General features: G+C 36.5%; 34 protein-coding genes, 3 long non-coding RNA genes and 2 other non-coding genes across 46 annotated transcripts; 20 read left to right on the top strand and 19 right to left on the bottom strand.

Moving 5' to 3' along the window:
• Positions 1-3673: 3673 nt before the first annotated feature.
• Positions 3674-3979, bottom strand: LOC140007103 (protein FAR1-RELATED SEQUENCE 12-like). The gene has a single exon (XM_072049817.1). The coding sequence runs from the start codon at positions 3977-3979 to the stop codon at positions 3674-3676; it is 306 nt and encodes a 101-aa protein (XP_071905918.1).
• Positions 3980-13933: 9954 nt separating this feature from the next.
• Positions 13934-14888, bottom strand: LOC113705928 (uncharacterized). The gene is made up of 4 exons (XM_072049816.1): positions 14718-14888; positions 14519-14625; positions 14344-14416; positions 13934-14237 (listed from the first exon to the last, which is right to left on the bottom strand). Exons 1-4 carry the CDS (start codon positions 14886-14888, stop codon positions 14106-14108), a joined length of 483 nt encoding a protein of 160 aa, XP_071905917.1. The 3' UTR covers positions 13934-14105.
• Positions 14889-15731: 843 nt separating this feature from the next.
• Positions 15732-20027, bottom strand: LOC140007102 (uncharacterized). Its single transcript, XM_072049815.1, has 9 exons — positions 19921-20027; positions 19712-19840; positions 19587-19635; positions 19305-19457; positions 18621-19226; positions 18244-18387; positions 18037-18141; positions 16965-17598; positions 15732-15892 (listed from the first exon to the last, which is right to left on the bottom strand). The coding sequence occupies exons 1-9, from the start codon at positions 20025-20027 to the stop codon at positions 15732-15734; spliced, it is 2088 nt and encodes a 695-aa protein (XP_071905916.1).
• Positions 20028-22121: 2094 nt separating this feature from the next.
• On the top strand, positions 22122-24915 carry LOC113743461 (peptide methionine sulfoxide reductase B1, chloroplastic). The gene is made up of 5 exons (XM_027271479.2): positions 22122-22478; positions 22886-22997; positions 24061-24126; positions 24220-24417; positions 24513-24915. The coding sequence occupies exons 1-5, from the start codon at positions 22271-22273 to the stop codon at positions 24550-24552; spliced, it is 624 nt and encodes a 207-aa protein (XP_027127280.1). The 5' UTR covers positions 22122-22270; the 3' UTR covers positions 24553-24915.
• A 778-nt stretch (positions 24916-25693) lies between these two features.
• On the top strand, positions 25694-32475 carry LOC113743238 (SH2 domain-containing protein A). The gene is made up of 12 exons (XM_027271203.2): positions 25694-26206; positions 26845-27036; positions 27121-27330; positions 27458-27547; positions 27928-28005; positions 28089-28253; positions 28507-28872; positions 29438-29721; positions 30447-30609; positions 30715-31064; positions 31848-31919; positions 32015-32475. The coding sequence occupies exons 1-12, from the start codon at positions 26030-26032 to the stop codon at positions 32031-32033; spliced, it is 2166 nt and encodes a 721-aa protein (XP_027127004.1). The 5' UTR covers positions 25694-26029; the 3' UTR covers positions 32034-32475.
• A 554-nt stretch (positions 32476-33029) lies between these two features.
• On the bottom strand, positions 33030-34177 carry LOC113743282 (uncharacterized). Its single transcript, XR_003461070.2, has 2 exons — positions 33386-34177; positions 33030-33265 (listed from the first exon to the last, which is right to left on the bottom strand). It is a non-coding gene; the product is annotated as an uncharacterized lncRNA (long non-coding RNA).
• Positions 34178-35050: 873 nt separating this feature from the next.
• LOC113688548 (receptor-like serine/threonine-protein kinase At1g78530) lies at positions 35051-39816 on the top strand. Its single transcript, XM_027206391.2, has 5 exons — positions 35051-37857; positions 37946-38284; positions 38429-38683; positions 38793-38926; positions 39408-39816. Exons 1-5 carry the CDS (start codon positions 37722-37724, stop codon positions 39624-39626), a joined length of 1083 nt encoding a protein of 360 aa, XP_027062192.1. The 5' UTR covers positions 35051-37721; the 3' UTR covers positions 39627-39816.
• LOC113688549 (fatty-acid-binding protein 3, chloroplastic) lies at positions 39619-42156 on the bottom strand. Its single transcript, XM_072049067.1, has 5 exons — positions 41848-42156; positions 40747-40852; positions 40453-40607; positions 40134-40348; positions 39619-39972 (listed from the first exon to the last, which is right to left on the bottom strand). Exons 1-5 carry the CDS (start codon positions 42059-42061, stop codon positions 39853-39855), a joined length of 810 nt encoding a protein of 269 aa, XP_071905168.1. The 5' UTR covers positions 42062-42156; the 3' UTR covers positions 39619-39852.
• A 1442-nt stretch (positions 42157-43598) lies between these two features.
• Positions 43599-45121, top strand: LOC113687741 (major pollen allergen Ole e 10). The gene is made up of 4 exons (XM_027205280.2): positions 43599-43731; positions 44203-44231; positions 44326-44560; positions 44890-45121. The coding sequence occupies exons 1-4, from the start codon at positions 43680-43682 to the stop codon at positions 44913-44915; spliced, it is 342 nt and encodes a 113-aa protein (XP_027061081.1). The 5' UTR covers positions 43599-43679; the 3' UTR covers positions 44916-45121.
• Positions 45122-46424: 1303 nt separating this feature from the next.
• Positions 46425-50454, top strand: LOC113688246 (solanesyl diphosphate synthase 1, chloroplastic-like). The gene is made up of 6 exons (XM_072049066.1): positions 46425-46940; positions 47127-47251; positions 48334-48461; positions 48545-48648; positions 49120-49247; positions 49418-50454. The coding sequence occupies exons 1-6, from the start codon at positions 46709-46711 to the stop codon at positions 49964-49966; spliced, it is 1266 nt and encodes a 421-aa protein (XP_071905167.1). The 5' UTR covers positions 46425-46708; the 3' UTR covers positions 49967-50454.
• A 675-nt stretch (positions 50455-51129) lies between these two features.
• On the top strand, positions 51130-53409 carry LOC113689746 (mitochondrial ATP-independent inner membrane protease subunit 1a). The gene is made up of 4 exons (XM_027207507.2): positions 51130-51371; positions 51477-51701; positions 52296-52406; positions 52985-53409. The coding sequence occupies exons 1-4, from the start codon at positions 51240-51242 to the stop codon at positions 53024-53026; spliced, it is 510 nt and encodes a 169-aa protein (XP_027063308.2). The 5' UTR covers positions 51130-51239; the 3' UTR covers positions 53027-53409.
• A 1930-nt stretch (positions 53410-55339) lies between these two features.
• LOC140007101 (cytochrome P450 CYP72A616-like) lies at positions 55340-56164 on the bottom strand. The gene is made up of 3 exons (XM_072049814.1): positions 55881-56164; positions 55550-55608; positions 55340-55458 (listed from the first exon to the last, which is right to left on the bottom strand). Exons 1-3 carry the CDS (start codon positions 56162-56164, stop codon positions 55340-55342), a joined length of 462 nt encoding a protein of 153 aa, XP_071905915.1.
• Positions 56165-56601: 437 nt separating this feature from the next.
• Positions 56602-60021, bottom strand: LOC113687622 (cytochrome P450 CYP72A219). Its single transcript, XM_027205191.2, has 5 exons — positions 59768-60021; positions 59425-59642; positions 58551-58795; positions 58004-58391; positions 56602-57062 (listed from the first exon to the last, which is right to left on the bottom strand). The coding sequence occupies exons 1-5, from the start codon at positions 59868-59870 to the stop codon at positions 56637-56639; spliced, it is 1380 nt and encodes a 459-aa protein (XP_027060992.2). The 5' UTR covers positions 59871-60021; the 3' UTR covers positions 56602-56636.
• A 4012-nt stretch (positions 60022-64033) lies between these two features.
• LOC140007100 (uncharacterized) lies at positions 64034-68051 on the top strand. The gene is made up of 5 exons (XM_072049813.1): positions 64034-64112; positions 64174-64502; positions 64800-64859; positions 64945-65013; positions 68043-68051. The coding sequence occupies exons 1-5, from the start codon at positions 64034-64036 to the stop codon at positions 68049-68051; spliced, it is 546 nt and encodes a 181-aa protein (XP_071905914.1).
• Positions 68052-75394: 7343 nt separating this feature from the next.
• Positions 75395-82491, bottom strand: LOC140006326 (cytochrome P450 CYP72A219-like). Of its 2 annotated transcripts, none has more exons than XM_072048150.1 (5): positions 82119-82491; positions 79965-80182; positions 77783-78027; positions 77277-77658; positions 75395-75999 (listed from the first exon to the last, which is right to left on the bottom strand). In XM_072048150.1, the coding sequence occupies exons 1-5, from the start codon at positions 82393-82395 to the stop codon at positions 75574-75576; spliced, it is 1548 nt and encodes a 515-aa protein (XP_071904251.1). In that variant the 5' UTR covers positions 82396-82491; the 3' UTR covers positions 75395-75573. The 2 variants fall into 2 exon arrangements, with proteins under 2 accessions (XP_071904251.1, XP_071904252.1); XM_072048151.1 differs by having other exon boundaries at positions 75714-76015.
• A 10191-nt stretch (positions 82492-92682) lies between these two features.
• LOC113687620 (F-box/LRR-repeat protein 25-like) lies at positions 92683-93731 on the bottom strand. Its single transcript, XM_027205190.2, has one exon. The coding sequence runs from the start codon at positions 93609-93611 to the stop codon at positions 92691-92693; it is 921 nt and encodes a 306-aa protein (XP_027060991.2). The 5' UTR covers positions 93612-93731; the 3' UTR covers positions 92683-92690.
• A 565-nt stretch (positions 93732-94296) lies between these two features.
• Positions 94297-97638, bottom strand: LOC140006700 (large ribosomal subunit protein eL20z-like). The gene is made up of 4 exons (XM_072049065.1): positions 97133-97638; positions 96182-96263; positions 95138-95252; positions 94297-94536 (listed from the first exon to the last, which is right to left on the bottom strand). Exons 1-4 carry the CDS (start codon positions 97386-97388, stop codon positions 94483-94485), a joined length of 507 nt encoding a protein of 168 aa, XP_071905166.1. The 5' UTR covers positions 97389-97638; the 3' UTR covers positions 94297-94482.
• Positions 97639-98964: 1326 nt separating this feature from the next.
• On the bottom strand, positions 98965-103530 carry LOC113688040 (persulfide dioxygenase ETHE1 homolog, mitochondrial). Of its 2 annotated transcripts, XM_027205637.2 has the most exons (9): positions 102994-103530; positions 102066-102194; positions 101773-101880; positions 100540-100674; positions 100203-100244; positions 100000-100059; positions 99868-99921; positions 99460-99484; positions 98965-99375 (listed from the first exon to the last, which is right to left on the bottom strand). In XM_027205637.2, exons 1-9 carry the CDS (start codon positions 103246-103248, stop codon positions 99284-99286), a joined length of 900 nt encoding a protein of 299 aa, XP_027061438.1. In that variant the 5' UTR covers positions 103249-103530; the 3' UTR covers positions 98965-99283. The 2 variants fall into 2 exon arrangements, with proteins under 2 accessions (XP_027061438.1, XP_071905165.1); XM_072049064.1 differs by lacking the exon at positions 100000-100059 and having other exon boundaries at positions 102994-103489.
• Positions 103531-114210: 10680 nt separating this feature from the next.
• LOC113688006 (C2 domain-containing protein At1g53590-like) lies at positions 114211-119560 on the top strand. The gene is made up of 13 exons (XM_072049063.1): positions 114211-114341; positions 114488-114645; positions 114743-114817; positions 115090-115233; positions 115412-115507; positions 115611-115742; positions 116036-116188; positions 116321-116362; positions 116528-116576; positions 116941-117033; positions 117120-117303; positions 117786-117909; positions 118220-119560. Exons 2-13 carry the CDS (start codon positions 114517-114519, stop codon positions 119267-119269), a joined length of 2271 nt encoding a protein of 756 aa, XP_071905164.1. The 5' UTR covers positions 114211-114341; positions 114488-114516; the 3' UTR covers positions 119270-119560.
• Positions 119561-120102: 542 nt separating this feature from the next.
• LOC113688007 (uncharacterized) lies at positions 120103-122076 on the bottom strand. The gene has a single exon (XM_027205581.2). The coding sequence runs from the start codon at positions 121944-121946 to the stop codon at positions 120735-120737; it is 1212 nt and encodes a 403-aa protein (XP_027061382.1). The 5' UTR covers positions 121947-122076; the 3' UTR covers positions 120103-120734.
• A 593-nt stretch (positions 122077-122669) lies between these two features.
• Positions 122670-138554, bottom strand: LOC113688005 (putative callose synthase 8). 3 transcript variants are annotated; one of them, XM_072049061.1, is made up of 41 exons: positions 137948-138554; positions 137284-137384; positions 136568-136689; positions 136378-136459; positions 136150-136260; positions 135811-135930; positions 135582-135674; positions 135405-135496; positions 135028-135154; positions 133986-134123; positions 133820-133896; positions 133567-133720; positions 133146-133280; positions 132946-133063; positions 132287-132615; positions 131845-131897; positions 131695-131755; positions 131147-131228; positions 131013-131062; positions 130696-130782; positions 130499-130630; positions 130325-130413; positions 130164-130248; positions 129928-130088; positions 129658-129781; positions 129468-129562; positions 129256-129388; positions 128978-129129; positions 128663-128769; positions 128411-128533; positions 128235-128303; positions 127904-128072; positions 127607-127739; positions 127026-127145; positions 126839-126954; positions 126643-126726; positions 126194-126306; positions 125625-125854; positions 124385-125233; positions 123316-123501; positions 122670-123229 (listed from the first exon to the last, which is right to left on the bottom strand). In XM_072049061.1, the coding sequence occupies exons 1-41, from the start codon at positions 138183-138185 to the stop codon at positions 122996-122998; spliced, it is 5874 nt and encodes a 1957-aa protein (XP_071905162.1). In that variant the 5' UTR covers positions 138186-138554; the 3' UTR covers positions 122670-122995. The 3 variants fall into 3 exon arrangements, with proteins under 3 accessions (XP_071905162.1, XP_071905161.1, XP_071905163.1); XM_072049060.1 differs by having other exon boundaries at positions 131147-131267; positions 137948-138299; XM_072049062.1 differs by lacking the exons at positions 135811-135930; positions 136150-136260; positions 136378-136459; ... (1 more) ...; positions 137284-137384; positions 137948-138554 and having other exon boundaries at positions 131147-131267; positions 135405-135492; positions 135582-135680.
• Positions 128228-128306, bottom strand: LOC113688667 (small nucleolar RNA J33). Its single transcript, XR_003448032.1, has one exon. It is a non-coding gene; the product is annotated as a small nucleolar RNA J33 (small nucleolar RNA).
• Positions 138555-147155: 8601 nt separating the features above from the next.
• LOC113690095 (pentatricopeptide repeat-containing protein At1g53600, mitochondrial-like) lies at positions 147156-149519 on the top strand. Its single transcript, XM_027207912.2, has one exon. The coding sequence runs from the start codon at positions 147288-147290 to the stop codon at positions 149451-149453; it is 2166 nt and encodes a 721-aa protein (XP_027063713.1). The 5' UTR covers positions 147156-147287; the 3' UTR covers positions 149454-149519.
• A 690-nt stretch (positions 149520-150209) lies between these two features.
• LOC113689571 (uncharacterized) lies at positions 150210-150634 on the bottom strand. Its single transcript, XM_027207331.2, has one exon. It carries the CDS (start codon positions 150628-150630, stop codon positions 150238-150240), a length of 393 nt encoding a protein of 130 aa, XP_027063132.1. The 5' UTR covers positions 150631-150634; the 3' UTR covers positions 150210-150237.
• A 14679-nt stretch (positions 150635-165313) lies between these two features.
• LOC113690747 (uncharacterized) lies at positions 165314-167631 on the top strand. The gene is made up of 2 exons (XM_027208775.2): positions 165314-165750; positions 166991-167631. Exons 1-2 carry the CDS (start codon positions 165485-165487, stop codon positions 167418-167420), a joined length of 696 nt encoding a protein of 231 aa, XP_027064576.1. The 5' UTR covers positions 165314-165484; the 3' UTR covers positions 167421-167631.
• A 3745-nt stretch (positions 167632-171376) lies between these two features.
• Positions 171377-172132, top strand: LOC113689567 (uncharacterized). Its single transcript, XM_027207328.1, has one exon. It carries the CDS (start codon positions 171377-171379, stop codon positions 172130-172132), a length of 756 nt encoding a protein of 251 aa, XP_027063129.1.
• Positions 172133-182287: 10155 nt separating this feature from the next.
• LOC113691041 (2-oxoglutarate-dependent dioxygenase DAO) lies at positions 182288-183866 on the top strand. Its single transcript, XM_027209217.2, has 3 exons — positions 182288-182725; positions 182820-183141; positions 183423-183866. Exons 1-3 carry the CDS (start codon positions 182394-182396, stop codon positions 183681-183683), a joined length of 915 nt encoding a protein of 304 aa, XP_027065018.1. The 5' UTR covers positions 182288-182393; the 3' UTR covers positions 183684-183866.
• A 2358-nt stretch (positions 183867-186224) lies between these two features.
• Positions 186225-194683, bottom strand: LOC113690565 (ubiquitin carboxyl-terminal hydrolase 15). Of its 3 annotated transcripts, XM_072049058.1 has the most exons (15): positions 194041-194681; positions 192959-193069; positions 192175-192528; positions 191410-191857; positions 190896-191322; positions 190665-190816; positions 190372-190460; positions 190107-190192; positions 189750-189912; positions 189497-189620; positions 189217-189374; positions 189008-189092; positions 188317-188529; positions 187647-187708; positions 186225-187163 (listed from the first exon to the last, which is right to left on the bottom strand). In XM_072049058.1, the coding sequence occupies exons 3-15, from the start codon at positions 192459-192461 to the stop codon at positions 186479-186481; spliced, it is 2979 nt and encodes a 992-aa protein (XP_071905159.1). In that variant the 5' UTR covers positions 192462-192528; positions 192959-193069; positions 194041-194681; the 3' UTR covers positions 186225-186478. The 3 variants fall into 3 exon arrangements, with proteins under 3 accessions (XP_071905159.1, XP_071905160.1, XP_027064333.1); XM_072049059.1 differs by lacking the exon at positions 192959-193069 and having other exon boundaries at positions 189217-189290; positions 194041-194683; XM_027208532.2 differs by lacking the exon at positions 192959-193069 and having other exon boundaries at positions 194041-194680.
• A 5721-nt stretch (positions 194684-200404) lies between these two features.
• Positions 200405-202852, top strand: LOC113688876 (cationic amino acid transporter 8, vacuolar). Its single transcript, XM_027206686.2, has one exon. It carries the CDS (start codon positions 200646-200648, stop codon positions 202497-202499), a length of 1854 nt encoding a protein of 617 aa, XP_027062487.1. The 5' UTR covers positions 200405-200645; the 3' UTR covers positions 202500-202852.
• Positions 202853-215125: 12273 nt separating this feature from the next.
• LOC113689983 (gibberellin 2-beta-dioxygenase 1-like) lies at positions 215126-217330 on the top strand. The gene is made up of 3 exons (XM_027207808.2): positions 215126-215783; positions 215885-216233; positions 216841-217330. The coding sequence occupies exons 1-3, from the start codon at positions 215380-215382 to the stop codon at positions 217087-217089; spliced, it is 1002 nt and encodes a 333-aa protein (XP_027063609.1). The 5' UTR covers positions 215126-215379; the 3' UTR covers positions 217090-217330.
• A 5342-nt stretch (positions 217331-222672) lies between these two features.
• LOC140004042 (tyrosine--tRNA ligase 1, cytoplasmic-like) lies at positions 222673-227276 on the top strand. Of its 2 annotated transcripts, XM_072049057.1 has the most exons (11): positions 222770-222896; positions 223306-223371; positions 223483-223630; positions 224327-224616; positions 224725-224821; positions 225708-225813; positions 225912-225994; positions 226126-226271; positions 226398-226503; positions 226885-226944; positions 227034-227276. In XM_072049057.1, the coding sequence occupies exons 3-11, from the start codon at positions 223484-223486 to the stop codon at positions 227052-227054; spliced, it is 1056 nt and encodes a 351-aa protein (XP_071905158.1). In that variant the 5' UTR covers positions 222770-222896; positions 223306-223371; position 223483; the 3' UTR covers positions 227055-227276. The 2 variants fall into 2 exon arrangements, with proteins under 2 accessions (XP_071905157.1, XP_071905158.1); XM_072049056.1 differs by lacking the exon at positions 223306-223371 and having other exon boundaries at positions 222673-222896.
• Positions 227277-227720: 444 nt separating this feature from the next.
• TRNAE-CUC (transfer RNA glutamic acid (anticodon CUC)) lies at positions 227721-227793 on the top strand. Its single transcript has one exon. It is a non-coding gene; the product is annotated as a tRNA-Glu (tRNA).
• A 123-nt stretch (positions 227794-227916) lies between these two features.
• LOC113690965 (uncharacterized) lies at positions 227917-232088 on the top strand. Its single transcript, XM_027209122.2, has 7 exons — positions 227917-228547; positions 228929-229213; positions 229384-229449; positions 230342-230392; positions 230470-230580; positions 231149-231221; positions 231768-232088. The coding sequence occupies exons 1-7, from the start codon at positions 228350-228352 to the stop codon at positions 231983-231985; spliced, it is 1002 nt and encodes a 333-aa protein (XP_027064923.1). The 5' UTR covers positions 227917-228349; the 3' UTR covers positions 231986-232088.
• A 363-nt stretch (positions 232089-232451) lies between these two features.
• LOC140006699 (interactor of constitutive active ROPs 4-like) lies at positions 232452-235678 on the bottom strand. Its single transcript, XM_072049055.1, has 3 exons — positions 235539-235678; positions 233892-233973; positions 232452-233804 (listed from the first exon to the last, which is right to left on the bottom strand). Exons 2-3 carry the CDS (start codon positions 233903-233905, stop codon positions 232664-232666), a joined length of 1155 nt encoding a protein of 384 aa, XP_071905156.1. The 5' UTR covers positions 233906-233973; positions 235539-235678; the 3' UTR covers positions 232452-232663.
• A 3899-nt stretch (positions 235679-239577) lies between these two features.
• Positions 239578-241189, top strand: LOC140006325 (uncharacterized). Its single transcript, XR_011813956.1, has 2 exons — positions 239578-239799; positions 240818-241189. It is a non-coding gene; the product is annotated as an uncharacterized lncRNA (long non-coding RNA).
• Positions 241190-242210: 1021 nt separating this feature from the next.
• LOC113690568 (polyphenol oxidase I, chloroplastic-like) lies at positions 242211-244178 on the bottom strand. The gene has a single exon (XM_027208536.2). It carries the CDS (start codon positions 244131-244133, stop codon positions 242397-242399), a length of 1737 nt encoding a protein of 578 aa, XP_027064337.2. The 5' UTR covers positions 244134-244178; the 3' UTR covers positions 242211-242396.
• A 1450-nt stretch (positions 244179-245628) lies between these two features.
• Positions 245629-248078, top strand: LOC113690572 (uncharacterized). The gene is made up of 2 exons (XR_003448462.2): positions 245629-246546; positions 246627-248078. It is a non-coding gene; the product is annotated as an uncharacterized lncRNA (long non-coding RNA).
• Positions 248079-252437: 4359 nt separating this feature from the next.
• LOC113690038 (polyphenol oxidase I, chloroplastic-like) lies at positions 252438-254372 on the bottom strand. The gene has a single exon (XM_027207860.2). The coding sequence runs from the start codon at positions 254355-254357 to the stop codon at positions 252621-252623; it is 1737 nt and encodes a 578-aa protein (XP_027063661.2). The 5' UTR covers positions 254358-254372; the 3' UTR covers positions 252438-252620.
• Positions 254373-259778: 5406 nt separating this feature from the next.
• On the top strand, positions 259779-260519 carry LOC140007099 (uncharacterized). The gene has a single exon (XM_072049812.1). It carries the CDS (start codon positions 259779-259781, stop codon positions 260517-260519), a length of 741 nt encoding a protein of 246 aa, XP_071905913.1.
• The last annotated feature ends 61 nt before the right edge of the window (positions 260520-260580 follow it).

The following is a 260580-nucleotide window of genomic DNA, read 5'->3' as shown; positions in this document are numbered from 1 at the left end:
CTCCTCTAACTTCAATTGCAGTGTCATCAATAGAGGGTTCACACAGAAATCAAATTCTTGGGTGCCAAAGAACAGCCAGTAGATTGCATGATGTTCAGGAAGATCTCGCTAATTTAATGAAATGTTCGAGAAGATCTCGCTACATCAATTGTTTTGGGGTTCAAATCGGCCATCTCTATGTTCTTATTAGATACTTACTAAAGTGTCTAAGAAATTTTATGTGTTGGGGGGAGGACTTATTGTTTGTACCGAGGGCAATAGCACATACAAGAAAAGAGGAAATGTTCATCGGATATTAACTAGTTGTAGTATCACTAGTTGTAATATCAGGGAATTTCTAATTATAATATCACTAGTTTTAACTAGATATCCGAAAAACTGTCAATTGCAAATTCATTAGTTGTAATGATTTGTAAAATATACATAACTGGTTGTAACTCAAAATGTACATCGCGTAATCAAAATTTGTTGTATTTTAAATATTAGTTACCCTATTTTCAAATTAGTTCCAACGAAATATCATGTTCTTCTACGAAACTGTTACTTATTATGTGGTCAATGGGAACCAAGCCGAGCCATCAATTGTAACTTCATTTCTATACTGAAGGAGTAATACCTACTGATATAAGCTTGTGATACTATCCGTAATACTCATCCTTGTAATACAAAGATCCTCGTACATCAATGGTGCCTGTACAACCTCGTCAATAAGTTGTAACAGATTATTAATTGCTTGTAACATACATATGCAGAATTTTCAGGTTGGAACAGCCACTTAATGTCTCGTTCAAAAAGTATAGTTACACATCATTCATCAATCTCATTCTCGGGAGAGGCCACATCAACGCGTAGTTGCAATCCCTGAGTGTTATTTCCTCCCTGAAATGCGAAACGATGGCAAATCAGCAAATATTATTAATGAAACATACAATTAATGATATACGATATCCAAGTCTCCAATTAACAATATTACATAAACATGTGCTTTAATGATAAAAGTTTGTCACCTGCGGTGATGGTGCAAATACATGATATGCATCAACATCACAGTGTGTTGAAATTGCCGCACGCTCCTCTTACATTACGTAGTATAAGTAATTGGCTGTCCACAAATCATTACCAGTGCCTATATTGCTCACTTATAACGTTAAATTAGACTAGACATTATAACAAAAATGATATATCAGACCATTAAAATATCTCTGACGGCGTTATGGTTGAAAAAAATAGATAATTTGGGATGCATCCATTCTGTAGGGACACTTGCAGGAGGCCCCTGATTAGTCAAACGGTGGAGGTTCGCATAATAAAAAATAATATGTTATTAAAGCGAACAGACGTTAACTACATAATTTGCATGATTTGACAACGTTCGGGTGCCCACAATTACAATTAAAGAAAAAAAGATAGTTCTACTACACGAATAAGAAGGTCTTTATTTTAACTACTAAATATATGCATACCGTTTCACTTTCATCGATATCAGGAGCAACAGCGTTTGGAGGGCCATTCACTGTCTGACTCATTGAATGGGTCTACGAGTTTCGTATGGGCCAATTCATTGTATAAGACAAATAAAATAGGTATATCAGAAGGGATGACGGCCATAACAACATTGTCACACAATGTAACATCAATGTAACTATTTATGCTGTTAGAAACATCTAAATAAAAGCAACAGTCATGTCCATTTTATACTAATCGAAACAGAATCAGTAGATGAACAGCATCCCATAAACATGTATTCCTCAAATGAAACAGATGTCGGCTCCGATTCTGAGACCTACAGTATTGACACGGCAATAATATTATTTCATAATTAATGGTACCTAAACTTTAGTTAATAGTATAACGATAACTTAGTTTTAGCATAAATGTTCCCCTAGTACCAAAATTTGATCCATACCGTAGTCTGTGTAGTCCTTGACAGTCTAGATTTTCTTTTTACTCTGTCAAATTTATCAACCCAACTTCGCATCATTCTAATTTTCTTCCCACCACCTCATTTTTTAATGCCTCTTGCGACTACTGCCTCCCTCATTTCATTTACAATTTCAATTTTATCCTATTTCTCGACATTCAGATTTTTTTGATTTTGCAAAGGTTGCTCTTCGCTTTCTGAGAGGAAGAGTTCAACTCTCTTTGCCAAATCGGATGTGACAGTGATTGCTATTTTACTGGTGTCCTCCGACATTGCTGTTCGAGTTGCGACCTTAATCATGGCTGGAGCGAGCTCCCGATAACTAGTTGAAATGATTGCTTTTGGATCAGCTATAATTTCCCGTCCTTACCGATCAAAACAGTCTCCAGCTCGAGCTCTTCTTGTCCATCGTCTCTTAACGTATTCAAAAGGAATTGTCTTTATGCCTACGGTATCAAACACCTTCAATGAGTGTCCACACAAAATTCCTTCATTCTCGTATTTTTTGCAACTACAATGTACACTTAGATCATTCCGATTGAATACCACTATTCTTTCAGATCCTCCATCATATCTCATGACCGCAAACTCTACAAACATCCCTGCATCTTGTTGTCTCAATATAACCATAGCTGTTGACTCGCCATATTCATTTTGGAATGCAACAAATACGGTGGGTGAATACGTCTCTGCTGCATGTACAAGCACAGGTGTTTGCCTCAACCCAACCATAGGGAGCTTTTGCCTCATTTCATAATCTGCGATGAGTTCATTATGTCTCTTATCATCAATCACTCGATTGAAATGTCTAAAGAACTGCACAAGATCATGATCCAGTTTCAAATGATTTTTAATTGCTACATTTAGGCTTTCGCTAAATTGGGTGCTTTGCATTCCCGCGGTCTATCTTTCTTTCATCATACACCTTGCCCACTCATCACGAATTCGATACAACTCGAAAAGCCATTTATTATTTTCAAGATTGTATTTTTTCACCATCGCCTCCCACACCCTATTGAACTGTTCCACTTCTTCAAACTCATACATGCAGGCACCAAACATGTATGGAATATCACTATTTTTCTTGTAATGATTGCCAAGATGTTTCATAAAATTACGCCTTATGTGAAACGTACATAGACCGTGAAATGTTTCTGGCATGACAACTGAAAGAGCGGCTGCCATGGCGTGATCTTGATCGGTTAATATGGTATTTGGACGCTTTCCGCACATTACTTCTAGAAATGTACCAAATACCTATTTGAAAGAATCTATAGTCTCATCACACATAAGGGCAGCACCGAATATCACAATTCGCCTATGTTGGTTAAAACCCACAAACACTCCAAGTGGGAGGTATTCTTTATTTATTTTGTAGGTTGTGTCGAATGTGACTACGTCTCCAAAAAAGTTGTAATCAATTAACATTCCTACATCAGGCCAAAAGATATTAAATATCTGCCCTTCACAATTCAGCTGTACGGCATGAAAAAAGGATGGATTCTAGAGTGTTTGCTCTTGAAAATAATTCAGCATGTTACCTGCTTCTCCATATTTCAAACTCCTTTCCCATCGAGTAAGAAGATATCGTTTCAGGTCTTCCCGAGTATATCCCACATTTTTCATCCCACCTGCCTCCTTTCCCATAAGCTCATGGCTCTGTTTCAATGAAATCCCAGCATCCTCGCTTGTTTCAACTTGGAATCCTTGAGCCTCACTCACTTTTCTTTGTAATGGCATCATGTGCGAACATTAAGCAATGTGCAACTCATGGTTATGTTCTAAGATAAGGTCATGTACACGGTACTTCATTATATCTCTAAGCAACACAATAACCATTTTAGTTCCACACCCTGTTTTCGTCGGCGCTCGTGTCCTTTTTGGCATCACATCACCTTCGTACTTGCGTTTTACACCTTCCTTGCAGTAACTATATCTCCTAGACGTCGTCACACCGTCTTTGTCTTTATTTAGATAGTCTTTGCATACATTAAAATCCGTTTTAAAGGCATAGTTGTTGTAAAACTTGTGCGCATCCTCTTCACTATTGAACTCCATTTCTAATTCAGGGGTCCTATCTTCTACCAATTTGTTACAATCCGTTACTTCTGCTCCTACTAATTATGCATCAAACACCTTAATTTGCAGCAGTTCATGAATGGTATGTACATAAACGACAACATAAATGTATATTACCATTCATAATGTGTTATGTTACACACATTATTCGTATACCAAATCCTATTATTACGTTCATCGATATGATTAATATTGTACAAATACTCGTACACCAAATCCTATTATACTCTAAGACAACGATATTATGTATGTACAAATACAACTCCGTGTACAATAAGTTATACATATTGTAATGTGTTGGTCACATGTTGTAAGTATATTTTAACTGTATGTACATCCACTCGGATGATTATATTTAGGTTCTAGGTACTTTGTTCACTGGACCTTATGTCATTCGTCAATGACAACCGCCTAAGCCAACTCCGTATTTTTTACTATTTCTATATTTTGAGGGCCAAATAAGCATTTTCTACTCATTGTAATATATTTATTACATCATGTAATTTACTTACAACACCAGGTACACCCATTTATTATTCACATAGGTCGGTCTTTTCCTCTGTTTTACCTCATTTAATTCTGCACCTCCATTATATACACACTGCATGGTCAGGAGAGAAGGGCAAACTAAGATTGTGTCATGAGTATGGACCAACTATTAGATGCACAATGATTCATATCAATTGTAATACAGTACCTATAACCTGTAACTAATTTACAACAGGATGTACATTCGTTCACTTGTTAAATGTGACTTTATTTCTCTCATCTTTCACTAATTCCGCTTGATTTCAATACATACCCCTGGGTCTTCCGATGACTACTATCCCATTATAGTTCATCACTGAAAAGCTAAATGCTCACACACACACACACAGATACGGTACAATTTTACTATTCTTCTATCATCTTCATATGATGTCTTCAGTGAATCTAATTTCATCTTTCATTTAACAGATGTGCATTTGGATGACAAATAATTGGCCACAGTTAGTTATATGGTTCAGTCACGTTACCTTCGTCTGCTAATACACTCTACATTTCACCAAATTCAGAGAGTGCAGCTGCTTCTGCTATTAAGTTGAAGGACAGAATCTGGTGTTTTATGACATGTTGAATTTCCTCTGTTTGCTTCTACCTTCCTGCAAGCCTTGTAAGCATTTAAAATGGATACAACATTTGCTGACCCAGTCACCAAAGTCTCTTCTCAGTTTCTCGGTAACACTCTCGGACGGAAATTGTGTCGAGTTTTCTGAGAAAAGAAAACTAAGATAAGAGTTTTCTGTCAACTCCCTATCTTCAGACGGAGCACGCCAAGCCTCTTCCTTCAGCTCTGTGAATTTTGTGCTACAGTTTTCTAAGAAAGAAAACTGAGATACGAGGTTTCTGAAAAAAGAAAACTGAGCTCCCTATCTTCAGACGGAGTACGCCAAGCCTCTTCCCTCAATTTCGTTTTGTGCGGCTAATTCAAAATTTCAATTTGCTTTTCAAAATTTCAACTCTACCGTTTGCTCCGTCTGATTCCGTTTGGAAGCCCAAATTTTTTAATTTGGAACGGCGTCGTTTTTGCCCCTTCTTAAGCCTTCTTGACGTGGATCATTTTTCTCCTCATGTTTTTGCTTGTGAGAGGACCGTTCAGGAGCGGTCGGCCTGACGACCGCTCCTGCCCCGTATCCCTCCTGACGACCGCTCGGGCTGGAGACTGTTTTGATCGGCGAGGACAGGAAGTTGTGGCTGATCCTAAAGTAATGATTTCAACTCGTTATCGGGAGCTCGCTCCAGCCATGATTAAGGTCGCAACTCGAGCAGCAATGTCGGAGGACACCAGCAAAGTAGCAATCACTGTCATATCCGATTTGTCAAAGAGAGTTGAGCTCCTCCTCTCAGAAAGCGAAGAGCAACCTTTTCAAAATCAAAAAAATCTGAATATGGAGGAACGAGATAAAATTGAAATTGTAAATGAAATGGGGGAGGCAGTAGTCGCAAGAGGCATTAAAAAACGAGGCGGTGGGAAGAAAAGTAGAGTGATGCGAAATTGGGTCGATAAATTTGACAGAGTAAAAAGAAAATCTAGATTATCAAGAACTACACAGACTACGGTATGGATCAAATTTTGGTACTTGGGGAACATTTATGCTAAAACTAAGTTATTGTTATACTATTAACTAAAGTTTAGGTAACATTCATTATGAAATAATATTATTGCCGTGTCAATACTGTAGGTCTCAGAATCGGAGCCGACATCGGTTTCATTTGAGGAATACATGTTTATGGGATGCCGTTCATCTACTGACTCTGTTTCGGTTAGTATAAAATGGACATGACTCTTACTTTTATTTGGATGTTTCTAACAGCATAAATAGTTACATTGATGTTACATTGTGTGATAATGTTGTTACGGCCGTCATCCCTCCTGATATACGTATTTTGTTTGTCTTATACAATGATTTGGCCCATACGAAACTTGTAGACGCATTCAATGAGTCAGACAGTGAACGGTCCTCCAAATGTTGTTGCTCCCGATATCGATGAAAGTCAAACGGTATGCATACATTTAGTAGTTAAAATAAAATCTTCTTGTTCATGTAGTAGAGCTACCTTATTTTCTTTAATTGTAACGGTGGGCTCCCGAAGGCTGTCAAATCATGCAAATTATGTAGTTAACGTATGCTCGCTTTAATAACGTATTATTTTTTATTATTTCAAGATCCACCGTTTGGCTAATCAGGGGCCTCCTGCAAGTGTCCCTACAGAATGGATGCATCCCAGATTTCCTATTTTTTCCAAGCATAACTCCATCAGAGATGTCTTAATGGTCTGATATATCATTTTTGTTATAATGTCTAGTCCAATTTAACTTTATAAGTGAGCAATATAGGCACTGGTAATGATTTGTTGACAGTCGATTACTTATACTATATAATGTAGGAGGAGCGTGGGGCAATTTCAACACACTGTGATGTTGATGCATATCATGTATTTGCACCATCACCTCAGGTGATAAACTTTTATCGTTACAGCACATATTTATGTAATGTTATTAATTGGAGACTTGGACATCGTATATCATTAATCGTATGTTTTATTAATAATATTTGCTGATTTGCCATCGTTACCCATTTCAGGGAAGAAATAACACACAGGAATTGCAACTACGCGTTGACGTCGCCTCCCCCCAGAATGAGGTTGATGAATGATGTGTAACTATATATTTTCAACGAGACATTAAGTGGTTGTCCCAACCTGAGAATGTTGCATATGTACGTTACAAGCAGTTAATAAGTTGTTACAACTTATTGACGAGGTTATACAGGCACCATTGATGTTTCACTCTTTTCAAATTTAGACAAGTGGATTACAATTGTAATCGCATCTAGTGTTAGTAGTCATCAATTAGAAAATTATAAAGTTGGTAGAAAATTGAAGTAACAATTTTACAATAGAATTGAACGTGTTTTTTGTGATCGGATTTTTTTCACTAAATCGACCATAACAGTTGAATGGTTGTCGTGATATGTATATCATTCTACTACGTTCAATTGCATAGCTTAATAACATATTTATTGGCATAGATCGCACTGTCAAAGGTACGATGTATAAGATAACACAATCTAAAGTCTAAATTGTCTTGATTTTGTTATGATGATAAATTCGAATTATTATTGGGCTATTTTTATAAAACATTATCATTTAGGCCATTTGTTTTGCATCGCTTGACGAATTTAGTGCACCATTGACATGATATATCACAGGCACATCAATTGGTATTACAAGTTTTTAGGTTAATTAAATTATGATCAAACCAGGTGACGACCACGTCTAGGTAATAGGTGCTCATAACAAAATGATTCCTTGGACAACTAATTTGTAACGTTAAAATGAAGTTTTACAATGCAACAAAAAGGAATAACGAACAGTACACAATGGGTTACAACCAGTTAGGGATCTGTTACTGTTACGTTACAACTAGTTACGACTGAGTAACAGGCATTATTAATATCCAAATATGGTAAGCAATTTATTTGAGTAGAGATTATAATGAGTATAGTTTTACCGCTACCCTAACAAACATTGAACTACATCCCTTGTTATCAGTTGTATCCCATACAACACCTGGGAACGCCGTCATGCATTAGACAATGGGGTATGTACGTTTGAAAGTCATCGTCGCTTGATTCAGTAAAGTCAGATAGGTCCGGGTCCGATATAAGCATGGGATCTGCTAAAATGTGTTGAACATCAAAATGTTTTCCAATACCATGTATTTTTGCGGCCTGGATCTCGTGGAACCTGTGAAGCCTACGCTCCATCTGCATAACTTCTCGCTGTAGTCTATGTAATACGCTGGCATCATTGGCTTGTGGTCCTATAACAAGATCCGCTGACCTTGTTCTCGGGACGCGGATGCCATGCCAGCGACAAAATACCTCTAATTCCATTCTTCGCTCACGAACAGGCTCCCATATGGGTTCATGGTCCATAACGAAATAGCCAGACGGTAGATGATCGTTGACGATATTTTTAAAAATGTGACCAGCTAGTCCCAGAGAGTTGATGGTGTTAAGTGGAGCGTTCCTGAACTCGCGTTTGGTACCCATATAAAACCCTCCCATCTGGTGTTTCGTACTTGCTTATGGCATTTGTTGGATCCAACGATACTTTCCGTCTTTTTTGCCGAACATTTGATGGTAAACTTGTATGAGATCCTTCGTTTGTGGATTGCATGACTATACTAATACCTACTGCTTTTTGGTTGGATGTTAGAAGTATCTACTGATAAATAATTAGGTGGGAGAAAAAAAGAGGTAGAAATTTTTAACAGAGCACCTATTTGAGACCATACATAGTAAATGGTTTCTTCTGGCAACTTGACCAACTGCTTGCTATGTCATTTCATGTTGTTCTCCACGGGATAGTACTCCTGGGTGATTAGATGAAGGCATGACAACCACCTATTAACGAGAGAATAGATTCAACGTTTAGTCAAATGTATAGTGTGTGGATGAAATAATGATTTAATTTGATTGGGTCATAACCTGTACTCCAACAACAATTGGTTCAGGTGAATTTCCAATTATTCGTCAGTCACCTTACTTTTCAAGTGTAACAAGAAGTTGCCACTAGCATATGTACGTTACAGGACGTTAATAAGCTGTTACCGCTTATTGATGTGCTTGTACAGGCCCCTTGTCATTTGCCTATATGTTAAAATTTAGACACTTTGTTTACAATTATATTAACGATAAGTATTACAGATAGTATTACAGGCACTTCAATAGGTATTACTCTTTCAGTACAGAAATGAACTTACAATTTGCGGCATGGTTTGGTTCCACATGACCACATAATAAGTAACAGTTTCGCAGAAGAACATGATACTTCATTGGGACAAGTAATTTGAAAGTAGGGTAACTAATATTTAAAATGCAACAAATTTTGATTACTCTATGTACATGTTGAGTTACAACCAGTTATGTATTTGTTACAATTCATTACAACTAATGAATTTGCAATCGGCAGTTTTTCGTCTTATCTAGTTAAAACTACTGATATTACAACTAGAAACTGATATTACAACTAGTGATACTACAACTAGTTAATATCTGATGAACTTTTCCTCTTCTCTCGTTTGTGCAATTGCACTTGGCACAAACAAAAAGTCCTCCCCTCTAACACATAAAATTTCTTAGACACTTTAGTAAGTGTCTATTGAGAATATAGAGATGGTCGATTCGAACCCCAAAACAATTGATGTAGCGAGGCCTTCTCGAACATCTCATTAAATTAGCGAGATCTTCTCGAACATCATGCAACCTACTGGCTGCTATTTGGCACCCAAGAACTTGATTTCTGTGTGAACCCTCTATTGATGACACTGCAATTGAGGTTAGAGGAGGGTTGGAAAATACTAATGATAAATTTCATGCACGGGTTCATTGTCACCCTTCAGTAGAAAGAAATGGGAAGTGTGAAGTTATTGAAAATGGAAAATGTTTGTGTAGTAATGAAAGGTGGACAGAAAAATTTTTGTTGTTGAGGGATATACTTCTGCAACCGCCCCCTTTTATACTCCGCAGGACCCTCACAATGTGGTAAAATATCACTGGACAACGCATTCCAGGCCAAACAATTTTGTCGTTGCAGTTGAAGCTGTAGAGTTCGATGCATGCCATTGAATTGTAGTGGTTCTCTGTTCACACAATAAAACAAATTTTGCAGCTTTTGTCATGAAATAACCTGTACACCAATATTAAGGGTCATGTGGATAAACAGTTACACATCAGTGACCTGTACGTTTCACTATGTACGGATTGCGTTACAACCAGTTAGTTGTATGTTACAATTTATTATAACTAATGAATTTGCAATCAGCAGCTTTTCGTTTGCTCTATTTAAAACTGAATAATATTCCAACTAAATATTCCCCGATATTACAACTAGTGATAATACAACTAGTTAATATTCGATGAACCTTTTCTCTTCTCTTGTTTGTGCTATTGCCCTTGGTAGAAACGATAATTCCTCCCACTGACACATTAAATTTCTTACACACTTTATTAAGTATCTATTGAGAATAGTTACGATGATCGTTTCGAACCCCAAAACATTGCGTAGCGAGACTTTCTCGAACATCTCATTAAAATAGTGAGATCTTCACGAACGCATATGAGGGCAATTAGTACATCACGGGAGAAGAGACTGTAGACCCACATGCAGTGCCTGAACCATGTCGGATAAGTTTTGTTACGTTTCCAGGCCAGATTTGTTGTACCGACAGTGAATATACGTGTTACGTGCTGTTGCCAATCGTTTACAGACTTCAACACATGTTTGCAGCTTTTATCATGTTTAGGTCCTGTCCATCAACTTTTAAGAGTCACGTGGATACAGAGTTACACCTTAGATTCATGTACATTTCACTGTGTGCATGCACAGTTACACTGTCACAGGGAGGTATGACAGCCCAAATTATGCAACAGTTTCTTGGCCAAGAGTCAGATGTGTAACACTCTATGAACCTGGTCGGTGTATGACCCAAATTTACTACCTCTATGAGCGGTTCGTACCTCCTTATGCTCCAATGCTCTATAGGAGATTTCAAATTCGACCAGAAATTTTATGTATGTTGTAACTCAGAACGAACAAAGAGGTAAATAATAACTTACGAATTGTAACAATATATGAACAGTTTGTCAATCGTATGGACAAAATTTGTTGAACTATATTTTTAGTATCGATACATAAAATAATAAGTGTTACGTCGTGTCACTAATCAGCATCAGAAAATAAAATACCAATTGGGCAATTTTTATCATGGTAAGACCTGTATTGCAACGTTAAGGGTACCGATGTGAATATTGAGTTACACATTAGTGACCTTAATTTCGACATTGTGCATACACAGTAATACGCAAAATATTGTGCACAAAATCTCACAATGAATGTCAGTTTTTTGGCCCAGAGTCATATGTGTAAAACTGAATGGCGTTGGTCATTCAATGACCCACAATGTGATAGTACCTGAATAAGCACCTCCTTCTGCTCCTGATGCTTTATTAAATTTCAATTTTACAACTAATTCACTGAATGTTGTAACTTAGGACGAACAAAGCTGTAAGTAAGAACGTACGAATTGTAACAATTTACAATTAAGGTAACCATTTGTGCATCATTATACAATTAATAGTTTCAATTAGTTGGAGTCATTAACACAAAACAATTGAACAACACAGGTGATTTCAGATAAAAGAGCAATCATACAACTCCACAAAAAACTAATAGTGTGACTTCACCAGTTTCATACAACTATACGACTGGATCTACTGTTTACTCTATCTTCTAGATCACCTGCCAAAATGGAAAGTCAACAGTACAAGGATGTCAGTGTAACTTTGCCTATGAAGGATACATCTCCGACAAACTACAGGCGAAGTTTATACCCTCCCATGGGGCGAAAAATTGAAAGTGCTGTCAGCGAAAAATTGCTATTAGGATCAACAGAAAGGCGACCGCTACCGATATCATCATGAAGGTTTTCATTTGTCGAATATCTTGTTCGATTCGATGCACATGATATGGGAAAGAGTTTGGTTCATTTTGCACTGTTCCGGGACTGTCGAAGGAGCTTTCTCTACTTATTGCTTGTCGATTCGGTGAGGGAGGGCAGTAGTTAGCCTGAACTTGCTCATGATTCCTCCCTATTGGATGACACCAAGCGAAAAAAGCACAAGTTTTTCCTTCACAGTAGAAGTACAGCAACCCCTTCGTTGGTTTCTGTGACTCCACGATCTTCAGCCCAGCCCTTTTTCCGCAGTGGCAGTACCGATATTGGTACCTTAACTCAGTAGATCCGCTACCAAAATTGCTCGATGAAGACATTTGAACGATCTAAAACTCCTTTTGGGTCACATAAGCTTTAGTGTTTTAACCTTCTGTTGAATTAATGGTTGTGTGTCGATCATGAGCTAACACGGACGTACCTACAGGCGAAGTTTAATATGTGGCAAGAAACGATATAAGCTAGTAACTAAATTCTGGAGAATTAGTAAGTATAGAATAAGTAACATGTTTTTTTAAGACATACACAAAACCCAAAACATGTAATTGACTGTTACAATTGGGTTTACGTATCACTAATCCAATAAATAAATTGATAATCAAACTTTTTGAATAAATGTAATAAACTACTGACCCGATTCGACACATGCATGCCATTTTCGAGTGTGTTCAAATAAACTATTTTATTTGAATGCCATTCGTCATTTGTCACAATAACTATTTTGTAACAACCTATAAGCACACTGTAGCATGCAATCATCAAACATGGAGTTTTGTATTAATTTTCACACTCTAACTTCCCATTGAAGCATTTTGTAATAGTCTTTAATAACATTCAACTTCCCAATAACTATTTTGTAACAACCTACAAATACTTCGTAACTAACAATTTTGAAATATGGAGTTTTGTAAAAATTTTCAAACTATCCCCTTGCGAGTAACTGTTTTGTAACGGTTTTCGAACATACTGTAACTTCCCAATAACTATTTTGTAACAATTTACAAACACTTCGTAACCAACAGACTTCAAATATGGACTTTTGTATTAATTTTCAAACTGCAACTTTCCAACTAACTATTTTGTAATACTTAGCGAGCACACTGTAACTTTTAAAAAAATATTTTGTAACAACCTACAAACACTTTGTAATTAACAGTTTTCAAATATGGAGTTTTATATTAATTTTCAAACTGCAACTTTCCAACTAACTATTTTGTAATACTTAGCGAGCACACTGTAACTTTTAAAAAACTATTTTGTAACAACCTACAAACACTTTGTAATTAACAGTTTTCAAATATGGAGTTTTATATTAATTTTCAAACTGCAACTTCCCAACTAACTATTCTATAACATTCTACGAACACACTATAACTTTCCCAAAACTATTTTGTAACAACGTACAAACACATCGTAACTAACAGTTTTCAAATATGAAGTTTTGTATTAATTTTCAAACTGTAACTTCCCAAATAACTATTTTATTACAGTCATACAAAACACTGTAACTTCCCAATAATTCTTGACTAACAACCTACAAACACTTTGTAACTACCAGCAGTTATATATGAAGTTTTGTATTAATTTTCAAACTGTAACTTTTCAATAACTAATTTTGCAACAAACTAATTGGGCGCTTGTTCTATAGTTACACATTGTTCAATGTAGGTTCTAGTATAGTTGGCACAGAGTCACGACGAGCATCTTTGAACCATAGATTCACGACACAATTGAACCAATTAATGCTCCGTTAATGTTATTACTGACATTATTCTAGTGTCAATAGAAAATCTGAATTAAATTCAGAATTTATGGCCACAAATGATAAATAAACAGCACCACGATAAAAATTGCTAATCAGTATTGATGCTAATGTCTCCAGAAAAACAAAACTACTGTCTCAAAAGAAAGGTCCTTCTGAGTAGACTCCATAATAAAATTAGTTACAGTAATCCAAAAGCTGTAATACACATGTAATAATATACAAAAGCACGTCAAATGCAATTTTGTGAATTTCTTTCTCTCCCAGTCATGAATACTTATAAATCAGGCATTACCAACATTCAACTGCGCCCGTTTAGGTACTTGCAGGTTTGCGAAGCTGTCCGGAAACTTTGAGTTCTCCGCTGAGTTACACAATCGAGCTGTGTACAGCACTCGATACTTGCCAACATTTTCCTATCAGCACAAGAGGTAGGAATTAGCATAGTTGAGTGCCGAGGTAACAAGCATTAAATCAATTTCAGATGGATTGTAGGGAGAAAAGGGATATCAATTGTAATACCTCTGTAAGCCGAACAGCCAACCTTCCGCTCCAATGCTCTAGGAATGTCATAACGAAAACACCACTGTCACACCTGGTCACGTTGTCTTCTCATTAGTCAGTTATGGTATATATGTTGGACAAAAAACTTAGTACACGCTCTAACAATAATGACGGGAGAAGTCAAACTATTTACACTTTGTTGGGTGAGTGATGAGGGACATCGGCAACAGAAAATCCGAAACTGGAGAAGTCAATTTCCTTGCCAAACTTTGCCGCCACAACCAAACCCAGTGAACGTTTCTATATCACCAAAGATTATGTAAAACTGATTACAATCCACTAATGTGGCACTGTCATGTCGTGTAATGCATTTAGCAATTTGTCCAACATACCAGTCGATTCAGTACACTAATGTCTTTGCTCTTTGCTTGACTGCTATCAGGGTCTAGCACGTGCACTTCTTTCTCTGAGACACCGAAGCTGTAGACAAACCAAGACCCCTCTATGCATACTGGCACAAGTATCTGCGCCAAATGAGGTATGAAAAAGGTCAGACAGGTCATTCTACATAACCGAGTATGACTATGTTTTGAATGTTTAACAGTCACATAAGAAGTTTTGGATTAAAACTGATAATTGCATACCCAATCACAATTTGCAGGATCAACCCCCGTATTGTTATTGCGAACCTTGAAGAGCTTTAGAAGCTTAGCAGATAAGCTGGCATCAGAGAGCTTGTCGAATTTTCCCATTTTTAAAATTCCTTCCTGCAACCAATAACATAGCCGAGTGAAAGGTGCATAGAAGACATTAATAATGGTGTGTTGGATCGTAATACCAATTCAGATATGATGATGAGCATCTTTAACACAACTGTAGGATGCAGTCCAAATTTCAAACTCACAACTGCAACAGGTTCTACGATGTAGCGTTCAAGCTTCCTAATTTTGGCAGTTCTTCCACCCCAATTCATGAGACGGGCAAACATATCAATCACCTAATCAATGGCAAATGGTGATCAAAACATATAATTGAGTGTTGCTTGGGTGAGTTTACGTATGACTATTCCAATCAATAGATACATAATCAAACTTTTTGACTAAAAGTAATGAACTACTGACCCGATTAGACACATGCATGCCATTTTCCATTGTCTTCAAGTCAAGCCGAGTCAGCGAAAATTGATACATTTGAACAAGTATGTCCCTATCACATCCAGGACACAATTAAACGATTTACTAATAATTATTACTCCTACTCCAAAACACGAAAATCTGACTAATGTATATGAACTCCAATCTCATCCATATTCAATCTATTTTTCTATGCCATCTTCTTATGAACCACACGCGTACTTATTGTAGTGAATGGATCACAAGATCGAATTAATAGTTTTGTCAAGAATCTTACTTGGGATTTTGGTCCAGATCCCATGCATATGCAGCAACATTTTTTTCGTATAGGCTAACTGTCACAGGTGCTGGTAGAATGAACTCTGCTGACCGCAGAACAGTGCTCTTCTTTGTTGCACGTGTAGACTTGTGCTTCACCTCAACGTCAAGGCCTCCTACAAAAGACAAATAACATGCATTTCATATGACATTCATTTGTTGTCGTCTAACAAATTATAAGGTATTTTGCTTCATTCTTCAGACACAATGCAATTAGCAGTCATCAAACACCAATCGATAATTCACTAAATGCAATGTAACTGTCCTAAGAACTATTTGTACAACTCTTCAAACACACTGTAACTAACACTTTTCAAACAGTTGTGATAAATTTTCAAACACACTAACTTCTCAATAACTAATTTGTAACAGACTTCAATCACACCATAACAGTATGCTAAACTAACCGTTTCTAAGAGTTTTCAAATGCACTTTGACCAATAAATAAGTGAGTATCAACCTACAAACACACATTTAAACAGCAATCATTTAATATGGAGTTATGTTTGAATTTTGGAAACTGTAACTTATCTATTAATTATAATGACTAACAGTCTCCAATAACATTCAACTTTCGTCTAAATAATCACTCATGTAACAAGTTACAAACACTTCGTAACTAAAATTCTTCAATTACATCACCTGCATTAATTATGAAATAGCTTTCCGGTAACTATTGTACAATAATGTAAAATAAATTCCGTGACTAACGATCCGCGAATATGGAGTTGTGTATTCAATAGAGCAAACTGTAACTTTCAGGTTACTATTTCGTGACAAACTTCAAGCACACTGTAAACATTCTTCAAACATACTAACTTTTAATCTATAAGTTTCCACATTTTTTGGTAACAATTTTTAAACACACTGTAACTTTTCAATAACTATTTTGTAACATTTTTCCACTGCAATGTAACTAACATTTTTCGAAACACACTAACTTCTTAACATCAATAAAGTCATACTTTCATAATATGCCTAATTACGTTTGTTACATCAACTTCATATGTGTTTCATATCGGACAGGGTATGACAGTATGCTTAACAAGTTTTCGATGATGACAAGCCAGAGTTCAGACCCGTGTACGTAGCATCATGATGGTATAAACAAAGTTACCGTATATGATAATAGATGTTACAGTCATAGTACATGAATTACAACCTTATGAATAATAACAGTATACCAACCTTTCCGCTTTCGACCATATGATCGCAACTTTCGTGGCATTTCTTGCTCAAGCAGATGTGACGTCGATGCACTGGCGTGCAAAGGTGGTTGCACCGTACATTGACCCTCTTCGGCAGGTTCTATGACGTTTGACCTGTATTGCTCCTGCTCTTGCTCTTGAAGCTGTATAATGCTTCCTTGCGCAGTTGTTGTCATGGTGGTCCCTTGTTCCAATCCGCGACTGCTGTTATCGGGTACGACTGAAGAGGTAGGAATTGGATTCTCCATGTCCATTACATCTTCATTCAGCTCTGGATCTTGGATACCTTCAATATTTGTCCTCGTATTGGCATCGTCTTTCTCGGCCTGCGCTGCATTATGCTCGTCTTCATCAGACCCTTCCGCATCAATTTCTTCAGCATCATCATCCTCGTCGTCTGCCCCTTCTTCGGCAGATTGAAATTCCGGCTCTTCTTCGGTATCAGGACTCTTGTGCATTGTATAGTCCTCCTGTACAGGTTTTTTTCCTTTGTCCAATGCTTCAGTCCCAGAAGTGGAAGCTTTTGCTCTCGGCTGAGAGGAGAGGATTTCTGCAATCTTCAATATCCTTCGTTGGCTACTAACAGCAATGTTATACAGCTCATTTAGCTCAGCCTGCAGTTAGATGATGAAATTATCAATCCATAAATGAGCCACATGCTCTCAACAATTTCATACAATACAGGCATATACAATAGTACATTTACGCAAAGGTTCTTAATTTAACATTTGAATTGCGGCCATAGGTTCTATAACTGTAACTTATATACTAAAAAATAAAATGGTCACCCGGGATCATTGAAACTTCATACATTTATAACATGATTGGCCAAGAGATCACTATATTTCTGTATTTCCATTCATGTGACTTAATTTTTAATAACTCTCTAGACAGGGATGTAATATTGGGATTGGTATCACATATTAACATGATACTACAACATGAATGAAGTTGATAGGCCTATCAATAACCAATAACGTTGCTTACAATATGCAGTAATTACGTCTAATCAAACAACAAATTTCATTAAATCATGGAACAGACCCACTTACACCGATATCGGCGTGCCCGCTGTTCATCAGCATTCCTACCAAATCAGGGGGTAGTTCAGTACTCTGCCCATCATATTCATTATCTTCCGGATCATATTGTCCAATCTTTAACAACAAATTAAACCAACCATTTCAATAGAAAAGCCACGCAATACATAGACCACTACCTTTTATATGAAATGAGATCAATAATATATAACATTTTACCAGTTTTCCTTTTCCATAAGCTCCAAGATTTTTAATCTCAAGTGCATCCCTTTCAGAGATCAGAGCATCTGTCCATGCCTTAGCTCGCGGAGTAGTCCTCGACACTTTATGCTTCAGTATTTGTACCCGATCAAGATAATGAATCTGCAATACAATACAGTAATTAATTCAACTGTAGATAAACTTGACCACACTGTTAAAACATCATCGTAGACGCATTCATTTGAGCATAATCTAATCAATCCATCGCACTGAATTTGATAAAATGTGGAAATACAGACAGTAGTTATGAAGGCTCGCAAAACTAATTGACTCTCTGGTGCACTGTGTAACAATTAGAGCATATTTTCGTCATGACTACAACTATCTAATCTTACCAGCAGAACGAAGATACAACCGCCAACGTATTGGTGCTGCTTTTCACTTTTCTTTTGCACCTCTAGCACCTTATTGCATAGTACGATCCTCACATACTCAGCCCAGTTCAATCTGGCTACCCTATCAACCAATTGCGTACAGTTCCAAACCTTTATTTTGTGCTCGGCTCTAGTGGTTGGAGCCAGTAGACATCCACAACAAAATGCCACGAATAGTCTTAAGAATTCTTCCCCTGCATTCATGGCTACCAACTCATTTGGGAGCTCATTCCATTTGTATGTCCTACGACTTGGTCCACTTCCCCCAACCTCGGTTGTATCGGTGTCTTCAACTGGAACGGGACCTTCGTTCGGGATCCCCAGGATTAAACTGATATCCTTTGACGTTAAAGGTAGCACACCATCTCCACCAACATTTAAACTGCTCAATGTCGGATTAAAGTTGTCAACAAGCCAGGTAGCTATGCCACTAGGAATCCAGTGACACTGTATGTCTAGCAGCCCTCCAAATCCTATGTCTCTAATCTGCTGCTTCTTAGTTTCATCGATTCGTGAAACTAAACTTGACATCTGCTTTGGCGAGCATCGGATAGTGTACTTCTGATTCTACACCATTTTTTAGATATATGCATTAGACTAATATAAGTTTCATTAAATGTTTGATGAATCATGCCGTGTATTTACCTTGATTTGAACCCGTGTTTTTCGCAATATCGGCTTTCCTAGACGTTCCATTTCTTTCTCATACTCTTCTTTCTCTTTCAAATATTCCTCCTTTCGCTTCCTCATTTCTTCCTCACTCAACTTATTATATGCTGCCCGGACAATGTCATTGTACTGCATTGAATAAATAAAATCAAAAAACACGTTAGACTAAACACAAAATAATTGCTCGTTTCACTATTTTTCCCTTAGGCACCCCATCGGTTCAATGATTCTTCAGTTTATTTTGCTAGGACAGCATACCTCGGTCAGCTTAACACCCTTCGCCGAAACCGTGTGTTGATACTCTTTCCTGTCCACATTCAAAACTCCAAAGTTATATGTGCTATTTAGTACCATTATTTTTCCCTCATATTCAATAATCTTACCTGAACTTCATCCATGGATTCAATGGTGGGACTGGTTCTGCGACCTCGCTTGTTCCCGCTGTAATCAGTTCTTCCTCCCCACCTAAACGATCATTCCTTTTACTGCTTCTTTTCCTTCCCATCCTGCCCCTGAACAGTCAACATTGTAATGCTGAATAATGATGCCAAGTCTAACCTGCCAAGACCTTACGCAAGCACTGGCCACTTACCTATTCGATGAAGTGGGTGCTGCACCGTGTTCTGTACCACCACTTGTTTCGGCGAGTTCTTCTCTGTCTGCTTCCTGAAGTGTGCTTCCTGCTCGCGTTCTTGCCATTGTAAACTAATGTTTTTAACAAACATATTGCACTTCAGTTCCAAAATTTTTTTTCCAACCACAGTCATAACATATCATGAAGTACTGCTAAACATAATATATGAGCATCAAATATTAGTCACGCTAGTTATAGTACAACCTGTAACATTTTTTCTCACACTCAGTAACTCATTCTTCACAGTTTGTTATTTATTCCAACTGCCACTAATCTACATAATCTGTTGTTCTACCTATCAGATTGTACTTCATCCATCAATTTCTTCTTCTATTTATTATGCTACTGTACAATACCAATGCAGTAGAATAAGGGGCCATCCAAATTTATAGTATCTTCATGAAATTCTATAGACCAGTTCTATTATTGTAACTTCTGATCTATTACGTGTAACAACTATCAAAGATGATGTCCAACCACAACAATTATTGTACAAGTAATCTTCCTTTTCACAATTTGTTTGTCTCAATACCAAATTTTCTGGTTAATTATCCCTCATTTAGTCATTTCATAATCTATTCCCCTGCCTATCAAGTTCAATTCAATCACATTCTCCTTTATTTATCACCCTCTTCAACAATATGAATGAAGCAACAAACCCGTTAAACAATTTTACGTCATTGTTCATCCAATTTTACAGTGCACTTCTCCTAGTGTCACTATTAAATGACTGCGTGTAATGACTATCCAACATGATGTGCACCTACAATAACTAGTAAGATTCTTAACCGTTATTCCACACTAACTATGCTAAACCTCATGATTTGTTATTCCGTCTGTCTCATATTGCCAACTTATAACCTACTCTCGTACTCATTCACTTCCAACCTAGAAACTTGTCTCTCTTTATGCAAGTAAACCAATAACCTGTAACATCAATGTAAAAGAAAATATGAGAAGCACAACTGAGTACAAAACATTAAAACTCTGTTATTTCTCTGTACCTGTTAAACCACAACATGTAACAATTATCCAACACTGTGTTAATGCACACGCCCTAATACAATAAACTTACACCAATCAAGACACAAATACGACATCTCAATTTCAAAATAACATTTTCATTAGCAAGTATGAGACGCACAACTCAGTACAAAACATTTGAACTCTATTATTTCTATGTACCTGTTCAACCACAACATGTAACAATTATCCAACACTGTGTTCGTGCACACGAACTAATACAATAAACTTACACTATTCAAGACCCAAAAACGCCATCCCAATTTCAAAATAACATTTTCATTAGCAAGTATGAGACGCACAACTCAGTACAAAACATTTGAACTCTATTATTTCTATGTACCTGTTCAACCACAACATGTAACAATTATCCAACACTGTGTTCGTGCACACGAACTAATACAATAAACTTACACCATTCAAGACCCAAAAACGCCATCCCAATTTCATGATAACATTTTTTCAATTATAATCTGCATCCATTTTTTCAATACTAACTATCGAACCCATGCACACATTTTCTCAAGCAGTTGTGCCGCACGATTTCCCCCTTCTTTCCCACTCTCACTCTGTCATGCTCAAAAACTAACTCATAATACTCCTATCATGCTGCACTTACTCATTACTATACACAAAATTGTGCTCACGTGATATCCCTCTAAGCGATCATCCTACTGTACGCCAACAACATCCACAAGTAAGGTCCTTCAACAAGCATGTCAAATCACACATGTTACTGCATCATCGTAGGCCTCAAAAAAATTTGAATACCTGACTGATTTTCGGTCATTCACTACTCCCGCGCCTACGATCTTCCGCTCTTCAACCTTGGGGCTGGGACCGCGACTGTGATTTTGAACCATGCTTAAGATGGACTATACTCGAACAAATCTTGCTCCAATGAGCTCGAACAGCATTCCTAGTAGGCAAATAGTTGGTTTCAAGATTCAGGGAGCTGGCTCATGCCTCCATCTCGTAGCCCAAACACCCGAGCTACAATCGGGGGAACAAAAAAAAAAAAAGAAAACCTCAATTTTGTTGTTAGTGGATGGTGGTATGCCACGTAAAAGATGAAAATTCAGGTACTCATTAGACCATGATTATAAGCTGAACGTCATATCCTAGTCGTCAAAGTTATATAATAATCTAGAAGATGTAAGAAGAATTTTGTGTAAAGTTGCAATATTTTGTGGTGCATATTGAGGGAATGCAGCTGTAAACATACACCCAGTAACGCTAAAGCTCCTCTTGTTTAACATTAGTAGTATTTTCCTTTCAAAAAAATATGACCTTGTCAGCAATGGCTTCTCATAGCATAACAAGCAGCTTGACCTGGTTAATTAACTTTTCAACAAAATCCCATTTCACTATTGATCATAGAACCCAGTTTTGCACAGCTGTTGGGACTCTAAAGAGACCAAGAAACAGGAATTCCTTCAAAATTCGAGCTATGGGCTCCTCACCTTCTTCCCCTAAACCAGACAGCGCTCAAGGTATCTATTTTCTTTCTCTATCTCTCTCACTTCCAGGTGGGCAAGTATAGCGTTTAAATTTCAGTCTTTAAATTTGTATCTTTTGATTTTGTGGAACCCTTTACGCAAATATGGCAGCTAACATTGAGTTGGACTGCAATATGTGTGCAGCTTAAATTAATTGACAAACGGGCTCAGGCCAATTCGTGGTTTGATCATTAAGCTAGAAATTTGACGGTGGTTGTGAATGTTTTCAATGTGTGTGCAAAAGACTCAATTTTAGCATTTAATGTATTGTAATTTGTTTCGTGTTTGTATTGTATCTGGGTTGCAGGTATCTCGTCAGGAGTTAAATTTTATCTATCAGTTATGTGTTCTTCAAAGATTTTTCATCTTAAATCAATTTTTGAATCCACTATGCTATGCAGCAACTAGTAATGTAGATTACAGTTCTTTAAGTGAAGAAGAATGGAAGAAGCAGCTGACAGAGGAGCAATTCCATATAACCAGGCAAAAGGGTACTGAAAGGGCTTTCACTGGGTATGATTTCATCGATCTGGCATGCTATAACTTGCACTCGTAGTCCTTGGATTGTCTATTCCATATTTGCATGATTTTATAATGTTTGTTGTTAGAAAGGAAATCTGAGAGAGGTTTTCAGTAGTTGTAAACTGGAAATAATGGTATTGTTAAGCACGTAATATCTGCTACACATCCAGATGATTCGGTTTAGTTTAAGGAGGATTTGGGTTATATCCGCAAATAGTATTGAAGAAGAGGATGCAACATTGCTGTTACCTATATCTTGGTTTATTCCAGTCCTGTATCATGAATCAATTAGCTTCTTCATTAATCAAAAACCTGAGTGACTAAGGCTATGTGCTTTCCTGTTGTTTGACACCCTAAATTCCTAGTCTCTTAGCTAAGAGCTTTTCAAGACACTCAGTGGTACGGTGGAATTCATTTGATCTAAAGATATTAAAGCAAAAGTCCTCTAGGTGAGAAGTATGACCAGAGGATTAAGGGCAAGGTAATTGTTATTGCACTGGTGATTATGAAACTCGGTTATGGCACCAAGTCATTAAGACTAATCAGAATTTCAAACTATATATCATCTAAAATATTGTTTGATATACATTTTCTTCAGGAAAATCTAGAACTTGATCTAGCTCCCTGGATTCAAGTTCATGTCAGAAAGCAGCTTTTATTGATTTTCACAGCCGCAAGTTTTGCAAGCACCTTTTATGTGCAGAATGACTGACTGACTTTTCTCTAGACTACGGGTATATGGAGATAAAATTGATCTATAGACACGCCAGACTTATTTTGCTCCTCCTGGCTAAGCAAATTCTATAGCTTAGTCGGGTCACCAGACCTGTCATTTACAAGCTCAGTTCCTGCTTCTTCCAGTTTAAAGCACTTCTCAGACCATTTCACCCAAAAAAGTTCAGCAAATGTTAATAGTGACAATGAGAAAGCATAATACATGTCATCGAGTGACCATGTCTATTCTTGGTGGTCAGCTGATTATCTAATGGTATTTTTCTAGATGTGATAGGTCTTAGTGCTAATAATTTCTCTTTGTTGCATGTATTTTGACCAGGGAATACTGGAATACCAAAACCCCTGGAACTTACAACTGCATCTGTTGTGAGACTCCTCTTTTTGAGTACGTATTCTACTTCAAACCATTTTTTTCCTTCCAGTGATTTTGGAACTCCGAGTATGTGCATAAACCGATATGCTAGCATCGCCTTTCCAGATCATCTACCAAATTTGACAGTGGAACTGGATGGCCATCTTATTATAAGCCGATTGGAAACAATGTAAAGTCGAAGTTGGACTTGTCCATCATTTTCATGCCCCGACAGGAAGTTCTGTGTGCAGTTTGTGATGCTCATCTTGGTCATGTGTTTGATGATGGCCCTCCACCTACAGGAAATCGGTATTGCATCAACAGGTACTAGTTTACTTAGGCTCATATTTTCTTACTGTAACTTTGAGTTATGTTCGTGTACTTGTCCCTCCAATCCAAAACATATGTTTGACATGCAGTGCTTCTCTGAAGCTGAAACCAAGTAAAGGTCCACGTTAGATGAGAGCAGATTAGAGGCACTGAAGTTTGGACTATGACAGATTACTACATATTCTGGAGCATCCATTTCTAGAATCCTGCTTAGATAGTAGTAACAGCCTAGAAAACAATGTCATGGGTGTACATCTAATATAGTTCAATTAAATCTCTGGAACTTCATCTATCCTGCCGGGTACAAGTTCTTCTTCATTGTTGTAATCTGGGGAGATGGAGTTGATACTTCATGGGATGAAGGGATGGATGCTTTCTCTATTCTTGAAAAGAATAGATTTCAAACATCAGATGATGTTGCCCTTTTCCGCCTGTTTTTATTATCTAAAATGCATTAATCGGACTTGAATAAATGTGAATGTCAATGCTCAACTCTTTGAACTGCCTAATTAGTCATTTTTTCTTCCTCCATCAGCAAATGTAGTTTTAAACTCAGGAACAAAATTAACTTATAATTCTGGATTTACTTTCAATCTGGACAGATAATTCTTACTTTTGAAATTCTCAAACTACTACTATCGTGCCTTATTCGCAAGTGACCCGGGATAATTTTTTTTTTTTGCTGATTTAATTTAGATCATGCTGAGTACAGATAATTACATTGCCCTGATGAAATCATTGCATTTGCTTCTTGAATGTAAAGATCAATATTGTACTGAAAAAGACTGAAAAATCTTAAAGTTAAGCATAAATTACACTAACTAGACTAACGCTCAAGTTTTGGGAATCTTATTTTTTATTTTTCCTTTTAAAGGGAGCCTCATTGTTTTTTTTTTTTTTTTTTGTCGATACAATAGATTATCCTACACTAAGGAGGAGGGGGAGGACTTGAAGAGATTTCAGGATAATCCGGAAGGGATTAAACTACCACCGGACCAAACAGGTGCATTAAGCACTTGTCTTGAGTTTTTGAGGCAATTTGATTGCCTCCAACCCCACCAAGTTTTAATGCATTAGTGATGGCCACCGGTCTTTAAAAAAGCCTTATTGTTAATGAAATAAAACAATTTCCACATCCAATGATGTGTTGTGTTTCATAGATGTAATTCAATTTTTCCCCATTTATCTTTTAATTTTATTAAACCTGATAGCCTCTAATTAAATGACAAATCTAACCTTATCAATTACTTTGTCGACTTATTTCTCCCTAGACATTCCTATAGGCTGAAACAGCAAGTCGCAACCACCTTGCACAACACCTGATCACGCCCCAATTTTTGGAATGGGGGGAAACTGGGGAGACTGGGAACTGAACTGCCGAAGACTCCAACCAACCGTCAATTAACAGCCGTCACAGCTCATCACTCGCACAACCGAAAAGAAGAAAGTAGAAATCTTGTTGAAAAAAGAGAAGCAAAAATTTGATCTTGGTCTTACTTTTTTGTCTTTTACCAGACCCGACTAGCAGCAAGACAGATTATTAGTCTTGAAAACTACCCAAAAAGATAGAATAATCTTTCTGGGTTGTAGTTTTTTTGATCAAGAAATGGTGAAAATCCTGGATGGTGCTAATGTGCTGGAAGAAATGAATTATGGGTTGCTGAAAGATCTTAGAGTAGAATTGAAAGATTCTGATACAGAAGAAAATGGGGCTTTCTGTTTTTCTTTCTGGCTTTACCTCGCTAACTATGGTTCTCCCCTGCCCTGCGGAATTCTTCACCAGGTACTGTAACTTCCCATTTTTACATATTCACAGCTGTATTAAGTATTAGTTTTTGCCTTTTTTTCTTTTTTGGTCTGGTTATGCATACCGATGATGTTACATGGTCTCCATTGATGGCTTTTTGTTGTTGAATTGCTGTTATGTGGTAAATTTTGAATCTTTGAGGTGTTTTGCTCTGTGCTTTATTTCGAATAGTGATTCGTGAAGTGTGTATTCGGTGTTTTTGCGAGCTTTGTCTAATTTCGAATATATTCCGAATATCCTACTTCTATCGGCTTAAATTGGCTTAAATTGGTGGATTATTGGTTGGTAGTTGGGTGAGGGCATCAGTTTGGAGGGATTGTATGTGCTCCTTCTAGTTCATGTCTTAGGTTATATCCATGTGCTGCAGCAAGTTTATTTATTTAACATGTTATAGTGTTTCAGATCACATTTTAGTCACATTGTGGATTTTGATTCGGCAATGATGAAAATCCATGGGCTAGCACTTTCATCTCTTTGTAGTTTACACGATTCTTCCATGTACATAATCAGGAAACATAGAATTTGAAGGTTTTTTGGTATCATTTCATCTTAGCTGTATGACCAATGTTTGTGTCTCTAACTCTTCAATTCACATTGTTTTCCGTTAAATGCAGGAGCACATAGATATAAATTCTAGTGTACCTTTTCTTCTGTTGAATGAGAAGAAGAAAATGATGCTACTTCCTGTCATTTTTCTACATAAAGAGGCTTCCATGCTTGTTGGTTTGAATCCTTTGACAGAAGTCCCTTCCGTTGTTACCCAATTTGATATTCCTTTGAAGAAATGGGTTCATGTTGGATGTGAGGTATGTAATATGTCAGTATTCGTTGCGTTTACATTGTATTCAACTGTTGATCTAATTCTTTGTTACCTCTTATATGATATTCAGGCCTCACAAAATAGTTTACGACTTCGTGTTAATGGGGAGATTGTAGGAGAGAAACATTTGTCGCCTGTTCTAAACGATGAATTGCATGCAGACGGCATGAAAAGAAGAGCTTTGCCTTGCATCATTGGAGAGTACCAAGGATTTCAGGGTTATGTTCATTTTGCAAAATTATCACCTTCAGGACTACCTTTAAAAACTCACTGCATTGAGGTCCAAATAACTTATTCAATGAAATCAAAGTTTTGTCCATGATCTCCAGATTATTGTGCTTGTATAGACATTTTCATTCCAACCATTTATGTGTTTTTTTTTTTGGGAACCTTTTTCCAAATGGCAGGATCCTCCTCTACAATTATCAATTGATAGTTCAAGTGCTTCTGACATTGAAGAAGACAGTGATGGCATCTGGAGCATTGTTGGTGGCAAGGTTGGATGAATCTACTTTTTCTACTTTGTCCTTACTGTTCCCTTATACTTGTTGTGGATATGGTTTAGTTCATTGTTATCTTGCACGATTTCATCTGTGCCTTCCCGTACTGGCAATAGCATGACCTAGACACAGCATTTCCATTTCTTTTGTTTCTTGTCTTAATTGTCTGAAGACCTAAATGCCACAATTGTCTTGATAATACTGGTAGCTCATTGATTTTTCATATCTGTTTACATTTTCTACTTTACTTAGATCCACCTCTTGTTTTATGAACATTTTATTACTATGAGAGCGAGCTAGTGTGAAATCTTTCAACAGTATTCTACTTGTGTCCTGATGAGTTTGCTATTCTACTTTTGTATCATGTGCAAATGCAGGCATCCTGTCGAAGGAATTTCTCCTTGGATGTAACTTTGTTAGATGCCTTTGACCAGCCTTTGATCAAAGAAATGGAGGTTTTCATCTCTATGGCCTTTTGTTCTTGATATGTTTAAAGCTGTGTGTTCTTTCTGATGCTCTTGCTTTTGTTGTCTTCAAGGTTGTTGCTTCACTTTTGTATGCCGACAACAATGAACCTGTTCCAGAGACCAATGATGGAGAAGCTCCCCTTCTTACGAGCTATGATGGAATTGAATATGCTTCTTCTGATAGACCTAGCAAACTAATCAGTGGGCGTGCTTCTTTTAAACTTAAGATGTCTCAGGTTTGTGTGATATATTGTTTCTGAGGTTAGATATCTTTTTGCAGATATTTTTAACGGTGTCAAACACTGGATGCACCTTTTTTCCCTTCTGGGACTCTAATCAAGTACAAAGTCTCTTTCAAGCTTTTCCTGCTCCAAAATATTCACTCTACATAATTGCAGACATATTTTAACATTTCTGAATCAATGGTTTCTAGGTTCTGTACAATTTTCTTGAAATAATCAATGACTTGGTGACATGTTTCCTTCTCAGCTATCATCCAAGTGTGATAATAGGCTTTTCCGCATCAGGTTTGAAATTCCGAAAATTCGATATCCTTTCCTTGAGGCATTCTCTCCTCCAATTCGGTGTATTTCACGGAGTCGAAATGCCCGAGCATCTTCTATTACCCTAAAGAAGTTACCTTCTGGAGTACATCTTCTCAATGGATCTCAATCTCCTGGGCTGGATGATAGATCCTCAGAGCTTTTGAACAGTGTTGTACGTGAAGCAAAACCAAGTCCATCGTCAAAGCGGGTGAAATTGGGACAGGAGAAACCATTTGAAATCTTTGCTGATTCTTTCACATCCAAGAGAGCTGACAAAGAATGTAAATCTTATGCCTTTACCACCACTGAGGTAGCTTCGAAGCCTTAAAATTTCCTGGTTTATTTTTGTTTAGTAAGCACCAGTTAACCATAATGGAACTAAGACCTTTAGTTGCAGGTAGGCAATGTGTGAATATAGGTAAGCTGAAAATGTAGATGATGCGTGGATATAACAAGTTTTGAAATAAGAGAGGTGAAAGTAATAAGACACTGCTGGAATTTGAGTCTTTATGTAATTTTGTGAGCTAATCAGTGTATTTTGAGTTTCAGTAGCAACTTCTTTTATCTTGATATAAAGGCAAAATAACTTCTTAGGAGTCTACTAGCAAATAAGTTATTGGGGCTTCTTAATTTAATTTGCCGGCTAGTATTTATTTGTTTTTGTTAAGGTTGATGTGATAGACTGCAAATTTGGAACAATAAGTGTAAGACAACTTTCAGATTAGTATAGTTTTGAAAGCCTGCATCCTATTTGAGCTTTGCCTTCCTATTGTTGACACATTGCAGATGGTAGTTTTAATTTCAGATGGATATTACTTTTATGGTTATGGTCATTGTGTTATGACATTCTAGTTTTGATATTTGGTATGAACTAGGGCAATCATACATATGGCTCTAATTTGGTGAGGAAACCAGAGAACCATGATGGATCGGACAACTTCTCATCTGATTCAGAGACTAGTGAAACAACAAAATCAGATTTGATGAGCATACCAAGTAGTACAAATCAACTTTCGGACATGGTGGTTTTCAAATACTGTCTCGGAGGCCTATCTGAGAGGGCTGTTCTGCTGAAGGAAATTGCTTTATCTGCAAGAGAAGAAGAGCTAGTGAAGTTTGCAGATCAGGTTTCTCTATTTTCAGGTTGTTCCCACCACAGGTAATAGATCTTGTTACTTTGACTAATGCTAATCTATAGCATCAATACTCATGCACACTAGAATGTGTCTATATGTTAATGCTAGGAAAATGGCAATGCCAGAACTTAGGATTTCGAGGCTCCACTTTTTCTCCTTTTTTTCTGGGTGTTATATTTAACCATGATCTAGTGTTTTCCTCCTTCACTCTCCAGTGTACGCGGATTGACTGTACTGGAAATCCTTTTCTAACCTTGATGGGGAAGCACACAACTCACTAAATGAATGAAAAGTGCCAAATCGTCATTTGAAAGAAACCACAATCACAAACCATATGCACTAGAACCACTATCATGAAGAGATTGCCTTATCAAGTTATATGAGGAAAATGGATTTGCTTATGTCTATTTGCTTGTGGTTATAGAAGAAGTTGGAGTTTGTGGGTTATGAAATGTTTTTCTTGATTGATTTACTTAACTTCTGATTACATTGATTGCTCCTACTTTAACTTCTGGGGTGCCACAAACGAACCAGAAATGTGAGTTGTCATGCCATGAAAGTAGCTACTGTACTTCTTCTACTAACAAGGTCAAATTTAATTTGAGTCACTAGGAATCTGTTGGGAACTTTTTGAATTGATTGTTCTGCTTTTAGTTTTGGGTTTCAGCAACTTTGTCTAGGACTAAGCATCATAGATATTAATTTTTTTTGCCTCTAGTTTACATTGAACACTTTATGTTTTTCCCAGACATCAGATAATGATTGCAAAAAGATTGATAGAGGAAGGAATTGAAGCATGGAATTTAATATCTCAGAAAAACGACCATGTTCTTTGGGAGAATTTGCTTTCTGGGGTTAAAGAGCATTTTATGAAGATAGTGCCCTGTGGTACCAGATCTTTAACACACCAGGTTTCTCTCTCTCTCTCTCTCTCTCTCTCTCTCTCACACACACACACACACATTGGAGAATTTCTAAATATTACTCCTGAAAATTTTGACCTTTTTGTGTCCCAGGATTTGGAACTTCTTAGGAGAATTTCTGGTTGTCAGGAGTTAGTGTCACAGGATCATTTTGAGAAAATGTGGTTTTGGCTGTACCCAGTAGCTTTATCATTGTCTCAAGTCTGGATAAATGCACTATGGAGTTCTGCGTCACCCAAATGGATAGAAGGGTTCATTACAAAGGAAGAAGCAGAGTCCTCTCTTCAAGGTCCAGGAGGCTTTCAAGAGCCAGGGACTTTTGTACTGCGTTTTCCTACATCAAGGAGTTGGCCTCACCCAGATGCTGGTAATCTGGTTATAACTTACATTGGTAGTGACTATGCTATTCATCACAGGCTGCTGTCTCTTGATCTCATGTATAGGTATGCTCTGTATTGGCCATCATTTTGTTCCTTGTAAACAGATAGTTTATCATTTAGTCCACCAGTACATAAGTTTATGTAGAATGGAATTTTTCCTGGATATTAGTCCAACTCATCTTCAAAGTATAAAAGAAAGGACGTGTTTGGCTGGGGGAAGGTGGGTGGGTGTGCAGAGCTCTACGTTGCATGGTTTCATCTTCAATTTGGACCTTTATAAACAAGGTTGAATTGAGAAAGTGAGTCATTGTGTTTTTGTAACTCAGACAATGATAATTTCATGTTAATTTCCTTTTTCTTGAAAATATTTGTATATCTACGAGTCTGGAGAAAAGTTTTCATGTGGACACAAAAGCTTGTGATGATGGTTAGACTCTTCTTGGGGTTGACCTTTAAAGTTGCTGGACGAGTTCCTTTACCAAATGAACACTGTGTAGCTATGTTGAAATTGCTGGTTGTCATGGGTGTAGCATGAGCTTTAACAAATAGATATAAGGGAACATCATTTGCTGTTTAGACTAGAAGTTGATGCATATTTTCATGATATTGGATGAGGAACAATTCAGTTAAATACTGAAGTGTCAGGTTTTGGTCATTGGTTATATACTTGTTACTCTTTGATCTGTTTATTTAACTTGTGGATGCAATACAATGATGCACATAAAAGTGAAATGGTTGTAAAGCCTGATTCTTCTGTATTATTTGCTTTTGTAATCCTTGGCGGAAAAAAGCTTTAATTTCTGCTACGAGATTGTCTGAATGAATCATTTCCTTTCTGTGTTTTAGTTCAAGGGACAGGACAGTAAGACCTCTACAGGATATGCTGCTTGAAGAACCGGAGCTCTCTCGATTGGGAAGGCGAGACATCTTTTACTAAACGTGAATCACAATTGATTTGAAATTGCTACTTTTGCTGTTGACTCTTTATGATGGTAGAAATCTTTAAACTGCAGGATTCAAAGAATTCATTAGGCCAGTCATCCGTTGAAATGTAACCTTATGTTTATCAAACTTTCGACCAAACTTTTTAAGAGCAAAACTAGTCAAAAAAGTTGCAGCCATCTACTGTGGAATATGACTAGCATTGAGCATTTTCTTCCTTCCAGCTGATTATAGAAGGTGATGCTGAAAATGCGCTGCAGAAGTTTGGAAGGATTGTGGTCTTGTATATATATGTGTTTGTGCGAGTATGCAGTGATTGTAAATCCTGAGGGCCTTTTTTCCAAAATTGTTTACAACAGTTTTTAGAATGCCGATGAAAAGTATCAGTCTTGGTTTCCTTTTAGCTGATTAAAATGAGTGTAGTATTGTCATTAAGGAGCGGATGAAATTAAATTTTGTAACAGGCTGAGATATGGCTTTGAACGGAGCATTGGTACATTGCCAAATGATGCAATATAAATTTTTTTGTTCACTTGGGATTGACTATAATGTTGCTTATGAAAAAGAAAAGCTTCGCGGGGGAAAGAATATGAAAATCCTTTTATTCTGAGAGCAATGTGTTCTTTTCCTGACCAACTTAATGATGTCAATTATTATCTGGAAAATGAGGAGATTCTTTTCTTTTTTATTTAGTCAGTGATGATTATGGGCTTGAACTGTTGATGACTAGTATTATTTATAGCCCACTTAAAGGGTATGAATTTGTGGTTGAAGGAAATGTTTTAGACGTAAGGTTTCTAGTTGATGCAAATTAAGTCAAAAAAGCAATGAATGTGATTACTAATAAATAGTTACTAAATCGTTAAATGTTCCTAAAAATAAGGAACAAAAATGGGCATACGAGTTAGGGGTTTTGGGAGTATTATTTTAAAAAATTTTTTAAAAAGGGTGTTTTTTTGATGGTTTTTGTGGGAGTATTGGTTTTAAAATTTATTTTAAAGGATAAAAAACTCAGCAGCCATTAAACTATTGGTAAGATCATATTTTGGTCATCGAACTATTTTTTATCAATAATTGGCCACTAAACAATTTAATCCGTTACCCGTGACCATTTCGTCGTTAATTGCTCTTAAGTTTTGAAATTAGCATTACACGTGGCAATGTTGGGGGCAATTTTGTCCGGTGAGCTTTGAGGTTACATCACTATGCGTAAATGTATAGGCTCTAGGTAGCTGTCCTGGGTGCTTCTCCTCGTCAACTCCTAAGAAAACAACCTGCAACTTCTATGCTTCAAAAATAGCAGGTCCAAATAACCTGGCAACCTGATCCAAAACTCACCATAATTAAAATACATAAAAAAAAAACAGAAAGAGAGCCCCTTTTTGATCTTTGTTTATAAAGTTAAGAATTTTAATTCAGAACGTGATAGTGGTAAGACTTACAGGGTTCAAGGATTGGCTTTTCTTGGATTTTCTTCTTCTTGTTGTGTACACAAGAACAGAGCTTCGGTGTTCTCTGTAGAGTGAAGAAGGCCTTGGGTCTTTTAGAAGCAGAGGACTGGTACTCAAAGTGCCCATATCTTCTAGTTCCAGGCAACAGCTAGTGCCGTATGGGAGAGAAATAGAGAAAGTCGGAGTCTTGAACTCTTGAGCTTGGGCTCCCTTCTCAAAATTAAATCTCCAATATTTCAGGACACCCTCCCAAACAATATATCAAATATCTCATGTACATCAGATTAGTTATAAGTGGCAAGAATCTTTTTTAGGGAATTTTGGGGCAGTTTGGTTTGCTTTGCTTCGATGCTTCACCTTTTGCAGCTTGAAAGCATTAGATATCAACTTTTCTTCGAAGCAAGCAGGCAAGCGTATCTTTCATTTGCTTAGGCGGGAGCGGAGTTTGGGGACGTCTCCTCCGGCTGCAGCAACCGGCAGTCCTCTGGTTGAACGGCGAGTCCTGGTGGAAGGGTGTGAAGTAGTTTCGGATTCATCTTCTTGGACCGTCACGGTGGCCTTCCGGCGGGTGGTGGCGGTTCCTCTGGCAGCGGTGCGAGGAACGCTGAGGGATGCGACTTGGGGTTTGGCTGGCGACTCGGTGGAAGATGCTGAAGGTCCATCAACTCCTCTACATTTCTGAAATTAGCCGTATTGGACTTTTAGGGTCAGTAAATTGCTGGACAAAATTGCCCGGACATTGTCACGTGTAATGCTAATTTCAGAACTTAAGAGCAATTAACGACGAAATGGTCACGACGTGTAATGCTAATTTCAGAACTTAAGAGCAATTAACGACGAAATGGTCACGAATTAACGGATTAAATTGTTTAGTGGTCAATTATTGACAAAAAATAGTTCGATGGCCAAAACATGATCTCGCCAATAGTTTAATGGCCGCAGAGGTTTTTTGTCCTATTTTAAAAGATATCTTGAATGGCTATTTATGAAAAAAATTGTAAAGATGGTAGAATTTTGTGCAATGTACACCTTAAATTTGATTTTTCCATTAATCATGATTTTACCCTTGAATTTGGTTAAAAAGGTCTAGAAAATGATACAATGGTTCGGGAAAATAGGACTGCAAACGAATCGACTCGCTCGTGAGTGACTCAAATCAAAGCTCAATTCAAGTTCGATCAATATCGACATCGAGTTCGAGTTTAAGTTGGTTAAATCGAACTCGAGTTCAAAAATATTAAGTTAGCGAGTTCGAGTATATATATTTTTTATTTTAATAGTAAAATTACATATATATTTCCGATATTTTATTATTTATTAAGCAAAAAATATTATTTTATTTATTTTTTAAAAATAAATTTTTTTAAAATTTTTTCGAGCTCGAACACGAGCTCAAGTTTGAACTCAACTCGAATTCGAGTCGAGCTCGAGCTTTAAATTGGCAACTCATCGAGTTTGAGCTTGATAAAACTAAATCAAGACTCTATTTGATTAGATCAAAGTTCGACTTGACTCGACTCGTTTACAGCCTTACGGAAAAGGATGTAGAGTGAGTAAAAATATGAGTTGAGAGGGCGATTTATAATTGAGAGGGTTAGGGTTTTTTAAACATAACCCTCTCAATTAAATGTTAAAAAGTTTTTTAACATTTTTTTCGAGTCGAGTTCAATTCTCTATTTCCCAACTTGATCGAGCTCAAACTCTAGTCAAGTAGGATGCCAGCACTGTTCGAGCTGAGCTCAAATATAGTATTACTCGAGCTCGACCCCAAGTCTCTACCTCCGCCTCACCCCAAGTCTCTCTGCCTCCGTTACCTAGGGGTGTTAGACCCTAAGGCCTAAGGCATCGACCACACTACTAGAGGTAGAACATTTTCTTTTTGGAGTGGTAAATGGAAGGCGGCTTCTCTTACTATTGAACCTCTATCTGCTTTGGAAATTGATTGCGCAACAACTATTGTGCTTGGAAATGTCGTATTTTGGAAAGATCGACTATCTCACAAGCAAGTGGCTTATGACCCTGCGCATGGATCCCTTGAATTGTTGCCTCTGCTTGGCGGGGGTTCAAGGGCTTTGGCTCTTTGGTTATCGGACCATTACACTAACTGTGAACGGGATATTCCATTCTAGGTATGTGGCCCTTTGGTCTCCCAGATTGGGTCGATGCCAGGGAAAATGTCTCGTCTATACTATACACGACGGACAATATTTGGAGATATGTATGGGTTTTTAATGACCATAAAAGAGGTGATTGGATGTTGAAGAGTTGCGATAGTTTTAGAAAAGTTTGGCAAGAGAATCGCCATGCGGAGACACACCTGATTGAGGTTGAAGGTTCCACCCATGGTATACACATTTGGTTCTGCTAACCTGTCACGATCATCTTTACTTGTATGACTTTAAAAGTACGATCATCTTCACTTCCCCTTGTAATGTGCATTTGCAAAATCCGTTCACGCGTTCATCAGTAATTAGTGTACAATTTTAACAATTAATGACTGAAACAATGAAAGAGGCAAATTAGTCATACTGCAGGAAGGTAAGATCCACTGGAAGTAAACGTCTGTCTTCCAGTTGTATGTTTTTATCTACTGAATACGTTAAGAAAATTAAAGGGCCAAATTCAAGTGAGGGCATCAATTGCATGTAGTTTTCTTGAACGATGGAAAACCTTCTTGTCAGCAGTAATATATATTCTCATGAAAGCCTCACTTCCATATCATTAATTATGAGAATATCTTCTTTAAGCTAGAAATTCTGAGTAACTGGAATCCTCTTCATTTAAAAGCTGATTGAAAACTTGAAGTTTTCTTAGAAGTGCTACAATCAGATTTCTTTAATAATTATCTCTACTTTGGATAGACATCCGTGGCCTTCCGGTTGCGGTAGATGTGTTTCTTCTTCTCGTAATTGGTGTCCCCTTTGGAATTAACATCATCAGTATTTAGGTTAAAACTCTAGGAATTAAGATATTGAAATCAATACCCCTTACGTTTCTGTTCCACGCTTCTTAAATTTTACCCCTTTCCTACTTTATAAAAAGCAAACAAAAAACTCTTCTATCTATTCCATTGAAGAAGAAAATTTGACACAGGAAAAAAGGAATTGTTGTGAGTTGTCACGGTGCACGACTGACTATAAACTCTTGGAGTCTATAACACTACAGATGAATATCTATTTCTCTTATATATATATATTTGACATGATTATTGCTTTGGTTGGTTAGCTTGATGGACTTTTTTGGAGGAAAGCCCAGAAATTGAATAACTGCAGTGCATGACCATATTCTTGGAGTATGTCTATGTCACATTACAGATGAGTATGGATCTTCTTTTTTTTTTTTCTTTTAATTCACATGATTCTTGCTTTGGTTGGTAGAGCTTAAGAGACTTTTGTGGAGGAAAGCCAAGAAAATTGGCTGGTTGCTTTCACATCAGGAGCTGCATGTTTCCAGAAAAGGTAAAAGTACAAAAGATTGATAAATTCTCAACTTCCACGGAAATGGGATGGCCGGCTGGGCAGCAGGCAGCTGGTGCACAATCCATGGATGCAGTAAAGACAGTTAGTGTTCACATGATTCATTTATTTGATCGTTTCTTCAACTTTCTGTAGTTAGTATATTATCACTCTTGTACCAGGTTTAATTGGTTTTGGTTGCATTTATCAGACAATTCCCGTCAGGGTTGAGTTTTTAATAGTAATATTCCTCGAAAAGCAAACCGACCACTTTCAAGCCCACAATTTTGGATGTCGGTTGGCATTTAGTTACTTAGATCCAGCATCATGGGAAATGTTACCAAGTCGTACGTGAAAATCCATGAATTATTGAGTCCAAATGAGCTGTCGTGGTTCATGGCTCTTCCAATAAGTCCTCAGCAAATCACTACCCAAATTTTCATTTCTGAATCCCAATCACCAGATTGATTAATCAGGCATCTCGTGTGCGCATAAATTCCAAGAAAAAGCGATTCAAATGTCAAAAAAAGTGTACCAGTGTTGGTCCCCTTCACTCTGCTAAACTGTTCTGATCTAGAATTGTCAAACTACTAATCTCAACAGTATCACTTCACTTGAAACATCTATAATTCTTTCGTCAAAGTTCAACTAATCAAGCAAGCTCCAGTGTTCCCTGTTTCAGTGCAATAGTGACAATTCAGATGTGAATATGACCAGGTCGAAACCAGTCTTTGGATGATACGGTATTCTTCCAGATTATTTCTTATAGCCCTTACTAAGAGATTTTTACCCAGCGTCAGCAAGATTCTTTAGAACTCTTTTCTCTTGATTATTTATCATTGATCAAGAACAAGCCCAAAAGGACTAGCTAAATGGCAAATGCCAACTTCTTAGCATTGTATATCACAATATGTGTACTCGCTTTTGTTGCTTCAAAGCTAATTATAGCAACTCTTTGCTACCGTCGCTGGAAGAGAAAACAAATGCTTGTTCAAGACAGTTTTTCAGGTAAGATATTAATTCCAGTGCACTATTTTTTGCTGGTTAGTTCTCCTGAATTTGTACTAAGGTCATCTTTTAATGTCTGAGCACGCAGGTGGGAAACTTGTCTTGTTCAGTTCACCGAAGATGAAAGCTCTAAAGACTAATATGTTCTTGAACAAGACCATGAAATTGAGCAACAAGGACATTATTGGATCAGGAGGTTATGGGACAGTTTACAAACTGTCCATAAATGATTCTGTATCTTTTGCAGTAAAAAGACTCAACAGGATAAGTGCAGAACAAGATCGAGGCTTCGAGAGAGAATTAGAGGCAATGGCGGACATTAAGCATCGGAATATAGTTACTCTTCACGGATATTATACTGCTCCCAACTATAATCTTCTCATCTACGAGCTCATGCCTAATGGAAGTCTGGATGGACTGCTATATGGTATAAATTTGCATCCATTTTCAGCTTAATCAACTGCTGCAAAACAAAACAACTTGAGAATAATCAACTGTGCATGAATTTGTCCTTGAATGTTAGTTCTGAATGTCCTTGATTTAGCCTTATAGATCATGACTCAATGAGCAGGAAAATCTTCGAACGAGAGGGTTCTGGACTGGACTTCAAGGTACAAAATAGCAGTAGGAGCTGCAAGAGGGCTGGCATACCTTCATCATGATTGTATACCGCACATTATACATAGAGATATCAAAACGAGCAATATATTGCTGGATCAGAATTTGGAGGCTCGAGTATCTGATTTTGGATTAGCCAAATTGATGGAACCTGATAAGACTCATGTTTCAACACTAGTTGCTGGAACATTTGGATATCTGGCTCCTGGTATGCTAGATTTGGCTTTAATTTTTCCTTGCTCGTACGTTAGAGCAGAAATTTTTCTGCATTTTGTGCTACTTAAAAAATTATACTACTAGTTTATGCTCTTTTGCAGAATATTTTGACACAGGAAGAGCAACCATAAAGGGAGATGTCTATAGCTTCGGTGTAGTTCTACTGGAACTTCTTACAGGGAAAAAGCCAAATGATGAAACATTCATCGAGGAGGGAACGAAGCTCGTAACCTGGGTAAAGTTTGAATCAAATGTTAAACACCAATCCTTTAGCATATTATTTTTACAGGATAATCTGAAGGACCCTTATCGACTACATACAAGGGAACCTTCAGTTGACAGGCTGCAGTGCATGAACATATCCTTGAATTGAACCATATCACAAGTAATCACAAAACATCTGGTACTTTTAAAGGATGGTCCAACACCCACTTTGTGATTCGGATACTAACATGCTCATATGCGACCAAGAGTGGAATCTTCTATGAAAACTAAGATTGCATATACCTGTTATGTTTGGTATACTGATCTCAGTAGTATGACTTTTAACTGTTCTGTGTTTTATGATTTGTTAAGTGAATTCAAGCGGGTAAACAAACATGATAAACCTGTCTCTGTCTCTCATCATAGACTCTCTTCTGAAGTTTGAGATACCAGTAATTGTGAGTTTGGAGAAAATTTACCTTATAACTGATATCAATATCACACTTTTACAGGTAAAGGCAGTTGTTGAAGAGAAGAGGGAGGGATATGTAATTGACAGAAGGTTAGAAGATTATCATGTTGAAGAGGTCAACCAGGTATTCAGTATTGCAATGATGTGCCTCGAACCAGAGCCATCCAAGAGACCTACCATGTCAGAAATTGTCAAGATGCTAGAGCAAGTAAAGTCATACCAATTCGTACCAGATTTGCAAGAAATGCCAATTGCCTAACTTTCCAAAGGATGGAGGGTTCTTATTTCTGGTTATTAGATTAGTGGAGCAATGCTCTTTCCAAAGTGTTCATAGTGTACAAAACAAGATTTAGAGCAGTTCATTCATGTAGAAAGCTATGATGAGCATTGAGTGTCAGGAATGAAAACAACTGAGCAGAAAATCTCTCTTGTTTTCTTTACTTCAGCCATTCAGCAATGCCGTCAATCCACTGGTCACTGAAGCCTTAAAGAGTAGGAGAAACTGAATCACTTCCCAGAAATACATCAAAAAGAGCTGATATCACATTTGTTGACTCAATAGTTGCGTCAACACCAGATGGCAACCCATCACTTGATACAGAAACCTACAGATTTTTTAAGAGAGTCAAGCTGATGTGTTTACAAGAAAGAAAATAGCACAGCAGAAGCTTAAGACTAAGGAGAAAAGAGGAAACACATCTTTAGCAAAAAGCCATCAGCATATAAAGAAATGCAGGAAAATTGAATTTTACTACATACAACTTACAAGCATTTTGGTAGAGTCCAGCCAAGTCAACAAGATAATGGTACCCTTATTAAGAGGCCTCCCTTGAAACAGAGTACTAAATGTAGAAAGAGCAGAGGTATCAACTGGAGTAGGCGATTTAATTCTTGGAGAGATGGCTTCATCTAAGGCATCCCAAAATGTTTTACCATCCACATCTCTCACCAGAACAATTTGCAGAGATTTTTCCAAAGGAGCTGCAGTTTCCAATCAATATAAGCTTCTTAATTTACTTCTCCCTCTCCCCTCTTTCCTTGTTCAATCAGATTTGATAAATGCAAACAGTTTTAGTCAATATTACCCTGAAAAATTGTGTCAAAGAATTCTGAATCCTGTTGCAGATCTGCAGCAGACTGCCCTTTCCAGGCCTCTAGCCTAGTGAAAATTGACTGATTCACATATAGGCCAGCAGCATACACCTTGACACCAATGACTGCAAAAACTTTCTCCCTGTATCTTGACATTATTGCAATAAATTTAATATTTGCAGAAGATAATTTGTTCAATCAGCAGCTACAATCCCAAATTGAATGGAATCATTTCAAAGTTCATGCAGCAAGCTCCTTAATTTGCACTAAAAGGATGTTTGAGAAACTGACCAGTTCCAGTTAATGGCATTGAGGTGGAGCAGCCTGGAATGCTTAATGACGTTTGGAACTTTACTTTTGTTGCAGGCTCCTCTGTATACTCTGTACTCTCAACTAAAGCATAACTCAATGGTAAAAGTGTCAGATTTCAGGCAGGATGATACATTATGATGCTATGACCTATTTTCATCGTTTGTATTTGATTTATAGCCCATCTTCTGCAGTAAGCAAACTTGCTGCTGCATTCTCTCCTAAAGGATGTCTAATGTAAGTAAACTAAGATCTTCTATGAATGTTATATCATCAACATGGTATTTTCAACCAGCTATAAATCATCAGGAATCATATAAAACATTCAGGGTTTGCAAAGTGTGAAAAAACAGGAAAATAAGATATCTTTTCCTGTGATTTCACAAAACAGTGATGAATTTAGACTAAAAAGTCACTGACAGAAATTGGAAAGAAGTATGCGAGGTGTTCCCCCACCGCCCCACCCCTTTCCCTTCTACTAAAAAAAGGTCCAAAAGAAACAAAAATTCTGGCAGTCTCTCGGTAAATTATGCATTGTTAGTAGAGACACATTTTAAGACTTCAAAATGCCAGGTCACTTCTCCTTTCTTTCCTCAAAACACCAAAATGTATTCTTTCCTCCAATTTTTGGTGATTGCCTATGACATTCTTCTTTTAGTCTGTTGTGCACTGGCTGTTTGAAAGCACATGCTGTGCTTCAACCAAGCTACCATCGTCCCGCACGCTTTGGCAGCACAGACAATAATCCATTCTTATCTTCTCGAGTCTCAGTTTTGCTAGTCACCTACCCATTCTACTGGCGGTTTTACATACCTCACAATCTATAGCTAATCCAAGACTTGACTCCCAGATAGACCACTTTACTTTTCTACTTACCTACTTCCTGTTTTCAGTTCTTTTTAGCAGCTTTTGATTTCGTCAATCAAGAATAAATTCGAGTTGCATTTCTCAATTCTTATCCAGACAGAATTCTTGGAAAGAAGCGGAAAGATCAAGAAAGGAGATGAAGTATTACGGTAAGAAAACAAAAGCTGTATTCAAGAAAGAATCTAAGTAGTGCCCACGAATAATTAGTTTACCTGAAGAAGATGAAGCAGCTTTGAGTGAGAAGTGAGAGTGAAAACTGCCATGTTTCTGAATAGAAAGATGGGTACAAAATCTGGATAAGAGATGATGGTTTTCCCGTTTCAGTGCTGATTCTGTTCTTGGACTGACGCAAGGGGTGCTATCGCACTTGATTTTGGCTGGTGATAAACGCCAAAGGTTAGGGGCAATTGCTGCTACAGCAGCCATTTTCTAAAATACAACTGGAATGTAATTCTTCTGCGGGTATAATACATAGTCTAGCTACTCTTGTAACAGCCATAATGATAATACTATTGCAAAGCCAATGATGGGAAAAAAAAAAATGCAGGTCAGATGCATCGAATATTTGGGTCCCATAGATTTTGCTGGCTTATTGATAAGGCCATCGTCATAAAACAACAGAGCCATAAATCCTAAAAGTGGGGCTTTTACATCAGACAGAAGGGACAGTTGTCGCCTGAGACATGAGAATGCCAAGCTATGAAATTTGCAGTAATTTTACAAATTGAACTAGATTTTGGCAATATATGCAATTATTGGTGAAAGAAGATTACTGATATTGGAGGGCATTTTGATAGTACTTAAGATGGTCATCAGTTGCTGGTGAGTTGCCGACAAGCTACAAGCACTGTCCGCAAATCACTACGCAATTATCCATTCGATGAATAGCTTAGTAAAAGTGTTGTAACAGTAGAAAAGTCAAAGTAAGTAATTGTTATTGTACAATTAACAAATGCTCAGCTGGAGGGACAAGTAGTTGAACTACTCAAATTTCATTCGTTTGTTGCGGATCCCAGTTTCTCTTGAGAATTGCAGTCTTGGACTTGGAGGAGTTCAGGCCTCCAGCATTGTCTGCGAAGTGCCTAGACAAAATATTCCAAGAAGTTGCAAACAATTAAAAAGTTCAAGAATCAAGAGAAACAAAATCCTTTACTGGGCTACTTAGACAAAGGACGGGGAATCTAGATGCAGTTTGGTTCCTGAATCTAGCTTTAAGATGCATTTGGTACCCAAGATCTGTCTTGATTTCCTCGAAATAAATCGACTTTTTAGAAATAAGGGAAGCAGTAGTGCTTTCTTGGTGGTGTCCACTAACATGATCTGTGACATCTGTCTTGGATTAAAAGAGCCAGTGAAGTATATAGTATAGACAAGATCCGTCCTTTTTCCCTTCCCCCTTTCAACTTTTCTTTCTTTATATGGGGAAAAAATCAATCATCTTTTCCTTTTTGAAGGAAAATATTCGGTTACACCAGCTACACCATATCAACTACTTGAGGAAAAGAATCAAGAAAGGTTATACAGGATCATCATGTTCAACAAAGACATCTGTAAGATTTTGTCTTTTGTTTCTCTGATTCTTAAAATGTGCCCAACAAATAAAAAGCCCAAATTCGTAATCGGAATTTTTTTTTTTTTTTTTGCAGATTTTAAATTATCTTATAACCATTTAGTTGTTACAATGTGATCAATAACACAAGAAGAATTTTTACCAAAAATTCAGCTCCTCCTCATCAATATAATTTGATGACTTGTAATGAGCAAATGCTGCAAAGATGGAAAGTCACAGTAACTGAAAAGTGGCAACATTAAAGAGTCAGCAGTCACATTGCATATTGGTCCTCTCAGATGGTACTTTTCTGGTCCCATTTCCACCACAATCCATTATTCCGTAGGTAACGGCTCCTAAAGTGAATATAGCCGTTAATTAGCTCTCAGCTGCCTTTTCTTCTCCTTAAAAAGATCTTGCTGTCACTCTATTTTTTCAGTGAAACCTACAGGCCTTGACAGTCACTTTTCTTTCTGTTGCTGTTTCAATACCAGTATGGCTAAAGCAGCTATCGCACTTTTCTTCCTGCTCTTGTCATTGATTTCAGGTATGTATCTCCTAGATTTCAGCAGCAGTTCTCAAGTGATCTTTGATATACACATTCACAAGTGAAAAAGCTCATTTATATCTTACCGTATGATGTACTACATTGTAGCTGCTTTCCCAGCACACATCATTTCGGCTGATGACAAAGGGCTCGAGTCCTGTTTGTGCTGAAGTATCTTGCAATACTTGATTCAAAAGCACCCCTTTTTGCATTTTTACCACAAAGTCAATCCAACATTTTCCTCTTTTGTCTCTTATTGGAAAGATGATGTATTGCATCTTTTTCTACTTTTATGATGCCTTAACATATTTCGGATTTGGCTTGGGATTGTTTTATCAGCATCTTTATTACCTGATTATGTAACCGGCCTTGTGTGGAGTTGGTTTGGGTTAGGAAGTTAACACTGAATTCTAAAGTTAAATGGCTAAGGATGAGATTTGCATTTGCTAATTGTATTTTTTGCTCTTGCAGTTTGCAATTCATCAATTGTGAATGGACAGGTAACACTAAGATCAATCAAACAATTAACTGAAGGAGGCCTAGCATCTTCTGTATTGTTTATGCTGATATCTTGCATTCATTCCTTCATTGCAGAAAACTTGGTGCGTGGCTAAACCTTCATCAGATCAGGCAGCTCTATTAAACAATATAAATTACGCTTGCTCTCAGGTAGATTGCAGGATTCTGCAGAAGGGTTGCCCATGTTCCTCTCCAGATAGTCTCATAAATCATGCTTCCATAGCCATGAATCTCTATTACCAATCCAGGGGCAGGAACCATTGGAATTGCTATTTTGGTAACTCTGGTCTCATTGTCATTTCTGATCCAAGTAAGTTCTGCAGCATACCTCAAACATTCAACAACTTTTCATTGCACTAAATATATACTCTTAGTCTTACACAGCTACAATAAAGTTTAGTACATCTGAAAAACATCCCTCCTGATCTCTAGCATTGACTAGTATATCAACTAGCATAAACTACAATGCTTGATTGTTGAAAATGGTTTTGACCACATGGGCAGTAAAAAAAAAAAACTGAACTTTGCTTGTATCTTAAATCTGATAATACTGCAGTCATTAAAACCTGGGCTCATTGTAGTGTTTTTTAAATATATATATATATATATACATTTATTTGTTTTCGTTTGGATTTGCAGGTTATGGCAACTGCATCTATGAGTGAAAGTTGGGATATGACTGAGGAGGAAGAACACTATAGTCGATTCTTGTAATGCTTTTGCTGCTAATCATGAAAAATGTTTCAAGAACTTGATTCATTATGTGAAAAGCACAGAGCCCAATCATTTCTGTGATGATTTATTTAACTAAGCGAGAAAAAAAAAAGAGAGAGGAAAAGGTCGACGATTATTGATTTATTATTGCCTTGCAGTTATGAGAACCAAAATTTTAGTAGGCATCTTTCAAGTTGATAGTTCAACTTCACGGAGACGATATAAAATGGGTTTGTCTATTTCCAAGAATTAAAAAACCAAACAAAAAAATTATTTTACATCATCCAGTACAATTATAGAAATGAGTTAATCAATTGTCTCATCGCAATAATGTTTTCTGCAACTCGAGACTGTGACACCTTCAGTACGATACCTAATTCTGTTTCACTTGTTTTTTTTTTTTTTTTTTTTTTTTTGTTTCACTTGTTTTTCACTTCTACTGATTTACCCTATTCTAAACACGATTACTGCTGTTGAAATATTCACAAGCTTTCTACAAAATTCCAAAGGGTTTTGCATCTAAACACAAAGGCACGTCCCTCATACAAAAATTATGTGACGAGCTCACCAGCAAAAAGCAAATTTAAAAACAAATATACCTAAATGATAGATACGAATATAAAAATCTTAAAATTCACCAATTTTCTCTTTTTTTTTTAATTAATGTTATTACTAGTGAAATGTCACGAATCTAGCTAGAGGAGAAGTCTACTTTTTTATTTTAGCACATAAGAAAGCTACACTCTATTTATTTACATTTTTTTTAAAGTTCACTGCAAAAGTAAAGGAAGGTAAATCATCGCATTACTATGCTTACACAACAAGAGAGTCCAATAAATTAGTTGGACATGGGACTAAATCAGGCAAAAAGCTTATCAGCAAATCTGGGATGTTATCATATGTTCTTTTAATTAGATGAGTTCCAATATCAATTTCGGTGGAGGAGTCTACCTCTAAAAGGAGCTATTCTAGACGTTCATCATTAAGATACTTATGTTTTTCTTTCTAAAATGATAATCTTTTCTTGTAATTACTGTGTAATGATACTTGAACTACGTAACTTTTACTTAATCACATCATGCCAAGCCAGTTAAAAAATGGGTCAATGGAAATCACACACATGGCAGAATCTTGGTATCAGATGAGCAAATGATACTGTGCTAGTACTTGGCTCTGGTGAGACCAACAGGTCAGCAATTGCCATGGGACACAAAACTAAAACTTGCTTAGATAAGGTCCACAATCTTTCCCCCTTTCATTGCCTCTCAATTTCCCTCCTGTCTTGTATCCTCAAACTGTCAAACATCAGCCTCCACCTTTTAACATCCGTGTAATCTCAATTTTATGTCCAAAAGGGCAAAAGGAAAAGACGAAACGCTAAAAAGAATTAAAGGGTGCAAGAAATTCAAATGCAACAATTTTTTTGTGGTATTATTATTTCATCCACTCAATTCATTGGTGTTTTTGCAAAACACGAATCCCATCTCTAATTTTGGATTGTACTTCGTACTTCCACTTCAACTTCAACTCCTCTTCTTTCTCAAAACAAAAAAGATACCAACTTTAATGCCAAATTGACAACAAAATCAGTTCTTTTCTGCCTCGGGTCAATTCAAAGTATTCAACTTGCTTAAGTTGAGGATGATTTTTGTCTGGGGAAGATGATGATTTGAGCAATTCCCTGGAGTGGGTTCTTGATTTCTGGGGGACATTTTGTGGTTTTAGCAAGTAAATTGAGCTGAGGATGATGTCAATGACATGCCATAATCTTGAATTTGTGAGGACAAGGTTGGATTTTGTGGCTTGTGGTTGCTTTTCCAGTTCATCATTTGACAGGCTCCATGTAAAGGATTCTAAAAAGGGATTGCTTAGAAGTGTCCATAGAGGCTATAAAGCTCGGAAATTGCAGTGTTGCCGCCGGGATGTTGGCCGGTGCCGTGTCTTCTCAACTAAGACCCCGGAGGCTTTACTCGGTGGTACGTGTTTCTCTTTCTTGACTAGGCTAATGAAGTGGTAGTCCATTAACAAATTGTTTGTGTATTGAAATACTGTGCCCACCCACCCACCGACACACCCCCCCCCCCCCCACCCCCCAACAACACACACACACACACAAAAACTTCTAGGGACTATGGCTTAATTTAATTACGATCTTACTGCAGGCGTAGTTCCAGGTCCTCCTCCAGCATTGGATTTGATGAGAGAGTCGACAAGCCCTATTTCACTTCCACACTTGTTTGAAGCTGTTGCTGATGATCTTCAAACATTGAACAAAAATTTACTTTCAGTGAGTGCCCTATGTAGACTCTTGTTTACTTAAATTTCAAATTTCATATTTTGACGACGTTATTCTGCACGCATTTCCTAGCAAGTTATCGTTATGACAGTATTCGTGAGAATCAATTTTCAAGTTGTAGTTTTGTAGAATTTATAGCTGCTATAGTTGTAGTACGTCTGTATGGTGGCAACGAAAAGAAAGATATATGATGGATAGGATGATAAGATTCTTGCGAAAGTGAAGGTTACAAGTTGTTATAGTGATCATGAAGAAATTGTGATGTCAGATAAGCACTGGTAGAAATTGTGTTTGATAGTTGAAAAGAAGCCAATTGCTTATGAGAATCGCGTGTTCAAATTGTTGGGAAAGCAGTGCTATTGGTGGAAAGCATGTCCATCATGACCTTAGCTTTGGAGATTGCAGGATTACTTAGCACCGTGATGAGCTCCAAGCAGTTATTCTTAGTTGAGGTGAATCTGATGTGATTCCCATTTATGGCACTGTTACTATCCACCAGAGCTACTAGCCACTAGGACATTGACTAATATATAGATGTTGAGCCGAGTATGATGTAACGATCTGTGGCATTTGTGGCATGAATTTGGACAGTTAGATTACTGGCATTATTGCTGCTGTTATTACAGAAGTGGGCGAACTGATTACAGTGGCTATTGGATTGTGTATTTGTAGTTTTCAGAACTGCAGATCAAATGAGCTTTTCTAGCTTCAAGTCAGACAGAGTTAAAGTTCATTGTCGCTGTTAAATTATAATTCCAGACGTTGGTAGTACATGTCAACTAGCAAATATTCAGTAGTTGTGCTTTATTTTCTGCTGTAAAACCATTCTTCCATCATGACATCTTGTCTGAGAAATTAAAGCTAGTCTTTTTTTCCTTCTTTAATTTGTGGTCTTCAGATCAAATTTATTTCTAGTATGGCTTGTCCCATATTATGAATGATGTAATTTAAGCAATCTCTTTTTGTCTGTTGTGCTTCAAGTTCTAATTTGTTTTGCACTAGCAGATGAAGTTTTCCTTGACATCTTACATTGTCTTCATTATTACTGTTTTCTGATGTGAGTCGTTTTTTAGATTGTTGGTGCAGAAAACCCCGTCTTGATGGCAGCTGCAAAGCAGATTTTTGGTGCTGGTGGCAAGAGGATGAGACCTGCACTAGTTTTCTTAGTGTCACGAGCCACTGCTGAAATTGCTGGTTTGAAGTGAGCTTCATGTGGTTGTTTCTGTTAAAGCATTCATCCTGTTAAATTGTTTTATGAAACTCATTCACACTTTTCTTGTTTAGAGATCTTACCAAAGAACACAAACGATTGGCTGAGATCATTGAAATGATCCACACGGCAAGTTTGATTCATGATGATGTGTTAGATGAAAGTGACATGAGAAGAGGTAGGTTAAATTATTGCCTGTATGGAATGATAGTTTTTCTGGTTTGGTGCAAATATCTTCACTTAAAGTACACAATTCTGGTTCTATTTTATCTTCCTTTTGTTCCCGCGCAACCTTCTAAAGAGTATAAACCACTTTTTGCTGTACACAAAGAGAAAGCTGCAGTAGGTTATGTATAGTGAGCTTTGCTCACTAGTCCTATGAGCTTCTGCTGCTGAAGTTGAATGCTTAGGACCTCGTACAGTAGCACATCCATTGTTAATACAAGAATAAAGGGAGCTGTCTATGTCGTCTCTGCAACTCCTACTTAGAACTACATTGTCAATCTGGATTACTTGTTCTACTTAAACTCTCTGGTGGTATTTCATTAATATCGATGATTAAATAAACATCCGATATAGGGGTTATTTCTTGTCAAAATTTCATACATCCCTTTTTCCACAACCTCTCAGATGTACAAATATTTTGCAGGGAAGGAAACTGTTCATCAATTATATGGTACTAGAGTGGCTGTGCTGGCTGGAGATTTCATGTTTGCACAATCATCATGGTACCTGGCTAACCTTGAGAACATTGAGGTCATCAAGCTCATCAGTCAGGTAAATAAAATCCGGTTGACCATTTAAAAGTTGGTAACCATACAATAGGAGTCAATCAAGCACCAGCTTCTGGAACATAGTCTGTGACTTGCATGGTCATGTGAAGATCTTTATCTAAATACCATATGCTTCAAGCTCTTCTCATCTCTTAAGTGAGGCTTTTATGGCAGGTTATTAAAGACTTTGCAAGCGGTGAAATAAAGCAGGCATCCAGCTTATTTGACTGTGATGTTGAACTTGACGAGTACTTAATCAAGAGTTACTACAAAACAGCCTCCTTGATTTCTGCAAGCACCAAAGGTGCAGCCATTTTTAGTGGGGTTGACAGTGATGCTTGTGAGAGTATGTACCAATATGGCAAGAACCTCGGTCTATCCTTTCAAGTTGTTGATGATGTATTGGACTTTACTCAATCTGCTGAGCAGCTGGGGAAACCAGCAGGAAGTGACTTGGCAAAAGGAAATCTGACTGCTCCAGTAATTTTTGCACTGGAGAAAGAGTCAAAACTAAGGGATATGATTGAATCTGAATTTTGTGAAGCTGGATCTCTCGAGGAAGCCATTAATGTGGTAAAGAGCTCTGGAGGCATTGAGAGAGCACAAGAGTTGGCAAAAGAGAAAGGCGATCTCGCAATCCAAAATCTGCAATGCCTACCGTCTAGTCCCTACCGACTTGCTCTGGAGGAATTTGTAAAATACAATCTTAAACGTATTGCATAAATGGATATATCTTTGACACTAAAGGCTAAATCTAGACGTCTTGTCTTCTACATTCTTTACGGGAATTTGTTCGAGCCAAGTGAAGGGGTGGTCAAGGAGGATCCTGTTTTGACTGCTGGTTGCTTCTCCGTTGAATAGATTTTATCAAGGAGAAGCTGTTGTATGCTGTAAAAGATTCCCAGCCATCACTTGAGCTCTTATTCCAGCGAGTTCCACTTTCTTGGGGGCATATTGGCGGGCAGACTGATCTGAAATTGCCTTGTGATTGTACGCTAAAGGGTAGCCTCATACTTAATACTCAGCAACACTCTTTCTGAGTCCATTGTTCACTGTTTATTTCTTCACCTTTTCCCCTCGTCCCTCTTGTTAGGAGAAAGGTATAGGCTATGTATCTCAATTAGACAGCAGTGAATTTAAACTTGGAACTTTCATCTCGCTAAAGTACAAGTACATTATCCTGCCTCAGCCAATGGAATTCTTGTTAACTATGTTGATCTTCTTTGAAATTTGTTACCATATGATCTTGCAAATTTTAAACCAAGTTTGTATGTTGAAATTTTATGACTTTCCAGTTACTCAAGTTTTGATACCGAAGAAGACTATTTGCATCTTTTATCATTTTTTGTTTTCTATTGATTTTTTCATCATTTTCTATTACAAATTCTAAACATCCATATCTCCTGTTAATGCTCATTGATTAACAACAGAAAAGAACCAAAACTCATCGATTAACAACAATAAAGAACCGTCACGTGAATAGGCTGGTGGTTGGCGCCTCTTCCTCGGCACCGTCAGGTCCTGGGATCGAACCTCCGCAGCAACACCAGTTCCGCCGTGCATTTAACGTGCTAGGTCTGATTGGGGCGTCGGGCCGAGCTGGAGTGGGATTAGTCGGGCCGCCTTTACGGAATTGACCCGGACACCCACTTCGTCGACAAAAAAAAAAAAAAAAAAAAAAAAACAACAATAAAGAACCATTGGATGCATATCCAAGATACAAAAACGACGAGTGAAGCCTGTAAATGAACAATAAAGAGATTGCTGCTAAAAAGATAAGAACACTATCTAAGAATATAAATCTTTGCAGTCCAAAATAACAATTACTAAGAACTTCAAGGACCGTCGTTACAAATTTATGCTTGCCCAAAAGTAAAAAAAAAACACTACTAGTACACTGCAGCCAGCCAGCCAAGCACATCGGAAGAAGCACTACACCAATCTCTGCTCCACTTTTCCGGCGGAGGGCAGCGAGGGCGGTGGCGGAAAAGATGAGATGAGTAGATTATTCCAATTCGTGAGGCAATGGAAACCCATAATAAAAGAAGGCTTTTCTCAATCCTTCCTCATCGCCAAATTCCTCTGCCTTTTGCACGTCACCAACACCCATGTCTGCACCCCAGTTCTCGTACGCCTCGCCAACCCCCCCAAGGGCCCCAACTTCTTTTTCTTATCATTTTTGTTTTCTTTTTATTATGAAAAACTTCTCATTGTTACTACTATTGCTTTCCAGGTTTATGGTCCAAGCATGCTGCCGACTTTGAATCTAACCGGCGACGTAGTACTAGTAGAACACCTGTCGCAGAAGTTTGGGAAGGTTGGACCCGGGGATGTGGTGGTGGTCCGGTCCCCTGAAAACCCTAGGAAGACTGTTACCAAGCGGATTGTTGCTGTGGAGGGTGAAAGTGTCACTTTCTTAGTGGAACCCGCTCTCAGTGACCGAAGCCACACCGTTGTGGTATATTTTTGCTGCTTTTAGAGCTATGTATCTTTTATTTCGAACTTTTTAAGATGAATTTGGATTAAATTGAGCTTCAATTGCAATTCTGGTGTGTTTTTAAGTTTGATTGCTCGTATGTGTGATGCTGAGGCATGGTTCTTTGGTCTTCTTCAGTTTCTTTAGTCATAAAAAATCCGTTCTTGATGATTGAATCACTTTATGAAGCCTCCTATACATTTTGTTCATTAGCAAACTGTTGTATTTTTATCTGCTTTCTTTTTGTCGAAAAGTTGTATAAAGCCTACTGTACACTTTTATGCTGAACTACTGAGAAAAGATGGAAGGCTTAAAGCAAATGCAAATTGATTGAGATTGATGCTTTTCAGTATTTAGGATTTATGTGCCATTCATGTGCTATTACAGATTGATTCTTTTGTAGAGTTGCATTAGTCTATGTTCCGCTTTTGTTTATATATTGATTCTTGAGTTTTTGATCAACTAAGAATCTGGTTTTGTAATATGTGGGCAGTGTCTTGAAACTATTATCTGAGGTGTCTATCTTTTTTCCTGTAAAGACATTCCCGATTATGCTGTTATTGTTTGGTTGTACAGGTTCCAAGGGGGCATGTGTGGATTCAGGGGGATAATATTTATTCATCAAGGGATTCAAGGCAGTTTGGCCCAGTCCCTTATGGTCTTATTCTAGGCAAAGCATTCTGGAGAGTAAGTACTGCACTTTTTAGTCTTGCTGTTAACTGTCCACTTTTGGCCAGCGATGTTTGCACTTGATTATTGCAGGTTTTTTATGGTATTTAATTTTTGTCGAGGTAATTGTAATTTACCAGATCTATCCATATTCTTTCTATTTCCTGTTTTCTGGTGAACATAAGAGGCTTTATACCCTTGGAATGTTAATTACTTTTGTTTCCTAAGAATTCAGAAAGATATGCCATCTCAACTAAAAAGCAGAAAGAAGAATGTTAAGGAGATAGAAATTTCTCTAGTTATTAGAACTGCAGGAGTATTCCAGTAGACAAAACACTAAACTAACTCACATATCTAGATCCTTGTCTCATGCTCTACATAACTCTTCTATGTAGAACCTTGTTTCTGTCAATCGAATTACATACTTAGTATGAGCATCCCAATCACTCCCTTTCCTTGGAGTGAATGATGGCCTTGAAGTGATACTTCAATCATTACTTTTGGTTGTCTTTTCTTTTTTTTGTTCCCCCACTATGGGCTTGTTTGTTCACTTCAGTTTTCAAATGTTGGCTAATCCTGATAAATTTCACCTCTAGGTATGGCCACCTGATGCCTTTGGGAGCTTGTCACAAGAATAAGAGCAATCACGATGTTTGTTGGTTTTGGCCATTTTCCTCCCTCAAGGAAGAAGAACACAGATATTGCTGTTGATGCTCCCAGAAAAGCATTTTATTTTTGGACAAGGGCTTCCATCATCAACTGATGAGAAAGTATTTGAGCATTTTAGTGTAGGCCATTGTTGGCATTTTTGTGCTACTACTACAAAGGAATGATTCATTCTCTGTAAACTGATGAGCAATTTGATTATACAGCCAAAGACGAAAAGGCCCTACACGAATTAGTTTCTTCCCTTCATTTTTTTTTCCTATTTAATTGGCTTTCAAATTGTAATGACGAACAAGGTTCTTTTGTTGTTCATTTTAGAGTTAATTTCATTGAAGATCGGTGGTTAGGCTCGAAATCATTGAATGAGTAGATTGCTGATTGGTGGCTCAAAGCTGACTATAGCATGAAACAGGTGGGATGGAGTTGCATGGCCTTTCATACCTTACTTTCTGATGATAATTGTTCTTATTCTACTGCTGGAATAAAGGATGACAAAAGCCGTGTACAGGAGACATATTAAAGGTTTTCTTTTTCAAAAAAATAAATAGAATTTAAACTCATTAATAGTATGAAAACTTGGTAAAGGGAAAATGGCAAGCAACAAAGAGTACCAAGTTTTGTCTTTTGATTGCGAGGGATAGTTCTAAAATGTAGAGATCAATCTATGGTAACTAGTGTCAAGTAAAAAGGTCTAGAATTTATAAATCTTAATGGTCTTTGTTTTAAGCCCTTCCCTTCTTCTTTTCCTCTCTTTTTTGCTAAAAATTGTTGAGGGGAAAAAAATTTAAGTCAAAGGGTTATACAAATGAATTGTTGCTATAAATAACATGCAATGTTATGATGAACTAACTTATTTGTTTGATTTGGGAGGAGGAATGGATTGAGTGGTTTGAGGGTGGAAGCCTAGAAATTCTGGTCAAAGTTAATTGTGGGCTTCAATCAAAATTTGGCTCTAATAGTTTTATTACAAAACAGAGGGAAAAAAAAAAGTCATCATAATTTTATTATTAAAGGTCTCTTGGATTGAAAATTGAAAATGATCCCAATAACATTGGGTTCCAAAAAGTAAAAAAAAATAAAAATAAAACAAAAGAGAGAGAGAGAGAGAAGAAAAAGGAAATGAGCTGGGCCGCCCAAATAAGTTGGGCCACCAGAGCCTTAGATGAAAACGGCGTAATTGAGAATTCCAACGATCCGCCCCGCTCCGCTCCTGTATATAATCACAGCCCTGACAGCAAATTAGGGCTTTCATTATCTAAAGATTGCCTTTTGAGAGAACCGAGCGTGCTTTTGTGTAGCCGGTGCCGCTTTGAGTTCCGTTGCGGGCATACACCAAATATTCTCAGAGCCCTTTCTTCATCTCTTTAGCAATTCCCATGAATTTCTACTGCAGGAAAGGTCTCACAATTATTTATTTATTTATTCAAACAGTTTGTTCTTTTTCTCCTTCATACTAAGAAATTTTGGTGGGAAATTTTTTTTTGGGGTGGGGGTGGTGGTGGTTGGCGGCCGTTCCAATGGGATCTCGCGGAGGAAAGTAACGAAATTCCAATGTGCGGGAGCTCAATTTCACCCGGCCTAGATTAATTGATATATATGTGTATAAGTGGCGGGCAGCCTCAAGGATTATGCACGGTTTTCTCTCGTGTATTTATTCAGGGAAACTGCCCTACATTTTTTTCTTCATATTTTCCTTCCCTCGTCTGATTAATTTTTTCCCTTTTTTTTTGGTTTATTTTGTAGATAGTGTATATTTTCCATTTTGGGTTTTTTTTTATTTGAGTAGAAATCATTTGGCCCTTCACCCTCAATACCCTTTTCCATTCTACTCATAGTAGCTTCGGTGTGGCAAGTACCCCCGTGGGGACTTGGATTTGATTGGGTAGCGACTGAGGGTATAAGACATTGAGGATCTTGGAGCAAAAATTTGTCCAAAGAGTATTCGGAGATAATCCCAGTTGCTTTCGAGTTTTATGCTAACTGCCAGACATAAATACCCAATTAAGAACATTAATGCTAATGTTACTACTATTCAAGAGCTCCAGTTGTAAATTCAGCAAGTTTTCATGCTAATCTTCTCAAGAATCTTGAAGGGCTAACACATGATGTCCTAAATCTTGACTTGAACAGTTAATGCAAATACTAATTCTGTATCTATCTTACTTTGAATTATTGGAGCTCCACACCGAGTTTGAAGAGTTAGCTGAGGAAAAGGGGCATGTGCATGAGATGGGAGATATCTCAAATGAGAAATTTTGAAGAATCAGTGCAATTGCCTCCTTTGCTTACATCATTGCAAAGTTCTGGCCAATGCGAATGCGAGGGCCCAAGCCAAATGGGAGGAACGAGTTTGGCGGCTTCTTGGCAGCATTGGCCACTCTCTCCGGGTTGAAATCTTTTGCATCTTATCCCCAGAGTTCAGGATCATTATGAACCTGCATTGCATTTCTGATCAGCTCCACACCTGGTCCTGGGGGCAGAGTTACTTCGCCTACCTTTGTCTCCTCCTAGATTGAGCGGAGTATCCACAGTGCTGGTGGATACAGCCTCAGAACTTCATTCAAGATCATGGTTACCTAAAACAAATGATGGAAGTTTTTCACACAAAATAAGTAATAATATGCATAGAAGAGAGGAGATAAAAATTGAGTTTCAAAAAAGAAAGCTTGATCAAAGGAATTAAGCCCTCAAAATCTGATTTGTTGGTATTCCCAAAGACACGAAAAACTTCCTGTCGAGCTCGTTCTTGCCAATTTTGGTGGATGGCCAACATAATCATTCATAGTCCACACAAGCACATTCGAGGTTGTCTCCTGTCCAGCAAACTAGAATAATTTGCAGTCCTCAATCACTTGGTCATCAGTCAGTCCAGCATTCTCTTTGTTCCCTTTTTCTTGAATTGCTTTGGTTTTGGATTCCATCATTATGCCTAACAAGTCCTCAGCCTTTTCCCCAACTCTCATTCTCTTCGCGCTTGAACTCATCACATCCCTCAATATAGCTCGGGTTTCAAGATCTATTTCCTTCAGTCTCCATACCATTTCGCCATGTTGTTCAATTGCCTCTCTAGCTTCTTTGGTTGAAACCATATGTTGTTCAACATCTTCCATGCCCAAATCAGACGTATCACCAAGGAAATGGTGACCAAAGAAATTGAGTTAACTTCTAACATTAACTTCATTGTTTATAAATGGGGCTACAGGGCAAGCAGCCTATTTAAAGACAGAGAAAAAAAAATGTAATATTTCAGATTGAACATTTTTAATTCAGTGCAAGAAGTTTCTTTAATGGGAATAATTTTCTTTTTCTTTTTCTTTTCCATGAGAGAGATGGAGTTTTAACCACAAATGGATCCAAATGAGGTTTTTCATGTCATGCTTAGGAAAAGAACAATAAAAGTTCTTGTCTTTTATGAAGTCTCCCAAACCAATAGAAGTAATTACATGTATACTAATTATAGTTTTCATGTGTTTTGATTTTTCACACGTAAAATAAAAGTAACATACAACAAATGTCTTGATTGCAGCATGAAGAAAGCGCCCCAACTAAGACTTAAAACACAGAACAGAGAAATTGATATCCCTATATTTTGTGTAATATCATGTGAGCTCCAAACCGGGGTTGAAGAGTTAAACGAATCTGAGGTCCATGCAGATAAGATGGGGAAAGCTCAAATGAGAAACGTTGAAGAATCATTGCCACTGCCATTTTTGCTTCAATCATTGCGAGATTCTGGCCAATGCATATGCGAGGACCCAAACCAAATGGGACATAGGAATTGGGTTTCTTTACAGCCTTTGCAACTCCCTGAGAGAACCTTTCAGGATTGAATTCTTTAGCATCATCTCCCCAGAGCTCAGTATCATGATGAACGAACATTATATGCAAAAGAAGTTCCACACCCGGTGGCAGAGTTACATCTCCCAGCTTTGTAGTCTCGTAAGTTTTCCGGGATACCATTGACACCGGTGGATATAGTCTCAGAACCTCGTTCAGTATCATTGTTACCTGCAACCGCAGTGACATAACATTGCTAATTAATGCCCATATATTAGTTTATATTCTTTCACAGGCCAAACATTGGCTGAGCTCCGATTTTATTCCACTCAACTTTGAGCTTTATAATCACAATAAGGATAAGTATGTCATAACTAGGGTGTCAATTGAACTCCATAAGTCGGATTTTGACAAACCCAAACTCAGCTCAAAAAATAAATGAAATTTTCGGCCTCTCAAGCTTTTAGACTTGAGTCTAGGTTTGAAGGCCTAATCTCAACTTACCATTTAATATGAGTTTTGGACTCATATCGGGTCGGCTCAAGTTCATAATTAACTACATAAATATATATAATATATTAATATTTTTAAATTATTATAAATTATATCTATTACTTAATATGCAATTATATAAACCATATATATAATTTTACTTATAGATGGGTTGAGCCTTAATTGGACTTAAATCTAGTGAGACCTAACCTCAGTTCACATATAATGCGGGCCTATTATTTAGCCCCAAATTTTAACTTAAGGCTCAACAGACTTATTTACGGGCTAAACAGGTTGAGTTTGAACTAATCCTATCTATTGACAACTCTAGTCGTAACAAATTAAGGCGCTTGATATAAATACTTCATCTGGGATATTAAAATGATAAAACAAGAGTTATACATTCTTCTCATCAAAATTCTCTTTTGCCATCTACTTTTATGTCTACAAAATGATTATTTATTGACTTGAATATCGGAGTGACTCCAGAGTTTGACCTCACTCCATCCTTTGTTTTTCTTTTCTGTGTAAAGTTTTAGATGATAGTTCGACCTTTAAGTACTGGCCCTTACGATGTTCGCTAGTCAAAACAGCACTTCAGTGTCAGTCTAATTTTTAAGTTCAATGACAATTCTTAAGAACTGGAAACAATTCAAACGTATAGAAAATATGGGACTTACAACTTTCAGGTGATTCAATCCCTCAAAATCTGGTTTATTATTCCCAAAGACTTGAAAAACCTCTTCTCGCGCGCGTTCTTGCCAATTTCGGTGGGTGGCCAACATAACCATAGTCCATGCGAGCAAATTGGATGTTGTCTCTTGGCCAGCAAAGTAGAATAACTTGCACTCCTCGATCACTTGATCAATAGTGATTCCAGCATCTTTTTTGTTACCACTTTCTTGAATTTCCTTGATATTGGATTCCAGGAGCATACCTAGTAAGTCTTCAGTCTTCATTTCCCCTTCTTTCAGTTTCTTCTCCCTTTTGCTTATCAGGTCCTTCACTATAGCTCGGATTTCACGGTTTATTTCTTTCATTTTCCTGTTGGATTTTGTTGGCAGAAATCTACCAAGCACAAATCATTGATGTAGATGGTGACATTCAGATAAAAATGTACTTCTAGAACAAGAAAACAATGCTCTTTCTCTTGGCTATTGAACTATGGCTGCTTTCGTGAAAAATTGCCACTATATCTAGCATCTTAGGAAGAAATCAAAATGTTACCTCCATCCAGGAATGTAACTTGACTGCGAATTTTCCAAAATGAGTTGAATTTGTTCCTTTTGGAGTTGGAAGATGCGTCTTCCTTCTTCATAGCTACTTCCAAATGCTGTTCGAGAAATTACATCAGCTGATAAATATGCTAGATAAGGCAGCACATTTATTTCACTTGATCCTGTTGGCGAGATTAACGTCTCCCATTTACTCACAATCTCCGAACAACTCAGATAGATTGCTGGCAACATGTTCTGCAAGCATATTACACAGACACACACACACAAAGAGGAAAATTGAGCATGGAAGTTTTGGAGTATAAGCATATCAAAAACAAAATTGTGGGCATGGCCACAATTCCGAAGTAGCTAATTTAATGATTGTGCAAATGTCTTTGATTCGCTCTACGTCAATACTGTGTACCTAACTTTAAATGATGAAAATTAGACCAGGGACTACAGTCCGTTTTAAAGCCTAAATCGATATTTCAAGTTCAAATTGCAATCTAAATTCTGTGTTGTACTGTATACGAAGTTCGCTTGCAAAAGTTTGAAAATAACACATGGCATGAGATATATATCATCTTCCTATCAGGTACTTGAGTATGCAGTCGTTGCTCATGAATTCATTAGATGCATTTAACCAACTTAAAGAGAAAAAAACAGAAAGGGCAAACTACGATGGCATGATAGAGAAGGCTTTACAGACGCTCCAACAGATCACGAACGAAACAAAGCTAAGGGGAAGTATAAGTATCAGAAATCTACTTACAGGTTCAATTGTTGCATTTTAAACTGGAGGGTTCTAATAAAAGATTATTCAAAATTCATAGGGTCCAATCACTTATTCTTTTTCCTTGAATCAAAATTTCATTATTTCTTACCTTAAGCTTGTGAAGATTGAAAGCGGGATTCAGTATCTTTCTAAGTTTTGCCCATCGTTCGCCCTCTTCAAATGCAAGCCCATCAACAAGCAACTTCAACAAGAAATTTCCTTTGGGCTTGTGAAAAGTGTTGTAATTGATGAGAATGTCTCTTATCATATCAGGATCCATTATATTCAGCCTTGGAATTGGTCCAATCCATACAAAAGATTTCTTTCCTGCAAATTGTAATTACATATTTGCCTTACTTAATGCATAGGATTTGAGAATACTTAATTTTCTTTTTTACTTCTCTTTTACCAAAGGAAAAAAAAAATGTCTACATGTATTTCGACTAACTTACCATACTTTTGGATGATATGATGATCGAAAGGCACAGCATAGGAGGAGATATCATCGTGGAGGTTGATTTCTTTGGACTGTGTTTCCAATGTTGAGCTTTTCATATCTTTGAGATCCCCATGCCACAGCCGATAAGGATTACCCTTCAGACCTTGCCGTCTCAAGTGCCACTCTAGCTTTTTTGGTTGGAAAAATAACCAGCTTGCAATCTTCCATGCCCATGTTACTATTATCAGCAAAGCAAGAGTCACCAGAATATTGGAGTTGAATTCCACCATTTCCAAGAAATGCAGAAATAGAGAAATGATAGATAGAGAACTTGAAAGCAAGAAGACTACTTATAAAAGAGCAATTCAAGAACCCTTTTTTTTTTGGTCATTTACAACTTGGCGAGAAAAAGGAATTGTAATTTTTTCACATTGCAGTTACTCCAGAAAGTACACATATGGGAAATAATCTTATACATCTAGAAGCAATATCATTGTTTGTGTTTGGTAATTTAATGCGGGTAAGTATGGGTAATTAATCTGTGCATAATCATAACCAAATTCTCGTAATGAAAGGGGAAGGGAAGGAGAGATAAGATTGGGTCATTAGTAATCAGAATATTGTGAAATCTATAATATGGTTTTGGTGATTATGGGTCCAAATTACAATATCGTGACATTTAAAACTGAGTGAGAAAAAGGAAATAGAAGGTTCTTGTCAGTTTCTAATTTTTTCACATTTTTTTGAATGAACTTTTCACATCTGGGTCAATTGTGTTCAGCACTTCGGATGGTCATCCCAACTGAAAAGATTTGTTTCCTGCAATCAAGGCAAATGTCAATTTGACTGAAATAGATAAGAAAGGATGGCATTTGTTCTAGTATATGCTTTGAGAGTATACTTTCCAACTTTCTCACCCTTAGTTTGTAATTTTTGGAAACAGGAGATATTCATTATAGAACTTGTAAAATAGAAAATTTTGCAATATTTGGTAAATACGCCTTCTGATCACAATTTTTTATTAAAAAAATTATTTTAACTCACATTTTCATCTCACGTGTATTTTCATTTAAAAAAGTGATATAATATTATTTTAAAAAAGCACTTTAAAAAAGCTTTTCCAAGCAAAACCATTTTCACTTTAGATAAGTCATGACTTTGTTTTTCTGTTTCTCCGAACTATGCAACAATTACATTCCGTTATTGCGTCTTCACTCAATCTGAATTCATTCTCACTCTCTTCCAGTTGTTCCAAATTAATGTTTTTATGGCCCTTCCCTATCAGAATAAGATAAGATGTATAAAAGTAGAAAGCTTACCTGGATAAACATAAGGGATAATTTCAGAAACCTCCTCTAAAATTTTTGACAATTACACATAAGTATCCTCCAATATTAAAAATTACACTGCCCTCCTCTTTCATTCTGATGTGACCAAATGTCAACTTCAACAGCAATAAAGTGACAGAAATACCCTCACAATATCAGTCTCTAAAATATTAGATATGTGGAAAAAATATAAGTCTTCCAAGTAATATTCTTGATATGCAATTTGGCGCCATTTCACTTCCAATATATAATGCTTCTGGCGCCATCCAAACTGCCTTATTGCTTCTAAAGTGCAAAAGAAATAGCTATAGAGAAAGGAGAGGATATAGTAGCAAAGCTGGTAAAAATCCTTCATTTCATGAAGAATAAGTCAGAATAGTGGCATATCTGCAACATATGAGCTTGATAGAAAGCTGTTGAGGTAAAAGATCACAATTTTGTTGGATTTATTGTACCTATTTTCAAGTAATAGACACTAATAATGGATGTTAATGATCTATATGCTTGTTATAGTGGCATATAATCTGTTATTAATATTACAAGATGAAGATATGGCTGTGAGACTGCTTCAAAAGTTAGGCAGTAGAAAGGGATTGTGGTTTTAAGGTCAGATCATGTCTACATTGATGTTTTTGATGCTAAATCTGTGACTAATAATGCATGCATGTGGTGTATTTGATGAATTTTTGAGCAACGGATGTTCATATAGCTTAATGATTTATAGAGGGAGAATTGTATTGTAATGAGTTTTACTTGATAATCAATATGATGTTTCTTGTTTTTGCCTAAAATATAGAAGTTTGGTTACTTAATAGAGTTTTAGTTAAAAGTATTTGTTCATCTCATTTAGTAGATAAATAGCTTGTACTAGTTATGTAGAGTTTGTTAAGTAATAAAGGATGGTAATAGAAGAATGAAAGACAAGTTGAGGTTGTTCTGGAATAATAAAGCTATCTGATGTGAGCAAATGAAAAGAAAAAATCTATGATGGATTATGGAGTTTTTTGTATTTTGAAAGCTGCTCTTAGGTGTTATTATATGACAAAGAAGATTTTACTACATTATTTAGATTTTGATGTTAGTAAGTAACAACTATGATACTAATGATTAATTTGGGTAAAATAGGATGTCACCTGTGGTTGCACATGACATTGTAGTTCACTACAATAGAAAAAGAATCAGGATTTCCAATGTAGATCCTGATAGGTATTCTTAAATAGAACTGCTGAATGATGTTTGTGAGAAAACACTTCATGAATTACCTGAAAATATTAATTATTTGCTACATATGAGATGTGGAATTCCAAGAAGTGCTGCAACAATGGACGTTAACACTAACAAGGCGGTCATGGAAATGTTTAAGGCGCATGAAAATAATCAATTTGTTTGTGGACCACATGGATGTAATTCCATTTAATATGCCTGAGGTGAACAATAATAACAACTTTGGTGGTGGGCAACAGAATCTAGGAATTGAGGATACTGCTAGAAATGCTGAACCTAATTTACAAAATATTGAAAAGGATGATGAAGTGTTCATTTCAAGTGATGATGATTCTTGGTTGTTTGAAGCAAACAATGACAAAGAGGACAGCTTAAGCAATGGTAGTGAGGCACATGAATCATCTGATACAAGTGATATTGCCTTCTCAAATTATAAGGACAATCATGAAGGTGATGTCATTTTGAATTCCGAATCTAAGGATGAAATTGATCCAAATAGGGCAGCTTTAAGAGCAAAAATATTCACCTATAATCTGAGAGAGGATATTGAATTTGAGAAGGATATGTTATTCACCAATGTTGATGCTTTTAGGGCTGCTTTGAAGGATTATGTAATCCAAAAATGTTTTCCCATAGTAAGACTAAAAAATGAAAAGAACAAGCGTACTGCTAAGTGTGCTATTGAAGGCTGTCCATGGAAAATCCATGCTTCTCCTGTTGGTGAAACAATTTCTTTTCAAATTAAGTCTTACATACCTCAGCACACTTGTGTTATGAACAATAGGAATGCGGCGGTTACATCTAATTGGATTGCTAAGAAACTGATTCCACTTCTAGGTATCCATCCTCAAATGAATACAGAAAGTGTCTATGCTGATATTGTATCAAAATATGGTGTGTATCCTAACAAGATGCAGATTTGGAGGGCTTAGACAAGGGCACTGGAAGAGATACAGGGTACACACTATGAGTCATATGCAAAATTGCCCAAGTATGCTGAGATTTTAAGGAAAAGTAACCTTCAATGCATCTGCAAAATTCATTTTGATAGGCCAAGCGAAGTCTCTTGGTGGAACCAAGATTTCTGAGAATTTTTATTAGTTTCAAAGCACAAAAAGATCGATTTCTCATATACTGCAGGCCATTTGTTGGTTTTGATGGTTGCCACCTCAAACGACCATATGGAGGAATGTTGCTTACTGCTGTGGCTTTGGATGGGAATAACAACATATTCCCTTTGCAATTGTTGTGGCTGAATGTGAAAACAAAAAGACTTGGTCATGATTTTTTCATTTCTTTAAAGAATACTTTGGTCTATTTGATAACCAATTGCCTATAACATTTATGAGTGATAGACAAAATGTACATTTTGTTCTACTTACAAATATTCTATTTCTACTGTCATATAACTTAACTACCAATCTTATGTTTGTTCTAATTAAATTATGTTAACTGTAGGGTCTGAACTTAGCATATGAAGAATTGATGCCATACGCTAATGCAAGATACTGCTGTAGGCATATTCAGAGCAATTTTAAACTGTCTTTTCCAGGGTTACTGCTTAGTAATTACTTCTGGCAGGCAGCTAAGAGCTTTGATGCAGCTATTCATAAAAAGACAATGGAGAGAATTAAAGAGATAAATATTGAAGCTTGGAAATACTTGACAAAGATACTGCTAACAACTTGGGCCAGACACTCATTTTCTCCTGCTAAAAATATGATAATATGACGAATAACTTCACTGAATCTTTTAATGCATGGGTTAGTGATCTGAGGAGGTTGCCTATTCTTACATTGTATGAAGGTTTAAGGAGAAAATTCATAAAGAAACTACACAAGATTTCATAAGAGTTGTACATACACAGGTGTTGTGCCACCTAAGATTGTGGAGAAATTGAGAGAAATTGCCACTCAATCTAGAAAGTGTGAGCTTTCTATGACTAGTGAGACACTGTTTGAAGTAAAGGAATTTGGCAAGTCCTACATAGCCAATCTTCAGAAGAGAACTTGTGAATATGGAGCATTTCACATTTTAGGAATTCCATGCAAGCATGGTGCTTTAGGAATTATATATAGAAGAGAGAATCTTAAGAAATATTGTGATCCAATGTTTACAATTGAGGTGTACCAGAAGACATATTTTGGAATGATAAATCCAGTTTCTGATGAGAGAAACTGGTCTAATATGCTTGAGGTGACCCCTTCTACACTATTACCACCCCCATTAAGAAGAGCACCAGGTAGACCAAAGAAGACTAGAAGGAGAAGCTGATGAGGATGCTTCTTCAGCTCAAATAGGAAGGTCCAAAGCTTTTAAGTGCTCATTGTGCCAATCTTATGGGCATAATAAGAGAACTTGTGAAAGAGCTCCAATGAAAGTAAAGAAGGGAAGCAATGCCTCTAGTAGTTAGGTTATGCACATTGCCTATATGACCTTTGTTCATTATTTGCTTTGGTTAATGTGACATTCTAACTGATTTCATGATATCAGGTTCGTCAAAGAAGAGAGAAACCAGGTAGAGGATTGGCTAATACAGGGTTAACTGAGGCTGTACTTTAGCTATTATAATAGTTGTTGGATTCAAAATTTATTATGGCATTCACTATCAACTGTTACACTTTATTTCTGAATACAGGATCATGTTTCTGGAAATGTACCTGTTGTTTTCTCAAGTCAAGGTAGCAATCCTAATTGTCCAAATCAGGTATGTCTTATATTCATGTCCTTGTAAGTTGTATACTACTGTTAATTTATGGAGATACCTAAATGTTGGATACAAGCAAGGGAAACACAAATTCTGTACCGGATTCTATCCGCTACTGCTAATGTACAAAATCAATTTCAAGCTGGACCAAGTGGAACAAAGAAGGAATAACTTTGTTCATTTCAATTTCATTTGACAACCACATACATCTTTATATGCATATACACGTCTCTGATATGATAAGAGTGTTAAACTAACTATGTACATGTGAATGTACTACGCAACGAAAATTTAAATATAGTACATGTGAATGTACTACACAGCGAAAATTTAAATATATTTACCTCTAACCATTGTTGTCAAGTATAAGTTGATCTCTTCTTGTATCTTTGATTCCTTCTTATCTATTCTAACAAAACAAAATATATAGAAAAAGAAAAAATAGAAGGAGAATTTAGAGTAAGGATCTTCTAACCTATGCCTAACCCCAAAAGTGTACAATTGATGGAATACCACAGGTTATTTATAGGTTAGGCTAGAGACCCTTACTGGCAAATACAAAAATCCCTAAGCTTTCCTTCCATCAAGGAAATCTTGCCAAAATTCATAACTGAAATAATATTTTCTGACTAATTGATTGATTTGATTGATTAACTGATTGAATAAGACATCAATTAATAGTAGATATCAATCAATCATTGACAAATGGAAGATACTAATTAATTATTGACAAAATGTCAATCAATTAATCAGAATGTCAATCACCAATCATTATATAATGGGAGATGCTAATTAATTATTGACAAAAAGTCAATCAAGTAATTACGATATCAATCATTTTAAAATCAATCATGTGGGTCATAACTGTCTCAAAAGAGGCAAGTCTTACATTCTCCGACTTGACCCACATGAAATAGTCAGATAACTTATGAGTGACTAACTAGTTAAAATTGGCCATAAATCTTGTTTGTCATTCACCAAATTCAACAGTTATGTAATAGTTGCTTAATTAGAAAATAATAATACCCGAATCATGGCAGTTATACTCTCATGGCAAACACTTTCTTCCATGTATTACAATGTATTATACTTCCTAATCAAGTGCTTTAAAAGAACTTTATGAATAAGTTCATATAAGTTATTCAAGGTCTAACTTTATGGATCACATGATCCTTACTTTATACATGAACATCAATGTGCACAAAATCATGTAAATATAAATATCTCGAGTGTCTAGACAATAACAATAGTTTGAGAATAATAGCAAAATACTAAATAAACTACTGAGTTCCATGTGAGTTATTTGATCATTAATAACTCAGCCGACAACCTTTAGTTGTTTGATCAACAATAATAACTCCTTATTGTATACTCAATAGCAATATTTTGCTTTTCAAATAACTATTGAATACCTTATGTCGACTTGTCTATTTTGACACTCGCTCTTTCATGTATACATAATGAAAGGGTATAATCAAATGAAATATCTATAATAGCTACAATACAATATCGATAAACTTTATGCCAAATAGTAGATGCTTGTGGTATAACTTTAGAGCATCCTTGGTGAATTTATATTCATTCCAATGTTTGATGTGAACATTATGCAATTGTTCACTATTATTACTTAAAAATAATCAAAAAACTCTTGCATGAAGGTTTTAAGATAGATTAACTATCTTTTACATTCTATTTTGTGAATATCAATGATAGAAGGGTTTCACAAATATTAGGATTGAGAAAAACTCTCATAATATTACTCCCACTAACCTTAATGTATATTAATTTATTAGAAAAATTCTTCTAAGATCAAATGAAGAATAAATTAATATACTATTGGGAAGAAACAATTAAAATTGCATTCTCTACAAATATATTATGGTGACACATTTGTACACCTAATTATCAAAAGTCACGTTAAGGACATTTATTTTCATATTTATCTAATGTAACTCTAATAGTGAGTTACTAGTATCATAATTACCCTAAATAAAATCTCTCAAAATTTGATTAAGATTTTGTGATAATTTGTGACATTATTCCTGAATATGGAGATTTCTCCATTTTTACCTTATGAAAATATTACCCAATTCATCCTTAAACTCTTGTACGTATACAACATAGTAACCAGAGAACTTCAATTCTCTATAGAGAACATTTTGCCTCTCACTACGTCAAAGATAACTCAACCGGTAGGTTAAAAGTGGATTTATCTTTATGTGTTTGTTTGAGAAGGAGTTTTTCAATTGATTGCTTATCTAAAATAATTAAATAATTATTTTGAGAAAAGCTATCAATTTTTCATATGTAAAGGAGTCAATATGAATCCTTACCATTTCAAAACTCCATTCGAGAGTCAAAACACTCCCACTTACTTCATGTTCTTAAGAATTTAAATCTCCAGTTCTAATGATTCTTGAAGTGTAAAACGAATCTAAATTTCTTGAAATAAGATAGCTTGTTTCCTTTGTGCGGCTTCTTTATGTGTAGGTTAATTACCCTTACAAAACTGAACATAATATTTTAAACTTGATTTCCATCCATACCATAATCAAAGTGGTGTTTAAACAACATTGGAGGAACTTGTTTAAGTATATACTTCAATTTCAAGGCATTACTCACAAGATATAAAGATTTGTCAAAATGCTATATCCACAACTATCTCATTATTTTCTTAAGATACATCATTTGGATGTAACTAATCAAGCATTGCTTTTACTCATTAGCAATGCTTCATAATTAAGGAATTTATAAAATGAGCACATATAGGATTGTCCTCTAATTTTGTGTGCCTTCATTTTATTTTCTATCCCTCAAATTTCAAATATCTTTTATCGTTTGAACACTTACAAAGGTATCAAATATTGATCCTTTATCAAATAAGAAAGGAATTTTACATTTGATGAATGGTTACCTAATAATGAGATAAATATCTCTCACTTAATCAAAAAAGATAACAAATAATTCAGTGTTATAATGAAAATCTTATGGCATCTATAATGGTTGAATAGTTTGTTTTACTTATGCAGTCTACCTGAAATATTATAGTCAATAAATCTAAAATTTTTAAAGATTTATGATTTATCAACTCTTTATTTCCTTATAGAGATATATTTCAATCTCTTATGCCAAAATTTAAGGAGTTTCCCCAATGATAAACATACTTGCTGTCAATATAATTATTGTGGACAAGTGCAGTATATTGCTCAATTCAAAGAATGGTACTAAAAATTTTAGAATTAATAATTTCACTATTTTCAAAACTACTACTGAATAATGAAGTTCATAATCATACCCAATAGTAATTAATTTGAAAATAGAAATTCTAAAGTAACAAGAAAATAATGTTTTAGAAAAAAAAATAACAAATTTTCTTAAAATGAGCAATAATACATCACTTATCTTTATGTGAACAATTTTTCTTTTGTTTCTATAAAGAAACTTTTGTTCACTTTTCATATAATCAGAAATTTGTTATACTGGCAGCATAAATTGACAGTTTTAGCCAATTCACCAAATATATCACAATTTATAACATCAACAATTGATATTTTCTTTTGAGTTACTTTCTCTCAAAGTAGAGTATCAAATATCATTCTCTTACAAACAACGTTGATCTTTATCACTGTTTGATTTAATGAGAACAAAATTACCTTTCTTTCTATTTCTTCTTTCATGAAGGTTAAGTTTCTCTTATTTCTTAAGCGCTTTATCCTTTCTTAATACACATGGTTAAAACAAGTAATTAACCATTTATTTTATATGTATTATAAAGGTCTGAATGGTTAAGAAATTCTGCATGAAAGAATCAAGAATGAAATATTAGAGAAATAACTCAATCTCAATTTGATGGGACTTTAATTGATGATATAGCAAAATTCTCAAATCTAAGAAATAAGCTAAAATACACTTCAATATTTAAGTGTCACAAAAGAAAACCTTCTAATGGTGCTAGTTAAAACTTGCAACAATTTCTTTATGACTTTCATGCAAGATGTAACTATAAATACTTAGGGTTTGAACCCTAATTTATATGAATATGAGACAGAATGAGCAAACTATTAAATTGCTCCCAATTCTCATACTCAACCTCTATATTAGCAAATATATCCACATTATGAGAATGGTTTGTTCATTCTCGTAAAAGTGCTAATTTAAAACTAGCACAAAAAATAAAAGAGAATGAATTTAAAAATCAAGCTAATAAGAACCATAAAATCATTGGAATGAAACATTAAATTAACAATCAAGAACTATATCATAAAAAAAGTTATGAAATTTGTAACCTTGATTTTTGTACCTTGATTTTGAATCAACCTTATGTCAATTCAAATAGTAAATTCAAACCTTTTTGTGGACAAAGGCTGTAAACATGCATAGAATTTACTTTACTTAATCATATGACTAGTAATCTAGAACAATGAATTAAAGAAATAATTCGTACTTGTGGGCATAGAAATATCTCTTAATTGACTGTCTAATTTACCATTTTATGTCAATTAATCTCATCAAAATAACTACCTCCCTGTGGGGTCGGAAAACTATCTCAATGAATTAATTGCAACTTGATCTAGATGCCATTTTTTTAAATTTCTTTAATCACTCAACAATATGTGAAAAAGAAATACAAAATTTCTCCAAAAACCAATATACTTAAAATACTGTGGCTACTCCTAAGTATACGGCGCTATAAGAAAAATTATCAACTAGTCAATATGTTGACTAAAAATTCATAACTTCAATCACCAAACTGTATGTGATGAAAAACTTTTCTCATCAAATATTTGGGATGCTGTGGCTACTCCCAAATATATAATGCAAAAGTGAAATTATTAGCATGACATCTTATTTTTTGTCAACAGTCTAAAAACTTTATGTTGACTGAATTTCATTGAATTTTCCTTTTCTTTTATAATCACCTAATCTTATGTGATTAAAGTTATTTACACCGTATATTTGAGATGCTGCGACTACTCCTAAATATACAATGTAAGAAAATTTCTAATGAAAATTCATAGAAAATAAGTAGTCAATTTGTTGACTAGAAATCCTTGGGTCCGTTTGGATCCCTTGTTTTTGAGCTGTTTTTGAAAAACTATTTTTTACATTCCAAATGCTACAGTACATGTGTATTTCTAAAACAACTCCAAAAACACCATATCCAAACATTATATCAAAAACAACTACATATGTATATTTCAATTATGTATATTATATATATATTATATTAATATAAATTGAAATACACAAATTGAAAATTATATATATATTATATTATATAAATATTTATATACATTAATATTATACATTAATATTGTATATTATACATAATAAATATAATATACATAATATGTAATGTTGTATACATAAATGTGTAAATATTTATACATAATATATTATGTATATTATATTATAATATATACATTATTAATGTATAATATTATTATGTACATTATTGTGTATAATAATGTTATGTATAATATCTAATATACATAATATGCAATAATGTAATAATGTATATTATGTATAATATAATATATTATGTATATTATAATATATATATACAATATTATGTACATTATACAAATTGAAAATTATATTTTATATATTTATATATTATATGTTATATAAATATTTATATAATGAAATATACAATACATATTGCAAATTGAAATATTATATAAACACCATATTTATGATATTATAATATTTATAATTAATATTATGTATATTAAATATTTATATATTTATTTATACATATTATAAGTATTTTATTTTATTTAAAAAATATTTTTATATATTTATAATATATTTATATGAATATTATATATTATATAAATTATATATAATATAATATATATTATATATTATATATATTATAAATTTATATAATTGTACATTTATACGTAATATATATATTAATGTATATTTGTAATATATATTTATATTATGTATTATATATAATATAATACATTTATAATACATTTATACATTTATATTAATATACATAATATTAATTTTACATTTATACATAATATTAATACATTTGTACATTTATATTAATTATATTAATACATTTATACATAATATTAATATATATTAATAAAATTATGATTTATACATTTATATAATATTCATTTGTAATTTATAAATTTATAATAATATACACTTATACACTTACAAATATATTTATATTATGTATTATATATAATATAATACATTTATAGTGCATTTATATATTTTTATATAAATACATAAATATATTTATGTATAAATATTTATAAATGTATTATAAATGCATAAATGTATATTTATGTAAAAATATAAAAATTATAATTTATACATTTATACATTTATATAATATTCATTTATAATTTATACATTTACAATAACATACACTTATACACTTATACATTTATAAATATATTTATATTATGTATTATATATAATATAATAAATTTATAATACATTTATATATTTTTATATAAATATATAAATATATTTATTTATAAATATTTATAAATGTATTATAAATGCATAAATGTATATTTATATAAAAATATAAAAATTATAAATTATAAATTATAAATTATACATTTATATAACATTCATTTATAATTTATACATTTGTAATAATATACACTTATACATTTATAAATATATTTATATTATGTATTATATATAATATAATACATTTATATATTTTTTAGCGAATATATAAATATATTTATTTATAAATATTTATAAATGTATTATAAATGCATAAATGTATATAAAAATAAAATTATAATAATTATAAATTATAATAATGCCCAAAAATATGTTTTAAAAATACCTCTGAAAATAATACAACAAACATCTACAGTAAAAGTTTTTCATATAGTTTTTGAAAAACATCCCCAAAAACAACTAATCCAAACGGACTTGTATTTCAAAAACGATTTCAAAAACGAAATGCTACAGTGCTGTTTTTGAAAAATAACCGCAAAAATAGCTAATCCAAACGGAGCCCTTGATTTTAATCACTAAACTATATGTGATCAAAATTGTAGTACACCAATGTTTAAAATGCTATGGCTACTCTCAAACAAAAAGTGTGCAAGACTTTATAAGGATATCAAAATAGCCAAAATCTGTATTTTGGCAAAAGAATTTCATAATTTTCTTTTTTTTTATATATTCATTTTTTTTAACCACCAGCCTTTATGTGATTAAAATACTTCATGCATCAAATAATTCAGATGTAAGACACACTTTACAAAGGAAATTCTCTGAAATTTAAATATAGTCAACTATACTAGTGTTGACATTATAATATGAGATACATGAACATGAATGTAGTGCACAAAATACTACATAATTCCAAATAACAATAGGAACATGGAGGCAAATTCATATTGAAATCATGCCTTTAGACATTTAATTCATAATAAGGTAGTAGAGATTCAATAAACCTCTAGATCCATTCATATAAAGTCAATCAATTATCTTGCATGGATTAATATAATATTAATCTTTTGATGGTTGAATATAACAACTCTTTATATGTTTCTTGAATTGTTATATTATAGTGATAATAACAATCAATACATATAACCCTTACAATCACAAATATGTAAGTCTAAAAAACATTCAAATTACTTGCAATCATACCAGATTATTGGAGAAAATCTGGATGAATTGCATAACCAAATAAGATATCATATGAATGATACATATATCTATGATTAGTCATTAAATCTCAATTATTGAGAAAATAAACCATAGATCCCATGACAAATTAAATTCGATTCGTTCAAACTTGATATGAATCTCTAAAACTTTTATCAGATTGCCAATAAATCATGAAATTATAAGCTGAACAACATGATTAGAGGTTGGCTCTGATACCACATGTTAAACTAACTATGTACATGCGAATGTACTATGCAGAGGAAATTTAAATATAGTACATATGAATGTATTACGTAGCGAAAATTTAAATATACTTACCTCTAACCATTGTTGTCAAGTATAAGTTGATCTCTTCTTGTATCTTTGACTTCTTCTTATCTATTCTAACAAAACAAAATATGTAGAAGAAGAAAAAGTAGAAGGAGAATTTAGAGTAAGGATCTTCTAGCCTATGCCTAACCCCAAAAGTGTACAATTGATGGAATACCACAGGCTATTTATAAGCTAGGCTAGGGACCCTTACTGAAAAATACAAAAATCCCTAGAATTTCCTTCCATCAAGGAAATCTTACCAAAATTCATAACTGAAATAATATTTTCTGACTAATTGATTGATTTGATTACTTAACTGATTGAATAAGACATCAATTAATAGTAGATATCAATCAATCATTGGCAAATGGAATATACTAATTAATTATTTACAAAATGTCAATCAATTAATCAGGATGTCAATCACTAATCATTATGTAATGGGAGATGCTAATTAATTATTGACAAAATGTCAATCAATTAATTATGATATCAATCATTTTAGAATCAATCATGTGGGTCATAATTGCCTCAAAAGAGGCAAGTCATACAAAGAGCACTTTATGATTCATTTTTGTTAGAATGGAAGGCTTGCAAAGGCTAGACCCACAAGAACAAGAAATACTATTGAGAAAAGGACTGGTGGTATCCTCATTCATTCACGTATACCTTCTAGAGAAAATGCCCTGTGGAAAGCAATAATGGAGCTTCTCAAATATCTAGAACTGTTACCATAGAAACTAATGCAACTACTAACTCTGCCAATGTTAGTAGCTCCTTCAGCTTGTGGTTTTAATGGCTGATCACTACATATCTAATTAGTAATTTATATAGTATTTTACAAAGCTGCAGTCAGTGGTAGTGGTATGAATCTTTTGTACATCAAATCTCATGATGGAACTGATACCATATAGTCACCTAGTCACCTAAGCTTAGCAATCCTCACCATCTGGACAACTAGTCTGAGATGGTGTTTTGTGTTCAATGGATTGCTTGGCAAACTTAAATCTGTAACTGAAAGTAAGGTGCTACAGTTGCAACATTTACAATCCTAATCATCTGCAAAGCCTATTAAGATGTTTCTTTTTTGCCCTGGATTGCTCATTATGGGTATTCAATCAACTTGAGTGTATGGCCTTGTTATTTATCATATTTAAGACTTGTTTTAGTTTATTTTGTTTATAGTGCTTTGTACCACTTGCATATGCAATTGTACAAGTGGTTCTATAATTTTTTTGTTTTGAAGCATGGTAGATAAACTCCTATTAAATATTGTAGATGAATTTAAATCCACCATATCTTGACCTTGTGGTTCTATCACTATATAATTACCAAGGCTCAAGTTTTGGTGGTACATTCTTACAATTTTATCCAATTTTTCTTCTTTTTTTTATTGCCATTTTTCTTGCTCAAAAATTTTAACTCATTTTCTTGTAGGATCAATGGGGATAAACTTGGAATATAATTGTTTGACAAGACTGATTCATCATTTTTAAATTTACTTTTTATGACATGGACTTGATTTGTTACCAAATATGTCAATCAAGGGGTGGGTAGTGTAATTTTTGATATTAGAAAGTATTTATGTGTAATTGTCAGAAATTTTGAAGGAGGTTTCTGAAATTATCCCTAAACATAACTATAGAAGCATTATTATGGGAAATAAAAGCTTTTGCCATTGTACATAGGAAAAAGAGAAATATTACCTGGATAAAACAACTATAGAAGATATGTATATATAAAAAGAAACCTACAAAACACTTTATCGCCATATAAAGCTTATGTTTACTAGAGCTATAAATGCGCATAAGAATTGTTCTGCGTACGTAGTAGGTTACTAAAAAGCAGATAATGTTTTCGGTAATGATGCTCAACTTTTTAATTTCATACACTTTCCCTTTTATTCTTTATTATGTGCAAAAGATAAAAATGTTCATGACAGTTAACACTTGAGTTTTCGTACTAAGATGGCGCAGAAGAGAAAATATGAAGTTAGAATAGGAGTGGAAAAATTATGTCACTTGTTCATTTGTCTACTTATTTGATACAAGGGAGACTTTAAGCAAAGAAAAAGGAAAAATGCAGAGATTTCAGTACCGAATTAGGCATCTTATGAGCAGCTGATTAATAATGTTCCTATCAGTTTGAATTGCGCAAAGTCTTGGGACCATCACAGTTCTTATTTGCATTGATACATGGTTTGTGAAAAATTTGCTTGCAATGTTTATGTGCTTTCGAACCTAGCTTGAGCTTATGAAATGATTAGTAATGCCCAATCGTAAATGAATTTTCGTACTTTAGAATGCCATCTCAGTCAAACCGTGGAGCAACACAGCAAAAGTTGCCCTATCAGCGATCCCATTGCAGCCAGACCAGCTACATTCCCCTTAGCCACTTCATGACAAAAGCTGCAATATTATTCACACATCAAATTTACAGATGAACTCTTCCATTTTTCACAGTTCTTTTTTTCCCACTCATTTTGTCACTTTACAACTCTCTTAAACAAAAGGCCCAAAAAAGCCAAAAAAAAAAGGAACTTTTACAGAACAGAACCACTAGGGGCTACTGTTTCTATATTTTGCGCAAAATTATATTTGCGCCATGTTGAGGTTTATGGGTTACAACGAAACAAGGAGCATGAATATAAGATGGAGAAAGCTCAAATTCGAAATGTTGAAGTATCATTGTCAAAGCAAGTTTAGCTTCCATCAAAGCAAAATTGTTACCGATGCAAATTCGAGGACCCCAGCTGAAAGGAAAGAATGAAAGTTGATTTTTCGTGGCTTTAGCGATGCCTTGGGAAAATCTTTCAGGTTTGAATTCTTTGCAGTCTTCACCCCAGAGTTGAGGATCATGATGCAGTAGGATTATAGGTAACATGAGGAATACACCTGGAGGAAAACTCATTTCTCCTAGTTTTGTTTCTTCGTAGATGGTCCTTGAGAATATTATAGATGGTGGATACAACCTCAGAACTTCGTACAAAATCATCGTTACCTGCGTTTAATAGAAACTTAAGGAAGATATCAACATGGAAAGAATTTCACATTTAAATATAAAGCTTAGGGTCTATTTGACAACATTAAAAAGTGCTAAAACTGAATTTTTTCGGACATTCAAATGTTTTGAGTGTTTGATAAATGAAAATCCATCTGCTGAATTTGTTAAACAGTGCTGAAGTTGTCTGTATTTTTTTCAGCATAAGAATCCTAACTGAATACTTAATTCTGATAAGAATTAATAGAATTACTTCAACTATCTTATTTTATTTATCAAATCTACCATTGTTTGTTAATTATGTTCAAAATTCTTGTCTAATTAAACAATCTGATATTCTCTATCTAAGGGTTTTCTATTTCTTTTTTCTCCCTTTGTAATGACTTTTACATCTTCTCCATACTCCTCATATAATATATTTCATCTTTTATAATAATTTGATTTAAAAATAAATATTTTCATTTTCATGCCTAATAATTTTAAGCTAATTAAATCATAGGTTCTATTTCTTTTTTGGATGTAAAGATATAAGGGCAAAATTGTTAAATTTAACTTATTAACCATTCAATAATAAATGTTTATCAAATAGTATAAATAGGTTTAGCATTAAAATTCAGACATTTATATATTTCTTTTCAGTGTTTAAAATTCAGCAAATTAATTGTTTCAGTATTCAGATTTTAGAATTCAGATTCAATTTTATCAAACGGAACCTTAATCCATGAAAAAGAATATTGTCAAAAAATAATTTCACATAAAAATTGCTAGGATGTTAAGAGGCTTGGACTGATATAGGGATAGAGTTATAACATATACAAAAGATTTTAGTCTAGTGATTAAATTTGAAACTCCAAAAATTAGAGGTGAGGGTTGTGATCTTCTTGTTTCCTCCCCTCTTTTTAAAACCCACCCCTCTTCTTCTAGAAAAAAAAAATTTAAGAAAAAGGGTAAGCACGTTAATTTGCACTACTTAAGTAAATATAAAATCATATAGTGTTGAAAACATTTTTTTCCTTTTTGGGGTCAAGGGAGGAGCAAGTAATTAGTGCTTACTTTTGGTAACAAAGGAGAGGAAACCCGGGCAAGTGGGGGACAAGATTTTTTGAGCCCTACATAATTTTACAAGATCAAGGAGAAAAAGATGTGGTGATGTGTAAAAATCTGTGTAATTTGATAATGGAATTCTATTCATGAAATTTGTCACTGTAATTCTACATCAGAGAATTGAGAAAATCTAGTTACCGTTTGAGGAAAGTTGAAGGTACAAGAATACTTACAATTTTGAGGCGGTTTAAGCCATCATAATCTGGTTTGTTATTCCCGAAAACTCGCAAAATCTCTTCTCTAGCATGAACTTGCCAATGTGGGTGCATGCTTAACAAAACCATGGTCCATACCAGCAGATTTGAGGTACTTTCTTGGCCAGCAAAGTAAAATGTTTTGCATTCCTCAATCACCTCGCCAGTACTCAAACCATGCTTTTTTCCTTGCTCTTGAATTTCTCTTGCATTGGATTTCAATAACATAGACAACAGGTTGTCATCATCATCTTTTCCTAGCTTCATGACCCTTTCTCTTTCCATTATAATATCTAGAAAAAGAGCTTGGAGTTCATTGTTGATCTTTTTCATTCTCTTGTTTCTCTTTGTTGGTAGAAAACTGCAAATAGCAAATTAACACTTTTATCCTTTAGAGGCCTTGAGAAAAACAGTAATAAGTTTTTTCTAAAAGAATAAAATTGCTGTTTTTAATTAACAGATAAATGCATGATAATCAATATCACCTCCATCCTGGAATGTAAACTGATTTCAAAACTTGGCCAGTTAATTCTGCTTGTTCTTTCTGAAGCTTGAATATCTTTCTTCCTTGTGCGTGGCAGTTTCCGAATGTAGTTCTTGAAATCACATCGCTGGTTAAATCATCAAAATGAGGCTGCACATCCAACTCCAAACAACTCTTTTCTGCTAATAGAGTTTCCCACTTCCTTATCATTTCATTGCAGCAAAAGTACATTTTAGGCAGCATGTTCTGCACAAAATTGACACGAAGAAAATCGTTATCAATTTCTTGATAAAGTGAAAGATGTAATCACGTTTAGAAATCTTTGCTTTGTAGATAATTGAAATTTGATCCTTTTGAAAGGTCTACTACTAATTACTTAGGTAAAAAAAATTACTAGACAAGTGGCTTTGCTTCTCTTGTATGTATGTGGTATTCACATTTATATATCAAACTCTCATAAAAAAAAAAACCTCTGTCCAACCTTTTCTCTTATTAGGAGCAATGACTTAATTTGTATCATGATTCTGTTACTTAATTGGAAGGGCTGAATAGGCTATTTTCCCCCTAAGCTAGTTGTATACGTTTTCTAAGCCTAGAAGTATTTCTAAGGTACTCTAATTAGTTTTCAAGTTCTGTTTTTAACTAATTAATTTAAGCAAAATTCCTATTGGTTTTGGATGGTATCTTTTCATGTTTCACTTTTCCAAATAGGTTTGTCCTTCTCAAAACTATCAAAGAAGTGCATTATCATAGGGTTTTTTAATAGCTTTTCCAATGCATTTACTTGTAAGCAACTTCAGAACGGGTAGAGCAAAGAAAAAAACATGCCTTGCATAACATTGTAAAATCTACTTAGGTTATTAATATTTATTTTTCTCTAACAAAATTTGATTTATTGGAACATTTTATTTGGATTATAATATACAAATTCAGAAATTTCTTCTTAGTTAAGTATCATATATAGAATCTACTAAGCTCTTAATAATTCTAAACTCCTATAAGAGAAAATTTCTTTCTGTCCCTTGTTTTTGTCAAATATTGAAAAAAAATTTCTTATTATCCACAAAACGCGTTTGTCAACAACTTTTTTTCTTATCTCACATACATCACATTAAAATAGTACTATAATAAATAATCCTAAAAATTTTTTCCAACAAACCTTCAATCCATACAAACCTTTTATGTTGTCTTTTGTCTAAATTTGGTCTTTTTTGGTTGTAGTAACCTATATATTGCTCAACTGATATAGTATACTTTAGCTTTGCTGGAGATGCGTTGTTATCTTCTTTAAGCATCACCACTAAAGGTCTATTTGATAACATTAAAAAGTGCTGAAACTGAACTTTTTCAGACATTCAGATGTTTTGAGTGTTTTATAAATGAAAATCTATCTGTTGAATTTGTTAAGTAGTGCTGAAGTTGTGTGTATTTTTTTCAACACAAGAATCCTAATTGAATGCTTAATTCTAATAAGAATTAATAGAATTACTTCAACTACCTTATCTTATCTACCAAATCTACCCTTATTTGTTAATTATGTTTAAAATTCTTGTCTAATTAAACAATCTGGTATTCTCTATCTCAGATTCTCAGGGTTTTCTATTTCTCTTTTCTCCCTTTTTAATGACTTTCACATCTTCTCCATACTCCTCATATAATATATTTCAGCTTTTATATTATTTTGATTTAAAAATAAATATTGTCATTTTCATGCCTAATAATTTTAATCTAATTAAATCATAGGTTCTATTTCTTTTTTGGATATAAAGATATAAGGGCAAAATTATCAAATTTAACTTATTAAACATACAGTTATAAATGTTTAAATGTTTATCAAACTGTATAAATAAACTTAGCATTAAAATTCAGACATTTATAAATTTCTTTTCAGTGCTTAAAATTGAGCAAATTAATTGTTTTAGTATTCAGATTTCAGAATTCAGACTTCAGAATTCAGATTCATTTTATTAAACGGAACCTAAGTCTAAGCATAGCAAAATGTTGAGCTTATGGAGTAAATAACCGCAAAGGCCAGATACTTGAGAAAAGATTGCTCATTTGTTTTCTTATTCAAGCAGAATATAACAATAAAAAATCCAGATGACCACTCTTGTATTTTTTTTCTGCCCTATTAGTGATGCCATGGAATCAATTTACGACCAAATGAAAAGGAAAATATTTACCTTGAGCTTCTCCACATAGAAAGCTGGGGTGACAATCTTTCTGTGCTTAGCCCACTTCTCATCTTCATAGCCTGCCAAACCAGCTACTAGAAACTTGGCCAGTGGGTTGGGAATTGGCTTCTTGAAGATGACATTTTTAGTCAATATTTCTCTTATTAGTTCAGGGTCCATTATAAGCACCTTTGCCACTGGACCAACCCAATAGAATGATTTTTCACCTGCATGTTCCTGCTCACGTCAGTGTCTCTTTACTATTGTGACAATAATTGAAAAGAAATCTTCACCATTTTGATATTTTATGCATGAACGTTGTATTTCTTGCAAACAGAGAAACTTTGAGAGCTATAAAAAGAAGGTGCACTGAAGAAAATCACCGAAACAAGGATTTTTGTCTTTAGTTTAAAGCTACTTGCAAGTATGACTGCAACTGGCTTCTGTTGAGATCAATTAGTCATTCATAAGAATAGCAACTTGGTCACGTTTCATGAGCTAATCTTGCAATGATATTTGAGTAGTTAATACTATACTCACTGGACGCAAGAATATTACAGAAACAAAGGGTTGATGTCAGTTTTGGCTAACATTTTGGTGGCAGCTGCAGAACTTAAATACAAAATGCGCCCTCAAGAAAATGTTTATATACAAGTTGTGGCTTTTATTAACTTACAATCCGATTGCAATCAAGAAACAGCTGAAAATGAAAGCGAAAACCATTTCTTCCCGGGATATCTCCCTTTCTTTGTATTTTTGACACTAAATACTGGCAGCATTAGAATTTTAGTTAGATTAAGATGTACTGCCGGAAAAAATTCAACTTGAAGCATTGCTCAAGTGCTATCTTCACATATTACAGTTTGTCCTAATTATGTCTACAACATATTGCTATGGTGCTAGGACTGAATATATATATGTCTAACCTTGTCTCTAATCAAGATTAGGTTGTATTATAAACACATTAAATTCCAGCATATATACTACACAGCCTCACAATCCAATCTTAAGAGAAGTTAAAAATCAGAAACTATATATGGGAATTAAATAGGTGGACCACTCTAGATTATTAATTACTTATTCCCATCAAGATGCAAAATTTCAACCACCATATGTGACAACACAAGGATGCAGATCAAACGCAGGTAGGGATTTTCAATATATCTTAAGCTGTATTTTTAATGTTAAATTTGCCGCAGTTGTTATCAGGGCACAACAGAAGATACTAACGGAGCCATGTCACTAGGACAGTTTATCACTCAACATTGGCGTAACTACTTGATTTGATAGTCGTAAGTTCTAAGATGAAGAGGGCACCTTTAAACGCATTCCAAAAAAAAAAAAAAAAAAAAACAAAGGAGAATCCAGGGCAAGAAGGATCTTGATGTCTTGCAATCAGGTCATGACAACCACCAAACTATTGTTTATAGAAGCATCACTATTGCTCCTTGGAAGGTAAAAAAGGAGGTATGTCAGTAGTTCAAATAATACTCCCACTAAATGAATTTCTGTAGCCAGTTCAATCATTCATAGCACATTTTTCCATTTCAAACATATTTTTTTAGCAAAATTTTTCACATATATTATGTCCCTGCATTTAGACTTTTTCAAAACATATTCTCCATTTGTTTTCAAATAACTCATACTTGAAGGCCCATTTAACCATTGCCCCAGCCCCTGAGGGCAGTCTTTGATGAATAAACACTGCAGTTTTAGTCACCCAACGACCTGGAAAATAAAATTCTAATAAGCCCTTAAAATTGCGGCTGCATGGCCAGCTTAGAATGTGAAATAAAGATTCTCTACATAGATTGATACAATATATACATGTAAATTTGTAATTTCTGTTGCTAAAAGTTATGTGAGATAGTTTTCCATGAAGACTTGGAGGTAATGTGCAAAAAAAAAAAAAAGGAGAAAGAAAAACCAATTGTTGAGGGCGCCTAGACACGAAACTATGGTAGCTAGTCTGAAATGGATTTACATAATATGGAGTGAACAGAAAAAAGGGAAAACAAAATATGGTCGGAATGTATGAATTTTTTAATTAATAAACAATAACTCCATCTACTGTAGAGAACTGCAATGAAAATTAAGTACCGACACAAGTAAGAATTGCACTCTTTATTCATTAACCAAGTTCAAATTCTTGAGATTTCTTACCATATGTTTTGATGAGATGAAGTTGAAACGGCAAGACGCGAGGAAGAATATCATCAGATAATTTGATGGGTTTAGAGTTGGCTGCTTTAATCATGCTACCAATCTCCTTGGTGTCTCCATATAATAGCCTGTAGGGATTTCCATTGAAACCTTGCTTTCTAAGGCATCTTTCTATCCTTTTCGGGTTCAACCATACCCAATTTACAGTTCTTGCTGCCCAAAAAATTAGCAGCATAATCAAGACAAAAATGACTAAAACTGATAAAGGGGTTTTCATTTTCTCTATTGTGCTCCTGAAATTTGAATTTAATACTATAAATTCGAAAACACTCGGATGTATAAGACCTGAACACAAACTGACTAATACACACACGCTTAGAGAAAGAGAGAGAGATTTGCCGAGAAAAAGGAAGCTATAGGTCAATTTATAGCCCTCTTCTCCCTGCCATTACCATCTAGTGGTGCATTAATCAATCACATTGCAGTACTGCCTCTTGAGCAGTTGTTGCTCTCTTCCTGTGGGAATCTTTGCTGCACTATGGACCACTTTATTTCATTGGATGGAAAAAATTAACTTTGGTTTAAAGAATATTAGCAGTAGCCTGTGACCACATTTTAGTTGGCCTGATGAGAAATTGAAAGGACACAATTGAAAATATGCAAGATTTTACCTCTGCCTTAACCCAACAATTCCAAGGTTTTTCAAAGTTAAATTATTTAACAATACATGTGAGAAATCTATGATAATTATCTGACGTGTTAAATATAAGTATATAGACCAAAAACTGCAATACCAATACTACAAGTAACAAAATTTATCTCATATGAAATTTGTTTGAGGAGATTGATGATAATGATGCAACCTTAATCTTTGAAAATGTTTGTTCGGGAGATTTAGGACAGGGAGTCCTAATGCATGGGGTATAGGGTGTATGACGGGGTTGAAGTTAAACCTCGCAACTATTAAGCTGTCGAAATGGTAACTACAGGGGTTAGTTAGGTGCCCACGGGAAGGGGCAGGCCTTACTGTTGTCGCCTGTGTAAGGACATAGGACAAAGTAATTGTGACTCTATTATTTATGGAGTCTACAAAGGTTAAAAAAATACATAGGTTCACTAATCAAGACTATTTCTTTTCATTTTCCTTTTTTCTGACTTCTCGTGTCACTCGTTGCATAGGTCATATTTCAAGAAATCCCAAGTTTCAACAATTGTATAAATTTCAGTTTTTCATGGAGTCTCAAGTGTAATTTGAAATAAAAGTAGTGAAAGTAAAAGATCTCAAGCATATGTTTTGCAATTATCATCATAATCTTCAAAAAAAAAAAAAAAAGAGAATCTTTATCTCTATGGTTTTCTTCCTTGTTCCACTGAGGTCGACCAGCCAAGGTATGCTATGAAGAATCAGGTCCCGTTTGGCAAGTGAATATTTTGGGTATTTATCTAAAACTTTACTGTAAATTACTGTAGAAATTATAGAAAAAATTTTTAAAGTGTATAAATTTTTGGATATTTTGAAATGTATAGTTTAAAAATTTTGAGAAATTTTTTTAAATTACTGTAATTAAAGTTGTTAAAAAAACTTGTAACAGACAAATTTGGCCAAAAACTTGCTTGCCAATATATACGCATCTTTAATCCTCAAGGTGTAAAATAGTTGCTTTCTTCGTTGGAATGTAGGGCTGCAGGAACTATGTGTAAGGATTGTTGGTAGAGTGGTACCTCTCATTGTGCTAGACACCCCACCAAAAAAGAAGAAAACAAAATACTAAACGAGGGAAAACAAAAATCGGCATTCTGAAGAAAATATTGAATGATGATAAACAGTTAATGTATAAGATGTGGGAGAAAATAGCAATAGTCTACTCTACAAAATTGCCACTCGTTCCCTCTTAGTCCCAAAGTCTGAGTTCTCTAGTTCCTTGCTTCCTCCAAAGATTTGAGAAATAGCAATTCTCCGGTTTACAAATTTAAAGAGTTGACCCATAAAAAAGTCCAAAACGAAGCTAGGATATATAAGTCACATGCACACTCATTGACTTCACAGTTCAGCACCTCATGGGCACATCTTGGTTGATTGATATTGGACGTGCCGGTTGTTAAGAGGCACCATCTATGATTAATTTGAGGCTATATTTTAAACTAGTTGACCTTTTACACAAATATGAATGTAAAATTTATGTGTGCATGCAAGCATGGTTGCCACCATGTAGCTGCGAAAATTACCTAGAACTCTCTCTGCTTGAGTATGTGAAGATAAAAGAAAATTCAAACAGATAGAGATTAACAGAAGCATCGGGGCAGGATTAGAGATGGCAGATTCAATTACATTAGTATCGATTTCTGTCTTAAGTATACAAGTATTTGTAGAGCTTGAGATCGCCCTCAAAGCTGGTCAAACTCAATTAAATCCCAGCAAGCTAAAAAAAAATAAAGAATATAAGAAAGGAACTCCATTAAAATCCCACTGGTTATGATGTATACAATTACTTGAGAAAGGAGGATACACTAATAATGTTCTTTACCTATCCCTTTTCTTAATCTTAGCGTCCCATTGCACTAAGGTATTGATGCTTACATGGTTTAAACTAAAGGCACATTAGTGTTGAGAATCTGCTTTAATCAATGCAATCACTTGGGTGATCATGCTATGTCTGAACTCATAGATAGGGGACCATTCTATTTAGGCTGTTTGATTTGTTTGGGTCCTTGGGACGAAGGAAGATGATGCTCATAAATTCATCTCTTACTTTCTTGTCTGTTAGATGTTTACTAGAGACCTTGTATTGACAAGAAGATCATCTCCATTTTCAAGAAAAAAGGAATCCCAGGAAGCCTTAGCTGCCCCCAAAATTTAGATGCGATTCAATTTGGTGACTGGTCATATGAAGTAGAAAAAACAAGAAGGTAGCGCTTATAATTCTCCTGTTTAATTTCTTTATCGTCCAAGTTGGTTGGTGGTCATCGTTCAAGACAAAATTGAAGTGACATATGTAAGTGAAATCAACCTTAGAATGAGACCACTTTGCTCACTGCCCATTGTATGCACATTATCTATCTTTTAAACTTCACAAGTTGTCCAGAGTCTATTTTGTGAGATGTAAATTAACTTCAGATCAATGATTGAGATGGAGATGCTTCCTATTGGAAATGGTGGAGCCAGGATCAGAAAGTGGCAAGGGCAACTGTATGGTGGGCGTGGTTGATTGGAAAGTTGTCTATGGCAAATGCAACAGTTCATTTTATTCCCCTTACTGTTTTATAGATGAACATAGACAATCGTTATCGCGGTTATTGCAATTTTTTGAGCCATGAAACTGTAATATCATGGGGAATATGCAATTGTACAGTGGGCACTTTTCAAAACCAGACAATACATAGTACTTGAAAAGGTGAAGTCAATTGAAAATTACATATTTATCTTTACGAACCAAAAGTCCTTCAATTGTGGTGAGTTTCTCTATGTGTTGTTGTGCAATATTAATTGTTATACTGTCTTATAGCCGGGTTAAATTGTGGTTTCTTTGATATTGCGATTTCATGGAATCACTTTATTCTTGAAAAGCGAAATTCCTAACCATGTTACCAACCATAAAACTCAATGTCTAATGTTTCGGCCTATGCATTGCACCTGATAAATTTGCATTTTATAAAAGAATATTCAGTGTTTTAAGCAGAAAAAACATAAAGAAATCTTGGAAACCAGAAGGGATTTTTTTTTTTTGGGCGTTTAACATGGAAAAGAATTAATATCGAGGGAAGATCGACTTGGGAAAAATTCTTAGGAGATCAATGTAGGCTGGAATTGGGCTAGCAGAACAATTAAGCATACAATGAAGGGCCTATTCAACTGCCTCACCGGCTACTATAGTTCTGCCACCATTCAAGCGGGAAGAAACAAACGGTGCAAATGGGCTGATTAAAAATTGAAAGTACTGAACTCATTAGCTGTATTCAGAGCTCAATTTTCATGTATGAGATTGAGAAATATCAGCACCAACAGGAAGGAAGTAACATGCAATAAGATGGAAAAGATCGAAGGCCAAAGGGTCTCAACATTATATCCAGATTCTCATGCAGTAGCAATGTATAGCAGAAACCATACAGTGCACTATAATCTATGAAAATTGCGACCTCGGATTGATTTAACAGAACCAGGATAACATTCTTAAAAAAGTACTATAATTTGATCATAAGAACGACAACCTAAAATGCTTGTAGTTTTCAACTGATGCATACCTTCGTTTTGGTTAGATCATTCAGCATTTCACTTCTGAATTGTCAATTCCGTCTAAACAGGTTTAGTGTAAATTCAACTTTGGAACTTTAAATTATTGATGCCTTCCCACTTTTAACTTTTTAAATTTCAATTTTAGACACTTTTTATCTCGTAAATGCTGTCCCTCTTTACTACAATCTTCATTAACGTAATCATTAAAGCTAAAGGAATATACGATCCCTTTTGAACATCACTGTCTACGATTTTGTCAGTTTTGACGATTCTAAATTATTGTAATGAAGTGAGATGAATATTATATTTTAAAGGGTAAACTGTCTAAAATTAAATTTTAAGAAGCAAAATGAAAATATGTCTATAATTTAATGGTCCAAAAATAAAATTTATCCAAATTTATGTATGCAAACTGGTCAAACCACTAACTAATTTCGATGATCAAGAAGCAACGAAACAAAAGACACTTTACTAACAGAACCCATTTCTCACCAACAATTAAAATAAGGCTTCCTTTGCTTTCTTTTCCATTGTGACTAAAACAGATCATAGTGCTAGCTGAATATAATTAGCATATGTAAGAGAGTGGAAGTTAATTAAGTGATCATCAATTCATGTGCACTATCTTCCACCGTCCAAAAAGGATTGAACAGCCTAATTAGAATGGTCCATTGCCTATATGTTTGAGGTCTAGCGTGATAACCAAGTGGTTGGCATTGACTAAAGCAGATTCCGAGTAGCAAGACGCCCATAATAATTAGTACTAATATATGAATACTTTCATTACCTTTAATGGGATGCTAGCTAGAAGTTATATAAACATAGAGACAGCACATATAGTTTTAACTTTTCCCCGTTTCAGGTAATTAACTATTAAAACCAGTTTGAGAATCGGAAATATTGGACAGTAAAGCAATTCCTTTTTATTCCATGTTTATATTTTTATGCTCGAAAGAAGAGCTAAAAAAAAAAAAGTCTGACCAAAGTTGAAAAAATATCCTCATTTTCCCCGACAAACTAATAACTAGTGATTACGTGCATGGTTCGGTCTATGTTAAAAGTGTGTTGATATCCCCATAAATTGCAAACCTTTACAAATTTTATTTTTTTGGGTTTTAGAAGAGATTCTAAACTTTACAAAAGAGGAAAAGAGACATTGCAAACTGATTTGCATTTTGTTTTCCGTACGAGTATTCACCGAGAAAAATATAATATTTTTGACAGCCATAAGCCCACAACAATGCATGGGCATCTCACTGCTAATTTCCATCATGTGCTTCCACAAAAATAACTTGTAAAATGTATATAATCATGAACTGTCATGGATGATGCATCTTATGTAAGTCTTGGGTAACGAGAAGCAGACCCAAGCTCTACCAACCAAGCTCTGCATGTGGGCTATTATGGCTAAGCTAGGTTTTCGACATTTTTTCAGGGGTGACTCTCAAAGTATGTAATTGACAGAACAGAAGTATCGAACTGAGATGGTCGTTGGAGTAAGAGTTGAATCGGCAAGGGTAATTCTCTTAATTTGCACTTTTTTTTTTTTAATTTTTGGTCCAGTGCCATGTAGAAGCTCGGGTATCAGTCCGTACTTACCAGTAACTCCAGATGCTTATGAATGCAGATTATCTTTCAACACTCAATCTTCTGTCAGCCACTTAGATGGAGTAATGTCAGCAAGAAATACAGTACCATGAGAAAAAAAAAATACAGTATCAAAATTAAAGAGTTGAAAGTTAGATTTTCTTTTATTTGATAAATTATTTCAAAAGTAAGAGCAATGAGGGTTTTCCGAAAGATTATATCAGATTTAAGAGCTTTAGTTACTTATTTTCCTTCCCTTTTTTCTTTTTTTTTGGGGAGGGGGGGGTGGTTGGGTGGTGGGTAGGCAACTTTGCATGGGGGAAGAAGGGATACTTGAGACACAATTTGTTTTTGGATTTGCTACCAGCTGTATATAAAGATTATAAAAGTTAGTACGGATAAATTGTGAAAACATATAACAAAATAGTCCTACGACCAAACTTAGGACATCTGTGTCATAGAAAAATGTCTAAATTAGTGAGCATTAACCTTTCCAGTCTGTATAAGTATTAGCACCACAAGTACTTTTGTTTTGTCTTTTACATGGGGAACAACATTAGGGTTTGCACCATCCGATGGGCACCTAAACGGCTAGACCTAGAGTTCCTATATGAGTATTTTAATGATCACGAGATTTAAGATGCTATGCATTAGGGTATCCTGTCCTAAAACTACATATATAGCAAAGTTTTGTAATGATTATGGTTGCATCATTCTCATCAGTCTCTCTAAATTTAAACCCGTGTCTGGAACATTTTATCATCTATATAATTGGGTGGCATGCATACTTTTTATTTAATATGTAGTTTTAATTTTTTTTAATTAATTAGCTTTGATAAACTTCATTTCTTGACTGTTAGGTTAGCTCAGGCATAAAAACTTGCATCCTTCATTTGATATTTTCGTTTTGTTTTGCCAAGTGATGGCAAGGGCTACTACTGATATCAAATTAACACCATTCAACCGAAACTAGTTTTTCAGTCAATGAATAATGCTGTACGTTCGAGTCCCAGTAACGAAAATGGGGTAACCCAACAACCCGAATAAGGGTTGGGGCCTGAAGTGGGGCCAGGTCCTTTTTTTTGACCAAAAAAAAAAAAATAATGCTGTACGTTCATCAGGCAATAAAAGATTCTCAGAGTGAGGGGCAGAACTGCTGAACAAGACTAAGTACAGCAACACGATAGACTAAGTGCAGAATCTGTGCTGCAATTTTTAGCCAGTTGTACGGAAAGGGCATGTATGTGGGAAGGTTTATTATATATTCCCTAACTTTAAGGAGCAGATTGTGAGAAATTTTGCTTAAGTTAAAGAAATGAGAGTAACCCTTTTTGCTATCAGTTTGAGTCTTTTTTGCTTGTTTCCATTGCAAATTTTCTTGGCAGGAAGAATACTTGGTCAGTGTAGTGGGTCAAATTGAACGTAGAAAGATACAAACAAGCAGTGACGGAGCCAGGATTTTTTTTGTGGGGGCCAAAATTTTTTCCTAATAAAATTATTTTAATATATTATGTTCAAAATAATTTTCTTCTAGTTAAGCATCTAAAAATATCAAATACTAAATTTAATTATAAAGGTATGTCTATTCATAAATATGCGGTACAGTCATAACAAAAATTAACAAAAAAGATAACATTTGATTAAATATCTTATAACATCACAAACCATCCAATTTGCACACTATGAGAAGATGCTCTCCAATATGTCACCTATGCAATATATATATATATATATATATATAACCATGTAATATAAATGTAACTATTTTCAATTGAAAAAAGATAAAAGTTATGTTAACATACTTTGAAATTTCAACATCTTTTCTTAGAAGTAAATTGAGCTCTACGCTCTTTCATAGAACTAAATTCATCTATAATTGAATCACTGCTAAATTTTTTAGCAACTTCCTTTTCTATATACACAGTTGGACAATCATTCAAGAAATTATCTTCCATCTTGTTTCAGAACTTTGTCTTGATTATTTTCATAACTGAAAATGCCCGCTCTATAGTTGCAGTTGATACAGGAAGAGTAAGAACAAGTCTAATCAATCTGTCAATAAGAGGATATATCACTGATTTTCTTGTCTTCACCAAGCCTTGACATAACTCATGAATACCAGATAATTCTTGCAATTCAGGATGATTTGGAATGTCGAGCTCAAAATGTTGAAGTTCTATTCTTAGACGTATTAGTTCTTGCTCCATAAAATCATTCGGATAGAACTTCTCTGCAAGTTTACAAATATCATCAATCTTGATCAGCATAAATCCATTTCTAGGATCTAAAGCAGTGCTCAAAACAAGCAATTCCATGGTATGATCATTAAACCTGCTATGTAACTCTTGCAATTGATAATCAATTGTTGCAAGAAATATATCCACTCGATAACTAATTCATATATATATATATATATATATATATATATATATATATATATATATATCAACTTTCATAATATAAACTAAAATTATAAAAATTTAGGGGGGGGCAATTTTATTTTACACACATATTTACATATTATGAATTAAAATTTTCAAAACTTATGGGGGCCATGCCCCCCTTGGCTCCATCATTGCAAACAAGTGCCTGAGAAAGCTCTTACAGGACATGGAGATACGAAGGAGATGAACACCATGACTAAAGCAGCCAGCTCCAAACACATATACCGAATTATCTGATGGTTTTCTTTTGTCTATTCTTGCCATCCTCAAGTTTCATTACTCGATCAAAAAAGTACGATAAAAGTTACATTGACATTCTGCACATTCCAATCTTTTGTTATTGTTGGTGTACAGGGGGAAATGAAGCAAGAACTAATCTGTCTATTCTTGCACCTTCTGAGTTAATTTTCTCTTTGTATACATCTATAACTTCTTGATGTCCAAACTGTATATGTCATGTCGTTTTACATAATTGAAATAATAAACCATTCCTCCTTGTGTCAATGAAAAAGATGTAATGCAAGAACTAATCCAACTACTTTTTATTGTTGAAGTTTTATTTACTCCAATTCCGTTTTGCTTCCTTTTCTTACCCTCTGACATCAAAATGAAATTTTCCTTCTTTGGCAAGCAGCTCAATAAGTATTTTACTAGTTTTGTACTGATGATTTGTCTTCTTCTTCTCGTTGGTGGTGAAGTAGTTTCCGAAATTGTCTGCTTCGATTAAATTAAGAAGCAAAAGCATTGATTTCTGTAATAATAGTACCAATCTCTGCAAAAAAAAAAAAAAAAAGGGTTCGTTGCATTTACTCAAGGAGAGCATAGAATAGCCTAAACTTTCCCGTGGATTGAGTCAAGAGACCACTTGACTTTATATTGAACTACATTTTTAATTCGACATGTCAATATAAATTAACAAAAATTGTGGTACAGATGAACCGATCATGAAAACGACTGCCTATCTCACTACTTCGAGATAGTATTAGATAAATGATTTCAAGATATATAAATGCCAGAACTAGCAAATCAAGACTCCCTCTCTCTTCTTTTTTTTTTTTTTCAAATAACAAAGGATAGTAATTTTATTGACTAAGTTGCTGGAAATCAAGATTCCAAACATCTAGTTTGGTTGGAAGTCGGTGGAGGTGGGTAGGGAGATATGAGACACCGACTATATATAACTAAGCCAAAACGGTGTTGTGGTATTTTGGCATTAGCAGTATAAAGTTGTCGTTTAGTCACATAGTTCCTGAAGTTTTAAACATAATTTCCAATATAATTTCTCTTAAAAAACAAGAGGTGGATTTGACTTTGCATTCATGTTAGATTATCCAAGAATAACGTGTAAAGGGAAACAGTAACAGTTACCAACTGAATCAGAAAACTATGGTGCCGGAACAAATTCACAAGGACCCAACGATTCCATAACTTGATCACACATCAAAGCAATCCTAAGCACAGGACTTCTTCAGCTGGAAATTATTAGAGGGAGAGTGAAAGTATCGATCTTTCTCATGATTCAAGACAATAGCAGCGTTGATGGAAGCCTTTGGCACCGATAATAGCTTTCTTTTGGCATCTTCTTTTGTTACTTTTGGACAGACTTTGTCAAATTGGATCACAAGTCTGTCCAATTTTGTAGCAGTCTCTATCAGATGAGTGGCAAGCCTCATTTCTCTTTCCTTTCCATTGAAACCCTTTATCTCAACAACCTTGAGGTGATGGGTGATACTATCTGGTAAGTGTCCTTCCCAAAAAGAGAACTCCGGATATGGAAGAAAGATGCTTTGATGCTCTGGGGTTATCTCTGTCAACCTGACATTATATACATAAAATACACATTACAATGGCAAAATTAATTCTATATAACTGCGAAATCAAATCAAACTAAACTGTCCATATATGCAGATATGTGAGGGAAAATTGAGTAAATTTCAAGGGCATCTTTATGTACAACTCAGTTAGCCAAAAAATCTTAATATAAAATAAAATAACTCAACTAGCTAAAAATCTTTATGTACAGCAACCCCAAGAATATTGAGTTGAAAATTGACTAACCTCATTGGTAATATGCAGTCGTTCTAGCTTAGTCCAAACGTAAAAGCAGTGGCGAAGTATGATATTGTCATCCAGATTGTTTAGATCCAAACTGGTGTGCAATGCCCTCACGTTGCAAAAGTATGAGTCTGAACTTGTTAGATCTTTCTGAGCATTGCTAATAGTTCCCCGAAATCAGGAAGCAAACAAAATCACGAATTGTAGTTTTTAACAGTCTTTTAGAATACTCAAACAATACTTAGTATTTGCACGTTAATTTGGCCATGCATGCAATATGCTATTCATAGTCAATGAGACAAAGAGATGGGTTCTCACCCGTATGCCGCTTAACCTCTCTAGAAAATGTGAAGCCTTGGAAACACATGAAACCCTCGAAATTTGATTTCCTGTTGTGGAATAAAGTTGAAATTCATCAAGGTTTGAGCATTCAAAGATGAAGGCGGAACAAGCGACATTATTGAGAGACAAATATCTCAAACTTTCAGCGCGGAGCTCAAATTTGGTTAGACACAAATTTCCAACTCCCAAGTACTTGAGTCTTGTATCACGAATGTCGAGTTTTTTCAAGTACCTAGCACCTATAAGGGTCAAATTCTCCAAGAATATGCAATTGGAAATTATCTTAGCAAGAACTCCATCCGCTACGCTCACAGAAACGAGATTTATACAATCCTCAAAAGCAGATGCATCACCAATCGCCAAATATTTCAGTTCTACCAAACGAAGAGTTCTGCCGCGAAAGAAGTTAGCAGGCCATGTCGTTGTTGGGGTGAATTCTAGTCCAAGTGTACGAACGAGTCTTTTACCAATAAGTGAAATTTGTTCCACGTTTTTTTCTTCCTTCAGATATTCAATCCATCTTCCCAACTCCTCCAGAGTCAGGTTTCCTCGGCTAAGAACTAGCTGGAAAACCGAGATGAAACTGTTCTCTTGCGAAAATAGCACTTTTTCAATCTCTTCCGAGTATGATTCTCCCGGCAATGACCGGGGACAGAAACCAATATCAATGCGAGTGAGACACTTCCACAAGGATCTCCATCTGCGGGATAGTATGCTCGTTGCAATGGCTTCTTTTGTGGGAAGATACGAGATTATTGAGCATAACAATGGATCTGGCAGCTCGCTTAATAGGTCCCATGCCTGTCTTTTCGGGCTACAACGTTGGCTTGCCATTCTCAAGAGTTTTCAAGAATCAATGGGGCAAAAGAATCAATGGCCTTCGGTCTTTTGTTTGTTTTCATATAAGAAAACAATCATCCCTTTCCCTCCAGGAAGAGGGGTGGTAAAAAAAAGTAATCCCTTAATCCAGTTAAAACAAATCCGAAACCGCCACGGGCCTTGGGAGTCGCCCACCATATATCATCTACCAGTTTAGATTACGCTCACAAAAGTACTAGCCCATAATCCAGCAATTAGTTAGTTAGAGAGTTGTCTGTAGGGACTCGAGTTAGAAGAAATAGCCCAGACACATATAAGTTCTGGTGAAGGCCCAATCTGTATTTGCAAAGATTACCAATAATATCCATGAATTAATTTTTTATGCAGTGTCAGGGTAACAAATTTTTTATACTGACAGGCTTAAATGGATACGAAATGAACCTAAATTTTGTGTTTGAATCACATTTTTCGTCATTTTTCATGGAAAAATTACTGTAGCGATTTGATATATGTGAGGAAAAAAGGTGATAGCGAAATGTGATCACGGAAAACGACAATATTTTCCGATGGAAACAAGCAATCCAAGCATGGCCTAAATGTTAACACCGCCGATGCAAAAAAAGAAAAGAAAAAAAAAAAAAAAAAACTCACTATTGATTGCAAGCCTCAAGATGTGATTTTTACGCAAACATGGTCGAAAAGAAGCAAACGATGTCGTAGATGGATTTCTCTCACAACATAGTACATAACTACGTTAGGTTTCTGATTTAAGAGGAGGATTCAAAGGATAAAAAAGAAATTATTTTCTTTGCAAACTCATAACAAGTAGATTTAGGCATATACATCCACCCATAATGAACCTGTACAACCCTCTGGAAAGAGATTTTCACCAGTCCCTCTTCGTCGCGCCCACAATAATAGCAATAGTAGCAAGAATGGCCTGTGAATGGGAAAAAAATTACAGGTTATGAAGATATGGAACATATTGGGACTCTATCGGCTTTTGTAGAAGATTAAAAACACATCAATGCTGCTAATCCTTCGAGTTTATACTGGCTCGAAAATATTCACTGCAATGTCGTAATGACTTAAGTGAGCTAGGCTCAACACGAGATTGAAGAATTTACAACTCAGGTTGCAGTCTCAAGTCAATTATGGCTACGAAACCTTTTCTTGAAAAACGGGAAAAATGTGAATTTGAGTCCTTCCTACTTCAGTGGCTCATCCAATTCGCTAAAGTACAGCACAAATATCGAATCTCACCATCTGAAAGGAAGGACTTTCGAGGCAAACAAGGACTATTTGGATCACATACTACAGTGGACTCTTTTTTGCTTCGAATAAGTTCATAATCAAACAGGCATATCCAATGCAAAAGGACTCCAGAATATTTTGCAAACATATTGAAGAGGAATTTTTCATAGTTCATTGACAAGAAAAAAAAATGACATCCTGATAAGGCAGCAACGATCAGAAAATTAAGGCAGTTGGAAAATCAGCTGCACCCTTTAGTACTATAAAGAGAGTTGAAGATTACTTACAGCAACAGTGCATGTAATATATCCAGGCTTTTCTCGAGGATCAACTTTTGCACAGAGTATGATGAATGCAGCAAAATACCAGGGGATTGCAGCAAGAAAGAAGCCAATGATAAACCTAGGGAAAACAATGCATCTCAGAATTATGTAAAGAAACTGTAAAATCTAAGTGTTACACAAACTTTTATTACATGTAAAAGAGATGTTTAACAAAATAACATATTAATATTCAGTCATTTTCTTCATCTAACATCACATTTGCAACATGTTTAACTTGACAATAGCCAATATAGAATATTGATATCCAAATAGAACAATTCTTGATAACCATAGCAGTTCTTTTGAGGATATAGTAGTCTGCAACTAAAAGGTTTCCGATAAAAAATTCAATAGCAAATCTAGCATCACTTTCTGTATCATGTAGATTTGTTATCGTACTATTCTAGAACATTACTAGAAAACAAGCTTGTGAAAATGGATAAGTTTTCGGCAAGCCAAACTTATCCGTAGCTATCTCAGTAAGTGGACATGTTTATATGCTGTACATAGCTTTGTATAATATCGAAAATGATGTAACTACATGATAGCGTATTCAGCATCCTTCCTCTCCATTATCAGAATAAAACAGATTATGCTTCAGAACTATAGTTCTAATTGTCAGAGGAAAGCCTATGCACTACAGTCTATTCCTAATTAAGGCTCCAACAGCTACTCATAAAAGTCAATTTCTCTCAAGGTTTCCCTGTTAGAAACCTGAGGTAGAATAAGCAATATTAAGGATAAAGATGAAAAGCATAACTATAATTTCAACTTCTTCCTGTCTTCAAAATCCAATAAAACTTGAAAAGCCTTGGCTAATGCAAGCAGAATGATCAACAATTCATTGGGAAGGAAAAAGACAAACCAGACGCACCTTTTCTTAGAATAGAAATTCAGATTTCATAAAGACCAAAAGAAACCAGAGAGAGAGAGAGAGAACACCCCATAGAACAGCAGATAAAATTACAAGATGGCTCATTGAAATTCATTAACAAAGTAACCACTTACAGGAACCAGCCAAGGCCAATGCCACAGCAAGGGAGACGACGCTGTCTTCCTGTTACAGGTGTTCCCTCAGCAACAGTATGTCCTGGTATGGCAATGATTATCCAAATTACAATGGTCAAGCTAGACAAAATTTGTAATCACAGCATAAAGTTAAATCAACAGGGTTTACAGCCTGATATCATTATACCCTTCCCATCACAGTAAAAATGACTCGGGCTCAGTTAAATAAAAGATATCAATACAGACACAAATCAGAAAGGCAGTGTTTGGTCGCCCATATGTGAATTGGAAGTGGAATCATGCTTTGTAGAAATTCCATTTAAGGCTCCAAAGATCTCACAAGGAACCAAACAAAGCCTTTAACGCGTTGCACTGTCCTTTACTCTGTCCTAAATACAGCATAATGAAAGCAGGGTGGTAATGTAAATCACTAACATATGATCTGATACACCATCTCTCAACTTATATTTACGACAACTAGTTAAAAAGCATGCTTTGGAGTTTGGACAAACAAGAACAACATATATTCAGCATCCTTTAATAAGAGAAATTGCATTGTTATTGGAATCATGCTGTGAACAAATGCAACTCAAATCCTGTAGCATACACTGCAATATGCAGTTCTCATAAGGAAACAATATAAAGCCTAAATTTGCCACTTGACTCAAATTAACCAAAAAAAAAAAAAGAAAACAAAAAGATAATTAATCCCACTTCGAATCATCATTTCATTTTTGTTTTCCTTTGTAAATCACTTAATTTTCTTTAAAGACAAAAATAAAAATTTGATCTTTTCTCAGTTTTCCTATCCTTCTAGCTTTTCTTGATTAACTAACTTGGGAAAACTCATATCTACTGCTCTAGAAATGAAAGTATTTTCAAAATATATAGTAAAAGAAAAATTTTTAAAAAGAAGAAAGAGGGTTCAAGGGTTTGAAGAGATTAGTTTACCCGGGACAGCCTGATAACCATGAGCATAGTATGGTCGATCTGAGGCACCTGGAGGTGGGACCGGCTGAGGGAAGCCGATCACTGGCTGAGGAGGGTAGTTGGCTACTCCTTGGAAAGTTCCATATTCGGGTGGTGGTGGCGGTGGTGGTAGTGATTCTTGTTTTTCTTCATCATCATGGTGGTGATGGTGGTGGGATATGTGGTGGTGGTGGTGGTGGTGGTGGGAGCGGTAGCTCTCTTTCCCATCGTCACTCATTTTTCTTAGGCTAGAAGGATATTTCCTTGACTAGGTAAATGAATGAAGAAATTTGATTGATTGGAAGTATAAGTCGAAAATTAAAACAAAATTAAGTGCAATAATTGAACTTGGCTTTTGTTAGTTGGGGTAGCTCTGGCTTTGTCCATGCCCCTGATCCTGAAGAGTAGAGGAACAGTAATGGGAATAGGTCCTTGATCAGCTTTAGCCTTTAGCTCTTTCAATTCTCATCTGTAACAAGAATACACATGGTACTGTGGGACCTCCCCATAGTACATCTATTTAAGCATTTTTTTTTAATAAAAAGCAAATTTTATTATGCTAGTACATCTATTTAAGCATTTTTTTAATAAAAAGCAAATTTTATTTTGCTGAAAATCGTGCGATTTGATTAACATTATAGAAATCTACACCAATGGACATACACTAGATATAACATATCTACAATTTAATAGATACAAATATTTGAAAAAATATGAATAAGTCTGTGCACTGCCATCGTGAAATTTTAGTCAATAAAATTCAAATCAAACAACAAATAAGAAGAAAAATACACCAAAATCTAACTAGTAGCTCCTACAAAAATAACCAAAAAAAAAAAATTCAGTAGTAACCTTTAGGAGAGATAGAGAACTCTCATTAAGAAATTGTAGAAGAGAATTTATTAGAAAAAATAAATTAAAAATAGGGTCTCTCTCCCAAAGAGATAGGCCTTTTGAGAAGAAGAGAAAAAGTAGAGAAAAATTGGAGAAGAAGTAAAAGAATTCTGAGACTTGTATTTAAGCATTTTCTCTGCATGTAAATAAACTATAATGAAAATATGAGTCCTGCACTTTTAATCAAATATCAGATCAGATACATATGAAAATTGTTAATATAAATGAAGAAGAATCATAACATCCTCCTATGAGGTCATGATGGCACAGTTTAAATCGTTGATTAATTTGTTAACCAATGCGGGTTAAGAGCATGGCAATTGGGGATTAAGAGTATTTGGTTGCAAGACAAGTGCATTCATGAAACTAATCCTAAAGAATGAGGCTTCAGTAATACAAGTTGACTTGCTGCTACTGAGAACATGTTTCCAAATAGCTTGGCAGTTGTCATGCTAAATATGTATGATTATATTTGATCAGTCTGGATTAGCCAGCTGGGCAAGACCTGATCATAGTTCAAGTATTCACGATCTAGATTTATTTTTTTTATATTTTTTTCTTTTTTGGGCCAAGAACGTTTAACATATATATATATGCTTCCTGCAAACTCAGGCTCGGGTGCGGTTGCTCTTGACGTCTGACGAGGACCTTGGCATCCCACATGATTCTCGCTGCATTTGTCTTCTTGATCCTGATATGATTATCTTTGGCATTATCAGATGAAGAGTTAAAAGAGCTTTGTGGTACACTAATGGACTAAAAATCCTATGGTGTACTAGAAGTAATTTCCTGGAAGCTTCTTTGAACTTTGTCCCTTGTCCAACTTATCCTCAACAGGCGGCTACCATTTCCGAACTGTTGTTTCATTCCTTAAGGAGGCAGGACGTTTTACCTCTAAAGTGGTGCAGGAAGAAAATCAGTAGTTTCCAATCAGTTGTTTTCCAGTAGTATTATTCAGGAATTCAGCATATTTACAGACCCCTTTGCCAAAAGTTTAAGCACAAGCATGTTAGATGTGTTTTTTGCGTATTCCACCATTTTCCAGTAAAATCATGGACCTATTATTGCGTAATATTATTACAGTTTGAGTACACCACTTTCAAGAATGCTTCAGGCGACACATTGGTTGGCATGCAGCCGAGTAGCAGAGATGTTTTCACTCTTCCTTATTCACATGTGAAATCCTGCACTTGGATGAGAAAGTCCTCCGAGGGAATGGTAATATGCTCACCAAAAACTTTAATTGGCTTTGGATTCCACATCTTGCAATCCACAAAGCATGTTTGCAGGGACTGCTACGTCCATCATCTTTGGGTATGCCAAGTTCAGATCTGTCATTAGATGAAAAATAATGATATTTTCAGTCAAATGTGTAGAATATGCATTCATTCCTAGTACTGAGAAGTATTACTTACTCTCCATGATGCCTTTGAATCCGGCCTGCATAAGCAAACGCACAGTTAGAACCATAGCCAGACAGACATTCACGGCACAGTGGAACAAATGATATAGTTTTCAGACAGAAAAGAAAAAAAGAAATGATCTGTGATTAATTCATGACATTGATCAAGCTTAAGCAAGACGCTGTAGGATTATTTCTCCAGACTTTTTAGTCGCGGAAGAGTGCTCTGGATGACTCCTAATGCATAGTGGACGACATGTATACATTTCAGGTCAACTATATCACCTGAAATCCCCAGGTTTTTTATTCAATACCACATTTCTTTGGCAAGATACTGTCTCTGAGAACAAGCAACTCAGAGTTTTGCGCATACGTGGACATTCAAGACAATGAACCGTAATCAACAGAAACTGGAAACTACCTCATCCTTGGTCAAGCGAGGATTATACTTCATCTCCTCTCCCACAGTACTAACCTGGAAAAGAAAAACGACTATACATAAGTGATTTGTTTGTATAGTGAGAACAAAGAATATTAATGATTCTTTTCTTACTGTGAATCCCTTATAGTCGTGAGCAGGATACACCAATGTATCTTTTGGCAGCGTAAAGATCTATGCCAACAAGATGACAGAGGTAAGAAGAAAAACATAGCTTAGAGCAAGGAGAAGACAAAAGACACCAATATTTTTCACTTCCTAGTGCTACCATAAGCTCTTAAGCACTCCCATATGCAAGAAATAATTACAGTCCTTGCCTGTGTATGTACTGATTTGTATAAAGTCTCGGAACTTCCACCCTGAAAGGAAATATAGATGCCAATGTCAGAATTGATTCTCTGAAGTAGAAAACTGAATTCTCTGATCTTAGTGTGCAACTTAAATTCAACAACAAAATGGATTTCTGAGCTTGAAACCACAACATCCACATATAGTTTACTGCACTGCCCTAGTTCTGGTGTTTAGTGCTCTATAAAAAATATCATAAATAAAATATTCTTCAAAAGGGAAATTTTTTCTGAGTTACGGAAGAAAGAGTGTATTTGACACAGTCAAGGAAATATGAATCTACACGTCCTTGCTAAGAAGCTGTACCTGAAAATCTGTCCTACCACATCCACGAATCAATAGAGCATCACCGGTGAAAACCATTCTTGGTTGAGGTTGATTAGGCCCATCCCCAGTAACATATGTCACACAACCTAATGTATGACCTGGTGTAGCACGAACCTGCCATCCAGACACCAGCTGTTGAGGCAGCTCTGATAGGCATAATTACAAAGTCTAGCCACCAAACTGAAGAAAGTAATTAAATCCTAGTTTCATACGCTTGTAAGTTTACCTATCATAGACTAAATCAGATAATATCTCCCTCATTAAACCCTTGCAAAAGTGCAACACATGACGATTACTAACAAAATAAATGCAAATCAAGAACATCACTTTGACACCATAGGTACCTCATATGTTCTTAACATTCAACACAAGTTCATAATAGCAACTATTTACTATTTTGGCAGGCAACAGTAGGTTGTTCGTTCACATGATTGCACAGCTCACTCTTGCAAAACGTCACATCACAAAACCAAGGATTCATCTTGCTTAAATGATTATCTGTCATGGTTAACAGTTTTAAATGGATAATCCTTTTTTCATTTACATTTCATAAAGAGACCAGTAAAAACAAAATGTCTACAATGAATATGATAACTACAGTTTTTCCTTATAACATCTCAGTTTTGTTTCTTACCATAAATTTTACTTTAAACATCCTCACTCCTGAAACAAGGAACTCCATTTTCTGATCATTTTGTTATAAGGATTATCCATTTTAAATGGATAATCCTTTTTTCATTTACATTTCATAAAGAGGCTATAGAATAATTTAGCATAATGAGATCAGAAGGCTCAAGTGTATATAAGGCTATAGAATAATTTTTCATTTACTGGTTAATTTAGAATAATAATAGGCTATAGAATATATTCTTACTCTTAAAAAGAAATGCTCCAAAAAGTTCTTTTTCTTTTTCTTTTTTTTTCCTAAGACCTAGTATAAGCTATAATGAGATCAGAAGGCTCAAGTGTATTGAAATTACTAAAATGTTGACCATCGCACAGTGAATGAAATTAAGAATAGTTGCATTTTCATGAAAAGTAGTACATGCTCAAACCATAATTCAGGAATCAAGGCTATATGCAGTGGTTAAATCCTTCATGAGGTATTATGAGTCAACTAACTTTAACAAGAAACCAGTTAAGCAGCAGTACTTGCATTATGTCTAACAATGTAAGACATGAGACAGAACTGAATAAATGTGTTCTACATACCTCAAGAAACAGATCACCAAAATAGACTTTGTCACCAGGTTCAATTAGAAGATCAGCTTGTGCATTGCTTGCTTTAGATATGATAGATTTTACCCCTGGAACCTTACTCTACAGTATAGAAAACAAGTAAACCATAGTCAATTGAAATGCTGATAAAATCTACTTTATGATGGCAGATAGCCATCTAGTGAACACAGTATCTTTGTCCTCCTAGTGTTATTTTGATGAGTGCCAGTTAAGCATTACAAAATGAACCATGAAAAGGGTCAGTCCAAAAGGTATACAAGGCCTACCTTGATCAAGCCAGTGCCGGTAACATGATCAGCATGTACATGAGTGTTGATAGCATAGATAAGCTTCAAACCAAGTTCTTTAACAAGAGATAGATCCCTATCTGCTGTTTTATCTACTGGGTCAACCAACTGCACTTGGAGTATTCAAATCAACATACCCTTCAAATCTTAAAACAACAAAGAAAATCAACTAATAGACGTATTATTCTCCATGGGAGAGACGTCTGAAGCATCATAACCACAATTTAAACTCGTACATGAATCGCATTACACAAATCGGTTTAAAAGCCAATCTTGCTACAATAACTGCAGGATGGTACATCTCTCCTGTCTAAGGTATCAGGGCAAAACTTGAATATAATTGGAACTAGAAAGTACAATATGAAAACCATCAGTTACAATCAGGAAAACCTGAGCTCGGAGCATTGTTTGGCCTCCATGGCCAGGCAAGTCCGGACCTTTCATGACAGGGAACCGAACTTGTTTCAGTTCTCATTTCACGAGATCAGTCTTATGATCTTCATCTATAATAGTATTAAAATAACTCAGTCTCTTTCCACTTTTATTGCAAAACCAGTTAATGATTCTAAACTTTTTTTCTCATGACCTTACACTCTTTCAAACACTTAGTGGTCCACCATATGAATGTGTCACACCAAAAATTCCAAAAAGTCCAACCTAACACTCGCATTTCCCAAATTTATACTACTAATTTGAAAACTATTCAAACTATAAAGCACAAGATTTCAAACACAAAAACAGAGCTTATTGACAAAATCTTTTCCCAAAAAAATCCATCTTGCAAAGTAACTTAATTCATCACCACCCTTAATTTGAAACAATCCGAAAGCCACACGAACAATTTCAGAAATCAAACAATAAGTATTAAAAAATAGTTCTAAAGTGAAAAGAGAAGCACTATTTATACCAGGGCAGGTTTATCAGGGTGAGAAGCATCAGCAAGGAGATAGGTGTAAGTAGAAGAATCCTTCTCAAAAAGCTGCCGGAAAAGAAGCTTCTTTGAGCCTGATAATTGAGAGTCAGACGCCGTTGTGTAAGAACCCATTTGCGAACTTAGCTTCTTCAAGAAAAGAAAACGGTTCCGCGTATGAGGCTTAAAAACTGGAGATGATGATGATGAGATTGGAGATAGAGAGAAACTTAATAATCGAAAGCGTAGCATTTGTGCTGTGAAGAATATAGTAGCATTATAACAAGAAATGCTAATCTAATATCGATTCAATCAAGAGGGGGTTTGTTTGTCAGCTGTTCATGGTCCATAACAGCTTGGCTGGGGTGATGAATTATGACGGAGTTTTCGGATATGTTGGATTTGTTTAGTGCGTAAACAGTCGTGATCATGTTCGGTATTGTCCAATAATAAAGCAAGATGGGAACTGGGAATGGGCAAATGGCGGTGTCGTGCTTTCCCAGGTGCGATTTTCGGATTGGGACTTAATGATGTGATCGGTGGCACCGCTTGTTGCGGTTACAACGGACGATGCTGTCTGCTTCTTGTCTTTGTGGCGTGGTAGTTAACTCCCAGCCTTGTCTACCTCCTCGGTCACGCTTTCAAGAGGCACAGCACTCTAATGCGCCCGAATGTGCACTTTAGGCAATGACCAGTGGTCTGATACCATGATGCTCTAGTTTATTTTCATGGGGAATGAATTCTTAATTAATTAAATTGAGTGTAAATACTATTTGGCAGTCCTCAACTCTAAGACTGCATTTGATAAAATTAAAATCCGAAATCTGAAGTTTGAATCTATTAAATTATTGAATTATTAAGTATTAAATCTAATACATTTAAGTATATATCACATTCAGTGATAAGTGAATAGTTTATCACTTAATTTTTGGAGCAAATTTTGCCTAAAAAATTCAGTGCCACTTGATTAATTCAGATGTTCAATTTTTGGTTATCAAACGGTTTGAATGTATTAAGATCTGAATCCATTAAATTTAAGTACTAAACTGGGTTATCAAACAAAGCCTAATGCTACATTTGACAAAATTGGAATCTGAAAATTGAAATCTGATGTTTGAATCCATTAAGTTATTGAATTGTTAAATTATTAAATTTGAATTTTGAGTGTATGTCAATTTAAGTGATAAATGAATAATTTATCACTTATTTTTATGAGCAAGTTTTGATTAAAAAATTCAGTGCCACTTAATTCATTCAGATGCTCAAATTTTTGTTATCAAATACGTTTGAATATGTTAAAAAGATCTGAATCCATTAATTTTAAATATTGAATTAAAATATCAAACATGGCTAAGAGTCCTGCCTAATGATTGGGCCAACCCAATGGTATAACCTATTGCTAAACTCTACAAGAAAGAGTGCAAGAAGCCGACCCAGATGCTAAGAAGAACATCCCACAATCTGGGAGAAGTATACACATACCGTTGCCAAGTTCGGATTTGAATCCCTCACCCGGGCAGCAGGAGCACATCAAGAGTGACCCTTAACAAGTTCGTTTTCGTAGCTTCTCTCATATTACGGAAGGTTTACCTCGTTTTTGGTAGATATAAATTATTAGATGATTTTTGCATCAATTATGATAATGCTTTTAAAATATATTATGAAATGTTTTTTGACACACATATGTATATATCCAAATTTTGCTTATAAATTAAGTGCTTATACTAAAATAAAACAAATGAGACAAAATATGATGATAATACCCTCCATATAACATTCTAAATCTTTTTTTTTTTTAATTTTAGAAGAACATAGGGACACTTAAATGGTAATAGTAGAAAAACATAATATTTAAGCTTAAATGGTTTTTTTTTTTTTTTTGTGATTTTAGAGTGGGAAATTGCATAGTGTTGTAGAAAAACACACTAGTAGAGCAATCTATGCTAGAGAAAAACATAGGGATACATGGGTTTTTCCTTCTATGTCATGTTTGCTTCATTCAGGAAAAATATGAGCAAAAGCATACAATCTCAAAATTCCTAAACTCATATTGTTTGTGGAAATTGATGCTCAATTGGTTGTAGAAAGCTAGTCCTGGACTGAAATCACTTGATCAATGGAATATTGGAATGGAGGATACCTCCTCGTTTCTCAAGTTCGAGATGTTTTTATCATTTATGGGGAAGATCAAGCACATATCTAGGAGCTGTAACCAAAGGCTATATATACATCACTTGATTCAGATTCCGAGGGGTAAGCCTTAAGACTTGGAAAATATTCCCCAGTCTCTCTTTCTAAAACCCTTATTTACCACAAGAGAAAAATAAAGAAAGAAAAGGGATGGAGCACTGGAGGCAGCTCTCACTATTATTTTACTACAAGGCTCAATTTGCAATTTCCTGTAAAAGGGGTGTACGAGATCGGGAATGGGAATCGGGCCCCTAAAGCGAGAAGTAACAGTGAGCTGGCCCAAGGTTCTTTTATTGCGTTATAGAAATCAACACTCGACTCAACGCCTTGAATTTACGTTGGTAAATTTTACCTTGAAAAGTTCTCCTCCTATTAGTTTTTGGAATTAATGTGTGACCAATTCAGCTAAGCTCGTAAAGACATTACTTTTAATACTAAAATCTTTGACTTCCTCTCTCCCCTTTATAAGGATTAAATTCTCCCTAGAACCCAAAAAAAAGAAGGAAAAAAAATCCTCACAATAGGAAGTAAAGCCTCAGGATTTAGTCCTACTTTTATTTTTCAGAAAACAACCTTCAAGAAAGAGAGGACTTTCGTCATTCTTTTTACTTTGCTTTGGATTAATGTCATATACGTGTTAGCGTAACAAAAAATTTTTTACACTAAGGGTCCGTTTGTTTCGGATGAAAATGTTTTCCAGGAAAATATTTTCCTAATTTCCCGTGTTTGGTTGCACAAAAGTTACTGAAAACATTTTCCTATGTAAAATATTTTCACTCATCTTATGGAAAACAACTTCCCTTCCAAACTTACTGAAGTTGTTTTCAGAAATGCATGCATCCCGCCTGTAGTATGTTCCAAACTTACTGAAAACATCTTGTAGTATGTTCTTTTTTTTTTTTTAGTGTAAACAGGAGAACTCGAACCCAAGACCTCTTCCTTACACTCCCTCCCCCGTACCACCCAACCCAACCCAACCCTCCCCCTAGTATATTCAAAATAAAAAAAAAAAACATCATCCTGCTCATCATATGTTAGTAATTAATTATGTATAATAGGGACATTCTTTTCTAGATAAACTTTCAGCAGTGAGAGTGCAAGATATATGTCACAATAAGCATTGCATGTGATTGATATTTGACACTAAATGGCCAGCAATTTGTTTATTGCTTAAGGAGATATTTTTTATTCATATATACATTTCTCCAAGATTTTTTAAAGTTAAACAATGAGATAAATTTTCTTATTTTGCATGGGAAGAAGTATATAGTTATAATGTGTAGAAAGTAAAGATAGAGATAAAAGTGAAAATATTTCAAAAGTTAAACAAACACCAGAAAAGTGAAGTAAGAAAATATTTTCAATAAACTAACCAAACACCTGAAAATGATGAAAGGGAAATGATTTTCATGGAAAATTACTTCCACGGAAAATATTTCCCAAGGAAAACATTTTACTTCCAACCAAACAGACCCTAAGAGTGTGTGTGTATATATACACACATTTCCTTTTCTGTTGAACTATGAATTTTCATATCCTTTTTATTTTTCCCTTTTTTCTCAAACTATGAAATTTCATAACGTGGTAACTTTGATAGAGCAAATGACATAAAGAATTTTCTCCTTGAGACCCATTTCATACTCCATTCAGAAATTAACGCAAAAGATGAGAATCTTAGACCCTGTTTGATAACCAATTCAATACTTAAACTTAATAGATTCAGATATGAACATATTCAGGTCGTTTAATAACCAAAATTTGAACATCTAAATTAATTAAGTGGCAGTGAATTTTCCAAGCAAAACTTGCTCCCATAATTAAGTGATAAATTATTCACTTATCACTAAATATGATATGTACTCAAATATATTATATTTAATAATTCAATAACTTAATGGATTTAGATTTCAAATTTCAGATTTCAGTTTTATCAAATGCACCCTTACTATCTTAATGAACATGTTCAAGGTTAGAAGACTATCTTAGTGAACATTTTCAAGGTTAGAAGATTAAATCAATATTATCATATTAATCAACCTTTCCAACTATGATCCTAGCCAAGAACCAATGGACCTGGTGAAATGCGTATTCTAGATACGCAGGTCAGCACTCAACAGGGATGTGTTTTCGTGGGGTTTGGGTTTGGAGACTATGATATAATCTGTTAGAAAAGGGACACAAGATTAGAAAGATTAATACATAATTGTGACCTTCCACTTAACTAGTGATGCCATGGATATTTAGCTAAATTCCTCGATGTGCCACTTGTACCAATACTACTCTTTTTTTTTTTTGGGAGTAACTTGTACCAATACTCAAGGATGCAAATCATCTAATTTTATTTTTTTTTAGAAATGTCCAAATCATCTAATTTGGTTACGTATCTTGGGTTTAATTACGAAGATAAGTTAGGCTGACTTCGTCTTGCGCTTTGTCACACGTTTGCATTGATGTTAACGGCGTAAGGCATTGTTTCAACTTTGAATTTGTGAAGAAAAACAAACTTCATTGGCAAAGAATATTCTGTTATCAAAGCAAATGATTAAAAGAAGGAAAAGTTGAAGTAAAAACCTACTTAAATGAACGATGCCAAGGAGGTTTTAGTTTAATGGCTAAAAGTTGGGAGTTCCAAAATTTAGAAATTTTAAATTTAAATATTCCTTTCTCCTTTCGTACTTTCTAAATCTCACTCCTCTTTATTAAAAAAAAAAAAAAAAACATCAAATACAGAATGAAGTACACTGTTACACTCTCCAAAATTTTTGATGAAATGAAACAGTATGCTTTCTCTTAATACATCAGGTGAGATTTGAATGTCCGATGGTGCACGTGCATGGAAGCACTCTGTGAAGCTATTCTTGACCGTTGGATCAAAGTCAAATGGTTACGTAATGAAGCTCTAAAGGGGGTAAGGAGTGAAGCCAATCTCAAGTGAGTACCCAAATGTCAATGCCGACAGCTACCGTTATCTGCTTTGCGAAACACGAGGATTGGACAAAAAGATATGGGCACACAAATTGATGGGGAGGAAGGAGGAAAAGCAGTACAAGATCACTAAAAAGAAAGAAAATTTTTTCTGTTCTATCGATCAAGAAAGTTGTGGGGCGGCGGAAAAGGTAAAAGAAAAGAATTCGAAAATTTCAACAACAATAGACGCGGGTAAAACATGCTCAAATCAGCAAGTTAAAAAAGGAAAAAAGAATGAATAGTTAATGGGCGAAGGGAGGAGATTGCGGCAAAGAATCTGAATAGAGGATTGAGGAGTAATTTTTTAGTATAGTTTAATCCTCTTGCAAGAATTGGGCCCAGAAGAGAAGCAGACTGGTAAATTAGTGAAGTGGGCCATGGTCTTTCCGAGGAAATTCAGGATATACGCGCTGCGGCCACGTGGCCGCGCCATTTTTATTTTTATTTTTTTTTAATTTTTTCGATTGTCATCTCTACTTCTACTCCTACTCCTACTCCTACTCTATCTACGGGAAAGGCTCAACTGAACCTATGAGGACCGATGGGGACAGAACCATCACCGGACCAGACGGGTGCTCTCGCACCCGTCTGGATTTGAAGCAGAGCCACAAGAGTGGCCGCGCCATTTTTATGGTAGACTTATTATGCGTGCTGGTGCTGATGCAGGAGAGCGAGTCAGATGTACATTTGTAGTGCTTATAAGCTATACTAGATGTACATTACTGAGACATGAAATTTTGTTTTTCAGAAAAGAAAAAGAGACTAATTTTTATGGATATTTTCATTAACAAATTGACTCTAGTTAGGCGTTTTAATTCTTTGCCTATTAGAAAGAAGAGAAACTGAATATTTAGATTATAGAGTAAATGTTCTTCTAAAATAAACGTTCCCTTGAAACATATACAGATGGTACAGTATAAAAACAAAATATCATCCTATATTCTAGTGCAAAATTCTTATAAGAATAGATTAAGAAGAATTGAATCCTTGCTTAAAAAAAAAAAAAAAAAGAATTGAATCCTCGTCCCAGACACAAAGTAAAGCTAAAAGGGCGTGTAAGAAGCACCTGGGAGATACTGATATACCCCGCTTCCATAACGGATCATGCAAGAGAATCAAAAAAGTAAAGCTAAAAGGAAGAGGGCCCTCATAAAAATTTGGAGTCCTCTCCGTCTTAGGTCCAATAAACATTTTTATTTGATAGTTACTCCCTCCCTTTTTTTATAATTGACGTTTAAGAAATTTGCTTTAGTGTACTTTTATCTGTCGTTTTATTATCCCCATACAGTATTAATTATTTTTTCACAATTTTATCCTTTTATCTCTCTTTTCCAATACAGGGTTCTTAATTACTACTCCTAGTAATTATTGCTTCTCTCTTTGTAACAACCCTAGTAATTGCATTGCTTTTAGCTTAGTAAAACAGCACCATTTAGTACTCTAGTCAGAGAAAACATGGGTGAATTTGACAATTAATGAGGGTACAAAAGGAAAGTAGTGTACAGATTTAAGCAATGAAAAACTTTTCTTAATTGGTGTGCAAAACCTTAAACGTCAGTTATAAAAAAAGGGAGGGAGTACAAACCAAGCTTGCGTTTAGCCTATTCCCAAAAAATTTTCACCCTCGTTACGGACATTTAATAGTAACCACTGAGCATTGCCCAGTTGATACTCAAAAGTGACTAAGTTACTCTTCGAACGATAGGTTGGGGGCTTGAACCCCACTTGCAGTGAAAATAAATTTAAAGGAGGTGTCAAAATACCCTTTTAGTCTAGTCAGGTTTATATACCTGTTAATCTTTTACAGAGCCTCTCCCTGTAGAATAAAATAGATTAATTTATACAAATATTATTGTTATCGGAAAAAAAAAAAGTTACGAACATTTAATAGTGAGAATTGGTTCTCCAATGAATTTGTGGGTGCAAGTAAGGGTGTAATCGAATCGAGTAGAGATCGAGTAGTGCACACTACTCGAACTCGATTCAAGTTAAAAAATTTGGATTCAAACTCGAATTCGAACACATCGAACTCTTGAAAATTAAGCTCGAATTCGATTTTATTTTGCATTACTCGAGATCGAATTCAAACTCATGCTTATCGAATCCAATCGAGTTTAAGAAATATAAATTTATATTTTATATCAATTTCAGAAAAGGGACAAATTAGACATTTCATACTAATAAATAAAAAATAAAAAAAACATATGTGTGTATGTGTGAAGCTTGAATGAATTCGACTAAGTTTGACGAGCTTTTGAGTTTCACATATATTAAGAACGAACTCGACTCGTCAAATGGTTTGAGCTGCTCGAACTTAAGCTCAAACTCGATCAATGAGAGTTCGTACTCGAGTTTTGACTGAACAAGCTTGCGAATTACTCAATCAAGCTCGATTTGTTTGCACCCCTAGGTGCAAGACAGAGACGATTATAATTTAGTACAGTTGTTGTCTAGTTTGTTATACTTCTTATAATATATCGTGTTCATCTTTCATAGACTGTCGTATTTCTTATAAGATTTATTGTGCACAAATAAAATCCATACTTCTAATAAATAAAAATACAATAAGATGCTCACAACAGAATAATATAAGGTTTGCATAGATTGGATTTTTATTTATTTATTTTAAAACGTTACCATATATAAATGTAGAAAAGTTTTGTTCGTATGATATGTTTTGGGGTGTTTTTAAAATTTTGAATATTTTTTAAGGCTTTTTAAAATTTTAGAATTTTGGGATATTTTAGGAGAAGTTGGGGATTGGTGGGTGGGGGTGGTGATAGAGAAAGAAAGGGGTAGTTTTTTTTTTTTTTTATAGCTATTTTATACCAATACATTTACAGTGTGTTAGTGTAAATTTATATTTGAAAAAACTGTTTTTGACGAAAAACACTAATTCATACATAGCCATATAAATATATTCCAAAACATGAAACAAATAAATCAATCACAACCCCACCTGTTTGGACTTTGGATTCCGAATTCGTGCAATTCAAACCTTATACTGTATATTTTGGCACTGCCTTATATGCATATTCACCAGAATATCTACCTTGTATATAAAAAGAAATAAAGGTTACTGTAGCAACCTCTTTTTTTTGCCAAGTGTATAGTCTCTTATTTTGACAAGTGTCAGTTTCTCCACTATTTTCTTTTATTAGTCAAAAGTCATAAATATCTCTCCTGTCAACTCTTTTTTTTTTTCTTTCTGCCTCTACTTTTAACTTTCATCTCCCTCTTTTTTCTTCATCTTTCCTTTTCCCCCCTTCAAATTTTTTCTTTATAATTAATTATACTAAGATTATTTTCTTACTATTTTTTTAGATGATTATTGTTGACCATGGAGAGATGTGGCAACAATCAATTGATTTATATTGTCACTTCCTATTCCATCAATTTTAACTCTTTAATCCAGTATTTTACTTTTTCTTTTCTTTTTTTTTCCTTCATCCTAATTTTTCTCTACCTTTCCTCATTCCGTTTAATCAATGCATTTTTCCTTTTTCCTCTATAATTAATTGAATATATGTTTTTCTTGCACGGGAATGGATATTTCTTTTATTCCATTGTTCAAAAATCAAATCATGATCATCTTTTTTTAAAGAGAAACATAGACAATAGACCTTTGACCTCCACTACTCCTACTGTCTAGTATATTCCATTTTCTTTTTATTCCTATTCTTCCCTCATTTCACGCTATCAAATATGGACTTAACTTTTTTTATTAACTGTATTTATTAACTTTCTTTTTATTAAATGTATTTTATTTAGCCTTTATCATTTTTCTTTTTTGCCTCTTTATTCTGTTACTTTGGTGTATTTATTTATTTTGGCTTGATCTCCTTGATATTCATTAAGCCTTCCATTATTTTGGTTCTGCAAATCAATTTTCCTTTTGTGCAGTTTGTCTTAAATCTAAATGCAAAATTTATTTTTTGCAATTCTGATGTTTTAGTTCCTTTTTAATGCATAATTGAATCTTGCACTTCATTTACTAATTCTTTGGTATTGAATTTTTGTACCCTTTTTATGCATTGAAAAGCCTTCCATTCAACTTTCTTGCAAGTTTTATTGTGAATTTGTAGGATAGAAGTTTTTACATGATGGTATATTGTTTGAAAAAGAAATAGTGATAAAATTTTATGTATTTGTAATTATAATAGCATGATACTTGAGTTTTATGAAACATATATCATTTATGTTAATATTGAACCAGTTTTGCATTTCTCCTGTGCTTGGTTTTTGAATTCTTTGCTGTTGTTTGTCCATACAATACAATATATATCTCTATTGCATCACAATAAGCAAGTTGGAGCAAACATTTGAAACATTCCACTAAAGATAAACTTTTTTAGACTCATTTTTTGACAATTATAATTTCTTTTTATTTGAAAACAAATTATGCTGTAATGAATTCTAGCCATAAATAGATGGGCCGAGACTGTGCTTGCACAGTCTGGTTCCTTCTAGTTTTCTGTACACTAATCATGCGGGAATATACACCATCAAACTAAGGAGGCCTTTATCAGGGATTCAGGATTGTCCCGAACAGCTGCAACGTGCAAAAAAAAAAAAGCTGCAACGTGCAACCTGCTGTGGAGGGCCCGGAGGTGGAGGTCCCCCGGACCACGGCCGTGGAGTAGTTAGCATTCATGAATCATCAGACAACATGGCAACGTCGGCAAGCAGTCGCTTTTCCCGGCCGGCCCTACCTCACGACACCTTATCCGCCATTGTATCCAAACCTTGACCTTATTCGGGTGTTAAAAAGCTAGTACGCGGTTAAGCAAGCACGAACCTTTTTTCTGAAACAAGAAATAGCAGTTATTGTAGTTATCAAATATTACCAGAGATTCCATCGTCAGACTATCTGCCAAGTCATAGTGCTAATTTATGATGCATCTTGGAATTATTAGGAATATCCCAATTGCTTTATCCCGTGAATAGCTAAATTTTTAGTCATCTTTACGATAATAAATAATAAAGCCTGTGTAGTTAATTTGATGTTAATTTTCAAATTTATATTTATCTCTATTATCAACTTGCACACAAATTCTACGCAATCAAAAAACTATTTCTCTCCAATTTTTCGTTAGGATGATGTTTGAATTGTAGTTTTTCACAGCAAAATTTTTAAGTTTTTCATAAACATATTTTTCAATTATCTTTTTATCTCACGTACTTCAAATTACTATAATAAATATTTCTACATAAATTTCAAAAAATAGCAATTCAAATGGACCTAAGTTTTCATTATTCCAGTGGAAGAAATCTTATTAATAAGTAAATTTTCCACCAAAGAAAGTGCTGGTGGGATCGAATTTTAACAGATCCACATCTTGCAAAAGATGAAAATTATTAGTTCATGCGTGTGGTCTAAACCACGCGCTGCTGCTTCCGACCCTTGCACTACACCTACTCCAAAAGTTGCTTTGCATGTGCCTCCGATTTGGTCAGACCACACGCCTCTGCCAACATATTACCACATTTTTTGCATCTTGATTCTACATTTTGTAGTTGTAATCCAATAGTTTGTTCAAATACGTGCAGTCATAGTAAGAAAGCTAGTTTAACGTGATTTAATTTACATCAAATATGAGTCATTAGTTTGTTCAAATGCATGTAAACTGGAAAGGAATGGATTAAGTGGTAGGGGAAATTCTAAATTCGAAACCTTTTATTTGCGATAAAAAAAATAAAAATGTGTATTAATTTTGTTTATTTTCAAAATTTATTCTTATCTCTATTATCTATTAACTATTATCTCTATTATTAACTCACGCACAAATTCTATGCAACCAAAAGTATCTCTCTCCAATTCTCACGTTCTCCATTACTAGCCGTTTGTTTACTTCCAATTATACATATTTCTGTATAACACACTTTTAATTACATGGTATATAAAATAGTTATATACACTTGCACTATTTTTGTAATTCTTTTAATTAAAAATATTTTTTTACGCGCATTGAATGCGACTCGATAGCTAGTTAAAATTCATTTTATAGACATCGTCTCCTTCCTTCTCTAATCCTATTTCCCATTTAATCTAAACACTTCCTTGCATTCATTCAACCGTCCACATGTGTCGTTGTGTAACCGCCACCACGCACTATACTTCAACTCCACGACACCGTTTTACTGCGTCAGAAGCACAGATCTTCAAAACCCAGTGTTGACTCACGCCGGTTGCATATAGCCCCTGTTCCATAGGAATGCCTATATAGTTTGGATTTTTTAATGCTATTTTGGCTTTCTTGTGGAGTTTGTTAGTATAAATTTGGATCAGGGTTGTGTATAAATTTGTTTCTTTTCTTTTCCTTTCTTCTTGAAGGAAAAAAAAAGTTTAGAGGTGGCAGCAAAATGGGAAGTGTATTGGAGGCAACACTACTACATCATGTAGGCATTGTGTTGATAGTGCTATGGATGCTCAATTCATTCAATTACTGCAGCCCAGTTGCCTACTTTATCTCTTTTGTCTATCTTTTTCTGGTAAGTCAGCTTGTATGCTTTTTGTTTTTGTTTTTTTTTTTTTGATGGTTGGATTGGATGCTTGAGATGTTAAAAGTTTTGATTTTGACTGATGAAGGTTCATGAGATGTATGTGGTAAGATTGAGGAAGACACTGGAATTTGAGGAGAAAAGAAACTCAAATCAAAGAAAGGTAAGACTTATAAGCAAATTCTTCCAGCTGTATTCCTCTGGTTACTGTGGGTGATGAAATAGACTATGCGTTGGAAAGATGATAGCAGAAAGGTGGCATGAAAAGTTTGTTTGAAACTGAATTGAATTGTACAATTTTCTTTGATTTCTGGCTTTTGCTGTTACTGATGGGTAATAAATCTACTTTTCAAGTGAAGGGACTTTTAGGATTTAGATTCTTTCACAGATACCGTAGAAGTGGTTCTCAGGCCCCTCTTCTTTTGCTTTTTGCAGATTCTTTCTGACTCTGAAACTGTACGGTGGTTGAACCATGCCGTTGAGAAGATGTGGCCTGTTTGTATGGAGCGGATTGTTTCGCAGAAAATATTATTGCCTATTGTGCCATGGTTCTTGCAAAAGTATAAACCATGGACTGTGGTATGTAATTAAATTCCTCTGTTGCGTTATCAAAAGGTTATATAAGGATGCTATTGTTTTCTGCATTCCAGTTGTCTGTCTTATTGATGCTATTTGGAAGGTTAGTTTGTGGTTGTTACGCAACACTAATATGGTCTTGATGTGCGCATCACTCTTGATTGCTTCGTGATATCTGCAGAAGGAAGGAGTTGTTCAAGAATTATGCTTGGGGAGATCCCCACCAATGTTTACAGAAATGAGGGTTCTTGATCAATCTAAAGGCGATGATCACTTGGTATGTGGTTTGTGTTAAGAGCACTAATCTTCAGCAGTTTGCTAGCACATTTTTCGTTAGATTCATTTGACGCTTATTTCCTCATACTGCTTATCAATTGCAGGTACTAGAGTTGGGACTGAACTTCCGAACTGCTGATGATATGAATGCATTGCTTGCAGTTAAGCTGCGGAAAAGATTGGGTTTTGGGATGTGGGCGAGGTTGCACTTGTTAGGCATGCATGTCGAAGGAAAGGTAGGTTACCCGATTCTCAAGTCCTAGCCTCAGTATGGCATCTTGGAAGAATCGTGCCAGTTTCTAGAGAATTCTGCATGTACTATATTCGTAAATGCATATACTTGCTTTCTATTTAGCTTCATTTTTGCCAACTGAGGATTTCTCATTTGTAATCTTCTAATAGAATGAATTGCTGTAGTTAATAGTTATGCTCCACTAGCCTATTTGTTGCCAAGGAAAATGATTACTTCTCGTAATAGTTCATGCCCTGAGACAAATTTTTATGAAAATTTTCACTATTTTGTTTTCAGGTCTTGGTTGGGGTGAAGTTTATACGAAAATGGCCCTTCCTTGGTCGTGTGCGTCTATGCTTTGTTGAGCCACCATACTTTCAGATGATTGTGAAACCAATATTCACCCATGGCCTTGATGTTACTGTACTTCCAGGGATTGCAGGATGGCTGGTAAGTCAATGTGGAAAGATCTGTTTAAATGTCTCTTTTTGTATGTCTGAGAGCATGTGAGTGCCTCAAGCGTGCGAGTCTGTGTACCAGTTTATCTAACTCATACTAATTGTCTACTTTCCTGTTTATTAGGATAAACTTCTGGCTGTTGCCTTTGAGCAGACACTTGTTGAGGTAATATTCTTGGACCTATAATACTTCATTTGCAATCTTCTCAATGATTAGGAAATTACTGCATCTCGTTCTTTTTTAACATTTCATTCTTCATGTTCATTTATGAGGATAAAATTTGTTGGAAGTGTTCTTAATGCAACTAAACATGCTTGTGGAACTTTGCAGCCAAATATGTTGGTGGTTGATATGGAGAAATTTGCTTCACCGCAAGCAGGTAATTTCATGACCCAAGTTTACCAATTAAGGTTCCAGACATTCTTGGGTTCTTCCCATGTAATGGTCCAACTAAGCATGTAAGCCAACATCTTGTTGACTTGATGGGATTCGTCTGATGCTGATGCTTATATTGGTGTTTTTGGAGGATTATGGAACTAATGTACTAATACTACATGTTGTAATAATCGGTAGATGTATTTGGTCCATTAGGGTCAGAGGAGCTTGGTTTTTGTTTGTATTATAATTATTGGGAAATATATGGTTGATGGTTTCAGTACAATGAGTGTATTATATTTTATAGTCCTCAAATAATACTTATTCCTCTTTATATGTTTGTTATTAATTTTCTGTTGATACATCAGAAAGCTGGTTCTCTATTGATGAGAAGCAGCCTGTAGCTTATGCTGTTGTTGAAGTAATTGAAGCAGCTGAAATGAAGCCCTCGGATCTAAATGGTGAGCTCAAACACGTTGATGACATCTTGTACAAATGACAATATACAATGACATGTACATGTGTATTCATTTAATTTGTTTTTCAGGATTGGCTGATCCTTATGTCAAGGGCCAGCTTGGTCCTTACAGATTTAGGACGAAGACGCAGAAGAGGACACTAACTCCAAAATGGCACGAGGAGTTTAAGGTCCCCATCCGTACCTGGGAGTCACCAAATGTTCTTGGAATCGAAGTTCGGGACAAAGATCGTTTTGTCGATGATAAGATGGGGTCCGTGCTTATTTTCAGTTTGGTTTTACTGCAGCTACAAAGAATTATATTTAAGCTTATCTTTTGAGTTTCTCAGTTTATAATTTGTAGAGTGGTTCTACTATCTCTCTTTCTCTCTTGAAATTTGCTTCCATGCCCAGATAATTTTTTATTAAATTGTCTCTATTTTCTGCATGTGGTAATTGGTTTCATTTTTGTTTCTTTTTGTGTCGTAGTGTTAGTCTCTTCTGATTTTAAACACCACAAGGGTCGTAAGGAAATTTTCTTCTGAACGTTAAGAAGCTAGAGGCTGTTTTCTATTTCATATTTTATGTTCAAATTTTTTTGGTGAAAAGAGTAGTATGACTGACATCAAGGTGATTCCTTGTCCTCCATCGTGTGATGGTAATTTGATCTTGTGATCTAAAGCCTGTGAAACATATGAAATTTCTTACTACTTTTTGTAACGAAATAATGATAGTAGGGCCTCATGATATTTTCAGGGAATGTTCCATAAACCTAAATGAGTTCAGAGATGGCCAGCGGCATGACATGTGGTTGTCTCTACAGAATGTTAAAGTAGGACGGCTACATCTTGCAATTACTGTGACTGAGGGCAATGGAAAGGTGATCTTGGTGCTTGATTTAAGTAGTTACTTGCCTGTCTTTTTTAGGGTTCCCGTTGTGTTCTTGATGATAGTGATATATAATTACTAGTTTGCTGAAACCAGAAGAAGAAACTTGCAAGGATTAATTGATTGTTTCAGTTTACATTATTCCCAAGAGTTTAATTAATGGCTTTGCAAGACATATTACTCAATTATTGTAAAACCTGTGACTATTGTCGACACAAAGGTGCTTGAGGGCTTTGTGAGACATGGTGCTCGTTCTTTCGGATTTTGTGTTTACTGTTCCCTGAGTAATAATTCATGTGCAGGGGTCTAATGAACCATTTGGAAAAGAGAATTTAGATGAATATAAAAGAGAGTCATTTGCAACCGATTCAACTAATCAAGGTTCCTTCTCATCGGTTACATCTGAGAAATCTCTGAAAGTAGCAGATGCTTATGAGCCTATAGATGTTGAAGGGCAACAGGAAACTGGGATATGGGTTCATCGTCCAGGGAGTGAAGTTGCTCAAATATGGGAGGCAAGGAAGGGGAAGAGTAGGATCCTTGACACCAACATTCATGGTGAGGGTGTTGACTCTGCAGGCACCTTCAAGTCAACAGCATCTGGATCACGTAACAATGACAGTAGGAATGCAGAAGAAACTGCAGGTGCTGAAAAAGAGCATTCTGCAAATGCTGTAAAAAGGGGCTTACATAAGATGAGTTCATTGTTTCATCGAGGACAGAGAAGTGAGAAGTCTGTTTGTGTTGAAGAGCCACTTCCATCGCGACACATTAATCTTCGATCCATGAATTCTGACGAAATTGGTGTGAAGTTCATAGTGGATGACCCTGTTACTGCTCCATCTGCTCAAAACATTCCGCAACCAGATGGAAAAGAAAGTTCTGAAGATAGTGGGCCCGAAAGTCCACACAGGGGCAAGGTAAAAGACAGGGCAAAAAGCATTTTAAAGCAATCTGCTTATGGCATAAGGCACGCTCTTTCCAGGAAAGGATCAAAGAAATTTTATTTTGAATCAAAATCACAACCTACAGAAAGGGATGTTTCAGTGGAATCTACTACTTCTGAAGAGGATTTACTTCCATCAGTGGTTTATACCCCTCGTGTTGAACCAATCTCGGTTGTCTCCTACCCCATCTCTGATCATGACAAAGACTCCTCTAGTCCTAGTAAAAACAGAATCCAGTCTCCTTCGAGTGATGTTGTAAAGGATATTGTAATACAAGAAGAAAAGGTTATTCCCGAATCTAAAATAGGTGATGACGAATCCGGCTGCATTCAGAGAAATGAAGTAATTGAAGAATCTAAGAGTAGTCCCAAGCTGCCTGGTGGAGATATGAAGGTAGACAAATAGTTTTTATTTTTTTCTTAGGCTCAAGAGGTAGTTGGTCATGTGTTAAAAGTGCATACTGGTTGGGAGATAGACTTGGCTTTGTAGATTGAGGTCTTTGGTGATCTGTATGTACAGCTGTTTTTGCTGGATATCATAGACAGAGTCATGCTTGTTTGATAGTACATAGTTTTTGGTTCCTGTAATTTGTTCAATCTGTTGGCTGATGTTTAAAACTGAAGAGATTTTCTGTAAAGATGTTCGAATTCTTTTTAGTGACGGCAATTATGAAAACTACCTTAGCACTTTTGCTGATATTCACTTTCCGCATCTTCTGCGACTGGGTAACTTTCTGTCTAATGTGCTCATGCATCGTGACACTACAGGTCCCAAAACGCTATATTGTCGTGACACTAGGAAATTGCCGCAGACTTAAACTCGAGCAAAAACTGCAGTTGTAAATCAGCTACTTTAAAGTCCAAACTTAGAAGTACTGCATTTATAAATCAGATCCTTTCGAAATTTGAGTTCAGTATGAACAGCTATTGAAAGTTGTGTGTAGTGATCAATTGAATATCCTACTGTCTCGATATTTTTAAGGCTATCTGGGAAAAAATTTCATTAACCACACAAAGAAGTCCATTCATAAGCTGAGTGCTAGAAGAATAGTATAGAGATTCAAGTATTATTTTTTGAGGGAGAGGGGGACCTTTGTGGCCCTTGACCCTTCTGCAGTCATTAGGTGTGAACCATTTCTTTTGTTTACTGATTTCGTTGTTTAAGACCACCATGGGTCTGTCGATGATACTGAAACCACCAGAAACCACAGAAACAGCCAGAATGAAAACTCTAGGATATCTATGAGCTAACCAGAAATCTGGGCTGGTGCGTAAAATGTATTATCTTTCAGGAATGTTGGATATTGAAATGACAGTTTATCCCCATTTTACATGCTTGGTGATGCCAATAGATAACAGAACAGCTGCTGTTGCATTTCTATGACTTTAAGCTGTCCCGAGGAAACAAAATTTTGTGAGCTCCAGCTCTTTCCCCTGCTCAGCTACTCGGAGAACTAAAATCTGCTATCAGAGTTCTTTTCACAAATTCAGAAAAGAAATCTGGGCAACCATACCAAGTGACGGATAAATCTCGTAGACATCTCACTGTTAGTACTGTTAAAGTATTCAGTTTGATCCCAGTTCAGCAGCAGAGAACTGCCAGAAGTTGCACATCTGACTATTCAGGCAAGTAAAACCAGTACATAGACCATCATATTGACAGCCTATACAACACTTTCTCAATGCCAATGCAGGTGTTATTTAGCTGTGCCACCAGTGAAGGAAAGCAGGAACTTGGCTCAATCTATGACTAAAACCAATCAATGGGTCCCCTGACTTTTGCCCTCGAAGCATTAAATCTTTTGATTACTGACTAACATCACAGCTACTTCGACTTCCATCAGCAGATCGTACACATATATCATGCTGGATTAGCTTCCAACAATTTCTTCGTAAGGGAAAATGGTAGACTCAATCCTACCAGAAACCAGGCACTGAACAATGCGCTTCCACATCCCCATTTTGGGAACAAAACCCTGTCTTGTCATTTGTTTCAACGCCCATTCGACATCTCCCACAAGATTTTCATTGCAAAACCCTTGTATCACCAACTTGTAAGACTCGAAACTTGGATTTACACCCTTCTGAATCATTCTACACATCAAATCTTTCGCCTCAACAAACCTCTTGGCATCAAGTAAACAATACAAAACCTCCTGATAAGTTCCAGGATTTGGATCGCACCCTTTAATCATCATCCTATCATAAAGCTTAATACCCTCTTCGACTCTTCCACTCTTTTTAAGCCCTGAGATCAGTATATTAAAAGTGATCGCATCAGGCTCAATACCATCCCTTTCCATCCTATCTAGCAACCCAAATGCATCATCAGGACGCCCACGATCACATAAACCATGCATTATAGTGGAAAACGTTCTCACATTAGGCCTAAAGTTCTGCTTCGGGAATTCATCAAGCACAGCAAAGGCAGCATCGATCTTCCCACATTGGCACAACCCTTTGATCATAATATTCAAACTACAAGCATCAATTTCAACTCCCAACCTAGAAGCACCCATATAAACCTCGTGAATAACTTCAAATTGCTTAGCTGAAACAAGCAAATTCAGCACAAAATTGAAGGATTTAACAGTAGGCCAGCTCTTATAACTATGCATATCAAAAAGGGTCTTAATAGCACTATTTATTCTCCCACCTAAATTACCATAAATCTTCATAACATTAACAAAAAACTCCTCAGAAAGTCTGCATTTTCTTTCAAGCTTGATTTTTTCCATAAGGGCTTCAATTGCATCAAAATCTTTGGCTAGTGCAAGCTTATTTATGACTGTAGAGTAAAGGGCTTCATTGGGATTGTAGTCTTTCCTTTGCGAGATTTGATTGAACAATGGAAGAGTAAAGTTGGGATCTTTAAAGGATTGGAATATTTTGATGGTCTCATTTGGGCTTAACCAGTCTTTGTGGTTGGCTAGGTTGGGGATATGGGATTCTTGGGATGGAGAAAATGGATGAGAGGACGTTAAAAAATTTGATCTTTGCAGAAGAGATTGATAGAACAGTGAAGATTTCAAGATGGCTAGCCGGAATTTGGCGTTCTTGACAAGCAACGAACGTGAAATCATGGTCTTCCCTCTGAGATTGTGTCCGACGAGCTACAGGATGGCTTCAAAGCTGCCTAAAGTCTGCACCTTTTATGTCATCCGTCTTCTTCATTTTTCTCATAATTTGATCTATCTTTTTCATTTTTTGTCTAAATCGTTTTTTGTCATTAATGTTTGATATTTTGGTTCTTTTTTATTTGTTGTAATATCACGTAAATGTTTAAAATTTACAGATGCATATAAGGCAACATATCCACACTAGCAAATTCTTGGCTCTTAACAATAATGTATACATTCAAACTTGTTATTTTCTTGTTTTTTACAAATTATGTCAGCACAGAATTCGACTTAGGGTTGAAAGAACAAGTCTAGAATAGATGCAATACTAAAAAAATACCTTCAGCTGGCAGAATTACAGCAAAACAGTATACACCAGAAGTGTTTAAAATGTAATAATATCTTTTAGACAAGAGGTCTTGATTTTTAGATCTAATTGCGGGAACATTTGTTTACAAGATCATCATATGCTTTGCACAGAGAATGTGAAATGCATTGATTGGTCTACAATGCATATGAGAATCAGTTCAAGAAAGGAAGTCACGATTTAATTTGTGCAACAAAATTATCTTGAATAGTCACCTCTTTCATTTATAGGGTGGAAGCCATTTTTTATTTTCCCACAATTTTCATAATGAATTATTCAGCCCAAATAAAAAAAAAATTAACTTAGGCGACATGTAAAAATTAACAAAATTATGCTAGTAAAATACACTAGCATCACAGCAAGAAAACATCATTTAAGTTTCAAGAATACTTGATGCAACAATTAAGTCCAACTTTAAGCCTGTAAAAGGTGTATGATTGTCACTAGGACAATTCATTGTTATAGGCGGATGAATGCAATTGAAAGCCAATAGGAGCTTAAACATCTAAGCCTGTCTCCTTATTCCCTGAATAAATAATGAGCTTAGCATAGGATAATTGGTTATCCTAACTATACACGAAAATGATTTTCGTATTACTTCTGCATGTACAGATCTTATGTACATTAAACTCGATTACAGTTAAGATCATCTATGCTTCTTCTTCTTTGCTGCAAGAATTGGTTGAATGTGCAGTCTCCTACTGAAAGCCTCGTTGAAAAGGAAACGAGTCTGGAAAGCTGAAATGATGGGAAGCCATGCCAGACAAGCAATTGGTGCAAAAAGAACTATACCCATGCCATAATCATATGCTTGAACAAAAACCCTGGTGAAATGCCACAATGCAGTGCCTTCAATCTTGGGTCTAACAGCTTGTGCAACCTGGATATATTGTCACTTTAGTAAAAGAAGTGTACAGGTCATACATGACTGCTTTCATAATCAAACGAGGTTCATTCTGAACTTACCAATATCAACCCCCAACCAGTTGGCAGAAAGGCCAGACAGCAAACAACCAAATCCTTGAAAGATAGATCACAAATGATTGACAGAGTAATAATGGTAGCCAGAACTCCAAGGAAAATTAGTGCTTTAAATAGCCGGAATACTAGGTGATAGTTCGCACTGAAATATTTCCTCCCCAAGTTCACCACCTGTATAGCATGTTTCATAGGTAGCACAGTTGAGGATCCATTACAAACTTACATGAACGCGAGTTATAAACACATTGTCTGTGAAGCTTAAGAAGACATGTAAAACTATAGCTATAGTTCTTTCAATCATATCGGCATCTCTTCCCTAAAGATGAAAACATAACAAAAAGGATGCACACATTGTCAAAAATTAGAAGATTGGGAGGTGGGATTTGGAATCACTACACAACAAGAAACACACTCCATTAAGCGCTGCTAGAATATCGTTTATAAGATACCATCCTTATTAGTGTCCAATTTGACTTCTGGTGGAGCTCAAACTAACATGTTCTCACATCCTGCCAGATATATCTAAAAAGAAAATTTAAAAAAAAACCAAGATTCATTCAGTCTCTGAAGCTCTGAATTTGATTTTCAACTTAAGTCCATCTTAAAGCCCAACAACATGGTGGAATTACTACAAGAAATTGTAGGTGACAATAAGGTAGCTTAAGAACAAGAGAACACCAATCCTGAAGCCATTAGTCAGGCACCTGAAAGCCTTAAATGATGTCTCTATAGAGTTTTTCCACGTCTATATCATGTAAAGAACCTTAAAAGTAAAATATTATTGATTGTGACTGATAAGGTTCCAGTCAGGTGAGTAAAAATGAAGGGGATGGAAACACACCATTATTGCATCTGATATGCATCAATTTAGTGCGATGTAATTGTCGCTACTGAATTATCAAATGAAAAAGCATCTAAACTACACATGTGGCACAAAGGGTTTATGGTCAAAGTAAACTTGTTGAAACATATTAAAGGCAACAACACTGATCTACATGAGGAAACAGCAGAAGGGAATTTTAATCTCATGCCTATAGGATGGGTTTTGAGTTACCTTGATCAGCAGAAAAATCATGACAATGACAACCCATGAGAGGACATAAACGATGAAATTTTTGTTTTGCCTGGATATGTCAAGGTGATAGACCAATCCATACTGATAAATGAAAAATCTAAGTGAAAGCAGGATTTCTATCAACCGAGAACCCAGCCCTGAATGACGAAGATGGTCTTGCTCATCATACCACCAGGACTGCCAACTCTTGTCTTGGTGGATTCCAATTCCACCTTGCTGCACAATCCACTTGTTCCAACCCTTCCAGTCATCAACTATCTTACCCCAGTTGAAACCCGAAGGATTAAACAGAAATGGCGCGAACAACCAAGTCATTGACATGAACCATATTGCATACGTAATTAACACATAAGCCATGTTGCTTTGGAAGGACCGCCTAAACAAATCATACACAATCAACAGAAGCAGCAACTCAAATCCTTTTACAAAGTGGCTGCGAGAGTACAGCCTATAGTTCTCAGTGAAGCTGGCATGGAAAACCACCACCTTACGGCCAGTTGGTCTATACTTGGCTCCTCCATGAAGAATAGTTCGACCATAATAGTGAGATTTTGTTCCAAAAGAAAAAGTAAAGAAAACGGCTGCTAGCTGCAGTTGCATGAGAACAAAATCTTTAAGAGCATTAAGGAATCCTCTTTCAAGTCCAATCTCTATCACCATAGGTAAGCCTGTCAAGAGCCCAAGCTGGATAAATGACTGGGAGGCCAGAGCAGTTTCTAATGATTTTATGTTTTGTATTCTAGCCTCAAGAAGCAGTGCTCTTTGTAAACCACTAAGGACCAGGTATAGCTGCCCATATAGGAATACGTATATTCCAATTACTGATATCTGCATAATGTCAACAAGCATGAATATTTATTCCAGAGTCTGCATAAGCAAAACGCAGACTGTAGAAGGCAAAAGGAATATAGACTTAATTTTGCATGTGAAAATTACTATTTCAACAGTAAGCAATCTTTCTAACGAAGAACTATTGCTCTCGGTAGAGAAACTGACAGAGATGCAGCATGAAGTGCAACAAATCATATTTACTTGATTCTATCGCATTTTTTTGGAGCAGAATTGGTGATATTTAAGAGGTTAAAGCACACTAATGTTTCAAGATTTTTTTGTTTTGTTCTAAGAATGTCTGCTGGAAAACTCTCGAGATTAAACAGAAAAGTGCTAGATAAAATCATAAAATTTGTAATTCACTTCAAAAAGAAGGATATTTGATTACCAGGCTGTTAAAGTAAAAGCCAATGGTGGTGAAATAACAAGAGAGCATTCGGAAGAAGTCAAATCGACGCCCAAGGCGGTATATATCACGGCTTAGAGTTTGTTCACTGTTGCCATTTGCTACTTTGGCTTCAAACTTTGAAATTTGGTTGAGACCAACATCACGCCCTTTGCCAACTTGCATATACTCGTGATAAGTGATATTTCCCCGTCGCAGTGTAGTATTAAAACCTACAGCACATAAAATTAGTTCACCAGAACAAACTAAAAATCCTACCATCCACAATTTTATGTCTTCAAAAGTTTGACTTGGCATGATACTTCTAACAAGAAAGTGCAGTATCTTTATCTGTAGGAACCACCATATGCAAAGACTGAAGTCTAAGGAGAAAGTTTGAAGCATGTGAGAATATTTAATTCCATACAAGTTAATTAGAGGAAACACATTAGCTTATAGTCTTAAGTTTTGTTTTCAATAAAAAATGGAGAATATTATCCAACGGATAGTAAAGTAAGAGATTTAATAAAAAAAGTAATGCATCTACTGAAACAAGGAATCACTTTTACTACCTGCAAACACATCCTCGCTCAAGTTTACTGTCTTTGATGCTTTGCTAACTCCACCTCTTGTTAGGTGAAAAATTCTCTCAAACAAATCAGGATGTCCATAATGGAATCTAACCCTGTATTACAAGTTTAAGAGGAAAACGTCACACAAGCATAAGCACTTTTCTTAATATCAGATTAATAGAATAAAGAAATTGATAAAAAAAAACCCTGCATGCAGCTTGTCTGTGATAACTAAATGTCAATCGTACTTCAAAGTACTAAATAATTATTCATAGAATTTCAGGTTCTTGTGCATTACTATGATAGCTTGGCACCAATATGACAAAACAAGAAAAATTTTACATCTCAGTTGTAAAAAACAAACATCAGCCAATATCTCTTTTATTCTCTAGTCAGAAGACACCAATATAAGTTATCATACATAAGTAATAGAACAAGGCATTAATAACCTGAGTGGATTAGCTAGAAGTCTTTGGCCGATGGTAACAAAGCTGGTCTCTTGATATGACATGAACCATGCTAAAGAAGATACACTGCAAGTGGAGAGGTAGATAAGATCATTCAGCAGGTTTCAAAAAGGTGGTAGAGGTTATAATTGGACTTAGCCATATCCAGAATTAGTATTCATGAGTCCTAAAAGCTGACCTTCCTGTAAATATGTGTTCTCTCATCCCAAGAATTGTGGGAGGCCTCTGTCCTCGCTCGCGGAGGAATTCTTGTAAGATATTTCTCATCTTGAAAGCTTCTTCCATATAATTATCCTACAAGAAACAAGCTCAGGATGACAATATCCTCAACCATCTTATCTTCATCTAGTCAAGGCTGAACTTACTTGGTTCATATCTATTGCTTGGAGAGCTTCACCACGGGTGAAGATTATTGAGTGGTTCTGATTCTCGGGTTTTCCTTCCCCAATATTTGGTGGACCTGGGAGTTTTATGCGATATATCTCCTACAAAAGCGAAGGGATCTAAAAGTGAAGCACAATACTGATATAGGAAAACAAAGAAGACATTGTTCAAATGCAGAGACTCAAACCTATCTTTTGATGGTATTAAGACTGTAGGAATGCATGTTTTTAGTTAATTTTGAACAGTGAATGCTTTCTGCTACCAAGAAACACACTTCTATGGAAGTTCAAGTCAATTATGAATAGGCATTATTAATTATTTTAATGTTCTATAGAGGGGAAACATATTTTGATGAATCCTGCAATTCTTTCATTCACTTTTCGTTTAAACATATGTTGCAGTTCCTCTTCCACATATAATTTGTATGCTGTGCTTTTACCATGCAAGAATATGGCCTGAATCACTTCATGGTCTTTGTTGTATGAATGCACTTCTATCAAATTAAGCACTTCTATCTTGTTCACAGTTTTTTTTCAAATGCTGCACAAATCAAAGGTGGTACCTGGTCAAAACCATTGACAGCTTTGACTAATACAGATGAATATACTGTAGGAGGCCTATCTGATACAATCTTCTCTTTCTCTGATACAATCTTCTCTTTCTCTTCAACATAAGCAACACGGAGTGAAGGATACCTACAAGAAACAGTTATGTAGGTAAAACAAAAATGCACTAAAGAATTCTCAGTTTAAACAAGAACTACCACAATAGTCAATTGAAAAGTTCCTTAAATAGTCAACTCTCTTGCACACTTAGTTCGTTCATCTGCAATATCTATGCGTTTCATTAAAAAATTTACCTTATCATCAAGTCAAGTATGTCTTGAGCCTGAGGGTTTCCAGAAGATTTATGTGAACCAAACATTTGACAAGAAATAACATGCGTAAATTTCATGTCCGCAAGTGCATCAAGTTGAGCTGATAATGTATCGTTCCCCTTCCCTATGGCATCATAACCTTGAAGAATATCTGTTTAAGAGAATTCAAAATTTGCAACTAGTTTAAATGCTTATTAAGCAGGCAACAGGTTGAAAAAAAAAGGTATCAAGCTCTGCTTTTTTCTGTAATAAGTAACGTTTCATGCAATCATTAAAGAATAGTAGTAGGAAGCAGGCCAGTAATGACAGATACCATCATCTGCAGCCATGTCAAGAAATGCCTGCAACTTTAGGGCTTTCTGATAGTACATCATCCCCCGAACTGCAACGTGTATATGAGAAAACTTAGAAGTAAACTGTAATAGTTTTTAATTTTTATTATTCAGAAAACAGACACCAGTTTCCTAAGAATAAAATGGCACCACAAACCTGTTCGGCATAGAGTTTGCCCTCGAAAAGAAGCCCAATTTCTAAGATCCTCCTCATTTATTTCATCATTTGATGCATTAAGGTTTTCAGTTCCAACACGTTCCAAAAAGTTTTCCCACTCATCTGAGAGACAATGATAAAAGGAGAGTTGAGTAATCTGGACATGCTTTAAAATATTAACTTTCCAATACTGCTGAAAAGGAAAAGAAGAATATATAAATCACAGCCTTAAGAGGTCCTGCATGCAGTAACCTGGGAATATCTTCTGCATATAAAAGAGGATTGAAACGCCTTCTTTGTTAGAATGAAGCTCTTCTGATGAATATTTCACATCCTCCATGTAGTGAGGAGTCAGAACACTGTTTAAACAAAAGCCTCCAGGTCAGGACAAACTATAGGTATCACAATATCTTCAGATAATAATTAGCAATAATAGTATGTCATGGAATTCAATGACTATAATGCTGTCTCTTTTGTTGTCAAGTGGTTTAGTAATTAGAAACTCTACTATTAAATCAGAAGAGTGCCTGGCAATAATACTTCCAGAAAACCACCCTTATGTTTGACCTGAAAGATAACATGTTGCGCACTTTTGGTGCTCTCGGCATATCCATAAACAAAGAAGTTGCAAAAAATGAAATCCGTCTTTGAGCTTCCAAGTTTGATGGTATGTCCATGGCTTTATCTCTTGTGGTAAGCAGCAAAAGAAAACGCTTGATCTGACCCCAAAAACAAAAAAAAAAAAAAAAAAAATCAGCTCTGCAATATTTATAAGTTTAATAATGTAAAGGAACCATGTATTTGCTGTTCATGAAACATGTATCATCGAAAGTTAAGATATGCACCTTGTCCACTATAAGGCCACTATCTGGCAGTGGAAAATGGATAGAACGAGCCGAAGCAAATAATTGTGGTTCTATGTGCGTGAAAAGTTCAGAATCATCTCCATCACGATGAGCATAAAGAGAATCCAATGTTCTGGAACATTTAGGCTGATATCAACATAATTGATTTCAATGCATGTTAGGTAACCAAAGAAATCCTTCTTCCAGCTTACCTACATCCCTTCAGCATCAGATCACTGGTAACAATTTCAAATATATCTTGCAGTGCTTTCACAACATTACAGTACTGTTCTTCATTTCCCTCAACCTTAATGAAGAAAAGGTATCAACTAGAAGGAGTTGGATAGGTGTCATGCTGAAAAATGAAGAGAAACCATTCGAGATTTGTGTGCAACATTTTACCAGTAGTTCGAGTAATTCAACACATTTAGTATGTAGAGCTGGTAATTCACTCATGTTCAAGTCCTCAAGAAGTGTTGAGCACCCTATACTTCCCTCGATTTCATCCAATATTCCAGATATAATCCTGAATGACCAACCGTACAAGATAAATGAGTATTCAAATTTTGTTATTAAAACATGCAGGGAAACTATAGGGCATATAATGAAAAATAGATACTGCGATGGATCATTAGATTTGTTTATGGCATCAATTCATTCTACTTACTCTACCTTTGTTCAAAATCCCCAACTACAAGGATTTCAAGAACGTACTTCAGCGAGTCGTAACATTCAGTTACTACCAAGTACATGTAGTCATCTCTTTTAATCTTTCTCAAAAGATCAGCATCCTTTCCTGAAAAATCTCTTGCAATACTCAATGCAGTTGAGAACTGCATAGAAAGACCACAACTGAGAGATTTTTGAAAACAGCACTCGGGATCATCAAGAAATGCAGGAAACAATACCTTATTTGCCAGAAGGAAAACAGGCCAACGAATCTGGCCTGAGAACAGTTCTGATGACAAAGGCATTTTCATCAAATGCATTTCCCTGAGTTTTGAATATACCAGCATTAGTTTTCTACTATACCTTCATGGTCAAAGAAGAATCTGATATGCTTACACACCTGTTACTTATGAGGTCCTCTTCACGAAAGCTACTAATAATTTGGTTCCATACGACAACGAATTTCACAATACTGTTCTTTTCGAAAGCCTGAAAGTTCATAAATTATCTAGAATGGAAGCAAGGAAGTCTTAGAATTAATAATAACTATATCATGAAATAGATTAGTCCATACCTTTTCTCTCAGGCAGAGGAACCACTTACTGATTCCTTCCTTGTTATCTTTCTCCTTGTGTGGTATAAGATATGCACTGAATGCATCTGGCAAAGAGTGAAATCTAATTCTCAGCATTCCCAGTGTCCTAATCTGCAGAACATGATGAGTGAGAACATCTTCATACTAACTCTCAGCGAGCAAGAGACATATCCTACCTCACCAAGATGGTGAAGAATTCCATAAACTCCACCAAATATGGAACAATAGACAGAGTACCATATTTGTGCATCCATGAAATAGACCTGAAAACATTAGATAACTAATTATTCATATAATGACAAACAAAATTCTACATTAGCAAACAATACTTATTGCGGAAAATCATTTATTAACCCACATCAGGGACTAAGAGATTCATAAATACTAAATAGGGAAGCATTAAAACATTTTTCCTATGCTAGACATGTTGTCATACAGAGGATACTCAATGCTTTAAGTGTAAGGGATCATGTACAATAGAATTTAATCTTACAAGTATAATAGGAGCCCAAATAGCAGCAATTGCACCAGCATTACTCTTGACTGAATCAATAAACACAATGTCAGATTTTTCCAGTTCCTTATATAACCACCTAATATTGAAGGGATATATCAATAGACAATTACCTTTGGGAAAGAGCTCATGCCAATCATAGTTCTTTATGCCAATCCTCATGATCTGTCTAGTGGGTGATATAAGAGGTTTAATCTGGACAGTCGGGAAGAAATTAATACTCCCACCATTGCACTGGCAAGGATATATAGTTTGACTCTTTTGGTTAAACTGACTCTTTCACCAATTAACAATTTGTAATCATTCACTTACAGAAATTTTTAATTGTTTCAGCACAAGAAAATTTCAATTGCGAAAATGGAGGAAAAACATTCAAATGCTTACAAGAATTCTAGCTGGAAGACTTTAAAAAGAATCATACCAATTTTATGAGTGCAAAAAAATGAAAGTAGGTGGTAACACTAAGCGGCCAAAAATTTCCAAAAGATATGGAAAGACATTAAGACAACATAATCCCTTGCAATCATTAACATATTGCAATAATTAAACTTAGTGTTACTACATCCTGATTGTTCCACTTGAAAAACGAGATGGCTGAAGAAAGAACTCTTGAATTATAATGAAACAAGTATTGAGAAAATGCAGAAAGTAAAAGACTGACCTCAAATTGGTAACTGAATATGACCTTGCTTAGCATTAGAAGCACCCAAAACATAGTATACCTAAATGCAACACAAGGGATGCACACCTCAGAAATCCATCATAGGGAACGTCAATAGATAATGGAAAAGTTCTAAGGGAAAATAGATACTTGAACTGGGAAAGTTGGGTCTCTTGCATTCCACGTCCAACGTACAACCTAGGCTGAGTGATGCAAAAATTCAGAGGACAAAAAACCAGCCTAACAATCTAACATTCCAAAGGATGAAGACAAGTTGTACAGGATGATCAAGCAAACATGGGATATAGGAATTTATTTCAATGAAACTGAATGGATAAAAGCTTAACTTCGTGGGAACCAATAACAATGTCAATCTTAATAACCCTACAACTCAAGAAATATCAGATGATTTATGCCCATCCTGCGCCCAGTCAAGTATTGATTTCCTGGCTGTCTCCTGTTACAATACAAAATCTTATGCTCCCCTCTGTCCCACTAAGGTTGTTATTCTAGTGAATGGCATGGTACATGAGAAACTGATTTTTTCTTTTCCATCATTTCCACATATTACAACTGATATATGAAGTCATACCTGTCTCCACCATGACAACATTGTGCATATTCGAGAGTTTGAGGTCTCAATATACTTCCCAACCACAGGCACAAGGAATAGGACCATATCAAATGCATTAGTCATCAAATAGAATGCAACTGCGACCATATAGGAGGAATAGCACCACTCTCCAAGCCAGCTCTGGCTCTGTGTAGAATAACAAGTATATTTCCCTCTATGATTGATATAATATATAGGTAGTGTGATAGTCCATATCATTGGGACCAACACCTTCAGCACATTTCTTCTGATTTTATAGGAATCGATTGTGTTCCTTGCTTTCCATGTGAAGACAATGTCAAGAATAGCTGCAAGACAAATTATTTCAGTTTATGACAACTCAAAATTTGTATCCTGGAATTTTGAGAATTCACTCTGAATATCTTCATCAGGTTCAATTGAAACAATGAACATAAGATACATGCTGATGAAACAGAAAAGAAAAAAAGGACACACAACAATCGCGAAATATCATGTTGTTCATGTGTCAAGCAAGAAGCTGTGGTACTTTAGTGGTAAGAATTTTTTCCTGCCCTGATTTTTCTATAGCTTTCTGAGTTTCTGTCCGTTGTAAATGCATTTTGAGTCTTGCGACATTAACTAACAAAATTTCACCATATCTTCCAAAAGTAATGAACCTCGTATAAGTTTGAGAGCTGCTGATGTGATGAAGATGCTCATTACGTCCTCAAGAACTGTTGCGTCAAACACTTCAAGTGGAGATTCTAAATCATGCGATGCCATGATTATCATTGCCTATACCAAAGGAAAAATGACTCAATGATCCTGATAGGCAAAACACAGATAATTACTACTCATCTCTCTCCTCAACGCACACCTGAAGGCATAAAATTAAGAAACTCCACATTCTATCAAAACTTCTGAAGATTTGCCAAAATGAGCGAATCTCCACAAAATTTGTCTTTCCTAGCCATTTTCCTTCCCGCACTTTGTGTCCTTCATCGGGGATGTCCTGAAAACCACCATAAGCATGTTTAATGATCCTAGGAAGCAATTGATGACTTGGATCTTGATAACAAAAAACATGGATGACTTGATATCAAATGTTAATGGCCTATATGAAGCTGGTGTCTAGGCAGAAGTCTGAGCAATATCAGTGGAGGTGGTCTGCACGGGAACTAATGCCTATTTTCATAGAAATTTTGTCATGCAATACTAAACTTTTATACATGCACCATTTTCCATAATTGATAATTATGGTTTGATGTTAGACATTTAAAGTGAAAGGCAAAGTTTACCTCCATTTCTTCATCTTCATTAGGACTCTTCTTGTCTTCATCAGTCCTGACTGATTGCCGAGGCTTTTTTGTTTTGCTATCACTGGAAGGGTCTATACAGAAAAAATCATGTTCCAGACGCATAGGCCAACCTATTTGAAAACAATCCTCAGACCTGTGCATTTTAAGGAACAAGCAACTCAGGGGTAATTTCAACAACCAATGGTTCAACAGATGTAAAAGATTTCAATTAAGCAAGGAATTAGAGTCTGACCAGAAAAACTCATTCAAGTCATCATAGTTCCTCCATGAAGAATGGTCAGTTGTTCCATTTCTGTTTTTCATAGCTTCCTTCATTGATTTGAATGAAATTAGTGTTACAATATTGAAGTACTTAGAGATTCAGCAAATGTCTCCTTAAGTGCTCTAACATTTAGTACCTCATGTATGACTTTATATAGATGAAAGACTACATTATTAAGAAAAGACTCAGATCCTCCTCCATACACTGGCATAATCCGTTCTCCAGTTTCCATGCTTACAGCACCAACTAGCAAGCTATGTAGTTCATATGCCATCTGAAAGAACACGTGAAAAAAAAAATTCTTTCAAATTAGAGAAAGTTTTACTGGTCAACCAAAAAAAGTTCAAAAATATCTGTCAGGGAAAAAAAAATTGAAATCCATGCAGAGCTCTAATCAGCAAAAATCAGTTGAATATAATTGAGAACACCTTTAACATAGGTTTCAGGAATCTAAATGGATAATTGTGCAATCCAACGGGTGTATAACTACTCATTGCACAAATTATAAGATCAAGATTGTTACTTCCAAACCATAACTCAATCATATATGCAGTTTCAGAACTGAACATTTACATGTATGTTTATGCATATCTGAGAAAAACAAACTAAGGTAAAAGATAAAGTTTCCTAGAAACAAAGGGAGTCCAAGTAAAGAATATTGCTTATCAGTAAGAAGCCAGAGAAGAAAACAAACAGAGGAAGTGAGCCGAGAAGTCAAGTGAGGCTAAGATTGGAGACACAACAAAGAAAAACAACTTAAAGAAAAATCCAGTCTGAAGCTTGGATAGGAAAGCTCAATATCAAAGTTGCCATTTTACCATAAAATGGTTCTTCCACAGAAAGTAAAACAAGAGTTGCCATATTGTTAATCACAAAGAGAAACCATAAGTAGTGCTGACTTATAGAAAAGAGTTTTCTTTTCTCTCCAATTATGGACATGATAGTATTACCTTTACTTAGGTTTTGTGGTTTATGATGTAAGAAAAATCTTACTAAATCATGATTTGTCTTATGGTCAGAATAATGTAGACTGAATCAAGCAAGAAACATGAGGATGAAATACTGAACAATCTTGCTAAAACGATGGCTAAGATGCTTTGCACATTTTGTATGAGGACGAAATATTGAAAGACAATGAACGAACAGGTAAAGCAGCCAAAAGAAATGGCACAACATACATGGTGAAATATATAGCAGAGGCATTCTGGCATAAATCTTATGTTTGCAGCCTCTCCCCATATTAGAAGATAAAGTCCAATATAAAGAAGTTTATATTGTTGGGCTTCCTCCTTCAGATATGGCAACCTGCATTTAAAGCAGAATATCAGAAAAAAAATCCCTGGACTTTACTGATAATTATCTACGATAATTTGAATGAGAATGTCAAACAATTACATTGCAAGCTGAAGAAGAGATACAAACTATTGCCCTAGGGAAGTTCACTGAAGCCATTTACACCACTAAATACACTAGAGAAACTTCAAGGGCATAGGTGACAGAAAATCCTATCCTGGGACAAGAATGTAAGTAAGCACTATGAGAGTACGAATCTTACTGTATATTGCTTTTTCTCCCCAGAAATTTGCACCAATCTGTATAATTTTTGAAAAACTTCTTCATCAGTTCGTCCAAAGCTCCATCACCTAACTAGTATCATGAAATGAGTAAAAACCCAAACTAAGTAAACAATCAGTTATAGTAGAGAGAGTTCATGCTATAAGTGTTATAGCACCTTGGAGACTGATGTCTCCTTATGACTTTTCCGTATGTGAGTGTTAGCAAGGAGCAGGATCAAATGCTCCCTTTGGTTTGCAACATTTCCTTCCTGAAAGAAGACGAACAATGTTCGTATTAAAACATTCTCTTCCATCAGAAACTGTGGAGCTCAATGTAGAGAGGATGATATCAATGAAGAATATAATTTGTCTTGTATTGCAAATTGAAAGAAGAAAGGAGATCACCTGAAATCCAAAGCAAAACTGGAGCCAATCGAACAAATCCAGGCAAACTACCCTTCTACTAAAATCTTCAACAAATGGCAAACCGCGAACCTTACGAAAAGCAGCAACTGCAGCCTTGATCTGATTATTTAATGTAAAATTTTTGGTCAAAAATCAAGCTGTTATGATACAATTTACATATAACGCATGCAAGATGATAAGATTACTTGGCATAAAGGGCACAGTAAGTTGTGCGCATTCAAAGCATGCAGCAATCAGGAGCTTGATAACATGCAGAAAAAATAAATTTACTGGAACAAGTATCCATGAATGGAACTTAATTAATGCACATATTAAGACCTCGGGCAGCTGCATGATTGCTTGACTGGCACCTCCTTGATCCAGAGGGAGAATATTATAAGGGACATACAGTTCAGATTTTGCATTAATGCCCTCGCTCTCGGCAAGGACCTGCAATGTACAGCAAACTTAAAACCTACATATTCTATGGAAGTAGCATAACCTGGGAGGAAAACAAGTGAAAATATTTAAGCAAACAAAAAAAAATAAAACAGAAACTAAGGTAACCTGTGGACCGGCTGCAGTAGTAACTGTATTTAACACTTCGAATAAAGCTGAAGCAATAGCTCGGGCTTTTATCATTTTTTCGCTGTAAGAGAGAGATAAATAATGCGCTTACTCAACAACACAACTAAGCACATTGTTAGCATTTCAATAAAGCAAATAGAGTAACATGATTTGAAAAGAGAATGATCACCTGTTTTGCAAATTACTGTCTCCACTGTGCTTGATGATGAAGTCCTTGTACTCACGGTAAACACGTCTAAGTTCACGTATGTCACTCTTTTCCTTCCTCTTCCTGATTGTAATTTCTTCATCCTGTCGGTTACATAAATAGTCAGGGCACAGAATTTTATTACTAAAGGATAAGAAAGTTCCGAGAAAGTAGAGGAAAATTAGTTAATGAATGACAGATGGTGCCAGTTTAGGTGGCAGCCATTTTCAGCTTGATAGTATTTTACTTGTAAGAATTTACAAATTTGCCAATAACCAGAAGATACAGACCCATAGTAAGATCTGGAAAGTTCCTTCACAGATATCTTTTGTAACAAGACTATTGAGGGTTACTTACACTATGCTGAATCATTTTCTGCAGCCCAATCAAAGAGAAAAGGCACCAGAATAACAGCTTTGATGTATTTGTCATGGATGTAAAAGAATCATATCAGAGACATAGTGATTTTATTTTTTTAGGCCAGAGACATAATGATTAATAACTGCAGAGTTTGGGATTAAAAATGTTGAGCCCATCTCTTACTTGTAGAGCAGTCTGGTTGAAATTGTAGTCTTACAAAACAATAATCATTAAATTTCTTAGGATGAACAAACTTTGTCCGCTGAAAAAAGAAAGAGAAGATTGCTTGGTATTTGAAGAACATTTCCATTGATGGGGGCTTTCATTCAATTTTTTACCTGCTCAAGACGCTGAAGCAGAGAAGTCTTGAATTGCCGTACTCCTCGACCACTGGAATTTCTGTCCAAGTTATGTGCCACTTCAAATGCGTGAAAACGGCCTTCACAAAAGAATCAATCCATAAGTGCTTTATCGTTAGCATAAAAGATACAGACCAAACTCTCTTGAGTGCTATAATAATTTATGCGATCCCATTACAACCAAACCTTCTTTTCTTGAATGTGCTTATAAAAGCAAGGAAAAGAGCAACAAAATCACTCCTTGAAGTGCATTTTCTTTATTTTCAGATACACTTCTCTGATGTCTTCTGCAACATTTTTTCGACTGAATAAAATAGCACTTTTTTCGTTCGCTTATCATTAACAAATAAGAACAGATATGCCAGTGAATCAGTGTAGGAACTTTAGATTAATAGCCAAAAGGGTGAACAAAATCAAGACAAGAAACTCGGTTTTCTTACTGTCTAAACTAATTTAGCCTACAATTATCACAATACAAACCAACCAACCCATAGAGGATTTTCAATTCAATTACAAGAAATTCCATGTTGCAACACATTATAATTAACTAACACAATATCAAGAATCCAACACCTAAAACACCGAAATTTTTAATGACTAGCACAAGTTTCAATCTTTGTTTCTAAACCATTTAGGTGCTTACAAAGATAAGCCACGCGAGGCTCTTCAAGTTCTATCTGATTAGCAACACGAAGAAATTTTTGGATCTCTGAAACCAGAGTGACCGGCAATTTCTCACTGTCAAAGGGCTCAACCACATGGTCACGCCCAGAAGTGATTAATCTTGTAAAGGGTCTTGTATTAGTTGTCGTATATACTCTTCTGCTGCTAGTACTTGCAGAATTACTAGTGCTCGGATCTGCAGGAACAATCTCTGCCATTGTTCTTGGGAAAGCCAAGCAGAGCAAGAACTGAGATGCATGGAAGTATAAAAATGGGATCTTTGGTGTATATACATGCTGCTATTAAATTGTTATTGACAATCTGATTTTGCTTTTTGGGATGCTTTTTTTCAGCTTGGTGGGGTGGACTGATCTTTTTCACTTTAGCTTTTGATGAAATTTTGGGAATGTGTCTTATGGAGTCTGGAATGAAAGGGGAAGTTGGTGTTGAGTTTCTCTTTTTGAAGCTGTGTGCGATAGGCGGGTTTTTTAAAAGTTGGAAAAAGAAAGTGGAGGCCTAACGTGAGGGGAAAAGGTTTGGTAGTAAAAGGAGACGAGACAGAGCCATTGTTCACCTCGCTAAGGAATGACATTTGACGAATTATGAAATGGGGTTATGACAACCTCATAGAGAGTTCAAGAATTTGCAAATACACAGTACTCAGTTTCTATCCTTTCAGAAAGGAAAAGAGATGATCATGAAAGTCAAAAGCTAGACAGCATTAAAGAAATTCGTTCGATGCAACTTCATTGGTCTTCCTCCAGAGAAGTGATTGCAGACTTGATTGCACCTGTATGTTTTGTTAAAATCCCCCTATTATTAGTACTCACAATAGTTGATTGCATTGATCTGCTACAAATAAAGAACATAAAGCTAGCTTTTGTGCTGGCTGTAAAGAGAAGAGCCCACTTTCTTCTGTTTTGTTCTCTAACTTCAACATAGGGTGCTAACGTAAATGTGGCATGCAAGCTACATTGTAAAAGATCAAAAGGGTCAAGAAAAGATAGAAAAGCAACCTAATGGATCAATTTCAGAAGTGGAGGGCTTACCAAATCACCTTTTGCTTTTCTGTAACAAAGAAAAATTTATTGCTGTTGAACTCGTATTCATGTGGTCATCAAAGTTTCTTTGATTGAAAAGTTGGTCAATTTATCATGTTAGATGATGAAGTGTTACTATCTGAAGATAAAACTGGAGGAGTAAGACGACGCTGAGAAGAGTAAACAAATTTGCCCTTTCCAGCAGTTTTCTTCCGAATTAAGTATGCCAAAGATGCATCCCGTATGAGCAGGAGAAACAATAGTGCTGGTTGCTTTATTTTGACCTTGATGCCTCGTCCTTCCTAGGCTGGAAGATCTGTAAAAGAGAATGAATGTTACTCTAGCGTTTGAACAATTAAGAGTTGTTTTTTTTTTTTTGCTATTATTTTAAAGATGAACAAAAAATTTCATAAAGTAAAATTTGCCAGTGGTTAAAACCCCAAAGTAGTCTTCCCCCTTCCCAAAAAAGAAAAAAAAAAACCCCAAAACTGCATGCACTTTTAGCAACGTCCCTGTGCACCTCAAATGTCATAAATTTACATACCGCCCTTTTAGTGAAGTTCGTGTATTCTTACAGGTCGTCCTTTTAGCAGTGCACCTCAAATGTTGTATTAAATGGCAGATCACCGTTTTTATGCACCTCCAATGTCGTATATTTATATTTTTATAGATCGCTCACCAACATAATTCTCATATCGCATTGACATTAATAGCGAGATTAAAATACATAATCTTTTATGAAAAAGTGTTCCATCCTTAGACGTGGAGTTAAGATTATATTTTCCTATTGAAAGAAAGATATGATATTGTGTAGCTAGTTTTATCACTGTGCAATCTGGCAAGTTTTACAACAGGAAAGGACTTCATGGGTTGGGCATTTCTGAGACCAGAGATATGTAATATGAGAAACCCAACGTGAGGCCCAAATGCTATGCAGGGCTTAATGGATTGTACATTGGCTTCAATTCCAATGGGCTGCTGGAGTTTGCCGTAGTAATTTTGCCTTCTTCCAAAAGTTACATCTGAAAATGTTACTGCTTACTAAACCCGATTAATTCATTTGCTATAACTCAAGATTCTATGAACATTTTCCACATGATTTTGGTGGAAGTCGCTACTATAAGTAGCAAAATCTCTATTTTTAGGAGCATTTAAAAAGTTGGACTATCTTTGTAATTTGGAATAAAAATAGGATTATATATGTAAAAACCCCATCTTATATGAACCAAAGTGTTTGTACTGTGATCAATTTGTTAGAAATTATTTTCACATTTCTTTACTCTACCACTGGAGAATTGAAGCGACCTGTTCCTGCGAGCTAATCGAATGGGCTTGCCATTTCTTGGAAAACAACCTTCCGTCGTCCATTAGCAAGAAAACCCAAAGGATTTTCTTCCAAAAGTTTTTTTTTTCCTTCCCCCCACGCGATCAACACTTAAGGTTACGAGGGCAGCTAAGGAGAAGGAAGGGGTCCTTCACTCCTTCTTGATGAGAGATGTCCAGAGAGAAATGCTCTTTGACTTTCACAAAAAGCTGAAAGAATTTAAGTAAAATTCCAAAACTTTTAATCCTACAATTATAGCTTGCAAAAGAAGAGAGAAATGCTCATGGCTTCTCAATCACATGAAGATCATTAATTAGTAGAGTTCGTGCATGGCTGTAGCAGAAGATGAGCATATAATATTTGACAGGAAAAATTCCAATATTTGTAAAAGGGATTCAAACTTTCATTGTATTGAGCATTTCACTAATGCGTTTTTGTTTTTTGTAATGCAAGGCTTTCTTTTCTATTGTTTGGTATATAGTATCTAATTAGTTGATTTGTTATACGACAAGATTACTAAAATCGTTTTTAAATTTTATCTAGCAAGTCAATTATTAGTGTGTTCATGGATGGATAGAGTGAACTGGACCACAAATGAAGTATATTCAAATGGATCATTATCTTGCTTAATTCCAAAACAAATAGCTTTCTGATCATAACATGTTGTTTGTCAGGATTTACATTTTCATAATCAAAGAAAACGCAATAATTGCATAAAACAAAGTTTTATAAACGATAAGTTTCTTGCCAGATAGAACTACAGGTAGGTTCCTCCAAAAGAATCTCTGAATAATCTATGACTCCTCCGTATTGAGCCGCGTTATGCTCTACATCTTCTTCTCCAACTTGTTCATACCAGCAAGAGAGACCGTGATCACCAGGTGAAGAAGATGAAGAAGATGATGATGATATCTCCAGATCCATCCAACTGAAATCAAGATCTTGTGATGCTGAATTATCCTGATCACCATACGTATATTCCTCATCAATTGACATTAGTTGATCAAAAAGGCAATCCTGCAGCTGGTAACCATCGTCAACGTTTGAGCCATGATCATTCATCAAACCGGGGTTGATAGCTGCCTCTAGAGATTGGATCACACTGTTTAATCTGTCATCATCACAACATTCAAGTTGCACTGAATCCTCAAGAAAGGACATAAGAATTGTGTCATCCCTTTGTGGGATTTCAGGGATTAGGCGCTCTTCATTGTTGGTGCAGGACATGTTTTCTGGTACAATTGATGCCATATGGAACTAGAAATGATCTGATATGAAAGAATTGGAAATGAACACTGGAAAAAAGAAGTAAACAGTTTAAAATTAACTTCAGTTGTCAAAGTTTTTGAGAACATTTAGGCCCTATAAATAGGTGGATGGATCCCTTAAAGGCATATATCATGCGCATGTGCTACTAAAATCCTTGAGGGGCCAATAGGGATGCATTATTATGACATTAAGTAGCATCCTGCACCAGAAACAATGTGCCTTAATTTAATCTTTCTAGCTAGCCTAGTTGAGTATTATTGGAACATTGTTGCAGTTGCAGGTGGCCTAATAGACAAAGAAAATTAAAATATGAACCTGGTCCTTTTTGACACCGACAAGAAATATTTCTGCATTTCTTTATCGAAAGATGAAAAAAAAAATCCTAGTCCGTGTTTATTTAAAAAAAAAGAAGAAGAAGAAGACTTTGGACATTAAGTTCAGCACTAATTTGAGGTGATAGCACAAGTATCCGAAAGAAATCATATGATTTGATAGCTAAAACAAAACCGACCTCTTGTAACATAAGTAAGTGATGTGTGAGCACTACAGATTACTGAAGAAGCAGTTGATTATTAATGGGTTTCCAAGTAAGCAAGATTGGTAACAAGGCATGCAATAAGATAGACAGAATCTGCAAAGGTGGAATCATATGTTTAAACCAGCATTGAAGTTTCACCAATTCGACCACTTGGGGAAGGTGTTATGCAACTATACCACTTTTACGTTAATTATATTGGATCTAAAATTTAAGATTTTCTAAAGGAAGTACGGTTCAATAAAGTTCAAACTAAGTTATTAGCCCACTAGTATGTGTTGTTAATACCATAATTTAACATCAAGTGTGTAAAAGCCGATTAACAGGATTGAGTGCTGTGCCAAAGAAAAACAAAAAAAAAAAAAAAAAAAGATCTCATAATGGAGTAGGTTCTTGGAAAGTGCAAGACTTTGGTCCACATTGAACGATGGAGGATCGCCACTCATTTTTGCAGACACTTGACCCATACCATGCATTTTGGTGGGCAAACATGGTGATAGTGCCCACACGGGACAGAAAACACATTACCAGAAAAAGGACCTCTAAGATAATCCTGCGTATATCACGTTTTGGTTGGGCTTCATGAGATCTCATTATCTTGCTTTCTGGTTTCTGCTACAAGTGTCTTAATATTTAAACAACAAGGGAAGTGAATCATGAATTTGAATTTGTTGAAAGGCAAACAAAGTTTCATATTATTGCAGTTTTCTTTCCAATGTACCGAGAATATTCATGCAGGCAACAGGCTGTACCCATGAAGCAAGGCTGGACGTTTCTTGTTGTGACAATTGGTGTCTTTTTCAATATTCAATGGTACTCATCCTACCTTGCGACCAATACCAACCATTCTCGATGTTAATTATTGGAGATCGAGTGTGGATCAAGGTGGAGAGTTGGAATTCAGCCTAGATGCTTGAGTAGTTAAATCCAGTAAGCTAGAGTTTTTTTTTTTACCTAGGTATGCGAGTGCTAACATCCTCCCCTTTATTGTTTCAAAGATGAAAGAAAAACTGTTTTTTTCCAAAGTTTGAAGTTCGTTTTGCTAGCTAGAGAAAATCAGAAATGCTGAATTAGTTTTTAAATTGACCAAAAGCCCATTTTGTAGTTATTTTACTATTTAATTTTAATTCAAAAGTTTAAGTTGTTATCCTTCTTAGACATATTTGCTTTTTTTTTTTTCTTTTCTTTTGGTGGGGGGCCCAAACCAAAGGCATGCAGGTTTTCCATTTTGGATAAAAAAAAATAATTTCATTGAAATATATATATATATATCTAACTTGACATAGATGTATACAGATAATCAATCGAAACAAAGATCTAAAAATCAATGAATATAAAAGTTATATTGACTCAAAAAATATCTTACATCAAGATGAATCATTGCAACCTATAAATCGGTGCATGTTTTCTAACAGTCATTGCTACTAATCTTTTTTATGAATTAGTGTATTTAGTTCACTTGTTTAGGCTTTTTTTTTTAAAAAAAAAAAATTTGCTTTGTACACTTGTTTAGGTTTACTTAAACTTCCCCTTTTTAACTAGTTGAATAGGTATAACCAATTGAACGACAAGTAAAACGAAACAATTAGCCTTGGAAATTCCTCAACTAAATCATTTTTGAATCAGTACGTAACTAAAATTTCCACAGAAATATGAGCCTCACTTATGCATGTTAGAATGCTAAGTATTAATGTTGTGGCAAAAAATCCAAATTAGGTGTTCAAAAATGGCGGCTTATCAGAAAATAGATATGGCATTATTTAGTTAGTTGCTCGTGTCTTCTTTTCTTATTCTCTAGTTTAGTCAAACAATAATCTGCTTGTCAAACTAGCTAGTTCATTTGTAATTAATTTCTGGAGGCAGCTTTGGAAAAAACCTAATTTGCTCTGCCTTCAATTGCAGCATATGTGAAATACTTTGATAAAACTAGGGAGAAATATGTATAGTACCATTGGTCGATGCTGATGATAGGAAATTCTTTACTTTTTTTTTTTGGTACGATGACATTAATTACATATTAGTTAACTCAGCAAGTACATTGCAAATCAGTACAAATGCACCAAAGAGGCATTTGTTTCTTGCCACAAATTACCAGAAGAGTAACATTCATGGTCCTCAAAGGAAATTCCATTGAGATGCTGGAAATAATAAAGATCTTTCCCACTTCCAAATTGGGTTACAGCATCCATCTCATCTCCACAGGGATCCATGTACCAGCTGCTGGCCATAACATCACTTGGTGAGGAAGGCACCATATCCATCCAATCGAAATCTAAACCATGATCAGGTCTCAGCTTATCATGGCCTTCAAAATGTGCGTGATCATGATCATGATCAGATAAAACACTTGTCCAATTATTATTATCTTCAGATGATGACTTTTGATCATCATCGATCGTTTGCTGATCAATTTCAGCTTCCAGAGATCTCATCACGCTATATAACTTTTCACAGTCGCAATCATCAACTTGTGTATCGTCTAGCAACGACATGAGAAGGGCTTCATCATCTTGCGGGAGCTCGAAGTTGTCGAACTCATCATGGCCGTTGTTGCATGCCATTGTGAGATTTGATCAAGAAAAATATATATGACCCTCTTCCTAGAACTGAAACAATATATATATCAACTTGTCAAAGAAAAAGGTGCAAAATCAGAGGAAGATATCGCTTGGAAAATTGCAATGACTTCTCAACAAAAGCATGGCTTTATATAGGTGAACCCTCAAGCCCCAGCTAGCCAAATAACTAAAGGTAAAAAAAAAAAAAAAAAAACCTGGAAAACTAGTGTCATATTCCACAGCCCAGAAAAATTAGATTAAGAACGTGGGAGGCAGGTCGTGTGGCACATCCCCACGTGGTCACCTCTGATCATCAACTCGCCAATAAAGTAAGAAAATTTCCAGAAGCAATAATGAATTCTACAAAGCCCCAATCAAAAGGTAGGCTAAGTGGTTGAAATTTGACAATTATGTATGCAAACACAACGCTGAATGAAAGTCTCTTGATTATGATTTATCAGGATAAAAAGGAAATGTGGCCGGAGTAAAATGAACTAAACCAACTTTATAGTATATCTTTCACGATAATTGGTGGACCGACTAAACAATTTAAGATGGTCCCCCATTGTCACGAAAGCATACTAATCAGAAAATGCAATGAACCAACCAATCATGTGACCTTGGACACATAATCAAAGGGATGGACTACCACCACGGATGGCTTAGAAATGTAGGTAAATGTCTTTGTCTACCAACAAAAGGCTTTTCAGGTGCCAAAGATGCCGCTGTATTTGTCTATGGTCATTACAGAATAATGTGTTTATCAGAGAGTACAGCAAAGCAGACAATATCTAGGAGATTATGGTGGATCAGATACCAGGAAAGTTACGTGGGAGAAGAACTTATCCCCATATATCTTCAACTCCTAAATTATTAGTGCCGGCAAATAAATAAGAATTGAACCCTATATATGTTATTGATTCTGATAGCTTATTGGGGTTTCCTAATATCTGTAGGCACTTGTGAACTGTGATGTTTTACAATTAGCATGTTGTAGCCTTGGAGGATCGATCGAGTACTACACAATCATCAAAGCACAAACAAAAATAATATTCAGAATTAATTAGAAATTATTATGAGTGAAACAAAATTAAGAAAGTAATAATAGGTGCGCAGCTTAGTTAGTAAGAACATTAACTAACTAGGTGATTATAATTAAGGTTCTTGATTTAAGTCTTAACCTCTTTCTTTCTCATCTTTCAATTGTAAGGTTAGAGATTGATTTTGATGTCATGAAATTAATTTATTACACGTAAGTGATAAGTTCAGGTGGGGCTTGCTACAACTGAGTGCTACACGAGAATCTTGATTCGGGCAATTCACTGTCTGGAATGCAACTTCGAGCGTGAAATTTTTTTTGCCAAGTGCCAAAAAAGATGCTTAAAATTTGGTTTAAGAAAAACGAAAGTTGGTCCCTCGTGAGATAATGCATGGAGAACTTGATCAGAGGTCTTGTCATCTCCATTGTTGACCGCCCAACACAAGAATTGGTGCACATGTTGCCACCAAAATGTGTTGGGTGGAGTCTGATCACAATCACATCCTCCTAGTCCTGGCTATATATTAATTAGGTAGCTTCGCAATCGCAACACATTGGATGGTGAATGCACCTAATTAGATCCATGTGAGCTGATCCGTCATTGCATAAATCCTCGTGGCACCACCCACCTAAAACTAAAAGTTGCTGATTTATATCGGGTTATTGTAAGCCTGCTATTCCAAGAAGGAAAGATCAAGTTATTTGTGGCGATCTCGATTGGAAATATCATATAGAACTTAATACTTGTTTAGTGAAATTCATAATTGACTCGCACAATTTACTACAACATGCATTAGTTCAACACTAAAAACTTAAAGAGTACTTTTTTTTTTTTTCTTTTTGCTATGAAACTTACCGCTAGATTGGTGTCACATTCTACGACTTACAATATTGGCAAAAAAGAGAAAAAAATGTTATCACAAATTTTTTTTTCTAAAGCTTGATATTTGGTGTGAAATCTTGCCATTTATCAGAATTATGATCAAGTGACGAGGACAAGTTTTAGGTAGGGACAAAAAAGTTTGTGAAGCACATGCACCGTCTCCTGTTTAATTAGATGAACAAACATAGTTAAGAATCATGAATGTTACTAATAGAAAATAAAGGTTTTTTATTCCCCAAAAAAAAAAAAAAATTGGATTTAGCTCTACATATCACAAATCAAATAAAACTAAATAAAGAAAACTCCTCAAGTTTTTGCCTTTAGATTTATATCCACTTGGTGTAAGCCTGACATCTTTGTGCAAGAAAGATAATAAAATAGGGGAATTGGTAAAGAAAAACATGAAGGGAATTTGACTGAAATATTATGCTTAAACATGTGGGAAACCAAATTAAAAGATGAGGGAATACAAACGGTTTTTCAAAAATATGAGGGACTATTTCAGCAATTAGCTCCCATAATTTTATCAGACAACTTTGAGAAAATTTCAGCAAAAGAGGCTCAAATGTTTACTTTGACATTCTTCGGCTTTCAGGGCTGCCGCGAAAAAAGCTTCGAGTTTTGAACTCCAACGGTCCCCAAGGCTATGGAGTTTCCTCAATTCTTTGAGTCATGCTAGCAAACCGCACCTCCCCCCAGTTGTACAAAGCCCTCAAGAAACCTTCACTACAAATCTTTAGCACTTTGGTTTTTGCTACTCAAACCAACTTGTCAAAAACCAAAACTGAAACCAATAAGTTCCTCGTTTACTGCAACTCCCAGATAACGAAACATGGCCGAGACGGCAATATCAAAGAGGCCGAATCAGTTTTCAACCGAATGCCCACAAGAAATGTTGTTTCGTACACTGCAATGCTCACAGCTTATGCTCAAAATGGTCAGCTCAAGAGAGCTCGCGAACTATTCGATGAAATGCCTGAACGAACTATCGCATCGTGGAATGCGATGATCACAGCTTATACGAGAAGCAAAGGTGGTATCTTTGAAGGGTTTCGATTGTTTGTGAAAATGCCCGAGCGGAATGAGGTATCTTGTGCTGCTATGATCACGGGGTTTGTGAATTCAGGGAGGTTTGATGAGGCTGAAAAATTGTATAATGAGACACCATTAGAACTGCGAGACCCGTCTTGTTCGAATGTGTTGATAAATGGGTACTTGAAAATGGGGAGATTGGATGAGGCAACTCAGATTTTTGATAGTATGATGAAGAAGGATGTTGTATCCTGGAGCTCAATGGTGGATGGGTATTGTAAGAATGACAGAGTTGATGAGGCTAGAGAGTTTTTTGATGCAATATGGGAGAGGAACGAGGTTACCTGGAGTTCCATGATTAATGGCTATATGAAACTGGGACGTTTCAGAGACGGACTTGGATTGTTTTCTGAAATGCGAAGGGAAGATGCTGTGAGAATCGAACCTATATTAGTCACCACAATTTTTGAAGCTTGTGGGAGATTTGACAGATATACCGAAGGGTGTCAAGTTCACGGTCTAGTTTCACAGTTAGGATTTGAGTTTGATGTTTTTCTGGGAAACTCATTAATTACCATGTATTCTAGATTTCGTTGTATGGATGTGGCTCGAAGTGTGTTTGACATGATGTTAGAAAAAGATATAGTCTCTTGGAATTCTCTCATTTCTGGTTATATTCAAAATAAAGACCTTGAGGAGGCATATGGACTATTTGAGAAGGCACCTGAGAAAGACGTAGTTTCCTGGACAACCATGATTACTGGCTATTCTGAGGAAGGATTGACTGAAAAATGCATTGGGTTGTTCACAATGATGCCAGAGAAAGACGCTATTGCCTGGACTGCTCTTATTTCAGGGTTTGTTATTAATGGACAATATGAGGAAGCTATCTGTTCGTTCTTTCAGATGCTTCAGACTGCAGTGAGACCAAATCCTCTGACCTTAAGTAGTGCTCTTAGTGCTTCAGCTGGTTTGGCAACATTAAATCAGGGTACACAAATACATGCTCAGGTTATTAAGAGGAACATGGAGTCTGATTTATCCATTCAAAATACCCTTGTCTCATTTTATTCAAAATGTGGAAATGTAGATGATGCCTACCGGATCTTCAATTCCATTATGGCACCTAACATTGTTTCTTTCAATTCTATGATTTCTGGATTTGCCCAAAATGGTTTTGGAAAGGAAGCACTTAAGTTGTTTGAGAAGTCACAGAGCAGGGGCTACGAACCTACTGAAATTACCTTTCTCGGTGTTCTTTCAGCCTGTACGCATGTAGGACTCGTAGAAGAAGGAAGGAACTACTTTAGGTTGATGAAATCTCTATATAAGATTGAACCTGGACCTGATCATTATGCCTGCATGGTTGATCTCCTTGGAAGGTCAGGTTTGCTTGATGATGCTGTAACCTTCATCAATTCAATGCCATTTGTGCCCGACTCTGGGGTATGGGGTGCTCTTCTTGCTGCAAGCAGGACTCGCTTCCGCGTTGATCTCGCGATGCTTGCGGCCGAAAATATTTCTAAGCTGGAACCAAACAATGCAGCGCCGTATGTGGTCTTATCAGACATGTATTCTTTTGCAGGGAAGAAAAAAGATGAAGAAAGAGTTAGAACGGCCAAGAAATTGCAAGGAATAAAAAAAAGTCCTGGGTGTAGCTGGATTACTGTTAAGAACAAGGTTAATACATTCCTTTCGGGGGATCAGTCCCATGCCAGTTTTAAAGGAATCAAATGTATATTATGTTTGATCCTGGATGAGATGAAAGAATTACACTGGCTTGATCATGATTGGTTACCACCTTAGCAAAGTATTACAATTAACAAAATTGACAATCTTGTACGTTTTATGGAAGTCCTTTGGTTGGTTTTCCATGCTTCTATATTTAGACAACCAGGTTTTGAGTTTCATTCAAACGACGACTGAACTTCAAATTTTACGCTCTGAATGGTTGAGGAAAACCAAAGAAGTACGTCTACTTCAATGAAAAAAGAAATGAATATTGTGTGAAAGAAATAAGAAACAAAAAAGTAATATGATGGGACTCTTGTATTTCGATGAAGGGAAAAGAGCACTTGTGTTAGAGGCAAAGCTTCTATGATTATTCTACTAAAATTAGAGCAAAAGCACCAGAAAGAGGTTACTTGTTATAGAATTCTTGGTTCTGTACGATAACACCTTGAAGAAGATAAGAAAAAAATATTTAAGCTAAAAATATTTATGTCTGTATCTTAGTATTTCGAGCATAAAATTGTACGTTGATCACATGGCGAAGGGCATGTCATGGCGTGGAACTCTGTTAGTTACGCTAGACAGGAAGAGATGGAGATGCTATATATCGCTCGAGCTACTGCATTCATATTTTTGGTACATACATGGTAACTTATGAGCCTGGTGAATGTTTTGTTTTCGATATTGCTCGGGTTCATCTGCAATCAACGTAAATCACAAATAACCACACACCAATGAAACTTACCAACTGGACAAATTTGAGGAAATCAGAAACAAACAGCACTGCAGCCTCTTCTATGATCCTCTCATGTGTATGTAGAGCTAGAAAGATAACAGCGCCAGGCTTTGATTTTATTGATTAATCACCACCACCCCCACATCCACCACAACCGCCACAACCACCTCCGCATCCACTACAACCACCACCACCACAACCGCCACCATCACTACCACCGCCATCTCCGCCTCCTGTCTCGCTATCACCACCATCTCCGACCACGGCTTCTGCTGCACTAGTGGCAGCTGCAACTGCTGCTGTTGCTCCCAGAACAACCATTCCCCCATCTCTTATTGCACTACATTGACCCTTCTCAACATCGTCATACGAAGGCCGCCGAGGAGCACTCGTCCCAGCATGTGATGTAGCCGGAAGCCGCTTCCTTTTCCGTCCAATTTCCCATGAACAAAGCAATATCAGAATTCCAGCGAACCAAGAGCCCCAGACAATGAGAATTATGGCATTAGAATTCATTTTCCTTCATGATATGACTTCGGCTACGAGTCTGACGATCTTTTCATCCACTTTTTATAGCATTTTCGTGAGCTGAGTTTTCAATATAATACTCACCCTGTATAATGCAAGGAGGTTTACATTAACTTTCGTCTAGGTAATGGCCCTGACACTGACAGATGCTCGAAGTTGTTTAATATTAGACTTTTGTTGTACGTCGTTGACTTTCATTAGTTTCTCTTCATTCTTGTCCCATTTACTCAATTTAATATAGTACAAAACTTTTTATTCGTTGAGGACTAGTTCAAAGATTAGCGCAAAAGAAGAAAAGATTGGCAGTTTTCATATTAATCTAGAAGGACTCCTTGCCTGTTGGGTTTAATAATTTCTATTTGGAAGATATCATTCGGCATTGTAATATATTTTTTTCTGCCAACAAAAATGCCTCAATCATGTTTATCCCACATCAATCTGATAATTATCGTTAATTTGTGAGTTTGTGAGAAGATTATTTTGGCTGGCCTAGCCATTGGTATGAGGTAGACTTGATTATAACTATATATAAGTAATCAAATTGTCATTTCACATGCAGTCATATGAAAAGTGGAATTTTGCGGTTCTATATCATAATTCATATGCATTGCTGATTTTCTGTTTTCTGTTTGACATTAGATGACAATTTCAACTCATGGAAAAAGGTTCATTGGACAAATTTTGTTACAACTTGAAAATGATTTAGACATATGGTAGAAAAATTATCAACTATCTTCCACTAGCATAAATACAGCAGCAAATTACTGGATCGCAAATGTTCACAAAGATGATGAACACAATTCATAGAAGAGTACGTACGGTTCAAGACAAGGGTCTTTTACAAGTGAAGCTACAGATAGACTTTGCAATTTGCATGCGTGGGTTGTGTACATTTCAACCTCAGCCACCACAGCCCCCTCCTCCGCAGCCTCCCCCACAACCACCACCACCACCACAACCACCCCCACCGCCATCTCCGCCTCCTGTGCCACTATCACCTCCACCTCCGCAACCACCTCCGTCCGTGGCTTCTGCTGCAATAGTGGCAGCTGCAACTGCTGCTGTTGCTCCCAAAATAGCCATTCCCCCATCTCTCATGGCACCAGTTTTAGCAGTTTGACCCTTCTCAACATCATAATCCGAAGGTGGCCGTGGAGCACTCGGCCTAGCCTGTGATGTCGCAGGCAGCTGCTTCTTTTTACGTCCAATACTGCATAAACAACATAAGGTTAGAATTCCAGCAGCTACAGAGCCCAAAACAATAAGAACTATGGCATAAGTTTTCATCTTGCTTCAAAATATGACTTCAGGCACGAGCCTTGCAATCTTTTGATCCACTTTTTATAGCAATTTGGTGAGGTGAACTAATGGTTGAATTTTCAATATAATACTCATAATGTATAATGCAAGGAAGTTTACAATTTTTGTTTAGGAATGACCTTGAAATATGCTGGAAGTTCTGTTAGTATCAGACTTTTGTTATACGTCGTGGACTTCATTAATTTCTCCTTCATTCTTGAGCTATTAAAACACTAGACAATATTTTTGTTGGTTGAGGACTTTTTGAAAAGCTAGCGTAGAAGAAGAAAATATTGGGCGATTTTCATATTGAGTCCGAATGGAAATTAATAACGATTTAAAATGTATGTGGCTAGGATACCTTGCTTGTCGGGTTAAACAATTAATTACCATTTAGAAGATATCATTTGCCAATGTAATATATTTTTCCGCCAACTTAAATTCCTAAATCATGTTTATTCGGCGTCAAACCTGCTAATTAATCCAACACTAAAATTAATGTCAGGCCTTGTCAACGTTGAGTATCTTTTAGGCTTCCAACCAATTTGTTAAAATTAGTGGCATTAACAAATTTACCACCACCATCTTTAACTAACTTCAACTTCTCTTCAATTGGGGTCAACATGGGTTTGGCATATTTCTTCTGTGTAATAAATATGCCGTCATTTGTTTGAGAAACCTCAATGCCAAGAAATTATGACATTAATCCCAAGTCATCATTTTAAAATGACTAATCATGAAATCTCCCTGAATTCAGAAATCACTCTAGAATTATTGGCGGTAAAAATCAGATCATCCACATATGAGCATACAATAAGAATATCACCACTAGGATCGAATTTGATATACAAAGTATGCTCATATGGACATCTATCAAAACTGTTTCCAATAAAGTAAGAGTCGATACGAGTATATCAAGTTCGAGAAGTTGGCTTCAAATCATATAAAACCTTCTTTAACCTGTAGACTTTATTTTCTTGACCTTTCTTCATATAACCTGTAGGTTGCTCAACATATACTTTCTCTTCAAGAATTTCATTCAAGAAAATAGATTTCACATCCATTTGATAAATCTTTCAAGAATTATTGGCAGCAATAGATATAATCATATGAACAGCATCAAGTCTGACAATTGAAGCAAAAATTTCAAAATAATCAATACCTGTCTTTTGCTTGTATCCTTTAACCACCGATCTTACTTTGTAACGATGTACCTCTCTAGTTTGCTTGTACTTGATCTTGTAGACCCACTTGACACCAATTAATTTCTTTCCATATGGAAGTGTAGTCAGCTCCCGTGCCTTATTTTTTTTTTCAATTGTATGCATTTCCTCATCCATTGTTTGATTCTAATGATCATTTTTTATGACCTCCTCAAAGGTAATAGGATCACAATTTACAAATAAAATAAAGTTTACAATATTTTCATCAGATAATTCATTATCATTAACAAAAGATCTAAAAGACTCATTCAAATCAACAAACATATTTTTGTTACCACACATATGGTTACCGCAGTCAAAATCAAATTTTTTTTTATTTTCTTCCACTCTTGAGTTAGCGAATAAAATAGTTTCATTCTTTTCATCATTATTCTCTGCCATATTAGCATGCCTGTCTTTATTATCAGAAGGGAAAATCGTTCAAAACGTCCCTCACATTTTACAATATGACTTTTTTTGTCCCTCATTTTTAAAAGTGTAATTTTATGTCCCTTACAAATTCACATTGACCAAATTTGGTCCCTACCTAGGTTTCCGACTAGTTTTTGGCCTGAATCCACCACGTGACTTGCATGTGATCATTTTTTAAGGGTAAAATTGTCAAATCAAATTTTTACATAATCTGATTCATAGTCCCTTACATTTCACAAAATGAATTTTTTCGTCCCTAACATTTTATAAAATGAGTTGTTTCGTTCCTCACATTTGAAAAAATGAATTTTTCCATCTCTCATATTTTTCAAAATGAATTTTTTCATCCCTCATTGATCATGTATACGAATAGCATTTTTTCTATAAACTCACGTATATATCTATTTGATTTTACCTGAACAGTATGAATAGCATGTAATTTATCTCTATTGGATTTCATCTAGACATGCTAATCATAGTTATACACATGCTATTCAATAGATATATATAGGGGTTTAAAACTAATAATTTTGTTTGAAACCCATGTATATATTTATATGATTCACCATTTGAACCTATTCAATATTTGTGACATTTCTCTTTTGATAATAATTTATTTATTAAGTTGTATAATAAGGTCATCTAATTAATGGGTCCTAACTCGAATTCTATAATTGTGCTAACAAATTTCAGTTTAAATCTGAAATTTCTACTCGACACTTTTAAGACCAACAGTTGAATTACTTGCCTTGTGATTTTGTTAAAATTTGAAAGTGCCAATCACTTATTTCTTTTTGTCATACTTTTCTTTTGTTTACTTTTTCTATCCAAATTTAATTCGATATAAACACTCGATAATATTTAGGATTAAATGTCTTGTTTGTTTTCAAATTTTGAGTAAAAGAAAATGAATATAAGTGAAAAATTAACAATTTTTTTAAACCCATGTATATATCTATTTGATTTCACTTGAGCAATACGAATAGTGTGTAATATATCTCTATTTGATTTCACATGCTATTCGTACTGTTCAGGTGAAATCAAATAAATATATACATGGATTTAAAAAAAATTATTCACACACATGATCAATAAAAGATGAAAAAATTCATTTTGAAAAATGTGAAGGATGAAAAAATTCATTTTGTAAAATGTAAGGGACTAAAAAATTTATTTTATGAAATGTGAGAGATTATGAATCGAATTATATAAAATTTGATTTGACAAATTTGCCCTTAAAATATGATCACGTGCAAGGCACGTGGTGAATTCCGATAAAAAACTAGTCGAAAACCTAAGTAGGGACTAAATTTGACTAATGTGAATTTGTAAGGGACGTAAAATTACATTTTTAAAAGTGAGGGACGAAAAAAGTTATTTTGCAAAATATGAGGGACGTTTTGAACAATTTTCCCTTGTCAAAATTTTATCAATACTCACTTTTATAATGACCAATTTTTTTACAATTATAGCACTGAATATTACATTTGCAAGAATTATTATTTTCTAACTCATCATTGGGATAATTATTGTTACCTCTCTGTTGATAAAAATTACCTCTGCCACGACTTCTAAAATTGTTTCTATTGCGGCCTCGTCATCTTTCTCTGAAATTTTGGTTTCTTTGACTGGAGCCATCACCCTTCTTCTTGGGTCTATTTGTCTGCACCTGCAATGTCTTCTCCATCGTTTCTTTTTCTACACCATTTTCCTATTTTCCGTTAATTCTCTGTTCATAAAAAGTTAACGAACTCTACAATTCTTCAATGATCATAGTTGAGAGATCTTTTGCCTCTTGAATCACAGCAACTGCATGATCAAATTTCATAGGTAAAGTATTGAGAGCTTTTTCTACTAGTACCTCATCTATGAGATCATGACCATTATGCTCCATCTCATTTTTTATGTCAATCAGTTTGAAAAAATATGATTCTATGGTCTCTGATTTTTTCATGGTGATCAACTCAAATTTCCTTTTTAACATCAGCAGATTATTTTTCTGAACTCTATCAACTCCTTTGTATGTTTTCGCCAAAATGTTCTATGCCTGTTTTGCAGTCTTGGCATTAGCAATTTTTTCAAAAATCAAAGCATCAATTGCCTGGCGAATTTAAGATACTTGCCTCTTGACACTTGCTTTTTCATCTACAGCAAATTTTTGCCGAACAAATCGAAGCAAATTATATGCATCAAGATGAGTTTTCATCTATGTTCTCCAAGAACTGTAATCTTTTCTCCCTATAAATTTTGGTACTGCACAGGTGATATTACTTGGCACAGTTGATGTAGTTGATGCAAACATGTCTTACACTAAACCTAACTCCAGTAGACCCACAAAAATAATTAATATAAGCCACACGATTTTCATGATTGAATAAAACCACAAGAAGACAAAATAAATCTTGAAGCCAGAAAACCAAATAGAAGAAAGAGAACTTGAGACTTTTATTATCTTTTTGAATATTTTCTCTCTCTCTTTTCTTTCCTACACCGATAGACCAAGAACTATGGTCTTTATATAGACTACCAACTACCAAAATTTTATTGGGATTTAAACTACCAAATCATACTAGTAATAGAAGATTACAACTAAACAACAAACTAAATCCTAAAAAAACTTGGTTTAAAAATCCTACAAAGACGAGTACAGTTTAAGACAAGGGTCTCTGACAAGTAAAGCTAGAGATAGACTTTGATGCGTGCGTTGTGTACAATTCAACCTCAGCAACCCCCACAGCCCCCTCCTCCGCAGCCTCCTCCTCCTCCACAACCACCCCCACAACCACCACCACCACCACAACCACCCCCACTGCCATGTCCGCCTCCTGTACCACTATCATCGCAACCTCCGCCACCACCTCCGAACACTGCTTCTGCTGCAATAGTGGCAGCTGCAACTGCTGCTGTTGCTCCCAAAATAGCCATTCCCCCATCTCTAATGGCACTAGTTTTAGCAGTTTGACCCTTCTCAACATCATAATACGATGGTGGCCGTGGAGCACTCTGCCTAGCCTGTGATGCTCCAGGCAGCTGCTTCTTTTTGCGTCCAACATTGCATAAGCAACACAAGATTAGAATTCCAGCAGCTACAGAGACCGCAACAATAAGAGCTGTGGCATTAGTATTCATCTTGCTTCAAAATATGAATTCAGTTACGAGTCCTGAAATCTTTTGATCCACTTTTTATAGCAATTTGGTGAGGTGAACTAACAGTTGATTTTTCAATATAACACATCATGTATAATGCAAGAAAGTTTACAATTTTTGTTTAGGAAATGGCCGTGAAATTTGCTGGAAGTTCTGTCAGTATCGGACTTTTGTCACGCGCCGTGGACTTCATTAATGATTTAACATGTACTTGGCTAGGATACCTTGCTCGTTAATTGGGTTAAATAATTACCATTTAGAAGATATCATTTGGCAACGTAATATATTTTCCGTCAACTTAAATTTCCTAAATCATGTTTATTGCACGTCATTAAGTCCTCATTTTATAAAAAAAAAAAAAAAAATTATATCTTCAGTTCAGAAATTAGAAGTCTTGTATATGCAATTATCATAAATTCGATCAGAATTACCAAATTGAAATTCGGACTTTTGTGATGTTATGAACTGTGCTTGAGAAGTCAGTATTTTGTGGATGGTTTTATACAAGCGAAATAGTTATGAATAGATTCTGTATTAAGTAACTTACCGAAAATATGCTGGCAATTTATTGGTAGAAGTGTCTGTCAATTTCATTTTTTCTTTCCCTTTATATGACTTGGGGTCAAAGTCAAGAGTCGCTAAGTCTATATTGTTTGTCGATAAGAACTTCTTCGAAGCGCAAGGCAAAAAAGGACAAGCAATTCTCACATTCAGGAAAAGGACGAAGCAGTAGATTTTCGTTTACCCAACGCAGAAGGCCATTGCAATACATTCTCTTTTCTTCAGCAAAGAAAAGGGTGGAAAAAAATTTGAAAAATAACCTTTTTCTCTTTATATTGCCTCCTTATATTAAAAGGAAACCTCATTCCCCTCACATGATTTCCCTAATCAATCAATTTCTTCTAGACGGCAGTCTCTTTTACAGTACAAATTAAAAACTATTAAAACACAACATGATACTATTTGAATAAGAAATAATTTCAATACTTTCAAAACACAAAAAAAAAAAAAAAAACTCATAATAAAACATAATTTTAAATCAAAATTTTCTTGGCACAATAACAACATCATTTTAGATGTATAATACTGCTTCCACTAGCTATATATAGGTCCTAGCTCCGCCATTAGATGGAAGTCCTTTGGGTGGTTTTTCCTTGGATGAAATATTTGACATCCAGTTTTTGAGCTTCATTCGAACAACAATGCTGGTCCTTGGACTTCAAATTCTACAGTCATGATGGTTGAGAAAGCAAGAGAAGTACGTCTACTTCAATTAAGAGGGAAAAAAGGAAATGAATAATTGTGTGAGAAAAAGTAAGAAACAAAACCAAAAAAAAAAAAAGAAGCAGGATTGTGTTGCAAATGTACAGAAAGGTGGAAAAGGGATTATCGTATTAGGGAGAAAAGGAACGGCAGGCCTCTTGTATTTCAACGAAGAAGGGAATTGAAAGTGTTAAAGAGGCAGGCAAAGCTTCTACAATTATTCCGTGGGAACTGGGAAGTGGGAAGCACTAAATCTCCCCTACGATGGAATTACTTGATAAGATTGACCTTGAGATTCTATTAAAAATTTACGCTACCGCACCACCAAAACAATAAATAAATAAAACCAAGAAACTTGCAGGAGACATGCAACTCCTGTATCTTGTCCTTGGAAGAATCAAAATTGCACAAAATTGAATCGTAGAGATCTTAGAGAAGCTCATCACAGAAAACTAGTGTCATATTCCACAGCCCAGAAAAATTAGATTAAGAACATGGGAGGCAGGTCGTGTGGCACATCCCCACGTGGTCACCCTCTGATCATCAACTCGCCAATAAAGTAAGAAAATTTCCAGAAGCAATAATGAATTCTACAAAGCCCCAATCAAAAGGTAGGCTAAGTGGTTGAAATTTGACAATTATGTATGCAATAAATAAATAAAAGGGAATCAGTTGAGGACTTCTTCAAAAGCTAGCATTAAAGTAGAAAAGATTGGGAAGTTTTCATATTAAGTCCAAATGGGAATTATGATTCAAGATATATGTAGCCAGGATACCTTGCTTGTTGGGTTAAATAATTACCATTTAGAAGATATCGTCTGGCAATGTAACATGTTTTTTCTAACAACTTAAATGGCTAAATCATGTTTATCAATTTTGTGATTTAAAACCGACTTATTGCTACATCCACCAATTTCATGTCATAAAGAGTAAGGTTTTCGTGACTTGCATTAATCTGACACATCACGAAATTGCAAATTTCTAAAGAAAAATTGCTACTTTTTCGTGAACACATTTTTCAATCACTTTTTTAACTCACATGTATCAAATCGTTACAGTGTAATTTTTCTACAAAAAGTCCAAAAAAATGCAATCCAAACACAATCGTGTAGTGTACTATTTCAGGGAAAAATTATTGGAAATTAAAGTATAACATGGCACTACATAGAGCTAGAGACTGTTCATGAATCTTGATACATACAGATATCGAGTCCTCAGATCATCCAAAAATATGTAATCTGCCCGACACAAGTAAATTAGTTGATTGTCATCTTTGTATACTGACAGTGTTTTTTTGGTTTGGTAATATTTCTTTAAATTCATTTCTTTCGGGATGCTTTAAAAAGAATTTGCAAGCTTGAGGGTCCTTTTTAACCACCATCATTCTTTGAAATCGACCTTCTGTGCAGTAGTTATTTCCATCACGATGACAGGTACTTCTCCTCACCACAGGAATTGGGAAAACTTCATATGCATTACCCATTAAAGATTTGGGAATGTGCAATTTGCTCTTGTCAGAGTATACATTTCAAATTCAACCGAGGTACTAATTAAAATGTGAAACAAATTATTGACAAGCCTCCAAATGTTACACAGGAGAATGTAATTGATCGATTTAATTATGTGCTTTAATATTAAGTCTTAATTTCTCATTAGAAGCATATGTACAAATCCTATCCAAAACCCTTCACTACGGAAGAAAACATATCCAAAATACTTTTTGGAAAAAAAAAGAAACACGAAGAAAGAAATATATCCGTATAAATAATTAACACTATGACGAAAACGGAAAAGCTAAAGCAAAACATTTCTACAATGAGGATAATAATTATTTGGACCTTAGCCACATCCGCCCCCGCCACATCCTCCGCCGCCGCATCCGCCGCCGCCACCGCCACAGCCGCCTCCACCACCACAGCCACTGCCGCCGCCAGCACCACAGCAGCAACCTTGGCTAGCACCACCACCATCAGTTGCTACACCGCCACAGGCGCCACCGCCACTCGTTTTATTATCACGGGCACGTTGTTCTTCTTCAACGTTGCTTACTGCGGCAGCTGTAGCAATCGTAGCAGCAGCTACGGCAGCACCAGCACCGGCACCGGCCAAGATGGCCATATTTCCATCCCTCTTGCCGCTGCGAGCAGCCCTTTGATCAACAGCATAGGCCGGCCGTGGAAGGGAAATATCAGGTTTGGTTGGTTTTTCAGTTGGCTTACTTCTTCGCCGGCTTCCTATAAACGGACACAGACAGCAGCCCGTCATGTTCTTAATTTTCTCGACCTCAGCTAACTATATAATAATGGCTAACATTAGCATGTTGATAGATCATATTGCAGAGGAATCCTTAATACTAGTACATGATGGCTTCGGACATTTTCTAGGGGTTAAATGGTCCCAAAAAAAAAATGAAGACGATGAAGAATTCCCGAAGCAAAGCTCTACTCTCCAAGACTTCAAGAGATATTTGTATATTGTCTAAATTCAGCAACTAATACCTACCAATTTCGCACATAGGATTGGTGCAAGTAGCTTAATTTTATTTTATTTTAATAAGACGCCTTCGTCAAAGGTCAACCAATTTTAGTTTCCTATGAATTGAAGGCAATGAAGGGGCCACCACTTGGGATATTTCCAATTTTCCATTCAGCAATAATTGCTCATTGCTATCCTATCCTATTCATCGTCTTCTTCTTGGTTGAAAATTTATGGTTGAAAATCAAAAATAAAATTCACGATTTTGAAAAACACACTAACAAACTATTTCACAACTCATTGTTGGTACAAACCGTGTAACAATTGTCAATTACAGATAATCAAGCATCCAGAGTTATTTTTTGCTTGGAGCACTTCAAACTTCTTAGTCCCAAAGGAACGAAAGAAAGTCCATAATCTTATAACATTCGTTTTCGTTTGGATTGGCCTAATTTTCAAAAATAAATTTTTTAAATATAATATTATAATAATACATAAATAAAAAATAATTTAAAAAATATTTCATCCATACAATATATCAAATATTTAAAAAAAAATGTATAGTAAAATTTATATATATATTATTACAGTAAAATATTTCAAAAATATCTCAAAAAATAGCTAATTCAAACAGGCGATTTTTGACCTTTTTTTTTTTTTTTCTTTTTCTAGATAGTACCAAAGAACATTAAAAGGGTTTCTGATGCAATACATATATTACTAAGTATAACAATTATATTTTAGCAAAGTTGAGCTATCATCCTTTCTGCTTACGAAAATCCATCCTATTCTTTTTTTCTTTTGAACCTATGATCCAGTTGAGCTTTAACACGGTCCGCGGGTCAAAGACTCGGCGTCGATCCCCTAGCCTGCGGCGGGGCATCAGATTGCTTCGCATTGACGTCAATTCAATCGTATTTGGGGTGCAATTCTAAGGCCTTGTTTGGATTGCGATTTTTCGTCGGAAAATTACGTCGTTTCGTGATTACATTTCCCTATTACCTTTTTCCCTCACATACATCAAATCGCTACAGTAATTTTCCCATGAAAAATCATGAAAAATGCAATCCAAACACAACCTAAGTATATATATATATATAAATAAGATTTTTACATCAAGGCTGAATAAGTAGTTTTTTTTTTCTTTTTTTCCTCCTGTCTCCTTATAAAAGGCAATACATTAACTTTTGTTGGAAAGAAAAAATTAAAAAAAAAAAGAAGAAGAAAAGAACAGGATGCATGCAACACCAAGCTGGAGGTAATGGAAATTAATTTACTTCACTTCAATTTGTATCCTTTTCTTTCTAAAGAGAAAAGCTGTCCATCCCCAGTAGTTTTAAAGGAAAATGTCACAGATCTAGAAAGGTTATGAAACTAAAAAGAAAAGCTACACCATAATTAAATCTCAGAAATCAGAATTCATAAGAACAAATAATTCGATACAATACGAATGTGAAGTTTTTCTGCTAACAAATAATTAATCATCGACAAATTAATTCAATCAGTAGTTAACAAATACATTACGTATCATAAACTGGATCCAGAAAGGGGAAAAGAAAAGGGAAGAAAAAAGACCCGAGGATAAGACAAATTCCAGAGTCCAAACTCTAAACTCAACCTCCACCACCATCATTTCCTCCTCCGCCGCCGCCGCCGCCATCTGCACTTATGCCATCCAAAGCAGCCACCGCGGCAAGCGCAGCAGCACCAGCCATAATGACGGTTCCACCATCTCCCGCGCCATTACCACCACCACCAGTGGTCGCAGTTGCACCATTTCCGCCATCTTGATAAGTTTGAAAAGAGGAATTGGAAGCTCTTTTTCTGGGATCAATGGTGGGAATCATGTTTCCTCTCTTCTTATTATTGCTCTCTTTGCAATACCGGTTGACAAGTATCACCAAACCGATGAAAATAATGCAAATTGGTATTACAGTAACATATGCTGGCATTTTTTGAGAGCTAGCCACTAAAGTTTATGAAGTAAAAATTGCAGCATTTCCTCAATATATCGACAAGCCACTGAATTTATATAATTAATTTAGGTACATGGATAAAGTTTTCCATGGCCATTAGACTTGAGATCATTGACTTTTTTTGTGGTTTAGAAGGTGCATTTTTAATATTTTTCTTAAAATATCAAAGCAACTTGGCAAAAAGTAGTGGTACGTAACAAGTATCTGATGATTGATTAATAATGGCCATGTGCCACTTTAGTTATTCCAACCAAAAGGGGTCGTGGCAGTGTAACATTTAATACGATATTGTATTTGTTAATCAGGAGGATTTGATTATGGAATACAAATCCTCTGAAATGCGCAAGTCGGCGTTTAGATATATTAATGTAATCCGAGACAGAATATTCCCTGTGAAGAAATTGCAAAGACGTTCTCGAAATAAGAAGCACGGTTTAACGAGTGTCCAAAATGGATTTCAGGTGTTCATATTTTGAAAAAAGTAATATTAATTAAGAAAAGTATGTACATGCAAAATGTGCTAATAATGGTTAATGTGTGAAGTTATGTGTGATTTAAGTGTACTAATGAATGCCCATTAGGTACACGTTAAAAAAAATCTAAATAAGAAAGGAAAATAATTAAAAAATAAAAATTTTTGTAATGAGTGTCCAATAAGCGAGCGTGAGTGAGAGCTTTACTAAAGAAATTCAAGCTGGTCCAAGGAATTCCAAACTCTCATTCATACTGATTTCTGCAGGAATTTGACCTGAAAAATTGTTGTTACCTGCCCTTAAGATCTTAACCCTTCTCAATCTGCCAATGGATGATGGAATTATTCCAGTAAGATTGTTACTGTAAACCACAAGCCCCTCAATTGAAGTAATATTTCCAATTTCCTCTTGGACTTCTCCAAAATTATAATTCTGAAATGGATAAATTAAGCTTACTGAAGAGGGTTATTTTGTAAAGTTGGGCTGGGATTTTACTCCAGAACGAAAGATCTAAAATCTCAGAATGCAGAATCAGAAGGAATGAGACCAGACATGAAGTTTGTCTGCACATTGAACTCAGTTAAGGGAGCTTAGAAATGCTTGAAGACAAAGTGCCGGACAAGTTTAAGCTACTGAGATTTATCGAAGTCACCTTATATTCATTATTACAGCCCAGTTGCAAGGATCAAAATCCAAATAATTCCAGCTTTGCAGATTGGAGTCTCGGAGGGAACTTTTGAACTCCATGAGAATTAGACCCTCTTCATTCAGTAAATGAACAGAGATGACCATGCAGCAATAGAGCAACAATAGTTGCAAGAATAGTCCTATAGCTCCCCATTTTTACTTTTTAAGGACAAGAAGCAGATAGCAAAGTTAGACAACGTAACTGTGGATAAAAAAAAGGACTAATATAAAGTTGCCAATAGAAATTCTGGGACATTGATATCCTGTTTATCTTAGCATTTTCGTTTGTTTTCCTTCCTTTTTCTTATTTCTGTTTTTTTTTCCCCTGTATTCTTTTGGATTTGGAAAGCTTTAGGCATACCCAACAGCACAGCAACAAACACAATGCTGGGGGTGAAGACTGAAGAGTCACCAGCCAGCAAGATTTTACTGATCCTCCCAATCAATCCACTAGGCCGGAGGTTCATTTTCAGTTGCTAGTGTGGAATGTCATGATTCGACCACTTTAGATGGGAGGCTATCACTAGGTGAGTCCTTAGCGGAAGACTTGGAATATTTAGCACCTTAATCTTATTCACGTCCTGTATTAGGCAATAGCATGATATTCTAGCGGTCTCGAATACATCTTCAACATGGAACTATACACAAGTTGGATTATTGGCTTTTGATGGTAAATGAAAGCACAGTTCTGCAGCGGCTAGAGCTAAAGGACAGTCAAATACTTAAACAGTTACTCAAAATCCAAGAAGAAATATAAGAAACACGTAAACACAAATATTAATTAATTCAGCCATCCAATTACTGCCATGCTGCTCTCCAGTGAACGGTACTTAGTGAATAAACCAATCAAGAAAGTTTCTTCCATCTGTCAACTTTATCTTACCCCGGCTTGGAAACTAGGCCTGAAGCCCATATTCCAACTCATGAATCAGTAACTTCAATTCCTTTATGCAGCAAATATGCAAGAGTATTCTTGTTTGGTCTATGCCCAATCAGTTACCCAATTGAATCATAGTCTGTATTCATCAATTGAGCTGAAGTTGGCAGGAGTCTTGCTGGAAGTCCACATCAATGGATCTCATTTGGCCCAATCCCAAATCACTACGATGAATTATGGTGGAACTTCTTCTTATTATCCCCTCTCGCGCTTGGGGGGTGCAGAAATCCAAGCTACACGAGCTCATATGTCGAGTTTGAACTCCAAATTCTTGTACTCAAAAACTTGACGAGATTAATTGAGTTGATATACACACACATATATATATATTATTGTGAAATATCAATTATATACTTTTTTTAAAATTATATCTAAAATATTAATTTTTATTAAATGAGTTCAATTAGATTCGAATAGATTGAATTGAACTTGATTAGATTTCATTAGGCCTAATTAAACTTATACTCGACTTTCTAAAATCTGGAGCTCAGTTATTTTACCTTGAATGGAGCTGGAGTAGTCCACTTGACTCAAATGTATCCCTACAGCCACGTTTCAAGCCAATATCAATTTGGCACCATTAATTTTCTATCACGTTTCAAGCCAATATCAGTTCTGCACCATTAAGTTTCTATCAGGAACGGAGCCTGCAGCTTTCTCAATTCATCGTCTTCTTCCTCATTATTCCACTAGGAACTAAAATCTTAAACATGACTTACGTTTCTTATCCTTATCAATCTTTTGTCTATTTCGCCATTGGCACATACAGAACAATACTGTATTCTTCACAGATTCTGATAATGCTTCAGCCACGTGTCAGCACTTGCACCTCTTAATCAAACACACGACTTCGTCTGTTCTCACTGAAAATCTAGTACTACCATTATTAATTTGTTCGCTACCCCATTATTTGCTTAAACAAAGACAACCTATCACACTGGAGTAGTAGGCATGGCTAGTTTTCTTGATCTATTCAAGGTCTCATTTCTATGGAGTCTGCTCTCAATTGGATCAAATTTGGGCACCTTGAAAGGAAGTTCAAGTGGCCATGTTGGTGTATTTCCTCCTACATGCAATCGGATAGAGTGTCCGAGTTTTGATGTGATTCATTCGGGAAATGGGTTCGAAATTCGACAGTACAATTCGCCAGTGTGGATGTCAACCTCTCCCATTGATGATATTTCGTTTGTGGGTGCGACTAGAACTGGTTTCTTGCAGTAAGTTTGCTATATTCTAGTATCATTTTCCTATCTTGAATGTTTCCATTTCCATTTCATCAAATCGCTAGAGTTTCTCACTTATTTGCGAAATTTTGCTTATGTCTCCTTAATGGCAGCAATACTATAATTTTTTTCCTTGTCCAGTTTAGATTTCGTCGTCTGTTCCCCATTTTTGTCACTCTGGTTAAGTAGAACGACCATTTCGCAACTTCACAGAGTCTTTCTTGTTCTTCTTATAAAAATTAAGCCTTTGTCTGGCTGATATTTGTTTAGTTTATATCAGGATACTATCACATTTAGTATTCTCTAGCTCAAATTATGATTAGTATCATTTCATAGCTCTCCATCTTTTGTCCTAAAAAATTGTAATGATCCTAAGTAAGAACGTTGACACGGTTTGATTGAAAAGATATTTGGGAATTCTTCTCTATTGACAAATAATAGTCTCCTCAAGTCTGTACTCCCTATGCCCTTCAATGAATCAAAAGAATGGAGATATATTGCAACAACCATATTCTCTTTGGTGTTTTCTTTTTCGCCTTTGGAGTACTAAATCAGTTTAGAGTTTTCTGTTTAAGAACCTAAATGTAAAAGGGGGAAAAATAATCTGTTTAAGTTAACCAAAGGGAAATTTTTGGCCACAAGTTCATAGTAAAGCAAAGATTGAAATAAAATTAATGATTTAAGCAGTCTAAAAGCTACCCAGGGTTGTTACTTCTTAGAACTGACAGCATTAGCTTATCAGTTTGCAACTGCTACTCTAATTGTAAACAATAAGGTGAGACTGCATAATTCACTGGGCATATCCATCTTCCCCTGCCAATTCATGATATTTCAAAACAAACAAGGGATTATGATTCATAAGTTTTATTGCGATCATGTAGTAGTTAAACATCTAGTTTAGTTCGAGGCATGTTGAAGAACCTTTCGAGGGCTTGACATACCACAAATCCTCTTCAAAGATGGGGGTTCCTTCATGTGTGGTCCTTGGTTTTTGGGCATTGTTCAAACCTGTTGGAGGTATAGTGCTTATTCAGGTTAAGTAGGAAAGTCTTTGTGGTCAGTGAGACATTAATTTTGTTTGCTGATTCATCCTAAATCTGAAAAGTTACAGATCTATTGGTGTTTGAATATTTGTGATCCTCCCCCATGTTATCACTAGAAATTCCCTACCTAGAGTTGGTGATTTTGTTAAATACAGGTCCATGGTAAACCTTCTCCCCTTCCAAACTTGCAGGCTATTTGACTACATTCAAGGCAAGAATGAATATCAGCAGCAAATAGAAATGACAGGTCCAGTGATTACAGAAGTCAAACCTAGTGATGGACCATTCTGTGCATCATCTTTTGTCGTGAGTTTCTTTGTTCCAAAGGAGAACCAAGCTAACACGCCGCCTGCTAAAGGGCTCCATGTGCAGAGATGGGGGCAAACCCATGTAGCACTAAGGCAGTTCAGCGGATTTGTGGCTGATGAAGATGTTGGTAAGGAAGCTGCATCCTTGTATAACAGCATTGCTGGAACCATTTGGTCAGATGCCATTGACAAAAGCCATGCAGGAGAGAACACAACTTTGTATATTGTCGCACAATACAACTCTCCTTTCGAGTTTGAGAACAGAGTAAATGAGATTTGGCTGACATTTGACATGAATGAAGATGAGATTTAAGAAAGTAAAGTTTCGTGACCTCTTGAACCTGGAGACGTAATTCAAGAATAGCTGGATTGCATCTAATTTGGTGTTGAATTATTCAACATCTATTTAACTCTCTTTCTAGTAATAGCTACCATATTCGAAATAATGCTGTAACTAGATCCTACTGAACTTTAAGTGTGTGCTATGTGCTATCAGAATAAGTTTGTCCTGTTTTCGCAATGAAGTTGAGGTGCCTATGAGAGTGTATGAAATGGACTCGGCATATTTACATGAGACTTGACAGAGCAAATACCTTCCCAATCCTTCCATACCAGCTAGTTTTGTCCCAACAACTATAAAGCCAAAAACCCGCCAGCCTGCATTCATCATTTTGCCACTCTACATAATTAGAGTTGGCTTTCGTTGGTCTGGCGCATCTAAATTGACTCAAGAGCAGGAATAACTTTCCCTAGAGCACAAACATCAGCAGACGAAAATTCGGTATAAGTTGCATCAGGAAGAAGAAAGAGTAGCTTTCTCTGGCACATCACCCATCATGGACAAGAAGAAAGATTTGACTCGGTTACTTTTCAACCAAAGATACAAAATGGAATTGGAATCCTTACGTCGAAGTTGCAGAAAAACTGCTCAGGCAGCTTAAAAGTCTCGCCCGTGGCATCGGAACATGAGAAGAGTTTTCAACCTGAAATGAAACATACATTCAGAACTAAACGAAACGATGAAGAGGTCCCTTCTCCTTAAATTCTGACCAATGTTGTGAACTGTTAAACAAGAATATTCAATCAACCCATACAATAGAAGGCATCAAATTTTGCAATCTTGTACCGCAGTATAGGCAATTTTAATAACTCTTTCTATAATGATTAGCTAGAATTTCTTTTCCTATGTTGTAGCTAGTGCCAAATTGTTATTTGACTGACGTTGTAAATACTTCAGTATTTTGTTTCAATCCTACGCAAAATCCTATTAAGTACCGAACAGCAAGAAAGAAATGATAAATTCATTTACACTCTTGGATGGATAGTTATATGGATTTCGACATTAATTGGATCGATAATGGTGAAAAATTCTAACCTAGTATTATGCTCCACCAAGTTTGGGATATCTTTAATCTTATTGACTCGGATTCTAACAAAATTTTCAATAGATGAAACCTTGTCTAGGAAACAAGATTGAAGCCCCAAGAGACAGACATTTTGGATTAAAGTACCAAAAGTTGTGAATTTAGTCTAATTTTATGTTTGTTATTTCCCACCGAATGTGGTTATTTGTAATTTATGCTAGTAATTATCCCACAAAATGTAAGTAATTTATAATTGATAAATTGTTATATTAATTCCATACTTATGAATTACATATAATCTTATGAAAAAAACGATTGCAATACAAAGAAATGAAGAGGCATCAACGTTCCTTTGTCCTCCATTAGAGTACTTTGCACTTTAAGAAAACGCGAGCTACTCATGATCTAGTCCCACTCAGGAACAGGGCATACTTTTCCCTTGTATTTCAAAACATTTGACAAACTGTTTGGATTCCCATTTTTTGAACAACAAATTTTTCATATACAATACTATAGTAATATGTGGTGGGGCCAATCCACCACGGCCACGCGTCAGTTCGGGCAAGTTGACCTACCAGCTCGGTCGGATCAGCTCGGACAGGGTGGTAGTCAATTCGAGCAGGGCCGCCACCTCTCCTACCAGATGGGCCTGATGGGCCGCGTTTCTCTAACTCTTCGGAGTCACCCAATGGAGCCCTAAGAGGAATCCCTCTCTAATAAGACTCTGTATCCTATAAAGAAACTACTACCCCGGAGCCTATAAATATACCCCCACAAAGCAAAGCAAGGTACGCTATTAAAAGTACTATATACTATTACTCTGAAAAAGCTCTCACTGACTTGATCATCGGAGTTGCACCGGAGAACCAGCCCCGCCGTTCACTTCTCTTTGCAGGGCAGTTCGCACACCTCGCTTACGCGCCAGTCCGCTCCTCTGCAGTTCGCTCAACTCGTCGCAACTCAGTTCAGATCACGTTCTCGGCAGTCGCATCAATTGGCGCCGTCTGTGGGAACCGTAATTCTTCTCTTGCGAAAACATGCCGAAAACTAGATCTCAGAGGAACGCTGACGGATCCAATGAGAACAAGCAGAGTGACCCCCAAAATCCCCGTCAAGACCCAACTTCGAAGGATGAGGGCCCGGAGCTCTCGCGTATCCCATTCGAACAGCTAGTGCAAACTGTGGCAGACAACATGCCTACTTTCGAAGCCATCATGAATTACCTTAAAGGGTAGACAGGAGACCATCAGGACCAGAAGCCCAAGGCGCGAAAAACGAGTGGAATTGAACAATCAGAATCTCGAACGGGAAGTCCCAACCCCCAGCAGAAACGGGCACGGAAGGAATTCATGAGTGAACAGATCGAAATTCTGGAGTCCTCTCTCAGGAACTCCCGAACAGAACACCCTGAGCCCTTCCGGGGGTTCCCACGGAGGGAGTCCTCTCGAAAGAGAAACGAGTACCAGATACAGGATGAACTGGATCTTTTGCTAGATCCGGAGGCGGACAAATATACTGTCTCTCCCTTTGTGCCGGATATCGAGGACTACCCGCTACTCGCTAAGTTCAAAATATTGACCATGAAATCCTACGATGCGACCACGGACCCAGAGGATCACCTGTTCGCATTCTTGACACAAATCGCCTACAAACAGCTGCCGATGCGATCAGATGCAAGACCTTCCCGATGTTCTTGGAAGGAAGGGCGCGTCAGTGGTTCTAAGGATTACCTCCCAGGTCAATTCGCTCTTTTGATAAGCTCGCGAGCCTGTTCACAGCTCAGTTCTTTTCGTCGCAAGCTTTCTCCAAAAGCACAGCTTACCTGATGACAATCCATCAAAACCCTGAGGAGTCGCTGCGCGAATATATGGTGCGATTCAACAACGAATCCCTCCAGGTCTGGGATCGGGACGATAAGGTCGTGATGGCCGCCTTCATCTATGGACTGCACAAGCAGAAACTATATACCGAGTTTGTGGAGAAACCTCCCAAATCAGTTCGGGAGATGCTGAACCGAGCTCACGAGAAAGCCAATGCAGAGAAGGCCAATTGCTTGAAGAGTGCGCAGGAAAGACTGAGGGACGAAAGACGAAGAAAGAACACGGATCAGGGGGATGCGCGACCTGCGCAGGCCCGAAAGAATACCTCCGACCGTTTACCCAGGAGCAAACCCTTTGAAAGAGAGAGGGTCTGGACTTCCCTTACCGCGCCCAAGGCACAGGTTTTTGAGTAATGAAACAGGAAGGTCTCTCTCGAACCCCTCGACAATTGATAGGCGATAAGAGCAGACGAGATTAGACTTTGTATTGCGCCTACTATCTCGACGTGGGGCATGACACCGAGGACTGTCGTCACCTCAAGAAGAACATCAAAGAGCTGATCAAGTGGGGGCACACCTAAGGCAGTTCCTCCGGAACGGACGAACTGACCAGAGCCGAGGGGAGTACAAGCGAGAATGCGCGAACTACCCGAGCGACCGGCCGTGGGGTCCCCGCGACCGAACTCCCGAACAGGAGATGCAGAACTTAGCGGGGGTGATCAACACCATCGCGGGAGAACCAGTTAGAGGAGATAGTCACGCTGTACGGCGGAGCAACCGCCCCCTCCTAGTTAAGAGAATCCAAATAAACGGTTAAAAATGTACGAGGAGATTATTTACGGACCTGAGGAAGCAGTGCCCTTGGCCTCCAATAACCATGAGGTCATCGTGATAGAGGTCATAACGTGCAACTACAAGGTAAAGAATGTGTACATAGACAATGGGAGCGCCATTAATGTGCTGTACCACAAGATCTTTAAAGAACTGCAATTGGAGGACAAGCAGCTCATCCCGGTTTGAACTCCCTTGATTGGCTTTACAGGCCCCCTGGTAAGATCTGTGGAAATGATAACTCTCATGGTCACGATGGTGGTGTCGCTAAAATGTCGAACTGTCCCGGTGAACTTCGCAGTGATGAATGAGCCATCGCCGTATAATATGATCTTAGGGCAGCCTACCCTGAAAGCACCCCGAGCTGTCTGCTCGACCCTGTACCTCAGCATGAAATTCTCCACATCTGCGGGAGTAATGGAAGTGGTAGGAGATCCAGAGGTGGCTGGAGTCTGCTACATCACCACTCTTAAGGGTAAGGAAAAATTGGTAGCTCAAATAGCCTACTTGGAACCTTGGGAGCCAGCAGAGAAGGAGAGACCGGAGACAGATGAAAGGCTGCTTGAACTGCTGATCAGCAAAGAACGACCAGATCGCGTGGTTAAGACCGACTCATGCCTAAGCGAACTGACCAGGAGGGCGCTAGAATCCCTTATGGCGGAATATGCAAAAATCTTTGCCTGGAGTGCGGAAGACATGCCCGGAATTCCATCTGAACTGGCCGTCCACAAGTTGCACGTGGACCCCAGCGTTCAGCCTGTGAAGCAGAAAAAGAGGAACTTTGCGCCTGAACGAAATGAGGTCGTCAATGTTGAGGTAGGCAAACTGTTGAAGACTAAGATTGTAAAGGAGGTCTTCTATTGGACCTGGCTAGCCAACCATGTGCTGGTAAAAAAAGACGACAAGGCTTGGAAAATGTGCATGGATTTCACCAATTTGAACAAAGCTTACCAAGGATTGCTACCCTCTTCCCCGAATCAACCTACTTGTGGATTCAACAATGGGATATGAGATTTTTTATTTCTTGGATGCCTTCAAAGGATACCATCAGATAGCCATGGATGATGAACATCAGGAGAAGACCTCATTCATCACTGAGTACGGTACCTATTGCTATGTCACCATGCCGTTCGGATTAAAACACGCAAGAGTGACATACCAAAGGCTGGTGAACAAGCTGTTCAAAGATCATAAGGCCGAAATATGGAGGTCTACGTGGACGATATGCTGGTGAAAAGCTGAACTCATGAACAATTCATCGTGGACCTTAGAGAGAATCTTCGACATCCTTCGGAGTTCACGGAAGCTATTGAACCCCAAGAAATGCACATTCGGGGTCAAATCGGACAAATTCCTAAGATGCATGATATCCAAAGACGGAGTAAGAGCTAATCTCGACAAAATGAAGGTCATCATGGATATGACTCTCCTCGAAACATAAAAAAAGTGCAGTGACTAGCTGGTAGGATAGCAGCCTTGGACAAGTTCCTATCGAAATCAGCTGTTCGGGACTCTCCATTTTTCAAGACCCTAAAAAGAGATCCCTAGTTCGAGTAGACTTCTGAGTGCCAAAAAGCGTTCGACAAATTGAAGGCACACATAGCCACATTGCAGACTTTAACCTCTCCCGGACAGGACGAAACCCTGTTCATCTACTTAGTTGTGGGAGAGGAGGCAGTCAGCGCGGCGGTGCTAGTTCGGGAGGAAGACAAGGTCCAGAAGTCGGTGTACTATATCAGCCATGCTCTGCAAGGGGCGGAGGTCAGGTATTCCGCGGTTGAGCAGTATGTCCTGACGATAGTTCACGCGACCAGGAAACTTAGGTCGTACTTCCAGACTCACCCTATTGTTGTGGTGACAGATCAGCCCTTAAAACAAATCTTGTCCAAGCCGAACATGTCAGGAAGAATAGTCAAGTGAGCTGTAGAGCTGTCCGAGTATGATCTCGGTTACCAACTTCGTACAACCATCAAGACCAGGCATTAGCTGACTTCATAGCGGAAGGTGTTTCCTTTGAACAGAAGAGACCCGAACAGGTCGGAGAAGCCGACGCGAAGTTGGCCGAGGCTGATCATGCCAAAGAAGCGACTGCGTGAGTTGAGGCTAAATAGACCGGAGAGGCTGGCGTTAAAGTAACAGAGGCCGAACAGGTCGAAGTGGCTGGCATGAAGCAGGTCGAGGCTAACCAGGCTAGAGAAGTTGGCACAAAGCCGGCCAAGACCGAACAGGCCGAAGAGACTGCTATGCGAGTTGAAGCCGAACAGGTCGGAGAGGCTGGCGTACGAGCCGAGGCCAAAAAGATCAAAAAGGTTGCCAAGCACGCCATCCCGACCTGGATATTGTATGTAGACGAAACTTCAAGCAATGAAAGATGTGGAGCCGGGCTTCTCTTAATCAGCCCTACTGGGAAAAAATTGGCTTACGCCTTGAGATTCGACTTCAGAGCCTCCAATAACGAGTCCGAATATGAGGCTCTGATCGCAGGGATGAAAATGGGCCGAAAACTGGGGGCTGAATCAATAAAGGTTTATAGCGACTCGCGGCTGATAGTGAATCAAGTCTTAGGAAATTAAGAAGTTAAAGAAGAATCGCTAAAGAAGTATGTCGCCAAGGTACATGAACTGATGAGTCTATTTGAGCAGTTCAAGCTTGAACAGATCCCCCGGAGTCGGAACAGAAGGGTCGACGCCCTCTCCAAATTGGCCTCCAATTCGTTCGGTACACTGAACAAGGAAGTATTGGTAGAGGTCGTGAAAAGGCGAGCGTATGAACAGCTGGACACTGCAGCGATTCAAGTGATGAACTCATGGATGGACCCTATTATGCGGTATTTAGCCAGCAGAGAGCTCTCCTCAAACAAGTGGAAGTTTGAAAAATCCTCCTCAAGTCACAGAGGTACATCCTCACAGATGGAGTACTCTATAGGAAGTCATACCTACGCCCGTGGCTGAAGTGTGTGACGTTCGAGGAAAGGGACTACATCCAGCGCGAGCTACATAAGGGTATCTGCGAAAATCATGTTGGCCCGCAGGTTCTGGCCAAAAAGGGGATATTGTCCGGATATTACTGACCCACCATCTTCCGGGACTCGGCTGAACTGGTGGTGAGGTGCAGGTCATGCCAAAGACACGCACCAATTCACCATACCCCGACTCAAGAGCTGATTCCCCTCCAAAACCCGTGGCCGTTCTTCCAGTGAGGAATAGATTTGCTCAGCCTATTCCGCCGAGCTCAAGGAAGGTATGAATACCTGGTGGTGGGAATAGACTAGTTCACTAAATGAGTCGAAACCGAACCAATCAACACCATCAGCAGCAGGTCGGTCCATAACTTCCTCTGAAGGAACATAGTCTGTCGGTTTGGCATACCACGAGTCCTGGTCTCGGACAATGGCCGGCAGTTCGCCAACAATTTCTTTCAAGATTGGTGCTCCGAACTCGGGATCCGGCAACAATTCACTTCCGTGGGACACTCTCAAACTAACGGTCAGGTAGAGAACGTCAATAGGACTATCCTGCATGGCTTAAAGACTCGCATAGAGTCCGGCCGAACCGGGTGGATGGACAAACTGTCTTCCATACTTTAGGCTTACCGAACTACCCCCCGAACTGCCGCTCAAGAAACTTTATTTGTCTTAACTAATGGTTAGAGGCGGTAATTTCGACAGAAATTGGCCTGCCATCGAGCAGGGTGCAGAATTTTGTGGCCCAAGATAACGAGGGTGAGATGCGATTCAACTTGGACTCACTCGAACAGAAGAGAGAAGAGGCAGCCATAAGAATAGCTAAGTACAAGGGACAGGTCGTGCGACACTACAACGCCAGGGTAAAATACCTCTCGTTCAAATCAGGGGATTTGGTCCTACGAAAAAACTCATTCAATCGGGTCTTGGGTACGAGCAAGTTGGATCCGAACTGGGAAGATCCTTATATGGTGAAAGAAGCAAATCGCACAGGATACTGTAAGTTAGCCCACCTTAGCGGAGTGGAAGTCCCACTTACTTGGCATAATTCAAATTTAAGACTTTTTCGTTAGAGCTTGTTTACTCTGTTTGCACGCGACCCGAGCTGTTTTACATAGATCTGAATAAAGTTAGAGTCCAGTTCGTGCAAATGTATTCGGTCAAGGTTGAGTTGTTTTAGAATATAGCTCGCGCATGAATGAGTTAAGATAGTATGACAAGAAAGATGTGAATGAAAATTTTGGCTAAGTGTTTAGCAAAAGAAAGATTTCATTCCTTCAATAGAAAATTTACAAAAGGAGCAGAGCTCGTACAAAACGAACTGGTTCTATCCAGCTCGGCGCCCTATCCTAATGCCTAGCTTTTCTAGTTTTCTCCCTCCTCCTCCTCTTGCTCAGGTTCTGGGGTGGTCACGGGCAGCGAGGGATCAACAACCAAGTCGGCCAGCTTGCGCCCGCGCGAGTATCCCTCTACCAGTCAGTCGACCTGCTCCAGCGCACTAGGGTTATAGTTTGAGAATTTTCCCAGGTCGAACCCTGATAGATTCAACTCTTGCACCTCCTTCAGGGTCTGGGTGTACCCTTGTTGATGCACAAGTATGTTCAAGATGGCCAAGTCGCCCATGAAGTCTTCCGACCTCAGAAACTCCCGAACACCCTCCTGGCACCCTTCTTCCCTAGCAGCCACGACCTGCTTTGCCAACTTGATGCCCTTCTGCTGCTCGTCCTTCAGCTGGGAGGACAGGGCAGCATTCTTTTTCAGCTCCAGCTCGAAGTTCGAGTGAGCCTGCGCGAGCTGCTTTCTCAGGCCCTCTGCCTCCGCAGTAGCGGTTTCAAGCTGACTTGACAGCTTTTCGTTAGTTGTCTTGGTCTCACTTAGCAGGGGGACCAAGCTCTCATATCGTCTGGCCAGCTCAGGACCTACCACGTTCATCTGGTAGTTCGGGTTTGAGAATATCGATTAGTCCAAGAAAAGAAGAAGAAGATATGAGAAACACAATTTGATAAGGACAAAAGGGAACCGACCTAAGCTGCCCCTGCATAGTAGTAGTCAAGGAGGTCGGAGGGATTTGCAGTCTTGATGAAATTGTAGTTACGAGGAAGGATGGCACCATGCAAGAACTCTCGAGCTACCTCCAGATATTGAGTTCGGTTATTCACGAACAGCCCCCACTGTGGGCAGAAATGCATAGGATGCGGATGCGTGATCAGCCTAGTCTGCGGGTCGAAGGGCGAGGTGCTCTTATGTTGCCACATATGAGGAAGGGCCTCAGTTCGGGCCTGCTCCTCGTGGTTGTTGATGTCATAATGTCCGGACTAAGCAGGGTCAGGCATCGATCCACCTTCCCGAGCTGGAGACGAGGTCGTCTCAGTCCTAGCTTTTTTCGCCGTGGACTTCTTCCTTTTCTTCTTTCCTGTCTCCCCCGCCGGAGATAACTGAGTTGGAATTGGTTGAACTGGCGGTAGAGGGGCCGAGCTAGCCGGAACAATGGAAGGAGCTGGGGTAGGCGTGCTCGAGCTGCCAGTCCTCCGGAGAGATAGGAGTTGAGAAAACCTCTTCACTGTATAAAGACAAATGGAAACGATCAGTATCAGGACGAGCAGAGGTCGTCAGTTCGAACACACAAGGAAATAAGAGCAAAGAAATTACAAGTGGCCAGCCCATCCGAGGAGAGAGCATTGTTTTCGGAGGAGGGATCTAATATGTTAGGTCGGATCAGACCGGCAGCCCAGAGTTGGGCATTGTTAAATTCCTTCATGTTCAACCTAATGTCCGAACTGAGTAAGCGTTCGAATTCGGACACGGGGAGAGGCGAAAGGAGTGGATCGGAGACCTGGATCTCAATCCTCCAGGTCGGGGGAGGAAGACCTATGTTCTTCACATAGAAGAACTGGGGCTTCCAGTCCCGAATAGAGGAAGGCGCACTCGCGAACAGTTCACGGGTGGGGGTCTTCGCCCCGCTCCTACGAGTGAAGTAAAACCATCCAGGCATATGACTGCTGACCTTCATCTGGAATACAGATCGGAACAGGTTGAGCGAACAAGGAATCTTGAGCACGCGGCATAAGATAAAAAAGCCAAGTATGAAACGAACAGCGCTGGGAATGAGTTAGGTTATACGAATACCCCAGAAGGTGAGGATTTCAAAAAGAAAATTGGGGATAGGAAGATGGAGACCAGCTATTAGCTGGTCCCTATATTTTGCCACGAACCCTGGGGGAGGTCGGCTGGCGACCTCCTCAAGTCGGACGGCTCTGGCTTTGAACTAGACAGGGATGTCGTATTTCTCTGCCAGTTCGTCAACGTCTTTCTGTTTTAGGGCAGGGAAAATGGTGTCGACCTCGCCAAAGTCGCCACCCGTTCCCCCCGAGGTCCCCACGACGGGTTGATCTGGAGCTGTTTGGGCAGCAACTCCGACAGAAGGATCGACGGGATGTTCACGAAAACTCATTATCCGAACGGGAGATAGAACGGGGGAAGGTATGTACTCGAACTCGAATGAACTAGAAGAGGACGAGCTGGAGGAGAAAGTAGAAGAGCTAATATCTACGAGTACAAAACGAGCTACCCTACGTCTAGGGGCTGAACTGGTAATATCGGATCGCTTAGATGAAGAAGACATAAAAGAAGAGGGAACTTACTGGTGAAAAAGGAAGGCTCGGATGCTAGGCGGGGTATAAAGGCAAGATGCGCGAACTGACTCTCGACTCCTAAAAGAAGAAGGGAAGGAGCAAGCTAGCAGGCAGAGAAACGAACTGATAAAGTGAGAAGAGTGGAGTGAAAGTGACGCCTGGAGGGCCTATTTATAGGCAACCATCAAGGCGGGAACATGAAGAGACTCGCATTTAATTCGAATTAAATACTGGAAACCGCCATTATGAGGCGACGTGACGGTTGAAGTGGCGGTTGCATGAGCGAACGCGACTGTTCGATGACTCTAGACTCCATGGGAGTCTAGTGTGGTGGGCCAATCCACCACGGCCACTCGTCAGTTCGGGCAAGTTGACCTACCAGCTCGGTCGGATCAACTCGGACAGGGTGGTAGTCAGTTCGCGCAGGGCGCCGCCTCTCCTACCAGATGGGCCAAGCCCCCCGAACTCTTCGGAGCCACCCAACGGAGCCCTAGGAGGAATCCCTCTCTAATAAGACTCCATTTCCTATAAGGAAACAACTACCCCGGAGCCTATAAATACACCCCCACAAAGCAAAGCAAGGTACGCCATCAAAAGTATTATATACTATTACTCTGAAAAAACTCTCACTGACTTGATCGTCGGAGTTGCATCGAAAAACCAGCTCCGCCGTTCACTTCTTTTTGCAGGGCAGTTCACACATCTCGCTTACGCGCCAATCCGCTCCTCTGCAGTTCGCTCAGCCCACCGCAGCTCAGTTCAGATCAAGTTCTCGGCAGTCGCATCATAATATATAAATAAAAATAACTCCAAAAATGTCACATCCATACAATATATCAAAAATAACTCCAAAAATGTCACATCCATACAATATATCAAAAATAACTCCAAATATATATAAAAAATTAAAAGATTAAATGTACACTATTTTTTCTTTTATCTATCACCCCCACCCACCACCGCCACCGCCACCACCCGCTCCCTCCTCCTTTCTCCTTCTCCTCTCCTTTCCCGCCACAACCCCACCCCTCGCCCCTAGCGTTGTTAGATCCGGACCAGACCGGCCAGTTCACAATTCAGTTCGACCGGTCCGATCGTGAATCGACCTTTTCCCAAGTTAGTTTGTAGTACAAATCACTTTGGTCAAAAATCAATCAAAACAATCAAAATCGGTTGAACCAATGATTGGATTCAACTGATTGACCCGATTCTCAAACTTTTATTTCTTATTTGTCTCAAATATAATTTGAGTTATTTAAATTGTAACACTTTCATTTATTAATGGCAGTATGAAAACGCCACCCACTTAGTGTAAATACCAAAATCACTCACTTTCCTGAATGATCTCTAATTCAAGATATTTCATTCCTATCATCTTATCAATTTAGTATTAGTGATTCCAACTTACATTAATTTGTTTTAATTTAATTTTTCAAATAATTTTGGAAAATAGACATATTGTAATTATGAATTTATATTTTTATATATAATTATTAGGTGTATATTTGATTACAAGTCTAATATTTTTGGAACATTTTGTATGATTGGCCAAATACAATCAAGAATTTAATTTCAATATTTCTGAAACTTATAAAAATATAAAAGAATTATGACATCATGCTAACATCAATGGATTTTTGCGAATGGTCCGATCGATCTGACCAATTGACTCCTAACCCAGTAATTTAGTCGAGTCACTATCCGATCCGAGTGTAACAACATTGCTCTCCCCTCCTCCTCCCTGAGCTGTCGTGGACACATGTAAGGGTGTATTTACTTTTTCGAATTCACTTTAATAAGGAAGTATTTTAAATTCAAAAGGTACACACGTAAATTCATCTAATACCAATTTAGATGGGCATAATGATTAACTTGGACTTTCAAAATTTTACTCTAATATTGGTCAAATATCAATTACTAAGTTTATCATATATTTAATCTGGATCGAGATATAATTTCACCGGAAATGGGGCAGGAACGGTTGTCAGTGACAACCGTTCCTGAAGGTTCACGGCCACGATGTGGCCTCAAAAATTTGTGCGGCTCAGATTACACCATGTAACTCGATTTTCACGCCATGTGTGGGACCCACAAAAAAGTGTTGTAAAATTACGTCGTGGGCAAAGTAAGTTACATCGTGTACAATGAAAGTTATGCGCCGTGGAAAATGAATACAACCCGCACAAACGGTTGCACCTGCAACCGTTTGTGCCCCTTGTCCAATTTCACCTAATACAACCTGCAACCGTTTGTGCCCCTTGTCCAATTTCACCTAATATTGCGACAAATGGAGTAATACGGGTGGTTGTCGGGTAGGAGTGCAGCAATAAAATCGACCACCCACAAACACCCGGTTGAATATGCCTGCCTCTTTATTGTACAGAGGTTTCAGTTGCTTATTTATTAGCCTCCTTGTTAATTAAGCACGTTTGACCATTTTGCTGCAATAAATGTTTTTAGTGCTCCAATAAGTGGTTAAACGAGAGCTGAAAGGAAAAGGAAAATTTGCCAAATTGGTCCCTAACATTATCATAAAAAACTTTTTTAGTCCTTAACATTTAAAATTTGTCAGAATAGTTCCTAACATATAAATTATGAGCCAGTTTGGTCCTAATGCTCGTATTTGTTCTTTTTTCCGGCTAAAAATAGCACACCGACATAATTTCAAGGGCAAAATTGGAAACATTCGGTAATCCATAATTTTCCACCATTCTCTTTCTTTCTGATGGCAGCTTGCATAGCCAGATTCCTGGAATTGGCTCAAAGGTTTTTGAGTTGGGATCTGACACACACGACCAAAAATATTGAGGATGAAAAGAAACGTACTAGTAGTGACTCTGATAGCATTGGTGTTTGTCAATTCATCATTTGCAGAATATTCCAGAAATCATCCCAAGGATAACCATACAAAATCGAGTCAACAAGAAGAGGATCAAGAACTAAGAAGTGCTCGAAGAAGAAATAGAGTTGGCAGTAGAAGAGGCCGCAGCGGAGGAAGAAGATCAGGAGGATCATCAAATTGTGACCCTCTTTATTCATATTTATTTGGAAGCTGCGGGCATGGCCTTTCTCAAGGTCTTCTGGAAACAACCCTTTCCTGCCTAGGCCAACTCCCTCTCCCCGCCCGACTCCACTGTGGCCGCCAATTGTGCAGCCTTTTCCTCCTCTTCCTCCACTCATTCCTTTACTGCCACCGCTACTTCCTTCCCCTCCACCTGCAGTGCTACCACCACTGCTCATACCTCCACCACCACCCATATCGCTGCCTCCACCCGTAGTCCCTTCACCGCCACCGGTTCAACCATCACCGCCGCCTGTATCACCTTCACCTTCACCCCCACCACCTGCAATTCCTTCCTCGCCCCACCATCCCCATCCCCTCCACCACCTTCACCATCACCACCTCTGCCCTTACCACCACCACCACCCTTGGTCCCATCGCCACCCCCACCTTCACCATCCCCTCCTCCGCCTGACCTCCCCATTATTTCCCCCCACCACCACTAGTTCCTTCCCTATTATAAGCTTCCAGATTCTCAAAAACCTTTGAGCCAATTCTAGGAATCTGGCTATGCAAGCTGCCATCAGAAAGAAAGAGAATGGTGGAAAATTATGGATTACCAAATGTTTCCAATTTTGCCCTTGAAATTATGTCGATGTGGTATTTTTAGCCGGAAAAAAGAGCAAATACGAGCATTAGGATCAAATTGGCTCATAATTTATATGTTAGGAACTATTCTGACAAATTTTAAATGTTAAGGACTAAAAAAGTTTTTTGTGATAATGTTAGGGACTAATTTGGCAAATTTCCCAAAGGAAAACGTTGGTTACGTACCTTCGCGTCAGATATTGAACCAATGAAGATCGAAATTACCAACCCTTCTAGAATTCAATTGAAATCTACACGGTTGCCAAATTAACACGGAAATTTAGGATCTCATTACTAGCAAGAGAATCCAACTTGTTCACGGCTCCTTCTTCTAGAACTGCTATGTTCACGATTTCTCATGGACAGTGACCCCTGTTCGGAAAGGGATTTCCCACCAAAAAAATCTCTACTTAAATATATTTTTTAATTATTTTTTTATTTTATATATATTAAATCACTACAGTATGATTTTTACAAAAATTTCAGAAAATTACAATCCAAACACGAGTTTGTTAGATCCATTTCCAAAATTGGCTGATTTTCATCCTGCATGTCATGAGGCGTAACACATATTGTAGGCATCAACATTAGACTGGAAAGGCAAGAATGTTTTCTTGCTTCAACTTTCCTTTCGGTAAGCATATTTCTGTGATCAAATAGCTGACATATTTTGGTAGAAATCTACAGCTTAGTGCTCAATTGAGGATAAAAGTTTTCTAGAAACAAGTTCAAAATTGATCAATATAATCCAAGTCAAGGACAACAAACAAAAATCGACAGAGAGACGCGTCCAAAAAACCAAAAATGAAAAAAAAAGAAAAAAATGAAGAAACCTCCAAGAAGTCCGATTGATGTGACTATTTAACGTTGTAATCCCAACAACTCAAAAGCCTTAAACCACTATATATGAAAGGACTGCGTGGCATTGAGGAGTAACACACTCTTAGATTTGATTCAAGCAATCTCAGAGAGAGCAGAGAAGAAAAAAGAGAAAGTGTAATTTTAAGAGAAATATCCACAAGATCAGAGATGGAAACTAAAGGTGTCCCACTAATTGACATGCAAGACCCTCATGGTCTAGCAGAGAAACTAGTGAAAGCATGTGAAGAATGGGGTTGCTTTAGGCTAGTGAACCATGGAATTCCATCGACAGTCTTGTCAGAAATGAAAGTTGTTTGCCGCTCGCTCTTGGATCTTCCATTCAAAATCAAGCAAGGAGACTCTCCTCCTGGGCCTGGCCAGAGATACACGCCACTAAACATGGCAAGTCCATATTTCGAGGGACTGAATATCTATGACATGGCCTCCCCGGGGGCTGTCGATGATTTTTGTACTCAAGTTCATGCTTCTCCACATCAAAGGTGAATTTTCTCGTCCCAAAGTAGAAATGCACAAAGGGTTCTCTTAACTAAGATCATGTGTATACAACTGCTCAAAATTTCGGCTTTCTTGCAGGGAGATTATATTGAAGCACTCTCAAGCTCTATTTGAGCTTGCGAAAGATCTTGGTGGAAAGATGACTGAAGGGTTGGGTTTGGGTGGACTAGAGGCATTCAAGGATTGGCCTTGCCAGTTCCAAATGAACAAGTACAATTATAGCCCAGAAAGTGTTGGATCAACCGGTGCTGTAATGCATTCAGACCCTGGATTCATCACCATATTACAGGATGATGAATTGGTTAATGGTCTAGAGGTTGTGAACAAGTTTACTGGAGACTTAGTCTCCGTGGATCCCATACCAGGCACCCTTGTTATCAACATTGGAGATGTTGGCATGGTAATTATTAGCCTTACAAATTTCTTTTCTCTCACTATTATATCCATATCAACTAATTAAAAATGCAAGTAACTTTTGCAGCCTTGAATCCATATTTAGGCAGTAGTACTTGGTAACTTCTGTGTATATAATTATACAATAAAAGTAACGATTGAAGAAGTTTTATACGTTCATAACTTTCAAAGTTACAAACCTCTGCAATTGCATCTGGAATCCTATTATTGTATGTAACTTTGCTATTAGCCAATGAAGGGCTGATCAAAAGGCATGCATGCATGCAGGTATGGAGCAATGGAAGATTTAACAACGTCAAGCATAGAGTACAATGCTATAAAGCAACTGTTCGTATCTCAATTGCATTGTTCGTGTTAGGACCGAGAGGTAAGGGGGTTGAAGCAGCATCAGAGCTGGTGGATTCAGAGCATCCTCGTCTTTACAATCCATTTGATTTTGAGGCATATAGAAAGCTACGTCATTCCACCAATTCACCCACAGGTGAAGCTCTCGAGTTGTTCCGAGCCGCCTTGCCAATTGATTCTTGACTTTCAGATGTGGGTTCAGAGAGAAGGGGCGGATTATGAGGGTTAATTATTCGCTCTTAGCTATTAATATTGATTGGTTGCCATTATATATCATTTCTTGTAATCGATATTCTCCTTTGCCCTTGGAGTGTCTAATTGGATCGCTTATACATTATTGGATATATTAACGTTAAGTAAATTAAATGTGTCGTGTGAATTATGGTAATATTTTAACTCTTACGATTTTGCTGAAAAAATTTACTAACCAGTACTCCAAAATTTGTTTGCCAACTAATCTACCAGTGATATTACTCGACTCTCTCGTGATTATGCTTGATAAATCATTACAAGTGGGGATTAAAATAGCTTCTTATCAAATTAATTAATTTCAGACGTCCGTTGTACTTAGCAGCGTAGACCATTTTTTTCACATTGATGTGAAGATTTCCTAAGTAGAAAAGCGAAGCCATGAATTTTTTGGCCTTTCACTTTTTACGTCTCAATTTATGACCTTTTTGGCTTCAACAATCGCGATCCGATCCTAAGGTGGTTTAACTAGAAAATGAATGCAAAACACGATACATAGACATAGATTGGTGTACTACCTCCTTCCACCAAACAAAAAAAAACTCGCATGCTAATTTTTTTTTTAGTTTGTTTGTTAAGGGGAAAATTTGAGTTATAAATTTGTACATCCTGTAAAATTGCTTCAAACATTACACAAAATAAAACTTTTTTTTTAAAAAAAAAAAAAGGGATGCTGATCGATCCTGCATGCACATTCTGCCTTTTTTTTTTTTTTTTTAATCAGACTTTTGAAATTAATTAATTAAATTTAATCCCAAATTTAACCCAAAAGCTGGCAAGCAAACTCTCGAGGCATATTCTGCCTATTTGGTGAACTACCTGCTGACAAGTGAATAGTAACACAATTTGTAACTTTCTTTGTAAATTACTGTAGATTCCCGAATTTCTTTTCGCGTCTAGTAGTCAAACTAGCTTCCCCTCCCCTGAGTAATTTGGAACTTTTTTCAGGCACAACGCGCTCAAAATTGACCAGCGCCAATATCAAGGGGAAAAAAATTACAAGAAAGGAAAAAAAAAAGAGGCAAGAATTATCAAAGGGAAGATGGAGGTCAGGATTCCACCTCTGCCTCTCACAAATTTGTCATAACATGTGGCTGGTCTTAGTTGATCATCTCCCTTTACCCCTTCTCCTAAATTAGGTTAGATTAGGTTACAGGACATCTATCGTTGCAGGAAAAAAAAAAAAAAAAAAGAATTATCAAAGGGAAGCGTGCAAACGGGACCAACAAACTCTCCTATCTGATAATGAACAATCCTCTGTGTACAAACTCTCCTATCTGATGTCATCAGATTCTCTTATAGTTTTTTGCCCCAGTAAATAGAAAAAAAAAAAAAAAAAGGGGACAATCCAAATAATTATCTAGAGATGATTAAATTCCCTGTGTCATGTCGAGAAATTAATGTACAACCAAGTCCCGTTCCGTTGAGGATGAAATCTAAGCATATGTGTACATATGTATAAATATATATATCCGTATATACGTATGTATTTAGGTTGTACAACCAAAGTGAAAGTGACGTGACCACCAATCATTTTTAACCACAGGAAGAGGAAATGGTGTGTCAAACTCAAGCGTCAACTACCAACGCAAGGTGCCGGAGTGACTAGAGAAGACTGAAGAGCACTGTAAGATCAACGGTTTCACTTTCTCCCTCGTTTACTAGTCCCCTCGATCCGCGGCAACAGTCAACAGTCCATCCCTTTGTTGAAACTTGAAAGGTAAAAAAGCGCGTCTTAATTTTCTTCTGCTTAACTAGAACATGTGGCGGCTCTGTCCTTCATTTTTTGAAAGAGAAAAAATATTGCGACTTTAAGAAGTCTACCTCGAAGCTAAGCAAGAGAAGTTGTGTACTTTTATCCTGCATCTGTTAGGTTGTAGTTTATGACCGATCATTCTGTTGTTGCCTTGAGTAATTGATAATCTTCGGACCGAGATGGATTTTCCAGTGACGAAATTGATTGTGCATGGCCTTAATTTGCTTTCTAGCTAGTCTCTTGAGAACCATGCATGAATTCTTCTTGTCACCGTCCACAGTTGAGGCTGCCGGCTGCTAACAGCACCTAACCTTTTTATCTGCCATAATTGTCGTCAATAAACTACAAAATCCAACAAGTATTTTCTTCGAGACTCGGCAGGAAACCTTCGGGGCTAGTCTTTTGCAGTGGGCTTCTGGATTGTCATGCGCAGTTACTATGCAACTTCTCAAGAAAATGCTTCCAACGGTCATTCTTTATCATCATGTCAGCATCTCACCGTGACTAATTAACGAGGGCAGCAGATTCCACGCCGCAGTATTCCAGCTAGAAATTTGCAGTAAAATAGTGGAGTAATATCTAATCCACAAAAAGCATGAGAAAACAAAAGAAGATCACAATGCATATAGTTGCACCAACAGTCTAATCAAAGCCTGGCTTCTCTATATGAAGAATTTTGACTCAAAAGGCTTCACCAGTTCATTACAGTAAGCCAAGAGGAACAAAATGGCCTTAAAGCTTTATATATGGAACATTTGACTATTCACTGCAGCTCAGCAGTATGGACAGACAGAGATGAGAAATCTTATGCTTTTCAACTGTAAACTTAAATACAACAGGAATTCATTCTCTTGACATTTAACCTATAAACTAATGTGCCCCATCAATTAAAATACTAGAAGCCAAAAATGTGAGGCACAGTTTGTACCTAGCTAGTTTGCCCTAAAAATCGAGTCTGAATTCCCAGAATACTCTATATGTTACAATTTACAGAAGTTTGGGAAAGTCCATTGCTGGTATCATTCCCATATCCTACATGCCCGCCATCATTTGTATCGTTATGGAATGCTCCAGAAGGCCACACAACCTTTCTTGAACTCTTTCCACTCAAAGCTCTGGTCAGAGGTTGAGGTGGCAAATAGTGTTCCGCAACAGAACCCTTCTGCTCTGAAAAGAATCTAGTTTGGATCATGCTGGTTGGAAACATATTACATGCTAGAGTCCTCTGAGGTGGATACCCTGATGGATATATGTTGCTAAATATTGACGAGAATGGATCAATATTGCTTGCATCAGCATAGTCCACGGTACTGAAAGAGTCCCTTGTACTCTCAGTTGTAAAAGATGCTTCATCTGAGCTCGTGAAAAGGGACCAATCACTTGATGTAGCATCTGAGAACTCCCTGCTCAGTGGCTGAGCATAAGTCTCAGCAGGACGTCTATTCCCACTCTCACTCCTGAGACCAGTTGCGTAACTTGAAAAGTTCATGCACCAATTATGATCTGAAGGAGGGCAAGGGTCAGCAACACGGTGACTCACTCTGCTTTGTTCTAGTCTGGAGGACTTCTGAGCTCTTGATGGCCAGTGCCTTGGGATCCCAGCAGCTTGCTGGCGGGTAATTTTTCTCGTACAGCCCCTATATGGCCGCGGGGATGACCTAACAAAACAGTATTAGGACTTTGCAACACTTGATTGAAGAAAGTCAAAAAACGGCTACACTAGTTGAGCAGAACCTACTGGAAAACAAAAAACTAAGTTCGCATCATTGCGATAAGGAAACGCAAGCAAGTTTGCTCCAGGAGCTCAGCCAGTTTCGGCTGCCACATTGCAACATCGCAAGGAAATCTAGTTTCACCAAGTCATACACAGTGGGCATTCATGCACAAATGTTATTAAATTACTGAAAAAGAAAATTGACATTAGCCATTAACAGGGCAATCTACATCATTTCAGATAAATATTACTTGTTCTTTTGATGGTATAAAATCTGTGCTTCCTATAATAGGAAACAAAATCCAAAGGATTATTTGGTCTCCCAAAAATATGGTTCAAAAAGACAGCATTTCGAGATCTTTTATATCATCTTAACACGGTGGTTAAGATAACTTGGAGACGCTAAATAAAAAAATTTAATGATCACCTCATGTAAAATAAGATATATGCTCCTTCTGACATCACCTGAGTCATTTCTACAGGCTGTACCTGCCATTTTAGCATGACATGGAGGACAGAACACATATAAGATCATTAGAAGATCATGACAAAGGGCAGAAACTATTTAAGATGATAAATGAAGAATACATGAGACAATGAGAAGACTTTGACAAAATAATGAAGACATTTAAGATGGAAGTCAAAAAGTTTGAGATAATAATTTAAAAAATAAAAATATGAAAGAAAGACAGATACTTCAGAGTGGAGACCTCTAAATGATCCAAAAGATCTAAAATTGTCCAGTAAAAGCAGAAGTATAGCACAAAAGAAGAAAAACAGCATTTATTCTCTTAAACACAGATTCGAGTTCAGGAAGTAACAATTCTGCATTTGAATGGTATAGCTACACAGTAAACCTAGGATTTTGGAGCACCTAAAGCAATTATTAGCAAGCATTCTGAAGAAGGAATCTTTTTTCTACAACTACTCAAGAAAGGAAGGGAGAGGGGTATAAAATTCAAACTTGTCATTTTCCAATCAGACGGCAGAACAAAATCGCAGCTACTTCAGCTCCATAATGCATCATCCAATCATCATATCAGTCAATTGTATCGGATACTCCTGATAATAATTACACTAAGATGATAGGGATTTACCTCAGTGTCGTCAATCCTGAACCAATTTCCTTGCAGATCTTTGATATATGTGATATAGTGCCCAGAAAAGGATGCATTTAGTGTATCCAGGTGCACAACAACAGCATAAAGCATGTAAAGTGGAGGTATGTCATCTGTCCCAGTCATAAAAGGGACCATATCTAGCATATCCGGGAAAGTGATACATTTATTTATCTTCCCATAACGGCCTTCCTGAATATTATCATAAAAATTAGACCAATAAAACTTAAGAAACAAAGCAATTTAGATGGAAAGGGACATATGTAACCATATCCCAGGATAAGTAAACAAAAACCAAGATATCTGAATGCGAACAGTTCCTTAATGTTAAGCATCTTATGAGCCCACAATGTTACTAGCTTGCCAGACTCGACCCTTGTACTGGTTTCATTGCAAGTGTAATTTCATTCCTTCTAATGCTTCAGATTTAAAATCATCAAAGCCATGAGCTAAACGGCCCTGGAAGTCCATCAAAGTTGGTGACCAATTCAAGGGAGGTCACCAGCTCAAGTCATACCCATGATTACCTTCTATAAATGAACAAGTCAAGACTACCGCCAGTTTAATGTGCAAAAAGTCCAGATCTAATCTATTCAGGTACAATATCCATTTCTGTGAGCCATTTCCACCAGATGACAGTGCATTGACTTAATAAAAAAAAAAAGCGTACCTGAAATCTCTTCAACACAATAGTTAGTATATTTGGAGCCTCCTGTATGCTCAATTGCTTTCGAGCTCGAACATAGGCGGCGCACCTGTTTTGGTGAAAAATTTTAACCACCAGTGAACCACAAGTCAACCACTTCAATTTTTAACAGTAGAATCACCATCAGAAGCATTATAACCAGGTTGTGAATCAGAAATACAAATTCAACAGACCTGCCACATCTATACATATTTTCTCCATCAAGTTCTTCTGGACTTGTAAATTGCGTTAATGCATCTTCCAAAGACTGCACCCAACCAAATATCTCCAGTGTCAGATCCATTATGTTCTCTGACCTCTCAGACTCATGATGACATCTTAAACATTTCACCTGACAGTAAGAAGGTTAAACTTAGCAACTATTGCAAATAATAAAAACAACAGGAAGTAACAAAGATGCATGGCATCCAAAAGTGAGAAAGATTCTAATGGAAAATAGAAGTAAATAAGGACCTTTGATCTCAGGCGCCCACCGAATGTATGTTGTACAAAAGTTGTTTCCTGCAATCTGGGATCAACCACATTCTCACCGCCTAATCCTTCCAAGCATATCGATTGCATTGATGCAATAAGAAGCCTGCATTAAAGAGACATACCATGAAGAAGGATGTAAGGTTAGTACACATTTTGAACGATTGTTTGTATTTTCCTTCAAACATGAGTTCATCCTGAGACAAGCCAAGCTAAACAAGCATCAATCACTGACCGCAAAAATTCATGAGCATCTTCTTGACTTCCATCACCAATCTGGCAATTGATACCACGTATGTGTGATAGGATCCTGCTTGGAGAAATTGGATCTCCACTTTCTCTTAACTTCATTACATGTTGCTCAAGTTCACACATGAGGCACCAATCTCTGATACAAGCTGGTAATTAGTTAACGGTTAGTGAGATCGTTATTCAAAATCCAAAGAAAAATACACACACTTACATACATCTAGACACATATCCAAGTAAATATACAAATGAAGCAGACTCACGCATGTATACATGTGTACAAGACGTAGGCAAAGGTTTCAAATGGCAATGAAGAGAAAGAAATAAAAGTACAATCACTTACAAGCTCTAGAATGCAATCTCTGAAGCAGAAACACAAGGAGAGGCTTTGTGCAGGTCAGACACTGCAATACAGCATTGGCATAACAACTGCACAGTAAAATGAAAGAAATCTTGAAAATACTTGACAAATAATAAAAAATCCTATGAGATTTGTTTCAGTACATTATTGCATTAAGAGTCTGTACATTTCCTATATCTATAAAATATTTCTAGAGCTATTGATATGTAAAAGCACAAGAAAAGCATGAAAAATTTTGAAGAAATACCTGTTTCCACAATTTATAAGACCTCTTGGAGACATGTTGAAAACTTCATACTGAAAGAACTTCACAAAATCTTCATACGGAAATAGCATCTGTGAAATAAAAGAAAAAAATTTATCCATAAACTTTCATGAATGACTAGGCCCAGAATACACCATTTAGATTCATCAATCAAGCAGCTTAAGAACTGGCAAACAAAATCTTTGCTGAAATGTTTCAAACAGATGCATTACTCCTATTTAATATTTTTGCTCTATCTGTTTAAATGATAATAGAACTGATCCTATAATTCAGACCTTAACTTTCTTATGCTGGTCAGAATTTACTTCTGAAGTCTCTAGTCTCTCAAGTTTTGAAGGCTTCATGAAGCCAATCATCTTCATAATTCCCATGCCAGTAACACCATTACTTCCTTGTGAAGGGCCAGCATCCTTTGTTCGATTAATTTCTGTTTCATAACCAATTCTTAAGTAAACATCACAGATCAGCAGGGACAAATCAGAAAATGATGCTTCTTTCAGACTTACTAGACTCATACGCTGTTACACCCTTAAGATCCAGATCTGAACATGTTTGTTCTCTGGACGCTTTAATCACTGATTTTGGTGATTTATGGAGCTTTGGAGATTGAGATGCACTTCTAGCCTTATTGCTTCTCTTATTTGTAGCCCTTTGAGTTGAACAACAAGCCTCTGCTACTTCATCATGAGATGTAGTTTCCTTCTTCTGCAAGTTTTCTCCATTCATTGAATAGGGAGTATTACATAAACTCGTTTCATTATTTGACGAGTTTGAGGTGGCATAATTATTTCTCATGTCAGAAATATGCTTGCTCTGTCGTCGAATCATATGATGTTCTTCCTGTGTGCTTCTTGCATTTGCATTTGCATTTCCATAGCTCACTCCCATAGGAATGCTGACATCATGGTCTAGCAAAGAATCACTTTCTCTTGACTGCAACCAAAAGTAAGAGCAGTTTTCAGGATATAACAAATATCTACATAAAAACTTTATAATGTCACAGTTGGCAAGGCTAAGAACCTTGTGTCCCATAGAAGCTTCCTTCACCGGCATATTACAAGACAAGGGTGAACAAGAAACCCCATTAGGATTTGCTCTATCAGAGCAATCTGGTAGGTGCTCAAGACCATTATTTAACGTTTCTCTGTTGCTTTTACAAGAAGGTCGCTTGTCCACGGATCTTCTCTCTGTCAAAGGGGTCCCAGATGTATCCACTTCCGCACAAGCTGTAACAGCTATGGGCAGCAAGGGAGAACAACTAGTATTCCCTGAAGGAGTTTCTTCAAGCATAGGTTGGTTGTTATTGTACTCAAAGGATTGGAAATCTACACTGCCATCAAGTGATACTCCACCAGGAAACTCATTGGCTAGGGTGAGTTTAGGAGATGAAATGCTGCAATTGCTATCCAATTCCTGGCACTCATGCTTGTGCACTTCCCTCCAATGAATAATCTGACACTTTCCGGAACTGCAAACACAGTAGCTCAAAAGTTTAGACTAACAAATATCAAGTTAACAAATAACAATTACTCTTAAGCCTCAGAAGAGAACAGCTAGATACATTTTTTAGAAATAAAACTAAGAACAATTAGATATATCTTTCCAAATCCTTTATTTTAAATCACTGTAATTTTGTTATGCATTCTAGCAAAACTTGTTCAGTAAGAATTATAGAATACCGCAGTTAACCACAGTTCACATACCGAAGATAAGTTTTATATTCCTACAGTATATGCAGATACAAATTACATGCAAATGTGTTCAAAACCAACACTAAGATCATACCAGTACCAAACAGACTTGCACCGTTTACAGCGAGTTGTACTTTGACCAAAGCATCTTGCACACTGATGAGTCGAATTGTTTGGCAAGCATAACACAGGGGCAACAGTAGTAGCAGTCATTGCTTCAACTCTAAGAGATTCTTCAGCTGCCTGTTGAGTAAGCAAACTAACCCTCTCTTTTTTTTTCGTTGACTCGCTCCATTTTCCTAGCAAGATATATGCAACCAGGGGAAGCACAACAAAGACCAGAAACAAAGCTGGTATATCAGTTTCCCTTGGCTCAAGCATGTCCTCACCAAAACAATCATGTCCCGTTTTCCTCTAAAACCTCTTTGGCATGGCAGATCGCACTTAACTACATGTAAGAATTATAGAAACAACACAGACATCAGCTAAGTAGACAACATCATCAACTTCATCATTCAACTCAATTGACTAATCTGCTGCACATCATTATATAAGTGATTATCAACCAACCATCACAGTTAAAGGCTATGCTAAATTATTAGTTCTTTAGACAGAGTATACATCTCATCAACAACAAAAAACATAGAGGTCCAGTTATCTTGAAAGCTTCATGGGCATGACTCATCCTTTCTGTGACTAAATTCTATGTAACCAAAGTGAACATCCAGATATATCAAATTTCTGAAGGTCTTGATTCATGTGGGCACATAACTAACCCTATTGTCTATGGAAGACATGATCCACGTTCTGAAGTGCCTGAGCAAATTTGTTACTAGTTCAATAAAGAATGCCAGAATAAAAGAGAGTTTCCAAATTACGTTTTTGCTTCCAATTTGGCAGATGTAAATTGATAAGTAGCTCAATTAGTATACAGATCCAACAGGACGACCCTGGCATTAATTTTGATAACACGCTGCCAGTCCAATAACCTGGAACGAAAAGCCATTAAGAGAATATAATCGGCACGAGGAAGAGTACATTCTATTAACTGCTTCAACACTTACAGCAACTGCAAGACATCAAACAAACTGTTTGTTTCTACATTTCTTTCCTTAACTTTAAAAGAACCTTGTAGCTCTCATTTCTCTCATGCCGATGACACATCCAATGCAATTTTAAATGAAACTACCGCACTGAAATAACTAACCATTGGATACTAATGATTCAATTCATTCCACCTTAGTAACTTTCATGCATCAACGTATAGAACTGCATGAAGAAAATTTCAAGAATTGAACTTTATTCAATGAAATTAAAAGAAGAGATAATATGATCAATAACGCAAATCCACAAATGATCAGCTGATGATTAGCTACATTTGCTAATGAAAGAAGCAACACACAATGAGTGCAAAATTACTCCATCATAACCCTACCAAGAACAAATTTTTGTCGAAAAAACAAAGAGAAAGGATGAAAAGATTCAAAAAGGGAAAAACAAAAGACTCGCCCTAATATTACCAATTAAAAACATGTATGACAATGAGAACACTGGAGGGACAAAATCCTTTCTTTTTCCACATTCTCACATCTAATTCAATTAAACCCCCACCTAAAACTCATCACATTCTACCAATTCCTGGTACAATTTAAAAAAAGGTAAGAAAAATCAAGTACAACATTGCGTTCCCCATTGCCCGCCCGTCCCCCGCCACCCCCCGCCCCAAAAAAAAAAAAAGAACAGCTGAAATACTCTGCACAGATATAATAAAAATCAAATCATTTCTACCAAAAGCTACATAAATTCACCAAACCCAGATGGAATCAAAGATTAAATTAAAGAATTGACAACAACAACAACAACAACAACAAAAGGCTGAACATATATCCGTACGTAATACACACAAGTGAATACGATGGAATATAGAAAAGTTGTTGGGTTGGGACTCTTGAGCATATACCTTAGTTTTCCCACAACACCAAGAAAAACCCAACAACATTTCCTCCTCCTCTCCTCTTCCTTTTAATCTTAAACCCACCAAGAAAAAAACAAAAGATTCCCTCGGTTCCTCAGATGGTAAGAAACAAAACGGTTACACTTCTCTCAGCTTCTTCTGCTTCTCTTCTTCCTTTCTCTCTCTACAAGGTTGGCCTTATTCACATCACTCTCTCTTGTTCCCTCTAAGACATGGTAATATTCCCCTCTACACACTCGCACAAAACCCACCAGAATCCCATCATACGTGGCACAACCCCATTAGTTGGAAAGAACCCAGTCGGAGATTTCATCATCTGGAGCGTTAGATTTGACCGTGTGCATCCGGGGAATTAGAAAACGTGATGCAGAGAAGTACTAGTACCAGTACACTACTCTCCCTCTTACTACTGCTGCTGCTGCTACTTACTGATGCAAGAAAAATTTGTGGATTATCTATGGTGGGGGGTCTTCGCGGTGGGGTCCATCGGTCATCAGATGTTCGGGATTTCCAATAATTTAAGCGGGTGCCACGTGTACGGCCATGATTATGTAATGACATTGCATGATTTTGTTGTTAAATGCACATTGATTTCGAAAGGAAGTGAATAAAGTGGGTAATGAGCGTGATCCCTCATGGACTCTGTTTGACCAGTGACGTCTCCCCTCCCCTCCCCTCCCCTCTGTGAGATACTGAGTGATGGGTTTTTCACCTTCTTGGATTTTTCTCCTCCTTTTTTTTTTTTTGGGGGGTGGTTGTGGGTGATGGAGGGAGCATGTGACAAACATGTAACAGTAGCACTAAAGATTACAGAGTATGTTTTCTTCTGGAACTATTCCCAATAAATAAGATGCTCTATCACTGTTCTAATCTTCTATAGTAGTACATAATTGCATGATGCCTAGTCCCATTTTGGTAAAAAGCAATTTTAAGGTTTTCATTTTTTTGATAATTCTTGATTCATTAATAAGAACATGAATGGCTGCCTTAATTGCTAGACGAGGATCCATCACAAATAAATCTTTTGCTTTTATTGCTACATTCAAATGAATTTATTGGAAGATTTAACGAGGAATAGGATGGATTAATGCAGCATTTATGGCTCTTTCTTTTGGCTTTGAAGTATTTTAATTGTACAAGTCAGAAACGAGTAATTGTTGATTAATTCAGTACTTTTCAAGGATTTCTTGCCCAAAAAAAAAAAAAAAGATGGCATTTATTTGACTACTCTTTTGTTGTTCTTTCTTGCACTTTTCTATGTGAACTGATCACATGATAATGGTAGGATTAGAGTGCTATACAGCCAAAACTCGAGAGTTGTAACGTATGAAGTGTGAGGTAAAAAGGGACCTCTCGCCCTTGCGGTTACAGACATCATCTTTTGTCCTGATCATGAGTTACGTTGAATAGGTTCCATTTTTCATGTCACAATCTTTGAGTTGAGCTTGGCTTTTTTGTTGGTTTTTAAACTTGTTGGCTTTATCTTTTAGCAAAAACTTATTTAGCCTTATTTACAGGAATCACTTTTGGATCGTGTGATGTATATAATAGTTAGGTGAACTTTCTTTTCGTGGTCATGCACCATTTTCGTTCTCATTTTTCTTATATCATTATGTATCAGCTAGTGTATATATCGTACAGTCTATAAGTAATTTTATAGATCAAGCGAACGCAATTTTTTTTTTATCGCTTGCACGTGTTTTAATGCCATAAGGCATGAGTTCGTGACTTTCAAAGTTATGAGCTCCATTTTTCGTATGTTTTTAGAATGTTGTATTTAGGCTCCATTTTGTGTCATAGTTCTCGATGTGATCAATGTTTTGAAAATCAGATCAAACTGGATGGTTCGATCGGTCGAACCGCGAACTGGTCTTGCTTTCGGTCCGATTCAATAAATAATCCAAAAAATTAATTAAACTCGTCAAATTCAATCAAAAACCGATTGAACCGATAAAAATCGATAAAACAGGTGGTTCAACTAGTTTTTATTAAATTTTTATTTCTAAAATAAATATTTTAATTTTATTCAAAGTTTTTAATACTAAAATAAATAAAAAATTATTAAACCTTTAAACCGAGATTGAATCGGTTGAAATGATCAAACCCCGAACCAAAAGGTTTTCCGGTCACTCTCCGGTACAAGTTAAAAAGCATTGGATGTTAGAGACTCATCTTTTAGCTTAATCTTTAGTCATAATTTTCCAGTTTATGGTACCTATATTCCATCTTTTTCAGTAACCAATATATTATTCCAACAAGGAGTAACAGACTGTGGGTATGCGTTTCCTTTTCTTTTTTTTCATTTTTGGTCACTGCATGCAAATTAAAACAATAAATAGGTAAGGAAATAATTAAAAAACTACTTTGCAATGATCCAATTTTGACAATTTATGATGCACGGAGAAGTTAAAAAGTACGAGCAAGCCATATATTATCACCTTAGATTGTGGCTTTAAACTACAATTCTTTTGGAAGTCCTTAAATGAACGACTTTTTTCTTTTTCTTTTTTTGTACCTTGATTTACATGGTCCGATTTTATGACTACCGCCCTTTTGGATAGTATCTTTTCATTCCACTCTCCACCCAAAATTACTAGCGTATATGTTCTTATGCTTCACTAAACCAGTTCTGCACCATGTATTTCTATTAAACAATGGCCAAATAATAAATTTCTGGAGTTGAGCTTAACAATGTCTTGATCCTGCGTTATGTTGAATAGGTTCCATTTTTTCTTGCCACAATCTTTGAGTTGAGCTCGGTTTTTTTGTTCGTTTTTTAAACTTATTGCACATTGGCTTTATCTTTTGGCAAAAACTTATTTAGCCTTATTTTACGGAATCACTTTAGATCATACGGTATATATATAATAGTCACGTAAATTTTCTTTCATCGTCATACACACTCGTTTTCATTTCTCTTGTTCCATTATATATCAACTATTGCACATATCATATATCATATGATCTATAAGTAAATCTATAGAGAAAGCCAACACAAAAAAAAAAAAAAAAAATTTAATCGTTTGCATTCTAATGCCAGAAGGTATGAGTTCATGACTTTCAAAGTTATGAGCTCCATTTTTCATATGTTTTTAGAATGTTTCATTCAGGCTTTATTTTGTGTCATGATTCTCGATGTTACAGACTCATATTTAGCCGTAATTTTCGAGTTCATAGTACCTATATTCCATCTTTTTTAGCGACCAATCTATAATTCTTCCAAGAAGGAATAACAGAATGTGGGTATGCATTTCCTTTTTTTTTTTTTTTTCATTTTTGGTCACTGCATGCAAATGAAAACAATAAATTGCTAAGAAAATATTATTGTTTTTCAAAAAAAAAAAAAAAACTACTTTGCAATGATTCAACTTTGATAACTCATGATGCACAGAGAAGCCTTAAAAGTACGAGCAACCCATATATTATTACCTTAGATTGTAACAGTGCGAAACCAACTTTGACAAAACAACTTTTTTTTTTCCTTTTTCTTGTTCGTACCCTTGATTCACATGGTCCAATTATACGACTGCAGCCCTTTTGGTTACCATCTTTTCATTCCACTCTCCAGTCTCCACCCAAAATTACTGATGTATATCTTCTCATGCTTCACTAACCTAGTTTTCCACCATGTGTTTCTATTAAACAATGGCCAAATAAGTCTATTGAAAAGGACTAAGTTGATTGCCACATTAGGTGATGGAGTCGTTGTACAAGCGACTAAATCTTTCCTCTTTAATCCATTGCTAATGATGGGAAGGTAAGTCATGGGACCAGAGAGTTGATGCAGACCCTGGGTATGTTCTAAAATCTCACCTGATCACATTAGTTGACTTGTACTACCTTATTGGAGTAAGTATTAAACAAATGTTTTACCAAGTCCAAAAGATTATGAAAAGATCGTGGGCTTCTGATTGATTATGCGGCTAAATGTTTCCACCAGAATCATGCTTGTTTGGCAGGTAAGGAAAAATGCGATGATTGCCTTTGGTAAATATTCGAGAGAATTCAAGTCTCGAAAGTGGCCAAAACCAACCCTATATATCAATGGAGATAGAAGTTTGGAAATGAACTATTAGGATACGCATTAATGTGTAATCAAATATGCTGATTTGAAAGAGTTGACGATTGAAGAAAAGAAAAATTACTGTCAAGCATGGCCCAATGAAAAAATTTTACATTTTTAATTCATGCAATCTGTTGTAGGATTATTAATCCGTCTAGTTCCAGTTATTTGTATAGATGGCTTTCCATGACAGCCTTACGTCGCATAGAAATGAAAGCTTTATCTGCCGTTCGCCTCTTAGATTTATTGCGAAGTTTAGCAAAAGTTTTCTAACAATGCAGTGAAGTTTCATAGAAAGGACGCTTAGAGTCTGTTCTTTGCACTGAAATGGGAGTCTGCATCATTTATTAGATGGATGAAATGAGTTGAAACACAGGAAACTGAAACTTACCTCTATGCTATGTGAATGATTTGTTCTTCTTAATATCACAAAAGAGTACTATTAATGAACTAATAAATAAACAATACTACGTTATAGAATGTAGTATTGAATTGCCAAATGACTGTAGGCCTAAAAGATAAGATGCGATTTGGTTGTTTAATTCTGGGTTCTTGACAAGATAATAACCAAGTAAGTTCTCAAAGACAAACACAGAAAATTGAAAATAAAATCAGTTAAAATAGTATTACTAGCTCATTAAAATTCTGAGACATCTGGGGAAAAAAAAAAGGATAGAGCAAGGGAGAGAGAAAAATACACCAAAGAAAACTCGTTTTATTAAGGAAGGCATACTATTTTTTTTTTTTTTGTCGCAACGATTGGATTCCTATAATCTAATCTAGCCTAATTTAGAGGGAAGGGGAGGTGACTCGATGTGAGTAGAAACTCCATCGAATACGCACATCGAAAATGATCATCGAGGATCGTCACATATTATGACAATTTTTTTTGTGGGAGGTAAGGGTCGAACCCTTGACCTCCCGCGCCACCTAGCCTTAAAAAGCTTGGCATGACCACTGGACCAAAGGCCCAGCGGCTTAAGGAAGGCATACTAGCTGTGGGGCTTTCTGAGTCGAGGTTCTTAATTAACATACTAAATAGCCCATAAGACCAGTGAGATTCAGAGAATAATAACAATTTCGTCCTTTATTTCTTGAACTAATTAATCTAGTGCCTCATGTTTACTCTGAACGTTGGTCATTAAGTGTGGAAATTTCCAATTCTATCCCTAATCTTTCTCCTAGTGAGCTCACTAATGCCATTAGAGAGTATGATATTGAAACCATCAGGAGTCCACTGTGTCAAAATTAAGACATAAAGGGGTTGAATTGATTAAGTGGTTCTCAAAATTTGGAGGAGGCAGTGTTACAATTGTAAGTAACTAAAACTGTCTTTGCCGCGGTAGACTTGGTTACAATTTCTTCTCATATTTTGATGGGATCAATACTTTGTATGACAAGGTGTGAGGACAATTTTCATAGGCATTTTTACTTAGGCATGTTTGATAATCCAATTCAGCACTTAAATTTAATGAAATCAAGTCTTAACATATTCATACCGTTTGATAATAAAAAATTGAACATATGAATTAATTGAGTGGCACTGAATTCTTAGGCAAAACTTGTTTCCAAAATTAAGTGATAAGTTATTCACTTATCATCGAATGTGATATGCACTTAAATGTATTAGATTTAATAGTTAACAATTTAATAACTTAATAGATTCAAATTTCAAATTTCAAATTTTAGTTTCATTAAACGTACCCTTAGTTATTACTATAAGATAGCAAATTTTTATTTTTTTTTCCTCTTGGAACCCCAAAACCTCAACAAAAAAAAACAATGCCATTAGCTGCTTCTAATCCAAAAGATCAATTGAATAATTTGAAGTTACTTTCAAAATTAAAAAGAAAATAAAAGTCTTTAGTTCCTATAATCTTCGTAAGCCCCTAGTCATGTCGACTTAGTGCATTAGATTACTGTTGAACTTTGATTTGCTTAACGAGCTTAAAGATTATATGCTCAAATCAACATTAACTAGCAATAACGCTCTCTTGTCATGCAGAATTGGAGTCATTTTTTATAGGGTCTGTCTAATGAGTGTTCTACGGGCACTCACTAAAATATATTTTAAATGTCATATTTTTTGAATTGAAAATTAATTAAAAAAATAAACACGAAGGAGTGTAGGTAAAATTAAATAAGAGAACTGTATAAATGCCCTGTGGGGCCATTAGATTAACTCTTTTTTATATGTGACTAAAATGTTTTAATTTCAAGAAGTTGAATCGGCACATCAGTTCTGAACAAATTCGCTGTTGGTAAATTTGCAAGCAACAGATGAAACCTCGTCCCCAACAAGAAAAGCGTAAATAAATAAATAAATAAAATCCACGTTAAACACATGTTAAGGATTTATTGGCAGCATTCATATTTCAACTACCCAAAAGACGAATACATTTTACCCAAGTTATCGGAAAAATTCATCATCAGTCTCCGAATTCCGGACTTAGGAAAGAAATCCAAAGACTTTTACTGACACTTGCCGAGCTAGAATCCCTGGATTCGACACCATACTTCCGGAGCTATGAATAATAATAATGCTTCTGCCTCTCATCAAAATTTCTCCCAAGAACATCTCAAAAGCCCTTTAATACTTCCCTTCGCCGCCGCCGCCAAGATGGAGCAACCACCGGAGCCAACTGCCAAAAGATCGTACTGGAGATTCAGCAAAGAAGATTTCTTCCCAGAACCCACATTCGAGAATTTCTCCACCTACCGCTCCGCCGTGGCCAAGACACCTCAGAGGCTGAAAGATCGCCTTTTGAGCCGCTCCTCAGACGATACCGAGCTGGTGGTTCTCAAGAAACAGTCAGAGAATTCAATGCACCAATGCCTCACCTGGTGGGATCTGATGTGGCTTGGTTTTGGCTCTGTTGTGGGCTCAGGTATTTTTAGCCTCACTGGCCAAGAAATTCATGATCATGCTGGCCCCGCTATTGTTTTGTCCTATGCAATTTCTGGGCTTTCTGCTTTGCTTTCAGTATTTTGTTATACTGAATTTTCGGTGGATATCCCAACTGCTGGCGGGTCGTTTTCTTTTCTTAGGATTGAGTTGGGTGATTTTCTTGCTTATATTGCTGCTGGGAATATTCTGTTAGAAGCAATTGTGGGTGCTGCTGGATTAGGCCGTTCATGGTCATCATATTTTGCTAGTGTTATTAGTAGTAATCCTGATCTTTTAAGGATAAAGATTGATTCTTTTCCTGAAGGGTTTAATTTATTGGACCCTCTTGCTGTTGGGATTTTGGCACTGTGTAATGGGATAGCCATGTCTGGGTCTAGGAGGACTTCTATTTTGACATGGGTGAGTTCCTTAATCAGCGCAGTTGTGATTATTTTTATTATCATTGTTGGTTTTATTCATGCCGATACTTCAAATTTGGTGCCGTTTTTCCCATATGGACCTAAGGGGATGTTCACTGCTGCTGCTGTTGTGTATTGGTCTTATACTGGTTTTGATATGGTAGCTACAATGGCTGAGGAAACCAAGAAGCCCTCAAGGGATATACCTTTGGGGTTGGTTGGTTCAATGTCTATGATTACTATTATTTATTGTTTGATGGCGTTGGCACTGGCAATGATGGTGAAATATACGGAGGTGGATGTTAATGCGGCGTATTCGGTTGCATTTGAGAAGATTGGGATGAAATGGGCTAAGTATTTGGTGGGAATTTGTGCTCTTAAGGGAATGACTACAAGTTTGCTTGTGGGATCTATGGGGCAGGCTAGGTATACGACCCAGATTGCGCGATCACATATGATTCCACCTTATTTTGCTCTAGTTCATCCAAAAACTGGGACACCAATTTATGCCACACTTTTGGTGACTACACTTAGTTGCATTCTTTCTTTGTTCTCAAGTTTGGATGTCTTGTCAAGCGTGTTTTCATTCAGCACACTTTTCATTTTCATGCTTATGGCTGTTGCAGTGCTCGTTAGGCGGTATTATGTTAAGGATGTCACTCCAAGGAACGATCATGTCAAATTCCTTGGTTGCCTGTTTGTCATCTTTGGCTCATCAATCGGGGTCACAGTTTTTTGGTGTTTGAACAAGGGTGGATGGATTGGGTATGTTGTGACTGGTGTGTTCTGGTTGATAGGCACCTTAGGAATGGCATTTCTTCCAAGAAAGCAGTCTCCTAAAGTTTGGGGTGTTCCCCTTGTTCCATGGTTGCCATCTTTGTCAATTTTCATAAATATCTTTCTCATAGGATCTCTTGGTGTAGTGGCTATCTGGCGGTTCGTCATAGCAAGTGCAGTTATGCTAGTTTACTATGTTTTAGTTGGTGTACACACAACTTATGATGTGGCTCATCAGGAGGAACCAGAATTGAAAATTGAAGAGGGTAAGGCAAATGAGAATCAAGGAACCTCGTAGTGGGTATGATGCTGTAGAATTTTACGTGCATTGTTCATTGTAGTTCATAGACTGATGATTTGTGTACTCATCCATTTGATTAGAGGCACGTTCATCCATTTGATATGCATAATGCATAGTGCTACATTTTAGTGCTTAGACTTTGAAGTGTATAGCCATGCTTGCTTAAATTTGTGTACCCTAAAGAAGTCTGTTGTGTATCCATTTTCTTAGAAAATTCTCATTGTTAATCACCGAACAAATCCACTTGTTACAGATAGCATCTTGCTGTCTACACCGAATAGGTGTTGACTGTTCTAGCTGTCATTGTACTTAGGGAAATGGAGTGATATTAAAACTGAATTATTTGATTATTCAGGGCGCACGTTGAATTTCTCTACGTGATTAGATTTTCAATCCATAACTCCGGCCAATTTCAATTTAATGGCACCGCTTTTGAATTTCATGAATGCTTTATTTCACTTTTGCATGAGAGACTCGGACCTTTTATTGGCCACAATCAGTGGTGCAGTTATCATTTCTTTTCCCTGTGAAGATGCTTTTCTTTAGTATGTTTATTGTGAGGCAATATGTACTTTTTCTATGAGATGATTTAGCACGCAGTGGAATGTGCTCCAGAAGTGTTGACCTAATTCTGTGCTTCCAATTTCCAAATGTTTATCAAGTTTCTGAATTGAAGTAAGGAGCTGGGATAGATAATCCTTCTCTCAGCAGTTGAAATTAATGGCGATGTGCTGATTTGGCTGTTCTTGCTTGAACTTTTCTTTATTTGTGACTGTAAGTTCACCTTTTTGGCCTGCTGAAACTTACCATTAGATTACTAACTTGAAATTACTTGATAGTAGCCAATATCAACTTAATAGGAATTAGCTAGATTCAGTTGTCTCACTTTGCATCTCTGAAACAAATTTTGTCATGCCTGTTCTGCTTAACAAATTGTAGCATCAGAAAGTTGTACATATCTATAAAATTTTGTCCACCCTCACTGATGAATTTTATGCTTAATGGTTGACAATATGCCAAAGCATTTGGTGGCTTGGCAATCCAGGAGTAGTGGATCGACAAGCTCAGTTGTCTGATGGTCTTGACTCTTGAACTCATTTTTTAAGTCAGTACACCCTTAGTAATATGTTGTCTGGCTCAAGAAACACTCACAAACAGAGATATAAGGCCAAATAAAAACACACATGTATACGAAGCATTTTTATGATTTCAGAAGGACCTTTCTCCATTTCACTTTCAAGTGAAAGAAACTTCCCAGTCCAAATGTGGTCATTGCGCTGCAAATGCGGAATAGGGAGTACATTTAGTGTTATTTATCGATGAACAATGTGGTCTTAATGATTGTGAAAACCTCAGGCTGCCATTTCCTCGCGCTGACTTCATTTATGCAAATTGCAATTGTTATTATAACGTTGAGGGTTGTGGTGAGATGTTCATTGTGGAACTTTTACATCCATGTGGTGATCAAGGATTATAATGGATTTCCACCTGCTCTTAGATGCAATGCTACATATGGCTGATTGATGTGAAATACAGTTGCTACAAACTTGATATGTAGTTCTTTGCATGATAGAGTAGATGTTCTTAGTGCCACTTCATTGACTTGAAAATCCAGAATTTACTAGCAAATCCGTGGAGCTTCCCGTTTATGGCAGGCCACACAAGTCTCTTTTAATATGTTGCCCTATGACCATAGTCAAATTGCTTCAATTAATAATGTCTTGTATATCATGTATTTCATAGTAGTTTTTGCCTGTGGCAACACAGAATGTTGTGTCATTAGATTTTACGAAACGTAAATCCATCTCGCCAAAGCCACCTGATGTTATTTTTTCTTTCCTTGTGAACGTAATATTTTCTGGTTTGTCAGGGGAACCTTTCTGCTGCTTTTGTCTCTCATTTGCATATGCATAAATGAATCTGTGTATGGACTTGGCCACTTCAACATTGGCTCAGCTCTCGAATTTTTGAGTTCCAACATTTTCCAGCCCATCAATCCGGGTTGAAAGATGTTTCTTCCCCGTATCATGGTTTGCCTCTGCCCCAAGCTGCAGTATCCCTTATCAAGCAAGTTGCAGCTATCTCCTTGTTGGATAGAGAGAAGACCAACTTCCCCTGCCTGATTTTTGTCCTAGATGTGGAATTATGGATTCTGGAATTGTTGGTGGCAAACAAATCATAATTTCCAAATTGAAAAGGCAATAATGTTATACGCATGCTTGATGAATGATAAAACGTAAGGAGCCATCATTTGTATGCTGCATACAGATTCAAGTTCAAGAAAGGTTGAAATTATTGGAATTGATTACTATAGCGTATGACCAATTATTGTGCCAATCTGCTGTGGAAGTATGGAGCATGCGAAGCAGATATATGTACACGTTTATCTTCTGAGATGAAAATTTGCATTTTATGCTAGTAGCATAGAGAGCAAATGTATTGGAATGTTGAGGGTCATCATCACGCATAGGCTGCCCGCCTGCAGATATATTGAAAAGTGAGTTGAGGGTTATCCAACTACTCATTTTTCACCTCAGGAAAAAGGTACTTTTTCTCTGGCCTTTGCCATCAAATCTAATGTCATTTTGGTGTAGTACTCGTCGGTTGGTAATCAAGTGGAAAGTATACGGACTTCTCTCTTTCTCTGAATGAAAAGGCAAAGACCTGCCATTTACTTTGGTAGCGTTCCAATGGGTGATAGGTCAGAGAATTATTACTTATAGTAAGAGAAAGTCCTCCTATGCTTTTGGTGACTAAATCAGAGGAGAGATTTGAGGATGGGATGGAGTTCTTATCCTCAATTCTTTTCAAACTCAAACAGAACGTGGAAAGAGTTCCATGAGTACCAGAAAAAGTGGATTCTTGGGATTATTGTCGTAAGACTCCCATTATCGTTGCTACCTTTCTGGGTTCACTTTGAAGAGCAGGCAAATCCCAAAATTTCAAATAAACGTGTTCAATTGTAACTTCTCTTGGTAATTTTTCTTGCAATAGAAGCGATCCTCCGAATCGACCCGCAACACATCCTTGCCCGACATATTTTATTCCCAGTCCACTATCGTGCCTTAGTGTTATACCACCGTTTTCGTCACTGGTTCTATTTATTAATGACTATAGCACGATTGATTTGTGGACGTATCTCTCGAGCCATTCCTTCAATTTGTATAGCAGCAGCACTGTGGATAGATTAATCTCCCGTTGTTAGTTAGTCGCTGTCCATCATCATCAAGCGGCTTGAAACTAGCACCAAGGAGAGACCTGTCAATCCATTCGTGTACTACATATTAATTTGGTGGAATGTTCATGAATGTAATCTCTGCATGTGAAGCAAAAGAAAATTATTGCAGGTTCCCTCATTATGTGCACGCACGCCCTTTCAGTTTTCAAGCTAACTTGCCACCTCCCAATCAATCCCATCCGAATGTCTGGCGAGTTCTTTTTCTCTACTTCAAACTTCCTAAAGAGCTGCTATTCTCAATAATGTCTTTATCAGCAAAAGGCAAATGCGTGCGTGGATAAGGTTGCAGCGGACTCTATCCCAACAAGATGAATAAATAAGAGCATGTAAAGAAGTCCGCATGGCAGAAGTTGTCTGCAGTTTTTTGACCGACTCATGTCGGCCGGGGACCCTGTTATCTACCCTAGCCAACAAACTTCGGCCGTCTCAAAGCAATTTGTTTCTTGGCTCCTCATTTTGTAGAAGAATCTTCAGCTCCCTTTGCACCCTACCACATAGAATAGAGACTAGAAATTAATAGAAGATGCATGCGGTGCCGGTGGTAGCACTTTTTCGGACCCCCAATTGAATGCTAGTTTGAATTGACATGTTTTTCGTTTATCCAGTAGAGTATAAATTAATAGTAGCCCCAGAAGCCATCCACTCATCCATGATACTTATCATTGATCAGATGAACAACAATCCCAATAAGGGTCAGCCGCAGTTGCAGCTTTTTGGTCGTCTGATTTAATCATGTCTTGCTTTCTCAAGGCACAAGAAAAGGAATAATTTGACTAATTCTACACGCTAAGAGTGTAAACTAATAATAATGCGGCTACTACTACAGTACTGGTCACACGCACGGCGGCTATTACTGGTATAGTCAGCTGAATTTTACATGGTCAAAAAAATCGCAATCTAAATTATTGGTCTCAAAATTTTGCACAATACCGCTGGTTTAGTTTTGGTTCCGGATTACAACAATAATCAATCAGACAGAACTCAAGTGATTGGAAGAAGATTGATGATTTCCATTCCTATTTCTGACTAGGAAAATCTTCTGAAAGTCATTTCTGACTATTAAAACTTTCTGACAAAACCACCCGTGACCGTGAAAAGAATCTTTGCTATTTTTAATAAACCTTGGATCGATCAGTCATCTTTCAAATCAACTACTATTAGTACTTCGAAAAAAAAACACTATGGCTTAAATCCACATTCCAAGAATTAGAGATCACAACACATGGGAAGACACAAAGTAGACAGGAGCCTTAATACCCTCAAAAGTTTTTTTGTCGCCAGGAAACTTTCATTGGATAGAACTTGCACGAGATGTGAACGCCCTCGCTGTTCACTGGGACTAGCATTAGTGTTCACAGATTTGACTTGATACCTAAGCAAAATGATGGAATGGATAAACGAATCCATCCATGTAAATTAATTGCTCGTAATAATAATAATGTGTATCAAGCCCTGAAAGTAAAGGGTTATGGAGAAATGTAGAAACTGACCAAATGGAAAATGAGTGATGGATGGCCAATTTTGACGAAATAGCAGACTGGGAAAGTGGTCCATTCTTTTTTTCTTGTTTAATTTTTTTTTTTTAGTAATTTTCTTGGAACAAAAATGATCTATTCTTTCTATTAACAACCAAGAAAGATCTTCGAAGACCTTTTCTTTGTCGAAAGCACATTTCAACTCCATACAGCGCCACGTGCGGTTGTGAGCAGCTCATGTATATTAATTATGTCCCATTTTTGGTCCAAGATTTTTCTTGACCCTTTGAATTGGCTTTGGTGGGGTGGAAAATGGAAAATACAGCAACTTTGATTAACTAAAATTCAACCCTCAGCTTGACTCAATCCAATTTCACACACTAGCCTTTGAAAATCGAGAGATTGTTCTGTGGTCCTGAGTGGGAATAAATTCGAAAGTCTTGGGATTCATATTTCATTCTCATTTCTGGATGCCAAATCTCTTACTAGTGTATATTTTTTTCCTAGTGTATTGCATCGTTATCTGATCAGGAAAAAAAAAATTAATGGGGACGATGGGTTGGTTGATATTTGTTCTATTTCCGATCAGCACCGAAAATTAGAAAGGGAAAGTCCCACTTCTAGAAACAAAAAAGAAAAAGAAATGCAGGTTGTCATTTTCACGATGAGTTGGTTGTGATTAACTAAACAATAAAGCAAGAAGGAAGAAAGTTTATTTGACTGTCTCTCTTATGAATATATAAAGACGTCCAATAAATTAGTCGTAAGATTTGTGTCATTCGACGAGCTATATAGTCTTTCCAGTCATCATCAGATTAAGATTGTGATGGTATAGTCTCTTTCTTTTTCCATTCCTTTTACTTTGAATTTTTCTAACGGGTATATGATGGATTCGCAAACTTGATTTACATTTAATTACACGTACACTTTCACATTATTGTGGGTACGACTACGCGATGGATTCGCAACTTGATTAACATTTAATTACACGTACGCTTTCACATTATTGTGGGTACGTAATCGTAGATGAGTCAGTTTCAGACTCCATTTGACGCTGCAATGACTTATAAAGAACCACTTCTGACACAAGCACTTATAACAAGCGTGCTTTTAATTACAAAAACTTGGGCTACTTAAATTATGAAAAATTAATTATCAAATACCATAAATGTACTTTTACTGATTAAAAGCACTTTTTTTTTTTGGTAAACGTATTGCAACCTCAAACGGGCTGTGATAGAACCACTGCATTTAAATACTGTGCCAATTTTTTTTTTAAAACAAAATTAACGCCTGAAGGCACCACTTAGACAAATTTCTTTTTCCACTTGTGTGAAAGATATGCCTAACTATTGACTTACCTGCGGAGAATAAACGTACTTATACTTTGCGTCGTGCACTAGCAAAAGATTGCTTAGTGTCCGTCAAATCATGCTATTACTCACAAGTGGCGTCTCAAATCAGCTGTGTTTTCCAGTTTCCACTATGTTTTCTTGGAAAAAAAAAGAGGCAAAAAAAAAGGGCTGTGTTTTCCACTGTATGTTTCTCAAGCACTTTTAGCAATACTACTTTGTAATGACTAGAACGCTTTCGACGAAGGATACATGCTTTTACAGTTTGTACCCCATACATATATGCAATTTCAAAATAATGCATATTCAACTTATACATCTCTAGATAGCAAAATGTGCATTGAATCTAATTGAAAATTTTGTGATTCTACTCCCATGAGAAGTGAGAAGGCAAACCCTAGTTGAGTTTCAACACGTGAAGCACTTGTTTTAAGCTAAAATTTCAATATCTTGATCTTCACTCATGCAATTAAAAGAGTTCACTAATGACTAGTAAAATGCAACATGGTCAATCCACAAGTATGGATGTGCCCTAAAGTTAACACCCCATTGCCTAAAGATATGTACGATTGATCATTTCATTCGCTCAGAAATCCTTTAGTCCTTGCTTGAAGATCTTCCCAATAATACTACACCCCATCCCCCTGTGGTAAAATCAAGAAATGATGACACACCTGCTTTTAGAAGAATTCTGAGACGCTACTTCAATTTGGTGACTTTTTTTTAAAAATTTTTTCTCCTGTTTGATAAAAAGTAAATTTCAATTTGGTGACCTTGGACGTGAGCACTCAACTCAGAAATCACATCAAAAGAACAAAAATCTTGATGCTATTTGTACGATCCAAAGTTGTAATGTAAAATTATTGTTGATGATACCGTGCATGAACGCAAAAGCATAAGAGATCTTGCGATAGGTCCCTCTTTAGAGGCTATTTCTGCCATCTGTTGATGCTTAGTCCTTCAAAGAGCTAAAGCTTAGTTGGGCACCCGTCATGTTGCTTTCACTGCACTAGGAACAACTACTGTTGATGGCACATTCTTCCCCTAAAATGTGGGAACAAATTGTAGGGCAGGAGATTATTTGAAATAATTGTTGTAATATATTTTACGATGTGATGTATGGGAGATAAAAAAATTATTGGAACAGAGTGTGTTTAGAAAGAAGATTATTTAAAATACTATTTAGAATAATTACTGAATACGTTTATGTATGCGAGATAAAAAGATTATTAAGAAGATAAAAATTTAATTGAAAATTATAACTGTGATGCAAGTAAAATAATACTATTGAGAAAAAAAAAATTGCTATCCAAACACACTTATTCCGTGTATTCGGAAAAGAGGCCAATTATTGAACCAATTCTGAATTGGGACCAAAAGCGACTCTTATGCCATTAACCTGTCAATCATTTTCAGAATGAGTCGAACGGACATCCTCTTTTTCTTGGTGAGGCTCGAACGCAAGTTTCGAATTTTCTCTCAATTTCGGCGAGAATGGTGTGGGCTTTTGCTCTTATGTTAGATTTCAGAAAGATCCTCCCACCATTTCTTCTTCTTCTTCTTTTTTTTTTTTTTTGAATAAAGACCATTATTTGTTATTTTCATGACCATCTGCTTTACACACTTCGAATACTTTAACTGTGGAATCTTTACATAAACGCCTTGTATTCGAAGCTCTAAACTAAAGCACAGCTGAGAGTTAGCAGTTTCCCAAGAAAAGAATATATATATATATATATATATATAATAAATCAAGAGCCAAATTTTGATGGCTTTTCCTTTTTGGGTGGATGATGTAATAATACATTTTCATTTTCTAATAATTTTGTCAACCTCATGTTACACATGGCATCCTAAGACTACGTACCATCCGTCAACTAATAACCTCCCTTGATGTCCTCATCCACATTTAACAACCTCTTTCATGTGTGTGTGTGTGTGTGTTTTTTTTTTTAAAAATATAGCAGGGAAGAGAAGGGAGAGACGTGATGCGAATCTAGAACACTGGTGTGTTTGGATTGTAATTATATTTTTTGTGAACATATTTTTTAATTATTTTTTTATTTCATAAATATCAAATTATTACATTAATTTTTCTATAAAAGGTCCAAAAAAAATGCAATCCAAACAAAGCCTAAATCTCTGAAATCTTATTTTAGCTCCTAAATTATTTGTATTTGACAACTTATTGTGTTATTCAACCTTTATCTCTTTTCATAAAAAAAAAATTATTTTTTGAAATTATACACACCAAGTGCATGTATGATTAACATAATAATTTTGCTTGATGACCAATTTGAAGATTATGTCATTCCATTCGACACCCAATTAGGTCTTGTTTGGATTGCTTGTTTCCGTCGGAAAATATTAATTGTTTGGATAGGGTATTATTTGAAATATTATTTGGAATAATTACTGTAACACTTTTTGTGATGTGATGTATATGAGATAAAAAGGTGATTGGGAATATAAAAAGGTGGGTTGGAAAATGTGTTTATGATGCAAGCGAAATATTATTTGGGATAAATTTTGTATCCAAACACTCCCAATTGTCGTTTTTCGTGATTACATTTCCCTATCACCTTTTTTCCTCACATATATCAAATCGCTACAGTAATTTTTCCATGAAAAATGACGGAAAATGCAATCCAAACACAACCACGTATTTAGATCAAAGTGTTTTATGACAAATTCCTTACATGAGACTTAGTACATTATTGTTATTATTGCATCAAAACTTTTGATGTAACTGGACATATATTTTTTTCCCTACCTACCATATTTTGTCAACAATAATTTTCTGACATTGTACGTGACTTGTGTGCAATATCAGACATGGGAAAAAGCTACGAATAACATCAGGCCACGTCACAGGGATGAGGCCTATGTTGTCCCCAACCATACACGCGTCGACAGGTAAAGTATGGAAGGGGAGGCTAGTTTTCAACACGTGTGTTGATGCCACCAACAGAATCCAGAAATTCCTGAACTGTCATCAGCAGCATAAATAAATGAATGGGAAAGGAAAAACTGGCAAGGCAGAATAGAATCATCATACCACTATAAGAAAAGAAAAGAATAGAATTTGCCAAGAAAACCCAAAAAGAAAAAAAGAAAAAAAAAAGGGATGAAGGTTGAATGCTTGAGCCTTGAATGGAATAAATATTGAAGTAGTAATAATATTAATTTTTGGTGTTTCAAGAAAAAAAAAAAGTCTTTTAAGGATTTTAGAAACATGGGGTGTAAAGGGTCCCACTGCAGCAGCCATGGCTGAAAAGGGTGGCTGACTGACTGTCTAGTCAGCCATGATTTAGACAACTCCTGATTTTCAGTGTGGCTGCCTCCATCAGAAAATATTTACTACTTAGTATTGAAATTGGGACAGAAAAAAAGAAAAAAAAAAAAACGGGAGGATTATATAAATTATGCTTTGATCCATGGAACAAAAGAAGAATATGGAACAAGAGGAGAATACAAAAAAGGGAAAATCAGAGGAAGTTGGAACCAACCAGCATTTAAATACCTGCTTAAACACAAGTACGTAGCATGAATTCAGGTGTGATTTGTCGGGGATTATGCGGCCGGGGATAGAAAATTTTAATGATTAAGAGGAATTTTAATGCAGTGGATGATGTTGGTTTATACTGCCGATTATTCAATTTGAGAAGAGATGACAGTGGTACAACTGGAAATGTTGGTACTTTTTCATGCATGTAACTTGGAAAAGCAATGCATTACTTCCCTTTTGATGAACAAATGCACAAACATATGTATATGTTTGATAGGGTTCTCCCATAGAGGAACAGAAAGACGTCTAGTGATTCCTCTGGCATCTGTCCATGAATCCAAGAAGTAATTAGCTGTTTTCGAGGGCTTGTTTTCGCAGTTGAAGGTGGTGGGGATATTTAAGAACTGTACATGAAATTCTTGGTTACATCGAATTATGTACCCCATCTTTCTTCAATTATACTAGTACTTGTACTTGGTTTCTAACACTTGATGAAATAATCAGGCAATGAAAGAAAATCAATTTTGGAGAGATGAGAAATGTTCCCGCCCTATAAAGTTCTCGATCCATGGCCATGGGGGCCTCAATAAGTCGATGTACAGAGTACTTAATTATGTGCAAGAGTAATGAAGCCCCACACCACATGGTCGGTTACTCGAACAAGAGAACTATCTAAACTTGATTACCCCCCGCTGACTAGCCAACACAGCTTCTTCCACAGCAAATCCATAATTAGATGACTTCATGATCATCATATAATCCAAGCAATTTTAGGACACATTCAACAAAAAGAGCAAGCAATCTCAAGACACGCCTACGTAATTATTGAATTTGTACCATGCTGTTGATTTGATTTAATTAACCCTCCCTTCCCCCCAATTAATTAATTAGGAGAAAAATTGGCATGCCGTTGGTGTAGTCTTTACTCGCTCGTTGCTTTTGCACAAGTGTTATGAACAAAATGTTGGAAGTATTGCATTGCAACAATGCTCATCCTTTAACTTAGATTCGAATAAATGTCTGTCTGTAGATTAGTGATCTCGAATGTGCATCTTCTCTACATTATATAGTTTCTTTTTTTTTTTCAAAAACCTTTTCAAGTATTAAACCAAAAAAGAAAGAAGAAAAAAGGAAATGAATCCCAGAATTAGAAATCACGTAGTTAAAAAAGTGATTAAAAAATGTGTTCATAATGCAGTTTTTTTTTTATATATACAATGCAGTTAAATAATTTCTTTTTTCAAATAATGGCATATTCAAACACATCCTACATTTCCACAAAAAGATTTCAGGTTTCTGCTGGACAAGGAATAATTGAAAATTTTCGAACTTAAAATGTCCGGACCATAGGCACCCGTACCTCATTGGTATATCAACAACTAGCTAGCTGTATATTTCATCAGATCAAAGAGAACATACACTAAATAGCGTTAGGATTTTCTGTATAGATAAAAAGAGAGTCATGAAAGCAGCATGCTTGGAATCATTGCATTCAGAGTCCAGTACGATTGATTGGTGAAAATGATCAAGCCAGCTTTTAACTTTTAAGGGGAAAAAATTGACATACTCAATCTGGCCATTGACTTTTTCCTATCTGCCCAGATTTGTTTTGATCCAAAAAGAGAAGATTTGGAATCAATGAACAAGTTTCTGAAACCAATTGTTCTTGCTGAAACAGAAGCCTCATAATTTCGATCTCATTTCCCTGACTGGGGGAATTTGTCATTTCCTTTTTTTTTTTTTTGGGGGGGGGGAAGAGGGTGGAGGACAGGTGCAGCTCACTACTACTTTTGGCATCAATGCTCCTCCTTCCAAGAGATTAATGAACTTTCCTTTTTCCAAAAAGACTTCCCAAATGTGTTTTGATCCAAAAAGAAAAGATTTCGAATCACAGAACAAGTTTCTGAAATCAAATGTTCATGCTGAAACAGAACCCTCATAATTTCGATCTTATTTACACTAAGTAGTGGAATTTGTCATTTCATTCTGTTTTTTGGGGGGAGAGGGTGGGGGACAGTTGCAACTCACTACTGCTAATATAAATAAATACTCCTTTTCAAGAAACTAATGAACTTTTTTTGTTCAGGAAACTTCATTAAACTTTGACCAAGAGCAACCAAAGGTAAATAAGTGGGTTTCTTGGCACCCAATGACTTTGCTTGGGCTAATCTAGCCACTTCCAAAGTTTTCAATGCTTACTAGAATTTCCCTAGTCAAGTTTTAGAACTGTCAAGCATGATTCAACTTCAGTTTCGCAGAAATTTCATTTGTTCACTGATTGTTAATCACGTGTGAAAGCAAGAAGACTATAGTGTAGTTAAGTTTAGATTTTACCCATTCTTCTCTTAATACACAATATATCAAAAGATCCAAGGCCAAAAAAAAAAACTTTAGATTAGTAACTGTTGATGTGATCTAATCAGATGCCTTCTTGTATCACGTTTTTCACTATGTAGATGAAGGAAAAGAACTGTGTTATATTTCACTTTCATCCATTAATGTGCCTCATATTCAGTGATTGTGTCACGTTTTCCATCAAAAGTATGTGCATGTTTACACTCTGTAACATATAATCTTTTGCATTTATTTATTCATTTATTTTTAATTTAACGGAAACTTCAAACCTTTCAATCGGCAGAGAGGAGGAGCAGGAGAAGGAGGAGAGAAAAAAAAAGGGTTTCAAAATCGAATCAGAAACATAAAAATGATTACTTGACTAATATCCCTATCAATTGAGTTAAGTACGTGACATCATTGGCACCAAATGAGCTTAGGTCTTCTAGATTTTGCAACATAAATTGTACGCAATAATTTTGAGCTTAGGTCTTTATAGATTTTGTAACATAAATTGTACGCAATAATTTTGAGTTTGTGGGCGTTGATTGGACTGTTTACACCTGTGTAATTCTATTCGATAGTATGAAAGAGAGAGAAAATTCCACAGAACATTTAAATAGTGCTGAAATCTTCGACTCTCATTCTCTCTCTCTCCCGTCTTAAGGTTGAATAAAAACCACTATAAATAGACCAGCATCAGCTTGAAGCCATGTGTTCATTTGCCTTAGCTCATACTCAGCCCCCCTCAACACACAGGCACAGCTCATCCCTCCTTGGCCCTTCCCCAACTGCAACGGCACAAGTCTCATTGATCATATCACACAAAGCCAATCTCTAGTTTTCCCAGTTCATTGTCCACGGTGCCTTGCTTTCTTCTATACTTCCATCTCTTATATATCACCCCACCCCCTCGCCCCCTACCCTCCCCCACAAGCAAACCAAAGAAAGCAAAATATAAAGAAAGAAAATGGTGGTATTGCCTACACAAGCAATGGAACAGTTCAGCTTAGTCAAGAACTCGTGTAAAGCTACCACATTATTCCCTGGGATTCCATTGATAGACCTCTCAAAACCGGACTCCAAGCACCTTCTTGTGAAGGCGTGCGAAGAATTTGGATTCTTTAAAGTCATCAATCATGGTGTTCCCACTGAATTCATATCCAAACTTGAGTCTGAAGCCATCAAGTTCTTCTCTTTGCCCCTGTCTGAGAAGGAAAAAGCGGGGCCCCCTGACCCTTTCGGCTATGGTAACAAGATGATTGGACCAAATGGCGACGTGGGTTGGGTTGAATACATCCTCTTAACGACCAACCCTGGATTCAATTACCAAAAGTTCGAATCAGTTTTTGGCGTCACCCCAGAGAAGTTTCAGTAAGTTGTGTTCAAAGCAGATACGTATATGTCAATATTTCTCGGGTTCTGTTACCTTCTGTTCTAATGAGAATTTGTTGTTGTTGTTGTTGTTGTTGCAGGGGTGCTGTAAATGATTATATATCGGCAGTGAAGAAAATGGCCTGTTCAATTCTTGAACAATTGGCTGAAGGGTTGAATATTCAGCCAAAGACTGTGTTCAGCAAGCTGTTGATGGATGAACAGAGTGACTCTGTTTTCAGGCTAAATCACTACCCACCCTGCCCTGACCTTCAAGAACTGCATGGCAGGAATTTAATTGGATTTGGAGAACACACTGACCCACAAATCATATCTGTTTTGCGATCCAACAACACTTCTGGCCTTCAAATCGCATTGAAGGATGGAAGTTGGATTTCAGTTCCACCTGATCAAAATTCCTTCTTTATCAACGTTGGTGACTCAATGCAGGTACTAGTGTGAATTTCACTGTTGTGATATTGCAAAGATATTTCTGTCTGTTTTGCACGTGCCATGTAGGAAATTAATGGTCTTCCTAACAGGTATCATTTGCTTTTCAAGATGAGTTAGCGATTCAGTTGTTGAAAAATTGGGATTGAGTTTTTCTTCTTGACTACACCTTTTTTCATTTTTAAGCCAGATGGTTCTCTCTTCCGCGTATGCATTTTGTTGCTGTAGACTTCCGCAAAACATGCGGTTTTGACTAAAATAGATTAAACGAATCTTCGTGGATGCCTTTAACATCAAATGCTTTCCATGTCACTTTCAGCTAAGTGCTGCGTGCGGGATAAGAAAATTCTCATGGTTTTACTTACTTTCTCGATGACCATTAAGAAACTTTCTTAATCAGAACAATTTACTTTTTAAGACTGAAGACTTTTAGTCTTTTGAATAAAACCCCTTTTTTCTCTTTCTTCTTCTTCTTCTTCTTTTACTACCACTTTTGTAACTACCAGTCCTTATTTTGCGAAATGGATATGCCAATCTTGGAATCTTGTTCTAATGGCGATTGTTTTGGTGCCCTTTTTAATGCTATGGTGGGGTTTTTTTTTTGCAGGTTTTGACAAATGGGAGGTTTAAAAGTGTGAGGCATAGAGTATTGGCCAACAGTTCCAAATCAAGGGTCTCAATGATTTATTTCGGAGGACCACCTTTGAGTGAGAAGATAGCTCCTTTGCCTTCACTTATGGAAGGCGAAGACAGCTTGTACAAAGAGTTTACATGGTTTGAGTACAAAAAGTCTGCTTACAAGTCAAGATTGGCTGATAATAGACTTGGTCTCTTTGAGAAAATTGCAGCCTCATAATGCCCCTCCTGTTTTAATTAGTCCCTACTGCCTTTTGCTAGGAAAAATGGGCAAATCAAGAACTCATATATATATATATATATATATGAATGTATGTGTAGCATGTAGGAGAGCTTGGTTGAATTTCCCATGGATGGAAAACTGTTTGTATCTTCATTCCCTTCTATTTTATCATTTTGTTTTCCTCACACTCCATGTAACTACCCGCATTTTTGTTAATATACATTGTTCAATATCGTCATCATCGCAGCCTCATTGTCAACCGCCTATTATTCAATCGTTGTCACTATCAAAAGGGATAGCAGAAACTAAAATATTCATTGAACGATAAACTGAGCACACAAGGAAAAGTATTTTTTTTTTCCAGAACATCTAATAAAATCACAGGACAGCAGGACATTATTATAATTGGCGACAACAGTGACAACTCCAATTTTAAAGAAAGGATGAGTGTACATCCTCAATCTTGTGGCCAGTCATACAAGAATGCAAATTGGATACTTTTAAGCTTATGTCAACTGGCTAGTCATAATCGGAGAGGCCAAACACAGCAGCAGAGGGGGCACCATTTCCTATCAGTTATTTGCCTTCTAGATACAATAATATATATGTATTTTTTGAAGGAACTTCTTGATACAATTTAATCTCAAAGCCAAATGCAAACCATTTGGATTAAGGGGTCTAATTATATACCCATGACCCAGTATTCCTACCACTGTTCTTGATGGATGGAAGCTGATTCAATTTTCTCACCTTTGAGGTGAAAAATCAATTAGTACTAATAGTAGTAGCAGTAAATTGCTTTGGTGGTCATTCCTATCCTTTTGTTTCTTGGATGGCAAATCTAAGCTAGCTAAGGCCTTGCCTATACATTACTATTAGCGCTATAATGCTGTCATTACAAAATTAAAGAGTTCGTTCCTACATGTCTCGAAAGCTATAGCATAGATGAATTGTCAAAAACGGATCCAATGTTTATCCCACATGGAAAATAACAAACTAACAATTAATGATTTTCTTGGTTTTAGTTACTACTTAGGAGGATAGCCCATAGTTGTAACCTAGTCAACAAAGTACTACTTCGATTCTAGAGACCTAGCTTAAGGTTCCATCATTCAGTTTTCAGTGTGCTGTGCTCTTCATTACGTGCGACCCCTTCCCAAGAAAAAAACACGGTGACATAAAAAATGATCTTATCCAATCGTACCAACGCAAGGAGGGTTAATTCCACTTTACATCTTTTAACTATGCTCTGATTTCCACCGTAATTTCTGAAGTACAGAGCGGAGCACTTTTAATATCTACGATGTATAATTTATCCCATTTAATTAAGGGATAATAGCACCTACCTCTCTTGAGGTTTCTCCTAATATCACCTGATATTTCTAAGGTCTCAAAAGTATTACTTATCTCTCATAGTAATTACAAAAAGACTATATATTAACCTTCACTTGAAACAAAATTCATATATCAGATAAATGGAACTAAAAATTTTTAAAAAAAGGAAACAAAAGTTACTCTCTTCCTTTTTCCTTTTCTCCAATATCCTCTTTTACTCATTTCTTAGACGACTATGCAATTTTCTATTTGTAAATTATAATAAATTGAATTTTGACATCTTTTACTTTTTATAATTGTGATAGATGGGGTATGATTTATTTGTTTATTTTAAGTTATTTTTTTATAATGATTAGTACAATTTCAAAGTTTAGGCACGAATTGAGAAAGAAGTTGGAGAAAAAGATAAAGTTCATAAGAAATCGATTTTGAGCACGTAGAGTTAAATTAGTCAACTGTATTTCTTTGCAAATATCTTTTTTATTTTTCAAATCTATATTTTTATGGACTATAGCATTATAATGTTAATGTGGTAGCACTACTATAAATTATTTTTTAAATGATGGTTTTCTTGAAGTAAATAAAGTGATTTAGGAGCATTTTTATTTAGCAAGTAGAAGGGTAATTTAGGATTTTTGAAAATTTTGTTACACAAATAACAAAAGTAAGGAAGGTAAGTGATATTTTTAAAATCTTAAGGGTGCCAGGTGATATTAAGGGAAATCTCAGAGGAGGTTTTTGATATTATCCCTTTAATTAATTAGGATTATAGATGAAAGTGAAACAAATTTTATCCTTAACTAAGTGGGATAAATTTCAACTTTAGAAACTAAAGTAGAATGGATTAATTTATATTTTAGTGGGATAGATTATATATTTCAGTGAAACATATATTTACTTAAATAGGATATAATTTATAGTACTTCAGAGACTAAAGCGTTTCACTTCAAAATTTATGTATGGACCAAAACCAGAATTCAAATATAATTGAAGAGTGCAAAGTGAAGTTAATCCAATACGAGAATCAAATGAAATAAAAAAGATTGAAAACAAATTGACTGGGGTATACTGTCATGGCAAATTCTTAAGTGACACATCTGGAATAGTGTATCTATTCTTACTTGTTCCATTTTGATACAAGTTTGTGAAACTAAAGGAAGTTAGTTATACATGCTAGTAGTATACTAAAAGGAAGTTAATTGAGCAATAAAAATTATTTTATTAATAATAAATATAGTAGTAGTGGAATTCAAGATGAACTTCTGCTACTATTCATTCCTATCTAGTTTCTGGTAGGAGAGCAGAGAGTCTCAGTCAGTGAGTCAGTCAGTCCCCAGCGAGAAGTCCCACTGGTGACTGGTCACAGGCTTTCTGGGATGGTGAACTGGCTTTAAGGCTCTAGTTAAGTCAGGAGTCAGGACTTCGAAGAAAGCGGACCAATGGGCCAACCTGCTGCAGCTACTACTCCTCCCACATTGATCTGTCAGCGACAATATCCCACTTCGTTTTTACTGCTTCTGGAATGCTAGTTGGATCATAATTTGGTCAACTACACTTGAACACTCGATCTAGTTCAAACATAAGTTCAATTAGTTGCTCACTCCTAAGTTGTCTTGGCTGCAACTTACTTAGAAGTTCAAGCTTCTGTACCAACACTAAAAAGTTTAAAAGGTGTATGGTTAAAGCGGGGGGTTTTTTTTTTTTTTTTTCCTTTTAATTCCTCTTGACCCAATTGAGTTCTCTCGCAATTTCAGCAGCTTTTTACACTTTATGCTCTTGTTTCTCCCGACTCCCAAACAAAGAAGTTAACTTCTCTTGCTTCACAGAATGGAGATGGCCATGCATAAATGGAGGTTGAAGAGGACAAAAGTAGAAACCAATCCCAGAATATAAATGCATTAACGGAAATTTCGTGTCTTTATCACTTGTGCTTTCAATTGTTTATGCATCTTCTTTTTGTAATACTATACAGGTCACTAAGTAACAAATGCACAAGGAAAACGGAAGGAAGAATGAGAACCCTTTTGACAAATTGTTCAAAACAGACCTCTGATGCTGCGAAAAAAAAAGCAAGAAATTGAGCAGCAGTACCAAAAAGTAAATGAGGTTGGCTCCAGGACGATGGCGCTGTACGTTGAGATTTCCGAACTGAAGGCCAGACCACAAACACAATATCAACTAACAGTGTTTAGATTTTAAAGGGAGAAGCGTAACGTCCTCTCATGGGTAGTCACTGCTACAATTGTCGGCCTTGTTTCCAGCCTGGAGTTAGGTGCCAATCTGTCCTCCCTGCTGTGGTTAAAGATCAAGCATGTGTTGGGATGGCAGGAAGCAAATATCCCCGGACATCAACCACAACCAACCCTTTTATTTTGAGGATGTATATATTCTAACCAACATTGCCTCCATATTCAGCTACATTGTCAGATTTGAGCAAGATTAACTCTTATCCCTGTTAATAGTTCATCGGCACGAGGTTTTTCTTTTTCTTTTTTTTTTATGGGATTAGAATTTGTGATGTCCAGTGCCGTTGATCTAATCGTCACCGAAAATCATACATTTAAAGGCCTAATGGAAGTTTACTGAACCTGGCTCGGAATTGCTAATAATTGGTGAAAGAAATGTCCTGTTACAAGAAATATATAAAAGATTGATGTGATTGCTTTGGAATAGTAGTGAACAGTAGTAAACTATCACGGATGGTCTGAATCAGTAGTGTTCTGAGTTAGGGGAAAAGAAAACAGGATCGAATTGTAGGGTGGGAGGAGGGTTGAAGCTAGTGTTGCAGGAACCACAGGCATGGGCTCGAATCATTTCCCATCAAGTCTACGACCCTGCGTTGATATGAATGCGGAACAAACATTAAATGGTCCCAACTTGGGTAAAAAGTGTTGGGATGTATGGGGCACGGTCTTATTCTAAGATTCTGGATGAATTAAATGTTATACAGACACCTGGAACTGAAAAGTTGGTGGCAAAATTAGTGGATGATAATAGCCTTCGCCATTTCATTTGTGAGATTTCACTTTCTAGGTTTTCTTCTCCTGCGGCTTACCCCCTTGCTCCTTGCTTCAAGAATACCTGAGAGGTTTTCTATCCAGAGCAGATGAATGAGGGCAATAAGCGATCAAGTCCCCAGAGAAAACAAGATTCAAGAATCTTAACCAAGGTGAGCTCAAAGGGACAAGGTATATAACCCAAATAACGCAGCAAGTGTTAAAATAAATAATATTGTCAAGAATTGAATGATTATAATAACCCTAATAAACTTATTTATAGGGAGAACTACCACTAGAAATGCAAAAGTAATAGAAAACAACTAGACTGGAAAACTATTTGACTAGTAAGAAACTCCTCAAATATTTAATTAGAATAGAAAACGAAATAATAAAGAAAACTGGCACAACTGCTCTGTCTGTTTAATACAGTTGGATTTCTCTAGATCCATACGAGTGTATAATGTACTCATCTGATCTAACGGTAAGATATGGGAACCCATGGATTCCTCCTCGTTCTAATTAGCAAGTCAACGGGAAAACTCCCACGGCCGAGAAAGGTGGTACCAATGCAAAAGTGCTAAGTACATGTTTCCATGGAAAAAAATTATAAGAAATCGAAAGAATACTACTCCTACTGAAATGAAAGAACAATACTAAGGAATGCAGTTCAAAATCCTGATTTATGTATGTTGAAATCATGCACTCTTTTTGACCGTTTGATCATGTGAATTTGGAAAGAAATTCTGTATCCTTCATTGAATTTGCAACTATTCCTTTTTAACCAATTATAATTAAAATAAAGAGTAAAGGGTATACTTTTCCTGTCGTACAAGTAAAAAAAAAAGTCAAAAGAAGTGTCATTAACATTTTTCCGAAATAAAAATGTAATATGCTACTTCACTAAAATTTGCTTTGATAAAATAGCAGTCTTTACAAAACAGCATGCATAGTTTTTTTTCTTGGATTAAAATTATGTGTAGTTGTATTTCCTAAGTACAAACTTAACTCTACTTAAAGTTAAGAATTAAAGACACTTTTATTTTGTCAATTTGTTTTTATCTACCTTTCCTTAATTTTCTCATATCTTAGCACCTGCCTGTGCCTACAAAAGAAGAACATGTATTAAAATTTAAAAAGATGTAAGCCCATGTAATGGTAATTCTCGGTACTTCATAAGTAGTTGTCCATAGGCCCAGAAGCTAGATCCAAAGATAAAGTCCAAAAAGAAAAGGGGGTATGAGTCCACGAGTCTTCTTCTCCAAAAAAGCCATCGACTTCTGTTCTATTTCCACATTCGTCCTCTGAAAACCCTAATTTCCTCCCTGCAGCCAACCAATAGTCTGCAGCTGAAGATTTTACAGAAAGTTTGTCCAATCGAATCGGAATGGACGAAACTGCCATTCCTCCGTCGGAATCCGTGGCGTCTCTCTCGGTTTCCTCTCCGCCCCCTCCCCAAACCTCCTCCTCACAGTAAGTCCTCTCTCATTCTAATCGTTTTACAAGTTTGATTTTGTTTTTTCATTTAGCTTTTTCCTAAGACATGTGAATGTGGATTAATTGTTTGTAAATGAATTGGAATGTAGTTTCTATCGGACGTTCTTACGAGTTGTTGCAACTATCTGCTCTTTCTGTTTTTCTAGAAGCTTTTGCATGTACTCAAGGTAAAGTGTAAATTGGTAATTTGGTATGGGTGGAGGAAGCTGCTCTTTGCTGCTCTGAGTATATGCTCTTTTTTTTTTTTTTTTTTTTGCTTTTTCCTGAGTTGATAGATGATACATATGTGTTTCTGTGTTTTCAAGTTCAACACTTTTTTTTGGGATGACTTATGTGATATTAAAGTGATGGATTTCCATGTGAGATGAATTCAATTGGTTATCAGGAAGTTGGTTTTGTAGATACACGTGCAAGCACATACAAAACCCAGAAAATGTGCGGTGGTGCTTTGGTAATTCGACTTGTCTTGATTGATGAGCTGGTTTTGAATTCTTTTTCAAGTATGTTTTGACTTCTGCAAATTCAGTTCTCAATCCTTATTGCCAAAAAATGTTGCGTACAGGATGAGCTTAGAGGAGAGGTTCAGGATTGTCAGGAGTGTGGGGGAAGAGTGTATTCAAGAGGATGAACTGTTGAACCTTTTGGAGAAGAAGCCCCAGCCTGTTTGCTATGATGGTTTTGAGCCATCTGGCAGAATGCACATCGCTCAGGTGTGGAATTTGGATACTAGTTACATCTGTTCCTTTACTTGCTAAAAAATTAAAGAAGGGAAAAAAATGTTATTTTATCATCTGTTTGACAATTTAATTAGTATTTGATGACCTTAATGTAGTTTGTCTATAGCATGCCATACTTAATCTCAGCTAGATTGTCTGTTGGTTGCTCTTTTGTTCTGGTTACAAATGTAGAATGAATGTATTATGGTACAGATAGCTTTATGTGTACTTAGTTTTTTTCAAACCTGGTAACTGACCTCTAGCTCTGAGAATTTACTTGCAGTTGAGTCAAGTACTATATGTGAGAAATGTATGTTTTGTAAAGCGTTCCGGATGTAGGTGAAGTTTCTCACAGGTTATCTTCTTCCTAATTGAGGGACTACAGTCTGCTTTTATGTTCTTCTAGTTTGTGTTAAACTATTTTGGCACTTTATGTATGGTTTTCCTTTTCTCCTTCCATGCCTTTGTGTTTTTTGGCTAAAATAAGTGGGTCGGAGTAAATCATGCCAAATAATTTTGGATTCCTCATAAGTATCTTAGAAGAGTTTTAAAACATCACAGCTCACATCCATGGTCTTCCCAGATTAGATGAAGAATTAGAAAACCAAGTTTTGTTAATTATCATGTCTGGATGCCTTTATTATGTCTTAATAACAAGTGGGTGATTATTCTCAATTTATTGCTAAACAGGGAGTCATGAAGGCAATCAATGTGAACAAACTGACTTCTGCTGGTTGCAAGGTCAAAATTTGGATAGCAGACTGGTTTGCCCAGTTAAACAACAAAATGGGTGGTGATTTGAAAAAAATCAAAGTTGTTGGTGAATACTTAATTGAGATTTGGAAAGCTGTGGGGATGAATTTGGAAGGCGGTCAGGTAGAGTTTTTGTGGTCCTCTGATGAAATAAATTCCAGAGCCAATGAGTATTGGCCCTTGGTAATGGACATAGCACGGAGGAACAAGCTTCCCAGGATAGTCAGGTAGCAGGTCTATAAAGTTGCTCGTTTATCTGGTTCACTGAGTTACTGCTCTATGGATACTGGTATAATATCCAGTATTTGGTTTTCGTTTTTGTTTCAATTTATTAGGTGCTGCCAGATTATGGGTCGTAATGAGCAAGATGAATTGACTGCTGCTCAAATTTTTTACCCTTGCATGCAGTGCGCAGACATATTCTTCCTCAAGGTGACTTGCTTTATAAGAGACGTGATGGAAATAGCTATATGTAGGATTGGCTTCCATATTTATTTGGATTTTTACTGTTGACTTCAATAGTTTAGTAGTAGTACATTCACTTTTTGCACCAATATAGTGGCTTCTAGTCATGCTTCGTTATGCTAATAGCTGAAGACGTGGATTTGCTTAGATTTTATAGTGGCTACGTATCTAAGGCATACTAATTTTATTAAAGTTTGACCATACTAAGAATGTACAACTCTGTTGCATGTTGGCAATCTGATTAGGTTTTACCTCATGTCCCTCCATGTCTTTGTGATTGTGGCGTACCATTATTTCTTTTACATTAGCTAGGCGCTGCATTGTTCCTAAGCGAACAGACTGAGAACATAAATATAATGTGTTTGTGGAGTTGTCGCAGATATAGTTTTCCTTGGTTTTGCAATCAGTTTGCCTCTGGGTATCTCAAGGGTTCTAGTGGTTAGTGATGAAAGTTACTGCTGAGCACCCCCTTCCTTAATACCACCGGAAAGATGGTTCGATAGTTAGTTTCATCTCCTACAGTATTATCTGCTTAGATCATATAACTGAACTATGCATGTGCTAAGCAAACAATTGTGTTGTTGAAAACCTTAAAAAAAAAAGTGTTGCTGAAAGGTGGGAAAAAGCTTTCATTATAGCAAAATGATTATGATAGAATATTGAGGAATTCTTATATGCAAATTATGTAGCTTTTCAGCATCATGAAACCTTTCTCATTTTCAAATGAATTATGGTCCTCTGCCCATGTGCATCTGTATCATTCTAATACTCACTCTGAGGCATGTTGAAAATGATTGGTTATTGTGGAGTATAAAAAAATGATCTAGTGACGCTTGATGATTCAATTTTACAGGCTGACATCTGTCAATTGGGCATGGATCAGCGCAAAGTGAATGTTCTCGCAAGGGAGTACTGTGATGATATTAAGAGGAAAAATAAACCTATCATTTTGTCCCATCGTAGGCTTTCAATCTGTTCTTTTACGGTTAAAACCTTCTTTTTTTTATTGATTTTTAATGCTACTAAACTTAGCTTTTGCCTAATTTTTACATTGTAGACATGCTGCCTGGCCTACAGCAGGGGCAGGAGAAGATGTCAAAGAGTGACCCATCTTCTTCTATATACATGGAGGATGAAGAGGTATGATGCTGTGGGGCTAGTAATAGTGTTTTTGGTATTGAATGGAGTCAGGTGCTTGATCTTCTTTTTACTTTTGGTATTGGTTAATGCCTTTTCTTTTACTTTATTATAGCTAATATTGATTATCACAGGCGGAGGTTAATCTCAAGATAAGAAAGGCATACTGCCCTCCACAAATTGCAGCAGGGAATCCTTGTCTTGAGTACATAAAATATATAATCTTACCTTGGTTCAATGAGTTCAAGGTTGAGCGCAGTCCTCAAAATGGTGGTGACAAGTAAGTTCTTTCGACTCTGACAGTCTTACTGTCAATTAAGATAAAATGTACCTTTATATGATGCGTTGGCTTCAGAATAGTTCCAAAATCACTTAATACTTTTTATGTCAATTTTTTTTTTTCTAGGATCTACAAGACTTTTGAAGAATTAGCTGTTGATTATGAAAGTGGTGAACTGCACCCAGGTGATGTCAAACCTGCGCTAGCTAAATCGTTGAACAAAATACTCCAGGTAAACAATTTTTACTTCCTTGAATTTGAAGAAAACTGACTTCAAAATCAGAAATGGTACAAGGATAGAAAAACACAGAGGACAATAGGAAAATGTAGAGACATGGCCTTCACAAAGGTGACTTGTTTTTATTAAATTAAGCAAGGGAATATTGTTGGTTCGTCTTGACTTAATTTGCTCATTAGGTGAGAATTTCATCTTCCAAACTGGTTAATCATGTTACACCATTCCAAGGAACTACTCCTATATAGCTTGTTTTTGAGTAGTGACACTTGTAAACCAGATTCTAATGAATGAGAGTACTTAGCATGATTTTCTCCTCCTATAAGTTTTTATTCTCATTTTTAATTTGCTCTTGTTCTAATTGCATGACCTTTGCAGCCCGTTCGTGACCATTTTAAGAATGACGCAAACGCTAGAGAGCTACTGAGAAGGGTGAAGGTAATGATCCTGGAAATTCAAATAAATGCAGGATTTATATTAAGCAGCATATCCTCATTAATTAAAGCTTGACTTTTATGGTTTCTCAGAGTTACAAGGTCACTAAATGAGGTGGAGTGGAGAAAAATTTGCACGATAAACCAGTGTTTCTGTGGACGACCTGAAGCTGTTTGAACATGCCACTTTTTTGGGGCAGCAGTTTATGATGAATTTTTGCCAATATCCTTCGCTAGCAACTATGCGGGATATTGTATCATGTACTTTGTTGAAGAACATTTAAATTGAATCAAATATACGAGGCACTTTAGAATTATTCGAGTGCTCTCTCTATATCTCTTGGTGTTTTTCATTCAAATTTTTTTTTTTTTTTTTGGTTTTGGGGCTGTGTAATTCATCACGAATGCTTAGCTTCAATCCCGAATGACTACGTAAAATTAGTCCAAACATGGTTGATAAGCCTTCTGCTGAGTCCAATAATACCATATAGCTCTGGAAAAGGCAAATCAAGGGGATCTATGACTATGACTTGCTAAAACGCTTCAGAAATGTTATGGCATTTTGTTTCCAAGAACACCTTAGCCAAATGATAGAAACACGCTAATGTTAGCTTATGTTTTGTTTGAAAAGATAGAGGATCCGTCAAAAGAAAGGTTTACGCTCCAAAATTTGGAAATTGTATTCGAATATTATGAAGGATGTTTAGTCTTTGGTAATAATTGGCTACAACACAAATGTTTCTCACTTTTATTTATATTCGAGCCGAAAACTAACCATCATCCGTTGTAGTCTAGATGGTTAGGATATTCGGCTCTCACCCGAAAGACCCGGGTTCGAGTCCCGGCAACGGAATTTTGCTTTTTTGGTTATGGGTTTCTCTACTCGCCATCCTTCCGCCTAACAACGGCGTCGTTGGCTTACTAAGTAGAGCACCGCCGCCGGTCAAATTATTTTTCCAACCCAATTATAGGATAAGAAGGGGCGGGGAAATGTGTTTTTGGTCATGGTTTCTTTACTCACTATCCTTCCTCTCAACAACGGCGTCGTTTTAGCTTACTAATTAGAGCACCGCCACCACTGCCCGGTTTAATTATTTTCCCAATCCAAATATAGGGAGAAAAGTGGGGGGAAAAAGTAAGTGAAAAAGAAGAAAACGAGGGAATTATTTTCTTTTCTCTGGCGAAGCAGATTTCTCTATGAAGATTCTGAATAAGTAGAGATTAACTGTTTCTTAGTTATTGGAATCATTGAATGTCAACGTTTTGAACTCTGGGAGGTACAAATTAACTAAGAGGGCCCTTGTTTCGATCACAAGAAGTTATATAATCTTTTGATTCCAGAAAAGGATATTGTTAGGGTTTGCAGTTGTGATTGACTAAGAGGAGGAGGATAAGGAGAAGTAAGAAAGATGGGAGAACGGAAGGTTCTGAACAAGTACTATCCGCCGGATTTCGATCCGGCGAAGATTCCACGGCGGAGGCAACCGAAGAACCAGCAGATGAAAGTTCGGATGATGCTTCCTATGAGTATTCGCTGTAATACGTGCGGCAACTATATTTACAAAGGCACAAAGTTCAATTCAAGAAAGGAAGACGTTGCCGGAGAGGTAATCGCTCAATTAACCTGTGCACCTGCGTTAACATTGCTCAGTTAAGTTGTTTTCCTGTGCGATTTTCTTGATTATCGTTCAAAAGCTTTTCTTGTTTTATCTTATTTGGATTGTGATGCAGGTTTTGGAGTTAAGTCTGAATTTTGCGAAAGTTAGAACTTCAGAGTTGGAATTCCTGTTTTTTATGTTTGGATTAGAAATTTGGATGTACAAAGATGGCCAGTCTAGATTATTAGCGGTGTAGCACGTGTTATGATAGCGTTGTTGAATCTGCTCGCTTTCGTTTCATTTTTGCTCAAACAAGATAGCTTATTTTAAAAAAAAAAAAAAATTTATAACTCGTGAATCCTTTTTATTTATTTTTGATCAATTTTCCAGAACTACTTGGGAATTCAAATATTCAGATTCTATTTCAAGTGCACAAAGTGCTCAGCTGAGATTACGTACAAAACAGATCCAAAGAATTCTGATTATGTTGTCGAATCTGGCGCAACACGGAATTTTGAGCCCTGGCGTGCAGAGGACGAGCAAGTTGAGAGTGAGAAGAGGAAAAGAGATTCTGAAGAAATGGGGGATGCTATGAAATCATTGGAGAATAGAACGTTGGACTCAAAACGAGAAATGGATATACTTGCTGCATTGGATGAAGTGAAGTCCATGAAGGTGATTTTTCTTCTTACTCATTACTGCTATCTGACCTATGCTAATACATATATTTCACAAAATACTTATATTCTTCTGTATAGGTGAGCGAAATGTAAATATACCTAAGCCTTCCCGGTACTAATCTTCTCTCTCTTTCCCTCTTTCTCCCTTTCCCCTATATTTTTCAGTCAAGACAAGCAAGTGTCAGCGTAGATGCAATGCTGGAAGTTCTGCAACGTGCAAATGAGGAGAAAGTAAGATTCTTATGCCAATGCCATTTGCTAGGACTCTAATGTATATATTGGTAACTGGTTCCTGCATGAGAAACCTATTACAGGATTTTTTTTTTTGGGGTCAATTTGGAGCTATCTGTTTAAGGTTGAACTTGTGATATCTCTGCTTTTAGACTTGTTAAACTGCTTCAAATAATTTGTCATGTCTAACATCAGTACTGGGTGAAATCCAAGAGAGGAAATCCATTTTCTTAGCTGTTTATTTTATTTTTTTGGGCATTTACATGACTAACAAGCATCAAGATGCAAATTTGGCAGAAGTTCATTATGACAAGAAGTTTGCATTGAGATTCAGTAGTTGGATAGCTTTATCAATGTCTAAATGTGCTTGGAAGTCAATCTTCTTTTTAATTTTTTGACTTTATAACTTGATAAATACTGCATATGTGATATCTATAGATTGTTATCAATGTGCTTGGAACAAAACCCTGAAAATTTCTCGTCCCGGGCACTTATTTCTGTTGATTTTGTACGCCCAAGTCATCAGAAATGTAGTTTTTCTCCTTCCCCTGTTTTGCAAATTTGTAATGTTTGAATCATGTTATTCTCTTCTTTTAAATTGGGTTGGTGAGGTTGGGTTAGAATATTTGCCAATTATATTTGTTAGAAGCATGGTTTTGAACAAAAACCTCTCTCTTCCCATCTCTCTCACGTGGATCCGCATGCGGACAGACACACAGAAGCACATACTTGAAATAAAGGTTTAAAGACAGATAGGATGGGGTTGATGTGATATATTAAGTTGCGAGTTGGATATAGAGTCAGTTCTAGATCATGTTGTGTGCACCTATATTGGGTCTTCATTGTTTCAATTAAGAATTTTTCACTGAATTATCAATTCTTGTGCTGATAGGAAAGGAAGCTGTTTGAAGAGGATGAAGCTCTCATAAGATCTATATTTAAGGTAAGGCATGCAATTGTGAAATCATCTTCTATTTTTGTAACTAAATTCTCATTGATGGTACTAAAATTTGACTTTAGGGATCAAGTGAAAGCTATGTGCGAAGGATTAATGATGATGACTTTGATGACGAGGAGGATGTAGCTTCTACAGTTGCTGCCAGTGAAGAAGCATCAAATTCTGTTTCAAAGGTGCAATTATCAACAGAGTGTTAATAAAATTTGCTGTTCTCTGCTGGTATATGTTAGTTGAGAAAATGTATTTAGGCCCTCTCCAGAAGTAGTGATACTGGCGAATTCAATGCAACCTTGAACTAACAGTGATGGGTAGGGGAAGGACTTGAATGTTGAGGGACCAAAGAGGTCTGAGAATTGATAAAGACAAGGATTTGCGTGTCCTCATGTTCAATCAGTTTGATGCAATTGCTATATTCTGGCCACTGCATTATAGGATAGGAAATTTTGTAGTTTTAGGATATGAGGACTGCTGGATTGAGTTAGGGTTTTCAATTTCAGGTTGTCTTAGTTTATCTTCATCAAGCAGTTGCAATCCTTAAAAGCTGTTTCCTTGATCTGTGATTTGAAAGCTTGTTATTGTCTAACTGCTTGCTTATCTTAACGAAAGATTATTTGTGTGTGTTTTTCATGATGTTAATTAGTGTTTATACTCTGTTTGAACAAGTCATTGGCTCTGTAACTTGGAGATTGACCATAACCAGTGTCTTTGAGATTAAGCTTAATTTTAGCTCTTTTATTGCAGAGGAAAAAACTGGATGAAGAACGACTGGGCAACCCAACGGATACATTGTCAGATGGCAGTGCACTTGATAAAGGTTAGTTAATCTATCTGCAGATTTTTCTGGAGATTTCAGCTTTTGATCACAAGTTTTTGTGATTATTTGTTACCTCTCACAGCTATAATCTTGGAATAGATGACAAGCAGTGCAGTGATATTAATTGTTGTCTCTTTCCAGAATGTTATGAGATGCTTCTCTGCTCTTTTCTATTTCCCCGATTGCTCTGTTTAGGATTTGATCTTGCTACTGCTGGTTCTCTAAAGTTTTACGTACCATAAATGAAGAGAGATAAATTATGCTCGTTTCTATCTAAGTTCAACTCTTTTCTTTCTTTGGACAAACTATTTCTTGCTTCAGATAGCAAATGATTTTTGTGATGTAATGAGTAATGGCTACAAAAGCCCTGGATTACCCCTTCTGAAGAAGAGACTAATAGTTGTCAAATAGTAAAGAACAAAAGAAGGGGATAGAATCTTTGTTCAAGTATCAGTTTCTTGTCTGTTTTAGCTTCCCTCCAGAAGTTTGTCTCCGTCTTTATTTGTTTTCTCTGGGCACTATTAGTTCATTGCATGATTTTGACAGATAAAGCTGGTGTTTCTGGGTCTTCAAATAATGGAAAATCCATTTTCAAGTCGCCATTAGTAAGAGTATCTATTGTGAAGAAGCCAGCTGCAGATTCAAATGGCAGCAAAGCAAATGAAGGGGAAGAGACCAACCAAAAGGCAGATCACAATCAGATTGTTAGAAGCACTGGCTTGCAATCATTATGCCAACTGTATCAGAGTGATGAAGATGATTAATGTATTAATGTAAAATCTTCATGTTGCATAAGTCGTTGATAACTGGGAAATGTTTTTAAAATAACCTTCAATCACTTTCAATGCGTATTTGCTTTCTTATTTATCTTCTTATGAGATCACTTTCTTATCATGAATGGTGTAATTCAATGGCCAAGCCAAAAAGCTTGTCAAGAATATCGGATTCAGAGGATTGAAATAAACAATACAAAAACTGTGAGATTCTGTCGGCTCATGTATCTTGCTAAAATGCTAAATTATGGTCTAGGATTTGTCTTTTTCAACCAACCTCTCTATACTTGTGCGTTCTGAGCTTAAGCAGCTTATACCGTATCAAATGCACAGGACAAGCATATCAGATTACCAACCTCAACAAACATTTGACTACAGTCGGGGTAATCAAATGCACTGGACAAGCATTTGCATTAACGATTTCTTGGACCGATGGTAATTACCGAATGCAAGTCCATCAATGGAAGAGACGTAAAAGTTTCATAGAACCCCAAATGTACGAGGTTGGGGTTGGGATCACTTCCAGCATAATGCTGAAGATGATAACAAAAGATCGATGTACTAGCCATTGTTATACATAAGCAATCACATTGAAAATGGTAAGCGTACCATTTTGCAGGTCAATACAACTTAACGATGGATGAGGGTTATCAAATAACCCTGCAAACCTCATTTCTGGCCCTTCTTTTTCCACAGGTCAAACATCCTCATTCCAGAACCTTTTCGTTTTCCACCTCCGAAAACATCATCAGTGTCATCAACCATGCCTGGAGAACCCAGGTAACCATGATATCCACCACCCTGTGCTTCAAAGACACTGCCAAAGTGCTTATCCATTGATCCACACCTATCTGATATCCTTCTACCATTCATTTCTACACCCCCAGATAGTACCGCTGCTGCAGCATCAGCTGCTTTCCTCCATTGTTCTGTTTGTACTCGAAGCTTCTTCATTTCGGCTTCTAACTCTTCTTTAGCTTTTTCAACAGCTTCCAGCTTCTCACTTATCCGAATAGAATTGTTCTTGCTTGCTTCTAGCTCCTTAGTAACTTCGTTCAGCCTAGTAGATATTTCCTCTTCCTTTGACTGAGCTGCTGATATCTCTAAAGATTTTTCCTTCAGCTGACATTTGAGGTTCTCATTTTCTTGGCAATCCACTGCTAATTCTTTTTCCTTCTCTTCTAACATGACTTTCAACATGTTTATTTCATCGTTTTTCAGAGCCAATTCATCAACTGAGGGCTTCTCTGGCTTCAAAATGGCTGGGAATTCTGTCGGTAGGACTTCAGTCCCGGGTTTGAGATCATCTTCATTGATTTGCTGGTTGACTTCAACATCAGGCTCGAAAGTTACCTTTTCAACTGGAACTTCAAACACATCAGTTTCCTGTTGGTTCTCCTCAGAAATTTCAAATGCCGCACTTCTGTTTCCCCTTCTGGACTCTTGGTCTTGCATTTGAGAGGAGTTTTTATCTTGAGCCTCTTCTGGCTCAGGAGCAATTGGTTTCCTAGTTTTTTTCTCAAGTTGTTCTTGAGCTGCTTTCTTTGCAGCCTCAGCTGAGACCAACTGCTCCTTGAGGTTCCTTAGCTCTTCCTGTGCTTGTCCAAGCTGAGATTCCAAGTCTGCAATTCTTGTTCCGAGTTTCTTTTGATTCAGTGGATCAGGCTGAGTACCTCTTGGAGATCGCCGATCGCCTCCAAGCTTAGGACTCCGGTCAGTTGTTGCTCGATGATGCAAGGGCTCAGAATCAGAGCTAGAGGTCCTCAGCTGAGATGGACGAGGAGATCGCCTTTGAGGCATTTCTGGTCCGCTGCCTCACATAATCGAAATCATTAGAAGCAAACTCAAGGAGATGAAAAGAGATGACTAAATGAGATGCATTATTTTAAGGAATTACCTTGATCGTGGCATTTCACCGATCTTGTGACGCGTCTTCCTGGAGAACTGATGAAAGTAGCTAACCTCTACAACGTTCTAACCTGCAGTATGTGGGAACAAGATCAGTATATTTGAAAAAATGGGTTAAATACTAAAGAGGAAAATATACAGTCTGTGAAGAGAAGAAACAAGGTGGAAGGATAAAATTAGCGTGAGGACTAGTTAGGGAGGCAATATCTGCTTATTTTGACAAGTTGCTAGCAAATGCAACACACAGGGACACTACTGCAGCATTTTGTAATTGCAACTTTAAAATCAAAACTACTTTCCAGAGATATGATTTTAGTAGGAAAAACAGCAATTAAGAGACAGAGGCACTCTTTGGAGTAAAATTGTCATGTAACATATAACAGCAGTAGTAACTCGGAGACATGGGCATCAAGAAAATTCTCATGCATTGACTATTAACAGACATTTAACATGAATGCCAGGAAACCAGTACTCTAATATTCTTCCCACTTCAATGATGAAAATTTGCTTGAGATCCAGACCCACTGTACGTAGCTGGGGGGGGGGGGGGATAAAGAGAGAGGGAGAGGGAGAGAGATAAAGAGAAGGGAAGGAATTCAAAATAGAAACTCTATCAACACAGTAAGATTTCTGATGCATCTCTGTTCAAGAATAGTTTGACATTATGGAGAAGTCATCCGTGACTACAGGGCCTTAGCAGAATACTTTTGGAGCTTTCTCAGATTAAGTTGACGACTATAGTATTCAATCTGCAATTTTAAGGAGAAAACATTCCCAAAGTATACAAATGCATCAACTCATATTTGGTCAAGCTGATCTAGTCCTCCCACATTCTCTACAGGTATGAAGCCAATTGTACCAAACTAAATTAAAGAGGGTAAGAATCAATTCAAAGAAGACACGCAACGTAATAAGCTTGATGATTCCGAGAAGAAGAGTGTCTTTCAACAGATAAAAAATACTCAATTTGCAGTTTACTTTCAACATGCGCATATCTATGTGATCAAAAGTGGTGCATAAGCTGGTCTATATATGTTGTCTTCATGCCAAAATTAAAGATTTTTTATCATGTAGAAGTATGAATTTTATAGATCATCTCTGAGCTCTGGCATGTGACGAGCTTGTACAACAAATTCACAAAAATGGTAAAAGAAGCACATGGAGAATAGCAAACTACCAGGTACAAAACCACTAGTTGAAGGGAACCCCAAAAAAAAAAAAAAAAATCAACAACAACAACTACTACTACTATTGAGCTCAAAGACGAGGAATTAACACTTCTCAAACAGATTGAAAAGCATAATCATTGATCAGAATAGCAAGATCTGAAGATTACAGGAGACACTAAACATGTTAGATTTTGTAAAGATTTAATCCATAAAGTCATGCATTGAACATGCTAGACCTCGTCAAATAACACCAGAGAAGTTAAGCTGGATAATCAGATCCCAGAAAGGGCATCCAAGAAATCACAACAGGAATCCAGAATCTGAAATGTAATGTTCTCAAACTTCAATATTACCCCTTTCTTCAGCAATTAAAAGAAACAAAATAAACCCCAATGAACCTGGTCATAAACATCAACAAACATGCGGCATCAAGAACCAACTACAAAGGACATAAATCAGAACGATACCGTGAATATGTTGCTCTTCTAGTTGTGGATGAAGGAAGTGATAAAGGCAAGAATGTTCATCAAAATTTTGACACCTTTTACTGCTTTTATGCACCTAAAGAAATAAAAAAAAAAAAAAAGTAGAAAGAGCAGACAAAGATTCAGAAGTCTCCCCACAATCCCACATAAAAAGTGAAGAGAAAAGGCCTTAGCTTGAGGGCATTGAGTGGCATTTATAGATACATGGGACAATTGTTCTTGATACAAGAGAGAGCTCAGCTCAGGCGGTAAAAGTTGATAACCAAGGAAGAAAGGCTGCAGTGCATAGACATGCAGTCAGAAAGAAAGAGAGAGGAGAGAGACGTTTGAAGTTTGAAGTTTGAAATAAAGTCGTTGGTGCGCTTGTGGGGTACCGTGAATCACATAATTTTTTTTTTTTTTTGTCAAGAATTTATACACATGCAATACCTAAATTATCCCCACAAGGAATACCCAAAAGGCGCTAACTTTTGGATACCCCATCATGGACCTTAAACCGTGAATCACATAATTGCATGCCTTGATATTCATCATCCTCGCCACTGGCCATTTGGTCCAGTGGTCATCACCATTAAAGGTGATGCTGGAGGTCAGGGGTTCAATCCCTGCCTCCCACATATTTGCCACAATTTGTGGCGGTCTTAATTGACCTTCATCGATGGAGTCTGTACTCACATCGAACCCCCTTCCCTTCCCCTTAGACTAGGCTAGATTAGGTTATAGGACATCTATCGTTTCGACAAAAAAAAAAAAGATATTCATCATCCTCTATTCTCAAATTATAAAACCAAAAGATTAATTGGACTTTTTTTTTAAATAATAATAATTTTTTATAATGCATTAATCTTTTTGTGTACACAAAACTTGATGAATCAAAATTTCTTCACTGTAATTTTATAATTAACATATATCAATTATAAGACGGTAGACATAGCAAAACTTTGATCATCAATGATTTTCGTTTATGTATTTAGGGGTTAAAATCAATTAAATATTTGGGTAGTTTGATCTATAAGTTCAATTAAAGACGTGTAAATTAATGCTGAGCAAGATCTAGGTAAACTCACTTATAGATTAATATCGATCGAGATACATAGCATAGTTTAAATTTTGCACATTTTTAGAGGATGAGTGAGCTCACTCACTTAAGTTTTTTTTTGTTTTCCCTTTTTAGATAAGAAATTAGAATGGTACCAATTTAAGTAGACTCGAAATTTGGAGTACTAATAAAGAATCATTTTTTGTAGGTGAGGAGGACTGAGGAGATGTTGAAAGGAGGAAGAGGCCAAGAGAGTAATTTTGAAGGTAATATCATAAATTTATGTTGGAAATCCGAGTTGTTAGGCAATAAGATATCTTTCTGTCTTTTTGCTTCTTTTCAAACCTTTTTCTTGCTTCAATAAGAGACAGAGACAGAGACACTGAGGCCCTATGGATAACAGTGCGAATGCATTAATATATTGGTTTAGTGCATCAATAATAATATTTTGTCAGCCTTGGAAGACCTCCAAACAAATTCAAAGTCGTGGTTTCAAAAGACCTGTTTCAGCTTTGAACAATCAGTTTACCAAAAGCAAATTCATATTGTCTCTTCTCTTTAGTTGTTAGTTTGATAGATTTGCTTGCAACTTTTGCAGTACGAGCCTTCATCTTCATCTTCCAAGAATAATGCATATATTATCTGTGTTATGCCGGGGATTGTGGTGATAGAATTTAAGTATTCAGAAACTCCAATAGATTGTTTATGCAGTGATGAGTAGACAATAATCAATTCTGAATCAATGAACTCTTGTGAATACATTTAATATATGTATGTACGAATATGAATACAAGAAATTAGCTGATTTTGAGCATTCAATGAATGAAGTAGGACGGACAGTAATCAAGGAGACAGGAAGATCTCCCATTCCCATCCATATCAAAAGGCCCTATTGATATCAAAGGGCATATCTTACCATATACATCTCGATAAGACAGCTAGAAGTTTGATTGTACACATTGTACACAATCAGTCAATCAGCTAAACTCCAAATTACAGTTAGTGATCTATTCGAATTTTCAAAACCACAATCAGCTCAAGAAAATTTGAACTCCTTATTCTACATCACCTGCTTCTGTATGATCGATTGTCTTCTTTACCATTTTTTTTCTTACCAGCAAAAATATCATTCATACCCCACCCCAGCAATTTAACATATATATAGAAACATCTAAAGTCTACTGGCCATCTAATCTGTACTTGTTTATTCACCGGCACGTCTAAGTTCTGATCAATCAAATGAACCAGCAGTATGAGATAATTATCTTCTGATTGAATTGGAAAAAAGAAAAACCAAAAGAAAAAAAAAAAGTTTTTTAGACTACGTCCACTCCTGTCCTGACAATAATGTAGAAAAATTATTTTACACGTAGCTAGTAGCAGTATAATAATGTAACATCATTTATAAGGAAATCCTCCACATAAACTTCATGCAAATCATCTTAGTGGATCCAGAAAACTGCTGCAGCACTGAGATGGATACAACTCCATACCTATAGTTTTCCTCATTGGATTCTTTCAAAAAAAAAATATTTAAGAACAATAAATTGTGACATTAAATGTGAAACCGAGATAGGTAGCTGGATTAGTTAATGTTTGGAGGAAAACATCGCATGTGAAAGCTTAAATGTGAAAAACCTGTCTCGGGGAGTCTGGGGGGTCTTTATCTCTTAGCAGCGGGGCACCCTGTGGGGTTAAGTTCCCACATCGCTTGGGGGGGTTTGGGGGGTTTAGTAGTTAAGTGCTGCGGAGCACTTCAAAAGTTGCCGGCTTTTGAAGTGTCTTCGCAGAGTCCATTTATCGAAACACTCATACAAAAAACTGTGAGTTATGAAAGGGAAAGCTTAAATGTGAATCTAACCACTCCAACAACGAACTACTGGTTGGTCGGTCATTGCCCGGTTACACCACAGAAGATCCATCTCTAGTCTAATTCTTGGAGCACAGCATATTTATTGTACTCAAGATTAATTTGTGAGACTGGAATGTTGCCCCATTTCATATGCAATAAGGCCATTCTGGACGAGGAATTGGTATTTGATCATTGGATACGATCATGTCATTATTGTATTTTTCAATTCTCAATATTCCTTGTATCAATGATCAGAAACCACAAATGATAGGGTTTACGGACATTTCCAACCATTAGAGTGAAGCGTTGGTGCGTGCCAACCTAAAAGTATGTTAACAATATACACACGAGAACGGGCTAGAAAATATTTTTGTTTTTTGAAAAACCCGCTTTAGGTAGATGCTTATCTTGTTCAGTATTACGCAATGCTCATCTCAAATTTGGTGTTGGCCCGGTGAACCAACAGGCCCAAAGTGTAACTTAGAACAAAAATGTTTGGGCCGATCTCAGAGAAAGCCTACTTCACAGAAGGGCTGAAATGCAAAAAGAAAATGCCCAACCTATTTTAAAATAATCTAAAATGTCTCGCCAGCCTTCCCTGGACCGTACCCAATCTTCATGGATTTGCAAATGTTTGATGAATAATTTCATATTTCTCTATTAAATAAATAAATGTCATATTTCTTGTATCACTACTGGTAAATGATTTTTCGTTTGATTTTCCTTAGATGTCAAGAGAAGAGCAAATTTTATTTATCTCCGAATAAACAAATTTTTGGTTGGGGCGGTAATGTTCCTACAAAATAAACTACGTTCTGCGTTTCTCTCCCCACCCCAAAAACATGAAGGACCCAATGAGATGGGACTGGGCCACGGATAAAATGTAGAGTATGTCCTCCATTGCACGTAACCGGCCCGTGATACAGATGGTCCATTGCTTGGATTGCAATTTTTTTATAATATTTTTTTTGAAAAAAAATATAAAAATAACAATCCAAATGTGCTAATAAAATCCGTTAGAGCTTGGTTAAAACTTAAAACCTCTTCACTTTACGTGACTGAAAGTTTTTTTAAAAAAATTAAAATAAGTTTTTTACTTGGGGGGGGGGGGGGGGGGGATGAAAGTGGGTACTACTGCATAATCAAATTTATGTGGTACAGATTTGAGAGTACAAACATAGTGTGCTTCGCGCCCCATGCTGATTGTGTAGTGCATATCCAAATCGCATATAAATGGCAAGGACCCCTGATAAGCTGTGACAGACCAATCTCATTTATGAGGGAGGAGGGCAATGTTTGAAGAACACAATTGGAACAATTAATGGGCTCGTCCATTAGAGACTGCAAAGAAGGTAACTTCTCTACTGGTTTCTTTCTTTTCTTTAGAAAATTTCCAGAGGTACATCATCCATGCATGGAACGAGTCAAATGTGAAGTGGAAAAAGATCTATACTCCATAGCCTTCAGCCTTGAGGGGCTTCTTATCTTGTTCTTTATTTATCATCCCAAAACATTTGTCGAAATTTTCACCTTCTTTCTCTCCTCTTAAATGCAAATTGGACCGAATAGCCCTTTTTCAGCCGTTGGCATCTCGTGAAATCCATCTGGAAATGCAGGAGTTGTTTTTGTATTTGCATCGAAACCAGGGCCAGGGCTAATCAGTAATGGCCTTATCGTTGACTGGTTGGATGCCTTATCTTTTGCTGGTTGGATGATGGGCTTTGTCCGTCAGAGCTCGTGGTTGGGGGACCATAATATCTATCGTATCAAATGAAATGGCATCTAGCATATTCACTTTTTCCTGCTCACCTCTGTTCAAGCCTTGAAACAACCAACCTTTGTCCTGATTACAGTACACCTGGCTTTTAATAGAGTTGAATAACCACAACTATGTACAATAAAGAAAAACCATACCTACCTATCTATTATTTGGATAGAGAGGAACTTTTTATCACATGGGAAGCTTTTGTACCTTTTTTAATTTCGTCGATTTATTCTTTTTTAATTTGGTAATTTCCTTTTCATTTTTTTTTTCTTTTTGGGGTTTTCCAAATGTAGGGCCAAACTACAACCATTCAATTGATTTTAGTGGCAGTGATATTTTTGTTTCATTCTGGTGTAGATGTACACCATTCGACATTTCGATATTTCAATTTTCTACAAATTCCAAATGTATAATTCACTGGAGAGAAATTATAGTTTGCAAGTATACAAACCAGCCAATCATCACACCAAAAATTAGTTTTTTTTTATCATTGTAGATTTCAACTGCAAGGCTAAGCATAATAATTACTAATTAGTGTGTTTTTTTTCCCTCGTTTTTTCCCTTTTCAAGAATCCTCATTTATTATCATATTAAATTCTCGACAGGCATTTCTGACGATATCAAATTATTGGTCGGTCTTGGTCCCACAAGACTGCAATAAATCTGAACCTGGTAAATTTGACCAATAGCTATTTAATGCAGAGTGAGAGAGCCAAGTTTGTCAAATATTTCGAATGGTAATAAATCTACATGAACTTTAAAAATTGTCGTGACGGTTTTCATTGATCAGTTTCGATGGAGTTTCTACCCACATCGAGTTCCTTTTCCCTCCTCCTAGAATAGGTTAGTTTAAGTTATAAGAATTCTATTGTATCGATAAAAAAAAAAAATACAAGAACTTCAAAAGTAGAGAGGGGGAAAGGAATAGAGAATTCACTTGTATTATGATATATTAATCTTTATCTGTCCTTATTCAATTTTTCTTTTAATTGTTCAAAGAAAATTTCAAGCATTATAAGGGAAAAGCGAAGAAAACAAGGATTTAAGATTCGAACCAAGAATTTCAAAGGCACTTAGATCGTGTTACAAGAAGCAGTTGCACACGAGGAAGATGTTAGTATTTAAGTGGATGCTCACTACAACAAGAACGCCCTTAGAATTTTAAGAAAAAATATAGATAGTCAAATTAAAAAATGTATAACAGCTCATATTATACACTTAACACTAAATTACACTTCCAAGAATTCAAGGGGAGATCCATGTCGTGGTAGTGAAACTTTGGGCAGGTTGGCATATTATTACCCTATTCCTATAAAGTAAACGTACATTAAAAAATAGGAGCCCTTTTAACTTTCATTACTATGAATCATTAGGTAACTTGAGCTAGATATTATTAGGTGACTTTCATTCCTGTCAAGCCCTTTGTTGTTGATCAAGCTTTCACATGTGCTGCAGATATTATTATGTATTGATTGTGAAAGTGGGAGAATATAAAGTTCTGTCTTCACAAATTAATAAAGTTGCACATGAAATCAAAAGTGGTATACGAAATAGTTGCATATGAAATGAAATGTGGGATCGCACAAATTTAAGAAATCACCTCTTTCCTCAACACACAAAAAACAAGGATCATTATTGTAGAATTCCCTTACTTTTTGTAACCTCTCCTATATTCTTTTTCAAAAAAAAAAAAAAACTCTCCTATATTTTGCTAAATTAAATGTATATTCTATCTCACTACCTTGAAATGGCGAATCGGAAGCTAACACTTGTAAGCTTTGCCAAACGTGGGAGTTGAGGATCACCTTTTGTTTTCCTTTTGGATACGCACAGAAAAATTTAATTTTGATTGAGGAAGAATTGTCTTTTTCGATTTCTTTTTTTTCCTTTTTTTTTTTTGAGTGGAGAAAGTTAGGTAGATAGCGTCATAAGATCTTAAACTTTAATGTAAATTAAACTTTTCAAAAAGAAAAACCAAAAGGGACGTTGTCAGATAGGTGGCAAGAAAACAAGAACCTGAAATATATTTTTATTAACTGGTGACAAGCACACCAGAAGCATTTTATTCATGGTGCTGAAACATGCATAGGTCAAAATCAAAGCATTCGATGAAATCTAATGCCAGATTTTTTCCCAGGGAGGAGATTAAAAAAAAAAAAAAAAAAAAAAGTACTAGCAGGTGAATCAAGCAGCAACCTCAATCTTGATGCCATCAATGGTAAGAGCAGTATTTGGCACCAAAGTCACCAACAGGGCATCGTCGTCTTCAACTTCTAAGTCCTCCAAAATCTCAGTCAACTCAAAGGTTTGAGTAGTCTTAGCTTTCATGCCACTTTTAACCTTGTGTGGCAAATTTGCAAAGCTCCCAACGTACTCGGACTTAGCAAAATCGTTTGGATTATCATCTTCATCATTAATGAAAACATCAAACTTAACATACTTGTCCATGGAAAACTCGATCCCGTACACCACCAATCTCTCTTCCTCGTCCTCCTTTTGCCTCTTGCTTCTTGATAATTTGGGCCTCTTGACCAACACTTTCACGATCTTGTCAAGGGGTCCAGGGAAGACCTTATCGGCTGGTGGTGCCCCGGAAGTGAAAGCCACTCTAGATTTTCTCACGCGGGCCACAGGCTTATTCTTAAGCCAGGGAATATCCACCTTTTCGTAAATATATCCCATTCTATCATTACTAAAAGAATCACGAACTTTCACGCGGACAGGCTGAGCATTTTCATCGTAGAAAATGAAGGAAGAATTCAGCCAATCTGGATCGGGGACCTCCTTCCTTTTACCTCCCAATTGTTGCCAAATTGTCCACATCCGGTCCACATTTGCATGATGGCTATAGAACACAATATCTCTTCCAGCTGAGTAGAAATTACCCAAATCTTCACCATTTGGCTGCCTTGGATCGCCGACCCACCTGTGGATTGGAATATGGGGACTGGCCTCGATGGACCCTGCGCCAGCAAAGGCATTGGGCTCATCGCCGGCCCGGTATTCCTTTCCAAAGAAATCTCTGCCAGTGGTGGCATTAGTGACCATTTGACGGTACATGATCGCCAAATTGTTTTCTATCCTTTCTGTGCATGTTGCATCTCTATCCGTACCATTATACCCCAAGTCCACGACCGTTGGTGGCAGATGACTTTGGTTACGATTTTCGTTATACAATACTGACGATTGGTCCATAAATATGGACGGTATGGTCATGCCACCAATGTTGTCCCAGTTCCAAAAGGGCAGTCCAAAACTGGGATCGCCTATTAGCTTTCCCAAGATTCTTTCATAGAAGTACAAATACCATCTATGAAAAGGGAAGAATAACCACGAGTAATGGACTGAAATTTCTTGATCAGAGCCTGGTTGGACGTAGGCACCATTGCAATAAGCGCAATGAACATTTGCTTGTTGGGTAAAATTACGGGGATCATCAGCTGGCAGAGCTTTCATGAGCTCGACCGCCTTGTTAAGTTTTTCAATATAGTCTTTCTTGACCAAATGAGCAGCTGGCCTAAAACGGAACACCTTAGGTGGTGGAGGGAGTTTGTAGTCAATGACTTTTCCGGGCATCGGCGGACAGCAATTGTCAGTGACAACTGCTCCTGGAGGTAAGTCCGCCGGTGGACCGCATTTGGAGATTTCTGGGGCGGCTATAGGAGCTGCCATGGCAAAAGGGTTGATGATGAGGTTTGAGGCGCCATAAAGGCCACCCAACCCCAAAAGCACATCCCTCCTATCAGGATTGTTAACTTGTTCATGGCTTTCATTGTTTTTGCATGAAACCGTGAACTGATGATAGTTACGTTTGGCACTGAGGTAAAACTGTGATGGCTTGGTAGAGAAAGGGCAGGAGGACAGAGTAGAGGAGGAGGAGTAGGCAGTGGAGCTTTGAAGGGGAGTTGAAAGAGATGCCATTGGCGGCTTTTCTTTAGGGGGCTGTGGTAGCAAAGAAGCTAAGGGAAGCTCCTGTTCTTATACTGAAGCAATTGGCGACCCCGTGTCACTGACGTTAAACACGTGATTTTGGCTATCGGTGTTTTTCTTTTTCTTTTTTTTTTTGTAGGTTGGTAATTGGTGTTCATTGGGGGATGTAAACGAAGAAAGATGCAAAATCAGTCGCAAAGTCTATGATGACATGCATTAATTCAATAGGATCAATAACATTCTGCACAATTTGAAAGGGAATTGGAGTAAGTGCAATTGAGGTTTCATAAGGAAACAAAAAAGAACTAAAACATGATGTTTATGAAGGATAAATAGTAATATAATAAAATGTGGGACAGAGAATGACACAAAATATGAGACAAAAGATCCGTTACGCTTTCAATGGAGCTTCTAAATTCATCGTTCCCAACTCTCTCTCTCTCTCTTCCCCAATTTGTGGGAATGGCAACAGTAGTATCACATTAAACTATTAAAGACAGAAAGGGCCGACTTTGAAAACGAGGGCCCTTTCTTTCTTTTCCTGGTATTGAACCCTAAATGCATACACAGATATTGAATAACGTATACATAAATGATAGCACTGTGATATTGAATAAAACAACACAAAAGTCATTGGTATTAGATTGCTAGGATATTGCAGTAGTTAATTAAGACACGCAGGACAACATACTAAGAAAAAGATGAACTGCCGTACGTCCCAACATTAAGAAGAAGACCACAAGGCTGTTGCTACAATCTTTTTTTTTTTTCTTGGTTATTTTGGCTGTTGCTATAATTACTGTAACACTAATTATTTGTTTGTTCTATAATCCTATGGGACAAATTTCCATCCCAAGTCTCCTTCAATCTTCCTCATGGTGAAGTCTTTGTAGAGAAGGATGGTGCATGTGAATCCAGTGGCGGAGCCATGTGAAAGCAAGTGGAGTCAATTGATCCCACTTGATTTTGGAAAAATCTAGATTTAGAAAATTTAGAAAAATTTTAAAGTTCCATTTTATTTGAACTCACTAAATTTTAACAAATTCTTTTTTCTAAATATATATTGACCCCCAAATAATTGAAAATTCGTATTGTTACCATCACAATAATTCCCTTTGCCCTGCAATCCAGGTTAAATTTCCATGCCAAGTCTCCTTCAATCTTTCTCATGGCGAAGTCTTTGTGGAAAAAGATGTGGGCAGCCATGTTGGTGGTCATAAATTCGCAATCTGCTATTGTTTATCGATTTGTTACCAAGAAATGAATAGAAATCTGAAGATGACTTAATGCTCAAGGCAGCATGGGACAGACATATACAAAATATCCGCGAATGTATCTAAAATTCAGAGGGTGAAAATACCTAAAATATAGGAATAAAGAAATAAGATAATGATGGACTAAAATGAAAAAAGATAATGATAGACTAGTGAGAGATACAAGAATATGACTTTTCCTTCATTACCATTTTAGAGGAAAAAGATCGAGAAGGAATTCATCTTCTCCTAGCAAGAAGTATAAATGAATCTATCACGGAAATATCCATTGCTTCGTGAGGTATATTTAATTTGCAATACAGATAGTTTAGCCTTTCATTAACTTTTAAAGCCATTGATTTCACTTTGTGGATCCCCAAGTTGGTGAAGTTCATATTTCCTCAGCGTCTAAGCGATCAATTGATTTCAAGCCTTCGCGAAGGCTGCAATTTTGCTCAGGTATTTGAGTGCGCTGTCAAGAAATATGAGAGAAATGGATGTCTTGCTAAAGAGACGTAGTACAAACTGCATTCTAGTACGAAGTACAAACTGCATGAGACATGTGTAGTACCAATTATCTATTTTCTTTCTTGTGAGTTTTCAGTCTGTTTAGTAGCGTAGTACAACCAAGTAGTACAAACAATTGAAAGATAAAAGGCCCCAAGGATCAACAAGCCTACTTAATTATACGGACATGCCAAGTTTGTACCGATTAGTGCTAATTCGAATGCGGGCTCTTAGGGAAGAACAAGTATCTTTTCGAAAGGAGAAAGGATGAGAATGATTCATTTGAAGATTATCAAAGTGTGTTGGTGTCTTTGGTGCAGAAACTAGAGAGTGGTGCTGTAACCGTTGGTGCTATTGAAACTCACCTTGCTCTTAAATTCGGATTTTTGGTTCTTTCTTTTCTTTCGAATTTTCTGTCGAGGTTCAAAATTTCTTGCAACTTTCTTTCCATTTCCAATATGCTGTAAAATGTAACAGCAGATGGTTTTCTATTTTAGTATGAGACTCTGTATTATGGTCACAGCACCTCTCTTTGGACCAAAGTCACCAACACATTTTCGTGATCGTCTGTCCTCCTCAAATTCTCTCAATTCCTCATCCATTCTAAAGTTGGAGGATGTTTTCTCTGTGTCCAGAACAAGCAGGTAAAATTTCCGAATTGCCATGTGTTAATTTGTTGCACGAATATATAGTTTACTTGCTTGGATCTGTCATTTGGAAGCAGGAAACAGGGAATGGACGAAAGAATTCAGGGGCGCAACGGATCTTCTGTCTCACACCCTGTACCACTCTTTATCTCATTTTTTATTATATTGCTATTTCTCCTACATAAACATCATATTTTAGTTCTTTTTTATTTCTTAAAGATCCAATAACTATTAATTGAGTAATACACAAAATTTAACAAACTTAAAATATTAAAAAATAAATACAGCAACTTCAATAACCATTAATTGACTAAAAAATAAATACAACTGCTTCAAAAAAGCAATATATATAATAGAAAATTAAAAAATACAGCAAAAAATTCATAAAAAATCTCATTTAATAGTTATTGAAAAATCATGATAACATTGAATTGTGGTCCTAAATATCAATTAGTAAAAGTCACGGGGCTGTGTGTGTTGTCCAGAGGTAAGACTGTGACATTGCCTACATTCACAATAAAGAAAAATATTTAAGAACAATAAATTGTGACATTAAATGTGAAACCGAGATAGGTAGCTGGATTAGTTAATGTTTGGAGGAAAACATCGCATGTGAAAGCTTAAATGTGAATCTAACCACTCCAACAACGAACTACTGGTTGGTCGGTCATTGCCCGGTTACACCACAGAAGATCCATCTCTAGTCTAATTCTTGGAGCACAGCATATTTATTGTACTCAAGATTAATTTGTGAGACTGGAATGTTGCCCCATTTCATATGCAATAAGGCCATTCTGGACGAGGAATTGGTATTTGATCATTGGATACGATCATGTCATTATTGTATTTTTCAATTCTCAATATTCCTTGTATCAATGATCAGAAACCACAAATGATAGGGTTTACGGACATTTCCAACCATTAGAGTGAAGCGTTGGTGCGTGCCAACCTAAAAGTATGTTAACAATATACACACGAGAACGGGCTAGAAAATATTTTTGTTTTTTGAAAAACCCGCTTTAGGTAGATGCTTACCAACGTATAAGATACCAGCTAGTTATTAAAACTCTCATATTTGCAATTAAATCAAGAAGATGTCTAGTAGTACAGCATTTGTAGTCTAGATATGGATTTCTCTTTCTCAAATTTTCTTGACCCAGTTGAGCTCTCCTTTAAAATATAAGTGGACGTGTGGGTAGTCAATGCGAATTGGGAAACAACTTCATGGTCACAACAATACTGCATAAAGAATGAAAAAACCTCTTTTTCACGTCCTTGAATATTGGTGCTATTACCTAACTTAGCTGGGCTGAGTTGGCCATCACGATGGGACTTAAGTCCCTCCATAGATATAAGTTGAAGGATCAAATTTTTTTGTTCATATTCTCATTTGAAAATTTCCTCGGCGGATGAACGGGCATTTGTTTGATCAGATAGTGATTTAGTCTTTTTGAATTCCTCATCAACTCAAAAAAAAAAAAATTGATGGCGATTCAATCCCACCAAATATCTTGTTCAGTATTACGCAATGCTCATCTCAAATTTGGTGTTGGCCCGGTGAACCAACAGGCCCAAAGTGTAACTTAGAACAAAAATGTTTGGGCCGATCTCAGAGAAAGCCTACTTCACAGAAGGGCTGAAATGCAAAAAGAAAATGCCCAACCTATTTTAAAATAATCTAAAATGTCTCGCCAGCCTTCCCTGGACCGTACCCAATCTTCATGGATTTGCAAATGTTTGATGAATAATTTCATATTTCTCTATTAAATAAATAAATAGATAAATAAATGTCATATTTCTTGTATCACTACTGGTAAATGATTTTTCGTTTGATTTTCCTTAGATGTCAAGAGAAGAGCAAATTTTATTTATCTCCGAATAAACAAATTTTTGGTTGGGGCGGTAATGTTCCTACAAAATAAACTACGTTCTGCGTTTCTCTCCCCACCCCAAAAACATGAAGGACCCAATGAGATGGGACTGGGCCACGGATAAAATGTAGAGTATGTCCTCCATTGCACGTAACCGGCCCGTGATACAGATGGTCCATTGCTTGGATTGCAATTTTTTTATAATATTTTTTTTGAAAAAAAATATAAAAATAACAATCCAAATGTGCTAATAAAATCCGTTAGAGCTTGGTTAAAACTTAAAACCTCTTCACTTTACGTGACTGAAAGTTTTTTTAAAAAAATTAAAATAAGTTTTTTACTTGGGGGGGGGGGGGGGGGATGAAAGTGGGTACTACTGCATAATCAAATTTATGTGGTACAGATTTGAGAGTACAAAGGATCAAATTTTTTGATTTGTATTCTCATCTAAAAATTTCGCCGACAGATGAATAGGCATTTATTTGATTCAGTAGCGATTTAGTCTTCTTTGAATTCCCCGTCAACCCCAAAAAAAAAAAAAAAATCTATCAACGATTCAATCCCACCAAAATCCCTCATTTGGTATTACGTAATGCCCATCTGGAATTTGGTGTTAGGCCCAAAGTATAATTTAATCCAAAAAAATAAAATGTTTGGGCCGATCTCAGAGAAAGCCTACATGAGAAAAGGGCTGAAATGCAGGAAGAAAATGCCCAACCTATTTTAAAATTATCTAAATTGTTTCGCCGGCCTTCTATGGCCCGTACCCAATCTTCATGGATTTGCAAATGTTTCATGGATAATTTCATATTTCTCTATTAAATAAATAAATATATAAATAAATGTCATATTTCTTGTATCACTACTGGCAAATGATTTTTTTGTTTGATTTTCCTTAGATGTCAAGAGTTGAGCAAATTTTATTTATCTCCAATTAAACAAATTTTTGGTTGGGGCGGCAATGTTCCTTCAAAATTTCACCTCAAAAAAACATATTTAAATACTGATTATTTGATTTGAATTTTTCCTTCATGAAGCTAGACAATAATTGTACAAAAAAACTGCGTTCTGTATTTTTCCTCCCCACCTCCAAAAACATGAAGGACCCAATGAGATGGGACTGGGCTACCGATAAAATGTCGAGTATGTCTTCCATTGCACGTAACCAGCCCGTGATACAGATGGTCTCAAAAAAGTTTTTATATTTTTCTTGAATACATTTCTCGATTACTTTTTTATCTCTTATATATCATATTGTTACAATACATTTTTTTAAAAAAAAATTCTAAAAATAGCAATCCAAATGTGCTAATAAAATCTGTTAGAACTTGGTTAAAACTTAAAACGGTTTCACTTAACGTGACTGAAATTTTTTTTTAAAAAAAATTAAAATAAGGCTTTTTTTTTTGGGTGGGGGAATGAAAGTGGTGTACTACTACCTAATAAAATTTATGTAGTACAGATTTGAAAGTACAAACATATTTTGCTTTGCGCCTCATGCTGATTGTGTAGTACATATCCAAATGGCATATAAATGGCTGTGACAGATCAATCTCAATTCTGAGGGAGTAGGGCAATGTTTGAAGAACATAATTGGAACAATTAATGGGCTCGTCCATTAGAGACTGCAAAGAAGGTAACTTCTCCACTGGTTTCTTTCTTTTCTTTAGAAAATTTCCAGAGGTACATCATCCATGCATGGAACGAGTCAAATATTAAGTGGAAAAAGATCTATACTCCATAGCCTTCAGCCCTGAGGGGCTTCTTATTCTTTATTTATCATCCCAAAACATTTGTCGAAATTTTCACCTTCTTTTTCTCTTCTTAAATGCAAATTGGAATAGCTTTACTAGTCCTTTTTCAGCCGTTGGCATCTGGTGAAATCCATCTGGAAATGCAGGTGTTGTACGTGTTTTTTGTCTTTGTATTTGCATCGCCAGGGCTGATCAGTAATGGCCTTATCCTTTACTAGTTGGATGGATTTTATCCGTAAGAGCTCGTGGGTGGCCAGAATGGCTGCGGGACCAGAGTATCGTTGTCTGTACACGTGATAAATGAGATTATAAGGATGTAGCCATTCAAGTTTCAGAGTCAAGAACATGATACAATGAATTACTTTGGTTCTACGAATGCAAAAGGCAAAAGAAGAAGGAAAAAATAGTGAAAGGAAAGAGGGAAAAGGACAAGAATTGTAGAAATTGTTAAGGATATGTATATATTTTCTGGTTTGGCATAAAGATTTTAGTGTTACAAATAGATAATTAGAAGTAATATAAGGTTGAGATGATATGGCTACCTGATATTTGGGACTGGGAGGAGTAGTTAGCGATTGGATTGTTCTTTAGAAATCAAAGGGCCCGTAATGGAATCCTGGCCATTTGGTCCAGTGGTCATCACCATTAAAGGCGATGCTGGGGATCAGGGGTTCAATTTGTGGCGGTCTTAATTGACTTTCATCGATGGAGTCTGTACTCACATCGAACCCCCTCCCCTTCCCTTTAGATTAGGCTAGATTAGATTATAGGACATCTATGATTGCGACAAAAAAAAAAAAAAAAAGTAATGAAACGCTACGTACAAGTGAAAACGAATCCAACCAGGTCCTTTTCCAGACAGAAAATATCTATCGTATCAAATGGAATCTAGCATACTCTCACTTTTCCTGCTCACCTCTATTCAAGCGTTGAAACAACTAACGTTTGTCTGCACAAAATAGGGGAAAAGTCTTAATCATGCCAACTCCCACGAGAACTAGAGCTACAATAGTCCCCCGCATATGACCGGTAGAAGACAGAAAAACTGACCGGTAGAGGAAAATCAACAGCCTCTGGTCATGGATTCCATTACACCTGTTTGATTGACATTGACCCCACTACTATGTCTAAGTCCAGATACAAGAAAGAAAAACCAATACCTATCTATTATTTGGATAGAGAGGAACGTTTTATAACATGGGAGCTTTTGTGCCTTTTTCAATCTCGTCGGTTTATTCTTTTTTCCTTTGGTAATTTCCTTTTCATATTTGTTCTTTTTGGGGTCTTCCAAATGTAGGGCCAAACTACAACCATTCAATTGATTTTAGTGGCAGTGACAGATGTACACCATTCGACATTCAGATATTTCAATTTTCTACAAATTCCAAATGTATAATTCATTGGAGAGAAATTAGGTTTCTGTTAACCATAATTAATTTGCAAGTATACAAACCAAAAATTAGTTTTTTTTATCATTGTAGATTTCACTTGGTCCCACAAGACTGCAATATATGCGAACCTCGTAAATTTGACCGATAGCTATTTAATGCAGAGTGAGAGAGCCAAGTTTGTCAAACATTTCGAATGGTACAAGAACTTCAAAAGTAGGGAGGGGGAAAGGAACAGAGAATTCACTTATATTATGATATATTAATCTTTATCTGTCCTTATTCAACTTTTCTTTTAATTGTTCAAAGAAAATTTCAAGCATTATAAGGGAAAAGCGAAGAAAACCGTTTAAGAAATTTATAAGGACTTTTCTGTCTTCACAAATTAATAAAGTTGCACATGAAATCAAAAGTGGTATACGAAATAGTTGCATATGAAATGAAATGTGGGATCGCACAAATTTAAGAAATCACCTCTTTCCTCAACACACAAAAAACAAGGATCATTATTGTAGAATTCCCTCACTTTTTGTAGCATCTCCTATATTCTTTTTTTTTTTAAAAAAAAAAACTCTCCTATATTTTGCTAAATTAAATGTATAGTCTATCTCACTACCTTGAAATGGCGAATCGGAAGCTAACACTTGTAAGCTTTGCCAAACGTGGGAGTTGAGGATCACTTTTTGTTTTCCTTTTGGATACGAACAGAAAATTTTAATTTTGATTGAGGAAGAATTGTCTTTTTCTATTTCTTTTTTTTTCCTTTTTTTTTTTTTGAGTGGAGAAAGTTAGATAGATAGCGTCATAAGATCTTAAACTTTAATGTAAATTAAACTTTTCAAAAAGAAAAACCAAAAGGGACGTTGTCAGATAGGTGGCAAGAAAACAAGAACCTGAAATATATTTTTATTAACTGGTGACAAGCACACCAGAAGTATTTTATTCATGGTGCTGAAACATGCATAGGTCAAAATCAAAGCATTCGATGAAATCTAATGCCAGATTTTTTCCCAGGGAGGAGATTAAAAAAAAAAAAAAAAAAAGTACTAGCAGGTGAATCAAGCAGCAACCTCAATCTTGATGCTATCAATGGTAAGAGCAGTTTTGGACTTTGGCACCAAAGTCACCAACAGGGCATCGTCTTCTTCAACATCTAAGTCCTCCAAAATCTCAGTCAACTCAAAGGTTTGAGTAGTCTTAACTTTCATGTCACCTTTAACCTTGTGTGGCAAATGTGCAAAGCTCCCAACATACTCGGACTTAGCAAAATCGTTTGGATTATCATCTTCATCATTAATGAAAACATCAAACTTAACATACTTGTCCATGGAAAACTCGATCCCGGACACCACCAATCTCTCTTCCTCCTCCTCCTTTTGCTTCTTGCTTCTTGATAATTTGGGCCTCTTGACCAACACTTTCACGGTCTTGTTAAGGGGTCCCGGGAATACCTTATCGGCTGGTGGTGCCCCGGAAGTGAAAGCCACTCTAGATTTTGTCACCCGGGCCACGGGCTTATTCTTAACCCAAGGAATATCCACCTTTTGGTAAATATATCCCATTTTATCATTGCTAAAACAATCACCAACTTTCACGCGGACAGGCTGAGCATTTTCATCGTAGAAAATGAAGGAAGAATTCAGCCAATCTGGATCGGCGACCTCCTTCCTTTTACCTCCCAATTGTTGCCAAATTGTCCACATCCGGTCCACATTTGCATGATGGCTATAGAACACAATATCTCTTCCAGCTGAGTAGAAATTACCCATATCTTCACCATTTGTCTGCCTTGGATCGCCGACCCACCTGTGGATTGGGATATGGGGAATGGCCTCGATGGACCCTGCACCAGGGCTGGGCGCATCGCCGGCCCGGTATTCCTTTCCAAAGAAATCTTTGGCAGTGGTGGAATTAGTGACCATTTGACGGTACATGATCGCCAAATTGTTTTTTATCCTTTCTATGTCTGTTGCATCTGTATCCGTACCATTATACCCCAAGTCCACGACTGTTGGTGGCAGATGACTTTGGTTACGATTTTGGTTATACAGTGCTGACGATTGGTCCTGAAATATGGACGGTAGGGTCATACCACCAATGTTGTCCCAGTTCCAAAAGGGCAGTCCAAAACTGGGATCGCCTATTAGCTTTCCCAAGATTCTTTCATAGAAGTACAAATACCATCTATGAAAAGGAAAGAATAGCCACGAGTTATGGACTTGAATTTCTTGATCAGAGCCTGATTGGACGTAGGCACCGTTGCAATAAGCGCAATGAACATTTGCTTGTTGGGTAAAATTACGGGGATCATCAGCTGGCAGAGCTTTCATGAGCTCGACCGCCTTGTTAAGTTTTTCAATGTAGTCTTTCTTGACCAAATGAGCAGCTGGCCTAAAACGGTTCACCTTAGGTGGTGGAGGGAGTTTGTAGTCAATGACTTTGCCGGGCACCGGCGGACAGCAATTGTCAGTGACAACTGCTCCTGAAGGTAAGTCCGCCGGTGGACCGCATTTGGTGATTTCTGGGGCGGCTATAGGAGCTGCCATGGCAAAAGGGTTGATGATGAGGTTTGAGGCGCCATAAAGGCCACCCAAGCCCAAAAGCACATCCCTCCTATCAAGATTGTTAACTTGTTCATGGCTTTCATTGTTTTTGCATGAAACCGTGAACTGATGATAGTTACGTTTGGCACTGAGGTAAAACTGTGATGGCTTGGTAGAGAAAGGGCAGGAGGACAGAGTGGAGGAGGAGGAGTAGGCAGTGGAGCTTTGAAGGGGAGTTGAAAGAGATGCCATTGGCGGCTTTTCTTTAGGGGGCTGTGGTAGCAAAGAAGCTAAGGGAAGCTCCCGTTCTTATACTGAAGCAATTGGCGACCCCGTGTCACTAACGTTTTTATTTTTCTTCTTGCTATATAGAAGTACAGCGTTAAACACGTGATTCTGGCTATTGGTGTTTTTGGGTTTGTTTGGATAGTATATTATTTGGAATAATTACTGTAGTATTTTTTGTGATGTGATGTATGTGAGATAAAAAGGTGGTTGAGAATATAAAAAGGTGGGTTAGAAAATGTGTCTATGATGCAAACAAAATATTCTTTTTTTTTTTTTGTAGGTTGGTAATTGGTGTTCATTGGGGGATGTAAATGAAGAAAGATGCAAAATCAGTCGCAAAGTCTATGATGACATGCATTAATTCAATAGGATCAATAACATTCTGCAGAATTTGAAAGGGAATTGGAGTAAGTACAATTGAGGTTTGATAATTTTTGGGAGATATTATTATTGGCACTTTAAAAAAAAAATCTCGAGCATTCTATCCTCCATTCCGTCCCTTTTTTGTGCTCCTCCAGCACTTCATCCTCTCTTTATGTTTTAAAGGGAGGATGGAGTGTTACAGACTTTTTTTATAAGTGTTAATATCATTTTTCTTTTTTTTTCAGATGTTGGTGTATGTTTATCAATGTTTATCATTAAATTAATAATATTAGTGTATGTCATATTGTGTAAAATATACACAATCTAATACTCTCTCCGTTCCATTTTGATAGTCCTGTTTTTCTTTTTCGTCTGTCCCAAATTGTAGTCCACTTTCCAATTGAAGAATGTAGTTGTATTTTAATTTTTCAAAAATACCCTTATTCAATGTAAGTTGTTGTTATTATAAACTTACCTCATTTAATGAGAGTTGATTTTTTTTTTTACCATCAATTCAAGTTCCCATAAAGTTGTACTCTAATTAATGTGAGGGTATTTTAGGAAAATAGCTAACTAAATTGATTGTTCCAACAAAGTTAACTACTTTTTATTAAACTGTGTGAAAAAAGAAACAGAACTATCACGGAGGGAGTAATTGCTTAGAAACCCTAAACCTACCTGTCCAAACCCATTCGAAAATGATGGTCTAATTAATGCGGATAGTGGAGAGCGGAAAGAAATCTTTCGATAATGTATAAATGCATAAATGCTGAGACTGGACAGCAGAACTCTACAAATGCATGGATAAGTTCGTGTGGTGTTATAGCCCATAGGATCCCTTTTTTCTCTTATAAATTATTTGGATTGGTCAATTTTTTAAAAATAAGTTTTTCAACTATAATATTACAGTAATATACAAATAATAACAATTCAAAAAATATTTCATCCATACAATATATCAAATATTTCAAAAAATATTTATAATAAAAGTTTTTCATATAGAATGCTATAGTAAAATATTTCAAAAACATTTCCAAAAACAATTAATCCAAACGGAGCGTACATTTTATAATGTGTTGTTAGAGAATAAAAGACCACGAACAAACTAATTATAGTGGTTTGAGTAATAGTAAAAAAATTCTATTCGCCAATTTTGTATTGTTTGGATTATTCTGATATAATATGATATTTTTCGTTCAAAGTATTAAGTTAAAAAACTTTTTCAATACCTTTGAGAAGAAAAGGAAAATAGATAATATAGTTTTGATATTTCAGTGCAATCTTTTAATCGAGCATAAATGCAGCGAACAAAAAAGCAGAACTCGTTCAATGACGGTCTACTTGGATATTATAGGTCCGTTTGGATTAGTTTTTTTTGAAATTTTTTTGAAATATTTTACTGTAGTAGTGTGTTTGAAAAATTTTTACTATAAAATATTTTTTGTGATTTTTTGAAATATATTTTGAGGTACTTTTTAAATTTAAAATATTTTTAGAATACTTTTTAAAAATTAATACTATCACCTACAACCACAATCGCCACCACTCCTTCTCTCCTCCTTCCTCTTCCTCCTCCCCTCCCTTTCCCTCTCGTCCTCCAACCTTCCCCTCCTCCCCTAGACCTGGTCGAGGAGAGGAGGAAGAAGGGAGGGGAAGAGAGGAGGAGGAAGAGGGTGGTGGGGGTGGCGGTGGCGCGTGGTAGTGATAAGTGGAAAATATTGTAATTTTTTTTAAAAATTTTTTTGTGTATATTTGTGAGTTGTTTTTTATTTATTGTATGGATGAAATGTTTTTTAAGTTGTTTTTGTTTTTATATTACTGTAACATTATATTTGAAAAATAAGTTTTTAAAAAGTAGACCAATCCAAACGAAAGTGTTTATTTAAAATTTTACTATACTTATTTTTAAAAAATATTAATATTAATTCAAAATTAATATTTTCCCCTCCCCCACCACGGCAAACTCCACCTACCACCAATACCTACTCCCACCATCAGTGCCTATTTCATGTTTTCTTGTATATTTTTCAAATTGTGTGATTGTTTTAAAGTGTTTTCGTAATTGATATTTAAAAAAAAATTTCTAAAACAAGCAAAAAAACAAGTTACCTAAACCACCTGGGGCTAGCCGAGGGTTTAATGGAAAAAAAGTTATCTAAAGATATCCATTGATTGGACAAATGCATGGACATACGTGGATGAGTTGGCACGATATTATGGCCTACAGACACCTTTTCAAATGTCTGTTGCAGATTTTGAATAATTGGGTTAAGATTCAAGGACCACATCTCTTCAAAAAAAAAAAAAAAGATTCAAGGACCACAAGTAAAGTGATCGCCCCCACGTGAATGGGCTGGTGGTTGGCGCCTCTTCATCGGGACCGTTAGGTCCTGGGGTCGAACCTCCGCAGCAACATCAGTTCGCCGTGCATTTAACGTGCTAGGTCTGGTTGGGGCACTGGGTCGGGCCGGAGTGAGGATTAGTCGGGCCGCCTTTACGGACTTGACCCGGACACCCCACTCCGTCGACAAAAAAAAAAAAAAAAAAAAAGTAAAGTGATCATTAGTGTCATTTCAATAATGGTTGTAAAATTCATCCCACAATTTGACAATGCCTAGATGTACGCTGACATTGTATGATTCATTGAAATCATTAGCCCCATTCGGAGAATTTTTGGAAAAAAATTATAATAACATTTTTTAAGGATGTGATGTATGTAAGGTTACAAAAAAAATTATAAATTATATAGAAAGAACATTCATAAAAAAATGTAAAAAATATATGTCCAAAAGATCACAATCCAAAATTTTCAGTAACTTTGGGACAGTAACTTTGGGAAGAAAATGAAAATAATTCAAATAATTTCCCTAAGATTCTTATTTCACTACTATTTGTACACTAGATGAAAATTCTTTTCTAATGACATTAAAAAATGGCAATTTATGCATACTTTAGTGATATTTTTTTTTATTTAGTGGCATTTTCTTGTTGGCGACTACTGTCCAGTGGCACTTGAAAAGTGGCACAAAATAATGCTACATTTTTTTTATTTTATCAGACGACAACAATTAGTCTAGTTTATTCCTATTTTAATCTATACTGGGGGGAGAGATCCAACGGGATCTAGAGAAACCAATGGAAACTGATCCATCATCAGATCGTATGAATTTAAAAAAATCACATATAATGGCACATTGATGGGAGACAAAATTTGAATCCATGATCTCTTACCCTACCAAGATTTAGTGTCTTTAGTGTTGACTAACAATCCAAAGGGCCATTGGTTCCAAAATAATACTACATGGTATGAGAAGATGCCACTTTATGAAATTTTAATGGCAATTGCAAGCGGCATGCGTTGAGTTGCCATCGCACTTCAAATGCCACTATATAAAGCTATTCTAACACTTTCAAATGCCACTAAAAAAATTAATCGCATTAAAAAATTAATTTGACTATTAACAAACCAATTGATCATGTTCATCTATGCAATTAATTATAATATTACAAAAATGCTACAAACAAAAAGAATTCACAAATGACTATTAAATAAAGTAAGAAATGAAATAACAAACACATCAATATTTCTTTCAAATTAATACATTTTGGTGAACGAACCATGTCTAAAAACAAATCTTTTAAGCTAATGACTAAATAAGTTTATCTCTTTGTTATTTTAAGTAGTTTTTTCCCAGTGGCGTCATCCTTTGTTAATCCTTCAGTTGCATTGTGGCCTGTATCTAAAAAAAAATAAAGTAGACATATTACCTCTTACTCTAGAATTGGACATGGCAAAGGACCAAGTCAAAAACTACATAGAATACATGCGCAGAGTAAATTAAATGAAACCATAGAGTCTTGTTATTTTCACAAATGGCAAAACCATCCACTTGGGCAACTTAGAGTAATCTCAACATGGACATTTGGCATAGGTTCTTAATTAAAGATGAGTTTTTCTCATCACAAGATGAAATTTTGACCACAGTTGATCTTTTAACCAGCTAAAAGTGGGTTAATTGATTAGAATATTGATGTAAAAAAAAAAAGTCAAACACTTGCGGATCTGACAGAGGGAGTGTATAAAACTATGGGTGCCGGGACACCCAAATTTTGTTTTAAAAAAAGTCCCATGGGTGCCAGGCTGTGTTAGCCCGGTACTTGACCAAATTTTTCACAAAAAACCAAAAAAAAAAAAAAAAAGTTGTAGGGGGGCTAATCCGCACGCGACACGTGTCGGCCCGGCTAAACCGCCCCCGAGCTCGGCCAAAGATACCCCACAGCTCGGAAACATCAGCTCGGGATTTGGAGAGGGCCAGCTCGGCCGTATCCACCGCCATTCCACAAAGTGGGCCTCGCGGGCCGTCGCCTCCGAACTCTTAGGGGCCGTCATGTGAAACCCTAGAACAACTCCGAACCCTAAGGGGACTCCTACTCCTATATGGAAACTACTACCACCAAACCTATAAATATGGCACCCCACGACGACATAAAGTACGCTATCTACAGTGATCTCTATACTGTTACCCCCATTGTAAGCTCTACTAACTTGATCGTCGGAGCTACACCGGGGACCTCAGCCCCACCGTTGTTCATTCTCTGCAGGATCACCTCCTCGGTTCCCCCCTCTCAGCTCGGCTCACCCAGGTAGCCCGGCTCGTAGCAGCTCAGCTCGGATCGTGTTATTGGCCGTCGCATCAATTGGCGCCGTCTGTAGGAAACATAGTAATTCTTCTTTTGCGAATCATGCCAAGGACTATGTCTCAAAGGAACGCTGATGGATCCAAGGGGAATGAGCGGAGGGGACCCCAAAATCCCCCTCGGGGTCCAACTCTTGGAGACGAGGGGACGGGGCCCTCGCGAATTCCGCCTGAGCAATTGGTCCAAACCGTAGCGAAAAATCTACCTACCTTCGAGGCAATCATGAACTACCTCAAAGGGCAGACGGGAGGCAATCAGGACCAGGAGCCTAAGGTCCAAGAAGCGGCAGGAGGGGGGCTGTCAGAGTCCTAAACAGGGAGTCCTATGCCTCGGCCCAAGAGGGCGCGCAGGGAGGTCACGCGTGAACAGATCGAGGCCATTGAACCATCCCGCAAGGACTCCAGAACTGAGCACCCGGAGCCTTTCCGGAGGTTCTCAAGGGGAGAGCTCTCCCCCCGAAAAGAGCAACACCAGGTACGAGATGAGTTGGACCTGCTGTTGGACCCTGAGGCCGACCGGTACATTGCTTCCCCCTTCGTGCCCGAAATTGAAGATTACCCGCTGCCCGCAAAGTTTAAAATTCCCAGCATGAAGTCCTACGATGCAACCACGGATTCGGAGGACCACCTGTTCGCCTTCCTGACGCAGATGCGCCTGCAAACTGCCGCGGATGCGGTCAGATACAAAACCTTCCCGATGTTCTTAGAGGGAAAGGCACGTCAGTGGTTCCAGGGACTTCCCCCCAGGTCAATCCAGTCTTTCACCCAGCTCGCGCGATTGTTCTCGGCACAGTTCGTTTCGTCGCGAGCTTTCTCCAAAAGTACAGCTCACCTGATGACTATTCAGCAAAGGCCGGAGGAGTTCCTGCGTGAATATTTGGTACGTTTTAACAACGAGTCCCTCCATGTCCATGACCGAGACGACAAGGTGGTCATGACCGCCTTCATCAACGGCCTGCGTAAGCAGAAGTTATATACCGAGCTCGTTGAGAGACCTCCCAAATCAGTTCGGGAGATGCTGGACCGAGCTCATAAGAAGGCAAACGCTGAGGAGGCCAATACCTGAAGAGCGCACAGGAGAAGCAGAGGGATGACAGACGCAGAAGAAATACCGACCAAGGAGACGC

Source organism: Coffea arabica, chromosome 5e (assembly GCF_036785885.1).
Source record: "Coffea arabica cultivar ET-39 chromosome 5e, Coffea Arabica ET-39 HiFi, whole genome shotgun sequence".
NCBI lineage: Eukaryota > Viridiplantae > Streptophyta > Magnoliopsida > Gentianales > Rubiaceae > Coffea > Coffea arabica.
This window is presented reverse-complemented; position numbering and strand designations above follow the sequence as displayed.

Coding starts and splice junctions, on each gene's coding strand:
- LOC113690095 (XM_027207912.2), top strand. CDS start 147,288: ATGCTAGCAAACCGCACCTCCCCCCAGTTGTACAAAGCCCTCAAGAAA.
- LOC113689746 (XM_027207507.2), top strand. CDS start 51,240: ATGAGTAGATTATTCCAATTCGTGAGGCAATGGAAACCCATAATAAAA. Junction 51,372..51,476: donor ATGTCTGCACCCCAGTTCTC/GTACGCCTCGCC, acceptor ATTGCTTTCCAG/GTTTATGGTCCAAGCATGCT. Junction 51,702..52,295: donor ACCGAAGCCACACCGTTGTG/GTATATTTTTGC, acceptor TTGGTTGTACAG/GTTCCAAGGGGGCATGTGTG.
- LOC113689567 (XM_027207328.1), top strand. CDS start 171,377: ATGGTGGTGTCGCTAAAATGTCGAACTGTCCCGGTGAACTTCGCAGTG.
- LOC113690038 (XM_027207860.2), bottom strand. CDS start 254,357: ATGGCATCTCTTTCAACTCCCCTTCAAAGCTCCACTGCCTACTCCTCC.
- LOC113691041 (XM_027209217.2), top strand. CDS start 182,394: ATGGAAACTAAAGGTGTCCCACTAATTGACATGCAAGACCCTCATGGT. Junction 182,726..182,819: donor CATGCTTCTCCACATCAAAG/GTGAATTTTCTC, acceptor GCTTTCTTGCAG/GGAGATTATATTGAAGCACT. Junction 183,142..183,422: donor ACATTGGAGATGTTGGCATG/GTAATTATTAGC, acceptor GCATGCATGCAG/GTATGGAGCAATGGAAGATT.
- LOC113687620 (XM_027205190.2), bottom strand. CDS start 93,611: ATGGCAAGCCAACGTTGTAGCCCGAAAAGACAGGCATGGGACCTATTA.
- LOC113687741 (XM_027205280.2), top strand. CDS start 43,680: ATGGCTAAAGCAGCTATCGCACTTTTCTTCCTGCTCTTGTCATTGATT. Junction 44,232..44,325: donor CATCAATTGTGAATGGACAG/GTAACACTAAGA, acceptor CCTTCATTGCAG/AAAACTTGGTGCGTGGCTAA. Junction 44,561..44,889: donor CATTGTCATTTCTGATCCAA/GTAAGTTCTGCA, acceptor TTGGATTTGCAG/GTTATGGCAACTGCATCTAT.
- LOC140004042 (XM_072049056.1), top strand. CDS start 222,811: ATGGACGAAACTGCCATTCCTCCGTCGGAATCCGTGGCGTCTCTCTCG. Junction 222,897..223,482: donor CCCCAAACCTCCTCCTCACA/GTAAGTCCTCTC, acceptor TGTTGCGTACAG/GATGAGCTTAGAGGAGAGGT. Junction 226,504..226,884: donor CGTTGAACAAAATACTCCAG/GTAAACAATTTT, acceptor TGACCTTTGCAG/CCCGTTCGTGACCATTTTAA.
- LOC113688007 (XM_027205581.2), bottom strand. CDS start 121,946: ATGATTTCACGTTCGTTGCTTGTCAAGAACGCCAAATTCCGGCTAGCC.
- LOC113690747 (XM_027208775.2), top strand. CDS start 165,485: ATGGCTAGTTTTCTTGATCTATTCAAGGTCTCATTTCTATGGAGTCTG. Junction 165,751..166,990: donor ACTAGAACTGGTTTCTTGCA/GTAAGTTTGCTA, acceptor CCAAACTTGCAG/GCTATTTGACTACATTCAAG.
- LOC140007101 (XM_072049814.1), bottom strand. CDS start 56,164: ATGGAAGATGTTGAACAACATATGGTTTCAACCAAAGAAGCTAGAGAG. Junction 55,609..55,880: donor GAGGACTGCAAATTATTCTA/GTTTGCTGGACA, acceptor TCTTGAATGAAG/TTCTGAGGCTGTATCCACCA. Junction 55,459..55,549: donor CAATCTAGGAGGAGACAAAG/GTAGGCGAAGTA, acceptor TCTGGGGATAAG/ATGCAAAAGATTTCAACCCG.
- LOC140007100 (XM_072049813.1), top strand. CDS start 64,034: ATGACGAATAACTTCACTGAATCTTTTAATGCATGGGTTAGTGATCTG. Junction 64,503..64,799: donor ACTGGTCTAATATGCTTGAG/GTGACCCCTTCT, acceptor TCATGATATCAG/GTTCGTCAAAGAAGAGAGAA. Junction 64,860..64,944: donor ATACAGGGTTAACTGAGGCT/GTACTTTAGCTA, acceptor TTCTGAATACAG/GATCATGTTTCTGGAAATGT.
- LOC140007102 (XM_072049815.1), bottom strand. CDS start 20,027: ATGGCAAGAACGCGAGCAGGAAGCACACTTCAGGAAGCAGACAGAGAA. Junction 19,841..19,920: donor GCACCCACTTCATCGAATAG/GTAAGTGGCCAG, acceptor TTGACTGTTCAG/GGGCAGGATGGGAAGGAAAA. Junction 19,458..19,586: donor AGGGTGTTAAGCTGACCGAG/GTATGCTGTCCT, acceptor TATTCAATGCAG/TACAATGACATTGTCCGGGC.
- LOC113688548 (XM_027206391.2), top strand. CDS start 37,722: ATGGCAAATGCCAACTTCTTAGCATTGTATATCACAATATGTGTACTC. Junction 38,684..38,792: donor ATTTGGATATCTGGCTCCTG/GTATGCTAGATT, acceptor GCTCTTTTGCAG/AATATTTTGACACAGGAAGA. Junction 38,927..39,407: donor GAACGAAGCTCGTAACCTGG/GTAAAGTTTGAA, acceptor ACACTTTTACAG/GTAAAGGCAGTTGTTGAAGA.
- LOC140006326 (XM_072048150.1), bottom strand. CDS start 82,395: ATGAAAACCCCTTTATCAGTTTTAGTCATTTTTGTCTTGATTATGCTG. Junction 80,183..82,118: donor TCATCTCATCAAAACATATG/GTAAGAAATCTC, acceptor AGGAACATGCAG/GTGAAAAATCATTCTATTGG. Junction 77,659..77,782: donor GTTTACATTCCAGGATGGAG/GTGATATTGATT, acceptor TGCTATTTGCAG/TTTTCTACCAACAAAGAGAA.
- LOC113688876 (XM_027206686.2), top strand. CDS start 200,646: ATGAATAATAATAATGCTTCTGCCTCTCATCAAAATTTCTCCCAAGAA.
- LOC113688246 (XM_072049066.1), top strand. CDS start 46,709: ATGATGTCAATGACATGCCATAATCTTGAATTTGTGAGGACAAGGTTG. Junction 48,462..48,544: donor GCTGAAATTGCTGGTTTGAA/GTGAGCTTCATG, acceptor TTTCTTGTTTAG/AGATCTTACCAAAGAACACA. Junction 48,649..49,119: donor TGAAAGTGACATGAGAAGAG/GTAGGTTAAATT, acceptor AATATTTTGCAG/GGAAGGAAACTGTTCATCAA.
- LOC113689571 (XM_027207331.2), bottom strand. CDS start 150,630: ATGAATTCTAATGCCATAATTCTCATTGTCTGGGGCTCTTGGTTCGCT.
- LOC113690568 (XM_027208536.2), bottom strand. CDS start 244,133: ATGGCATCTCTTTCAACTCCCCTTCAAAGCTCCACTGCCTACTCCTCC.
- LOC113688005 (XM_072049060.1), bottom strand. CDS start 138,185: ATGGCAGAGATTGTTCCTGCAGATCCGAGCACTAGTAATTCTGCAAGT. Junction 133,064..133,145: donor TCTTAATTTTATGCCTTCAG/GTGTGCGTTGAG, acceptor CCTTTGGTATAG/GCAATGATAATCATGGCATC. Junction 128,073..128,234: donor TGACATGGCTGCAGATGATG/GTATCTGTCATT, acceptor TCTCTTAAACAG/ATATTCTTCAAGGTTATGAT.
- LOC140006700 (XM_072049065.1), bottom strand. CDS start 97,388: ATGAGTGACGATGGGAAAGAGAGCTACCGCTCCCACCACCACCACCAC. Junction 95,253..96,181: donor ATTGGCCTTGGCTGGTTCCT/GTAAGTGGTTAC, acceptor TGTTTTCCCTAG/GTTTATCATTGGCTTCTTTC. Junction 94,537..95,137: donor ATATTACATGCACTGTTGCT/GTAAGTAATCTT, acceptor TCCCATTCACAG/GCCATTCTTGCTACTATTGC.
- LOC113687622 (XM_027205191.2), bottom strand. CDS start 59,870: ATGAAAAGCTCAACATTGGAAACACAGTCCAAAGAAATCAACCTCCAC. Junction 59,643..59,767: donor TCATATCATCCAAAAGTATG/GTAAGTTAGTCG, acceptor TACAATTTGCAG/GAAAGAAATCTTTTGTATGG. Junction 57,063..58,003: donor GATTGAATCACCTGAAAGTT/GTAAGTCCCATA, acceptor CTGCGGTTGCAG/GTAACAATGATACTGAACGA.
- LOC113743461 (XM_027271479.2), top strand. CDS start 22,271: ATGACCTTGTCAGCAATGGCTTCTCATAGCATAACAAGCAGCTTGACC. Junction 22,479..22,885: donor TAAACCAGACAGCGCTCAAG/GTATCTATTTTC, acceptor TATGCTATGCAG/CAACTAGTAATGTAGATTAC. Junction 24,127..24,219: donor TGTGAGACTCCTCTTTTTGA/GTACGTATTCTA, acceptor TCGCCTTTCCAG/ATCATCTACCAAATTTGACA.
- LOC113688549 (XM_072049067.1), bottom strand. CDS start 42,061: ATGGCTGCTGTAGCAGCAATTGCCCCTAACCTTTGGCGTTTATCACCA. Junction 40,853..41,847: donor AGCTGCTTCATCTTCTTCAG/GTAAACTAATTA, acceptor GTTATGCTTTAG/TTGAGAGTACAGAGTATACA. Junction 39,973..40,133: donor TGGACTCTACCAAAATGCTT/GTAAGTTGTATG, acceptor AAAAATCTGTAG/GTTTCTGTATCAAGTGATGG.
- LOC113688040 (XM_027205637.2), bottom strand. CDS start 103,248: ATGCTACGCTTTCGATTATTAAGTTTCTCTCTATCTCCAATCTCATCA. Junction 100,245..100,539: donor GTGGTAGGACAGATTTTCAG/GTACAGCTTCTT, acceptor ATTTCCTTTCAG/GGTGGAAGTTCCGAGACTTT. Junction 100,060..100,202: donor ACAAATCAGTACATACACAG/GCAAGGACTGTA, acceptor TTGTTGGCATAG/ATCTTTACGCTGCCAAAAGA.
- LOC113690965 (XM_027209122.2), top strand. CDS start 228,350: ATGGGAGAACGGAAGGTTCTGAACAAGTACTATCCGCCGGATTTCGAT. Junction 229,214..229,383: donor ATGAAGTGAAGTCCATGAAG/GTGATTTTTCTT, acceptor TATATTTTTCAG/TCAAGACAAGCAAGTGTCAG. Junction 230,581..231,148: donor CATCAAATTCTGTTTCAAAG/GTGCAATTATCA, acceptor CTTTTATTGCAG/AGGAAAAAACTGGATGAAGA.
- LOC113743238 (XM_027271203.2), top strand. CDS start 26,030: ATGGTGAAAATCCTGGATGGTGCTAATGTGCTGGAAGAAATGAATTAT. Junction 27,037..27,120: donor GGGTTCATGTTGGATGTGAG/GTATGTAATATG, acceptor TATGATATTCAG/GCCTCACAAAATAGTTTACG. Junction 28,873..29,437: donor ATGCCTTTACCACCACTGAG/GTAGCTTCGAAG, acceptor GGTATGAACTAG/GGCAATCATACATATGGCTC.
- LOC140007099 (XM_072049812.1), top strand. CDS start 259,779: ATGCCTCGGCCCAAGAGGGCGCGCAGGGAGGTCACGCGTGAACAGATC.
- LOC113689983 (XM_027207808.2), top strand. CDS start 215,380: ATGGTGGTATTGCCTACACAAGCAATGGAACAGTTCAGCTTAGTCAAG. Junction 215,784..215,884: donor GTCACCCCAGAGAAGTTTCA/GTAAGTTGTGTT, acceptor TTGTTGTTGCAG/GGGTGCTGTAAATGATTATA. Junction 216,234..216,840: donor ACGTTGGTGACTCAATGCAG/GTACTAGTGTGA, acceptor TTTTTTTTGCAG/GTTTTGACAAATGGGAGGTT.
- LOC113705928 (XM_072049816.1), bottom strand. CDS start 14,888: ATGACCTGTCTGACCTTTTTCATACCTCATTTGGCGCAGATACTTGTG. Junction 14,626..14,717: donor TTAGTGTACTGAATCGACTG/GTATGTTGGACA, acceptor TTGGTGATATAG/AAACGTTCACTGGGTTTGGT. Junction 14,417..14,518: donor CATCACTCACCCAACAAAGT/GTAAATAGTTTG, acceptor CAACGTGACCAG/GTGTGACAGTGGTGTTTTCG.
- LOC113688006 (XM_072049063.1), top strand. CDS start 114,517: ATGGGAAGTGTATTGGAGGCAACACTACTACATCATGTAGGCATTGTG. Junction 115,234..115,411: donor AGTATAAACCATGGACTGTG/GTATGTAATTAA, acceptor TGATATCTGCAG/AAGGAAGGAGTTGTTCAAGA. Junction 116,363..116,527: donor TTGAGCAGACACTTGTTGAG/GTAATATTCTTG, acceptor GGAACTTTGCAG/CCAAATATGTTGGTGGTTGA.
- LOC140007103 (XM_072049817.1), bottom strand. CDS start 3,979: ATGGAGTTCAATAGTGAAGAGGATGCGCACAAGTTTTACAACAACTAT.
- LOC113690565 (XM_072049058.1), bottom strand. CDS start 192,461: ATGCTTGAGCCAAGGGAAACTGATATACCAGCTTTGTTTCTGGTCTTT. Junction 190,193..190,371: donor CTTATAAATTGTGGAAACAG/GTATTTCTTCAA, acceptor TTTACTGTGCAG/TTGTTATGCCAATGCTGTAT. Junction 187,164..187,646: donor TATATCTTATTTTACATGAG/GTGATCATTAAA, acceptor CTGTTTTGTTAG/GTCATCCCCGCGGCCATATA.